Here is a 288,358-nt window from a genome sequence, read left to right on the forward strand (position 1 = left end):
TCTTTAAACACAGGGACGAGGTTATAAGGTTATATTTGTGAAGACTTTTCCTTCAGATTTAATGCAGGAGTAAAATCCACTTACCACCTACAAATGGCTCAGGATGTTATTCAGCCGATCAGATTCATGCTGACCCCCAACAGAGCAATCACAATCACCTCCCTCTCCCCTTATCTCCCAGAGGCCCTGCAACTTAATCTCCCTCACATGTTCATCAACTCCCACATGAATTTTTTGGCACTTACCTACACACTAGGGGTGATTAACAAACACCAATTAACCTATTAGGTCATTATTGAGATACAAGACAGAACAAAGTGCAAATAGCATAGAATCGTGCAGCAGGTCCTGTGGTCCAACTTGTCCATGCTGACTCTGTTGCCCAGCAAGCTAGTCCCATCTGCCTGTGTTTGGCCCATAGCCCTCTAAACCCCTCCAATCCATGTACTTATCTGGATGGCTTTTAAATGTTGCTAATGTGCCCGCCTCAACCACTATTTCTGGCAGCTCAATCCAAATACACACCACCCTCTGTGTGAAGAAACTGCCCCTGATGTCCCTTTTAAATCACTCGCCTCTGATCTTAAACATATGCCCTCTTGTTTTTAGCACCCCTTCCTTGGGGGGGTGGGGGAGACAATGTGCTTTCATCCCGTCTATGCCCCTCATGATTTTATATACCTTGATCAGGTCACCCCTCAATCTTCTATGTTCCAGGGAATAAAGTCCTAGTCTATGCAAACTCTCTTTGTAACTCAGACCCCCAAGTCCAAGCAACATCCTGGTAAATCTTTTCTGCACTTTCTAGTTTAACATCTTTCCTATACCAGGGTGACCAAAACTGTACACAATACTCTAAGTGCAGCTTCACCGACGTCTTATATGAACTGAACCCAGGTCTTTGGATAATGGTGATGAGAATTTTGAAGTTGAAGTGTTGCCAGACTTGGAGCCGATTTTGATCAGCAAGAACTTGACTGGTGGGTGAATGTGACTGGCATAAGTTCAGCAGTTTTGGATGAGCTAAAACTTCTGGAGGGTGCAAGGTGGTGGCACTAACCAGGAGAACATTGGAAAACCCAGGTCTACAATGTTGTTCCTGAAGGTTGCAGCAGCAGGTGACCCGGGTCGATCTTGGCTGACCCTCCAGTACATTGCCCCAAAGCTGCTGCATCCACGGGAATCCCTCCTTACCGATAAATTTGTTGTCTATTTAGATTGGAATAAGATTTTGGAGATCATCTTCTTGAAGAAGTGTTTGCTGCAAGTTTTGTCCAAAATTCATCCCTCAGCAAACATCATCTTTAATCATTTGTGGAATCTTGCAAATTACCTGCAGCATCTGGTTACATAGAAACAGATTTAAAAAAAAAGATAGAATGCCTCATAGCCAGAATGGTGAAAGATGTTATTTAAACATATTCCTTTCTTTTCTGGGTAAAGAAACAACAAGTATCTACTTCTGATTTAAGCCCACAGAAAGCACGTTCTATTCACCAACACTCTATGTTAGAAGAACTTTAACAACTGAAATAGTTTTAATATCTGAAAATCAAACACTAAGAAAGAAAAACATATTCAAGTAGACTTTATTATTAATTTAGAAATTCCTATGATCAAAGAATCTTGCCAAGCAACTCTTTCTTTTTCAGATGCCCTTCTGCTTCAGATAGGTATCCATCTCATGCACCTTCTTGTTGAGGACTCCACCGTGGACCCCCCTTTTGCCCATTACAAACACCATGGTCTTGATGGTTTTGCCAATGCAGATGCTCTTGCCTTGTCCGCCTTTCATCCTAACATCCATCACCCCATCATTGTTGACCAGGAGGTTGTCCCTGATGACGGAGCATTTCTTCCCTCCGATGGTGATGCCCGTTTGCAAGAAAGCCTTACGGTCCTGCCCAATTAACATGCTGACCTCTTGTGGGGAAATGGCAGCCAATATACCACCAGGCTTGGATGCCCAGACAGCCTTGTTATTGGCGTGGCCCACAATGGCCACGTCTTCCACATTTTTGTCCTTCAGTATACTGTTGATGTAGTTCTTCCAGTCTGCCATCTTCTCCTCGATTGAAGATTGGGTTCAAGTAAAACTCTCCTTGATGATGTCTTACCAACAGCAGATCATTAATATAACAGTACTCAACGGATAACAATCGTGTAAGGTGGTGAATCATTATGACATCAAAATAGCAGTTTCTGTGACACGGTAAAAATGATGTCACCTCTTCATACACATCAAGACTATCTCACTGGTGCTGTAACAAATAAAATGTTTGGTCCAATTTATTTACAAGTTTTCAAGATTATATAGTCTATTGCATTAACTGGAGAATAAATTATGAATTGACAGATTGGAACATTTCTCCCACATCTATAAAACTGTAATTGTTGCTCAATATTAATCAACCTCTGAATGAGTCAGGTTAACTCACCTGGTAGAGGTTGAAGATCATGAAAGTATTTGAAAGGGTAAACAGAAAAAATGTTACTGTTTGTTGTGGGGAAACAAATTTAGAGGTCTGAACTATGAGACAATCACCAGTAGATCTGAATTTAGGAGAAATGTCTTCACCCAAAGGTTGATTAGAATGTTGGACTTGCTACCATATGAAATATTTGAGGTTGATACCATGGCAATGTTTCAGGGGAAGCTATTGAAACTTGCGATGGAGAAAAGAATAGAAAGTTTAGCAAATAAAATTGGATAAAGAAACATGGGCGGGGTTCGTGGGGATCAATTAGGAAAAAAAGTATGGTAAATTCACTAATTTACTGAATCTTGTGCTACAGGTGTACAGACATCCTTCAATATCCCATTCATGGGTCCATTATTGAAACGAGAATATTGATAATATACTATGTTCTTTCTCATTTTTTCCTCAACCAACACCCATATAGAGACCAAGGGACCTGAATGTTAAATCTAGGCTGGCAATTCAGTGCAGGATGAGCCACTAAACCAAAGTCTTCCCAAGTGGACATAAAGCATCCAAGACAGAACTTTGAAGATCAGAGAAGATCTCCTAGGTTACTTTCAACCAACAGATTGTGGAAGTTGCTGAGTAATTACAAAATCTATTTTACATGATTCACAGGCGAGCAATCCACAAAACTTCACCTAAAACTATTTTCTCCCCCAGGTACTCACCTAACCGCCCTTCAATTCACCACACCATTTTCTTCAGCTACTGATAGGGATAGAGAGTTCCATATTCTAATCAATCTCTGTGCAAATAAACCTTCGTCGAATTTATTATCGGATTTTTAGTGTGCGTTGTGACTGTGACAAAGCCACACAGAGACTTTTCTCTTGAAGATGCTCTTGGTGGAATCTCTCCGTTCATTGAGTTTTTATACTCTTAAGAACAAAGATAACAGCAAGTGATTCAGTACAATTTCAATAGCTGCTGAGTCCAACAAATAGTTCCATTCAGTTACATATTTACAATGGGAGCACACTGTAACTGATCAGGCACCTGTGAATGTTCAAATACCCTCACCGGGGCAAAGTAGCTCACATAGATGGTCTAAAAGCTTCTGAGGACAGGGAGTACTGTGAGGGCTGAATCTCTTGAGTACACAAATATCCCCCAATTATTGATGGAGCAAATATGCCTCTGACCATTTTTGATGTGCTAAGTGACAAAATAAATTGGTCTGGAAGCTTCCTTGATCTCTATCACAATGATGCAAAGTAGCTGAAGGTGTCTGATGCCTGGTTTGTTGGAGGCCAATTAACATCGCCCCATTGTCTTACATTTGGCTGATGCATATGAGAACATCTCATGGGCACATCAGTTTGCAAACCATATCTTTGAGCGGCCTCTTACTGTGGGCCAGTACTAGACAGCACTATTTGTTTACAAAGCTGTACTTTAAATTTAAAAACTGATTACTGCTTGTCGTTTACATTTGAACAGGGCTTTTTAAAAGACTGGTTCTCATTTCTATGAATGCCTGCTATCCAGATAATTCCTGAAGACGTCCTATGTCTAACAATCCCTAACAGTGCGTACGTCTTATTTTGATCTTCATCTTTTCTGTCAAGTAACATTTTATTATGTAGCAAGGACAGACAGGGATACAAATGAGGGCTGCAAGTTGGGCAAAAGCGTGTATGTGAATTATCACACCATTGGGATGAGGCAGTACACACATCGATGTCACTAAGTTCCGATAACCCCTCCCCTCATTCTTCCCCTTCCCCCACTTTGCTTTCCCTCATTCCTGTGGCCCTCTCCCACTTTCTGTCCCCCCCCCCACCCTCACGACCTGCGCATCACCTCCCTCTGGTTCCCCACCTCCTTCCCTCTATTCCATGGTCCACTGTCCTCTCCGACCAGATTCCTCCTCCTTCAGCCCTTTGCCTCTTCTACCCATCACCTCTCAGCTTCTCACATCACCCCCTCTCATCCCCCCTCCCCCACCCACCTCCCTTCCCCCTCTCACCTGGACTCACCCGTCACCTGCCGGCTCGTGCTCCTCCCCCTCCCCCCACCTTGTTTATTCTGGCTTCTACCCTCTTCCTTTCCAGTCCTGATTAAAAGTCTCAACCTGAAACGTCGACTGTTTAGTTCCCTCCATAGATGCTGCCTGACCCGCTGAATTCCTCCAGCATTTTGTGTGTGCTGCACCAGATTCCAGCATCTATAGAATCTCTGGTGTGACACTGTCCTTGTGTCTTTGTCCAGTCTAATTGGGTGCCATTTGCTTCCACTAATTGTAAAAACAGAGTGAGTTTGGGTTGGCTCAGTGGAAACTCCAATGTCTATAAAATATGGCTGCTCCTAATCTGGGGAAAACGCTGATAGATTTGAGGAATATTTGGAAAAGGCAGGGGAATGGGTTCATTGGATATGCCTTTCAAACAAGGGCCAACAGATTTTTGATGGGCCAAAAGGACTCCTCCTGTGCTATCTGATGCTGTGCTCTGATAGACACTATTGCTATTCATCAGCCAAAATAGAGTAACGACTTTGACTTTAAACCCTGTCTGAAATAGGAGCAATTTCCTAATCTACAGAAGGCAGGAGATTTGGTGTACTTTGAGGATAGTAGTAGACTTGAGGGAATACAGAGGCTTATAGGATGTGCCAAAAGGGAGCAAGAGAAATTTAACAGTGACAAACGTGAAATGTTACATTTTAGGAGGAATAAGAGACAGTATAAACTAGAGGCACCATTCTAAAAGGGAAGCAAAAGCAGAGATCCGGGGGAACTGTGCGATAGTTGAAAGTGACAGGGCAGATTGAGAAAATGATTAGAGAACGCATACAGGATCCTTAGCCTTATAAACAGTACAAGAGTAAGAAAGTCACCATAGAACCATACAGCACAAAACAGGCCCTTCGGCCCACCATGTTGTGCCATCCATCAAACCACCCTCACACTACCTAACCCCTTCCTCCCGCATATCCCCCCATCCCACACTCCTCCATATGCCTATCCAACAAGCTCTTGAACCTGTTCAATGTATCTGCCTCCACCACCACCCCAGGCAGTGCATTCCATGCACCAACCACTCACAATAAACCTTTATAAAACATTGGCTCAACCACAATGGGAGCACTGTGTCCACATGTTAGGAAAGATGTGAAGGCTTTGAAGAGGGTGCTGAAAAGATATCATGTTTCAATGGGCAAGGGACTGGAGAAGCTGGGGTTATTCTCCTTAGATCGAGGAGGTTGCGAGGAGATCAGACAGAAGTTAAGATAATCAAATGTATGGACCAAGGAGATAGAAACTGCTCCCACCGAAGGAGGGGGTTAAGGGAATTTCTCACACTAGCTGGGGACTGCAATAAAGTGCCAGCAGTGGTAGTGGAGGCTGAGGTGGCTTCCAAAAGGAGCTGGATAATTACCAGAAAGGAAAGAACATACAGGGTTATTGGACGAGCGTGGAGGAGTGGGATTAGCTGGACTGGTCTTGCATTGAGTCAGTACAAACTTGATGGGCCAAATAGCTTCCTTCTATGCTGTAATCATTCTGTGATTCTGTGAAATAAAACTAGAAATCACTGGAAACACGTCAGCAGATTTTTTTCAAAGCCAGGTTGATGTTTCTTGTCAGCAGTCTTCTTTAGAATTATTCTTTAGAATTAATTTTAAGGTTAAATCACTGCTTCCACAGTTGTCCACCTTCTCAAAGCTGCTTTTCTGACATTTGCAGTAGAATGTTCTGGCCCCAGTCAGTTCTCTTTAAAGCACGAACAGACTTCAACACCCCCTCTCCACCTTGAGGTGGATCCATTGGATGTAGCTAACCTCACCAATCCAATTTCCCTTAATTTCCAAAACTTGTTCCATCTGATTCAAAGCACAACTATATAATGGGTGGAGAAAGAGTTGACAAATGAATGAGGGAGAGAGAGAATTCTAGGGAGGAAGAGACTGAGGGTAAATAAGACACGTTAACAGGAGGATAATGAGGGTGAATAGATGAGGAAGAAACAGGAAGATATATTCTTTAGTAAGGATATGAAGGTCATGGAGATAGTGCACAAGAGATCTACAGGAATAGCTCCAGGGATGAGGGATTTCGGCTGAACTGGATCAAGTCTTGCAAATGGTAATTTGCCACAAGGTCAAATAACTTACAGGGCTGAGGAGAAAGTACAGGAGTGGGGACTTCTCCTTGGATCAAAGGGAAGTTGAGAAGTTGTGGTGTACAAGACCATGATTAGTTTCAGCAAGGTAGAGGGAAGGTGTTCCCAATAATGGATATTTCAAGGACCAGGAGAGACAGCTTAAAGCAATGGATAAAAGATACAAGGGAAAAAACTTCTATTTTGAGATTAAATATGGCCTAGACGTCACTGAATCTAGAGTGGTAGAAACTACCATGAATACTACCTCATTATTCCCCTCTTACACTATTTATTTTTGTAACATAATAATTCTATGTCTTTGTCTTGCACTGTACTGCTGCTGCAAAACAAATTTCATGACATATGTCAGTGATAATAAACCTGATACTGGATCAATCAGGGCTTGTGGTAATTTGCCACAAGGTAAAATAACTTACAGGGCTGAGGAGAAAGTAGAGTGGGACTGATTGGATTGTCCAGTTATAGATCTAGTGACCTCCTCCTGTACCATTATGAAGGGAAATGGAGGTCAAGTTGGAAGTGCAGGATATGATGAGGTGGAGAGCACAGAGGGGGAAAGGATTTGGAGATTGGGAAGTGGAAGAGGGAAGAACAACAGAACCAGAGGACCAAGCAATAGGCAGAGGTTAGAAAACCAGAATTGCTCAGTTTAGTAAAGACATATTGAAGAACTATAAATACCAAGTAGTGTGGAAAAGGTTAAATCTGGAGTAACTTAAATCCGAACAATAAAACACAAGGATAATATGTACAAATATGTGGAGAGTTATTATTACCTGAAATGGTCCCTAGGGAAGGGGGTGGAGCATGTTACATACGAGAACTTAAGGGTTTTATGGTGGAATGAGGTAGTTGAGATGTGTCCCTCACCCTATGAACCTTACACTAAGGGTGTTGTTGAACCAAATCAATTCTGCACTGTTGGAAACACTTAATGAAACATTAGGCCAGGGACCCAAAGTGTTTCATATCCAATTAAGCATTTTGAACTGTAATGACTTGTAGTAATGACAGGAATTGTAGCTACCAGATTACACAGCAATATACCATAACAGCTAGGAGTTAAATGACTAGATCATCTGTTCAGTGGCACTGGGCAAGGAATCAACATTGGCTGGGATACCGGCCAAAATCCCCTGCTCTTCTCTGATTGATTCGATGGGATCTTCCATTTCTACCCGAGTGAAATCACTACAATAATGGTTGAATACATAATTTCCACTGAACAGGCTGAGGCCCTTTGGATTTAACAGCGGCCTTCAACATTACAGAAGGCATTTGTTTGGGAAGATGTAGAAATAATGTTTACACTTGTTTTTGTGGTCCAAAATAAGGATCACAAGTGCAAGATTGTCACTAATAAATCCAATAAGGAATTCACGAGGCTGTGAATCCTGGACACAGAAGGAAGTTAAATAACTCCAATGGTGAGAGGAGGCTGGTGTGGAGTATTGATAACTGCATGGACTAATTGAATAGAATGGTCGGTATAAATGCTGGCAATGTCGTTCGTGCTACGCTAGGGAAGGTTCTGAGTTGTGCTCTGAGAATTGGATTTAAATGGCACTTCTGACTTCCTCTGGATAGGACTGTTTTTGTTTTACTGGAAAATTCAAGAGATTGGACATTCATCCAATAATTCACCAGCATTCTTCGATGCTTGAGAGATGGGGAAACCATGGACACCCAATACATAAGAAGATGATTATTTAAAATAAAGTGAGGAATGGGAGAGTTGGGGCTGGAGCTGGGGATTTGGATTAAATAGAAAATAAGAAAAATATTTGCTGTGTCTTCATCACAAAATAAACCATTCCAGGCAAATGATTCTGCACTACTGTATTTTATTCTTTTGCATAAAATGTCTTAAGATCTTCCTACACATTCATTTATTTAAATTACACTAATTATTACTAGAACAAAACATCGTTACATATCCAAGAGAAATTACAAGAGACTTGCACTTAAATATTTACAGATACAGCAGAGATCTGATGAATCTGAGAGCCCTCAACCCTATACACAGTAATGCATCATTCCTTGAATGGAGGAAACTCAATCATGTCCTGTGTACTATTTTAAAACAAAATAATCGTTCCAATAGCCCCACTTTACATTTTCATAAATTGTGGTAGCAAATAATGCTCATACTTAATCTCTACATTGCTAGCATCGATCCAAAAGGAGAGAAACAAAGGTCTGCAGATGCTGGAATCTAGATGAAAAACGCTATGACCCTGCAGGAACTCAGCAGGCCAGGCAGCATCCGTGCTTTTCTCCATGGATGCTGCCTGGCCTGCTGAGTTCCTCCAGCATCATAGTGTAGATCCAAAAGGAAACAATCTTACAGGTCCTCCACAACACCAACCATACATTTTTATGGCAATCTTTTGTTTTTTCTCAAATTATTTTTTAAAAGAAGTAATGACCCCAAAGATTTAAAACCAGCTTTTATCATTCTGTCCTGTGATTTATATCATTAAAACCATCAGTAGTGACTCAATCACTATTTAAAGTATATTAGAACATCAATGGCACCTGAGTTTCAAGCTTTGAGCATTGTTTGATGACACCGGACAAGACCAATTTCTACGAGGTCTAATCAAGACTACAACTTCAGTATACCAAATGCCTTTGAAACTGAAGCTTACTGGGAGTGTCCTTCGAGTTGGGACCAGCACCAGTCTGCATCTATGGTGACTTGGAAGTAGAACTCATGTGGGCCAAGCTATTCCAATAAAAACTCTTATGGTAAAGCTTTGGGATAGTCCCAAAGGTCCTGGTCAACATGTGACCTGGTCCCTCAGGCCAACACTGATCACAGAGATGTGAAGCTGTAAAAACAAACATCTTCATTTAATATACCGGCTTTAAATACCCTACAAATTTTCTACCCAACATGCATGAAAGTTAAGAAATAAATTACATGGAAAAAGCCCGTCATAGTCAAGAGTATGAGTGAGTTTAAGAGGTCAATCTGATGGAACTCTGGATTATATGATGAGAAAACAGTTAGATGGAGATGATCTATAAAGGGAAAGGTTTGTTTAGTTATTGTGGGCTTATCGACTTCATAGCTATAAAAAAATTGTATCTTCACATATGAAATCTTAAACAAAAAATCCCTTTTACAAATGCATTCATGACAACTTACAGTTCAAAAGCATCTAAGATCATGAGGCTGAAACAATTTAAGGAATTATCAAGTGAGTGGGAACCTTGCAGATTGTGCACTCAGATCGAGAACCAAAGCCTCCAGAAATTGGAAGCATGAGCAACAAATAAGGCAAGCACAAGCTAACAGCCCTCTTTAATTAATATCTGACTTTACATTCCATTCTGATCTTAGTTTTAAGCAAGACCAATAAAATCTTTTCATGAACTTGCCAAATTGCCATTTCTCAGTAGGAGATTGGTCCCAAACACCTACTGGGGCCTTCGCTTGATGATTAGGACATTAGGGTAGGATTTAGTTAGAAGACAGAAGGCATCTGCCAGAGGCTGCAGTCTGGCTTTGTAGTCATCAGCTTGCTGCGATTGTGGTACCACTGCCAAGTTTCATGATGACCTGCTGGCAGTCATTGACTGACCGCTTGTCTCCGAGTTTCTCCAGTGTGCGTGCAGCCTCGGCCAGCATGACGGCTCTCTGACCCGGAGAAGAAAGAAACGAGAGGGGAAGGTGGCGGCACGCCAGGAGGATTGCTGTCGCTTTCTCTCTCTGGCCAGGAAGAGCGTCCAAGTCACCTAATTTAAAAAAAAAGTACATAGTATTTTTACAGCTCTGTTTATTGTGGGAAATGTGTATTCATTGGACGCATCTACCTCCTGCTTTTCCGCACAAGAAAGATATGTAAAATGTATATACTTTTAAATACGTGTGAAGCTCAACAAGATGAACCATTCACCAATCTATTTTTCTTGAAACGGAGCTGCTTCACGTGATAAAACTAGCACTTACAATGTAATCACATTTAAGAAGATGAATGGGAGGTTTTGAAAATGATAAACAAAGTGCAAGGACATGTTGAGGGGATTAGCATTTTTAATGGTGGATGGATCACCAAGCTTAGATAGAATGTAACCCAGGCTCTTAAAAGAAGCAAGGCTTTCAAACGTTCTCTGGCCACACAGAACTGGAAGATTGCTGATGCGATACTGGTGTTTGAAGTGGAAGGTAAAGATAGGTTGACGAACTATGGAAATCAAAAAGAAAAACTGCAGTTGCTGGAAATCAGAAATAAAAACAGAAAATGCTGGAAAAGCTCAGCAGGTCAGACAGCATCTATGGAAAGAGAATCAGTTAACGTTTTGGGTTCGAGACCTTTCATCAGAACTGAGAGAGAAAGAAAGAAACAAGTTAGTTTATGTAGGGGAGAAGGTGGGAGAAGGTGATAGGTAGGAATTTCTCTGATAGGATGAAATAAGCGGGCAGCTAAGCCTCTTTGTCTATGTGTAATGTTGTAGAGTCTGACTGTACAAAACAACATGGAAAAGAAAGGATGGTAGGCATAAATGGCCAGCTTTCATACAAAACAGAAAGAAAGAACGAGTTACCTAAAGTTGGAGAATTTGATATTAAGTTCTGCAGGTTGCAATGTGCCCAGACAGGTGTTGTTCCTCAAGCTTGTGTTGGGCCTTGTTAGAATGGTGTAGAAGGGCACGAACAGTGGGATAGAGCTGGTGAATTAAATTGGCAGGCAACCATTAGCTCAGGGTCATTCCTGCAGACCGAGTGCAAAACGATCACCCAATCTGTTTTTGGTTTCTTCAAACTAAGAGGAGGCCACGTTGTGAACACTGACCGCAGCACATTAGACTGGAAGAAGTGCAGGTAAGCCCGACATCAATTGTGCACAAATTGTTAGAAACACTTCTGAGGAATGGCATCAATCAGATTTGGAGCATCAGTGGTCAAAGAAGGGTGGTCAGCATTGACTTGCTGAAGGAATCTTGAGACTGATTAAATTGAATTTTTCATGGTGGTGACAGGGACTGCAAGACGGTAGAGCATTTTATGAGGTTTCAAATGAAACTCCAATAATCCGGAATCCTGGGACTTTGGTGATGCCAGACTGGCAGATTTTTCCAGACTATCAGATGTCACTCTATTAGTACCACAACACATTTTTAATTCACTCTTTCTTTAAAGAAAACGATGTTACCTAGTGCTATAATAAATGCTTCAGCAAACCTGGTGATTTTAAAAGGAGCATGGGAAACAAAAGAAGATGCATTTAAAAGGGAACACAGGAAACGGGGTCCCAATGAGTTAAAAGGGAGCATGGGAAACAGCACCCAGTGACCCTGATGCCAAACCATTGGAATTTCTGAACAATTGGATGGCAGATTATTGGAGTTTTACTGTACATGGTGTTTGACAAAATCCCACACATGGGATTGATCAAAAAAGGAAAAGCCCATGGGATCAAGGGAAAGTGGCAATTTGGACTAACGATTGGCTCAGTGTCATAAAGCAATGGGTAATGGTCGATGGCAGTCTTAGCAAATGGAGTGGTATGCAATAGGATTCCCTTTGACGTCAGTTTTACCAGGGTTCCTTGCTGCCACACTTAATCAAATACTGCCTAGATGTCAAGAACAGTCATTCTCACCTTACCTCTGGAATTTGGCTGAGTGGTGCTAGCAAAACTCAAACTGGGGATTGGACAGCAAGTCTAACTATAAATAACACCTTCCATTACTTTGGTGATAACTGAAAGTGTATTAACGGGGCACTAATTAACTAGATTGGATTTGTCCAGCTTTTCGTGTACAGGACACATTGTCAAGCAGTGCTAGTGTTTTCATGTACTGGAACAGCTCGGCTATAAACAGACCTAGTTCTGGAATTCAGTTCTTCAGGACTACAGCTGGGATATTTTTGGTTACTTACACTGTAACATATAATCCAACGTGCAACACCATTTTACAAGAAGTGAGCAGCACACTTAAAAAAGTGGAAAACCTATGAAAGTCACTAAAGAGCGATAAAACAAGTCCTCAGGAGGTGATTGGGAAGGACAGAAAGAGCACAAGGTGCAGGGACCCAGATAAAATTACTGCAGTTTTGGATTCAAGATGGGGCTTGGTCACTGATGGTGGAGACAAGGGGGATAGAGATCTATACCCGACAGAAAAGAGTGGAGAATGTAGTGTTAGGATAGAAGGTGGCAAAGCCATGGTGGTAAACTGTAAACTAGGGTGAAGAGAATTATGGTGCGAATCTTTAAGCTCAAGATGCTATTGTATGCAGACTCTCACACTGATTTAGAAGTAATTTCTCTATGTATGCATATTCACTTGTTTTCTAAATAATGATAAAAAGCAAATAAAAACTCCATTATGTTCACAATCACAAAATGTTAAATCCTCTCCTGTAGTATTATGTCTAATGCTTATAGAGGAGTATCCAAACTGAGGAGAGGATGCAGAACAGACTTACTGTAACGGGAATACAGAGGTGGGATTTTTCTTTAGAATTGAGAACATTAATGAGACATGGTAGGTGACATTTTACAGGATTTTTATAAAGGGGTCGAATCCGTTTCAATTGGGAGAAAGGTTGGCAACCATAGATGACAGGTTTAAGGTAGCTGCTAAACAAACCAGAAGGGTAATGAGGAGAATAGATGCAATGAGTTGTTATGACTTAGAATACATTGGCTGGGAGGACAGTGGATATAGATTAAACTGTAATGTGGAAAATGGAATTAGATAAAAACTTGGTAGTGTGAAAAAAATTTCCAGAGCTATAGGGAAAGAGCAGGGAAGTGGGATGATCAGGATAACTCTTAAAGAGTGGCACAAGCACAATGGGCCAGGAATACAAGACATAAAACATATTAAAAGCAGTTAAAAAGCGAGAAGATTTTTTGTCAGGATGAGATAGTGGATTTTCGACAAGAACCTCCAGCAGTGGAAGCTGGAAGACTGGTTTGAAATGTATTCACCTTGTTGGACGGGGTGTGAAGTACGTCTCCTCAGACTGTGCTCCAGAAGCTGGTGTGTTCTTGTTGGACTTGCACCTGCCATCAACCTCACGGTTGTTTCATGCAAAAACATCTAAAAAAAAATTCCAGCACAACAAAACTATTTAAATAGAGTATTATACTTAATATGTTCCATTCACCCGACCCCCTGAATCCACTCATTTGCAGTGGCAACAGTAAAAAGAAAACTGGATTAAAACTCTGATCCTCCTTTTTAAATTCCTCCACAACCCTATCCCTACAACTTCCTCCTGCCTCAGCCACTTGCTGCTTCTCATCCCAATAACTGTCCAAGTAAATATATTCCAACATCAGCGACAACAACGCTACCACAGAAAATAGCTTTTTCGTACCAAAATTTAATTTTTAAAACATTTTGTTCAGTGCTATCACAGCTGCTTCTGCATTAATAGAATTGTTTAATATCTTTTATATATAAAAATCAGTGAAGGGAAAATATTACAGCAGCTACGGATTGCACACAGGGATCTCATCTTGAAAAGTACACTCTCATATTATACTTCACCACCCCCCAAAAAAAGTACATGGGCCTTTCCCAGCTGAGATGTTGATGTCTACGACTGTAACACTGTCACTCATGTGTCTGACCTTTCTTCATGAATGGACTCATCGTCACTATTATCTAGATGTCACCGACTAGTGTTCTTGTTGGAAGCTCATTAGAGTCGTGGAAAGCACATCTGCTGCACAGATCTAACATTTACCTTTATCTTGTAAGACATTTTTATGATGTGGATCTCAATCACCAATTTTTCCACGTTGCTGGGTTAAGTTTTCACATCGTGGATTCATGCTGTTACTATCCTGATCAGCCCAAACTCAACTTTTCAGTATTACAGTTGACTAGACTGAGCTGACCTAAAACTATGTACTAGAAGTCGTCGGTTGACCATTTGTGCAGTCTTTGTTGGTGAGCCTGAGTGTGGGTGGCAAGGCCAGTCCTGGAGGTCCACAGAAGACCCTATTTAGACAGTTCTAGAACTGTACCCTATTTCATTCTAATATCTTACCTATTTTTTTAAAATCAGATCTATTTATTTACCTTTTTTTAAATGAAATGGGAGATATAGATGAAATTCTGAGAGGCAAACTAAGATAATGACAGTAAACTATGACTATTAGTTTAAGACTAGTTTCTGCAATGCCATCACTAAAACAATTCACACATTACAATTTTATTGGCACTTACTTTAGAGCAGGTACAAAAAGAAACTTGGATATACACAGAGTTGAGGTCAGTCTGTTCTGGTGCTAAACGTTAAAGATTGTGTGTTATCATCTGAAATGCTTGACCTACATGTCTAATTTCACATATCGTAGGAGGCCAGTTAGACCATAAAGTCTCTGCTCCCTCTCAGAGCAATTCCATCAGTCCCATTCCCCCAATTATTTTCCCAGTAACCTGCTTCCCTGCCAACCATCTACATTAGAGACAACTTACAATTAACCTATCAACCAGCATGTTTATGGGTTGCTGGAGCAAGTCACAGCACCCATGGGAAACCCATGCGGTCACAGGAGAATATGCAAGCACCACACAGAGAACAGGATCAAACCTGGGTTGCTGGAGGTGCAAGGCAGCAGCACTAACTGCTGTGCCAACATGGCCTACTTTATTTAAATAACAATCACTGCACTTACATTTCATGAGAAGTGCACTGAGGCACAATAGGCTCGGCCTCACCAAGTTCAAATGGCTGCAAGTCTTGGACTTCGCACATTTGTTTTCAAGCACAGAAGTCTGGCCTTAATGATGGGACGATGCCACAGCTGTCACTACACTCTGTCACTGGACTTTACAGAACCTAGCAGTGACTCCACAATAGTGATACGTTTTCTGCTGGTACTCTCCAGCATTAGTCAAGGCAAATCACCTCTAAGATACTGTGTCAGATCAGACCTGGGGCAAGATCTGACACCCCATTGATTTCCAGGCCTGTCAAGTGGGAGGTGAGGGAAAGACGTCTTTTTAAAAAAATAATTTGCTTTAATTTAGTGTTTCTAATTACTTTTTTTTTAAATTAACTATTTTCAACTTTTAAATTTTGTACAGTTTTAACAATTTTCTTAAAATGTCTCCGAATATCAATGACATCTAAAAGCTATAATTTTAACAGTTCTGTCAAAAGACAAAGCTCCACCTCCACCTCTTTCATTTGCCGAATTTTCAAAGCAACTTGGGGCTGAGCCCTTTGCACCACGCCATGTCACCCGTGGACAAGCTGTCATTTGCATCAAGCCGCTCGACTCAAGGCTGCGGAGGAGCAACGGGACATGCCTTCCACATCCATGTTAGTTTAAGTGCAGGTATGTCGGAACTGTGGGCGATGAGCCTCTCCAGACCAATAAATTCTATGATTGGCAATGTTTCCTTAAAAAAACATTTGTATTGGAATTAACTGTCTCTATGAATATTGTGCCAGACTAATTCTGTTCCAACTTAATTGGAGTACAATATAAGTGATAGAAAAATTCTGGGCAACGTGTTTATGATCTTCTGCATCAACATGTAATGACTGTCAAGGTCCTGCACATGTTCTGTTTGCTTACCTTACGATGTGCTGGTTTAAACGTCTGGCCAAGCTTCCTGAGACTGCTCAAGTCTTGTTGGAATCCTTTTAGTTCTAGACTTGATGCTTGGTAGGTCTCACCCACAGCCTGGCTTGAGTTTGCCTGTTTCTGCCACAAGGTTGTACGAATTGAGAGCAAAATGTCGCAGATCAACAATTGCATTGCCTGCCAAGTACAAAAAAAAACAAAAATGTTATCTCCGGACAGCTTAGCAGTGAATCTAAGCTTCCTCCCCCATTTTATTTAGTAATTTATTTCACACCACTACCTTTTCTCCAATTTTGCAACACAAAATATCGTAAAACAAAAATTAAGTGAAGGTAGTTAAAAACAATACAACAAATCACTGTATCTACAACATTACTTGATTGCTCAAAATACAGCAAACCTCCGATAATCCAGTACCCTTGGGACTTTGGAAGTGCCGGACTAGCAGATTTTCCAGACTATTGGATGTTACTCCTATTAAAACCCAAACATGCATTTATTTCACTTTAACATGCTACACAATAGAATAATAAATTCTTCAGTCAGCCCAATGAGTTTAAAGGGAGTGGGAAATGTACAAGTACTTGTACCATGGCTCCAGCTACCCACGTTCCTGACCTCTGGCGTTCAGGACCCCAACCCTTGATCCAGATACATCCCTGGTCCACGGTCCAGACCCAGCTACACTCTGCACCCCTGGCTCTGGCCGCACAGCCTGCTTGCACTCCCTACCCTCAACTCACATTCCAGACTAATGAGTGAGCCAGATGCTTAATGATCAGAATTTCTGAACAATCGGATGCTGGATTATTGGAGTTTTACTGTAAATCATATTTTTCATGTTAAAGGAAATATAAATGAAAAATTATCCTTAAGTTTAAATGATGTAATTTGTGCTTATTCCTACTATTTAATATAATATTTTTGCATATATTGTAGTTTTTGATCAGATGGTAACAAATACTGAAGGTATTTTAAATCAGACCGTAATTACATACAAAATTAAATGACAATTCAATTCATTATGGAGAGCTTATTTGAAGTCATTTTAAAGCACTTCATAGCTAATAAATTACTTTTGAAGTATAATCACTTGTTTTGCAAGGAAAGCTGGCAAACAGCTTCTTCTCAGCAAGGTATAATTAACAGAATTACATGAATTGCCAGTTAAAATGCTCCAATTCTGCTGGTTGAAGGAAACCTGTTGCTCTTCAAAGAAACATGGATTTTTTTTTAAATGTCTGTTTTAAACTGGCAGATGGGTTTGAGTTTAGTGATGGAAATGCAGCGCTCCCTCAATAGGGCAGTGAAATGCCAACCTAGATCAAGTGTATGAGTATCACCTTCTGGGACGTGAAAGTGGTGCCAATTGTGACACTGAATTTGCTTTCATTTATTTCAATAAACTTACAAATCAAAGTCACCACCAGATTCAAATGTTAATTGATATGGGCCAATAAATAACAGCACAATCTTCCTGGTTAGTAGCTGGCAACAAGGGTTAATGGGCAAAACACGAATTTCACTAACGTTCTTTGGGGATCTGCACAAGGTCAACCTGCAAATACAAATCAAATGCCTCCTCAAGAGGAGAAGGGGTGACACGGTGGTGCAGCTGTTAGAACCGCCATCTCACAGCACCAGAAAACAGGTTCAATCCTGACCTTGGGTGCTATGTGGAGTTTGCATATTTTCGCTGTAACGTGTGTATTTCCTTTGGGTGCTCCAGATTCATTCCACATCCCAAAGGGGTGCAAATTGCTATGTTAATTGTCCATTGTAAATTGCCCCTAGCAGTTTGGTGGGTGAGCAGTAGAATCTGGGGGGAGACGATGAGAATATGGGGAGAATAAAAAGGGATTAATGTAGGATTATTATAAATGGATGGTTAGCGTGTACTCGGTGGACCGAAGGCCTAGTTCCATGCTGTAGGTCTCTAATGACTTGGGCTTTTCTTCTGGAATGTTTTAGAGTAAATTATAAGCTTGTGTTTACTCTGGCTGGTGTTAGTTTGTCCCAGAAACTGAAGTCAAAAGGTGCTAGGAAATGAACAGAAATGGAAGCAAACCCAAATTTAAAAAGACTGAATGGCATGGAGTTAGGAAGATACAATTTCTGGCTTTCTAAAGTATTGTGAAAGTAACAAAACATCCCACCACATGCAGAGGTACAGCAAAAATTCAGGTTTTAATTGATTTTTGATCATTTGATTCCAGTTGACTAATTATATACAAGATTGTGAAATAATGATCCTTCTGATTCCAATTTTATTTTAATAATGTCACCAGGCAATTTAAAAATTGAGAATATGAATTCTGAACATTAGTTGGGCAGAAGTATCATTAAACAGAGGAAGGGTTTTTGATCTGAATCATTGACTCTGTTCCTCATACCACAGATATTGTTTGACCAGCTGAGTGCTTTAAGCACTTGCTGTTTTTATTTCATTAAACAGAAAACATGTTGAATCAAGCCAGGTCCAGCTCGATCACATTAAACATGCTTAGGTCCCATTCAATGGAGTGTAGGACGATTAAGACAACCCTTTGCTTCCTTCCCTTCTGCAAACTATCTTCTTAAACCCCTCTCATGTGTCTCTGCTACCCAGTGTGAGGATCTCATGGAATTCTAAGACCATCCAGTTAGTTGCACCTACCACTTCCCTTCCTTCCTTCATCCCACCAGGTTTAACCCAGCCCCTAGCCCTATCTCCACACTTCTTCTCTGTACCTTCCTGTCTTTGAGAACTGCCCCAATTCCATCCTCACCAATTTCCCTTTCTGACCACCACATTTGTTTGCACATATTCTTAACAGTTCTCTTTTCTCCAATAACTTCCCCTCTTCCTTCAAATCTAACTTCTCCATAAACCCAGTGATTATTGAAATGATACAAAGGTAAAACAACCTTTTTAGTGTCATCATATCCCTATTACTAAGTTAGCTAAACACAATTCGAGTCATAAAGAATCATTGAAATTTACTTAGACTACTGAAGGAAGAACCATAAGAAGGTAATTTGAAATGTTATCCATGTAGGCCAGGTTGATTTTCTAACAGTTTCATCTGCCTCTGAAAGGTTGGGCGGGGTGTGGGCGGGGTGGAAAGAGTAGGGCAATTGTATGGCTTCACAGCATCCACTATAAGTTAGTGGCCTCCAAAGTCACCAAAAGCAAAATTACAAGTTAAAGTATACATGAAGCAGCCAACCAAATCACACGAGTTAATTTCGAGGGATAGCAATGAGAAGCAAAGAGGTTACATTATTTGTTAAAAACATTGTTTAGATCACACTTTGAGCACATTTAACAAAGTAGTTTTGATTTGCATATTACAAAAAAAAAACTAAGCACTTGAGAAAGTACAAAACAGAATTGCAAGTGTGATCACAGAACATAAAGGATACAATTAGCAGGAAAGGTTGAACACATTGGGGCTCTATTCCATAGAAGAGGAGGCTGGACCAACAGAGGTCTTTAAAGCTCTGAAAGGGTTTGGACAGTGTTGACAGAGAAGGTACAAACATCACCTCAAGCTTGTTCTGCCATTTAATAAAATCATGTCTGAATCTGAATGCAACTTCAATTTCAACTTGGGGGAGGCAATAACATTGGAGACAATCACCAACACAACTAACGGAGAATTCAGGAAAGGGTATTTTTCTTATCAGTGGTGGGAATGTGGACTCACTACCCCCTATAAAGTGAAAATGAATGGCACAGATACATTTGATGGGAATTTAGACTAAGTGCAAGAGGATGAGATAAAAGGGACTGGGACTGGCTCATAATGAGCATAAATGCAAATTGGGAAAAATGGGCTGTTTCCTTTGACAGACGTATTCGAGGCTGGGTGTTGCTTAAGCAAGGCCAGCAGTGCAGTAAAAAAAATCTTGCACGTTGGCCTTATGTTGAAAGGACATCACCAGCCATGAATTCTAAGACCTTGATTACTGTAAATCATGTTCACTTCTCGATGCCCAGGGCACACCTCTGTATTGCACTGCAGACACATTGCACAACATCGCTGGCACATGCAATGCAACTACAATGCACCCCAGAGGCCACCATCTCTTTTTGAAAGACCTGAGCACAGTTCTGCCCTGGATTTACATACAATATCAGCAGATTTTTTTTTCTTGCTGTAAAACTGATTTGTAGGTTTTAAAGTTGCAGCTGGGACATTGCAAACCTACTGCTGAGGTGCAGAAACCACATCATACAAAGGGAAGAAATCAATGAACAATTCTGTACCTTGTGAAGTTTTGTATCCTGATGTGGTCTAGAGACGGACAAACTGTTCCATAGGTATCCACTGGCTCTCTCGCAGTGCAGGAATGTTGTCTGGTGAGCATCTCGTTTCCCCAAGAGGGCTGTCTGCATAGCCTTATACACGTGAAGAATTGCCTTCGGCAGTGGGCTTCTATATTGGGGAAACAATGAAAAAGCAAAATAGTGAAAATACCTGGAAAAAAAAGCAGTATTTCCTTGCAGAGTTGGATTAACTATGTTGAAGAACAAATGAAAAGAAGAAAAAATTCCCCATGCCCTTTACATGATGAGTGATCTCTGGGACTACAGTAGAGGAGGTGCTGGATGTCTTAAAAGGTATGAACGTAGACAAATCTCCAGGGCCTGACCAGGTTTATCCAAGAACACTGTGGGAGGCTTGAGAAGAAATTGCAGGAGCCCTGCTGAGATACTTGCATCATTGTTAGCCATGGGTGAGGTGCTGGTAGACTGGAGGGTAGCGAATGTTGTGCCTTTATTTAAGAAAGGCAGCAAAGAAAAACCTGGGAGCCAGTTAAGTCTGACATCTGTGGTAGGCAAGTTATTGGAGAGGATTCTGAGGGATAACATACATGTACATCTGGAAAGACGAGTTGATCAGGGGTAATCAGCATGGCTTTGTGCACAGGAGATCATGTCTTATGATTTGAGTTTTTTTTGAGGTGACCAAGAAAGTTGACGAGGACAGGGCGGTAGATGTGGTTTATATGGACTTCAGTAAGGCCTTTGAAGGGGTTCCACATGATAGGCTGCTCTGGAAGGTTAGATCAGATGGAATCTAGGGAGAGCTGGCTAATTGGATACACAATTGGCTTGACGGTAGAAAGCAGAGGGTGATGGTGGAAGGTTGTTTCTCGGACTGGAGACCTGTGACTAGTGGTGTGCCTCAGGGGTTGGTGCTGGGCCCAATGTTGTTTATCATCTAATATCAACAATTTGGATAAGAATGTATAAGGCATAGATAGCAAGTTTGCAGATGACACTAAACTAGGTCATATAGTGGAAAATGAAGAAGGTTATCAAATGTTATGGGGGGGACCCTGATCAGCTGAGTAAGTGGGCCGAGGAATGGCAAATGGAGTTTAATTCAGATAAATGTGAGGTGTTGCATTTTGGAAACTCAAATCCAGGCAGAACTTTCACAGTGAACGGCAGGGCCCTGGGGAGTGTTATAGAACAGAGGGACCTTGGAATACAAGTACATGGTTCACTGAAAGTGGACATGGTGGTGAAGGTGGCTTTTAGCACGCTGGCCTTCATAAGTCAGGGCATTGAGTATAAAAGTTGGAAGGTCATGGTGTGGTTGTACAGGACGCTGTTGAGGACACATTTGGGAGTACTGTGTTCAGTTTTGGTCACCCTGTTATAGGAAAGATGCTATTAAACTGGAAAGAGTACAGAAAAGATTTACAAGGATGCCGAGGGACAGTTATAGGGAGAGGTTGGACAAGCTAGGACTTTATTCCTTAGAGCATAGGAGACTGAGGTGATCTTACAGAGGTGTATAAAATCATGAGAGGCATAGATTGGGGGAAAAAGACTGCATTCACCCTGAGTTGGGGTATCAAGAACTAGAGGGCATAGGTTTAAGGTGAGAGGGGAAAAATTTAAGAGGAACTTGAGGGGCAACCTTTTCTCCCCCCCACAAAGGGTGGTATCTATGTGGAATCAACTGCCAGAAGAAGCAATTGAGGCAGGTACAATAACAACTTTTAAAAGACAGTTGCATGGATTGGAAAGGTTTAGAAGGTTATGGGCCAAACGCTGGCAAATGGGACTAGCTTGAATGGGGTGTCTTGGTTGGCATGGACCAGTTGGGCCGAAGGGCCAGTTTCGGTGCTGTATGACTGTGACTGAAGTTTCTATGTTTTCCCTATAAGGGCAATTATTTCACAGTACTATGGTATTCAAGGAATAAATCATCCCTTATGTGGCAATATAAATGGGTAAAGTGTCATGCTCACATATTACCATTTCCATTTAGATTTTTTGGAAGCAAATTTAGAAGCAATTTACAAGCAACTTGAAAATTACTCAGTTGAATTTACACTCTGTTACCAGGGCCATGATGTCAGGGTGCACGGATTTTCATCCCCTTCAGCACAGGAAACTAAAAGGTGGTCAGAATGAAATGTTTAAGAATTTTAAAGAGAGAATCTACTTCCTATGATGATGGCATTCACAGCAAGGAAGTGGTTGGGGAGGAGGAGCCAGACAACTTAGGAGGGATGTCAGGACACTTTTTTATGCAAAGGCTTGTCAAAATCTGGAAAACACCTGCCCCTCGAAAAGCCTGTTGAAACCTTCAAAGCTTACACCGACTGATCTTTGTAAACAGTTGCAGAACCGAAGCAAGTGGCAGGATCGAACTTGTCTCACAGCTCCAGCAACCCAGGTCGATCATGACCTCCAGTGCTGCTTGTGCGGAGTTTACACATTTTCCCTGAAACCACCTGGGCTCCCCTCACCACCACCCTGGTGCTCCAGTTTCCTCCCTGTAGTGTGAAAGGTCATGGCTGTCATGTGACACCATCGAGTACTGGTCGAAGGCAACACCACTGTCAATCAAGGTCTGGCTCCACCCACTCATTAGCACACACTCTTGACCACTGGTTCCTGTGCACACCTCTTGTACCTGGCCATGACCTATTGGACCTGTTGAATTACCTGAGATAGCTCCACCCAGCTCTCCAGCACTATAAAGAATGCCACGTGTGTGGCTCTCACTCTTTTTGATTGCTGCCGGGGTTGAAACCACACTGAGGGACCACTGGTAAGAGTGTGTGCTTCCACAGGGGTCTAGGAGTGTCTTAAGTAGATTCCCAGTAGTGTAGAGCCGATGCTTGTCGAGATTCAGGGGGTTCAGGCACCGTATTGCATTTTCCCTGATCGTAACTAGTTCAGTGTGTGTGTGTGTGTGTGTGTGTGTGTGTGTGTGTGTGTGTGTGTGTGTGTGTGTGTGTGTGTGTGTGTGTGTGTGTGTGTGTGTGTGTGTGTGTGTGTGTGTGTGTGTGTGTGTGTGCCCGCGCACACTTCACCCCTGTTGTGACTCCCCTCAAGTTTCGCGATCACCTGAGTGCGCGTGTGTGAGCGTGCATCCATTCCCGTTCACTCTGTTCCCGCATTTGTCTTTGTATTTTAAAAAAGGAACTTATTTACAAAGACTGTGTCCAGAGTCCTCTGCCTTTGAGATCCGAAAGAACCTTTTCTCACAATACTCCCACATCCCAAAGATGGTAGTTAGGTTCCTTGGCCAGTGTAAATTACCTATACTGTCGGTGGCTCGTAAAAGAATAACAGCGAAGTTGATGGGTAAGCAAGTGGGAATAGGTTACAGGATAATGTGGGGGAATATAATGATGGAATTGCTCTGAGAGTCATTATAGACTCAATGAGCCAAATGGCCTCCTTCTGTGTCATAAGAAAATATGGGAACAGGAACTGCAGATTAGCCTTTACCTAACTAAATGATGGAATAGGCTCAAGGGCCTCCTCCTGTTCCTGTACTTAAGAAACTGACCAAGGCCTTTCCTTAAAGTTAGAACATTTTGAAGCAACTTCCATCTGTGCCTGCAAGGGGGTTATTCCACTTCCATAATCATATCCTGCTGCTTAAACTATCAACCTTCACTTAATGTGAGAAAATTGGAACATTGACATACTCAGAAATCTGCAGAGATTTGGGTATTCGCTCTACTTCAGTAAACATTCCTTTTGCTGTTGAATCATCACCCTGAAGCCAGTGTACGGCAAATGCAACAACTAATGTCCACCATTTACTCACAGGATCTGGACCTGAAAAAGTGACATGAAAATTTAATTTACAGACACAAGCAGTTACTTTTTTTCCCAAAGAAACATGCTTACATTGTTTATATATATATAACATACGTTCCTTGAGTTTTTGAGTAAAACGTTCTTCCTATTAATTAAAAATACTGATGGATAGCTGACAAAATTATACAAAGTAGTTTCAGACATTGGTCTTAGTTTCTGTTAACAATCTATCAAACATTGGCTGAGATGGGTGATAACAGGGACTCAGGATAAGTCAAGGGAAAGGCACATGTTGCACAAAAAGTATTGTGGCTTCAGCTGGAAGGGGTGACAGAACTGGAAATCAGGGTCGTACAGCACAGATGTGGGCCCTTCGGCTCACTGTGTCCACACTGACCTTTTTATCCATCTACACTAATCTCATTTGCCCGCATTAGTTCTGTACCCTTCAAAAATTAAATTCTGCATGGTCTCAATTGCTAAGTCATCAAGAATATGCTCCTTCAAAGGAGGGAGAGGATGCTAGGGAGCACTGCCATTTCCCACTTCACCCCCTTATTAATTGATTTATTCCACTCATTTTAAATTTATTGAAGCAAGGATAGATCAGGTCATTCCAAATGTTGAGCTCTCACCTGCGGTCCTCCTCAGACTGGATTCAATGGAAAACGCCTGTGCCCAATTTCCAGCTGTGTCAGCACATGTTTTAAGTAACTGCAAGTACTCAAAAGCATTGGAGAATTCTCTGCAACAGACAGTACAGGTTGGTTAATACACTATAAAGTTTCAGTTCAGAAACTTAGAGATCCCACAAACATATTCAAGTCTGCTCAGCAACAACTGACATTCATATCAAACAAATTCAGAAGTGGCTACAAATACTTTCAGACCAGACAGCTGTGTTTTATGTACAATGCTATCACCCAAATGGGAAGACAACGGCTCAGAAATTCAATTGCATTATGTAATTTTATTCCATAGCTATGCACTTCAAAGTAGGTTTGTTTTCCAACGTTCCAGGTTGTTTCCATCTCTTGAAAAATCTGACTGGACTTAACAGTTACCCTGGCGACCCTGACACAATCCCCATTTAGAGACACACAGGACAACATTATTTCCCATACAAAGCTCCTTTTGGAGCACTCTGGAGAGAATTGGACTATGCAGTCACTGGGAGATCCATGATTTTCACATTTTAGCACCAAACTGTGTTGTGATATGACTGACCTACATCCATGGGTCTCCCCTGCTTCCCTCCCCACCCATCTCCCCTCTGATCTCCAGCATGTCCTGCAACTCCCATGTGGTTATCACGTCATCTCATTTGCTGCCAGTCCTAATCTCCATTCCCGTATCCAAACACATTTTGGGCCTCCCCTCCCTTTCCAATACACTACAACCACCTACTCCCTGCTTCCCCAATCCCTAAGAGTACACTACTGAACCTTCTCTAGAGGTCCAGCATGGGCTACCTCTAACCATCACCTCTCCCCGCCACCTAAATCACTTTCTGGTTCATCCACTGCACACCAAGCCCTGCAAAAGCATCCAGACATTTCTGTCATGGTGCACCAGATACCAACTTGTCTCGTGGTTATCTCCCAGAGCACTTTGCCAGTCCTGTCTCAGGAAAGCAGTACATTTTCAGCTGGGAAAATGAGCAACAGTTTTCCCAGTTGACTAACAACTAAAACAGTCAGTCATCATTGCCCTGTTTACACTACACTCTGGCGCAGCCTAGAATTTTATCTACTTAGTATGAAACAGGAGGCCATTTGGCCCATCTGGTCTATGCCAGCTCCCAAGTGACAAATACCATTATGCCCATTCACCCTCCTTATTTCCCTGTATCCCTATAGCCTATTCTCACTCGCATTTCCATCAACTCCTATTGGATTCTTTTGTCATGTATCTACACAAGGGATAACTTACAGTAGTCAATCAATCTATGGGATGCAGGAGGAAACCCATGAGTCACAGGGAGATTGCACAAACTTCGCACAGGCGGCACCTAAAGTCAGGATCAAATGTGGGTTTCTGACGCAATAGCACTAACTGCCGTGCCACAGTGCTGCACATCTTGGCAGCCATGTTCCATTTCTGATGATGTTACTTTAACCAGTCTGTCACCCACACTTGCTGCATAAATGGTACCAAAAAAACCTTACTGCTTGACAGAATGATGAGCAGAACACAGAAGAGAAGTTCCTGATTGAGACCAAAGTCCCAAAGTTTTAAAGAGAGTGTGAAAGGTGGGAGAATGACTACATGGAACCACAGGGTGCAGTGACCGAAAATTCTGTCCTTAACAGGTAGTGAATGTGTTTGTGGTTGAGAAGGATAAACAGTAGACACAAATTAGAATAGCAGATGTGTTTGGAAAGAACTGGAGAAAATTATAAGTGGACAGGTGGTTTAATCTCACCCTGGGATTTGAAGATTAATCTTAGGATGCTTATGATGATCTGTTTGCTTCTCAAAGGGTAAATTTGAACTGCTGCATTCAAAATTAATTTTTTGTATAGTTAGTTCTGTACAGTATAGCTCCATCATTTAAAAAGAAAATCCATATTTAAAATGGGCCATTGCTTTTATAAAGCTAAAAGCATAAACATTAGCCAATTGTATCAATATAAATTTCAAAGTTGTTCTGGTTCATTTTGTTCAGCAGATAGGTTCGTCATTCACCACCACATAATACAAGCATCCATTTGAGAGAACTATTTCCAAGGTACAGCAGCAATTGGAAAGGCAAATTGTACGGTGGCCTTCAGTGCTATTTGAGTACAAGAGTAGAGATGTCTTGGGCCAATTATACAGGACCTTGGTGAGACCAAATCTGGAATAATATGTACAGGTCTGGTCTGCCTACCTTGGTAAAGATATACGTGCAACTGAGTGCATCAAAGTTCACAAGATTGAATCCTGAAATAGTGGCTTTATCGTACGAGAACTGATGTTGACTGGGCTTGTACTTTCTTGAGTTTGGAAGAATGAGAGGTGATCTCTTTGAAATATACAAATTATTATTATTATTTTTTTTTTACAGAGCTTAACAAGGTAAGCGCAGGGTGAGGTTTCCCTTGGCTGGGATGTCTAGAAGCAGGAATCACAGTCTCAAAAAAAAATAACAGGATGGCCATTCAGGACAGAGTTGAGAAGAAATGTCTTCAACCAGAGGGTAGTGATTCTTTGGAATTCTCTACCCAATTGGACCGTGGAGGCTCCGACGCCGAGTAGATTAAAGAAAGAGTTCAATGGATTTTTGGATATTAAGGGAACCAAGAGTTATGGAATTAGGCAGGAAAGTGGTACTGAGATATGATTTTGAGTGGTTGAGTGGGCAAGAGGGGCTGAATGCCTACTATTTCTTATGGATGGGTAGAGAATTTATGAATCTTTTTTTGTTTGAAAACAGATGTGTTCTAGAGGAATGTGCATCTTATCCCGGTCTTCTACTTAAGATCAGGTTCAACTCAGCTGATTATAGAGTAAATTATATTTTTTTCTGGTTCCTGAAACAATTTTGGAAATTTTTCAATATCCCCACTTATCCCCTTATTTCAAAACTGGCAAAAGCCTGATTGAATCCAAAATGGCATTCTGGATATTCACAAGTAATCTTTGTGAATAAGAAAATTTATAACAGTAAACCATTTTCAGACTAACTTTGGTTACAATAATTTGCCTTCATCGCCAGAAGTGACAGTACTGGGGCAGGACTGAACACTGCCAAAATAATCAAATCTAAGGCTTTTGTTAAAAAAAATACAGAAATTTAATTGGAGATTTAAATCCCAGAATGAAGGACAACAAAATTGAAAGGAGTAGGAGATATGAAAGTAACTTAATATAATGATTCCATTTTGAAGGACAATAAATTGCAGGAGTTTAAGCAAACAGCACAATAGTTTGTCCCTCTCAAGAGAGCAAGATGAGGAAGTTTATATTACAGAACCACAAGATCATTTTTTTGGAATAGCAGCTTCAAGTTAGGACCCACACAATAAATCAATTTCCAAGATGTATCACTTTTTGAAACTAGAGGGCAGTTTGATTTCAATTGTCTATTATAGAAAGGCTGGAAAATACAAGTTATTCCATGAAATATATTTATGCCTAATTTCAATATTAAAATCATTTTCCCTATATAGAAACAAATTTTTAAAAAATTCAATTTAGCAATGACCTTTTTGTAAAACCAATCACTGTTCTGTGAAAAGGTGGAACTGGTTTTCAGAACTCCACAGTAAACGTTAAAATGACCTTTCTTCACCTAGTCCTTCTAGCCCCATCCGACTCCCAACCATGTATATTAGACCAGAGTACATACCCAGCATCCTCAACCTCTGGCTTGACCAGTGAGTATACTGCTTTCTCAAGCAAATTTTCACAAAATGCCTGATTCACTTGGGCTACTGGGTCAACTGCAAAAGAAAAGTAATAAATTACAATAATAGTCACTTTCTGTTCAAGCTCAAGATAGAGAGTATTATGAATTATACAAGCTAGACTTTTCACTGTTTAAAATAACACTGTTGCAACAAACTCAGCCTAATGGGTAATATGGAAAATGTGACAACAAGTGCTTTGCATTAGGTTCATTTCCCAGATGAATGGTAGGGAGACGTTGGCAAGATTAAGTCTTTATTCTCGGAATGTAGGAGAATGAGGGGGCGACCTTCTAGGAGTGTTAAAATTATGAGAGGCATAGATAAGGTGGATGGTAACAGTCTTTTCCCCAGGTTAGCGGAGTCCAAAACTAGGGGGCATAGGTTTAGGTGAGAGGGGAAAGATTTAAAAAGGGACACGAGGGGCAACTTTTTCCACGCAGAGGGTGGCAAGTATACAGAAGTGGTTGAGGCAGGTACAATAGTATCATTTAAGAAGCACTTGGACAGGTACGTGGAGGGGCGGGGCTTGGAAGGATATGGACTGAACTCGGGAAATTGGGACTGGCTGCGTGGGCACTGTGGTCGGCAAGGACTGATTGGGCTGAAGGGCCTGTATTTGTGCTGTATTGCTCTATGACTATGACTCAAGTGAATGGTTTCTGCAGAGGACTCTTTTTCAATGCAGACCTTCAATATGCACCACTTCACCTTTGTTCCTTTCCTCCTTTAAACTTCATGCCTACCTCTTTGACCAAACCTTTAGTTATCAGGCTCCATAACTCCTGCGTAGTTCAGTGTCAAATTTTGGTCAATAACATTCCTGCAAAGTTCCTGATAATGTTTTGTTGTGTTGTGTTAAAAAGTGTGATACAAAAAAAGTGTTTTTTTTTCCCTTTTCAATCAACTTCTTACTGTATGTTTATAACTTAGCTCTCTCTACATGCTTCCTGTGCTGCTGTTCATGTGGCGTTTACCAAAGAAGAGCAAGTAATGTTCCTGGTCTCTGCTAAAAAATTCCTGAATCCAAAAAGCAAAAAAAAAATGCACATGTTGGAAATCTGAAATAAAAAAGAAATTGCTGGAAATAAATCCTCAGCAGGTCAGGCAGCATCTGCGCAGAGTGAAACAGAACTAATTTTCTTGGGTTAGTGACATTTCCTCAGAACGTTGACCAAACATTAACTCAGTTTCTCACTCCACATGTGCTGCCTGACCTACTGAGGATTTCAGTATTTACTACACAAGGACAGAGTCTGTGCCCCATCATAAAATATTCTCAACCTAACTTGTTGATTGCCCTCTTTTGGTCAAAATTCATTACTGTGGTGTTGACTAAAATAACTGGATTTCTAAATGGAGAGCATCTCCAATGAGCCAGTCATTAAAAGCTCCCATTCACCACCCTATTTTCTTTCTCCTTTACATCTTCAAGTTTCCTTAATCCAAGCATGCTTTCGCATACCTATTATTTTCTAATATTTTTACAATTCTTTTATTCTGGTGGTCTGAACTATGTGCACAAAAATGATAATTTGCTTACAGAAACTGTGAAGCTATTGAAAGAATTTAAAGATGTGCATTTCTTTTTAATTCAGAGGAGTTGTTAAGGACAATGTACTTGGATCTTAGCATTCCTTACCTGGGTTCCTTGAAGAGCTGAAAAGGACTTTCCTTGGAACGACTTAAGAGACCAATCACAATCCACAAAGAAGCGGCGTCCCTGAGTTTGGAAAAGCCAGTGACAGGTGGCCTGGGTCAGAACCGCTGGGGATTGGCAAACTCGCTGGGCTCGACGCAGGAAATAGCCCTATGAACACGAAAAATATAAGTAACATACAAACAATGAACTTGCACATTGATTTAGGCCAGTAACAAAAGCAAAGTTCAGTATAAAAACTTAAGAACTTTCCCAGGATAATTTCACACCACTCCTCTATTGGTAGATTCTTGCCATCAATGATTAGAGAATTAGGATTTTAATGTTATAGCTATTTGAACCATGCATTCAGCATTCAAGGCAACTGGGACAATGGCCTTTTTGCAAGAAGGTTGGAGTTTAAAAATAGGGAAGTATTGTTACAACTGTACAAGGCAATGGCAAGGCCACACCTGGAGCACTATGCATGGTTTTGGTCCCCTTATTTAAAAAAAGGATATGTTCACACTGGAGGGAGTCCAAGAATCACTGGGCTAATTCCTGGAATGAGAGGGTTGCCCAATCATGAGCAACTAAAGAAATTACATTTACATTCTCTGGTCTTTAGAAGAATGAGGGTGATCTTATTGAAACATTAGTAATCATAAGGGGGAACAACAGGGAACATGTTGAAATATTTTCACTAGTGGAAGCATCTTGAACAAAGGGCGGTCATTTAGAACTGAGGTGCGTAGGAACAACTCCAGTCTCTACTCCAGAGATTTATGGAGGCTGGATCATTGGGTGTATTTAAAAAGGAGGTAGATAAAGTTTTAATTGAGGGTTTTGGGAACCGGTACAGAAGAGATGATGCCTGGAACAGATAAATTGAATGGCAGGGTAGCATGAGGAGCCTAGTGGCCTACTATTTTCTGATATCCTTATGGCTTCAGAGAAAGTCTCAGGCTTTAGATTTGTTACTGACCAAATGGATAACTAACGACACTCCCCAGAGGTACATTTTAAATATAACATTTTCTTTAAGAGAGCTAGACTTCTCTTGGTGTATTGTACCCAGACCGTGGTGCCTCCCATCTTGAATCTATATGAACAGTATATTCTACCAGAAAACTAGATGCAAAACCATTCATACAAACTAATTCCTATTATTGTAACAATTATAACCAAACGCACAACACAAAGTATCTACTTACAAGCAGGAAGGAAAGTCTGCCATTGAAGTTGCTTTTTAGGCAGATGGCAGCAGTTATATAGATTTCCGCCATGAGACTAGGGGGGATTTTCTCCTCCGCACACTCTGCTAGATTAACTGCAGATAGAGCTAGATTTATAGCACTGGCAGGACTTTGCACCAGTTTATCTAAATTGCAAAGAAAGGGAGAAGAGGAATTCCCATCAATTCAATGTTTGTTATTTTGCACTTCAGCTGAATTTGATTTTACTGCAAAGACAAAATTGGGAGATCACTGGCTTCCAGGTGAGGAGTGGCAAAAAAAAAGAACTCTTACCAAGTTTCTTGGAACATTTGAAGTCTGTTACTAACTATTCTGTCCAAGCCTTTCATAACTTGAATAAGTTCTATCATACGGCAGAGTCTCCAGCTAAAATAATCAATAATGTTGTAACCAAAAGGCTCATGGGCTACAGTGGAATTCAGTCAATAAGTGCATTATGACAGTTATGGTATATAAAGAAAGCAAACAGCAGTTTTAATTTCTGATTGGAAGTAGTGTCAGAGCGTAGAAGAAATCACAGAAACTGAGGGTAGCATTTCAGAATGCCATTTAAAAAAAATAATGAATTTTAGGCTTTACCTCAGGAGGTCTAGAATAAACAAGTTTGGGAGGTAATGATGAGGACGATATAAAACCTTCACAACCCCTCAGAATTTTGTGCGTCATATTGAGCTCTACATCATAGGAAGTATTTTGATGCATTTGATAAGGTGCCAATTCCAATCACAAGCATTGTCCCTGGGATAAGCAAATGCAATACAAAGGAGGAATTTGGAAACCCTTCAAGGCAGAACAATTTGATTTCTCCAATTCACCCATGTGGCCCAATTCCTCTGTTGTCATAGAAGTGAATGCAGCAGACATTTTGCACAGTGCAAGATCCTGCAAATAGCAATGAGATCACTAAATCCAACATTCTGTGCAGCCATAAATTTTAACCCCAACTTGCCCTTTAAGTAATCCAGTCAAATGAACTGTGAAATATTACTACATTCATCATTTTACAGTACCTGTCAACTGCAGTTGATGGAGTTTATGATACACCAATGCAGCATCGCGTGCACTCATCTTGGCTTCTTCTTGAAGCTGTGCCTCTTGCCCGAAACCCTCTTGTCCACTTCAGCAGCCAACGCATAAACACCAGCTTCTGAATGCTGTGCCGAATGATATTCCAGCAGAGGCTACAGGCTAGGTCTAACCGGGGAAGCTGGCAGTGCGCGTCCCAGTGCCAACAAACAAGTCTGCAAGTTTCCTGCAGCTGCAATAAAGGCACCCTGTAATGAAAAATAAATGCCTGATGTAACTATATTTAATGTATATGAACATAATATGCATGATTGTGTTCATTAGTGGCATATTCCTGATCAAGGGATATTTTATTATAATGTATCCAATAATATCCTCGCAACAATAAATTTTAACATGGCACTTATATGTAAAGACACTTTATCCTCTGTCTATCAGAGCAACTTATTCCTTTGGTGCCAGAATTCCATACCTACGATCTCAAGTCACCTTAAAATGGTTAGCGGCAGATTAAAGTCTCAGCCATCTTGCCAAACAACATGCCCCCATCTCAAAACACCTGTTTTGGACCAAGGCAATTGCCTGTATCCTTTCCAACATCAGACTTGCAGTGAACTTTTAAGTGGAATTTCTATACTGGGACCAATGTCAAGCTGTAAACCAATGCTGCCTAGGAACCGAGTTAAGAATCTAAAAATTCATTCCATGTTAGACTCACAGCCAGTAGATTACAATCTTGATCAGTTCCTGCTGGATTTGAAACCCAGACTGCAGTTAGTGGACCAGAATCTAACTGTGGCTCCAGTCCTCCATGTATTATTGCTACAAAAGGTCTCAAGAGCAGAATATACAAAGACATACGCAATCAGTACAACCCAATCTTCAGAGGCCCAGAAGCAGGCTGTTTGCTTGCTTTTTAAAACAAAAGTACATAAACTGAGGACAAGCAATAAATAAAAAAGATTAAATGTTGCAGTTGAAAACAAATATTATTTGTTGTCAGCACAACTCCATTGAAATACAAGACCCTAAAACCTTAACTAACTTGACATGAAAATAGTTACCCACTTTTTACAAGTCTATAATAATGACTCTTCTTTTGCTTTTAAAAAAATGTTTAAAAAAAAACATGAAAAGGTTCAGCACTCAGTGAAAAAAATCCTCAAGAAGAACATTAGTTCTTCACAAGAACCCCATGAATCGCAAAAGGTTGGTTTGCAGGTGCAACAGGTTATCAAGGCCAGCAAATGGAATGTTGGCCTTCATTGCGAGAGGGATTGAATTTAAGAGCAGGGAGGTTATGCTGCAACTGTACAGGGTACTGGTGAGGCCGCACCTGGAGTACTGTGTGCAGTTCTGGTCTCCTTACTTGAGGAAGATACACTGGCTTGGAGGTGGTGCAGAGGAGGTTCACCAGGTTGATTCTGGAGATGAAGGGGTCAGCCTATGAGGAGAGATTGAGTCACCTGGGACTATACTCGCTGGAATTCAGAAGAATGAGGAGGTGGATCTTATAGAAACATACAAAATTATGAAAGGGATAGATAAGATAGAGGCAGGAAGGTTGTTTCCACTGGTAGTGAGACTAGATCTAGGGGACATGGCCTCAAGATTCAGGGGAGTAGATTTAGGAAGAGATGAGGAGAAACTGCTTTTCCCCAGAGGAGGTAGTGAATCTGTGGAATTCTCTGCCCAGGGGAAGCAGTGGAGGCTTACTTCATTAAATACATTTAAGGACACCGTTAGATAGATTTTTGCATAGTAGGGGAAATTAAGGGTTATGGGGAAAAGGCAGGTAGGTGGATCTGAGTACATGAACATATCAGCTATGATCTTATTGAATGGCGGAGCAGGCTCAACGGGCCAGATGGCCTCCTCCTGCTCCTATTTCTTAAGTTCTTATGCTTCTCTAGGCATCTTAAATAAGGGAATAAGCATTAATAGCAAAAGAACACAATTCCCAGTGAATAAGTTTAATCTGAGAAATTACATTTCACTATAGTTACGGCAATGCTTCTTTGTACTCATAGGTAGACAGCACTGAGGTAGCACAAGCAGCTCAAGTGCAATAACAGAATTAGTAGTTGACCATTAAAAAAAAGTGTGATCACTTTGCTGGGGGCATTATACACGCCTCCTTACAGCAAGAGATTGATTGAGAAATGTAGGCAAATTGCAGAGAGGTACAAGACAAATAGGGCTATAGTAGTAGAGGATTTCAACTTACCCAATATTAATTGAGATTGCTTTAGTGTGAAAGGCATAGAGGAGGTACAATTTTTAAAGTGAATCCCAGAGAGCTTTTTGACCCGGTACGAAAATAGCCCTACTACTGGACATATTCTTAGGGAACGGAGCCAGGAAAGTGGTTGAGGTGTCAGTGAGGGAGCACTTTGGAAGTAGTGACCATAAGTTTCAAGGTAGTTATGGGAAGGGATATGAATGATCCTGAATTAGGGGAAGGCTGATATCAATATCATTAGATAGGATATGGCAAAATTGATCTGGGAACAGTTACTTGCGTGTACATTTACATCAGACAAGTTGTAGTCATTTAAAAGTGAAATAATGAGAGTTCAGAGCCAACATGTTTGCAGAAGGGTTAAAGGCGAGGACAGCAAGTCCAAGGAACCCCAGATGTCAAGAGTTATCTCGCATAGGAAAAAGGAGAAAAGGGAATCATATAGCATTAATAGAGAACTGGAAACAATGGGAGCCCTTCAGGAGTATAGAAAGTGTAGAGGGTACTTAAAAAAAAAAACATTAGGAGGGTTAAGAGGAATCATGAAACATCAGTGGCAGGCAAGATTAAGGAAAATCTCAAAGCATTTTATGAAACATTAAGGGCAAGAGGGTAACCAGAGAAAGAGCAAGGTCCATTAGGGACTAAAATGACAATGTGTGTGTGGAGTCAGAGAATATATTTGAAGTCTGTATTCACTAATCAGAAGGAGATTAGAGCTGGAGAGTTTAGAGACTTGGACAGTGAAATTCTACAAGTTACTATTATAGAAGACAAGGTATTACCTGTCCTAGTGGGTTAAAGGTGGCTAAATCCCAGCCCCTGAAGGGATGTATCCCAGGCTGCTATGTCTTACTATTTTCTCACAGCATAGGAGGCAGCCATTTGGCCCATGAAGCATCTGCTGGATCTCAGAGTGATCCAAGCCAATCCCATTCCCAGCTCCCACCATTTCCCCAAAATCTATTCTCTATCAACTTCACCGATTCTCCTGCTATTCACCCCCCACACTAGAGGCAATTTACAGCGGCCAATTGACCCAACAAACAGCACACCTTCTGGACGTGGGAGGAAAACGTTGCATCCGGAAGAAACCTAGGTGGTTAAAGGAAGAACCTGCAGACTCCTCACAGACTGCTTTGGAGGTCAGGATCGAATCTGGGTCACTGCAGCTGAGACAGCAGCAAAACCACTATGTTGACCCTTTCAAGGCCATGTGCCAACTCAAGTGGGACACTGGTCTTGTTAGAAAGGCCAGAATTTAATGCCCGTCCCTTTGCCTTGAAGTGTCAATGGGCTGCCATTTTGAACAGCTGAAGTCAGTGATGTGAGGGTCATAACAGTTTATTTAAGTGACTGAGAACATGCCAGAAATTCAACTGCATTAACACCATTTTCTTTCCAAGTTACACAACTGAAAAATCACTTTTTCTTTTTAAAGCTTCTGGAGGGAAATGTGTAAATAAGGATTCTTAGGTCAGTTTGCACCAGTTATAATTTCCACATTGGGGTAAGGAGGGACAATATTATTCCCCATGCAACATCCCATTCAGAGCACTTCATGAGGAACTTGGATCATATTTTCCATGAGTGTCCATCATTAGTCACTCCAAACATGGTCTTCCCAGTGCAATGCCTAAACTAATGAATAACTTTCTCAGGCACCCCCAAGCCCAATATTGCTCCCAATATCCCAATCGCCCAGCCTGGGGCTCAATCTGCTGACTCTGATCCAGTGATTGCTACCACCCATGCTGCTATTATAATCCTCCATTCTCTTCCCCCAATGGACTTTAAAGGTTGTTTTCAATGCTGAGACTTTGAACTCTGCCAGTGTTGGCAATCATGCTGTGACGCTGTGCTCATTTAATGCCTCCATTAACATGCAGTACTTCCAGGCAATCTTTTTACCTCTGAAACTTCATCTAACTCACCTGTACTACCCCATATTAACGAGAATATAGGAATAAATTACAGAGCCCTGCTAATTTTATCCAGTTCCGATGGATACAAGTATAGACCTCAAAACTTTCCCTTACCTTAGCTGGGGAAAGTATAAAGGACATAACTTAAAGACATCTCTACACTTCTTCTCAAAATTTGGCTTAATTCTTCCAAAGTCTCTCGTTAATTATTATGTTTAGTAGCCCCCTTAATTGCATGAAGTCTTATTTTAAGAGTGCTTGAGTTCATTACAAGGGATATACATGTAACACATTTTCCAGAGCTATTATTAACATGCTTCCATCCCAACAAAATGTAATCTGTAATGAAAGCTAAGTATACAGCATGTTAATCATCATCCTTAGAGAGAATCAGAGTTACTGTTTCATGTCAATGACCCTCCTTCTGATGAAGGGTTACTGACTGAAATGTTTATTCTGTTTCTCTATCCACAGGCACTGCCTAACCTGCTGAGCATTTCTAAACAACACCGTTTTTATTTCAGATTTCCAGCATCCACATTTTCCAAGTGTCATTCTTACTCTGGCCAAATCCAGGTCTGCTTGCTTGCGATATCGCCAGAATGTAACAGAGGACTGAGAATGCAGACGTGTGATGGGTTCACCGTAAATGAACAGCTTAACAAATACACTCAGCACAATGATGCCATTCACCAGCCAGAGGATTAGGGTGGGTAGCATCCAATCAAACCAGCCTTTGGAGTCTTCTAAAATAGAAAGTATTTATTTCAGAAACAAAAACTGACAATTGCTTCAGGGCATTTTGTTATACAAATTGGTAGAAATATACAACGTAAGCAATATTAACAAATCATTAGAACTAGCATATTCTCATTATGTTTATCTACTACAGCATTGCTATGTATGATTTTATCTGCAGCCATTCAGTGATGCAAAGAGGTAAACGAGTAGCCTTTGGACTCCCAGGTTATTGGGTTACCAGGCAGAACTGGTTAATTGAAGTCAGGTGACCCAAGTATAGTGGTATTTGGGAAACTAAATCTGTGGGTTCAGATAAAAACCATTGTTTTTCAGCAGTGTCCCCAGGGTGTGGGTTTGGTGAGGTTAAAGTGATGGTGTGAGAATTAAATAAAAAAAACTATCTTAAGACAGAAATGGCAGAACCAGTGATTTGTTGCAGAAGTGGCATATGCTAGTTGATAGAAAACATTGGAATTCACGTCAATCACATCTAGAGCTCAAGGAACTTTGGCTTAGAGCTGATGAGATGCAGTCTAAAACCTGGATACAGCGATGCATCAAGGAGGGGGAAATTACCCAGATTGTTCCCTTAAATCAAATACTGCAGTAATGGTCAATCAAGGAGGATGTAATCACAAGTGTGGCAGGTATGGAGGATCCAGAAGGTAACAATAAATCCTTGCACTTATCCCACAGGCACAAGGTTCATGCAACTTGTGAGGGTGAGAGCAGAGACTGTGGAGTGGATGAGCAAACTAACCACTGCACTGTGGTCTAGGCGGCTTTCAACATGGGGAATGAAAAGTGTAGAGGTAATTGAGGAGAGTATTGATAGGGGCATAGGTACCATAATCTGCAGCCATGAGCTCAATAAATTGTCTTATATTACTACACTTGACACCCATGTTACGGTCATTCAGGTAACAGAAATTCACCCTTACTGAATTCACAAATATCTACCCAAGAATTTGAGATACAGAATAAAATTTGCTTTCATGGAATTTGTGGGGAGAAAAGATAAATAAATAAACACAAAATGTATGTTTTTTTAAGCTTGCAATTCTTGACACGTGCAGATGACACAGCTTTGTGTTGTGGAAAATCATGGCATGAAGCATTTTCCATTAACGCAACCCTTGCCCCTGTAACGCAGGGGTTGCCTGTACTGTATTCCACCAAATCTGAAATACTGTGTACAAGTGTGTTCTCTTTACCTCAGGAAGGATATAACTATGATTGAGAAAGCATAGAAAAGGTTCACCAGGCTGATTCCTGGGATGGTGGTTTTGTTTCACAAGGAGAAAATTCAACAGGCGGGGCCTAAACTCATGAGTTTATAAGAATGAGATAGGGCTTGACAAGATAGATACAGCGATGAAAATTCCTTTAACTGTGTGTCTAGAACCAGGGGTTGTAGTCTGAAAATAAGGGATTGGTAATCAGAACAGAGATGAGAACTTTTATTTAACCTAAAGTGGACTAAATTGTTACAATTCTCTAACCACGAAGTCTATGGAGGCTCACATGCTGAGTATATTCAAGAAAAAGATTGCTAGATTTTTTAGATATTAAGGGATATGGGGTTAATGCAGGAAGATGGTGCTGTGGTAAAAGATGATCTATGATCTTACTGAATGGCAGAGCAGGCACGAGGGGCCAAACTGCCTATTGTTGTCTCCCCCCCCCGCCCCCCCCCCATTCTTCCAATCTAGTAATGAAAAAAAATACTATGTAGGAAAATAAGAGATTAAAGTACATATAAGCCAAGATAAAGAAGGAGCTATTTAATAAAGATGACTGAGGCAGCACAAAATATTTTACCAAAATACCAGAAAAAAAATGTTAAAAATCAGGTGTACGTGAGAGGCATAAATAAAATTTAATAATTGGTGATCAAGAATTGTCAGAAAGATTTAATAAATATTTTAGCCTTTATTAAGTTTATTAGAGGTGAAAATGTTCACAGAAAGATGACATAATAGATAAAAGGAAGACTGCAGATATTTTATTAGATTGAAGGTAGTGCTAGACCCTAGCAGGATGTCTCTTGTTAGAGGAGTAAAATGCAGTGTGTTCAGAAATTATATTTTAGGTCTATGTTGAGAATGGATGTGGAATGAACAAACAAAGAATAACCAAGTACTTTGAAAACAGAGAGGGGTAATCCATGTTATTACAGGGCAGCTTTCTCAACACCTATGATTGGAAAATTTTAAAGCCTTTAAGTAAGGATGAAATTATCTTGTCAGTAGATAGAAAGAAAGAATAAAAATATCCAGCACTTATTTCAAAAGGGAACTGTGCACAACATATTTCCTGGAATTACTTGGAGGTAACAGATACAGTGGATTATGAAAATGCTGTGATCACGGACACTCTGCCTGTGACAAGATACCACTTATGCTAAGATTACTAAAGATAAAGCACTCTAAAGATAAAAGAGTTTGCAGCTGGAAAAGATTCATTATAAGGACATAAGGAGGAAGATTGTTAAGGGAAAGAAAGAAGTATGGGTAGGTTTTCAGAGTGGTTATAGGTGTAGTGTGGGTGCAAAGAATGGTTCCACTTTTGGGTCACATCTGTTCAATGGATTCATCAATGATTTGGATATGGGGCTAAAAGAAAGAATGCCAAAGTTTGCAGGAGATACCCAAATACTGAATTTTTCAGAAGACCAAAAATGTATGAATATTGTTAAGATGAGAGAATGAGCTAAACTTAAATATTCTGATTCACTGGGCTCAGAGATGAGAAATGAGAGGGTTGAAGTCTATAGGATATTACAGACAGCAATCTTAAGGTGTTAAACAAAAACTCTGATAGAAGGACAGGTTTTGCAGCATACAGTACAGTGGGAAATAATGAGGTGGTATTGCGCCTATAAGTATAAGGAACCCTCAAGTTACCGTGTGCAGTATTGAATGCCACACCCTAGGAATCATACTGAGGCTTTAGGGATGGGTATATTCCTCATTCACTGGAATGCTGTCTAGAATGGGGAAATATAAAATTAAAAGTACCTGGAAGAATTATTTTCTTCCTCCAAACTTTGTAGATTAAGGCATGATAAAGTAAATAAATAAAAATTAGGAAAGAATAGGATGGACAAATGGAACCAGACTCATTCAGTAATGGAGGAACACTGATTTAGGACTAAAGATATAAAATTTAAAACAAAGAGCAAAATAACTCCTCTACCCATAGCTATGGAATTTAACTACAGGGTTAGAGACTGATGCAGGAATGTTTAACTCGTAACATTGAAGAACAGTTGGAATAGGTGAACAAAGGAAATAGTGAGTTGACGGAATACAGGAACAGGACAGGTACAAGTCCTTAGAATCATGCTCATCTAGAGGGACACACGTGACAATTCTGGTAGGTAAATAGGAAGACATTTCGAAGATAAATATTTCACCAGATTATCATTTATTAAAGAATACTTACCAGGCTCAATTCCCAGCATACTTCTACCAGAGTGTCCAGAATCCTCAGGTGCTGCTAAATGTACTCGATGTTCAAAGAGTGAAGCAAGTGGGTTGAAAGAAAGACAAAGAAAGGTAAGGGTGCACAGAAGAATCCGAGAGCTGTCCAGCATACCGAGGGTGGGGGGAGACAATGGTTCTTCCTTTACCTGTAGGGAAAAGTTTCATTGTAATACATGCAATAGTTAGGAACAGAAGTAGATCATTCAACCCATCAAATCTATTCAACAATTAAATCATGGTAGATCTGTACTCTTTATACCATCTACCCACCTTTGCTATACATCCTTTGATGCTTTTTTCTCATTAAAGTCTATTAATATCCCACCTTCCACCATATACAGCATTTTGGAGAAAGAACATTCCACATTAAACTAATATTAAAATAATAGATATTTTCAAACATATTTGAGTTATTCAATAAGGGAATGGAAGATCAGCAAAACTAAGATCAAGGTGTAGAAACACAGGATTAACAAACTTTTTAAATAAAAATATAAATCTTAGGAGTGAAGCTTTTTAAAAGTTTCTTTATATTAAAAAAATATACTAAAATGGCTGCTACCATTGCTTCATCGAGAAGAGGGCTTCCTGGTTCAGAATCAATGGAGCAAGGTGAGAAAGTGCCTGGGGAGCCAGAATCCGAAGGTGGAGGTGACATGATCAGTAAATGTGATTTGAAGTCATCAGTCTTCAGGTCAACATCAATGTCCAACAGGCTGGAAATCTCAGATCCTTTCAGACCCTCTGTAATTATGTAAAGAGGAAAGATTTAAATCTGCTGTTTTGATTTACAATTACTTATATGAGAAATCAATTTATATTTTACTTGTGAAGCATCTTGTCTAAACCAGATTTCTCTCAAGTATTAACGTTAAGTACATGCATGCAGAAAGGAGGAATCCAAGTGTGTTTAAATTCAATGAACTGTAAATGGCTAGAATCGAAAATAGAAAAAGTTAACATTCATATGTTTGCCTTTGAGGAGCTGCATGAAGTAGGATCTTCCCTTTTGATATAAAACTGGCAAAACTTACTGTTTTTCTGATTGGCTATTTTCAGTGCCATGTTCTCCTGTCGTAGCTTGTGGTTGGTTTGTTGCAGGTATTTAATGTAATCAATGGCTTTCCTTAGAACTCCAGATTTGTTCATCTGCAAAATATATCACATTAGTTATTCCATTGTAAGTGTAACAGTGTTTTCGAAAAAGTTGTACTATCACCTTAAATTGCGTAATGTCATACACCATTTTCAACCGAATTAAGTAGTAAAATAGTTGTAACCTTGTAGGAAAATATGTGTACAGCCTCTTCCTATGTACAGTTATTGAGATAAATGAACAGTTATTTTGCTTTTAACATTTTATTATCTTGCAAAGTGTCAAATTTTGTCCAATAATGCTTCCATGAAATACTTGGGACGTTTTAACTATGTTAAAGGTGTTACATAAATATAATCTGTTGTTGTTCAAATTAATGTATGTTTGCATTTTTATGAAGTTTAATGAAAGGGTCATAGAACATACTGCAAACTATGTTTGATGCCTTGACTACTTAACTTATTGCCAACTAATACAAATTGCACCATCTCTTCTTATTACTCAGTGTTGCTGATAGTGGTGAGGAAGTGTACAGTGAGAAAGGCCAGTTAAAAAAAAACAAAAAAAACTCCAGCTCCATGTCATGCACCAGCCTAACTTAGCACATGATCCTTCATCTGTAGATCAAAATCCAACAGCTTTGTGGAAATTCCCACATAAACTGTTCTAACAAGTAATGTTCAGTTATAACTGTGCACAAGTTCTGTACTTTAAAAGTATTTTTTCAAAGCTAGCCTCCTGAACTGACGTTGCTGGTGCTTGCTGAATATCAGGTACTTTATCAACATAGTTCATATGTGAACAATGAATATTAGGCCATTCAGCCACACATCGTTTCCAAATACCCACACTCAAAACTCTGTTAATGTTCTAGATTATAGTTCTGCTTTTCCCTTAAAGAGCAAAGCTCCTTACAGTACACTTCTGGTTCCCTGCCAGATGCAGCATGCAGAGAATCTGAAAGCCAGAAATTAAACCCAAGATATTATGAGCTCTGATGATTCTGGATGAAACACAACCTATGGTATAGGACTTATTTAACATTAGCATCTATTTCTTTTAATCCTTGTAAGTTAATATCTTTACAACATAACACATCATAATGCACTAACCTGTATATAAAAATAATTGACTGACTGACCTTAGCTTCCGTCCCCATCACAAGATCCTTGAGTTCTATGATTTTATCATTGATTGATGATCTGTAACGCTTCTCAATTATGTTGTGTGTTGTTCTTTTTCACCCTCCTTTGGCCCCTCTACTGGGGCTTTTCCACTTCCAACAATCTGCTTGATTGGAACCTTTTCTGGCCCAACCACCATTGGCATGGTAGTCAATATAGTTCCATTACTGCTGACCAATGTCTGAGATGAAAACGTAACGTTAGTTCTTAATACAAACATTTAATAAATATTCAACTTTTAAAAAATTCAAACTTGCAATAAAACCTTCGCTGACATACTTTTGCCTCCACTTTAGGTCCCCTAAGACATGCCGAGTAATTTACTCCCAACCCTCTTTCCACAAACAGATGCAAGAGCAGCAAGTGGAAATGTGCCCTCTGACTCAGCTTTGCCACTGGAATGTTAGAAAATCTGAATCATGGCAAAGGATTCTGAGTACTATGTTATGGTCATGCATTACATCACAACCTCATGCTGTACTGTGTTCCATCTAACACTGAGGTTGAAACTGAGGTAAGGTCTGAAGAATTAATCACCCGATGATTAAAATGAGCTCTGTGTATCCAATAGTTTGAGAAACTGAAATACAGAAATTTTATAATAAAACCTCCTCCACCACTGACAGAACATGATGGTGGAGTGTACCATCTACAAGATGTCAAGATATTCTGAATCAAAACACAAAGTTTCCTATGACAGTACCTCTTCAAATCTGTGATTTCTTATTATCTAAAATGTCAAGGGAACAGGAGTATTATAATTGCCTACAATGCCCTGATTCCAAAAGATTAATGAAGATCAGTCCCTGCCAATTCCCTATAACTGCTAACCTAACTGAGATCATTTAATTCATTGACTTGGAAGAGAATCTTCAAACATACACAGCTTGGTCACATGCTGCCTTTTAACCCATCAAAACCACTGGTGAGCTCCACTATCAAGTAAATCATTAGCTAAAAATTCACATCATGGAGGTTATACAACATTGATTTCACATCCTGCATCTGTCAAAGATGACATGTATCCAATAAAAATTGCAAAGCAAACACTATATGCTGAAAAGCAATCTCTACTTCAACCTGCATTAATAACTCAATGTTCTAGTTGAATTTAACATACTGGGACTTGCAAGGCTGTGGTCTGCATAGGCGTGGTCAGTGTGGTGATGGTTGGATTCTGTACTGCTGCAATACCGGACTGCGATCAGCTTTCAGAGTTGTCAGGACTAAGGAGTCTGTCTTTATGAGCTGAGGCTGCACCAGAACCTGGAATAGAATAAAATTTACTCATGCAGTTAAAGCTTTAAAAAGCTGGTAATAGTATCATGGACACTTTCAGCCTTGGGAAGTTGCTGATGGAAATACAAGTTAACACATTCAGCTTTGGCAAGCCAAGATGCAGAGTGATGATTCTTCTGGAGGTGTATATAATTAAAATGTTAAAATTTTCTTGTGGTTAGAAACCTTAAATGCTGCCTTGAAATTAAAAAAAACTGTAGATGCTAGAAATCTAAAACAAAACAGAAAATGCTGATAATGCTCAGTAGGTCAGGCTCCATCTGTGGAAGAGAAATAGAGTTAACAATTCAGGTTGTAGACCCTTCAACAGAACTGCTGCCTTTGTTAACTCACAATGTACTGTGAACACCAAGAGCTAGGTCCTTCTACTTTTGATGGAGCTGATAGGTGATATGTCAGGATGAAATTAACGAACAAATAAGAAGTCATGGGACTGAGACAGGATAATATAATGGACCTTATCAATTGAAACAAATGCTAGGAGCACAATACACAGAAAGTTAAGAATACAGGTGGTAGATCACTGAAGGTATCAGCCTATGTGGCAGCAGTAACAGTAAATAATGCATTTATGTACATCAGCAACAATTTGCATCACTGTACTAATTTACAATACTTGTTATCCCCATCCAAGAAAAAAAATGAATAGCTAAGAAAAGCAGTTAGTGTGTTTTACTGCTAAGCATGATGTTTTGATGATGGTTCTATCAATTAGTAATTCCATTTAATCTGTGCCGCTGGATGCTGAAACGAAGGACTTGGTGTTTCAGATTATACTTAAATGAGTTCATCCCAGACAAGACATTACATTGACTTAGAGAAATTAAATGCTCTCAACTCTGAAGTCAGTGGTGTGTTTAATTTTATAATGCCATTTGCTTTCCTTGACTTTCTGAGCTGATACAACCAAGGAGTTAGAAAGATTCACAAGACAAAGGAGCAGAAGTAGGCCATTCGGCCCATCGAGTCTGCTCTGCCACTTCACCATGAGCTAAACTATTCTCCCATCTAGCCCCAATTCCCGGCCTTTTCCTTATATCCCTTGATACCGGACTAATTAGATACCTATCAATCTCTTCCTTAAACACCCCCAATGATCGTGCCTCCACAGCTGTACGTGGCAACAAATTCCATAAATCCACAACCCTCTGGCTAAAGTAATTTCTAGTTTCCTGTTCTAAATGGGTACCTCTAATTCTAAAAACTGTGCCCTCTTGTCCTGGACCCACCCACCAAGGAAAACAACTTAGCCGCATCTACTCTGTCCAATCCTTTCAATATTCAAAATGTTTCTATGAGGTCCCTCATAGAAACATGAGCATCATATTCCACATAACATTCAGTTACATCCATCCTTTTAGAGCAGATATTCCGACTTAATATTATCTAACAAACATATGGGTGACTTTGGAATTAGGAAAAAGCATACTTACAGGAACCTGCTGCACCTGCGGCGGGTGTGTTTGGACAGTGGTGGTGGTGCCTGGTGTTAGCGTCTGAATGGTGCCTGTGGTAGCTGAAGTAAGCATCCTGTGGGTTGACAGACCCTGCACCTGCTGCTGAAAGGTGACTGGCTGCACCTGTGGGGAAGTGACAGGTTCTGTATCTGGGACTGAAGAACTGTAAAAAAAAATCCAAGGCTAAAGTAACTAAAACTAGGCTAACCAATAAAAACAAATCACAACATTCTTATTCCTCAAATGAATGAGATACCACCAATACACAACATATATAATTTTAAAAATAGGCACTTAATTAGCAAATTAATTTAATTGTGGCAAGGGGCGGTGAGTTTTGGTAGGAGGAACAAGGAGGCCACAATAAGAGTCCTGAGTGGGAAAGAAGAGCAATATGTTCCAAGAGTACAGATGCACAAATCACTATCGTGGGAACATGTTAATAAGACTGTAAAAGCAAACAAAATACTGTTTAATTCTAGTGGGATATAATTGAAAATCAGAAGATCTTACGTGGGGTCGGAGTGCGTGATGGTATGGTGACCTACTAGATGGGGATGAGGTAGTTTAGTGACTAGCAGCCAGCATTCTAGACCACTGAATCTAGAAGCACAAGTTTGAATCTCACTATTGCAGTTGAGAACTTTAATTAAAGTACTTAAATAAATCTGGAATTAAAAGCTAGTTTTGGCAACAGTAACAATGAAACACTGTATTATTGTGAAAACCCACCTGGTTCACTCAGTGTAGAAATCTGCTACCTTAACCTGTCTGGCCATATGTAATTCCATATCCCTGAATGAGATTCACTCAAAGGTATCTCCTCAGATCAGGGGCAATCAGAATAGGTAATACATACTGCATCCACATCTGACAAATACATTTTAAAAAAGCACTTTACGGGGTAGATAATAGTGGTAGATGGGGAGATACATAACTGGGGGGCATTAAAAAACATTCAAGACCAATAAATTCATAAGTAAATTTAGGAGAAACATTTTCCTCACATAGCTAATAATGTGAAAATAGCAAATAAGTATTTAAGGGAAAGGTAGGTAACAAAGAAACAACAGAAGGGAATGAAAATGTGTGAAAATATCAACCTTATCAACAAATATCAATAGCACTCCTACTGGAAAGCTGTGTGGTGTGAAAGCCAGATGATGTACTGCAGATGAAGAAGAGCCATTTGGATGGGTAGCAGACAGAAGTCTTCTTTCTCCTTTCTAGAACTATATTCCCATGATAAACACTTTCAGGAGTAAAGGGAGAAATTGGGAAGGGGAAATATAGTTTTGTAGAAACACAAAGTTGTTTTCTTCCTTTTGCACATCATTCTTCAATTGAATTAGAAGTAGGTGATTCACAATCAGGTCTTAGTAATTTCTCTTCTATTATCACCTCGAGAATTGTAAACAGTTTAAGATGATGAGCATTATCATTGTTCTTTCCTAACTTATTAATGTGATTCTGAGGTCTGTCATCTAAAATTATTATATTTTTAAATTAACAAGTTTAAAATTAGGGTTAAGATTCTAAAATAACTAATATGATTTAGGAATAAGTAATTATACATGGGACTCCTTTTCCACAATATATTGCAAGGATAAAACTGAACATGCTGGACTCTCAACTGAAGATTGGCCAAATAGAAGTCTTGAAAATTATGAAAAGCTTCATAAAGTCCCTATGGAGAAATTGCTTCCATATGTAGGGGAGCCAAGATTGTGGGCCACAGAGACTGACATTATTATATCTAATAAGGAATTCAGGAGAAACTTTTTTACTCAATTTTTAAAAATTCTCCGTATATTTTCATTAACGTTTCTCAGATTCTATCACTCACCACACATGGGGGCAATTTACAGAGGTCAATTAACCTACATCCAACACATCTTTGGGATGTAGGAGGAAACTGGAGCACCCAGAGGAAACCCATATGGTCACAGGAAGGAGGTGCAACTCCATGCAGACAGTACCAGAGGTCAGGATTGAACTCGGGTATCCGAGGGCTGTGAGGCAGCGGCTCTTCTAGCAGCGTCACTGTGCTGCCTTTTGCTAAGAACATGGAACTCTCTGCCACAAAGTATGAAGCATAAACACTGGATGTGGAAGCTGTAGAGAGGGTGCAGAGGAGATTACCAGGATGTTGCCTGGATTGGAGAGGATAGGTTGAGTGAGCTAGGGCTTTTCTCTTTGAAGAGGAGGAGGAGGATGAAAGGTGACTTGATAGAGGTGTACAAGATGATGAGGCATAGATCGAGTGGACAATCAGAGACTTTTTCCCAGGGCGACAATGGCTAACACAAGGGGACATAATTTTAGGTGACTGGAGGAAGATACAAGAGGGATGTCAGGGGTAAGTTTTTTAAAAAAAAAACACAAGAGAGTGGTGGGTGCGTGGAACGCACTGCCAGCAGAGGTTGTGGGGGCAGATACATTAGGGACATTTAAGAGACTCTTAGATAGATACATGCATGATAGAGAAATGGGTGACTATGTGGGAGGGAAGGGTTAGATAGATCTCAGAGCAGGATAAAATGTCGGCACAACATTGTGGGCCTGTGCTGTAATGTTCTATATTCTATGTTCTATCAGGCAATTGCCCAAATGTACGGTTTTCTGTTCTTGAATTTGGGATTCACTTCCTACACTGACAATCAATGTGGATTCAAAGGCCAATCTAATTTTGAATTGCACTAAAACATAATATTCTAAAATACAATGAAAACAAACTCATACCTGAAAATCCTCCTTGGTTCTGGTAAGTGAGTACAGGCTGCTGAATAATCCGAGTCTGTGTCGGTGAAGAGGTGAAATTTGATGTTATCATGAATGTTTGCTGCTGTGGTTGTGTGTGTACTGGTGGGCGAGGGTGAAGAACAGGAGTGGTCCTTTGGGCTGCAGGTGAAGGAGTCTGTGGGATTGCTGGTGGTGAGGAGGGATGAACTTGTTGCACCAGCTGCTGTTGTTGAACCTGTTGCTGTAGTGGTGCTTGTTGCTGCCCTCCCTGTTGTGGTATAGCAACTGGAGGTTGATCAAGCTTTTCACATCCCGTCAGACCATTGCTGAAATGCTCATCAAACAGGTCGGGAAAGTCGCCCACTTGGCCATTGACAAACTGTAGCATTTCTATAAAATAATAATTAAATTAGTATCAAGGAGGGAAAAAAAAATACATCTTCCTGTGAGCCTGTTCTTTTCATAGGAACTGTCATAACATTGCATTAAATAGAATATATTAATGCTAGAAACCAAGATCAGTAACCATATGTTAGAGTACAATTGAGTTTTGTATTAATAAAGTGTCCAGTTCATGTAACGATGAGAATTTGAACTGGCAAAACAAGAATCCATTATAAAACCACCACATTAAGAACTATTATACCAGTCTTTCAGGACTTCTCCAGTTTGAAGAGCAATGTAATCATTAACCCTGGAACAATACTAATAACACATCTGTGTACTGCATTGTGCTTCTTTTTGCTTGACATGGTGAGATATTCTCATATTCCTTAATAAAAAAAATGTTTTATCATCCAAGATTTAATTGTATAAATTAGATCCCTTCACAAGGAAACTTGGTTGGCATGGACGAGTTGGGCTGAAGGGCCTGTTTCTGTGCTGTATAACTCTATGAGCAGTTCCCATCACTGTTAATTATATATCCATCTTCTGTTAATAAACTCTGAAGCTGAGAATTGGTGGCCATTCAGTTATGGTGTAATAGCTGTAATCTACTGTATATGTAACAAACTTTATAGATGCCCAATTGCAGAGTTCTGTTTCCGTGAACCAGGAGGCACAGAAATAATTTTTAGTTGCAAAAGCATGCTGACTTGTTCTTCAAACCCATATGGATGGGGTCTTAATTCCACGTTCAATTATTCTAAAGCTCTCTTGACCAACATCGCATCTTCCACCCTGCACATTAATCTCATCCAAAATTTTGCTACCCATCTTGTATCTCACATTTCCCATTAGATCTACACTCACTGAGTCCAGGACCATCAGCGCCACAAAGCTAAAATACTCCGAGACTCTTTAACAAAACTGATACAGAGCCAAGGGGAATGTTGTGATGGATAACTGAAAGCATGATCAAGGAGTTAGATTTAAAATAGATCCTGAAGGAATACAGGGAGGTCAAAAGAGGCACAGCAACTAACATTGGGACAAAGGGGTGTGGGAGAAGAGTGCACAGTGAGATGTTCTCATGGTCAGGACATTCATGGCCACATCCCTCTGTTCTAGGAGGGATGCCACCTCCTCCATTCCTCCAATTACTGGTGTTCCAATTCTTGCAACCCAACCCTACCCCACCTCCTGCAATCTTGTTGTCCAACCATTAGTGGCTGTGCCTCTTGTTCTCACTATACTCTTTCAAGATCGATTTTTAGTCTACTTTTTTGATCATGCTTCCAATCACCCATCATAGCATCCATTGGCTCTGTATAAATTTTTCTTGTGTGTCAAAATATTTGCATAATTTAAAAGGTTTTTATGAATGCAAGTTGTTTTATTGTATCCATTCTGAATTGTTTAATATTAGCTGAAGCAGCTAGGAGCAAAACATACATTGTGAAATTTTCACAAAGTGTTAAAATTAAAATAGGAAACTGCAACTTGTGGCACTTTTGCAACAAGGTTCTACAAATTTATACGGTGGCTTTAAAAGTTATAGATAAATTTTAAAAATTAAAGAAATAGAGAAATAGTTTCTTCAATTCAACAAGGAAAAACTGCAGACTGAAGTACTGAAAAAAAAATTTAATAACATTCTTGACCACTTCAGGACATCCCAAACCACTTTATGGCAAATGAAGTATCTTACAAATGCAGCAACTATTGCAACCTAGGGAAATGTGACAGGCAATTTAGAAATAGCAACAAAATAAACCAGATTTAATTTGTGTTTTTTTAAATAAACTTGTCTGAAGACTAAATATCGAGGACGTCAAAGAGAACTTTTCTTGTTTTTAGTGGAATGATGGCACAATTTGAATAGGGAGATAAGACGCCCTTAGAACATTCCATTCAGAAGTTAGTATCTTCAACCTCACAACACTTATTCACCCTGGACTGCAGTGTCACCCAAATTATGTACTGAAGTCTGTGGAATTGTTTTTGAAACCACAATCTTCTGCCTTTTACCTGAATGCCAACACAGAGTAAAGGTTGACAGCATGGAACATCCTGCATTATTCTTGAAGAAACACAAATGCTTATAAATTTCAGCTTCAAAACCTGAAAGGTATTGACATATGTTCACTTATGTCAATGCCTCTGGGCACATTGTCAGTAGGATCTGACGGGAAAGTGCTTTAAATCAGGAAATAAGAGGTGCATTTAGCAGGTGGAATATAGTGAGGATGATGTAAAGAGGCTTCAATGTCCTGGGGGGGGGGGTGGAAATGTGAGGTCATCCACTCTGGTGCGCAAAACAGAAAAGCTTTTTTTTAAAATGGAGACTAGGAAATATTGATGTTCAAAGGTATTGAAGTGTCCTTGTGCACATATCACCATGTTATAGAGCACAGAAACGGGCCCTTCAGTCCACCATGTCCAAGCCAAACTTTTTGTCCATCTACACCAATCGTATTTGCACTCTTTGTGATTGTATCCGATTCCATCACCTCCTCTAACAGTGAGTTCCAGATATCAACCACTCTCTGTGTAATCTCTCCCAATAATTAAAGTCCCCCAATCCAGACATGAAAGTACAGTAAGCAATGAGAAGGTAAAGGATATGTTAGGCTTCATGATGACAATTTCACTACAGAAATAAAGATGTTTTACTGCAATAGTACAAGGCCTTGGTGAGAATGCACCTGAAGTACTGTGTAAAGTTTTGGTCTCCTAAAAAAAAGTACTTGCTCATTTGAGGGAGTGCAAGGAAGATATGCCAGACTGGTTCCTCTCCTCAGTTTACTGTGCGAGGCGACATTAAATAGACTAGGCTGTATTCCCTCGTCTTTAGAATAATGAGAGGCTACTTCATCGAAACTTATAAAATTCTTACAATGTTCAACAGGATGGCTACAGGGAGGACGTCTTCCCCAGCTGAAGAGTCTAGAACCAGGGGTAACAGTTTCAGAACATGGGGTAGGCCATTCAGGACCAAAAGGTGGATGATGAAGGAATTCTTGACCTTAGAGAGCTGAGGATCAGTCATGGTTCATCCAAAATACAGATAGATAGATTTCAAGATATTAAGGAAATCAAGAGATATGGGGATAGTACAGGCAAATGGTGCTGGGTTGCAGAATCAGCCATGATCATGGCAGAACAAGCTCATGGGGCTATAATTCTTTTGTTCTTATGAAATGAGAGGGTAATGCAGGTATGAATTGCTAAACAACTGCACATCAGCCAGCACAGAAAAAAGTTTTCTTATTACACACTTCAGGTTCCACATCCTTCTAATGCAAAGGATTCCAGAGACACTAAAAAGTAAGGGCATGGATTCAGTACTTAACCTTATCCAGAATTGGTTGGGGTTACAACACATATCACAGTAATACACTAAAACTAGTTAGGCATGGTAGTGTTGCAGTCAGCGTAACACTATTACAGCGCCAGCGACTCGAGTTCAATTCCGGCCACTGTCTGTAAGGAGTTTGTACGTTCTCCCCGTGTCTGCGTGGGTTTCCTCCGGTTTCGTCCCACATTCCAAAGACGTACAGGTTAGGAAGTTATGGGCATGCTATATTGGCGTCAGAAGTGTGGCAACACATGTGGGCTGCACTCAGAACACCCTGCGCAAAAGATGCATTTCACTGTGTGTTTCGATGTACGTGACTAATAAAGATATCTTATCTACAGACAAGAAACTAAACTGTATTAATCCTTAATAAATTCATACAATTTTTTGTATCAACTAAATTATGCTACTCAATACAAAACAAGTTTTTGATATAACATTAATCTCATCACGTTTCTCCCCCCACAGTAAGCTGTAAAGTGCTTTGGAACATTGTGAAGGATGAGGAAGTTACCCATGCCCAGGACTGGTTGAAGTGCTTCATGCATATATAACTCATCTTATTTTACATAGTTTTAAGTTCAGGTCAATGATTTTTCACCAAAAGTGATACATGATAATTGACCTGAAACACGAATTCCAATTATTTTCCCAAGGATGTTGCCTGACTTTGAGTAGTCCCATCATTACCTGTTTTATTTCTGATTTCCAGCATCTGCAGCATTTTATTTGTAGCATCTTACACATTTGTGTCCTGACTTCCCCCCCCCTCCCCCCCCAGTGTTATTCAATTGTTCACACATTAAAAAGTAGGTATAGTATTCTTAAGTTTAGCTATCATGAAATCCTAATAAATACTGTTGATATTCATTATTCTTATTCATCCTAATGCAGTTAGGTACCCAGGTTCAATAACAATTAACATCTGAGATGCAAAATACTGCGGATATCAATAGGATCAGAATAAAATCAACACCAATGCATGAAGGGGAAGTCATATTTAACAAACTTATTGGAATGTTTTGATGATGTAACTGGTAGAATAGGTAAGGGTGCACCAGTGGATGTGGTGTGTTTGGATTTTCTGCATAATTTGATAAGGTTCACATGAGAGGTTTGTGTGCAAAATTAAAGCACACAGGACTAGAGGTACTATTCTGCCACAGACTGAAAAATGGTTGACAGATAGGAAACAAAATAAATAGGATATTCTTAAGAGTAGAGGCCGTGACTAGTGGGGTACAACAGGGAGCGATGTTTGGGCCCAGCTATTCACACCCTGCATCAATAATTTGGGTGATGAAAATGAATGGAATATTTCCAAGATTGCTAACAACACAACAGGGATGGATTGCAAGTTGTGACAAGGACACAAAGACTTCAAGGCATATTAGAGAATTTGAGCAAGTGGCAAATACATTGCAGGTGCAGTATAATATGAATAAATGATGACAGATTGGATGCCTCTGTATCCAGAATATCATCCTTTGCCGCTTCCTCCAGCTCCAACAGAATCCCAACACCAGCCACATCTTCCCCTCTCCCCACCTCTCTGCTTTCTGTGACTCTCTGGCCTGCTCATCCTTTCCCACCCACACTCCCAGTGCCCTGGCACTTTCCACTACAACTGCACCTATCAGCCTGTCTCACCACTCCCTCTCACTTCCATATACCGGCCGTCTTCCCTCTACACTCTCAGTCCTGATGCAAGATCTCGACCCAAAATGTTGACCACCCCTTTGCCTCCACAGATGCTGCTTGATCTACTGAGTTCTTCCAGTAGATTGTTTATCCTTGTACACAGATCACCTAACGGTAACATGCAGATACAGCAAGCAATTAAGAAGAAATGGTATATTGGCCTCCACTGCAAGAGGATGTTTAACCTGGCTGGAAGACAACCATACAAGACAGAATAAATTACTTCATCCAAAGGATATGTGGGCTCAGTTGCTGTGTATATACAAGACAAAGTTCAATAAATCTTGGATTAGGAATGCAAAACTTTTATTGTCAAGGAAATCAGTAGATGCAGATGGTACAGGAAAACAGCACTGAGCAAAAACATCAGCCATGGTCTTATTGAATGGCAGACCAAGTGTGAATGGTCGATTACCAGCATTTATTTGTGTTCTTAGATGAGCTCAATGTGCTGTAGCTTACAATTTTGATTACCAGGAGTTGGAAAATGAAACAAGCCTCTGACACACATTACTGACCAGTATGGGGCACAATGGGTCAAAGGCCATGTTCTATTTTAAATTTATTTGATTATAGGCACAGATTAAAGGCACAGATGCGATAATTGCACAATAATTTGAGAGTGAAAGCACATAAAATTCTGAAGGAAGGCAATTTGAAGTATTTTGCACCAAGAAACACGGATCAATAAAATGAGATCCGCTAGCGTATTTTACATTCTAAATTGCAAAGTTGATAGATATTATACATCTAATCATCACACTGAACTTATCTCTTATTAACTCTTAACAGTAAGGAAAGTAAATCCCCTGTAACTGTAAACTCCTCCTTCCCCCAACCACACACACACATATTGTAATATATTTTGTTGGGTGACATTCAATAGCCAAGAGGTTGGGAATGCCCGACAAAATACCAACTCACCGTCTATATCCCCAAAATTGAGTCCCTCACTGAACTCAGTCAGTGAGGGGTCCATATTCTCAAGCGACATGTCCTCGTTCTCCATTGCTTTGACAGTACAGAGATGGAAACACTTTTCTGGGGACGTAATAATGGGAATGGTAACTCTCCCACCCGCTTTTTAATCAAACACTTTGACGTATCTGCCACTTTCAGGCACCATTGTTGTTATCCTCTGTGCCGACGCCGCTTCCTCACTGACAGAACCGCCATCTTGATGCCGGATGACGTTACGCCACCAGACCCCGCCCCCTCGCCCGCGCGTCTGATGCTCGAACGGTGGCTCGAGCGGCGACCGTTCGTCGTTGCCCGGAACACGAGACAGCGGCCAGCCAATGGGTCGGCGCTCCGGCTGGTGGGGTGATGCGACGTCACGATCAGTCGTCATGGTGACGGGCCACTCGCCGGCCGCCTTCGGTGAGGGGCTTCACTATCTTCTGAGGCGCGTTTGAAGTAGGATTGAGCTAAAGTAGTTCATTTTTAGCAAAGAATGATGTGGTGGCATCATTGCCCTTTAATTCCCAGAAACTTACTCATGACGATACAGATCTCAGCCCACGGGGTCCACTATACAGCACATAACAGGCCCTTCGGCCCATCTCGTCAATGCATGACCAAATTGCCAGCTTGAGCTAGTCCCATTTGCCTGCGTTTGGCTCAAATCCCTCTAAACCTTTCCATTAGAGCAATCCCTCAAGTCTCATCCACTCCCCCCTCCATTACTTCCCTGTTACCCATTCCCCCCCCTCTGATATCCATTACCACTTTCTTGTCATCAGCCTCTACCAGGGGCAAATTACAGCGGCCAATTGACCACCCAACCTGCATGTCCTTAGGATGAAATTAGAGCATCCGGGGGGGAAACCCACACAGTCACAGGGAGAACGTGCAAACTCCACACAGACAGCACCCGAGGTCAGGTTAGAACCCAGCTCCCCGGTGCCGTGAGGCAATGGTTCTACTAGTTATGGCACTGTGTTGTCCAAAGTTAGTGTCAGCAATAATGCCATAAAAAACCCACTCTACTTCACTAACTAATTACAGCAATCACAAATGGGATTTAAAAAGAGAGACGTGAGAGTACAGATGCTAGAATCTGGAGTAAATAGGATTAACATAGGTTAAGTGTAAATGGGGGGGGGGGTGGGGGGTCGACGGTCAGCATGGACTCGTAGTGCCTATTCCCATGTTATATATGAGTATGAGCACAGAAGAAGACCATTCTCCCAAGTCCCATTCCTCTCCCCACCACCTCTAACCTCCCTCTCACGTACCACCAACTTCCCTTTGGTTCTATAACCACTAAGGGGTTATCAAATCAACTAGCACAGCTCTGGAGTGTGGAAGGAAACCAGAATGTCCTGCAAAAATCCACACACCTACCAAGAGAATGTGCAAACGACACAGACTGCACATGTGATCAGAATTGAAGCTGCGTCACTGTGACAGCTACTCCACCTTTACTGAACTGCTACTTTTCTGGACGCTCAGGAGATATACCTTGAGAGAATTTTTTAAAAAAATCACGGCCAGAACTTGCTTGTGTGTCAATGAAGTGCTTTTTGGTCAATGTTCAAACTGCTACCCGTTTAGAGATTACAAGAGACTGCCACTGAAACACAGATCGTCATGGCATAGAAATAGGAGAACAGTAGAATTGCTACAAGATAGGAAGTGATTCAGCCCTTTGTGTTTCTGCCTGCTACTTGTAATGAAATTGCTCCATTTAACCTACCAACCTGCATATCTTTGGGATGTGGATAGACACTGGAGCACCCGGGGAAAATCCACAGAGTGACAGGGAGAATGTGCATACTCCACACAGACAGCACTAGAGATCAGGATCAAACGTGGGTCGCTGGAGCTGTGAGACAACGCCTCAACTAACTTTGCCATTGTGCCACCCTGTGTAGCTAAAACTCATTATCCCCGAGCTCTTTCTGCCACTTAATTGAATCAGGATTGATATGCATCCACCTGCCCTCGAACTGTAGCCATTAACCCCTTATAGCCTTAGCATTTTACGTGTACATGCCTATGTCGAACAGAGATTCTGATTTCTATTATCCTTCATGTGAAGGTGTACTTCCAGGCATCATTTCCAATCCATAAGCCTGACTCTAATTTTCTGCTCCCATATTTGCTTTCAGGGGAAATAGCTTTCATCTAGCCTATCACATCCTTTAATAAACACTTCAATTAAATCACCTCTGAATCAATTGCATTTAAGGGAATGCATCCTGTCCTCATTATTTGAACCCCATAATTATTAATATATGCTTGATGACAGATGCTACTCCACTATTAATTTTGCACAAACAGTATCTAGTCCTTAACCTCCCTATTATTTTCATAAAGTTGCTGGATTTACTGGTAAATGTAAACCGTCTGACGTTGACAGTCTGCTTTTCTCCACGGACGCTGCTTGGCCTGCTGAGTTCCTCCAGCATCTTGTGTTTTTCATCTAGATTCCAGCATCTGCAGTTCTTTGTTTCTCTAAACTATTTTCTTGCTTCCTCTTATCCTGAACAGGAATAACTTATTGTTTAGTTGTGTTCTTTCAACTAGTCGATTTATTAGAATTTTATAAAATGTCAAACAAAATATTACTTTTCCATTGCCTCTCAATTATTTTCACTCTAGGCTTCCATTTTCTACCTATTTTATTATTATACTTATTTCATATTTTTTCATCCTATTTATATGTTCATGCTTACTTCTCAGGCTTTGTATCATTGCTTAAGGACGTATGTAAAGAGCACAGGAAATGGTCTTCATTAACAGAACACAGTACGAGATGCCTTAACTCTGGCAAGTTCTTGACCATTAGATTTTATTTCATCTTTGAACACATTTATTTATCAGTTGTAAATATACTGGAAATGGCAAGGAGGGAGGTTTGGAGAGGCATTGAGAGATGAGATGTTGTAATCTTGAAACCAAGTTAGTGACCATAAAATGATCTGTACAGATGCTAAATGAAGTTAATACAGTACATGTAGGGAAAGGGACATAAAGGTAAATATGTGTAGCAATGAGTGAAGGGAAAATCGGGGGGAAATACACATGCAACAAACATCTTACTCAGTATAAGTCAAATAGAAACTTAGAAATGTTAAACTTCAGTTAAGATTAAAAAGTTACACCATGAATGAAAAATAAGTCAGAGAAAGGAAGACATTTATATAGCTTGTCATCAATATTGTAAAACACCTAGAGCCAAGTCATTTTATTTTGACATATCACTGTTAAATTCAAGCCCTGACTATAATGTATCAGTTTTAACCAATAACAGCCCCGAAGGTTTTCTTGGAAAATTTGTTTCTCATTAATCAAGTAAAGTCCATGTCATTGATAAATGTCAACTATGTGGAGTTTATACTTAGATTCATTTTGCTTTAAGAATCCTATATGTGGCATTTAAAATATACATTGATCAATTCTATTTGTTTGTGGGGTGCATAGAGATACACAGCATGGAAAAAGGCCCTTCAGCCCACCTACTCCATGCCAACCATCAAGCAACCATTTACACTAGTCCCATTTTATTCTTCCCATAATCCCATTAACTCTTACACTCCCCCCCCCCCCAAGATTTTACTCCTTCACCCCGGGGGCAATTTACAATTGCCAAATAACCTAGCAAACTGCACATCATATAGCACAGAAACAGGCCCTTTGGCTCACTATGTCCGTGCCACCTGTTGTACCTATCTACACTAATCCCATTTACCAACATAACATCTGTAGCTTTCTTTGTCTTGGCGATTCAAGTACTTTCTAGATGTTTCTAAAATGTGAGAGTATCTGCCTTCACCACTTCCTCAGGCAGTACATTCCAGGCTGCAACCACCCCGTGAGAAAGACTCCACCTCAGTTCCCCTCTAAACCGCCAACCTCTCATCTTAAACCTATGTCCTCTTGTCCTAGATACTTCCACTATGAAAAGAAGATTTTTACTACCTACCCTATCTATCCCCTCATAATTTTATACACTCCCATCAAGTCACCCCACAGCTTCCTCTCCAGGGAAAACAAACCCAGCCTATCCAGTCTCCTTGTAACTGAAATGCTCCAATCCAGACAACATCCTGGTGAATATCCTCTGCACCTTCTCCAGTGCAATCACATGCAGGCAGGGTAGTGTAGCGGTTAGCATAATGCTATTACAACACCAGCTACCTGGGTTCATTTCCGCTGCTGTCTGTAAGGGGTTTGTACATTCTCTCCGTGTCTGCGTGGATTTCCTCTGCATGCTCTGGTTTCCTCCCGCATTCCAAAGGCGTACAGGTTAGGAGCTGTGGGCATCTATGTTAGTGCCGGAAGAGTGGCGACACCTGTGGGCTGCCCCCAGCACATTCTCAGTAACACAAAAAGATACATTTCACTGTGGGTTTCTATGTACATGTGACTAATAAATATCCAATATCTTATCCTTCCTATAGTGTGGTGACCAGAACTGTACACAATACTCCAGGTGTAACCTAACCAGTGTTTTATAAAGTTGTCACATGATGTCCCATCTCTTATACTCTATGCCATAGCTAATGAAGGCAAGCATCCCATATGCCTTATTCACCTGTGCTGTGCCTTTCAGGGATCTATGGACTTGTCCCCAAGGTCCCTCTGCTCATCAATACTCCCTAGGAGCCTAACATTTACTGTTTACATCCTACCCTTGTTTTCCTTCGCAAACCGCATCACCTTGCATTTGTCAGTATTAAATGTGTCACTGGGATATGGGAGAAAACCTGAGCACTCAGGATCACAGGAGAATTTGTAAATCCCATATAGATAGCACCTGCACCACTGGCACTGTGAGGAAGCAACACTACTAACAACACCACTCTGAGGCCGTGCACTGGGTAAGTGGGTTGAGAGTTGTGACCTGGTAAACATCAGTAACTTTTGATAAGGTAATGTGACTTAGAATTCAATTTAACTGCACTTTAAAATCAAAAGTTGAAACATCTCTTTATAAGTTTTTTAATAACCAAAATTACCCAATGAATGTGAGTGGAAACCTAAATTTTCCCGAACTGAATCACAAATAAAACCGAACAATTTGTCCTAAAAATAAATTATGCATCACTGAATTTTGCATAAAACTTTCAAAACAACCATGTGATCATCAGATGATCTGATTTAGTGATACTGATACTCTCTAGTCTGCTGACATCACTGAAGTGTTCTTCCTGATATGATCTCAAAAATCTTCAACCCTTCCCCCTTTCTAAAATATAATTACACTATGAAAACATTAATACCAATTATCATTACAATACATAATTATCAGTTGAAAATTCCTTGTCCCCAACTCTAAAACTTCGATGTTGACCACTTAGTGAAACATCCCGTCACTACAAAAGCCTTTCTCTTCTGCTGCACCTTGGCAACATCATCTGTTTCATGAGGTCAGCTTCTATATTAATTCATCATTACTTTGCCTCCTTGCTAAGTGTTCTCAACCATTTGGTTACTTCCACGCTATTTTCTGTCTTCTGACCAACAAGAAGAAACCAAACACATTGTGTCCGGCTGCTATTCATTTTCTAGCACTTCCATCACCTTTTTCTCCCTAACCATTTCTACATCCTCTCCACACAAGATATTCCCTCAGGCTGAATTTTGTACCCAACTTCAAGACCATTCAGTTCCACTTCCATAACATTTGCTGCCTCTGCTCTGAAACCATTTCATATATTATTTTCACTTTCATGCAAACTTATAAAAGGTGGCATATAACCTTAAGTTGCTGGTAATTTTTTCTAAATCCTGAATTATTTGGAAACCTGAACCAAACTAAACCTAGCAGAGTCTCAAATACAAATTCTAATGACAAATCTATACTGTATTTCTATTTTGCTTTTTCTTTCCTATCACACTGGCAGGGGGCTTAGGCAAAATGAGATGCAGTCAGTGAGTGTCAAAACGTATCAGAGCTCGAGAAAAATACCTGTAAAAGATTTGTTGAAAACTGAAAATAAAATGTGTGACAACATAAAAATTTCAAATTCCAAATTGCTCTGAAATTCCAAAGACCACTAAAGAGGCTCCTTGAATTTGTGTTCAGCTACAACAATAACTTGCATTTATATGGCACCCTATATTCTAAGGCATTTCACAGGAATATTATCAATAAAAATTTGTCACAGCCACATATCAGAACAGAGGTAGATCTTAAAGAACATCTCAAAAGTGGAGAGTTAAAGAGGCTTCTGTAATGATTCTCAATAATTAGGGCAAAGTCAGTCAAAGAGAATAATGCTGAAGTAAAGAGCAGACATGCAAGAGGCCACTGGAGGGGCATAGAAATCTTGGAAGATCATAGGGCTGGATGAAGGTACAGAGATATGAAAAGTCATGTAATAGGAGGGATCGGTAAATAAGAATTTTACACCTACTGTGCTTGACGAGTTACTTTCTGCCACATTTATGCACATTATAATAAACAGTATTTAAGAACAATACCCGAAAGCAAGGTTGCAACCTATTTTGGACTATGCGAGAGATAAAAATAAACAACAAATGTATTTCAAGTATGGTATTTTAAATATATGTGCTGATTCAGTCTTTCTCATAATTAACAAAAAAAAGCAGATACTGTAAATCAGAAATAGAAACAGAAAATGTTGGAAACACTCAGCAATTGAAGCAGCACCTAAAGAGAAACAGTTAATGTTTCAGGTCAGTGACCTGTCATCATAACCAGGAAGAGTTGGAAATCAAACATGTTTCAAGTTGCAAGGAAGAGAACAAAGGGAATGTCTGTAATAGAGTTGAAATCTTTTTATTCTCTCCACTCCTCCCCCTGCTCTGCAATTCAAAACATTTGATTTCTAACTTTTTCTAGTTCAGATGAAAGGTCATTGACCTGAAACATCAACTGTTTCTCTCTCCACAGATGCTGCTTGACATGAGTATTTCCAATATTTTCTGTTTTTATTCTCAGATAACACCTCAAACCTTGGGTTTCTGGGATGAATGTCAGCAGCAATAAACATTTACGTTATTTTATGTCCCAATTGATATTTTAAACATTGTTTAGCTCTTCAAAAGGTAATGAATGAATGAATTCAACTTCTCTTTATATGCATCCTAAGGGACATTACAGGAGTTTATCAAACAAAATTTGACATAAAAATACATAGAGATATTGGAACAGAGGTAGGTTTTGTGGCACAACTTACAGAAGGAGAGAAATATGGGGAAACAACTCCCCATGTAGAGAGATGCATAATTTTTTTGTTCATTTTAATTTAAGTAAACTAAAAATCTTGTGTTTAGTGACCACAGAAATAGAAACCCCAGCCTCTGAGTGTCATTCTGTGTGTATTGCATGGGACTGAAGAATTCTAAACCAGTTTTTTAGGATTACATTTTTTAAACTCCTGCATTTTATTCTGAAATTGGAAAACCAGCAGTCCAACTTATAATATGCAATAGAGTTGGTTCTCAATTAAGAATCATTATTTAATCAAAGCCTGTTTGCTCAGATTCCGGGATTTTTAACCAGCATTTCAGAGATTACATTCAATAATTCAAACCCATTTTATTTATATGAATCATAACAAATATGGGCTTGATAATGACACTGCTACTTTCAGTTAAAGGTAGCGGCTCTAATGACAGCAAATCCATACAGGCTACTGCCATGCTGAACAAATTTTCTTCAGTCTTGTATAGGTGCCGGTGAAAGATTTCTAGCAGCTCCAGTCAACAGTATATTAACAGTCTCAGCAATTGTCATATTGCTCAGTGGGTCACAATTCGGATCTAGTCTTTGTAATCCTTGGCCCTTTTCGAAGCTCCCTCCTCTTATCTTCTTTTTTCCTTCTTTTCTCCTCATCTTTGAAGGCTTTACGAAAGGCATCATTGTCCTCGATAAACTGTAAAATGAAATTGCAGTGGACTAATTTGTGAATCTGATTTGTATATTTTAGTACTTCTCAGTCTAAATTTAGCTCTTTCAATGTTATTGTAGCTTCGCAGGTCACTGATTCATGGGCCAAGCACAACGGGAAATCATTTGTTTTTATGTTGTTACATTAACAGCAAATAAAGAAATATTCTGTAAGATTTTAGGGAAATGATAGTGTCCTGCAACTTTGGAAATGATGGTGAAGCTCATCACAAATAGATGGTTTGTGGATAATGACTTATGACATTTGAAAAGAATTGTTAGGCTTTAGGCACCTAATTAGATGAAATATGCATGTTTATCAATCAATTCTGTGATTTGACAAAGACACTACATTACAGAACAACCAAATAACTAAAAAAAACACAAACGCTGAATTATGTTACTGAAAATGATATCCCATCTTTCTGGACAGTTCCAGAATACTTCACATGCAACAAATGACTTGAAAGTTCTATAGCTGCCTTTACAGGTTTTACTACAACAGGCTTGTTTCTGAGTTATAACTCTTACACAAGTTATACCTCAGAAACAAGCCATTCAGCCCAACTAGTCAACACAAGTGGTTATGCTCCTTACAAGTTTTCACCTACCCTACTTCATCACGCCATACTAGCATATCCTTCCACTGTTTGTACTGTGTGCTTGTATCAGCACAGCTTTCTTAAGGGGAGACTCTGTCTGACTCATTTGATTGAATTCTTTGGGGAGGTGACTAAGTGCATTGATGAGGGCAGTGTGATTGATATAGTCTAAATAGATAAGTTCTTTGACGAGGGCCTAAATGGGAAAATGGTCCAAAGCCCATGGGATTCAGTGCAACAAACAATCTGCTGGATGAACTCAGTGGGTCGAGCAGCATTTGTCGATATTTCGAGTTGAAACCCTACATCAGGACTGGTGCAAGTGGGCAAATTGGATCCAAAATTCAATTGGTATTAGGAGGCAAGGGTGATGTTGGAGAGTTGTTTTTGTGATTGAAAGTCGACCAATGGTCTACCATAGAGTGTGATGTTGGGATCCTTATTGTTTGTCACAGACATTAATGATTTGGACGTGAATGTATAAAATAAGTAAGTTTGCAGATGACATAAAAATTGGTGGTGGTGTTGACAGGTAGGTAGTTTTAGCAAACAAAACAAATGAGTTGGTAAAATGGGCAAAGCAATGACAGGCACAATTTAATCCTGATAAGTGTGAAATGGCAGTTTAGGAGGTTGCAATAAAGCTAAAACATACATAAAGCATGGTAGGGATCTAGGGACTAGTGAGGAATAGAGGGACCATGGTGAACAAGTCCAAGGATCCCTGAAGGTGGCAGCACAATTAGATACAAGGCAAACTAGCCTTCAATAGCCTGTGCATAGAATATAAGAATATAGAGGTTAAGATACAACTTTATAAAACATTAGTTAGGCCACAACTGGAGTACTGTGTGCAGTTCTGGTTGTCACTCTATAGGAGGGAAGTGATTGCACTGGAAAGGGTCCAGGATGATGCTTAGGATGAAGCATTTCAGTTATGAAGAGAGACTGGATAGGCTGGCTTTGTTTTCCTTGGAGCAGAATAGGGGGGACATAGTTGAGATATGCAAAATTCTGAGGGACACTGATAAAGTAGATAGTAAGAAACTTTTCTCCATAGCAGAGACGTGTAAAACCAGACGGTAACAATAAGGGGTAGGAGGTTTGCAGGGAATCAGAGGACATTTTTTTTCTATCCAGATGTTGATTGGAATGTGGAGTGTAGTCTGAGGGAGTGGCTTTCACAACATTTAATAAGGATCTATAGCATAGGATCTTTGGCATAGAAGGCTACGAGCAGCGTTGGAAAATGGGATTAGCATAGACGTACTTGATGATTGGCATGGACATGGTAGGTTGAAATGCCTGTTTCTGTGCTGCATGACTCAAATACTCTATAACTTCCACTGAAGTTACAACTTCACTGTGCTAATAATTGGTTCCAGTTTTGAAAGTTCCCAACCTTATTTTGAAATCCCTTTGTGGTTTTGCCTCTCCTTCTCTTTGTCAATTTCTCTACCCTCACAGACTTCTGGCATTAGCAGTGCTCCTCCAGTTCTGGCCTCTTCAGTATTTTCAATTTTCATTTCTCCAGCATTTGTGGCTGTGGTTTAAAATTCTACCCCAAAGCTCCAGAATTCCAACATCAATTCTTTATGATGCTACTCAAAAGCTTGTGTTAAGTAATATGTTTCCAGGTTTCTAACACTCTGTTCCAACCATCAAAACAATTCAAACTTGAAGTGCATTAGCAAGTGACTAGAAAGCAGAAAAATGAAAAATAATTAACGATTGAGAGGTCCTTTGCTAAGACAGAAAATTAGTACTTACATCATCATTCTCATCTTTAAATGGATTTTTATAGTCAGGAGATTTTTCACTGATCCCAAGCTCCTGTGCCATCTGTTGAATAGAGAAATAGGGAAAAAACAAAACATATTGTAAATGCTGTACTTTCTACCCTGGATCTTAAACTACAAACATGACAACAAACAGATTGCAAGGGCTGAAATGATCTGGGTGGGATTCAGAAACAAAAATTACTTAAAATACTTTGTCTGAAAGTTAATATTTCTGAAAAAGATCTTTTATCAGAAATACCATCACTTAGCTCTCTTTTAGTTGCCAATCCACTTGTTATATTTTGCCAGCATTTCCTTTTTAGTGATGAATATCCAGCATGTTTCTTTTGTTTTTTTTTAATAAAAAGTTATTACCTTATCCTCAAATCCACTAGATGATTTCAATAATTCTCTGTTGGGTTAAGAGATGGAGCACACTCAGTCAAAGGTAAAATACCAAAAGTGCTGGAAACATTTAGCGGGTCATAGAGGACCCAGGGAACGAGGAAAACAGTTAACTTTTCAGTTTGGTGACCTGTTCTTAAAACTATAAAGAGATACAGCACTGAAACTGGGCAATCAATCAAACTATGCCTCCACTCACACCCAATCATATCAGCATTTTGTTCGACTCCTTTTTCTCCTGATGGCTTGTCTAGCATCTTTTTAAGTACATCTATATTATTTGTCTTAACAAGTTCTACCTTGTAAATATTCACCAAAAAATAAAATGAGCCTTAATTCTACATTGCTTGATTAAAGATTATCTTAATAACTTCTGGTATCAATTGGCCACAATGAATTTTTTTTTAAGTTTTACCCCATTGAAGGCCTTCATAATTTTAAGCATCTCTATCAATCATTTTGTTCTTTTTCCGGAACAGTATTTATCATTTAATCTAGCAAGTGTAGTTTGAAGCATGTTGGCAGGACTTTGTCAGAATCTGCTTAGAATTTATAGGAAACAAAAATGAAATGGAAAAAGGGAAAATCTCTCAGTACATGACCAATCATGGTCTATGACCAAAGGTGTGAAGCCATGACCAAAGTAAACCACTTATTGAGTTATTTTAACAGAATCATTCAGCACAAGTCTTCGATGATCAGTTTGTCCTTCTACAGATCCTTAAATAAGCCCATCTAGAGCATAGAATCCAATTTCAGTCCCCACATTGCAAGAGATTTGGTAGTCTTGAAGATTCTGGCAACAACTGCAAGAGTGATTCCCAACTTAAGGAAGATCACCTAGTCAGATAGGCTCGGAGATCTGCATCAATTTAGTTTAAAGCAGTATAAAGTTTGAAGAGACCTGTTAAAGGGATGAAAAATAATGAAATGGATGGATTGCTGAAAATTATTTCAGACTGAAAGAACAAGAGATCATGCATCAAATTATGGTGGTATCATAATACAGGAAATTTTGGGCAGTTCTTTTCCCAGAGAACAGTGAACCATTAAATTGCATCTTATACATGGTGTAATTTGACAGTTAACATAAACACGATCAATGTAATTTCCTGGATAGGTTTTGACCCCTGAAGGGTTAGAGTGTAATTTTGTAGATTTTATTTCTTCTTTTTGACTCTGGTGTTTTTAGTCTTTCCCTGGAGATTTCTTGGCTGCAGGATGGAAGGGGTAATACAATGTATTTAGGTGTAATGCCTCAGCATCTTATGTGGAAGGCAGAATTCATGGACTAGTGTCTATATTCCTGACTGGTATTTCCATACATTACAGAAAATCACTTTTAGTCAAAAAGAATTGATGAGTAAAATATTTACATGCCAAATCATTGGTGTGCGTATCAGCATCTGACATACTTACCAAAAGGCTGTTTGCAGTTATTGAAGTTCACTGCTGAGAAATGTATCAGAGCAATATAAAAAAGTACAGATTTTCTCACTGTAGATAATGTTTGTCTACTGATAGTTTCTTATCTTTGAATTTAGAGAAGCAGAGTTGACAACATAATAATGCTCTTTGTTCATCGAGAAATATCAGTCCAGTTTTTCTTCTTTTGAAATTTTTGTTTTAGTTTGCTTCGTATAATCTTTTTCTTTCTCCTTTTGACTTTCTTTTTGCAATATATTCGTTTACCAAGAAACCGTGGGGCCTAGAATTTTTTTTTATTCTTTATCATGATTGTCCTCCTGATCTCTTTGTATTACATGTACAATTACCGATGTTATATGTATTAATCTGTATTGATCTAAAAATTAATAAAGATTGAAAAAGAAAAGATAGTTTCATCAAGCATTTGGAGAGTTAGAAAGTTTTGACAAGAAAGTTCCAAGGCTAAGGCAAGACATTTCCCTTCAGAATAAGCCACCTGTGCCAGACACAATAGCAGGCCTATGAACTAACTGTATTCCTGCACACAACAGACCCAGGGTCAGACTTAAATTGCATGACCCTAGCTGTGTATAAATTTCAATTTTTTTCAGCTAAGTGAGAAATGCTGAACAGAGATCAGGGATGGTTGTTTGGGTTGGTGCAGCTGAGAGGGAAAAAATCAGAATTTGATCTCAGAATGTTTGACGTTCCATCCATCAGACTGACAGTGTAAGTTATTACTTTTGCATGTTTACTGTAATTGATATATCAATGAAAGACCAGAAGAAAGCTAAATCATACATTTCTTAATGAAATACTAAAATTACTGCAATTGGCTCTCTGACCTAATAAGATGAAATACTTTTTTAAAAAAATAAACTGATCCCTCGTATGCCTCACGATACTTTTAATTCCGCCATCAGTGGCATTCCACAGCCTCTCTATTATCTCTAGAGAACAGTGAGGAAAAAGATACATCTTTTCACATTTGTGCAATCAGAAATCTTGTTTCCTTAACGAGTTAATGGATGAATCCAAATTATATATGCCCCACTGGCTTCTATGCTTGAGTTTTGGATGGTGAAAAGAACGGTTTGTGTTCTTCATTGATATTTAGGAACTCTTACAGAATATGCAAGTCTGAAAATTTAACTGAAATATGAAATGATGGTTGGAATCACTCCCACAATAATTTACCGCCTTTAGGAGAAAAAAAATGAAAAAAAGGCTTTACTGCTTTTAATATTTCAAAACTTTCACATTCCAGTCTTAAATCCAAGAGTTTTAAGTACACTTCCCTCAGTTACAGACCTAATGATCAAGTTGTAAAATGTCTAATTTTTGATCACCAAGCATAAAGAAAAATCAAATGTATATTTTCAAATCAAACAATAAGAGATAACAGCTATAAATAAGACATTGCTTTTTTCACATAGGGATAGATAGTCTAGGTAGGAAAGGGACGTGTTGCCAGAAATGGAGGAAGTTATTAAGCTAGGCTGGGATGGTTTCCTTGGAACAAAGGAGGCTGAAATTTATAGGAATTCTAGGTTGGGGAACAGAAAGGTCACTTCCTTTGGCTGAGAGGTAAGGGGCATAAATTTAAGGTTATAGGAAGGAGCTTAGAAGGTTTTCTTCACTTAGATAGTGGTGGGAATCCGGAATTCTCAGACTGAAATTGTGGTAGAACCAGAAATAATGTATGAGCACCTGATGTACCACAACCTACAAAACCACAGAGGAGGAGCTTAGAAGAAAGATCAGGCCTGATGGTTCCATTTTGTTCAGACCAAGTCGAACAATCTCCATCTGTGGAGTAAATTATTACAATGAAAACCTTAACAGCCCAAGTTATTGTATTCTAATAACCTCTCACACACATTAGTTCTGTAGAGCAGGTAGATTTAGGATCTTATATACCACAAGCTTCTATCCCACTGTTACAAGATTAGTGAACTGTCCCCTTGTACGATAAGATGGAATCCTGACCTCACAATCTCCCTTGTCATGGCTTTGCACCTTATTGTCTGCCTGCACTGCACTTTCTATGTGACTGTAACATTTTATTCTGCATTCTGTTACTGCTTTTTCCTTGTACTACCTCAATGTATTGATGTGATGAAATGATCTGTATCATAGGGATGCAAAACGAAGTTTTTCACTGTACCTTGGTACATATGACAATAATAAACCAATAATAAGTAGTCTTGGCAACAAATAGATAATGTATCTGTGTAATGAGGCCAATTTGTCAGGAGCCAAAATAAATTGAAAAGCAAAGGGAAGGCAAACCGTGCTTTCCAGCAGCAACATATACTCCACCACGATGCTGCACAGATACAGTGATGGGAGAAATGTAAAGAATATGTTGTGCAGTTACATAATTGACCAATGTTCTCATAACTTGGGCCAGATTGTAGAGAACTGCTACCTACTCAGCTCATCCCTGACATCCACGCCTGTGCAGTGAAACACAGAAATCGAGGAGAAGCTGGAGGTCAGATGCTGGCATACCTACGTTGCCACTCTGCTGTTGGTCTCATCATGGCAAAGCAAAGGCATCCTATGCCAAATGCAGTATTTTTCAGGGATGGCTGTTATGGGAAACACAGCTTAGTTCATATGGATGAGATTACTGACCTTCAGTAATAAGGTAAATGTCGACGTTCTTTTCCCCCACTTATAATTACTTTATTGTTTTAATTAATTCTAGAACTTTAAGGTGCATACAAATATACGAATTAGGAGCAGTAGGTCACTTGTTTGGCAAGTTAAGGCCAATCTAGTTAATAAAATTGTGGGCGATCTGATTGTAACCTCAACTCCACGTTCCTGTCTAATCCTCGTAACCTTTCCTCCCCTTGCATATCAAGAAACAATTTATCTCTGCCTTAAAAATTTTCAAAGACTGCTTTCAACACTCTGAGGAAAAGACTCACTTCTGTTAGAGAAAAAAATTGCACCTTATCTCTGCCTTAAATGGACAAATCTTTACAGTACAGAGTCGTAGAATCATGCAGTACAGAAACAGACCCTTTGACCCACTGTCCATGCCAACCATCAACCACCCATTTAATCTAATCCTACAGTTACCCCTTTGTTTTTACTCTCCCCAAATTCCCATCAACTCCCTCTGGATTTCACCACTCATTTCAAACCAGGGGCAATTTATAGTGGCCAATTACCCCACCAACCTACATGTCTTTGGAACGTGGGAGGAACCCAGACCCGAAGGAAACCTATGCAGTGACAGAGAGATCGTGCAAACTCCACACAGAGAGCACCCAAGGTCAGGATTGAATCCCAGTCTCTCGCTCTCTACCAGCTGTGCCACTATGTATGGTAATAGGCTTAAAGAAAGGTGCCCTGGGGTTTGTGTAGGGCATAAATTATTGAATAGCCTAAATTGTGTGTTTTGGGAGAGTTGACTCAATGTAGCACATCACATCAATAGCTTAAGTTATGTAAATATGTAAATAAATCTCTTTCAATAACTCAGCAGTTAGCCAGATGAGTTACTTTCTGACATTTGCCAATTGATTTCTACAACTTTCCACCAGGAGGTACCTGCTGTCTTATCCTCTGATTGATGGATGATTATGAACCCATTTTACCAGGTATTATTTACTATTTACCAATTCCTCCTTAATTTGTATCTGAACACAATGCAACAGTATTATACAGTATCTATGCAAATAGTTCTATTAATTAGCAACTAAGCCTTTAAACCCGCTCTTGCTCACCAGATTTAGAAGCTGTGTATGTGGACCCCCATCAAAAACTCCTGTTTGGTTACAGAAACTGATTCCCCATCGGATTAAGTTGTTCCAATTGGAATTTCGATCAAAGTAATAGTGGACAATCTTAGGAAAACGTAGAGCTACATCCCCAAAGAAGGCTGTGTTTTCAACAATGTGGGAATAAGCTGAAAAGCAAAACAGAAATTGGCACATTATTCATGTGAGTCAGAAAACTACCTCTGAGACAGATACATCTGAGGATAAAATGTTCCAGCTTATAAATGCAATTATATCAGAATGTAAATTCCAGATGTTGAACTCCATTTTGGGCTTTAACAAATCTCCTGAAAGCGCTGGCATCCAGAAGACAGTATGGAGATTAAGTATGTCTTAGTACTGAAGAAAGGTTCAATGGAGACAAGTTCTTTTTCTTTTTGATGCTGTTGATGATTTAATCAACTGTAGGAGATGTGACTGCTGATCATAATCAGCCAATATCAACATCCAGTAACTTTAACTTATTCTTGAGATGTGGATGCTTCTGGTAAGTTTGGGATTTATTCTTCATCCCCAGTTGTTCTGGAGAACATGTTCAACTGCTGGAGTCAGTCGGATGAAAATGTTGCTACAACACCGTTAACAAGGTGGCCCCCCAGTAGACATCAGTGAATTGTGATCAGACATGGAGATCCTAACTGGTATTCCCCTCCCTTGCCTTGGGTACCTAGGCTAATCTAGAATCCTATGCCTGAATGGATATAGAAGCTTATATTGCTTATTTTGGGAGAGGAGGTTTGTAGGGCAAGAGGGAAAGTGCAGGGTTGTTGCAACCAACTCGTCAGCTCCTTCTCTATCTTTTTTTCCCCCACTTTCTTGTCCTTTCAAATCAATGGACCTTCATCACTAGCCTACCAAGGCCTTTCACCAATTAAAACAGTCCCCAGAAGCTCAAGCCTGAAAAGGGGGGAAAAAAGAGCACCTCAGGGAATGTTGCAGTCCCTTAGTACTTCACGAGAGTGGCTTCGAATAGATGCCTAAGTCTCTAGAGTGGGACATGAACTCACAACCTTCTAACTCAGAGACAAGACTACCCAATGGACCACACTGACACCTCTTGTAAACAAGGGACAAAAGAAATTTTTTAAATGTTATAGTTTCATAAAACATAATGGAAGGAAAAGTATATTCAAACAATATCCACCATCTTTAAGTTTCTCATCTTGAGGTAGTGGTCCATCAGCTTGTACATCAGCACCAATCAGTATTGTCTTGGAGTCTTCCAGTACCTGGAATAAATAGAAATCAAACTGTTTAATAAGAGTCTGATATTTTCCAACTTCTTTTGAAAGCATTTCTGAAGAATTGAACTTTGTGTTAGCATCCTTTACTGGTTTCTAATTTTATAGCAAGATTTGTTTCCAGTATGAGAGAGAGGTGTGAAGATATATAGCTAAACCTGCTTTATGATTCATGACCATCCAGAGACATTAATAGAGTTATTGCCCTAACCTTCTTGACTTGGCATGACTCCTTGCAACAGATAGAGGCTTGTAGTTTCCACTGTTCCATATCTTAAGTGCTAATAAAGGCTGGATTCAAAGGGAGCTGAGAGTGATCAATCTCAGTGATTACGAGGAGTTGATACAAAGAGAAGAAAGAAATCACAATGCACCAACTGAAACAGTTCACTCAATGTTTACTGAAAGAGCCATGGATAAAATGTAGTGAATTACTTTTTACAGTCGAAAAGGAGTTAGATCACCTTGTACCATTTTATTGGATTCCAACAATTTACATTATATACCACGTTTAACATATAAAATGAGACTTATCCAGATGATTTTCAAACAAAATTTGACATTCCACCACATAAGGAGGTAGCAGAACAGTGAGGTAGGTTTTAAGGAGCAGCTTAAATGAGAGAAAACTAGAAAGGTGGAGTAACTTAAGAAGCAAGTTTCAGAGCTCAATGGCCAGGCACTGAATGAACAGCTGGCAATGATGGGGGGGGGGGGGGGTTTAAAAAATAGATACCAGACTGGAGAAATGAGAAATCCCAGAAGGTTGTAGGGCTGAGAGTTACAGAGCCATGAAGGGATTTAAAAAAAGGATGAGAGTTTTACAACTGACCCTTTGCCTGACCAAGAGCAGTAGATCAGTTATTTAAAGGTGATGGTGAACAAGGTTGGTGCAGATTAGGAGACCGACAGCAAAATGTTAAGACAGCTCAAAGTCTATGGAGGGTTTAAAATGGAAAGCCCATTAGAATCTTAGTCAAGACCCAATGTGATAAAACCAGAATTTCAGGAGTGTTTGAGCTTGGGGAAAGGTGGGGTCATGAAGGTGGACGTAGGTGGTTTGATGATGGGAAAATGTGGTCAAGTAGGACAGAAATATACAAACTGTCTTGTTTGGCCCGAGGGTGGCGAGTTTGTAGCGGGGACCAAAGATTAATAAAAGTTGTGCAATTTGTCCCAGCCACTTCTCTTTGCTCACCTTGAATAGTCCTTTCAACATGATGTCAATAATCTTATATTGTTGATTTATGTCATTTAATTCAATCATGTTCTTCAACGCATGCATCTGGTCTTTCCGCTTAGTTTCAAACAGCTTCCTATCTAAAAGCCAGTGTTGTTCAGGAAAATATTCAGAACATTTTAGAGATTTTTCTTCATTTATTCATTCACAGTATGTGGGCATTGCTGGCTATGTCAACATTTATCGTCTATCCCCAATTGCCCCTGAAGTGAGAAGGCAGACAAAAGTCAACCTGTTGTCACAAAAGGCTGGAATGGGCAAAGACGGCAAATTTCCTTCCCTGAAGCAGTGATGAAGCAGATGGGGTTTTCTGACAATCCAAACACTTTAACAATTACTGTTACCAAAACTGGTTTTAATACTACAAATTTCAAATGTACTTAATTGAACTTAAATTCCCCAATTGCCATGGTGGGATTCACACTCATGCTTCTGCACCAATGGTCCAGCATTCTGGCCTGGCCAGTAACTTAACCACTTTGCTACAGTACCCCAAGCTTATTCTTCATTTCTTTATTCACAATCCCAATGCACCCCACATGCAATCATAAGACAAGCGAGTTTCTATTTTACCGAGATGAGGGCACAAGAGACTTCAGATGCTGGAATCTGGAGCAACACACAAAAAGCTTAGGGAACTTAGTGGGTCAGGCAGCATCTATGGAGGGAAGTGGACAGACCCGAAACATTGACTGCCCATTTCCCTCCGTGGATGCTACTTGACCCGTTGAGTTCCTCCAGCTTTTTGTGTGTTACTTCTGTTTTACCAATCCCTCCAGCATAAAACTAACACAAGGTCTGCCAAATGTCTCTTTTCAGTAGTGAACGTCATTCACTTGGGTTTCAATGTGTAGCATTCCCTAAGGGATCATTATATGGTGAGAAATGGAAATTAAGAGAATAGGTTAGGTAGGAGAAAAGGTGGTGGGGGGGGGGGAAATTAGGACTATTAGCACCACTGATTAGGCTATTTTCCACATTATAAAGATAATTTTTTTTTAAATTAAATTAATTTTTAAATTTTATATTTTTAAAAAAGTTTTTATTTACAGCGTGGTAACAGGCCCTTCCGGCCCAACGAGACCGCGCCGCCCATTTTAAACCCAAATTAACCTACCCGTACGTCTTTGCAATGTGGGAGGAAACCGGAGCACCCGGAGGAAACCCACGCAGACACGGGAGAACATACAAACTCTTTACAGACAGCAATGGGAATCAAACCCCGATCGCTGGCACTGTAATAGCGTCACGCTAACCGCTACGCTACCATGCTGTCCATTTTTTTTTGGAAAAGGGAATTTAAACTCTACCCCTTCATTTTCCCACAAAGCAGCTGCCTCTCATATTTTTCTAGTCATTTTTTGTGCAAGGCTAAACAATACTAACGGGCTGCTCAGCAGTAGAATGCATCTGAGGTCTGAACCTCAATTAGAGATCAAACAGTTCCCAACTTGAGCGTCACAACTAATTTGGTTTCATACAAGCCAAGGATACGGATGGAATTGGTGTTGAGCAAACGGGGCCTTATGATGTCATCTTGTAAATGGTATTTTGACAACTAGTAAAACAGGAGTTATAGTTGCATCCAGGAGATAGAATAATGGCTCACTATATAAATGGTCAATATGGACTAATCCACTTCACCCTTGCTATCCCAGGAGGCAAGTTTTCGTCATGTTTGTCCGATATTCCAGTTAGACTGAGAATATTACACAGCTAGCAAAGCCCATCAGTGCAACAAAGGATACAGATTTCTAGACTTGAATCCAAGTTCTGCTTTTGACCATTGGAAGGTCTGAATGCAGTCATACACATGCTGATCATAATCACACAGATCTGTAGAACATCCATGTCCTAAGAGACTACTTAAAAAATAAACATCTGTTATAAATTAAAAGAAACAAATTTCTATAAAGCCAAGTTCAAGCAGATTCCAAATGTAATCCATGCTACCCACACCGTCATCTTCAACACAAGGCAAGATTTTGAATGAAGTCTTTGCACAAAAGACATACAAGGAAGTTTGACAGACGAATATTACATCCTTTGTGCAGAGTGCAAAGGGAGTTTATTATTACATCGAAAATTGAAGTACCTCCTACCCACAGCACAGAATTCTCAAACGAGAGCATAGGTGTGATCCCAGGCAACTGTTTCTCTCTTCTATCTTGCTCACAATTTCTAATGGTGTACTTTTATTAAGTAAACAATAGTCCTCACACACACAGAGCAGATAAATGTAATTTCAGGATAGCTTTACATTTTTCACCATTCAGCATGGAACTTTGCGGTCTCTCTCTTTCAAAGTTCAGAATTCAGGCAAGGATTCTTCATGCAGTACATCAGAGTGCAGGTTCTGCATCTCTGTCCAGCAGTTCACTGCTGTTGACTTCAGACTCCTTGCTGACTGTGTCAACTTGCACAATGAGATTCACCAGTGCTGGTTAAAAAAAATAAATCTCAAACTGAAATGTTAACTCTATCTCTTTCCACAGATATTGTCTGACCTGCTATATTCAGCTTTTTCTGTTTTACCTTCATTAATATTCCCATTTCTCATCCTGATTTTCATGGATATGTTTTCACCCTGTTGGAGAGAGTCTTTCTCATCTGGGTCTGTGGTTAGGAATAGGTACTCCAGTTTGCCAGTCTAACCACAGTGACAGCTCCCTTCTCAAAATGACATCGGGAAGAGCAGATCAGGAGGCAGATTTTGGAGAGGTGCAAAAATAACAGGGTTGTTGTCATGGGTGATTTCAACTTCCCTAATATTGTTTGGCACCTCCTTAGTGTAAAGGGGATAGATGGGGTGGAGTTTGTTAGGTGTGTCCAGGAAGGATTCCTGATACAGTATGTGGACAGGCTGACTAGAGGAGAGGCCATTTGGACCTGGTACTAGGCAATGAGCCTGAACAGGTTTCAGATCTGTTGGTGGGAGAGCATTTTGGAGATAGCGACCATAACTCCTTGACCTTTACCATAGCCTTGGAGAGGGATAGGAGCAGATGATATGGGAAAGTATTTAACTGGGGTAGGAACTTGGGAGCATAAATTGGGAACAGATGTTCTTGGGGAAGCGCACAGCAGAAATGTGGAGGCTGTTTAAGGAGTACTTGCATGGGGTTCTGGATAGGTTTGTCCCATTGAGGCAGGGTAAGGATGGTAGAGTGAAGGAACCGTGGTTGACAAGAGATGTAGAATATCTTGTCAAGAGGAAGAAAGAAGCTTACCTGTGGTTTAGAAAGCATGGATCAGACAGGGCTCTGGAGAGTTACAAGGTGGCCAGGAGGGAGCTTAAGAATGGATTTAGGAAAGCTAGAGGGGGACATGAGAAGTCCTTGGCGAGTAGGATCAAGGAAAACCCCAAGGCGTTCTACATGTATGTGAAGAATAAGAGGATGACTAGAGTGAGGGTAGGACCGATCAGGGATAAAAGAGGAAGTGTGTGCCTGGAGTTGGAAGAGATAAGGGAGGTCCTTAATGAATTGCTTCAGTATTTCACCAGAGAGAGAGACCTTGACGTTTGTGAGGATGGCATACGACAGGCTGATACACTAGGGCATGTCGACGTGAGGGAAGAGGATGTGCTGGAACTTTTGAAAAACATTAGGATAGATAAGTCACTGGGGGCGGACTGGATATATCCAAGGTTATTACGGGAAGCGAGGGAAGAGGTTGCTGCGCCTTTGGTGATGACCTTTGCATCCTCACTGGCCACAGGAGTAGTGCAAACCATAGGAGGGTGGCAAATGTTGTTCCTTTGTTTAAGAAAGGGAGTAGGGATAACCATGGGAATTACAGACCAGTGTGTCTTACTTCAGTGGAGGGCAAATTACTGGAGAAGATTCTTAGAGACAGGATTTATGGGCATTTGGAGAAGTATAGGCTAATTAGGGACAGTCAGCATGGCTTTGTGAGGGACAGGTCCTGCCTCATGAGCCTGATTAAATTCTTTGAGGATGTGACAAAGCACATTGATGAAGGTAGAGCAGTGGATGTGATGTACATAGGTTTTAGTACGGCGCCTGATAAGGTTCCTCGTGGAAGGCTCATTCAGAAAGTCAGGAGGCATGGGATCCAGGGAAACTTGGCTGTGTGGATTCAGAATTGGCTCACTCATGAAAGACAGAGGGTGGTGGTAGATGGAGCGTATTCTGCCTGGAGGTCGGTGACCAGTGGTGTACCGCAGGGATCTGTTCTGGGACCCCTGCTCTTCGTGATTTTTATAAATGACTTAGATGAGGATGTGGAAGGGTGGGTTAGTAAGTTTGCTGATGATACAAAGGTTGGTGGTGTTGTGGATAGTGTAGAAGGTTGCTGTAGATTACAACAGGATATTGATAGAATGCAGACCTGGGCTGAGAAGTGGCAGATGGAGTTCAATCCGGAAAAGTGTGAAGTGATACAGTTCGGGAGATTGAATTTGAAGGCAGAATACAAGGTTAATGGCAGGACTCTTAGCAGTGCGGAGGAACAGAGGGATCTTGGGGTCCACCTCCATAGATCCCTCAAGGTTGCCATGCAGGTCGATGAGAGTTGTTTAGAAGGCGTATGGTGCATTGGCCTTTATTAGTCGGGGTATTGAGTTCAAGAGCCACAGATGATGTTGCAGCTCTATAGGACTCTGGTTAGACCATACTTTTACCAGGATGCTGCCTGGATTGGAGAGCATGTCTTATGAGGATAGGTTGAGTGAGCTAGGGCTTTTCTCTTTGGAAAGGAGGAGGATGAGAGGTGACTTGATAGAGGTGTACAAGGTGATGAGGCATAGGTCGAGTGGACAGTCAGAGACTTTTTCCCAGGGCGACAATGGCTAACACGAGGGGGCATAATTTTAAGGTGATTGGAGGAATATATAAGGGGGATGTCAGGGGTAGGTTTACACAGAGAATGGTGAGTACGTGGAATGCACTGCCGGCAGAGATTGTGGGGGCAGATATATTAGGGACATTTAAGAGAGATAGACACATGAATGATAGAGAAATGGAGGGCAATATGGGAGGGAAGGGTTAGATAGATCTTAGAGCAGGATAAAATGTCGGCACAACATTGTGGGCCGAAGGGCCTGTACTGTGCTGTAGTGTTCTATGACATCACTGTGTTTCATGGTACTGAAGTCTAACGTTTTCAGCTGTATCACTCCCCACTTCAGCAGAATAGCAGTGATAAAGTAATAAATTACACAACCATCACAACACAGAAGTAAAATAGTATGGATGTTGGAAATCTGAAATTAAAAAAAAGTTTTTAGAAATACTCAGCAGATCCTGCAACATATGTGAGAGAGAAAATTTGAGGTAATGTTTCATTCAGTGACCACTCAGACAAAACACTCGCTCTCTGCTTTTTACCTACAAGGCAGAAAGGGTAAAATGTACATGCAAACACCTTTGCACACAGGTATTAGGATCACCTGTCCATCTGTACTATCTGCTCATTCCTTCTGCTTACTAATTAGAAACCCAATTAGCCACATCGCAATACCCAATTACTTCCTGTGATTTATGGCTGATGTATTGTTTGTTAGAAAGGTTAATTTAACATGCAACTAGTCCTTTAGTTTGTTGGCTGAGATTCTCAATCAGTGTGGTGTTTACAGCTGCTGCTGCCCCAGTGAACACTTAAAAATTCTCTCTGCATCAATGGGTAGAATATTAGCATTGAGGAAAAAGCCCAGTAGCAGAGGAAAGAATGAACTTTGGTAACTCTTCCTTGTTTCTGACTTGAGAGAGGAAGGGAACTTTTGTTTCATCTACCTGGTTTAGAATAGAGGCCCAAGGTTTGTTGTGATACAAGGTAGGTTTAAATAAGTCAGGAGTACAAGTACTATGGGTAGATTTCCCTTCCTACCTCACTTCACTGTAGCCCAGACAGTAGGAGTGACAGTCACTAAAGTCCCCTAACTCAAGACCAGAATTCAACCTGGTGCCTTCTCAGAGAATTAGAGAGATACAACACAGAAACAGGCTCTTTGGCCCATCAAGTTCATGCTGACCATCAGCCACCCATTTACACTAATCTTACATTAATCCCATTTTATTCCCCCACATTCTCATCAACTCCACACGCCACCCCCAATTCTACCGCTCATCTACACACTAAGGGTAATCTGCGGTGGCCAATTATTCTGCCAACCTGCAAGTTTTTGGGAGAGTTGGGAGGATAACTGGCCGCCATAAGCACCACATAGACAGCAGCCAAGGCCAGGGCTGAGCCCGGGTCTCTGCCACTGTGCCGCCCACTGAAAGGGATTCAAGATCCTTAGGAACTTGCCAGGTAAATGCTGAGAGGATGTTTCCTCCGGTGGGAGAGACTAGGACCAGAGGGCATAGTCCACCGGAGTCAGAGAGCCGATGTGATGTTTGACTAATAACTCCACACGGACAGGCTCCCCGCCCCATCCACCTTTCACCGAAAGGAGATACATTTCCCAACATCAAACCCACCTGCCACCCTATCCCTGATCGAGGTTACCCGGCCCCGGGGCCGTCAGCGGACTGGGTGCAGGAACGGACTGTTCCCCTGCCCGGTGTGAGGCAGCACCCAGAGGAGGAGCCCGCGACCTCGGGCACCCGGTGACCAGCGACCCGGAGCGGGGGTCTCCGGGCAGGAGGGGGCCGTGTCCGTGAGGGCTGGCTCTCGGCTCCTACACAACGGGCGGTAATCATTAGAAGCGACGCGCCTACCGGGCGGGAAACGCACCTCTGATGAACCATCCCAGTGGCGGCGGAAACCAGCTCCTCTCAGGCCGACCCCCGGCGCGCAACTGATTTACGCATGCGCCTCCGGAGAGGCGGGGCTATGTCTCCAAGCACACGCATGCGCAGTAACCGCGCTGCCGATGGCCCGGAGGGCTGTCACTCAGGGCTGTTGGTGCAGAGCCGTTCGTGCTGCAACCAGCGCTCCTTCTCTTCAGGCGCTGTTGAGCTGCATTCAATTCCCGTCTGTTTGAATTTGCAGATATTTGCGACGATAAACAGCCCGTGCAGAATTTTGACCAACTCGCATTCTTTCTGAATCCAAGTTATTAACGTGAATTAGACGCAGAATGCGGCATCACAGGATGACATTTAGTGCATTACTCCTGGCTGTTAGCAGGTCCTTTAACCAATTTCCAACTTTCATCCAGAGTATCGGCTGTAGCAAGCTTGTTTTAAAAGGGCTTTCTGATGGAACTATGATTAGTTAGCCCAGAATACCTGCGCTTAATCTGGCATCATATACCATTTCTTCTAATTTTTTTCCTGCTATTCAATCCTCTCTAAAAAGCTGATGCTGCTGATTTAACTACTCAGTCTGCAAGGCACATAACTGTCAACTTCCGTCTGGATCTCCTATCTTTGTGACAGCATCTGACCACGACCCTTTACCTCTGTCTGTATCGGTCATTCATCTGATATTGGCTCAGGTTTTTTTTCATTTTTCTCTCTGAACGTGGAGGAGATGCCCGGCCTGACCTACCGGGTATGCCTTCCCGCTCTGCATTTTGCAACTCCCTGTATTGTGGAGGGCCGTGGCTGTCATGTGACAGCACTGCCCATTACCTGGTCGGAAGACGCACCACTGCCAATCAAGGTTTGATGCCACCCCACCCATCAGTGTGCATCTGACCATTGGTCCCTTTAAGTACCTTTGTACTTGGCCTTGGGCCACTGGCCTTGTGATCGATTAGTCCTCGCTGGCACCGGGCCATTGGCCTTTGTAAATCACCTGGGCTGGACCCCCCCCCCCCCCACCCCAGCCCTAAAAAGGGCACCACATATGCTCAGTTCTCACTGTCTGCTTTGATGGACCACCCTGCTTCACTCCAGGCTGAGGACCGTAGATGGTGCTAGAAAAATCATTGGTGAGGTGTGCACTGTTAAAGGTTTGGGAGTGTCTTAGTTAGTGTCCCTAGTAGCATAGAGCCATGCCTGCGCTGAGTCAAGGGGTGGCGGGTATTGTATTGTTTTTCCTTGATTGTCTGTACCTAGTTCGTTTGTGTATTTTACCCCCGTTGTGATTTTCCCATGCTCGCTGTAACCTGTGTTATCCCTGCTATCATTTTCCCATGTTTGTCTTTTGTAAACAAATCATTCATCTCCAGACTGTGTTCAGAGTCCTTGCCTTCTGAGACCCCAAATCTTTCACAACACTCCCACATTCTTTTGTTTACATCCTCACTCTCAAACTGTTCCCATTCACTCATTGACCAGATAACCTCGTTAACATCTTATCCTCACGGTCACCGCGGTTTTACCCTATTGCAGACTGCCACCCCCTCCCTCCTCCTCCCCACACTTAACACGCTTCTTTTACCTCCTTCCCAGTTCCGTCAACTTTGTTTCTCTGCCCACAGATGCAGCCTGACCTGCTGAGTATTTCTAGCATTATTTTTTTTGTAGATTCCCAGCATTTGCAGTTTTGTTTAAATTTGCAATTCTATCTTCAAGTCTGACAATGAGTGGAAGCACAAAGTTACAGAAACAGATAAGATCACTGACAAGTACTATGGCAGAAAGTGTTCAGTGGCTGAATCTGAAGATGACAAATTGGGATATTATCTTAAAGCTGAGACACCAGGAAATGTGTAAAAACAAAGGAATTTAGATATCCATGTATACAAGTCCCTAAAAGTTTCAGAACAAATCAGATCCAAAATTGACTTGGTCGTAGTGTTGTGTTGTTTTTTGTAATTAGAAACCTGTCCACTAGGATTGTGGTTGCAGTTTGCTTGGGTGTGGATCTGTATGTGACAGTATGATTGGCCAGTTCACAGATGACCTAAACATTGCTGGTATTGTGGATAATGAGGAGGGTAGTCTTTGGCTACAGAATAATATTGATCAATTGGTAGGATGGGCAGAGCAATGACAAATGGAAGTTAATCCCAAAAAATGAGGAAAGACCAACAAGGCTAGGATATACACAATGCATGATGGGACCTCAGAAAGTAATGAGTAATGGGGAACTTGCTGTGCATGTCCAAGGACCCCAAAAGTTAGATGAGGTGATTAAGAAACCATCCAGGATATTTGCCTTCATTAACTGGGGCATAGAATGAAGGTTCCTTGCAACAATCTCTCCCAACCTATGCCTCACCACTGGCTGCAAATGCCAGGCCTGCTTGTCCTTTCATTCTTCTCTCCCTTCACATGGTGCCCGACTTATTTCCAGCCTTTGTCCTTCACAAAGCCATTGACATGGTCACTAGGATTTGGCAAGCCTTGCACATGCATTCATCCAGTTAACTTGACCAAAGGATATTGCAAAGGTGAATTTTGTCAAAAGTTCTAGCAAGCAGAAATTGATCTTTTGCTCAAAATCTAACATCAGCTCATAATCAAAGATGTTGCATAAAGACAGGCAGGCAGCACATCTACCACTGCTTCTTGGCTTTGTAACACAAGATTGATTGGATCAGAACCTGTTTTGTGCAGGATTCTTTAGTGGTACCTTCAATCAACAACATGCATATTTAAAAACAAACACACTGTCATAGCGGAACAAAGGAACAGACTGGGCCATTTGGTTCAAGACTGTTTTGCTATTAAAACGATTGTGGCTGATCGGTAACCTTACTCCATAATTCCTTAAGTTTTGATTAATCAAGATCTATCAGTCTTAGATTTAAAATTACCTAGTATCAATTGCCTTTTGAGGAGGTTACAACTTTCTCCCCTCTGCTGGTTCTAGCAGTACCTAACTTTACATCCAAGTTCTGGTTCTAATTTTTAAACTATGCCTCAACCTGCAAAAAAAATTTCTATTTACCTTTTTATCTTAACACAAATTCTAGGGAATACAACCATAAATTTATGTGATACCTTCTGTAATTTAACTCATGGAGTCCACATATCATTCTGGAAATCTGCAGGGTGCTCCCTCCAAGGCCAAAATATCCAGAAGTGCATATACTCCAGTTATCTCTCCAGAGCTTCATAAATTTGTGACACTAAAGATGTGTGTTCAAATCCTGTCACAGCATCTGGCAATTAATTAAAATCAATCTGAAATAATGGTGACTGTATAAACATTCATATAAAAATCCATCTGCTTTATGACCTTTGGAGAAGTGATTTGGGGCCCCTTATCTTAGGAAGGATGTACTGATGTTGGAGAGGGTTCAGAAGAGGTTTATGAGGATGATTCCTGGAATGAAAGGGCTTACGTACGATGAGCATTTGTCAGCTCTCGGACTGTGCTCACTGTACAGAAGAATGAGAGGGGACCTCAGAAGCATTTAGAATGTTGAAAGGACTGGACAGAGTAGATGTGGCAAAGCTGTTTCCCTTGGTGGGTGAGTCCAGGACTAGAGGGCACAGTCTTAGAATTAGAGGGTACAGGTTTAAAACAGATGAGAAGTTTTTTTAGCCAGAGGGTGGTGGATTTATGGAATTCTTTGCCACATACAGCTGTGGAGGCCCGATCATTGGGGGCATTTAAGGAGGAGATTGATAGGTATCTAATTAGTCAGGGTATCAAGGGATATGGGGATAAGGCTGGAAATTGGGGCTAGATAGGAATAGTTTTAGTTTAGCTCATGGAGCAGACTCGATGGGCCGAATGGCCTACTTCTGCTCCTTTGTCTTGTGATGCCAGGTCTGACCCAGATGTGACTCCAAGTCCACAGCAATTTGGTCGACTCTTCAGTCCTGTGAGGTACTTTACAACCAGGGACGGGTAGTGAATGCTGGCCTTGAGTGGCTGCTAATCTGAAAGATCAATGAACAACACAACTTGGACCTTCCCTGCTCATTTTCCATCATACGTTGCTTTCCTTTTTGACCCAAGATGAACGGTCTTGCATTCCTACATTTAAAAACCTTTTGTCAGTTCTCTCATTCAATCTGCTATCTTCTATTTCACACACAAATGCTGCCTGTCTTCCACACTTGGCTCTCTACTTGTCACTAATATTCATACTGAATGGTGGCAGCTCTAGTCATATCCTGTCAATCTGAGGACCTGCCTAATATCCCAACTGTGTCCTGTCACTGAACTAATTTAATAGTTCATGCAATGTTGCCTTCAATCCTCTGAGCTTCAACTTCAGCAGTCTCTTGTGAGGAATGTTATCAAAAGCCTTCTGGAGATCTATATAAATTACTTTATTCCATCCACAGGATGTTAAAGGAAAAATATGCTGTCACTAGACAACATATTTAGGGCACTACATATTGTTACATGATTGATATCATCAGGGAAAGGAGAGAAAGATGGAACAGGGTATATACATTGTTTCATACAACAACACTCCACATGAAAATATACTTCAAAGATGACATGGCCAGATTAATAAAGCATGTCCCAAATCCAAAAACTAAAGTCTCCAACACTGCCAAGTTTATTGTATAGTTTCAGAAATTGTTTTTATGCCAAGTGTGTTGTTTGTATTTGTTTGGAATGAATTGCTGAACAAATGATTAAAGCAGCACTGATTTAAAATGATCACTCTTTTGTAAAAATCTTCAATCAGTGTTTAAAATGAGGCTAAATAGTCTTGGTAATAATCTGGCTATCAAATATTTGTGCAAATTAACACATTGCCATAAAATACTGTAAACATGCTTGCAAGAGGTTAGATTATTCATGCTTATGTATTTCTGTCTCTTTGTAAATTGGTCCAAACTCGTGCACTATTCAAGCGACAATAAGGGGATGGCTCAAGCTTCCTCAGCTGACTGATGGAGAGCCTCAGGCACCCTTTTTTTTGCAGGAAGGCTGGCAGAGGATCCTAGTTCCAGCTGAATGAAATCCTACACAAAACTCAAATGCACAAATTACATCCTACACTTTCTGTACAAATACCTGCCTTTCCAGCCTAATCCTCCATTTAACAAGATGACAGCTGACCTGACTGTAATCTCATTGCATTCCAGTCTGTCCGTGGTGACCTTTCACCACTTTGCTCATCGAGAATCGGTCTACCTCTGCCTTGGAAATGTTCAAAGACTCTGCTTCCACTGCCCTTTGAGGAATTTGAAGAGCAATGAAAGTGTACATGCCCTTAGCTCAAATTCAACTTTGAACTGCCAAAACATCCAAGTGAGAATTTTGTAATGCATTTTGAGCTTTGGGCTAATAAAAACCAACCTAAAAGAAAAATGTTTCTAAGATATTAAGTTAGATATTCTAATTTGACCAAACAACTTTTCCACAATAATATTCAAAAATTCTTGATTACATTAGTTAACTTGCAGGGCAAAAGTAGGCCTTCCAGTCAGATCGTTGGCTTTTGTTTTCCATACAAGCCCCAACCTGACCCTTTTCATACACATTCTGCATGTGCTTCTGTTCTGTGTCAACTGAGGCTCAATGGTACCTTTCTCACCAGAATCACAAGGCCGCAGGTTTAATGCCTACTGTAGACATTATGAGCACAAAGATCCAGGCTGACATTTCAATGCATTATTGAGGGAGTGTTGCACTGTTAGTGATAATTTTCCAGTTTAACCAAAGCCCCGTAACCTGTCTCAGGTCCCATCGTACAAATGTGTATAGAAGATCTGCAGGCTTATCCTGGCCAATGTTTAACTCTTGATCAACCGCAAATTGGACAATCTTGTCGTGTAGCTGCAGGAGTTTTGATATTAAAAGAGTCTAGACCAAAAGTAAGTAACTGATTGTCTGTACAACCCTTCAGATCAACTAGAATTCATAAATGGCACTAAGGCAAAATACAAATGTCTCTTTTTCACTAACTACCCGCCACCCATCCCACTCTATCTCCCTCAACCATTTCTCTCCCTATCCTGTCTTTCCTGGTACTGTGGTTTTAAACTTCTCTGCCCTGGTATCATTCTTGGAAATCATTTTGTTGAAACAGAACATATTTCTTCGCCATTGTGAACTCTACCAGCTGGTAAAAATAAGAAACTAGTACAATATAACAGAAATGGATAATACAAATTATAAATTAACACATTGAAATTGATACTTAATCGAGTAGGAAAGATGAAGTGAAATATCACCATGTAATTGTCCAGGAATCTACATGATTGGCTTTATATTCTGACACCTCTGCTGCCATAGAGGGCTGAGAAGTTTTAGGTGGAGACACGCAATTCTAGAAATCACTAGGCATTTCAACATTGAGAAACATATTTATTTTGCATTAAATTATTTCTGTTAATGTACATTCTCTCCCCTACCCACCCTCCCACTCCCATAAAGAATTGGTCTAGTATTCATAGTATAATAGTACCACTTATTTTTCCTGGGGTTGCCAACTCTGTGTTGTGTTCCTGGGAGCATTTATCAAAACTTCCCAGGGAAAATCACCTCACCCCTTGCTCCTCCAGTTGGCTCATCTTGAAGGCACACGGCCTTCTCAGTCGAATCAAAGCACATCTGGGTCAATCTCATATTCAATTTTTTGCAACCAAGAAAATGATAAAATACAATTCTGCTTTAGTATTGTCATGATTTTCTCTTGGATTTCCTTGCAGTAGTGCCATGGGGTGATTAGTAATTAATGCGAAGTGACTCCAAGACAACCAAGCAGGGCTGGCAACCCTTCAATTTCCAAAGCTTTCTGTTCTCTGCATTGACTCATCGTTCCAAAAGCTTTCAGGGTGCGGGGGAGAAGGGGCAATGGGAAGGTTTACTGTATAGATAACGAAAATGAAGATGTAAAGGATGCTGCCAATACAGCTGCACACTTAACAGCAAACAAGGAAATTCAAATCCAGAGATCCCATAAACCAGATTTAAGAGGGGACTTGTAACCAGCTCCATTACTTTGCAGCCGGCACCTTATAGCCCATATGCCACCACATCTCATAACACATTATCACTACTGAAGCTTTTAAAATAGAATAAGTTACAGTTTAGAGACCATTTCGAAGTTTAGCTTATAAAAGATAAATATAATGCACATAGATTTAGGAGGAGGAATACATAAAAAGGTATACTTGAATCTGCAGTTTAAATTATCTTATGAATAGTTTGAAGATGAGCTATCAACCCACTGCTCCCTACGTCGATATGTAATTGAATGACATCTCCACAACTTCAGCAAAAGGGACATACATTAACCTTTATCCCCATTGTAGGGGCTCTGTGAGCAATCAAGAGAATTTGTTTTTTTTAAAAATAGGGTCCATCTTCAAACTGAAACTTCCCATGGGAAGTGTGTATTTTTTTTTGATTTCGTACCATCCCCTATTCAGAAGCAAGAATTGGATTTCTAGCAGAGAGACAGTTCAGGGCTACCCTGATGCATTCCTTCATACAGAGTGATAGGCAGAGGCAGGGTCCAGTTTCACAGGGTAAAGAGGGCATCCTCCGTCTTTTCCTGCTTCTTCTTTTTGGATGTAGAAACAGAGCCAGGGACCTCTGTAGGTGGTGAGGGAAGAGTAGGCAGTCGCTCTGCTGCTTTTGCTCGTTCCTCCAGGAACTTATCAAATTCTAGAAGAAAAATAATCTTTAGAAAAATTGTATTTTGCGCAATACAGATTATTTAAATTCAGTTGAGAGCTGGACCAGTTTCTGGCTGAGATGGAGATCACCTCTACAATAAGGAACTCAGCTGGTAATCTCTCAGATCAATTACAATTTCCTTGAGATTTATAGAGTTGTAGGTGGGACTAACTAGGGAGAAAAAAAAAGGTAGTCAGATGGAGGACATGGTGGTGTGCTGCAGCTGTTTGATGCGGGAACTTGTGGACCTTGCTGCGGTCCAAGATGGCCACATCTGCAGTAAGTGCTTGAGGCTGGACGAACTTCGGCTCAGAGTTGATGAGCTGGAGTCGCAGCTACAAACACTGTGCAGCATAAGGGAGGGAGAGAGTTATGTAGACACGGTGCATCAGGTGACAGTCACCCTCCTTAGGGTAGGTACATCTGAGGTTCAGGAGGCAGATAGAATGGTGACTGTCAGGGGAGGGAAGAGGAAGAAGAAGTCAGGCAGGCAGACAGGACAGAGAGCCCCGGAGACTGTTCCCCTCAGTAACAAGTTTTCTGCCTTGGAAGCTGTTGAGGGGGATGACCTGCAGGGGCCTAGCTGCAGTTACCAGGTCTCTGGCACTGGGACTGGTACTGCTGCTCAGAAGGGAAGGGTGGGAAAGAGACATGCGGTAGTGATAGGGGACTCGATAGTCGGGGAAACAGACAGGAGGTTCTGTGGCAGTGAGCATGAATCCCGGATGGTATGTTGCCTCCCAGGTGCCAGGGTCCGGGATGTCACTGATCGGGTCCATAGAATTCTTGAGTGGGAGGGAGAGCAGCCAGAAGTTGTTGTCCATATTGGCACCAATGACATAGGTAGGAAGGGGGATGAGGTCCTGAAGAGAGAGTTCAGGGAGCTAGGCAGAAAATTGAGGAACAGGACCTCAAGGGTAGCAATCTCGGGATTGCTGCCAGTGCCACGTGATAGTGAAGGTAGGAATAGGAGGAGGTGGCAGATAAATGTGTGGCTGAGAAGTTGGTGCAGGAGGGAGGGTTTTAGATTTCTGGATCATTGGGATCTCTTCTCGGGAAGGTGGGACCTATACAGAGAGGACGGGTTACACCCGAACCAGAAGGGGGCCAATATCCTTGCGGCGAGATTTGCTAGGGTGGTACAGGAGGGTTTAAACTAGTTTGTCAGGGGGAAGGGAACCGGAGGAGTAGGTCAGAGGAAGAAGGGAATGGGGAAAAGTTAGATCAAACAGGTAGAGAGGCTTTGGGGAAGGAGAAGCAGAATACAGGCTGTAAAAGTAGTAAGGTAGATGGACTGAAGTGTGTTTACTTAAATGCAAGAAGTGTCAGGAATAAGGGGGATGAACTGAGGGCTTGGATAAGTATGGGGGACTATGATATCGTGGCTATTACTGAGACGTGGCTGACGTCAGGAGAGGAGTGGATATTGAATATTCCTGGTTTTCGGTGTTTTAAGAGGGATAGGGAAGGGGGGAGAAGAGGTGGAGGGGTGGCGATACTGGTCAGGGACACTGTTACGGCTGTGGAAAAGATGGATGTTGTAGAAGGATCATCTCTAGAGTCCGTATGGGTGGAGTTAAGGAACAAGAAAGGAGCAGTTACTCTACTAGGAGTATTCTATAGGCCCCCCGGTAGCAGTAGAGATATAGAGGAGCAGATTGGCAGGCAGTGTTTGGAGAGAAGCAGAAATAACAGGGTCGTTATAATGGGAGACTTCAACTTCCCAAATATAGACTGGAACCTGCTTAGTGCCAAAGGTTTAGATGGGACGGAATTTGTTAAAGGTGTCCAGGAGGGATTCCTGACGCAGTATGTTGACAGGCCGACTAGAGGGAATGCCATGTTAGATCTAGTTTTAGGAAATGAACCGGATCAGGTGAAGGATCTATTGGCGGGTGAGCATTTGGGGGACAGTGACCATTGCTCCATAACCTTTAAAATTGTCATGGACAGGGACAGGTGCAGAGAGGACAAGAGGTTTTTCAATTGGGGAAGGGCTAACTACGAGGCTATAAGGAGAGAACTTGGGAGTGTAAATTGGGATGTCCTTTTTGAAGGAGAATGTACCATGGGGATGTGGTCGATATTCAAGGATCTTATGCAGGATGTTAGGGATAAATATGTCCCGGTGAGGCAGAGAAGGAATGGCAGGGTGAAGGAACCGTGGGTGACGAGAGAGGTGGAACGACTTGTTAGGGAGAAGGTGGTAGCATATGTGAGGTATAAGCAGCAAGGTTCAGACAGGGCCCGTGAGGAATATAGGGTAGCGAGGAAGGAACTTAAGAAAGGGCTGAGGAGAGCTCGAAGGGGACATGAAAAGGCTTTGGCTAGTAGGGTTAAGGAAAATCCCAAGGCCTTTTTCAAGTACGTGAAGGGTAGGAGGATGGCTAGGGTGAAGGTAGGTCCGATTAAGGACAAAGGTGGGAGAATTTGCCTGGAGGCGGCGGAAGTGGGAGAAGTTCTGAATGAGTACTTCTCTTCGGTATTCACCAGGGAGAGGGGTCTTGATGATGCGGAAGGGAGTGCTGGTAGGGGTAATGTTCTCGAGGTTGTTGATATCAAGAGAGAGGATGTGTTGAAGTTGTTAAAAAAATATTAAGACAGATAAATCTCTGGGGCCTGACGGGATTTTCCCCAGGCTGCTTCGAGAGGCTAGGGAGGAGATTGCTGAACCGCTGGTAAGGATCTTTGAGTCCTCGTTGTCTACGGGGGTGGTGCCGGAAGATTGGAGGATTGTGAATGTGGTCCCCTTGTTCAAAAAAGGTAATAGGGATAGGCCAGGGAATTATAGACCGGTGAGTCTCACGTCTGTGGTGGGTAAGCTGTTAGAAAGGATTCTAAGGGATAGGATTTATGAACACCTAGAGAATCATGGACTGATTAGGGACAGCCAGCATGGCTTTGTGAAGGGAAGATCTTGCCTCACAAGCCTGATAGAGTTCTTTGAGGAGGTGACCAGGAAGATTGATGAGGGCAGTGTGGTGGATGTGGTTTACATGGATTTTAGTAAGGCATTTGATAAGGTTCCTCATGGTAGGCTTCTTCAGAAGGTCAGAGGCCGAGGGATCCAAGGAAGCTTGGCTGTGTGGATTAGGAATTGGCTTGCATGTAGAAAGCAGAAGGTTGTGGTGAAAGGAGTGCCCTCGGATTGGAAGGCAGTGACTAGTGGTGTCCCACAGGGATCGGTTCTGGGACCTCTACTTTTTGTGATATTTATAGATGACTTAGATGAGGGGGTGGAGGGCTGGGTTAGTAAGTTTGCGGACGACACTAAGATAGGCGGTGTTGTGGATAGTGTGGAGGGCTGTCGGAGCTTACAGAGGGATATTGATAGGATGCAGAGCTGGGCTGACGTGGCAGATGGAGTTCAATCCGGAGAAGTGTGAGGTGGTACACTTTGGAAGGACAAACTCCAGGGCAGAGTACAGGGTAAACGGCAAGGTACTTGGCAGTGTGGAGGAGCAGAGGGATCTGGGGGTTCATATTCACAGTTCATTGAAAGTTGCCTCACAGGTGGAAAGAGCAGTTAAGAAGGCCAATGGGATGTTGGCTTTCATAAGTCGCGGGATTGAGTTTAAGAGCCGCGAGGTTATGATGCAGCTTTACAAAACTCTAGTTAGGCCACATTTAGAGTACTGTGTTCAGTTCTGGTCGCCTCATTATAGGAAGGATGTGGAGGCATTGGAGAGGGTGCAGAGGAGATTTACCAGGATGCTGCCTGGATTGGAGGGTATTGAATATGAGGAGAGGCTTAAGGTGCTAGGGCTTTATTCACTGGAAAGGAGGAGGATGAGAGGAGACATGATAGAGGTATATAAAATATTGAGAGGAATAGATAGAGTAGACAGTCAGCGCCTCCTTCCCAGGGCACCAATGCTCAAGACGAGAGGTCATGGCTTTAAGGTTATGGTGGGAGGTTCAGGGGAGATGTCAGAGGGAGGTTTTTCACCCAAAGAGTGGTTGGTGCATGGAATGCACTGCCTGGGGTGGTGGTGGAGGCAGATACATTGAACAGGTTCAAGAGCTTGTTGGATAGGCATATGGAGGAATGTGAGATAGAGGGATATGTGGGAGGAAGGGGTTAGGTAGTGTGAGGGTGGTCTGATGGACGGCACGACATGGTGGGCCAAAGGGCCTGTTTTGTGCTGTATGGTTCTATGGTTCTAAAGTGATTTCCAGATTTTTCCCCAATTTGGCCTGGTTTTTAAATCCTGCAAATTCTCCCAGGAGATCAAATGGTTCTGGGTGGGGTGAGAAGTGTATATAGTGAGATGTACCAGGTATCCCTAGAATGTAGCAAGTTCGGATGGAGCAAGAGTCTCTTCCCAACCCTTATGATTGATAGAAGATGCCAAAAGAATTGATTTTAATTTGGGAAGGGAATTTGTTGCAATTTCTATTTTGGAGCCTAGTTTTATTCAGTCTCAATACAAAAAAACAAATAGCAAAATAAATTGAAGCATAATTAGACAAATCATAGAAAGGGAGAACCCCACGAAAATCACTAAGGATATAGGGATATATTTGTTCTCACTATCCCATAAACTAAATTAAATGTTGTTTAAAATGACAGAATAGTTTAAAAATGACAGGAGGGATTGAAGACTTAAAATAAAATTTTCTGGAGGGAGACGGAAGATGAAAAACCATTAAAATAATTTACCAGATAAAATACTGGAAGGATTTTTGGATCTAATATTTCTTATTGTGGAGAACCCTGACAGAATATAGGAGAACCTTATAATTATGTATAAAATTGGAGGGATTTGACATTCTCATGAATGTGTGGAAAATGGTGTTTATACCTGATTACTTCCAAGAGTTGTTACAGCTAAACATTTTCATGAAGTCAAATACAAAGACAGCAGGAAAATAAAGACAGCACTGTATAAACATGCCCACACTGAACTCAAGTTAACATTATTCAAGAATAATTAAAAAGAATAAAAGCACCTAATTAGTATTTCAAATATGGTTTATCTTGGGTATGATCATAGCAAACGACAAAATTAAGGGATAATGTATTTTATCTGAAGCCTTTGGAGACCATTTGATAAGGTGCCTTCTGACTAACGAGCAAAATATCTCATGAGAAGTCTAACATTACACTGAATAAAAACTAAAATGAGACAGAATTGATCAGTTGTTATTGTTATAATGTGAGCCATGGCAAAGGTGGGAGCTTTCACCATACACGGTATAAATTAAAAATAAAATGTCTTCAAATTCAAGAGCAAAGAATAAAATTCAGCAGTTGAGACTAACAGGGCTCTGAAAATGGCCAGATGATTCATAAATGACATTTACAATATTGAGAAATAAGTAATTACACATTAAGAAATATAAAAAAAACTAAAACTACTCATTCAGATAAATTATCATTGTCGAGGACAAAAAGGGAAAATAAAAGAAGAAATTACCTTCACTTGTTACTCCTTCAGAATCGTTGCTCAATTCTCCTTTCTAAAATTGCAGAAAAAATTTGAGTCATTCCTTATGTACTAAAGATAGAATTCTCTCCTTTTTGCATCTAACCCTTTGCAATAACAAGATGAGTTTTTATTAACTTGATTCACTAACAGCTGTTATCATCGATGTGTCAAATAAAAAACATACCCTACTTTAATTTTTATGGCTATTGTCATCTCTAACAAATGCCTTTACAAAACCCAACAATAAAGATTCATCATACAGCTTGATTCAGATACTGATCAATGCTAAAAATCAAATCCATCCCTGCACAGGCTCCACAAATACTAATGTGTTTCAACACAAGGATACAGTGGCAAAGCATCAAAATGATGTTCATTCAAATCCTGTATCTCCATCTAAAAGCTTCTCGATCTGCAGTGAGTGCAGAGTAAATCCTTTTCTCCACATTTACCCACCTCAGTAAAAATTCTACAGCCTATTACAAAGCAGGCTAACAGTTGGTAACATCAAATCCCAGGGGTCTCCCTCCTTGGAACATCTCATATTTAAGCTTAAAGGTTAACAGGCATCATTACATTAGCAACACTGAAACTTAGTTGTGTGTTGGTTGTTATTTTCTACCTTAAAACCTCATTACATGTCTGATAAGGAATGACAGACCTCCATGCTGATAACTTCTTAATTGTCATCTTCAAGCTGCAGTTGCTTGGAAAAAGCCCCATAGCTACAGCATCAGAGTGTCTGACAAAAGGAATTTCAACACTAAAACAATCATTGAGAATGCACAATCCTGGTTGTCCTTGCAATGTAACCAGCTGAACAAATTAACGTCACACCTTAAGCGACGGAAACAATGATATGGCAGTGTGAGCCAAATACTACAAAGCACAATGGGGGTAACTTGACCGATTTATCTGTACCAGCTCTCAGAAACTATCCAGTTAGCCCCACTCCTTTGCTCTTTCCACATCACCTTATTTTTCCAATGGTCTTTGAAAAGTTACCCAATCCAAGTAGTAGTCTTGAAACAAAACAATGCTGATTTCTCCTCTCCCTCCCCTCTAAGTGCTGAGCTCCCCCTCACTACACCACCTCCACACTCAGCAGCTCCCCTCACACCCTCAAAATACTCCATTCCCATTTCCCTATTATAAACACCAATCCAGGGCTCAGCTCCCCTCCCACTCCTCACAACACACCCAGAAACCAGTTCCTCTGCCAACCCCACCCACTTAGCTCCATCTCCTCCTTCTATCAACCACCCAACCACCTCTGCTCCCACTACCCCCCAATCACCCACATGCTCAGGTTCCTTCCACTCAGCTCCAATTCCGCCCCCCCCACCCTCCCCACAGATACGCTGCCCTGCCCTGATTACTGACACATGCAGCGCTCCTCCTCATGCCCCTACCAGCTGCACCAACACAGCTCTCAGCTCTTCTCTTCTTCCTGTTTCATTTCCAACCGCTCTCACACAGCAGAATGCAGTTTCAGTGATGAACAGCATTTCTCAGTTCTACTTACCAGCATTAGCACAAGCACAGGATACTCAAGAAAAATGGCCTGACAGGCAGTACTTTGAAGGGGCCAATGGCAAATCTTAGAATGGACAGGGAACATTTGGTGGAGGGGAAAGAATGGGTCAGATTACATGCAGGAAAAAAACTAATTTTCCATTGAGCACCTAGTCTGCAACAAGACTGAATTTTGGCTGGGTCTCTCGGTTACGCTCACTACCCAATAAACGCATCAAGGGAACAGAAACCTGAATCAGCCATCTGCCACCAACCCTCAAATGATAAATTGTCATAGAAGTAGCTCCACCATCAGAAGTCAAGGGAAAGATGCTGATGGCATGGTCCTGGAATGAGGAGATCCCAGATGTTCTGGACACTGCGCTCATAGGAAAGCATAGCCTCTCTCATTCTTCATATACACTGGTCCTTGATGGAGGCCGCTGAGGTCAGTGAATGGCAACAATTTGGTTTTGTGGAATAAATGTCATTTGAGTGAGAAAGACCATCAACATCTAATTAGGCTGTGAAACCTTCTATCCCTAGCGGAGAGCCCTGCAAGCGTTCAGTCCCAGATGGTGCCGCCTTCAGCACTACCATGTTTGGGTGAAGCGTTTGCCATTAGGCAAAATGCATTTCTATCCCAAAACCTGTTGGTGCTTCACAATGACCTCTACGTCCCATAGAAACTTACTGCATCAAAGGCTCTTTGGAGACCAGTTTACAAGAGTCTACAGTGCCCAAAGCCCCTTTTGTTTATAACCTGTAGGTTATGTGGCTCTCTCAGTTAGTCTCCAGTTTTGGGGGAATATGCACTTGAGTTTCATTATCTCCATAGGTAATGTAATGCAATAAGATTCTTCCAGTCAATTATGCATTTTCTAAACATTACCTTTGCTGGGCATCAGCTTTGCAGAGGTCAAAAACTCCCATATATCAATGGGGACCAGTTTTAGGGGAATTAACAGTCAATACCACTATATTCAACGACAAACAATAGGCACAAAGTTACACTCTCCTTCAGTATCAGATAAAGGCACCTGAGTTTATTTCATGTTAAATATGAAAAAGTAAAGTGCTGACCTTAACTGTGGTTAAAACAAATGTGTCAATAATATTCTATTATGATACAAGTGAACCTCAAGCTCCCACTTATGGCATTGGCTTATCCTATGTTGATTCTGTAAGCATTAAGCCCCTGAAAATCCTGCCCAAGTGAATGTTTAAATATGACAGTGAACACAGATGAGGAGTTGCTACATAGTAATTGGAGTGGAAATCCTTGCCCACTGCAGCAGGGAGAGGTAGTGAGGTATTTGCACCAATTGAGCTGCCATCTACTCTGGCTGCAGGAAGAGCAACCAATTCAGGCACAGAGCAGGAATTGAACAGTGGACCTGTCTGGGCTGCATGAATCAGTACAACAACACAGTGAGCAGTCATCAGGCAGTTTGGAACAAACACAGAATTCAGTGGTGCCTATATGTTGAATGAACACTGTGACACTTATCCGAGCTAAAAACCCGAGAGAAAGGATCCAACAAACATTATTCACGAGCATGCCCGGGACGTGACAGGATAGGAAATGGAGAATGAAGACTGGGATCTCGACTCAGGTTGGGAAAAACCATTCAGCCATTGGCCAGAGTCCAAAGACACTTTTCTCCACAGTTCCAAAGCACCAATGTTTGTTACAGATCCTGTAACTTCAAATTCCATTGAATTAAATATGCAAAACAAAACCCAAATATCTCACCACATCTGTGGACAGCCATTGTTCAATGTCATCCATTAGATTGGCCTGAGTGACTGAATCTGTTACACAAAGGGGAAGGGCACGAGGAAGTTAAACAAAGCTAAATTACTGAAAATTAATTGGAAAAAAAAGCAAAATTCACATGTAAGCAAGGTACAAAATTCATTTAAATTACTTTATGGTTTATCAGGTTCAACTGCATTTTTACTTCCATCAAAGAATTTGGAAAATGGCCATTTTTAACCATTTTGAAGCTGGTGGGTTCCAAGAATTTCGTACCTTGCTTTCCAAAATAAATTACAATTGATTTCACTAAACAGAAACGTACACACCAGGTTGATCATAATATTCTGAAATAAATAGCAAATTAAAAGAAAATCAACTGGAGAAAAGGGCCAGCTGGTAAGAGAAGGTGATGATGAGACCTTGCAAGTTTTAAGATAATTATTTACAGATATAGAAAATATTTAACTGGCCATAGTTATTTAGTTATTCTGTTCATACACCATCTTCTCTTTCCACCACTAGATGGCCAGCTTTACAGGAGTCACACCTACCACTTCTGGCAAACAGATCCCAAGGCCACAAACTGCTGGACTGATCCTCTCCCATCTCACCACCGCCACAGCCACTCGGCATCACCTGGGACTGAAACTCACCTGAACAATGGATTTTTGGGCAACTGCTCATGTTGTAGTCCTCATATGCAGTTGCATTGAGGAGTCTTTTATGGATTATACAGCAGACTCCATGAGGAAAACTACAATACATAGTCTGGGTTGGACCAAGTGACCAGCTGTGTACGAAACACAACCAGTCATAGCCTTTCATCAATATAAGCAACTGAGCATTTGCACTTGGGTAGGGATATAAAACATTGTCACCCATAATCAGAGCTTTGGTTAGACATGGAATGATTAAAGTGTAACGTTCCCCTTCTACTTAGACTCACCTTTATCGTTCAAACCTTAACTTCAGAAGTACCAGCAATAACCGTGGACTTCTCATGCTCAACACAGTTTCAAACTGTTGATATTTTTCTGTTCTGGATCCATAGCCATTAGAATTTAGACCAAGACTACAATTCAGATCACGTAGCACGTGGAGGACAGAGTCCCTTGGTCTGATGGATTTGAACAAATAGCAAGACTGAAAAGGAAAACCAGCCCTCAAAATTGCCTAGCCCACCACTTCTGGAGTTCTAAAAGGGTTGACCACAGCCATAATATTTTTAAGTTATTATTGACATTATAGGCCTTGAAAAAATAAGTTAGTAGCCATATGTTCTGGCTTGTTGGAGGAAACTGAATGGGAAGACAGCAGTTTCCAGAGGTCAGTGCACGATCCTCAGATCTTCAGTACGTTAATCTCAAAGCAGAAGTTAATAGTCAATCCATGTTTAGTCACATGTGCTTTTAGTGAAATCTGAGATCTCCAGCAGGATTGACATGCATCTCTGATTTTGACAGTTGTCCACATGCATAAAGCCCTACACAGCACAGAAGATCACATTTCAAATGAGCCATGAAAAATTAGACACTTCACAGATGTTCATTATCTATCTCAAAGCCAGTCGCTCCACACGAATGCCCAGCGATCCAGAGTTTGCACTGAAGGTTTGTAAGTACACAGTATTTCCTACAGTAGCTGTTCTTTAACTTTGGTTTGAATGAAAGGGCTGCTGGAATAACAAAAAGGTTCCCAGTAAAGCAAAGTAGAATCAAGCCTCCTCCAAATTCTTAAAACAAAACACCCAAGATATATTGAATTCAGTTACAAGACCCCATGGCACAGATAGTATTGAGACATTCACTTGCCTGGATGCACACAGTTTGCAATACTCAGGTTCCATAATAAATGAATTACATTTAATGCTCCAAGACCGGAAGCACTTGACAAATAAATCAATTTGAGGGGAGAGAGAATTAAGTAAAGATTTGTCTATGCTTTTCAGAAAATGATGAAGATGTTTAGGGTGTGATAATTTAATATAGAAATAATTAACTAGAAAGCTTAAAATGAATGTTTGTGATCATGGAGAAGTGAAGGATGTTGGATTATGGTCCAGATCATTGTTTTTCTTGTAGCTTTAGTTTTCTTTATGCTTGCTTATATGTTTGTATAACTATCTGTCTGTCAGTAAACTTTCAGTATATTTGGCTCTGTATTTCTGTATTTTTCTTTGTCTGTAAGCCTTAAGTGTTATGGCAGTTTAACTCAGTACTTCTCCCCATTGTGCTTATCATTACCAAGTCTCATTTTCACACTGGTTAAGACTGGGTTGTTGTATAAGGACAAGTCCTTTGTTACTTGCTGCTCCTTGCTGACACTGCCTGACCTGTACCCTGATTAACATCTAATAAAACAGCTGTAACCACAAGATTGGTGCCTTATTCTTGACTTCTGAAGAATCTTCCAGATAACATCATCTCCGGATCCAACAAGGACAAATATGGAGGAGTGGAGAAGCAAAGGGAATAGAGGAAAATCGGTCAAGGTTCCTAACCCAAGCTGCTATACAGACTCTCGGGCTCAACTTTGGCTAGGGACACTTCCATTCCTCTCAACTGTCTTGAGATGCGCAGGAAGCAGGAAGGCTGTCAGCAGTGCAAGTCAACGAGAAGAAAAAAGACTAGTTTGGGGAGGTTAGGTGGTAACATTTTAATGAAGTATTTGAATAATGGTTCATGCCTATCAGTTACCTTTTCTCATTCCCTTAGTTTACATTTGTCTATGAAATTGACTTAGAATCCTCCTTTTCCAACTGATAAATGAACATGAAGGAGAAAGAAATCGGTTTAGGCTGATGGTGTCAGATGAAAGAGTGGGAAGAGACTCCCATATATAAAAACAACAGCATGGATGAGTAGGAATGAATGACTACTCCGAAGTAGTGAATACTATTTTGTGTAATTCATCAAAATCCTGATTGCATTCTCTGCCAATTCTGTCCTGATTGTCGTTTGTTCAGCGAGAAAGAAAACTGAACATGGATCTCAAAGTCAGAATTGAGGAGGTAGTTGTAGTTGGGAGGGGCAAGAAAGAAATGAGGGTGTGTCATTCTGTAGTGTTTCACAATGTCTTTTTAAATGTTGCAAAACACAAAGCAACCATCACCAGATTGAAGACAACACCCATGTTACCCAGGCAAGCTCATTCCCCAATACTGCCTGTAACATCACCGAGTTACCCTACAGAGGCCCTGAAGAGTCACAGCTGATCTACCCAGAGTGTATGGTGACCTCTCACCATTCCTTGGTTTAACATCCAGTTGTCTATTGTGTGTTCTTTCAATATATTCTCCGTCTATTTCAGAGAAATCACTCAGTTAAAAAAAAAGTTAATACAACAATTGTATAAGACTCTAGTTAACTCACCACACATTTTCAGAGTTTCTTTTCATCTTTTAATAAAAGTCACCTCTGAGCCGTGTAAGCCTGAGTGATAAGAGTTGTTGAGTTAGCTCATCCCAACAATAGGTGCACTACAACTCATTGCAGCCTCTGGGCAAGTGGAAGACAAAGGGAAGAAAACAAATTGCTGAGAAATGACCTCAGCTAAAACTAAACAGGTCACAGATTGCATCGGCTACACTCTTCTCAACTGATGGAAAAGACAATCAAAACTCAATAGCCATTTGGCTCAAGCACCAGAATTTCTCCTGAAATGGGCCCCAAGCAGAGTCACGTCTTCAGGAGAGAATACTGGTAAATAATCCAAAGAAAAAAAATACTTGGATTAACAAACTAGTTTGCACATCCTTGTGCTTCGTGGCCTGCACTGAAACTCATACCATCTTGTTCACCTATGTTCCTTATATTGGCTGACCTACATTGCCTCAGTCAGGTAACATAGATACAGAAGTTCAATCCTCATGTTCAAATACCTCCATGTTCTTGCCCCTCTTATGTGCAATCTCCTCCAGCCTTCTGAAAACTCTGCATTCCTCCACTCCTTCCTTAGCCTGTGCCTTCAGTGCCTGGACTCCCTCTGGAATTCTCTTCCTAAACCCCTCTGCTTCTCTCCTTCTTAGTATACTCCATAAACCCACTTATTAATGTTCTAAACACTAGTGTCCAGTGTCAAACTTTGAGGATAAGTACTAAATTAAATGGTGCTGCATACATGTAGGTTATTGCTGCTTTCCATTGCTTAAAAATCTTATGGTAAATGGCAATTTTTAAAAGAATACCATGGAATCCCAGGGTGTAAATGAGAATAAACCTGACAGCTGAAGTGCCCCAAAACAGTAAAACACCCAGATCAACAACTACATCACAACCGGCATTAATTCATCTTCATCCAGCGTTCTCCTCTCTCACTATTCTATATATTTAAAAAAAAAACTTCAGCCTAGTGGTGACACACTATTCCATGACTCTTTGCCAAGATCTAACATCCCCAGGCCTCACCCAATATTGAACAAATGTATAGATCACCTATGAGTTCATTTGAAATCCTCACTTAACCCAAGGTGTAGAACAGTTCTGATCAAAATGCTGCTTAGCCCCAATTGCGGAAACTTGGAGCTCAGCAGAGTTCTCTCTATATCGAGTTTCAGGCATGATCAGGGTATTAACCTAGACAGAACCTTGAACGGTGAGGTTAAATATGTTTAGAGCTGGGGTGGAGATGATGATGGGAGGATGAGAGAGGAAGAGAAACTTTTGATTCCTTTGAAAAGCTGAGACGACCTGCCTCTCAACCTATTGCTCAGAACCTTAAAATGTTGGCTACAAATTCCAATGAATGCTAAATGAACATGTTGCAAATTCTAAGCTTACCTTGCATTAGTTCCAAACAGTCTTTAATGTAAAATGTATTAGAAAAAGTAACAGGATGAGAGAACAAGTTTGCATTTACATAATGCTTGTCATATTCTCAGGCACAGGTAAGCAAACTGGTGTTAAGCGAGATCACTTTGACTTTCCACTTCATGATATTTTCTGCATAAAGTGACATCACTATTGACAGGAAGAATGGAGATGATTGGGTAAGTCTCCTGTCAATCATGTCTGAAGACAACAGTGCAGCAAGTGAAAAGGATTGATTAAAATAACCATATTTTAGTCTGGATCAGTTGCATCTTTGCACAAGTTCCATTTGCTGTAGTTTGTAGAGACTCTGAAATCTACTGTGTAGAGGGTTTCTTCTAATGTGATTCTTAAATTGATTGCTTTATTAAGGCAGTTTGCAGCAATGCCCATCCTATCTCAAACTTATTGGGCGATGCAGTGGTGTCAATCACTGCTTCAGCTTGCTCAACAGCTCCTCGTAGAGTGAAATACATCATCTTGGAGCCAGTCAGACCCAAATCCCAACATCCTAAGGTACCATTCACCACCTACCTCAAGAAACAACTCAGTCAGGTAGTTCTAACTTTGTACATTTAGAAAACAATAGGAGTACACTTAAAGCAGCATAATTGTTTTTGAAATGCAGCTTGGAATTTTTTTGTTTATAAAAAAAACTATTAAAAACCCCTTTACATTTAATGACCTTGCGCAGGAAATAGGCTTGAAGCAAATACTCACTGCTCCAGTGTTCTGTTGGCGAGTATCCAGTGCTCCTGCCAATCTTCAATTGCTGTGGTTCTTCATTACTTTACACTGAAACAGAGGTGACATTCTCCTGTTACCATCGCCTTTATTCATTATTTAGGACTCTTCACCCAAAGGCTACGTTAAATAGTTAAATGCAAAATTGATTACAATGAAGAGAGAATGGTAGGAGCTCACAAGCAACAAGCTGTCTTAAAGCTCACTGTAATTACAGCCTCATCTGCCCTACCTCCTTAGTTTACAATTCTCTAAGATCAGTGTTCCTTCAATTCTGGCTTCTTGCATATTCATCATTTCTTCACCTCAAATTTCCTCCCCAAACCCCTTTTATTGTTGAACTCCTCTTCTTCTTTAGACCAGTCCTGTAGCTTTAACCAAGATTTAAACCATCAATTCCAATACAGATGAAAAAGGATGGCACAGGTGTCACAGCAGTTAGTGTCAGAGTTGCTCCCGACCTCAGGTGCGTGGAGTTTGATGTTCTCTTATGACCACGTGGGTTTTCTACCAGATGCTCTGGTTGCTTCCCACTTCCTAAAGAAGTGCTGATACATTAACTGGCTACTGTAAATCACCCCTTGCATAGATAAGTGGCAAATGAATCAAGGAGATTTGATGGATAATTGAGAGAATAAGTTACAGGTAAAATATGAAAGGGATTGTGTCTGATGGTACTGCTTTGCTGGGAGCTGACAGGGATCCATCGGGTTCCTTCTGTGACAATAAAAGAAAGAACGCAGGTAGGAAAGCAAGTTGAGAAGAGAATACAAGGAGTGTACAAGAGATATGGATCGATTAAGTGTGTGGGTAAAGATCTTGAAAATTCCAAGACATTCTACAAGTATATGAGGAGCAAGAAGAATCCCAAAACATTCTAAGTATATCAAGAAGAGGGTAGTGAAGAACGAGTGGATCCCCTTAGGTACTCTATATCTGGAGCCAGGTCCTAAATTAATACTTCTAATATCTATTCACCAAGGAGAAATTCATGGCAGATAATGAGTGTAATAGTGTTAGATGTTATGGAACACTTAAGGGTTGATAAATTCTCAGGGCCAGATGAGATCTATCTCTATGGGAAGGGATCTTTTGGTATCTCACCTCTCTGCTGTAGCCCCAGAGAGGTGAGATACCAAAAGACTGGAAGATTGCTGGTGCTGTTCCTTTATTTATGGGCAGCAGAGGTAAGCCAGGTAATTACAGGCCAGCAAAACAAACTGCTAGAGGAACTCAGTAGGTCAAGCAGCATCTGCAGATAAAGGAAAGGTCGACGTTACAGGTCGAGACCCTACATCAGGACTAGGTCCTGCAGGCCAGTGAGCCTTACACCAGTAGTAGGGAAATTACTGGATAAAATTCTAAGGGATAAGGATTTATGTACATTTGGAAAGGCAGGGAATCAGGGATATTCAGCATGGCTTTGTGTGGGAGAAGTACTGTCTCACTAATTTGAGTATTGAGTAGGGAACCAAGAAAATTGATGAAGGCAGGGTATTAGGCATTGTCCATATGGACTTAAGTAAGGAACTTGACAAGGTCCTGTATGGTAGTCTGGTCTGGAAGTTTAAGGCACATGGGATCCAAGGCAAACTGACTAATTGGATCCAAAATCAGTTTGGTGATAGAAGGCAAGAGTTGTGGTTAAAGGATGCTTTCTGAATGGTACTCTGATTTGGGTACCACAAGGATTGGTTAAGGGACCTTTGTTGTTTCTGATAATGTATTGACGACTTGGATGTGAATGTAAGAGGAATAATAAGTTTGCAGATGACGTGAAAATTGGCGGTGTTGTGGATAGGTAAGAAAGTTGTCTAAGGCTAAAGTCAGTGGGAGCATTGGCAGATGCAATTTAATGCCGACAATTGTGAAGTGATCCTTTTTGCGAAGTCAAATAGGGATAGGACATATACAGCAAACAGTGGACAATAAGGAATGCTGATGAACAAGAGAGACCTTGGGGTTCAAGTCCACAGTTCCCTGAAAGTGACAACACTGCACTAGGGTGGTGAAAACACGTGGAATGCTTGCTTTCATAGGTCAGTGTATGGAATACAAAAGTTGGGACATTATGTTGAAACTTTGCAAAACATGGTTGGATTGCACCTGCAGTATTGTGCACACTGCTGGTCACTCCACCACAGGAAGGATGTGTCTGCGCTGGAGAGCAGAAGATATTCACCAGAATGTTGCCTGGATTGGAAGACCTTAGTTATGGGGAGAGGTTGGATAGGCTGGACTTGTTTTCCCTGGAGGTAAAGAATTATAAGAGGCAGAGTAAATAGTCAGAATCATTTTCCCATGGTAGAGTTATCAAAATAAGAGGACATAGATTTAAGGTGAGAGGAAGGAGTTTTAAAGGGAATTTGAGGGGAATGTTTCTGTTTTACACAAAGAGCAACTGATATCTGAAACTTGCTGCCAGAGGAGGTGGTGGTGGAATCAGATACAATCACCACGTATAAAAGACATTTAGGCAAGGACAAGGACCTAATGTGGGCAAATGGACAAAAAGGTCAGAATGGACATGGTGGGCCGAAGGGTCCTGTACAACTCTATGACTCTAAATGGTGTATAATGTGGGCCGATGTGAAATTGTCCATTTTGGCAAGAAAGATAAAGTATTACCTAAACCGTGCAGAGCTCCAAAGACAGAGGGATCTGGGTGTTCCAGTGCATGTTTGTATTCAAGTACAGCAATTAATTCGAAAAAGCTAACAGAATGTTATAATTTATGATCAGGGAATTGAAACAAAATTATCTATGCTTCAAATAATAATGCTTTGGTGGAACTACATCTGGGAGACTGTTGTGCTGTATTAGTCTCCTTAAAAAGAACACACATGTCAGAAGGACTTCAAAGATTTTATTGGACTAATACATGGAATGGTGGGTTGTCATATGAGGAAAGGTTAGAGAATAAATATCTACTGGAGTTTAGAAGAGAGAAGGTTTTTGATTGAAACACGTCTTAACTGGGTGGATATGGAGAGAATGTTTTCTCTTGTGGGATCACTGTTTTTAAAATAACTGGTTTTCTATTTAAGACTGATCAGGCAATTTTTTTTCTCTTAGATCTTTGGAACTTTTCCTCAAAGGGCAGTGGAAGCAGAGTTGTGAGCATTTTTAAGCGAGAAGTTGACAGATTCTTGATAAGCAAGAGGGCAAAAAGGTTACCTACCACAGGTAGACTGGAATACAGTTACAATTAGACCAACCAGCAGGATCAAGGGGATGAGTTGCCTACTCCTGTTCCTAATTTTGCAGGTTCATGTATAAATTTTATTTGATAGTGTTGGATCCGGTTATTTTCGAATCCACAGGTTCTTTCAGGAGTCCAGGAATGAGTTTGAAAACAACTTGGTGCTTCACGAAGTTTTATTGGAAAAGTTTAAAACAAAGAAAGAGTCACAGAGCACATGGCACTGGCTTTGATGAGCCGAGACAAAGGGAACAAAAGGAAGCTCAGGCCGGGGGGAGGAAAAGCAAGAGAGGGATTAACAAAAAGCGACACCTTTTATACCCAAGATAAGAGATACTCTTTAGCTAACAATAGGCCAATCAGGAAACCTATTAGATGGCAAACCGACCAAAGAAAAAACCACATATTCACCTGATGGACAAACCAATAAACTAGTAAGCGGCCATTCCTTGTGCAGCCATTTGAGGTGTATTAAACACTATACATGTTAAAAAAACTAATAAAACAGTCAAGTCCAACAATAGACATCAAAGGTGCTTTAACGAATGTTAAGTAGCACAATATAAATACACAGGCTGTTTTTGTGAACAGCTCTCTTTCACAAGGTAATTATTGTTCTAATATTCTTTCACTGCATTTTCCATTTCAAAAACATCAGATTTAATACATTCAAATATTTCAACTGAAAGGAAATACTGACAATGATTCAAAGTGGATGTACGTACAAAAAATAAAATCATATTAAGGGGAGCATTAAACAGAAATGAAGGCTCAGATTTTGTTGAAATAAACAACGGGTTCTGAACTATACATGTCATTATCGCAGAAGTCTGCCAGCGACTTCCAGTGAGAAAGATGTCCTGTGGATTTTGAACTAATTTGTTTATAGTTTTGATGTAATACCACTAAGGATCTTTAATAGTACAAACCTCTCAGAGGCATTAAGCGGGATTTTTATGTAATGACAGAAACAACTGTGGTCCTCAAGTACAAAAAGCACTTCTTCCAATACTTCAACTTTCTATTCTTAAGGTATTTATCCAAGTGTTCCCAATGGAGTCAGATTACACAAACAAAATTAAAAGTTGCAGAACTAAGGTAAATAAATGGAGTCAAAATATTTGGCAACATGGTCCAGCAAGTTGCCGATCATATAGATTAGAAAGATCTAATTTGAAACCAAGATTTTATCCAGTTAGTTGCTTTTTAACCAGGATGGGAGAATTGGCCCCAGTGGACTGACTGGATAATAGAAAAGACAAGGAAAGTGCCTCCCTGCTCCTGAAGCCATGAATATATTAAACTGAACTGACTGGGGTAGGAGGGGGGAAATAGTTGGCACTCTAGGATTTAAGGGGCATATTCCCCAAAAATTAGTGCCAGACCTTCAGGAGTGAAGTTAGGAACAAATTCTACATAATGTGAAAGAAATTTGGAACCTTCTTCCACAACTGCTATTAACGCCAGATTAACTTTAAATCAAAAGGTTGTCGGATTTTCGTTAAGGGGTTTTGGGCAAAGACAGCTATATGGATGGGTTACAGATCAGCCATAATCTCACCAAATAGTGCAACAATCTTAAGGAGCTAAATGACTGACTTCTGTTCCTATCAAACAAATCAGGCTGTGAAAGTGATCCACTACAGTACGAGGGAAGGCTGAATTTCATAGAATCAAACAGCACAAGGCTTTTTAAATGTATCAGCTATTAAAGTGCATTATGTAAGAAGGTCACCCCTTTTTTTTAATGTTGCTTATACAGTGTGATCAATGTGATATTGAAGCTGTTATATGGTGGCTCATGTGGCACGGTGGCAAAAATAGCTACAAAAATCACATGTCACTCACAGAAACCACACTCCTTCCCCTGCCCCACACTTCACAGCCTACACCCATACACTATGGAATAAACTTCCATCAAAAGGATAGACTCTATGACCAGGAAATAGGTCTCTACATCGTGTACATTCTCCAGTACTGAGCCGTTCTGAGTGCCCTTCAAACACTCAGGTCATCTCACAATACTTCAAGCCAATCAATGACACTGCAGTTCCTTTTATTTAATAAACAAATAAAGCATCTAATTTGCACATGAAGTTCTTGCACCTGGAACTCAGTTTGAGGATGAGTAAAAATAGTGCTGGGCAGAGTGCCAGGTGGTGAGAGTCAGTTTAACAACTCATACCAAAGACTAAGTAGTGCTCCATCATTTCAGCTGAGATGATGTATTCAGGACTTCGTGGGCTTTAAACCTTTAGGTTCAGAGATGATAGTACTATAAATAAGGCAGGGCTTCAGATTATTGATACCATAACACATGATGAAATCATTTCAATTTCTCTCAGGAGTTTAGGCTTGATGTTTCTACATTGGACAAGAGCCACATCATAATATACCAATACACATAACACTACTTCAAAACAAAGCAATCATAACTTTACATCTTGGCTTTATTATTTATTTAAAAACCTCTAGATTTTTTCCTTCCATTTTTCCTCATCGTTGTAAGCACTGATGTGCTCATGCTGATCTGATATTTCGGGACACCCTGGTACCCAACTTTTTGCTGTGAGCCTCGAAAACATTACTGGCAGGTGATAATCTGCAAGGAGGTTTTTTTCCATGTGATCCGATTCTGACCCAATTCCACAAGTCCATCTTTCCGGATGCCTCCATTAACATCCCTGCAACTCAACTTCTTATACCATCAGCAGGGCAGATTCACCAGAGGCAACATCAGAGAGGTATACTCTCAATGTCCACTCTTGACCCCATGATGCCTTGTGGTATTTGGTCAAACATAAGAAATCTCCAGCCAATTAATGCAAAATGGCCTTTGTCAGCAGATCAGTCCTCAAATTAAACATCACCAGAAAGCAGCACCAGATCAGAAAGGTTGGGCTACTCAAGTATCATCATCAAGAATGGTTCAGTGACACTGCTGGTACCAGGCAGGTACTGATAAAGATGACAGACTGAGCTTGCAATAAGTGGGAAGAGATTGAACAAGAAAACACTGAACCTCGCCAATCTACCTGTCACAGCTGCATCACTTCTGGATAGCACTGATGAAAGCAACACCACCACAGCCATTGTGGAGACCAATAACTGCTTCACACGGAGGACACATTCATCAGGTCATGTGCTAAATGGGATAGACTGGGACAGATCTACTATCTAACTAGTAATTCAAGGTGTTTTGGACCATCAGCAACAATTATACTTTACGATAAACTGGAATGTGAGAGTTACTACTGCCATCAAGGCAGCAGAGAAACCATATTAAATTAGGTACAAGACAAGATATCTTTATTAGTCACATGTACATCGAAATACACAGTGAAACGCATCTTTTTTTGCGCAGTGTGTTCTGGGGGCAGCCCGCAAGTGTCGCCATGCTTCCGGTGCCAACATAGCATGCCCACAACTTACTACATTTTTTAGAATGTGGGAGGAAACCAGAGCACCCAGAGGAAACCCATGCAGACACAGGGAGAACGTACTAACTCCTTACAGACAGTGGCCAGAATTGAACTCGGGTCGCTGGCGCTGTAATAGCATTACGCTAACTGCTACACTACACTACCATGCCAGCAGCATTACACAAAAATGTAATTCCAACCTAGTGAAGCTACAATGCAGGATTATATCCACACTAAACAGCAAAGCAGTATGCTGGAGTTAAATCTTAAGAAACTTACAAAAATGGACCAAATCAAAATTTTGCACAGTCTAGCATATATGATCATGAATGGTGGTGGATAATTAAATAGGTAATGAGTAAACTCCTCCAGCCCTACAACCTTTGAGACCTTTGCACCCTTCCATATGTAGCATCTTGATCACCCCTGAATTTAATTGTTCATTACTGGTGAACTGAACCTTCACATACCAAGGCCATAAGCTCTGTAATTTCTCTCCTAAGCTCATTGCCTCTCTACCTACTTCCTCCTTAAGAACAATCCTTTTGACCAAGATTTTAGTCACCGCCTCTACTACAATCATACATAAACTTGCCGTCAAATTTATTAGCAACATGAAGTGCCATGGGAAGTCATGCTACAAATTGTTGTTGTTGAAACAACTCCACCAACATCCCCATCCTTGAGAATCTTACAACCCAGTAAGTCTGTAGAAATGTCTTAAATGTTTTCAACCATCAACAGATAAACCTTGAATGATTAACCCACATCCACTTCCTCTCAAGATACCCCCTAGCACAGATGACCTGATATGGCTTCACACAGTACAATTCACTCCATATGAAGACAGCCGAGAAAAGACTATAGACCCAGCAACAACCTGGCTATAGTGCCGATGAAGTGTGCTCCAGAACTTGGTTCGTCTTTACCGAAGGTTTTCCAGTAAATTTCAACATCTACCCAATGATGTGGAAAACTGCCTGATATCCAGTACATACAGAAAAAGCAGGACAGCAGGCCAAATTCAATCAGGCCATTTGCTAATCCTGTCTACTCAGAGAAATGGAATGCACACATGACAATACCATCAAGCAGTACTTGCAATAAGAACCTCCTCACTGACATTTTGGTTAGTTTTCATCACAAACATTTAGTTCCAGATCTCATTACAGCCTTTCTCCAAACTTGGGAGCAACAAAAGGAATCAAATTTCAGAGGAGGGTTGAGAGTGGCCAATGTTGTCATCAAAGCAGCATCTGACCTGTGACATCAAGCAGCCACAGTAAAATTGAAGCCAATGGCAATCAGAGGGCAAAACACAAACACAAAGGCGCTTCACTAACTGGAATCATGCCTCACAGAAAGGGTGGTCTTTCAGCCTTGGTACATTACTACAGGAATTCTTCAGGACAATATCCTAGGCCCAACTATCTTCAGCTGCTTTCTTTCATCACAAGAGCAGAAGCTGGACAATTAATTCAGCTTATGAATCCTCAAATTATGGAGAAATTAATGCCTAGATATGTAACTTATCAGCCCATGCAAGTGCCAATCAACAACCTTCTACATTAAGATAGCCCAACCATCTCTGCATGATATTTAATGGCAGAACCATTGCCAAGTCTCCCAACAGCAACACCTTGGGCCACTCACTTAACTGGACCAAGCACATATAAAGACATGCACATGCCTGGGCGTTCGGCAATGAGAAGCTGACTTTCTTAATTTCCAAAGCTCTTCCACCATCTACATGTCCAAATGAGGTGAATAATGGAATATTTGCCATTTTCCAGGTGAGTACTGCTCTAAAAACACTCAAACATTTCAACTCAACATCCCACTTGATTGGCACTCCGTTCATCTACCATGGGTGCAGTGGCTGCAGTGCATATCATCCACAAGATGCATTTAGCCAAGGCTTCTTTAACAGCAAGTCCAGAACCCAGAAGTATTTTCTACTTCTTAGAAAGGAACTTGCAAGTGATGTTTCCATGTGCTTGCTCCCCTTGTTTCTCTAAGAGATCCAACACTTTAAACTGGAAGTACATCACAATCTCCCTCCACCCAAGGTCTTCGGGTCAAAATCCACAAGAATAGGAGTACTGTCACTACAAGAACCAGCGGATATTTAATGAAGCTTCTGCATCTGTAACTTGATACAAAATAATTCAACTAACATGCAAATACATGTATGCACCTAACTAAATCTACATTAATCACATCGTAGGTAAACAAATTTTTTCTCAGGCAGAATACACCGCTGACTTTCTCGGGAAGTGTTGCCATGTTGACTATCAGTAGGCACCAGGACGGCAGAGTTGGTAAATTCATATTTTGGATTAAACTGGAGCACACAAACTAGAGTTAGTGGAGGCTACTTTTCCCCTACACCTTTTAATAACATCACGGTTGATTGGATTGTAACCCTAACCCCACGCTCCCTTCTACCCATAGTAACACTTCATCCCCTTACTTATCAAGAATCTATCTAGCTCTGCCTTAATAACATTCAAAATCTCTCCATCACCCTTTAACAAAGCTCCGTCTGCCTAATATGAACTATGCCAAACTGTAAATCCATAGATTTACCAGCTTCAGAGAAAAAAAGAAACTTCCAAAAAGGGTGACACCTAGTTCTAGATTCTCTCACAAGAAGAAACACCCTCTCCACACACACCCAGCCAAGATCCCTCAGGATTGTGTGTTTCAATCAGGTCCCCACTCATTCTTCTAAACTCCAGCAGATACAAGACTTGCCTTTCTTCACAAGACAACCCATCCATTCCAGATATTAGTCCAGTCAACCTTCTCAGAACTGGTCCTTAATAAGGCACCAACATCGTACACACCAACGCTAGGTTGAAATGGAGCATAATCAACTGACAATCAATCAACTGACAACATTCTATTAGTTTTCCCAATTACCACATTTTGTGAATCATGCACTAGGATACTCAGATCCCTCTGCATCTCAGTGCTCTGCAGTTTCTCACCATTTCAGACTAACCTGATTAAGCAGTACATGGCAATACTCCTGGACACAGATCATAAACACTTCTGCAGTTTAGGCCAGTTTCATAAAAGAAGCATTTGAAGAAATGTCCCAATCAAATCCAATCAGCTCATCCCAGTCCAGTTGACAGGAGTTGGTTTGCCTAATTTGCGATCAAACTTTTCAAAAAAGTGGGGGTCAGTGAATGGGCCACTGTGAACAATAGCCTCAAGAATGAAGTAAAGTGCAGTAATCAGAGAACTGATGAGGAAAAATGGCAAGAACGGCTTCAGGTGTTTCAAGTCCATCTCAGAGGCTAACGACGAAATACTACTATGCAAACCAAAGAACAACTTTCTCAGGAGAGGCTTGAAGTAAAAATAGAATGCATCTGAAAATAGTCCCAACACATGTACACAGATTAAATTCGGAGAACTTGCAACTTGTTTTAAAATGACACCTCCAGATAATTATGTGGCCACTTAAGCTGCTTCAGCTGCTTAAGCTGCTACTGTTCAGGGTGCAATCAAATTTTTATTCACAACAGTCTGGATTTTTTTTGTTAATCATTCTTCAGGTGTGAGTGCTGTTGCTAAGTTACTGCCTCCTTAATTACCTTACAATTCACAGTACTTGAATGACTTGCTATGCAAGGCAACACCTCCCTTATGCCTGCCTTGGACCACCAGCCTGGATATTGCGTCCCAAACCACTCACTCAAACATTCTGGATAGAACAGAATAACAAGAGAAGCGTGAACAAAGAGAAGTCTCTCATTGCTCAGGAACATTGCAGAGAAAGGCCATAACTGTGGATAGAAGGACAATCTACAACCCCAAGCATCAAGTATGCATCTCATCCATTTTTAGTGACTCGGGTATAACTGTCCACTATTACACAGCCTCAAAGATTTTTTTTGTTGTGGGATGGTGGGATGTGGAGAAGAGAAAGACTTTTAATTTTTACAACTCTGAACAAAGCAGTGCTTCTCAATATTACCTCCAAACAGCTGTCTCTAATTTTATGATTTTTTTGGACTCCAGAGGAAACAGTTTTCCCTACCTAACCTAATAAATTGCTTAAACATTTCAATTAGATCATCCCTTTAAACTTCTATATTCAAAGAAATACAAGTCTATTATTTGCATCCTGTCTTCATAATTTGATCCTTTTGCCCTCATGTCATTCTGGTGAACCTGCACTCTGTTTAAAAAGTTACAAGGCTTAGATGAATAATTGAGAGAAACTTTTCACACGAATGCAGAAGAGCAAGGGCACAATCTTATCAAAGCCTGGTCACATGGGTGGGAAATAAAGAAATATGCCAGATGAAGTAGCAGAAATCTGGAATTATGCTTCAAAAGTTTGTGAACAATGAAACATTTGGAGCTTGTAAATGCAGTTGGGTTGTTGAGTGCTGGGTAAGGGTTTAAAAAATTTGGAACTAAGATGGGCAAATAGATTTCAGGTAATCAACATTATCCAGATGAATGGTTTAGTTCCGTTTCCATGCAGTACCAGGAAAGAATGATCCAAAAGGTAGCAACATTAACTCAATACAGACAGACATTATAAAGAAAACCCTGGAAACACTTGGCACGTCAAGGAGCATCAGTGGAAAGGGAAAGTTAAGGTTTCAGATCCAAGACCCTTCACCAGACCTGGGAAAGAGAGAAAAGATGTTTGTTTTCAGTAGCAGAGAAGGTGGGGGAAGGATGGGTAGAACAAAAGGAACCTCTCTGATAGGGTGAAACCAAATGAGTTAATGTGACACTTAGTATCAGATTATGCTTCTTTGTCTATTATGTGAAGCTACCAACAGGGCTGCGTAACACCACCAGTGGGCCAGACTATACTAAAGGAATGAGAAAAATTAAGCCAAACTTAAAGATGAATGGCATAAGTGCCAGTTCTAATAGATACAGAGGGAGTCACCTAAAGTTGAAGAATTTTATATTGAATCTAGAACTTATGATTCAGAGGGATGAAGCTTTGCCTTTGTGCATTCATCAAGATTTTGTTTCAATCATTCGTAGGCCCAGGAGTGCAAAATTCTACTTTTTCTTTTAACCTCACCTTTCTTCATTTACTTATTAAGTGTAAAAAGGGAACTTCAAAAATTATCTTTGGGACATGGAAAATATGGACACACAGTCTCAAAATTTATTTCATCACTTACAATCCTTTGTTATCTGGGTGTATGGGTCCAAATAAGAAAGTAGGGATTACAGGCAATCTTTGTCTGCAATGGACTCTAGAGCATTGTAACAACGCCACAGTATTGAATTACATAGAAAACAAGTTTAGATGTACTGGAGGTTGTACAATACCACCGATCACACTCTTTTTACAAACTATACTTTATATTAGGATATCTGGTGGGATTGTGGATGCCAGCATTCTCATCTTCCCTTATCCTGAAGTGACATCATTTGTGGGTTTCTGAGATGCCGTCAAAGCAGCTTGGCTGAGTAACTGCAGTGTATTTTGTAGATTGTTCTGTGGAGGAAGTGAATAGTGAGGATAGTGGATTGGTGCCAACCATGCAGCCTGCTTTGTCGTACAATGTTCAATTTGTTTTGAGGAAGCTACTTTACTGAATTATAGCCCCCCTAGTATTTCTTCAGGATGTGCAAAGTCATGAAATTCCACGGTATTCCTTATTTTCCAGGTCTCCTCTTACACCAAATATTTACAAATATGATCATGTAGCTTATGATCACTTTCGATCAGGTCTCCATTTGTACCAGAAGGCCTGCAAATGTGTGATTTAGACTCCCATAAGACCTTTGCTGACAATAACTTCTTCAGGGCCAGATTCTTGGCTACCAACACGAATTCTCTAATGGTAGCATTGTGAAACTAATGTACTAGGCTTAACCAGCAGCTGTCGTGTACTAGCTTGATTTTAAGCTGTCTTCTTATCTGGTTAATTGTGACTAGTCTTTCCATAAATGGCAAAGATTAGTCAAAAGGAAACAGTCAAATATGTCAGAAAAGAGCACCAGAATCTGGCAATTCAAAATGGGAAAGACAGCATATTTTGTTCCTCTGGAATTCGAGGCCTATACCTGGTAATTTATTTCATAACTGAGTTGATAACAGATTGAGAAAATGTCCTGGCACTCCTCTCTGTTCATTTTTAAAGTAACCCAGATCACAATTAAAAATTTCCTTCATCTTAATTGCAAAATAAAATTAAAGGGAAATTTTTAAATTAAAAAACAGAAAAATTTTTGTTTTTTTTGGAAACATCTGACATTAAAGACAAAATTGTGCCAGGAGGGTGATGTTAACATTTTCCCTTTGTTTTACAGTGCTGAAATTTGACATCAAATTTGTTGAGATTTACACTACAGTTTAATTGTTGTGTGGCTACCTCATTCCAGTTTGTTGCACCTTTTCTGCTGCTTTGGAGTTTTCCACATACCGGGAGAGGGGAAGGAATTACTTATCCCTCATTGGAACTATGACACACATACTCCTTCATTAAACTGTAACGCTGTAAAATGACTCAGCCGTCACCCGACACTGACAGTGTCATAGCCCAATGATCATGCCGAAAGTTTATCCTACCCGTCATTGCTGGACTACAGCCCTGCTTGGATTACAACAACAATCTTGTGCCAACATGAAGAATATGACCAGGTTGCACAGAAAGCAAGGACTGAGCTGGGTTAAGTTGCACTTCTACAACTCAACCAACTTATCCAACAGTGGAGGATTTCATGAATTTGCTTATTCAGTGGAATACTACCCTGGGATCATCAAGCTGATAAGATCTGCATCAAGACCCGTGGAGAAACTTTGCATTGTACTGCTTACATTAACTTTCTAGTGACCTTGGGAAGCACTCCGGATACGAGAATGGGAAGGACAAGATGACACAAAATACAAGCTTTGTAAATTACTTGCCTGGACTACAGGATATGAATGCAAGTGAAAATGGGACAACACTTGGGAGGTCAAATTCTGTTAGGACACAGAGTAAATGACAGGGACCTTGGGAGTGCTGAGGTACAGAGGGGTCTAGGGGTGCGATTCATAGCTTCCTGAAAGTGGCAACACAGGCGGATAGGGTAGTGAAAAAGGCATTTGGTATACTTGCCTTCACAGGCCGAGGCATTGTGTACAAGAAATTGGGATGTCATGTTGCAGTTGAACAAAACATTGGTTTGACTACAGTTTGAGTACTGTGTATAGTTCTGGTCGTCACACCACAAGAAGAATGTGGTAGCAATATGGAGAGCGCAGAAACGATTCACCAGGATGCTGCCTGTATTGGAGGATTGTTGTAATAAGGAGAGAGTGGATAGGCAGGATTTATTCTCATTGGAGTTTAGGAGGCTGAGGGGCAATCTTAGAGGTTTATAAAATTATGAGAGGCATAGATAGGAGAGTCAGTCAGAGTCTTTTTCCAAGGACAGGGGAGTCTAGAACTAGAGGGCACAGGTTTAAGGTGAGAGGGAGAAATTTAAAGGAGATCCCAGGGACAAGATTTTCCACACAGAGAATGGTGAATACTTGGAACGAGTTACCAGAGGAGATAGTGGAGGTAGATACAATTATAACATTTAAAAGGCATTTGGACAGGTACTTGGGTGGCAAATGGGCTTAATGCGGGCAAATGCGATAGGCATCACAGTCGGCAAGGAGGAAATGGGCTGATTCTCCGCGAGGTCATGGTGAGCATGCCAAATGGGACACACAGAATTTGTGAAAGTTATAAGATTCTAACCTTTTGTAACAGGAATTTGGATTTGACCTGGGACAACCCAACTCAAGAGCTGTAAACTTCAGAAACATTGTTTCCATAGTTAATTAACTTAGTTCCAAGTACCTTCAAAAGAACAAAAGAAATAGAACCCATTCAGCCCCTTTCACCTGCTCCACCATTCAATGAGATAATGACAGATCTTGTATCTCAATGCCACTTCCCTGTACTATATAATCCCTCAGTCCCCTTAACACCTAAAAATATATTGATTTGTACTTTGAATATACTCAACAACTGAGACTCCATAGCCAACTCGGGTAAAAAAAAACTCCCAAAAGTTCACTACCTTCTCAGTGAAGACTTTCCTTCTTATCACAGGCCTGAATGGCCAATCCTTTATTTTGAGACCATGACCTCTGGTTCTAAAAATCCCAGCTAAGGGAAAGATCGTTTGTGCATCCACCCTGTCTCACCCTGTAAGAATTTAAAATATTGGAATAAGATCACCTCTGATTCTAAACTCTTGAGCAAAGGTCCAGTTTGCCAACTCTCTCCTCTCAACAGAGATCCACCATCCAAGGAATCAATCTGATGAATCTTCATTATTACACCTTTATTACAAAGTATATTCTTCCTTAACAGGAAAACCAGACCTACACACAATACTCCAGGTGCAGTTTTATCTGGGCCTTTTATAATTGCAGGAAGACCTTGATTCTTGTACTCAAATCCTCTTGTAATGAAGGCCAAAGTTTACCTTTTCAATTGCTAAACTTCTAATGATCTGTGTACAAAAACATCCCATGTTCCCCTGAACACAAACATCTTTCAATTACTCGTCATTTACAAGAAACTGTTTCTACTAAACAGATAACCTATTATTCCACATTTATATTTCATTTGTCACATCCTCATCTCCCAAAGCCTCTCTCACACCCAGCTTTGTATCAGCACAATCTGGAATATGTTAAGCTTGATTCGTTCATTCAATCATCGCCAAGTATCATGAAGAGCCAAGGACCTGCTAAACCAGTCAGGAGAAAGCCCTTAGAATATGCTGTTGCAGAAACTCCTGAGATTGAGAGTTTGTTCAGCTCTTCACACACTTAGGCTCAGGACATTTGTGCTCTATCTCTTGACATAGTCATGACATCAATGGGAGGTCAGATGTGCTGGAATTTGACCTCCAGCTTGTTTCATGTTGCAATGAGCACTGAAATCAGCTGGCCAACAGTTCTCTGCAGGCCATAGGCTGAATAACATCCAACCCATCATTCCTGAAGAACTTCCTGACATTCATCCAAGACTTGCATGCCTACCATTTGAGCCTCTGTTCCTGCCACAGCTGCTCTCATCCAAACCCTCATCACTCTGTTTATATCGTCTCCTAGCCAGCCTCCAGACCATGCTGACCATATTCAATTCCACGCTGAAACATATCTATCATTCTATAATCACCCTCCATAATGCAAAGCAACAGACATCTCTTCTAATATCCTCCAATGTTACAATTCCCCACTTCTCAAGCACTGCTATCTTCTGACCCATTTCCAAACCTCTTCATGGACTTCCCTCCCCTCCTAATAAACTCAACTAATACACAATCCACCGAGTACTCTATCCTCAATTCTGGACTCTTGCACAATCTGAATAGGCAGCAGAATGGCACAGCTAGTAGAGCAGCTGCCTCACAGCTCCAGTGATCCAGGTTCAAGCCAGACCTCCGACACTGTCTGTGTGAAGTTTGCACATTCCCCGTGACTGCATGGGGTTCTCTGAATGTTTTGGTTTCCTACCGTACTTCAAAGGTGTGCAGGGTGGTAAGTTAGCCGACCACTGTAAAAAAAAAAAATTGCTCCTGGGAGTAAGTATTGATGGGAAGGTGGAGAATAGACTACAGGGAAAATAGGATTGCTCTGAGTAGACATACACTTGATGGGCTGAACAGCCTTTTCCTAGGTCATAGAGAAACATGAAATTTAAAATCTGCCCATCACTCATGGCTGTGCTTTCAGCTACCTAGGACCCAAGGACTAGGACCTTCTCCCCAATTCTTCTCAAAACCTATGCTTTGAGAGTTTTCGGTCATGTGCCCAATTATCTCCATTTATGGCTCAATGTCACATAATGTCTGATAATGCTTTGTGTTTTTTTTAAAACATGATAAAACACAAGCAATTAATGGTAACAGATTAGTTTGAAATAGTGTCCCAGACATACATTTCCTTATCCACTTTAATATTTCACATATTTGAGGTTCTTTTTCAGTGACCCCCTTTGAAAATTGAGTGGCAAGAATTTCCCAGTTTTTCTTTGTCCTCAAGTTAGCAGGATTGGCGTCTGAATAAGAATTGCTCAAAATATATACTTCCTCTCCCTTATTCAGATACCAGTGTAGTTGTAGTGTACTTTCCATTTTAGATTTTACATCTGTGTTGTTGCACTGGAAAGGACAAAAAAAAGAGAAATATCCAACTTGCAAAATCAGTAACTACTCACTTTTTCCGCTGATCTGCCAGGGAATTGCTTCTAGTCTGTGCAAACATGTCAAACTCTTCTTCCTCAGTTTTTGGATGGCTGTTTTCCAATGACTTCACGGTTCCACTCCCACTTTCTCCTGTAACACCTAAACATACGCACATTAATTAACAACCACCACAAAACCTCTCAGGCAAATGCAATTTGAACAACTCGATTTCTTGGAGCTCAGTCTCTGAGCATACACAGATGTGAGCATTATCTACTTTCTGCAGCTCAAGTACTAAGATTGGGATGACTCTGGTTCTGGAGCGTAGCCTGTACATTGAACAGTTTTCCATTAATTCTGAAGATTAACTCCACTCCCACAGGAAGTTTGTTGGAGGTGAAATGCAATATTGCAGCAAGCATCAAGTGTTGGGAAAATGACCCACAGTCTTAATTGACATTGGTCTTCACTTAGACTGGTTAGCGTCATGGCTTGGATGCCATCGTGGAGCAAACACGAGATGGGGATTAGTATATGTGGCAGTCAAATTTGTGTTCCACCTTTCTTCTCCATTAATGGCATCAGACTTGAGTAAAATTGAAGGTGGACATATGTGTGTTTGGTGCTGGTCTCTGCATTTTTCTTAAATTTACTATCCAGTGAAGATCATGTTCCAACATGCCTCTAGATGGATGGAGTCCACATTGCTAATTAGGGAGCAGCCCACTAACCACTGGGAGGGGATGCTTGAGGAAAGACTCTCTCTGTGGCAGACAGCAAGGAGACTCCCTCTAGAGTTACCATAGTCAGACTCATTTCCTTTCTTGAAGATGGCTATGATTACATCATCTGAGGTTTCCTGGTAGCATCCTCCTCTTCCCAGATGTGGATGATGAGATTGTGCATTTATGACCCAAGCTCTTCACTGATGAACTGCGATATACGTTCTTGTCAGTCAGGGTTGGCAGCAAAGCTGGTCTGAATAAGTTGCTTTGGGATTGCAGAAACCCCTTTGAAGTTATCAGAAGCCAGCTGATGTACAGTAATGTACAACAGGATTGCTTACTTTGAAACAGAAACTGTCCATGCAAAATAATCAGACTGGTGCACATCTATAAGCAGAAGTCTCCTCACCCAGAGTTTGGTTTAATTTCATCACCACAAGGAAAAGGAGTAGATTAAATAATCAAGACTATAAACATATTGGAAACAACTTTCCCATCAGGAAACAGAACTAAAAGAGGATAAAGGTTGGCTATAATTGTTTCTACAGATACCAGAGTGAATGGTCACTTACACAATGCACCACATGGACATTGCAGCCTTTGAAACTACATATAGCTCCTCTAAAAGCTGAAGGAGAAATCAGTTTCTACCCATCCTCTAGATATTAAGAATCAAAGAATAGTCAACACTTACTAAGTCCCGCCATCTGTGTCGAGATATTAGAGGCAGTGACTGGAGTGACAACAGAGGGAGAGTTTGGTGTAAGATTTATTAAGTTGTCCGCATTCTCTGAAATATTGGGTACCTTGAGAGGAAAAATAAAAGTAAATTAATTTAAGACCTATTGGATGATTAAACCAAAGCAAACCCAAGAGAAAATTTGAAAACAAATCAATTTCTGAAATTAAACATACAGAATCCTAGGAATAGGACAAGAAGAGATGGGGCTGTCAGATAGGAAGATGCACTCTACAAGTCTGAAAAGGAAGCAACTATTGTGCTTGTAGACGTCATGAACTGATTGATCCAAATAGTTTTGAAAATTATTGTGGCTGCTTTGATTGAACTCTCAAGGTAAAGCATTCCAAATCTCAACTTGTCAAGTTAAACAGTTAATTCTCCTCACTACACACCAGAGATTACAGATCTCTAAAGAACTATAATCACACATAACAGATCTGTTTTGAAACATACAAGATCATGAGTCTAGGATGTGGAGAGGACATTTCAACTTGTGGGAGAATACAGAACTGCTTAAAAATAAAGCATCACCATTCACATTTTTTTTTAAGGATCGCAAGGAACTTCTAGCTCAAAGGCCAGTGGAAGCAGAGTCTTTGAAAATGTTTTTTTAAGTCAGAGATAGATAAATTCTTGATAAGCAAGGGATGAAATGTTGCCATGGGTAGATGGAAACGTAGACTTGAGGCTGCAATCAGGTCAGCCATGATCTCACTAAATGGCAGGACAGACTTCGGGAGCTGAATGATCTCCTTCTAAATTCGCATCCAACAACATATTTACAACTCATCTACCTTGAGGCTAAATTACCCTTGGCGTGCGCTCTATAATCTGTGGTGACTCAACCTGCAAGAGTAAGTTGCCTCTTTTCCAAGAACTGAATGATACTCACTCGGTTGGCAGTATTCTGTCCAGTTCTGAATCTCTCAAACCTGAAAACATGAAAGGTAGAATCCATAAAGTAGATACAAAGTATGAATCACCCAATAACTAATTTATGGGGAAGGGCCACAGCTGGAAAAAAATGATTTAAGAGCTTTCTTAAAATGTACCAAAGAGGCTAACGCTGAATGAGAAGACTTAAGAATTTACCATCCTTGCAACTTTGTGAAATCTAACAACAGGTTGGAGTCCTAATGTGCACAAGCAAGCACTAATAATTTAGCACAAAGTTCTTCCAATTTCATGACCCAGGTTTCATGGCCAGTTATTTTAATGTTTTATGAAAATAATAGACTTTGTAACTATATTTGGATTATGGGATGCAAGACAAAGAAAATATTTTCATACTTATCTGTATTATTTGTAAGTCACCATTTTAAGCCCCATGAGGGAACTGCTGAACAGGTTAGGGATTCCCCCCTACATACACGGGGCTTCATATGGAAGAAGTTTCAAGCACTAACATTATACTTCAATAGAGACCAATATGGTACAGAAAGAGTTCCACTGTCACACTGTATCTCTCTCATTTTTTTTTGAAGAACCATAATTTGTCTCACTCCTCTGCTCTATTTGCATGGCCACACATTTTTTGCCAGTTCCCCATTACTTCCACTACTCTTAAGTAACATTGTATCTGCCTCATCACTGTCAGTGATTCCCTTGCTTATATATTGAATCTGCGATTTACTCATTGTCTTCTCAGTGGAAGTACATTCCCCTTTTCAGACAATTCAATTAAACCCCCCTCTTCAATCTTCACTGCTCCAAGAATTACCCTAGTATTCTACTTGCCACAAATAACTGAAATTGTTTGTTTCAGAAACCACTCTAATTAAGATCCTCTGGACTCTCTCAGAGTATTGATTTGCCATTTGAGCTGCAGGCCATTTGCTGCAAAGGATATACACCCAAGAACTTAAACATGTACAAAGTCTCAAGGACATATAAACAACTTATTGATGAACATCAACCAAACCAAGATCAATATAAAAATGGAATCTGTTTCCTCAGAAGCCATGGGTTCCAACCCTACAAGAGCACACAATCTCGACTTGCATTCCAATGCAGTACTAATGTTGTGCAGCAGCATATTTCAAATGAGATATTAAATCACAGGCCCACCTACCCCCCTCAAGTACATACTAAAGGTCCTAAAGTAGCATTTATAAAAAAAAAGACATTACTCAAGTCCTCCACCCAACTTTTATCTGTCAGCCAACATCACCAGTAAAAAGATTATCTGATCATTGTTACAACAGTTTGCAGGTGGTTGCGCACACTAATTGGCCACATATTTCCTGCAAGGACAACTTCAGAAGTCAGCTCTAAGCACCTTGTGATCGAAATTGTGAAAGGTGCAAAGTCATTCTTTAATGCAGAGGACTACTCAATGTAGTTGAAAAATTGCAGCGTTAGATACCTGTCATATCGAAGGAATATGTTATTGAGATTGTCATTGACGTGCAACAGATCCTCTGTCACTTGCTCGTTGGTCACTCTCGAGATGAGATCCAGAATTCTCTGCTGCATTGCTCGACATGTTCTGTTCAGCTCCTAGTGTAGGAAATGTGTAGTTATATACAAGTGCTACAGTACATTTACAGGGAGAAACTATTTCTATCAAAGTGAAAGTTCAAATATTAAACCAGTTTCCCTCTATTTCATAAATTCTGTTCCCTACCAAAAGTCTGGACTTGCTGTTTCGGAATGCCCGCCAGCTTTCCTAACAAAATGGTTGAGTGCAGACAGTATCACACTCCACCTAGATTGTGTTCACATCAGACCTACACTTGAAGGCCGTTTAGATGCAACTCCAATCAGCTTCTTCCTCAGTGAAGTTAACAAGGCACAATGATTGAAGCCGGGAATTTACTTGTCTATTTGGCTCAGCTACATTCTCGATATACTGTGCCATTGGGGAATGCCTCATTTTCCATTTGAATAGTGCTCAGTAGGCAGAGATGGGGTAGGGGTTGGGGTGGGGGTGGGGTAAAGGAAGAGGGAGGTGGGGGCTTTAGTATTTTCAATGTTAGCTTCCAGTTGAGCCTTCCTCCAAGCTTCAGTTAATCACAGGACCAGAACATGAATGGGGTGTGGTGGAGTGCAATTTTAAATGTAAAAACTTAATATGATATCTTAACTGATGCAACAAGTCTCACTGCTGGCCATTACAGTTTGGATATGAATTACTAAATTTGAAAGTTTATGGCTTAAACTACCAATGATTAAAAAGGGATATGAGTAAATGAAACTCAGAGCAAACTCTCAGTCAGATGATGGAAGTAGATAGGCAGAAAAACTTAGCTGCCTGACATTTTGTGGAAATAAGAAAGAGGGCAATAAAGAGAAGAGGCATAATTAATTAACAAGGGTTAAGTGGGGTGGGGCAGGGGTGTGATTGTGGGTTGACAAGGAGAGATAAAGCACATCAAGAAAGTTGTTGTTTCAACTTTGCAACTGGCCAAAGCTTTATTTCCTCCGACCCCTGCACCTAGTCCTACACAGTTTCATTTCACTTAACATATGACAAAGTGGGAATATTAATTTTGAAACACAGATAAGCCATAACCTGAGTGGCATTACAAAAGCAAGTTGCTGAATGGCCCATTTTAATTTCAGATTACTGTTTCACCTGCAGTAGTTCAAGGTCAGAGGAATCTTCTTGACCTGGGACCATCTCAGTCAGCATTTCAGACATCACTTTGACATTACCATTAACGACATCCAGTTCACTCCGCAGTTTTGCAACCTGCAAAACACAAAGATTTACAAGTCAAGGCCAATGAAGTGAAAATTGTCTGCCACAGAGTCAGAGTTGTACAGCACAGAAACAGGCCCCTTGCCCCAACTCGTCCACACCAACCAAGGTGTCTTCCAGAGTTAGTCCTATTTGCCTGCATTTGGCTCATATCCCTCTAAACCTTTCCTATCCATGTACCTGTCCAAATGTCTTTTTAATGTTGTAATTGTACCTGGCTCTACCACTTCCTCTGGCAGCTTGTTCCATATATACACTACCCCCTCCGGAAAAACTTGCCTCTCTTTCCCCTTTAAATCATTCTCCTCTCACATTATATCTATGGCCTCTGGTTTTAGACTCCCTGATCCTGGTATAAAGACCATGACAATCCATCTTATCTGCGCCTCTCATTATTTTATAAACCTCTATACGTCATCCCTCAGCCTTCTTTGCTCAAGGGAAAAAGTCCCAGCCTATCCAATCTCTACTTACAACTTAAGCCCTCCATTCCCAGCAACATCTTTGTGAATCTTTCCTGCACCCTCCCTAGCTTCATCACATCCTTCCCAATAGTATGGCGATTAGAACGAAACACAATATTCCAGGTGTGGTCTCACCAACATCTTGTACAGCTGTAACACGATATTCCAACACTTGTACTCAACATTTAGTCTGATGAAGACAAGCTTGCCTTTTAGTTACTGTGGGTGCCTCCAGCAGATACTGACCAAAGGACAAAACATTTGGCAAGCTTGCTGGTGGTGGCTTGGCTTGGACAAGATGCTAATAAATTCAACAGCCAAAGAAAAATTTACACAAATAATACAGCGCAAAGTAAATAATTTAGACATTTAGCGAGCTTGTTCAGTAGCACCCGGAGTTTCTCAAAAATGACGACTAACATTCAAAAATGAATTGTGTCTTCACATGGTAACATTGTGTGTATTAATTGCTCAGATCAACTGGCACAAGAAGTCTTAACGTTGTAAAGGTGTTGGCAATGATAATCACATAAGGTGACAATTTTGTTTCAGTTGAAGGAAGGGTACAGACACCAAAACAAGTCTTTTCTATCCAAGTGAGTGACGCATTCATTTACAGAAATAGGGAATAATGTAGGAGGTTATCAAATACCCATTTCTGTGTCTACTGTAAACTCTTGGAAAGAGCAATCCAATTAGTTCTAGTTACCTCATCCCACAGCGTTCTAAAATTCTCCTGTTAGTAATTTACTCATTTCCCTTTTGATAGTTACCATCGAACCTACTTTTATCACCCTTCCAGGATGTGCCTTGTAGACCTTAATGTCCTATGGAAACGCAGCTCTATCAAAATAGCTTATAATTTTGTGTACTATCAAATCTTTTAGCTTCCTCCACTGCAAAAAGAGGAACTATAGTCTCTTTGGTTTTGTCACATGGCTAAAGTCCATCACCAAATGCACCATTCTAAGAGTAAGGAAGACTCTTCCTTGTTGAAGGTGAGGGAGGGAAGAGAGAATGTCTTATGAGAAGCATTCATGGCTTAAGTTTCTTCCCTTAAGGGGAACCAAAGCAGAAGAATCTCAAAGGCATCTGCTTAGTTTGCAGTGGGTCAATGGTGAAACATAATTGCAGCTCTGATGTTTGATGTGAAGTTCGAGCTTTATGGTCAAGGGATTACTCCACAGGAAGAATTGCGCATGGTATGGCAACAATCATTTCACTTGTGGGTTGCTGCAGACTTCAGTGGCAGATACTTCCCTTCACCCCCTGCAGAGCAGCAAAGGAAAATGTGGTAGATTAGAGAAAAAAATGGGTACAACTGAATGATCACTGCAGAGTCATAGTTGCAGTGACCGAGGTTTGGATTTGAACTTAACTTTCAGAAAACATAGGCAAAATGGAAGAGGGGGTACTTCTGATATCAAAGAATTGGATAGAGGAAAGATCCAAGCTCATAAAATCATACAGTGGGATCAGTTTAGGTGGAATTAAGAAACAGCAAGGGACATTGGTAGCAACTGTATAGAGATTGCACTGCATACCAAGATAAGAGAAATCCTACTGGGGGGAACAAAAACAGCAGCTGAGATACTTCAAAAAATGTTCTGTCCATGTTCACAGAAGTCAGAAATTTTCCCAGAAATAGAGTTGAATTACAGGTGTAGAGTGAATGATGAGTTCAAAGTGATTAGCAATAACAGTACAAAAAAAGCCATAGATAATGCATGGAAACAGGCCCTTCAGCCTCTGTCCATGCTGACCGTCAAGTATCTATCTATACTAATCCCATTTTCCAGCCTTTTGCTCACAGCCTTCTATTGCCATGCTGTTTCAAAACAGCATGATCTACATACATAAAGGTTATCGGAGTAATGCCCTTCAGGCAGTGAGTTCCGGATTCCAACTACCCTCGGCGAAAAAATCCTTCCTCCTACCCCTTACCTTAAACCTACGCCCTCTAGTTATGGACACCACTGTTAAAGGGGAAAAAACCTCATCTATACCCCTCAATTACGTCCACCATCACCCCCCCCTCCAACCCCTCAAACTTCTACTCATAGATGAAACACTCCTTCCCAGGTAACATCCTGGTGAATCTCCTCAGCATCCTCTCCAGTGCAATCACATTCTTCCTGCAGTGTTCAAACAAGAACTACATGCACCACCCAAGCTGTGACCCAACTACTGTAACTGGTAATTGGTTTATTTTTGTCACATGGACCAAGATACAGTGAAAAGCTTTTGGTTGCTTGCCATCCAGTCAGACCATTCCATACACAAATACATCGAGGTCGTTCAAAAGGAAAAAAAAGCAGAATACAGAAGATAGTATTCCAGTTACAGAGAAAATCAGTGCAGGTAGCCAAATGAAATGCAAAGGCCATGATGAAGCAGATTGAAGTTCAACTTTATCTCCTTAGAGGTCTGTTCAAGAGTCTTGTAACAGCGGGGAACAAACTGTCCTCAAGTCTGCTGGTATGTATTCTCAGCCCTGCCCTTGTATTCTATGACCAGCCAAATGAAGGCAAGTATCCCATATGGCTTCTTAACCTTATCTATCTATGTTGTTGCCTTTGGGGATCATTCTTGCTGTATATCCTAGCCTTGGTTGTTCCCCTAAAAGGTAACAAAGGTTAATCCTCCTAAAGGTAAGTTTTCAGGAATAAATTCCATTTGCCATTGCTTTGCCTATTTTACCAAATCATCAATATCTTTCTGTAGCCAAAGATTATCCTTCTCACTATCACCGTCACCTTGTTATCAGCAAACTTACTAATCATACCCCCTACATTCACATCGAGATCATTAACATGTACAACAAACAGCAACGGTCCTGGTGCCAATCCCTGCGGTACACCGGTGATCACAACTTTTCAATCGCAAAATTAAACCTTCGACTATCACCTTTTGCCTCCCGCCATTTAGCTAATTTCAGATCCAATTTGCCAAGTTGCCCTGGAGCCTGTGGGTTCTAACCTATTGGACCAGTCTCCCACATGAGACCTAGTCAAAGGCTTTACTGAAGTCCATGTAGACGATCTCAAGCTAACTACCCTCATTAACAATGCACTTTTCCCCCAGAGATAACCAAATCAACCAAACAGGATTGCTACTTAAATCCACGTTCTCCACCTTTGAATAATCTCTGCCTCGCTAAATGCAGATTAATTCTGTTTCTCAAAAATTTTCCAAGATTTCCTGCCACTGGTGTTAAACTCACCACCCTGTAATTACCAAGCTTATCCCTGCTGCCCATCTGAATACAGGTATTACATTTCCTGCGCTCCAGTCCTCTGGCACCTCACCTGTGCACAAGGATGTGTATTGGAGAAATTAATGGAAATGAAAGGCAATAGATTCCAAGGACCCAAGGTTTGGAGGAGATGACAATGGAGATGCATTAATTTCATCTTACAAAATTCCATGGACTGGAAAGCAGCAAATGTTTCTCCATAATTTAAAGAAAGGGACAGATAAAAAAGAAAAAAAACAGTTAGCTTGATAACCAGTAGTAGAGGAATTACTGGAACCTATTATTAAGGAAGTGGTAAAAGGGCATTTAGAAAATAATAACAGGATTGGCAAGAGTCAAAACTGATATAGGAAAGGAAAACCACATTTGACAAACTTTTCTTGAAGTGGTACCTAGCAGAAAAATTACAGACAAACCGGTTGATGTGGTGTATTGAGAGTTTCAGAAGGTCTTCAATAAGGTGCCACACAGGAGGTTATTAAACAAAATTAAAGAACAGGGGTTGAGAGTAATACACCAACGTGGATTGAGAATTAGTTAATGGACATTATCAGAAGGAATAAATGTCCTTTTCAGGTTAGCAAGATGTGAATAATGGAGAGCCTAACTGTTCACAATCTACGTCAATGATTTGGATGAGGGGATTAAATGTAATTTATCCAAGTTTGCTGTCGAGACAAAACTGAGTGGCAGTGAGAGCTTTGAGGAGCATGTAAAGGGTCTTAAGGACATCCATGTAATTGGTTAGTATAGCAAATGGAATAAAATGAGGGAAAAAGGCATCTCATCCACTTTAGCAGGAAGAGAGAGGCAAGGGTTTTTCTTTTGAAGATGGCAAGAGTCTGAAAGTTATTGGTATTGAGGGACCAGGGATGTCTGTACACAAATTACTTAAAATTAACTTGCAAGAACAGCAAGCAATTAAAAAGTCAGATAGTAAGTTGGCCTTTATTGCAAGAGAATTTGAATACAAGAGTGGAGAGATCTTATTCCAATTATATTTGACTCTCGTGAGACTGCAGGTGGAATTCTGTGAAATAAAAGGCAGAAAATACAGGTCAGGCAGCATCTGTGAAAAAGAAAGGGTTAATGCTTCAGGTCCGAGACCCTTCGTCAGAAGTTGAAACATTAACTCTTTCTCTCTGCTCTTTCTGTGCATGCTGCCAGCATTTCTAGCATTTTGTGTTTTTAACTTCATATTTTCACCATCTTAAATTTTATGAATTTCATTTACTCTGGACTACTGTATACAGGTTTGATCTCCCTACCTAAAAGGAGGATAGACTTGCAATAGAGGAAGTTCAGAGTGTACTGGCATAGTGATTTTATCACTTGCAGAGCGAATGACCTATACTCAAGGTTAGAAGAACGAGAGGTGATCTTACTGAAACATACAAAATTCTTGCAGGGCTTGAGAGGGTAGCTGCAAAGTTGACCTTAATCCCGGCTGAGGTATCAGGAAATCTGGAGACGGGGGTGGAGACAGGGGGGTGGGTGGATCTCACAGTCTCAAAATAAGGGGTTGGTCATAAGAAATGTCTTTGCCCAGAGTAGTGAATCTATCCAAGAGTCTGGGCAGACTCAGTCTTGAATATATTCCATGACTGAGACTGACAGACGTTAAGGGATACTAGCACTGGGGTAGGAAAACAGAACTGGGACAAAAGATCAGCCGTAATGTTATTGAATTGTAGAGGAAGGACGAAAGCCTGAACAGCCTACTCTGGCTTCTAATTCTCAGGTTCTTATTACTGAGGCTAGGAGCAGAGAGGTAGAGTGAAGAGAAGGGAGACTGGAAGGGGCTAAGAGAGACCCAGCAGTCAAGGTGTGATGGAAGTAGCTGACCAGACAAACATGACCTAGTCGCAATATGGGGTTATGGGGATGGTGGTGGTGGTGGTGGTGGTGATGGCTGGCCAAATATTGGATCCTTCTTGGGGTAGAGAGGGAGGGAATAGTATAGAGTCACAATCAGGTGTGGGTGAAGGAGGTTGTTGGGAAGAGACATCAGTGGTTGGAGTGGTTGATGTTTGCTTTGGTTTGGTGGGGTGGTGTGCTCCCCAAAGAGAGGAGATTAACATTGTGAACTATGCGAGTGAGGTCACAGTCTGGTAAAGTACTATTAGTTTCCCTGATAATGGTGGAAAAGGATAGTTGCACAAGGAATGACTTTGTGCATTGGACATCTGATGCAGAAATCTCATCAGATGTATAAAGATAACTATCAACAAGAAGTTCACAATCACATTTCTGGAATGAAGAGATTCAACTCAGCAACTGTCACAACTGTCTACACTTTTTGTTGCCTCGGTAAAGCAGCCAACATAATCAAAGACCCCACCCACCCCGGACAATCTCTCTTCTCCCGCCTCCCATTGGGCAGAAGATACAAAAGCCTGAAAGCACGTACCACCAGGGTCAAGGACAGCTTCTAGCCCACTGATATAAGACTATTGAACGGTTCCCTTGTACAGTAATGCACAAAGTCCACATACACAGCAACAAAGATCAAGATCAAATGCAAGTTGCTGGATTGGCAAGGCAGCAGTACCAGCTGCTGCACTTCTGTGCCATCATGTTCCATTCTGGGAAGAGCAGGGGTAATTAAACTTAGATATGTAGCCCCAAAATATATAGTACTGCATCTTACCTGTTCAAGTGAGGGAGTAATTGCACCTTCTGATGATGCTACTGGAATGGGTTGTTCAGAGACAGGAAACACCGCTGACTGGGCTGGAATTGAATTCTGTGACACTGCTGGGTCAACTTCTGGAATAGTCTGAAAAACAAAAAACAAACAAACTAAGCATTTGTAAGCAGCACAGCTAACAGATAATGCCAAGTTTCCAACATTAACTATCAGAAGTACTTGCACAACAAAGAAATGGCAGCTACGAGAGATTTTACTTGAACTTGTTGTTACTTTGACTCATGAGATGAGGAAAGTTTTAGAAAATTCCCTATGACTTGGCAAGCTCATTCACCAAATTAATTCATCCACATCAAGTAAAAAGGTTGTTAGCTTGTACCCTTAATCTGCATCACTAATCAGTCAGATGGCACACGGAGCATAAAAAGACATCTGCACTGTAGACAGGAAGAGAAGGAAACTATTTCTTCCTTGGGGGTAGAAGGAAAGGGGGTTGGAATTGATGGAGGAGAGAACCTTGCCAAGATACTTGCTTCCATTCATGTGCAGGTGGAAGCTCACTGTTGTGAAAACTTGTCAACGCTCACTGTTGAGCTTCAACAATGTGAAGAATGATGAGCCAGATAAGACATCCAAAGATCTACAACTTAGAAAAGAATCAGCAGCTTCAAAAGACAAGCCAGGAAAAAGAAAAAGCTGTTTTCTTTTGTATTAACAAGGGATGTAATTACCATTAAGAATACTTGGTGACTTCCGTACTATTCCAAGAGGAAAAGTTTACTAGTCAATGTCATAGACTGGTAATCTGGATAAACACATTAGGATTTCACCATGGCAAACTAAAAGCCTATCTGTTGGCTCTCACTGCTCTCTGACATGGCCTGAAGAACCATTCAGTTTTACCCAGGAAACTAAAAGATGGGCAATATATAAACATAAGTGACATGTGAACTCAGCTCCTAAGTGCAAAACAAGCACTTAACGAAGGTCATAGAGTCATACAGCAAGGCAACAGGCCCTTCAGCCCAACTGGTCTACACCAACCAAGATGCCCCATCCAAGCTAGTCTCATTTGCTAGCGTTTGGCCCATAACCTTCTAATCCCTTCCAATCCAAGTACCTGTCTAACTGTCTTTTAAAAGTTGTTATTGCACCTGCCTCAACCACTTCCTCTGGCATCCGATTCCACATAGATACCACCCTTTGTGTAAAATAGTTGCCCCTCAAGTTCCTCTCAAATCTTTTGCCTCTCACCATAAACCTATGCCCTCTAGTTCTTAATACCCCAACTCTGGGAAAATGACTGAGTGCATTTACCCTATCTATGTCCCTCATGATTTAATACACCTCTAGAAGATCACTTCTCAGTCTCCTACACTCTAAGGAATAAAATCCGAGCCTGTCCAACCTCTCCCTCTAACTCAGTCCCTCAAGTCCTGGCAGTATCCTTGTACATCTCTTCTGCACTCTTTCCAGTTTAATTACATCTTCCCCATAGCAGGGCGACCAGAACTGAACACAATACTCCCAAGTGCAGCCTCACCAGTGTCCTGTACAACTACACCATGATTACCCACCTTTTATACCATGTACTTGTACTCCCTCTGTTCTACAGCACTCCCCAGGGCCCTGCCATTCACTGTGAAAGTCTACCTGGGCTTACCTGAAGGTTGGGCAAAAATAAATGAGATTTATGGTTGAGGAGAGACTGCCTGGGCTGAGGTCATCTCCTTTGGAAGAAAGGAGATTTGAGGGGAGATTTGACCAAGGCATATAAAATTGAAAGTTCATTTACATTAACCTTGCAAAGGCCTATTTTCTTTGGCAAAGAGGACAATAACTTGGGAGCATAGATTTTCGTTATTGGTAGGAAAACTGAATGATTTAAAAAAAAACTTAAATGGTTCCAGACCTCGCTGCCTAAAAGAAAGGTGGAAACCCTCAACACATTTAAAATGTACCCAAATAACCACTCGAAGAACCTTAACCTTCGATTACATGGACCAGAGCTGGGAAATGGGATTGGAGTAGTACATTTTTGGGCAGTATGGGCATGATAAATGTCTATGATTTAATGAAACCAGAATTTCTACAGGCATTATTGCTAGCCTGATGGACAATTTAAGGCAGAGAGAGTGTAAGGAGGGAAAGTTTCCACAAGAGATCACATGCATCTCCCCCAGCCTCACCTAATATTCATGTGAAAATTCTTACAGAAGTCATCAGATGGTATTCAAAACTAGAATCCTAGAAGATTATCTTCTTCATTAGCCTAGGTGTATAGCCCAATTACAACTCCACACTGAAGATGCATTAACTAAACAGGTTTCAATTGTATGTAGTTTATATTTTCTGTGCAAGAGGCAATGACAGTCCAGATGGGATTGCCTCTCGTAGGAGTAAAGCTGTAGGTGCCTGAGTGGAAGAGCCCCCAAAAGAATTTTGGTAACATTTACATAAAGATCTGTTTTGTTCTGTAACAAAAAACTTGTTTACATCTTAAAAGATACTTATTAAAAATGGCCCATAGCACAAATGTCAAAAGGAACATGGCTTTTTTTTAAATAACCTTGGATATCCCAAAGGACATTGCAACCAATGAAGAATATTTCTTCTGAAACTAGTCATTGTGGTGTTACAAGAGATACTGCAGCAAAATTGAACAAGACTCACAAACAGCAACACGACTTCGCCTGGATATTTCAAAGTAGTATCAGTTGAGGGTTAAACATCTGCCACAGCACAAGAGTGAACTCTTAGAAGTAATACCAGGGGACCTCTTGTGTGTAATTCTCTCTACATTCACTTTGTAGAACATTTCCACAATTTTTAAACAGATCGATTGGGTTACTCTTTAGATTTTCTCAATTCTTTGGCATGTTGGAACTTCTCAACTGTCTTACTATTCTACATTGAGTACATGAATTGTAACATTCCTTGCTTAAGCACAGATGTTCCAGAATAGGATGCAGTCACTGAACCTCTGTAAAAGAGTCAGCTGCACACTCAAACTTTCAAAAACAATGAGATACATAAATTTAGAAATCTGTGATGCATAAGTACCAGATAATTTGTTCAAGGCGATTAACACATTGGTCAACTGCTGAAAAATTCCTTTTGCACTGTTAAAGCAGCTAGATCACCATTGTCTTGTCACCCCTGTATTCCTGCTTTTGTCACCTAGGTTTGATAAACCATTGGGTGTGCCCTCTGCTGGCAAGTCACAGAATAATCCACTGAGGCATCTACAGCTTCCCCCCTTATGAGCATCAATCTCATCAAGACAAGTATTCTCTCACTGATGGCTAATCTTGCCAATCTCCTTCCCATTTTGTTTAATTCACTTACCAGTGTCCCTTTATACCAGAAGGCACAAAATAAATGAAATTACTTCATTCATGAATTAACTTTCACTGACCTCTGGAATTGGAATATTATTGTCATATCTACCAAGGTACAGTGAAAAACTTGAATTGCGTACCACTCATACAGATCAATTCATTACACAGTGCATTGAAGTAGTACAAGGGAAAACAATAACAGGATGCAGAATAAAGTTTAACAGCTACAGAAAAAGTGCAGTGCAGGTAGACAATAAGGTGCAAAGCCATAACAAGATAGGTTGTGAGGACAAACGTCCATCTTATCGTACTAGGGAACCATTCAATAGTCTTAAAACAGCAGGACAGAAGCTGTCCTTGAACCTGGTGGTATGTGCTTTCAGGCTTTCATATCTTCTGCCCAATGGGAGAGGGGAGAAGAGAGGATCTCTGGGGTGGGTAGGGTCTTTGATTATGTTGGCTGCTTTACAGAGGCAGTGAGAAGTATAGACAGAGTCCATGGAGGGGAGACTGGTTTCTGTGATGTGCTGAGCTGTGTCCACAACACTCTGCAGTTTCTTGCAGTCAGAGGCAGAGCAGTTGCCATTCCAAGCTGTGATGCATCCAGATCGGATGCTTTCTATGGTGCATTGATAAACATTGGTAAGGGTTGACGGGGACATGCCAACTTTCTTTAGCCTCCTGAGGAATTAGAGATCCTGGTGAGCTTTCTTGGCCGTGGTGTCTATGTAGTTGGACCAGGACAGGCTATTGGTGATGTTCACTCCTAGGAACTTGAAGCTCTCAACCCTCTCGACCTCAACTCCATTGATGGAAAGAGGAGCATGTGCACCATCCCCCCCCTTACTGAAGTTGGTGACCAGCTCTTCTGTTTTGCTGACATTGAGGGAAAGGTTGTTGTCATGACACCATGTCACTAGGCTCTCTATCCCCTTCCTGTATTCTGACTCATCGTTATTTGAGATACAGACCATTACGGTGCTATCATCCGCAAACATTTAGATGGAGTTAGAGCAGAATCTGGCCATGCAGTCATGAGTCTATAGGGAGTAGAATCGGGGGCTGAGGACACAGCCCTGTGGGGCACCAGTGTTGAGAATAATCATGCCAGAGGTGTTGCTGCTTATCCTTACTGACTGCAGTCTGTTGGTCAGGAAGTCAAGGATCCAGTTGTAAAAGGAAATGTTGAGTCCCATGTCAGTTTGTGAACAAGACCTTTGCCATCCATGACCTTTGAGGCAACTAGTTGGATCTATATTTGGCTCAAAAGATGACAATATCTACTTACTGAAGCTGCTCTACCCAATTTTACCTTCTTCAACATGTTCAACGAAAACATTCTCAGTAACAAGCTGTCTCTTTACCAAATCTCACCTTGATCTTCCCCACTCCCCATTATTCTTCTGATACCTCTCCACCTTCCCCTACTATAATGTAGCCCAATGACTAATATTCCTTTTGAGATTTTGTTCTCCATCAAGCCATCTTGCAAAGAGGTATCTTCCTTCAGCCTCAGTGAGTTCAATCACAAACTAAGCTAGTCTCCTTCGATTTGATGGTTCTCCTCATTATCCTCTCCTTCCACTTAAGCTCTTGCTCACATTCAGTCATTCCTTGATTTTGCCACATCATCTTCTAGCCTATTATGAACAGGGCCATGTCCAACCATTGCTGACCCACTTTTTCTGCACCATCTCCTGCAAACACTGTCATCTGCAACTGGACTTCAAGATCCCGACTGTCCAACTTTTGGGTCTCCATGGTAGTTGATCAGCTCAATTAGTCTCTCACCTGCATCCTTCAGGCCCTTGCCTCTGACTCTCAGTCTTGAATGCTCCTCTAGCCTGACCTTACCTTCAGTCACTCATGTCCATCAAGATATAAGTGAACACAATTGGTTTCACTATTCATTTTGCCTGATCCTGCTCTGCTGCATCAAGCACCATCAGGCCTTGTTTTCTTATCAGGCCTTGTTTTCTTTTAATAAAGAAATACTGCTCTAGAATTTTCCTAGAAGGTACCTAGTTCCTTTCTACCACCAAATCTCTTTAAGCATCTTTCCCTTTCTCTTCACCTTCAAGGAGTTCACTAGCTTCTTATCACAAAGATTGTGACTATCTGTTCAGCAACCCCATGAGTGCCAGGTCAAACTGCCCCAATGCTTCCTCCAACCTCAAGAAGGATAAATTAGCTTCACTCTTAACATCTCCAATTGTGTACAATTCTGGTTGCCCCATTACAGGAAGGATGTGGAGGCTTTGCAAAGGATGCAGAAGAGGTTTACTGGTATGCTGCCTGGATTAGAGGGTGAGCAACAAGGAGACCATAGAACAATACAGCACAATACAGGCCCTTCGGCCCACCATGTTGTGCTGACCTTTAAACCATGCCTAAGACCATCTAACCCCTTCCTCCCACATATCCCTCTATTTTAAATTCCTCCATATGCTCCATATCCTCCAATCTCTTGAACTTGACCAATGTATCAGCCTCCACCACCACCCCAGGCAGCGCATTCCAAGCACAAACCACTCTCTGGGTAAAAAACCTCCTTCTGATATCTCCCATGAACTTCCCACCCATTACCTTAAAACCATGCCCTCTTGTATTGAGCATTGGTGCCCCGGGAAAGAGGCGCTGGCTGGCCACTCTATCTATTCCTCTTAATATTTTGTATACCTCTATCATGTCTCCCCTCATCCCCCTTCTCTCCAATGAGTAAAGTTCCAGTTCCCTTAGTCTCTCCTCATAATCCATACTTTCCAATTAAGACATTGGACAAACTTGGGTTGTTTTCTCTGGAGCGCCAAAGGCTGAGGGGTGACCTGATAGAAGTTTGTAAAATTACAAGAGGCATAGATAGGGTAGGTAGTTAGAATCTTTTACCCAGGGTAGATGTCAAATACCAGAGGACATGCATTTAAGGTGAGGGGGGAATGTTTAAAGATGTGTGGGACAAGTTTTTTTTTCCAAAATTCAGTGGTTGGTTCCTGGAACAAGCTGCCGGGGTAGTGGTGGAAGCAGATATGACAGTGGGTTTAAGAGGCTTTTAGATAGACAGGGAATGGAGGTATATGGATCATATACAGGCAGAAGAAATTTAGTTTAAGTTGGCATCATGTTTGGTACAGACATTGTGGGCCGAAGGGCCTGCTACTGTACTGTCTCCAAGCTCTTGTCCATAAGACTGACTGCCTACTCAACTGATCCCACTGTGGCAAAGGACCTAATCACAAAATTTCCCTTTCTGACCTGCATGCTAGCTAGCATTTTACACGTTTCCTTCCCCTTAATGTAACACCCTCCTCTATTCCTAAACTGTTATTACCCATCTCCTTGAAAATCTCACACTTAACCCAATGCTCTTGCTAAGACCCAATTGGAAAGACTCTTAACGTGTTGTTTCCCTCTCCAAAGATCATTAATTTTTCTGTATCTCCATGTCTGAATCTCACCAATTAGGTTGGCATTGAAAGACCTCAGTTAATTGCAAATAATATGTCTGATGTGTAAAGCACTTACCAATTTATACCAGCAAATGGTTTGGTTAGAATTGGTATTGTTGTCAAATACCTAAATCATCAAACACTAAAGGTATTCAGTCTCTACCAAACCAACTCGGTTGAAAAATTTTAGTAGTTCACTTACCCAAATTAAATGAACATAACAGGGGTAGGCAATAACCAGAATCCAATTTGTACTTACTCTCTGGGGTGTGTGGATGGGAGACAGTGCATCAAGATCAGTCATAGGGAACTCAAGTCCCTTTCTCCTCAGTTCTTCATAAACAGTCACAACACCAGTGAGATCTGGAGTACTCCGGAAAGCATCAGCCCAAGCCTGCACCCAAAGTTGAAAAGAAAACGTAGCATTAAGAAATATCCTGTTGTAAAAATGGTAAACAGGTCTGTTTTTAACTTTATCCACCTCTCTCATAATGGCACAGGCACTTCACAGCTTTGGAACAGAGTTAAGTCCCACTGACGAAGTGTCAGTGATGATATAAAATGGTATTCATTTCTCTCTCCCCACAATTTCCAGCATCTTCTACTGTTATTTCATATTTCCAGCAAATGTAATTTATGCTTCAATATTAGTTCTTATGTATCCTATTCAGTTTTATAAACTTCTATAAGAACCTGCTCCTACCATCCTTAACAGGTATAGCTTCCAAATTAAAACAACTGTGTTAAAAGGAAGTTTCATCTTGGTTCCGATTCTTTTGTTATTTTCTTTAAACCTGTGTCACCTGGTTCCTGAACCAGTGGACAGAGGAAACAGATTGCCCTAACTACAAATCTTCAGTTTTAAACCACTCTTTAAAACTTCCCCTTGACCTTCTCTGTTCTGAGGAGAATAATCTCAGATCTACCACTGTTCCTCATCGCTGTTATCAATCAAATAAATCTGCCTGTAAGCCTTCAAAGATTTCATATTGTTCCCAAAGTGTAATGACCGATATTGGACACAATTCTACTGCGGCAGAGCAGTACTTAAAGGTTTAGAATAATTTTGATTCGTTGATAAATGTATCCACAAGTTATTCATCTTAGAAAACATTACAACTAGCCTTACATAAAATCGGCACACAGTTTCCTGAAAGAATGGCTGAACTGTGCACCATAACTCCCGGATCCAACGCATTAAAAGCAGCAGCAGCACCTTTGACAGTTGACTGAAACAAGTTTAACAACAGACCAGGCACTACACCATACCAGGTAGTGAATTTAACCTTTAAATAATACTTTTTATTGCATAGTTCAACAGGAGTGTAGGAAGACAACAGGAAACATTAAGCACCATCATAATTAAGTGTTTACAGTTGACCAGAACCAATCTGATTTACAAGGTATATACCTCAACCTCATCTGCAATAGTTTATTTTAATGAACTCACCCATTTTGCAAGACATTAGAGTGAACCTTTTTAAACAGAAAGCTTAAACAATACAAATAAATGAAAACCAAGAACAATAGATGCTGGAAATCCGAAATAAAAAATAGCGTATTCTGTGTTGACATTAAAACTAAGCTTATCAAAACAGCGTCAGTTTTGGTTCAGTGGGTACCATCTCCCCACAGATATTGGCAGCTGTGGATTCAAATCCCACTCCAAAGACAATCCAGGTTTATGCAACTGAAGAACTGCTTTGTCAGTGGAAGAGACATTAAATTGAGATCTTGTCTACAGTTTCAGATTAATGCAAAAGCTTCCATAACCCTATTTTGAATTTCAGTAGAGCTCAGTTTGGTGTTTCTCTTTCAATCAACGTTACAAGTCAGACTAACTGATGATAATCACTCTACTGTTTACTACATTCATGTGTAACTGGTTGCTAAGCTTCTTGTATAATAAGTGTGAATACAGTTCAAAAAGATTGGCAGTAAATTATTTCAGGAACACTGAAAGCATGAAACAAATTGCAGATAAAGTTTCTCTTTCACTTGATCTTGCCTGACTTGCTCAGTGTTTCTAGCATCTGGGCTGCCCCCAGAACACTACACAAAAGATGCATTTCACTGTGTGTTTCGATGTACATGTGACTAATAAAGATATCTTCTGCTTGCACTTAAAATGCCTTTTAAATCTATACTGTTCCTATTTTTTCCCTTTGCAATCTAGATATAAATGACAGTCTCAGAAGAGAAATGGGCCAAATGGCCTCCTGTGTTTACAATTCTTCTTTAATTCTAAAGGAGAATATTACCAAGTGCTTCATTTCAATGATTTTCTTTGTACAATTACTGCTTTTTTGTAAGTTCTGAGAAATAAATATCCAGTTGATCTGCTTGAGATGCTTGATGAAAAATTGTTGATCACGAGAGCAAGAAACCAGTCTGCACTTAGAACAATATCATGGGATCTCTTATATTCACCCAAGCAGACATCTCATTCATAGATGAGTACCTCATGAAAATGAAGCCACTCCTTAGCTAATGCTTCCAGAATAGAGCACCCAGAGAACCAACACACAGGCAAATTAAGAATTGAAAAAATTAGTGATGTGGTTCCAAAAGAACAGTGGAACTTGGATAAACACCTCCCCCAGCACAGCAGTACAGGGTACAACAGCAGGGTGGTCAAGTTAAGTGATTACAACCCAGGGGCTGACTGAGGAATAAAAGCTTGAATCCCATCATGGCCGTTGGAGGAATTCAAGCGATTAATTAAATCTGAAAATAAAAGCCATTAGTAAACATCCATTAAACTACTGTATTGTTGTAAAAACCCATCTGGTTCTCTAATACCTTCACGAAAGGAAAACTGCCATCCTTACTTTGTCTCTCCTACACGTGTCTCTTAATTGCTGCCTCTGTTTGGTAGCATTTATGGAAGGGCAATCAAATCAAAACCTAAAAAAAAATTGTCCAAAAATCTTAGTGCTCCATTTCAATATCTTTCCCCATCCCATCAGCGGCCTTTAGGAGTTGCAAGCTCAAGAATTCCCTTTCTTTCCTTCTAAAAAGGGACTTCTACCTCAAGGCAAGATCTTGAATTAATTATATGTATCACATCATCAAATTCTGCACTATTGTGAAAGTCATTGGGAATTTTTTTTTAAACAGGATTAAAGACACAAAATAACCACTGGTTGCTAGTGGAGTGAGAGGTGTAAAACAGTATTGATTAGGGTTTTGGATATTGTAGGATAGTGGCAAGCAATGCTGCAGAAATGGAAGTAATGAGACTCAGCTATAAATAAGATTCCATGCTGGCAAAACATTAGTTAGTCCCTATAAGCAGTAAAATGGAGTCAGAGGAACAGCTGTGAAAATTCTGGTTGGAGTGCAGGAGTAGAAAATAGTTAATCATCCCTAAAATTTCCCGCACAATTTAATGCAAGTTCAAGATGCAAGTAAAATTAGGAAATTAAAAACACCTGCATTCCAAGAATGTTTTGTAAATGTATAAAAAAAACAAAAGAATTAAAAAAATAGGGACTAAAAAAATTCTGTGGTGGAAGCAAAAGATGTGGGCATGATTCTTAATGAACACAGAAAGTTCCCAATTTATGGAAGAGTTCAGTACTGGAAGCTGCTCCACAAGGTGAATTTTACTTGTTAGATTTCAGTGCAACGATATGCACATTTACTATTTTATACATTGATGGGACTATCATACTATATGCACGGCACGAAAACACTATTTACGCCATGGGAGAAAAAATTCAGATGAAATAACTCGTTAGAAAATAGAAGTAAAAATTCATGGGTTAATTACAAAGTAACTCAGCAGTAACCTCACATGCTTAATTCCTAGTCAAAGAATGACACAGCATGGAACCAGGCCATGCTGCCCACCGAGACCTCACTGACCATCAACCACCCATTATACACTAACTCTACATTAATCCCACATTCTCATCAAAAGTCCCCAGATTTTATCATTCACCTGCATACTCAAGGCAATTTACAGTGGCCAATTAGCTTACCAACCCACATCTTTGGGATATGGGAAGAAATCAGAGAACTTGAAAAAAACTCACACAGACACAGAGAGAATATGCAAACTCCACACAGATAGCACCCAAGGTCAGGATTGAACCCAGGTCTCTGGTGCTGTGAGGCAGCAGCTCTGCTACCTGTGCTACCCTGTTGGTTGATTAATCGGATGGAGAAGTGGAAGAGGACAGGGCTGGAGTTGGTTATGCTGGTGCTGCCAAAGTTGAAGGTACTGGTGGTCGTTCAACCTTCACTATGAACTTGTCTGGGGAGGATGGGATATCTGCCTTTTTTCATTGTAGATAGCCTTGTGGCAAGGCCATCTCAAAGATCCTGCTGATCTTTGTGATTCTGGTAGCGTCAAGGTTCTCAAGGTACTGCTGTCTTGCAAAGTGTCTGAATGCTTCGGCCAAGTCCTTCACCGTCAACCCCTACCAGTGTGGCCACAAGCAGTTCCTGCTCATCTATCCATAAAACCAAGCAAAAAAAAAAGAAATCTGATTTGCATAAAGGTGAATATGTGCAAGCTGAGTGATACATAACCTGGAGAGAACCCAGGTACTTCACAGTCCGTTTTCAAAGAGGAGATAACACTTCCTCAAACTGTAGTGGTTGTTTCAAATGTTGGATAGGATAAATATACCATGACAGGAAGTACTAAGGCACATAGTGATTCTTTTACTTTTACCGAAGGTAAGACTCAGCACAGGAGTACCAAAGACATGGCTGAAGCATTTGCAACCATGTTCATCCCTCAAGCACACAATTCAAGCTTGAGACCAAGGTGAAAAAAAAGTTTCTCCCGATTCCAGCATCTGTAGTCTCGTGTATCCATCTGGATACAAAAACTGTGCCAATGGACAGGAAGACTGTTAACAGTGCGGAGTTTAAAAAAGGAAGAACAAATAAATTAGAGGCTAGCAAATCTAATCACAAGAGCAAGAAAATTAGAGGAAAAATTCTGTGGATAAGTATTATCAGTCAGTTGGAAAGGTCACAAATTAAAGACAGGCAGTAATAATGGATTTTCTTAAATGTCTCATTAACTTGATTTAATTTCTTTTGAGGTGGTAACATGATGGTCAACGAGTGTCATATGTTTGATGCAATTTTTAACAAGGCTTTTTACATAAATTGCAGAATTTCAGTTATGAGGAATCATTGGATAGGTATGTTGACAGAACAAGGAGACAAAGGGATATAATGTTTTGTAGGGCCTGGTTAAAATTTATTGCAAGGATTTATTTCCCTTAAGAGAAGTCAATTAACAAGGGAACATTGAATTTAGAAGAGGGCAACTGAAGGGGCCTTAAAAAGGTGGTAGAATCAAAAAAACTTGCAGAATAAAAAGAATCTGGATAAACAGAAATACTGCAACAAATGGCTATGGATTAAGAACTGGAAACTTGGATTAGGCTGTGTAGTATTTCAGTTGGCATTGTGACTTAATGACCTCAGCCAAAAAATTCCTTGCTTTTGTTCCCCAAGCACAATAACCTTGCAGAATAAAAGTACAGCTTCAGTATTATGTTCAAACCCCAACAACTGAGTGAGAATTTCAGATTTCCAGTTGTTGACTTACCACTTAATGGCTCGGCTCTAAATGTTAAGGTTTTGCACCCTCATGCTGTGCTGTTCCAACAGAAGAAACAGTCCCACCATGTACACTATCAACTTTTTTTTAAACCAGAGCTCTCCTTAACCTTCTATGCTCACAATCTAAAAGGCTTGTCTAGGTAGCATGTGCTCATAATTTAATCATTCTGGTAAATCTGTACTGCATGCATTCTAAAGCTGATACATCTTTCCCAAGGATATGAACACTATGCATTTTCATCCTTGTAGATTTGTTAGGAGGAACGCACGACTCATTTACTATTTTGTCAGTTAGATTGCCAACACTACAAAGTGGGAGTCAAAGCATGAAATTATATGAGAATTAGCAAATAAAACAAATACAGCTCCCGGTTGCCAGCTATTTGATTTCTCCTTCCCATTCCCCACACCAGCGTGTCCGCCTTCGGCCTCCTCCACTGCCAGGGCGAGGCTGAACACAAAGCAGAGGAACAGCCCCTCATATCCCGCCCGGGGAGTCCCCAACCCCACAGCATGAACATTGAATTCTCCAGCTTCAGGTCAACTGCTCCTCCCTCGGTCCCACTTCCCTCTCCCCCTCATCCACCCAGTTACTCCGACACCCACCCCAGCCCCATCACCCTGTTTCTTTCCCCTCCGCCACACTCTCCATTGGCCCATCTCTCACACACTCCTCCCACTGAGACCTTTACATTGATGATCTCCTATATTAGCCTGAGGCTTTCATTACTTCTGCCTCTTCCAGGTTACATAGTTGCAAAAGTGGTGAGGAGGCAACCTGGAGGAGTTTAAGCATGATGCTTTGATCATCCTATGGGGTAATGGACCAGTTGGTCTGCTGTCCAACAATTTTGTACATTTCTAATAACCTATGCCAATTGATTAAATATTGCAGACAGCAGTGAACTATCGGTTCCTCTTACCTGGATTAAACTCAGCACTTTATCCTGCACTATATTGGGTGGATTGTTCTTGGGTAGAATAGTTTTCACTAGCACATCCTCCACAAAGTCACGACTGGCCACCAGCACATGGAATCGATGACCACAGTTTTTCACACAGGTCTCCAGAACCTGTATTGGTTAAAGAATTAGACAAATTCAAACTCACAATATGTTGACCACAGAGCATTAGTTTTAACAGTAGACAATTCTGATTATAACTTAAGTGCTGCAATAGCTTGAAACGCTGAGCAGGAAAGGGAGAAGTCTTACATATACAATACTTTATCAAGAAGGTTCAAAGAGTTTTAATTAACAAATGACTGAATTGCAGTTACTGTTACAATCAGAGCACACTGAGTGCAAGACATCACATTCTATACAGTTCCATTGATCACACCCAGGAATGTGGGCAGCTCTGGGACAAAAATCAAATCAACACAAGCTGGAAACTTCTGTTTGTTGACGATTCTGAACAGGGATATTTCCTGATTTCATGCTTCACATGTCTGCCAATTGTCCCCAATCTGTTCAACTCAGTGGTTGAAAACAGAATTTAATGCTCTCATTTTAACAATAACCTCCAAGTCCCAAATATCAGCTCATTGTGATAATTAAAATGACGTTCAAACAAAGTTGACACCTGCCCCTCAAAACAGACTATGATATCTCCCAGGCTTGGTGGGTCTTTACATGATTGAGGAGCCAGATTCCTGACACATGTTCTTTGGGAGCAGGGGCAAGCTATTGCTTGGGGGAGCGATACTTGCAGCCCTGACATGGTCCAGTACTCTTTCCTTCACAGCAATGAATCACTGGGCCCCGAAATGGTGTGCATCTTGATGAATCTCAGCCACAACAAACAGTCAGCAGCTTGCTCCTCCCAGTCATCTGTGTTGATGCCTCTGTGCTTGAGCTATCCTAAGCAGGTTTTTAATATGTATTCAACACCATCACCCCCTCAGTACTAATCGACAAGCTTCAAAACCTGGGCCTCTGTACCTCCTTCCACAACTGGATCCTTGACTTCCTCATCAGAAGACCACAGTCAGTGCAGATCAGTAGTAACATCTCCCCCTCGCTGACAATCAACACAGGCGCACCTCAAGGATGCGTGCTTAGCCCACTGCTCTACTCTCTACACTCATGACTGTGTGGCTAGGCACAGCTCAAACGCCATCTATAAATTCGCTGATGACACCACTGTTGTTAACAGCAGGCAATAAAAAGTTAGGGTCAAACAGAGCAGCCATTTTGAGAGGGGTTGCTGTCTAGTCAAAGTGCTGCTGGTTGTCTAAGTATGGGCTTCAGTGAGGAGGGTGAGCAACACCAAGGTAAGGTGAGGGTAGTTTCTTATTCTTTTTTTCCTGTCTCTTTATTTTCCCTCAAAGCTTCTTAGTCAAGGCATGTGAGCTCAGACCTGTGTCATGCTCCTCCTGTGCAATATGGGGATTCAGGGAGGCTGCCAGTGTCCCTGATGATTATGTGTGCAGGAAGTGTGTCTAGCTGCAGCTCCTGACATACTGCATGACAGCACCAGAGCTGAGCATGGATTCACTTTGGAGCATCTGTGATGCTGAGAATGTTGTGGATAGCATGTTTAGTGAGTTGGTCACACTGCAGTTTAAAGGCCTAGGGAAAGATAGGGAATGAGTGACCAACAAGCAAAGCAGTAGCAGGGAGGTAGTGCAGGAGTCCCCTGTGGTCATCTCCCTCCAAAACAGATATATGCTTTGGATACTGTTGGGGGAGATGGCTCATCAGGGAGGGCAACAGTAGTCAGGATCATGGCACCGTGAGTGGCTCTATTGCACGGGAGGGCAGGAAAAAAAAGTGGCAGAGCTACAGTGGTAGGAGATTCCAAGGTAAGGGGAATAGACAGGAGCTTGTGGTTGCAAACAAGACTCCTGTTTGGTGTGTTGCCTTGCAGGTACAAGGGTCAGGCATGACTCAGAGCAGCTGCAGGGTATTCTGGAAGGTGAGGGTGAACAGCCAGTTGCCATGGTGCATGGAGGTACTAACGATATAGAAAAAAAAGTGGGATGAGGTCTTACAAGCTGAATTTAGGGAGCTAGGAGATAGATTAAAAAGTAGGACCTCAAAGGTAATAATCTCAGGATTACTACCTGTGCCCTGTGCTAGACAGAGTAAAAATAGCAGCATAGTTAGGATGAATATGTGGCTTGAGTTAGAGTGCAGGAGGGAGGGTTTTAGATTCCTGGGGCACTGGAACCAGTTCTAAGGATGGTGGGACGAGTACAAACTGGACAGTCTACACCTTGACAGGACTGGGATCAATGTCCCAGGAGGATTGTTTGCTAACGATGTTAGGGAGGGTTTAAACTAATATGGCAGGGAGATGGGAATCCATGCAGAAAGACAGAGGGAAGCAAAGCACAGACCAGAGCAAAAGTTAGAAAAGAGAAAAGAGCGGAGTATAGGAAAGTCAAGTGTAAATTACACAAAGGTTACTAGATTCTAAAAGGACAATGTGTAAGAGCACTTTATCTGAATGCCTGTAGTATTCGAAACAAGGCCAGTGAACTTGTGGTACAAATCAGTACAAAGGGGTATGATTTAGTGGCCACTACAGAAACGTGGTTGCAGGGTGGAGATGAAATATCCAAGAGTATCAGGTAATATGGAAGGACAGGCAGGAAGGCAAGGGATGTGGGGTAACGCTCTTAATTAAGAATGAGATCAGCACGATAGTGAGAGACGATACAAGATCTAGGGAGCAGAATGTTGAGCCCATCTGGGTAGAGATTAGGAATAGTAAAGGGAAAAAAAATCCCTGGTGGGAGTTGTCTATAGACCACCAAATAATAACATTACAGTGGCACAGGCAATTAACCAAGAAATATTTGATACATGTAAGAATGGAACGGCAGTTGTCATGGGGGACTTTAACTTCCACATAGATTGGGTGAAGCAAGTTGGTTGAGCTTTAGATCTGGTTCTGTGCAATGAGACAGGCAAAATGAATGATCTTGTAGTTGGGGATCCTCTTGGAAAGTATAATTGAATAGTACAATAGAATTTCTCATACAAATGGAGGGTGTAATAGTTCGATCTAAAACCAGTGTATTATACCTAAACAATGAGGGAGGAGTTGGCTAGCATAGACTGGAAATTAAGGTTATATGGTGGGACAGTTGAGGAAAAGTGGAAGACTTTCAAAGAGATTTTTCAAGGTGCTCAACAAAAGTATATTCCAGTTAAAAGCAAGGACAGTAAGGGTGGGGAGAGCCAGCCATGGATAACTAAAAGGCGGCATCAAGTTAAAAGTTCATGCATATAAAGTCGCCAAAAGTAGCAGGGAAACTGGAAGATTGGAAAAACTTTAAAGCAACAAAGAACCACTAAGCAAGCAATAAGGGAAGATAGATTATGAAAGTAAACTAGCACAAAATATAAAAACAGATAGTAAAACTTTTTATAATTATATAAAGCAGAAAAGGGTGGTTAAAGTGAATATAGGTCCCTTGGAAGATGAAAAGGGGGAGTTAATATTGGATAATGTGGAAATGGCCAAGGCCTTGAATGACTATTTTGTCAGTCTTCATGGTGGAGGACATTTCTAACATGCCAAAGAGAGATGTTATGGATGCAATGGGTGGTGAGGACCTTGATACAAATTGTCACCACCAAAGAGGTAGTGATGAGCAAATTTGTGGGCCTAAAGGTAGACAAGTCCCCTGGTCCTGATGGGATTCATCCCAGGGAACTGAAAGAAATGACAGAAGTTATAGCAGAGGCGTTTGTGATAATTTACCAAAATTCTCTGGACAGGTTCCAGCAGACTGGAAGACAGCAAATGTCATGCCACAGTTTAAAAAAGGATGTAGGCAAAAGGCAGGTAACTATAGGCCAGTTAGCTTAACATCTATAGTCAGGAAAATACTTGAAGCTATCATTAAGGAAGAAATAACTAGACATCTGAAGTGGTTCCATCAGGTAGAGACAGCATAGATTCAGGAAGGGCAGGTCCTGATCGACAAACATGTTGTTCTTTGTGGATAGAATGAGCACAGTGGATAGAGGGAAACAGGTGGATGTTGTATACTTCGATTTCCAGAAGGCATTCGATAAGGTGCCACATAAAAGATTTGTCCGTAAGATAAGAATGTATGGAGCTGGGGGTAACATATTAGCATGGATGGAGGATTGGTTAACCAATAGAAGGCAGAGAGTTGGAATAAATGGGTGTTTCTCTGGTTGGCAATCAGTGGTGAGTGAGGTGCCGCAGGGGCCAGTGCTGGTCCCACAAATGTTCATAATATAGATTAATGATTTGGAAGAGGAGACTGAGTGTAGTGTATCTAAGATTGCTGGTGACACTAAATTGAGTGGAAAAGCAAATTGTACAGAGGATGCGGAGAGTCTGCAGAGAGATATAGATAGGTTAAGTGAGTGGACAAGGGTCTGGCAGATGGAGTACAATGTTGGTAAATGTGAGGTCATCCACTTTGGAAGGGAAAATAGAAGGTCAGGTTATTACTTAAATGGTGAAAGATTGCAGCACGCTGTTGTGCAGAGGGACTTGGGAATGCTTGTGCATGAATCACAAAAGGTTGGTTTGCAGGTACAACAGGTTATCAAGGCAGCAAATGGAATGTTGGCCTTCATTGCTAAGAGGGATTGAATTTAAGAGCAGGGAGGTTATGCTGCAACTGTACAGGGTACTGGTGAGGCTACACCTGGAGTACTGCATGCAGTTCTCATCTCCTTACTTGAGGAAAGATATACTGCACTTGGAGGCGGTGCAGAGGAGGTTCACCAGGTTGATTCCAGAGATGAGTGGTTTAACCTGTGAGGAGAGATTGAGTCACCTGGGACTATACTCACTGGAATTCAGAAGAATGAGAGGGGATCTTATAGAAACATAAAATTACAAAAGGGATAGACAAGATAGAGGCAGGAAGGTATTTTCCCCTGGTAGGTGAGACTAGAACTAGAGGACATAGCCTCAAGATTTGGTAGAAATAGATTTAGGACGGAGATGAGGAGAAACTGCTTTTCCCCAGAGAGTAGTGAATCTGTGGAATTCTCCGCTCAGGGAAGGAGTAGAGTCTACCTCATTAAATATATTTAAGACACAGTTGGATAGATTTTTGTATAGTAGGGGAATTAAGGGTTATGGGGAAAAGGCAGGTAGGTGGATCGGAGTCCACGGCCAGATCAGCCATGATCTGATTGAATGGCGGAGGAGGCTCAACAGGCCAGATGGCCTGCTCCTGCCCCTATTTCTTTTGTTTTTATGAGGAGGTACAGGAACCTGAAGACCCACACTCAATGTTTCAGGAACACTTTTTTCCCCTCTGCCATCAGATTTCTGCACACTACCTCATTATTCCTCTTTTGCACTATTTATTTTTGTGACAGTAATTTTTATGTCTTGCACAGTACTGCTGCCACAAAACAACACATTTCACAACATATGTCAGTGATAATAAACCTGATTCTGATTTTGAGCACTGTCTAGAGAGCTGGGAGAAGAACCTGGCAAGGGAGATAGTTCTCAGGCATCCAGATGCAGTAGCCTATCCATCACAAACAGGAGCAGTAGGCCACCTCACCTGCCCTACCATATGATCATGGTTGAATTGCCCTAGACCTCAACTCCATGCGAGTTTCCCCATTGTCCTGAATTCATGAATATTTCGAAAGTTTAATCCAACTCTCTCTTTAATAACTCCAGTGATCGAGCTTCCACAACCCCCTAGGCATAGAATTCCAGCAACTCTCAACCCTCTGAGAAGTTCTACCCACCACAGCTTTAAATGACTGCCTCGTGTTCCAACTGTGCTCCCCTCATTTGAGACTTTTACACCATTAGAAACCATTCAATATCTCTCCTGTTGTGACCCATTAGGATTTTGCATCTGTCAAAAAGATCACCTCATTTCTTCCAAAGAATACAGGTCTAATTTTTTTTTAGTCACTTGTAATAAGGTAACCCTCATCCCAGTATTAGCCTTGTGAATCTCTTTAGGACTGTCTCCCATATTTGTATATCCTTTCTTAAACAGCTGGACCAAAATAATCACAGTACTCCAGGTGCTATCTCACTACCATCCTATACAACTGTAGTAACTATTTTTAAACTCCAACTCCCTAGTAATAAAAGCCAATATGACATTTGCTTTCTTAATTACTTGCTGCAGTGGCATGCTGTGTTTCATGCACAAGATGACCTAGAACCCTCCATACTCCACTCAATTGCAATTTCTCTCCATTTAGATAATAGTTCACCTTTTGATTCCTACTTCCAAGTGCACGACATTACATTTTCTCACATTAAATTCCATGTGTCAAGTTTTTGTCCTTTCACATAACCTAGGTATACCTTGTTGCAGAGTCCAAATATCGTCTCTGCAGCATGGCTTGCCACCTACTGTCACACCATCAGCAAACTTTAATGTCTTGTACTCTGCCTCCTCCAGGTCAATAATATAGTCACAGAATCATACAGCACGGAAACAGGCTCTTCAGCCCAACTCATCCACGCCGAACAAGGTGTCTTTCTGATCTGGTCCCATTTGCCTACATTTGGCCTATATCCCTCAAACTTTCCTATCCATGTACCTGTCCAAATGTCTTTTAAGCACTGCATCCCCCCCAGCTCCTTATCTAGTGTAGGTTTAGTATAGATGGGTAATGATCAGTGTGGACTGGGTGGGCTAATGGGCCTGTTTTCCCTACTGTACAACTCCTTAATACAAATCATTGAAGGTGTCAGCTCAAGTTGATAAGTCACACATTATTTTGCAAATGCTATTAGCTAAGAATGGACCAAATTACTGCACATCTCTGGAATAATCTGCTGAAAATCCAACACAAGTGGAGCAAAAAAACAAGTTGCTGGAGGAAGTCACAGGGCCAGGCAGCACCTGTGGAGGGAAATGGACAATCGCCATCTCTGGTCAAGAACCTGAAAGGTCTGGGAAGTAGGGTACTCGACTCAGAGCAGTCAGGAGCAGCTGGAGATTGTGCTGACTGAAATTATCACTGATTCATTGGGTTGGGAGAATCTTAACCTGTACACTATGCATAGTGAAAAGTCAGTTGGATGTCGGTATGCTTTCAGTTTTCTTTTTAACCTTTGAGCCTGTGCTCGGAACTGATGATCTGGGTGCTTTCCCTGAATCCCTCTGTACTTTTTCATTGCCTTTCAGTTCACTGTTCACTTCTCCCCACAGACGCTGCCCAACTTGCCGAACTCCCCCAGCATCCTGTCCTTTGCTCCAGATTCCAGCATCTGCAGTCTCTTGTGTCTTCCTAACTGAAGTGGAATATGACTTAAAAGCCCACAGTTAATTCTGACCCTGGTTATGGATGAACAGTTGGCAGGGCTGTAGGAAAAGGCAAATGGAGGGAAAATGCAATTATTTGGATTTCTCTATCAACTGGTATGCAATGAGATTCAAGGGGAATGGCACACTCTTGCTCTTAGAGGGGATGGTTATGAAGGGTTTTGACTCTAGTCTTTTCACAAGCAGTAATCAGTAAGCAAAGATTTAAGATAATTCATAAAAGAACCAGTGGGGAAACGAGGAGATATTTATATGGTTCTGATGTTGAATGTATTCTCTGAAAGCAAATTCCACAGCAAGTTCCAAAAAGGAATTGAAAGGCAATGAAAAAGTACAGAGATATTCAGGGAAAGCACCCAGATCATCAGTTCCGAGCACAGGCTCAAAGGTTAAAAAGAAAACTGAAAGCATACTGACATCCAACTGAGTTTAATTTCACTACACATAGTGAACAGGTTAAGATTCTCCTGACCAAATGAATCAGTGATAATTTCAGTCAGCACAACCTCCGGCTGCTCCTGACTGCTCTGAGTCGAGTGCCCTACTTCCCAATTTCAAAAACAGATCTTTTTTTTAAACTAGATCACAACAAACATATTTCCCCAGCCCCAGGGGTTCAAACCATCATGGGGCAGCCTCAATGCCTGGGTCCAGAGAGCACTCCCTGAAGGAAGAATTTATACCTGAACTGCACTTTAAGGATGACCCAAAGTGCTTCACAGTCATGGTGCACATCTGAAAATAACCACTGTTGTAACATGGGAAATGCAATAGACAGTGAATAACACAGCAAAGAACTGATCCTTGGGGCACTTACCAAGAATATAGATTTAAAGCTGGTGGTCATACTCAATGGAGGACACTTCTGTTGGTCCTCTGATCCTCCAATCTGATTTCTGGGATTTAAAGCAAGTACTATTTGTGGAAGCACTCAAGGGAAATAATGTAATCTCGGTAGATAGTCCATATTTTGCTGTAGTAGGGGGCAGTCACCACAATATGCCAATAAACCCACAAATATATCAGATTTCAAAAACACTGACATGAAGGACTTTGGCTTGACCTAATGCTGGACTTCATTAATGGTAATCTGTTGGGAAGAAGCGAATGCTGAGATATTGAAAGCGCTCCTCATTTTCCATAATCATCCTGCCTACATGGATGGCACGATGGACATTCAACTGCCCTGGGGGTAGTTTGGGGAGGGGGTTGGTGGAGGGGAATTTTGGAGAAGGTTAGTAGTGGACCTTTGTCTTGGCAACATTCAGGGATAGGACTGTCTCTTATTTGAAATATTTATCAGATCTAGTGTTATTAGCAGGCCCTGTGGAGAGTGAGCCATCACATGGCAGTCATGTGCAAACCCAAGGTCATGGACATTCTTGGTTACCAGTGTTACTTCAGACTGAAAACAACCAAGATTTCTCGTCCAGCCAATATGATGCTGACACCAGGCAGTAGATAATCTTGGTGAGGTGAAACATGACAGTCAGGGAGATGGCGGACAAGGCGAGGGCAGTCTTGCAAACTTTTTTGACCCTGGTCCAAATGCAAAAGGGCCAAGTCTCAACAGCACCCGTCATACCATTGTGTCTGGTGACAAACATCAGCAGTTAACCAAGGCAACGGAGGAGGATCCACACAGCCTCACCATTTAAGGAATTGAACAATTTGGTCAGGTCAATGTAGGCAAGGCACTATTTTTGATTTTGTTCCCAACATTTTTCTTAGATCTGGAGCAACAAGCAATCTGTTGGAAGAACTCAGTGGGTCAAGCAGCATCTGTGGGAGAAAAGGACTTTTTGATGTTTCAGGTTGAAACGCTGCATCAGGTCCAGCAGTCTCTTCTGGCTCCATTTTTCTTGGATCTGTCTGGCAATAAAAGGTCATGTCCACAATGCCATGGGATTTCCAGGAGAATCTTCTGACACGGGATGTGGTGGTTCAGGAAGAATGTGGGCCAGAATCGTGCTTACATTGGACAGGAAGAAAATTCCCCTGTAGGTCCCACAGTCACATGCAGCCATTATTTTACTTAGTCATGATGGATGTATCCTAGAGATCACCAGGAATATCCTCTTCTTTTCAGTGGCAGAATATAAACTAACAATACAAGCTGGAAGTTGCTGCCACAATAGACTTCTGCAAGTATACAACCTAGTCCACAAGCTTTAAATTTATCAGACTAGTAAAAGCAACTCAATTTGTTCTCGCAATTTTACTATAAATGTAAGAGACCCAAAACTAAAATTGATATTCATTATAAAGCCTAACCAAGGATGTCATACTGAGGCAGTGACATTAACAGGGAGCTAAAGAGCACAAAAAGGGTCCTGCAAGGCTGGCATTGTAATGCTAGAGGTTGTTTTTTTTTCCAAATATGGTTGGCTCAACTCTCACCCATTAACAAACATGATGGCCAGCAGGTGGGAATAACAAGATCAATGACAGGCAGCAGTGTGCATGATCAAGGGGGAACAAATAAGGCCTTGGTTACCGAACAACCAAAGTACCATGAACTGATCTGAGCATCACACCCAAGGGAGGATGTACCACTGCCCTTGAAGGGAGTACAGCAGATTTATTGTAATGATAGCATGGAACAAACTATGACCTATTAAATAACGCAGGGCTCAGCAGAATTCAGAAGGTCAAATGGCAATTTAGGAATATTTAGTGTTAACTGTACTGTTATTGTTTTTACCTGTACTACATCAATGCACTCTGTACAAACCCAATGTAACTACACTGTGTAATGAATTGACCTGTACTATCAGTATGCAAGACAAGCTTTTCACTGTACCTCGGTACAAGTGACAATAATAAACCAATACCAAAGCTACTATTCAATGAGATCATGACAGATCTGTAACACAAATCCACACACTGTCAGATATTCATTTACTTCTTTTGGTAAATATCTCAGATTTAAAATTAACATCCCTGAGTCATCAAAAATTCCTGTGATTATCACACCATAACTTAACACTTGGTGTTCATACATCATTCTGGTAATTTTATACTTTACTCTCCAAAATCAATACACCTTTCCAGACAAGTGGTACCAAGAACTGATCAGCGCACAATCTGTAGTCTATCATACTTTGTATAACTGTAGTTTGACTTTACTTCCTTGTACAAGTCTCCTACAAGTAAAAGACAACATTCCATAACACCATGTTTACTTTTTAATCTGTCCATGACTCGAGGTGATTGTTCAGATGGATCACCAAGCCTCTTTGGATCTCCACTTTGGATCCCCACTAAATGGAGCTTTTCTCCACTTAGAATGTACAGTTTCTGTATTAGGAACAAAACAATTACGATATCTACTAACATAACATTTAGTATATTAAGACATAAGACATCTTTTATTAGTCACATGTACATCAAAACACACAGTGAAATGCACCTTTTTTGCATAGAGTGTTCTGGGGGCAGCCCGCAAGTGTCACCACGCTTCTGGTGCCAACATAGCATGCCCACAACTTCTTAACCTGTACGTCTTTGGAATGTGGAAGGAAACCAGAGCACCCAGAGGAAACCCACGCAGACACGTGTACAAACTCCTTACAGCCATTACACTAACTGCTACACTACCATGCCTGCCATCTCCCAAAGAGATGAGATTACTCATCTCCCGAGTCCAATACCAATAACCAGTGGGTCACCATACACCAGAAATATAACTATTGTGGCTACAAGACCAGATCAGAGCCTTGGTCAACATCCTGCAGGTAACAACACAGCTTCTAACTATTCAAAAGCATCCCACCATCTTAAAAAAAGTTCCAAATTAAAGGCGGTGATGGAATATTCTACACTTGCCAAGATGCGTGCATATTCAACACCACTGAAGCAGCTCAGCCCTATCAAGGAAAACGCAGCCCATTTGATTGGCTCCCCATCCACCACATTCTCTCTTAGGTTGTGGGCATGCTATGTTTGTGCCAGAGGTGTGGCAACACTTGCAGGCTGCCCCCAGAACACTCTACACAAAGATGCGTTTCGATGTACACGTGACCAATAAAGATACCTTATCTAATGCACTACAGCAAATTGCCAAGATTTCTTTCACAGAACCTTCCAAAATTTCAATCTCTCCCTCCTAAAATGACAAGAGCTGAAGGTGCACAATTACACCACTGTGTGAAAACCCCTTCCAGCTCACACAACATCTTGATGGAAAATTCATCCAAACCCTGGAACCCCCTACCCACTAGGGTATCTCCACCAATCAGATTGCAGCAATACAAAGCATTAAGTTTTCCATCATATTCTTGTGGGTGGGGGAGATATCAGAGGCAAGTGATAACTGGTAGCCTTTCCAATGATTCACACCACCTGTAACCGAATAAAAATTAATATTTTAATCGTTATTTAAAATTCCACCTATATTGCTTACTGTGCTCCCTTTCATCTGTCATTGAAATGATCAGACATGGCTTTCTATCTCATAAATGAACTCAAGGAGAACTGATGAGGCAGACACTGAGAAATTATTTATCCCAATTTTAAAAAATAAAATCAAGGATTTGTAGGGCAAAATCTTAACATTTAAATTTAAGAAAGGATTTAGCAAGCTCGATCCTGATTTTTTAAGCTTCTCCATACGCCCCCTGCCCCTATCACAATTATACTTCTGTTCAAAGACAACAGTTTAGAAATTATGGTGAGAAATTGAGGCTAATCAGCATTCATTATTAAAATAGGGACCATTTGATAGTGACTTCAGAAGTATGCACACATATGTAAACACAGAAATCCAGGTGCTGCTGCCAGTAATTTTCTGCTCCTACACAACCTGTGCTATTTTCTAGACTTCTCCAGAGTAATTTTCAGTAATCAGTCAATTGATGACAGCTCTAGATCTTAATGAACTATTGTCAATGGGGAAAAAAAACTAAATATTACTCTTTGTTGCAACAGGTGTGAATTTAAATTGTGGACGTGCTATAATTAGTAACATTTCCTCTATTAGGAACTTTGCGCAGAATCGCACTGGGACTGGCCTGTGCCTCACAGGATGCCAGTGGGTGCATTTGCCTTTTTGTGATCGAGGCTCCCAACATCCTGCCAGCCTTGCTGTTGTGGCTGTTCCATGAGGTGGCACAGTGTACAAGCAGCACAGGAGGCAGAAATTAAGGCCCTGCCCATAGAGCACCCTGATGATCTTCTGAGATCTCTTGCTGGCAGAAGGCTTTTTCCACTGTTTATAAATGCTGCTGATGAGAGATATTTAGTTGAACACATTTAATAAATTTAAAGATACTAATAAATTAAAAAAAATGTGAAACCTGATTCAATGGGCAAATTATTTTTATTGAAGGGCTTTTAAATAAGGTTTATCTTGTTTGTGAAGGTATGCAAGTTCTAGAAACCACCAATAACAGCTAACCATATGACATACCTGTGAATTAATTTCACACTACAATGCTCTTAACACAAATCGACTTGAAGTTAAAAATAAATTACAGGACCAACCGTCAGGCACAACATCACTTCCCGAAAGTTTTTGTTTCCCGAAAGCCTCTTCTTCAAGGCCCTGATCGCATCCTTCGGTCTGAGGAACAAAGCAAAGATCTATTTAGAAAGAGAAGGCAAAAATACTTGATTAGCAGGAGAAGTTCTTTGAGAATACATTGATGATTCAGAGAACTTATTCAAAGATTAACCACTAAATTTAAAAATAATCTAAATTTGATTCCAAGAGTCGTGAAGAAATGTAAACACTAAATATTCACATATCATTCATTTGGACGTCACTGGCATTTATTGTCCATCCCTAATCCTCTAAATTGTGAAGGTGCAATGTCCATATTTACATATGAAATATTGCATTCAATAATTCTAATATTTAATGGTAACCAAAGACATGAAAACACTTTCCACCCCATCTCATACACAAAAGGATTATCAGCTTTATGTCATGATTTGCTATTCCTCCTGGAGATTTCCACATCTTTCATCCAAGTTGTGTCGTAACAGTATTATTGCTCTTTCCCCTACCTGTGGTGGAGTCTGAGATTCCCAGAGTGGCCTATCCACAACCCACAAAACTGGCATACAAGTCATCATTGATCCTAAGGAATTGCCCAATACAGGTTGCAGGGATATCCATAGCTAACCAGAAAACTGGATGCCCTATGCAATAAAAGCAAAGGACACATTTTTCCTTCTGTATAAAATTCTATCAAAACCAGCATCCAATCTACAAAATTAGAAACCCCCACAGATTCCAAGCTGAATGATTCTGGGGCAACATTTCTCAGCAAACATGGCCAGGATTTTGCCGTCAGAAACAAGTATCATCAGTTTACCACTTGCCTCTAAAATAAATTCAAACTTATCTTGGAGCAATTTTCCCACTGAGTACAAGCAGGAACCAACTTATTGAGATCAATCAAGCATTGCCCAGACAAATGTAATTTTGATATCAATTAAGCCAAAATACAACTCAGCCAACTGATATACATGGCAAAGTCTGAATGCTATCAAATACAATAGTAGCAACATCAACCTACCCATTATCTTAGAAATATGTTAGTAACCCTATGCCTGAAGACCTTTTTTTGGGTATATTCTGCTCAATCCAAAAAAAGACCACCAACTTAGCAAAATCACTTCTAGAAAGGTTAACATCTCTTACTTACCACACTGAAGTCAGGCAAAGAAGTGAAACACTAAGTTTGTCTACAATTATAATGCAATTAAAACCACCACAAGAATTGACACTTGGGGTTTATAAGTACAGCTTAACAAAAACAGTGAACTTTGAAGGGATCTCAATTTCTCTGCATTAATAGCAGCACACCAGGATTACCTTCCAAGGACTTATCTAAAATATAGATGAGGCAAGATTCAATTCACCACTTAAATTTACTAAAATACAAGGCAGCATTCAGTCATCACAATCAAGGAATGATTTTATGATTACTTTTTTCCAAACCCCTTTCATCTCCAAAGATGCTCCTTAAAACTGACCTATAACTAACCTCCATAGAGAAACTAAATGTTCAATAGTACAGCCACTTACTAATCAACAACTTTTATTTATAAAATCTCAAACCTAGTACGTTTCAAAGATGTGCAAGAGGCCAGAATTGTAGAAGGTCTTGTGCACCAAGTATTGACAGCAAAACTACAAGCATTTGCCATCAAAACTCTATAAAACTGAAAAAAACAAGATGCTGGAGGAACTCAGCAGGTCAGGCAGCATCCGTGGAGAAAAGAAGACGTTAACGTTTCGGGTCAGGACTCTTCTTCAGATCCTGACCCAAAACATTAACTCTTCCATCGGGTAGAAGACACAGGAGCCCAAGGGCACGTATCGCCAGACTTAAGGACAGCTTCTACCCCACTGTGATAAGACTATTGAACGGTTCCCTTACACAATGAGATGGACTCTGACCTCACGATCTACCTTGATGTGACCTTGCACCTTATTGCACTGCACTTTCTCTGTAGCTGTGACACTTTACTCTGTACTGTTACTGTTTTTTACCTGTACTACATCAATGCACTTTGTACTAACTCAATGTAAAACTGCACTGTGTAATGAATTGACCTGTACGATTGGTTTGTAAGACAAGCTTTTCACTGTACTTCAGTACAAGTGACAATAATAAACCAATACCTGCTTTTCTCCATGGATGCTGCCTGACCTGCTGAATTCCTCCAGCATCTTCTTGCTTTTTCATCTAGATTCCAGCATCTGCAGTCCTTTGTTTCTCTATAAAACCGAGCTGCTTTGGAAAAACACATTGAACTACAATTGTTTGGCCATCCTGAAGCTACTTGCCTGAGATTCCTTGCATCTTCACATACATGTGCAATAGCAGCCTTCTCCATTATAATTAATCTAAGTCACTTGAAATTAAATGAATTTCAGGTACCTATAATGAGTACCACTGTAAAAGCCCTTGAAATCTTATATTTAATTACAGATCTGATTGAGTTTTAAAAATGGTGTACTAAGCCATAATTGGTGTTTATCAAACAATCTGGTTTTAAAAACTAATTTGTCTGTGTGAATTATAATTTCCTCACTAGAATATTTCAACATATTTGAAGATAAAAGTTAAAATGTGCGATATTTCAGTTCCATATAATCATTTATGTTCCATCTAATCTTTATTTAGCACTTCATTCAGAGGAAGAAACATTCTCACCACAAAGAACATTAGATGATTTTTGAAGATGATTACTGAGTAACTAGATACAAAAGAAATTTCTGCATTAACACACATTGGCAATCCTCTCCAATGCAGAAGACTTCCATCAGATACTCACACCAAGTGAAACTGAACAGCATTATAGGAAAATCATCCTGCCATTCCATGGTGCTGTGCATTTGTTCAGGAGTGGATGCATTGAGGTCAGAGGCTAGCATTGCTTCTTAAACTCTGACCACAGTTCCATTCCCACTCTACTGGCATTGTTAATTACATTAATAGTAAAAACTTTTTCCTGTAACTCTGAGAAAGTTGAATATTTTGAACAGTTCCACTTCATTTTTGTACACAACATACGTGCCTCTCCTGACTTGCTGAGCAAGGCGTGTTAAATAGAGGACCCGAACTACGTGCCCCCGGTTGATGCCAAAATCCATTGTGAGAAAATGATCGTTAAATACTGAGAGAATGTTAACCTGGAAGAGAGCCACTTTCCTGTCACGTCCTTGACTTTGTTTTAAATGGGATTGGATGCAACTTTGTGTTCTAATGCAAGTGAGCCATTAAAGGCAAGTCAGACAGGGCAATGGCAGATGGAATTTAATCCTGTTAAATGTGAGGTATGGGGTCTAATAAGGGTAGGACATACACCATGAACGGTGGCACCCCAGGGAGCATTGAGGAATAAAGGGACCTTGATGTACAAGTCCAAACATCCTCAAAAGGTGGCAGCACAGGTAGACAGGGTGGTGAAGGTGGCAAACAGGCTGTTTCCCTTCATTAGCCGGGGAACAAAATACTAGCGCAGGGAGGTCTTGCGAGATAGAGGTATACAAAATTATAAGACACGTGGATAGAGTAGATAGTTAAAAAAATACTTTTCCCCATGGCAGAGGCACCTAAGACCAGAGGCCCTAGGTTTAAGGCAAGTAAGAGGTTCAGAGGGATGTGAGAAATAATTTCCACTCAGAGTGTGTTTGCAATCTGGAAAGCACTGCCTGAGGTGTTGGTGGAAACAGATACTTCCACAACATTTAAGCAGTAACTTGAAATCGCCAAGGCAGAGTAGGGTACGGACTAAGTGCTGGTAAATGTGATTAGTATAGATAGGTTCTTGATAGTCAGCATAGACAAGGTGGGCAAAGGCCCTATTTATGTATTTACAATTCTTTGACTAAGAATATGACTCATTACTGAGAGCTTGTAAACAACTATTTTAACCTCAGAGTCCTGGTGTTTTTACAGCTTTAGAAATAAAATTTTTCAATACTTATTTGCATTTACATGCTATCGTTCACAAAGTGTCAAGTTGTTTAATGATGAAAATCCAACATCTTAATAAAGACAACCTGAAATATTACATTTCTACCGAAACAGTTGACAAAACTGCACATCTACATTAATCAGGATAGTTTTTGTTTAAGCAGCGACACATTGATTAATGAGGAATTCTCTTGCTTTTCAATTAAATGGCTTAATGGGTATTTTGTTCACTTGGCCTTAAATCAACTGAATTAGCACAGTCATCATATGGCTGACATCACATCAGGGCGGGATGATGTCACACATTACAAGATCAGACACATCTAGCTCACTACAAAGAAATGTTCATATACATAGTAAGAATATGCCAAATAGGTGCAATCCTCGGCAAACAGGAAAGGTTTGTTTTGCTACACAATCATGAGTATTTTCTACTGATATGAAACCACCTAAATCTTATCAAAAATTGCATCTGTTTTCATTTTTGTCCAAGATCTTGCCTCTTACCAAATAAAAACTTGCATTTAGATATCGCTTTTCACCATTTTAGGATATCCCTGAAGTACTTCAAAAGCTGTCAATTGCTTAAGTATAACACCATCTAACAATCACAAACAGCAATGTAGTAACAACAAGAAAAGATGTGTGTTGATTGTTTCAACTGCAAATTTAACATTTCAGATCTATCTCCTTTGTGGAAAGCTGGCTATTGTGCAAGGAGGCAAGAATGTCTGCTTGGTAGCTGGTGTACAACAGTTACCCAACATAAGAAACAACTCAGAGGCTTTGACATCAATATCATTGTCCTGATGACAGGCAGGTCAGCTCAATGAGATCGTCTGGCCTCTCAGTAATTTCCTCAGTAGAATTAGTGAAAGCCTCATTATCCTTCAGATCACTAAAACAGAACCAAACAGCTATAGTTACAAGCACATACACTGCAACCAAAAAAGCTAGAGATGAGGCAGTGGTTCTATTTTGACCTTGTAAAGATCCTGGTCTGCAACTAATCCTCCTGGGTGACTTCAACACCCGGACCGGAAAATAAAATTCAGCCTTTCGCAGAGGGAACAGGAAGGCTATTCCAACAGGATGGTCAACCCAACAAGATACTAGGAGCGTGGACTTGTCATAACCAACAGACTGTATTCTCAGCAATACGAGCACAGGACCTGGTAGCAACACCCCCAGGCAGGCAGTGGCACGTGTTAAAATATACCAACGTCTGAATGAGATACCACAAGTACGTCCACATCACCAACGCCAAGGAACAGTTCTACTATTTCCTCAAACGCAATTTAGTCCTTGACATGAGGGGCTTCAAGTCAATCCCACAGCAAGTTATTTGGCCCAGCCTTGCCACCACTTCGAACCAACAAGTCAAAAGAAGCCATGTGCCAATTAAAATTAACAAGATTCAGGAGATCTCAGTATCTTTGCCAAAGTTCAAAAACTCATTGGTGTGGAATTTCAGTCACATAGCGATAATCTTGTGTAGAGGAGTCTACGCCAGATCTCAGAGATGCTGTAATTGAGACCATCTTCAAGAAAGGAGACAAATTTGACTACAGTAACTACAGAGGGGTCTCTCTGATGTCTGCCGCAGGGAAAGTCTTCACCAGGGTCCTATTTAACTGATGGGACAGGAAGTGCCTGATGGGATGGCAAGTGAATAGCTTGTGCATAAGTAGGGCTTCTGTTTGTTCTTGACGCACAGACTCACTGTCTGTCCTTGATGCACAGACTCACTGTCTGTCTAACATTGGCCTCACATTACCTCCGAACCCACAGAATTGGATTGGTAGTATGTCATCCTCAATCCTGCAGGACTAGTTAAGAAAAAAAAGGTAAAGGAAAAAAAGGTATTAAAAGACAGAATGAGAAACCCAATAGAATTCTGATTTACATAGTTACCAAATCCACTGCATAAATAGGTCACTCAGCTCAATTAATGTAAAGTCAGTTTAAGCTCCATATTTAGCCTCGCCCAAACCATCTTCATCTACCCCTAACTACACAATGTACTTGTACAGTTTTCCCTCTAGTACAAGTGCATTCATCATCTCAAATATTGCTCAATAGCAATTTTGCATTCTAACCACCATCTAGTTAAGAAGGTTCTCAAATATTCCGAGTGATTAATGACCATTATGCTTACAAACAAGTTTTGATCTCCCCTACAGGTAGAAACATTTTCTTTGAAGGAGGCTTAATCTCCATTATTCTAAAAGCCCCTGAAGATTACCCTTCAGCCTACTAGAAAAGAAGCTAACCCAGCCTGTTGAATCTTTCCTGAAAGTTTTATCTTCATAGTTACGTGATCATCCATCCATATTTTTCTGCTGTTTCCCACTATCTCTACATGGTTTGCAACAAGGAGACCAGAAGCGCAGACCATAATCCAAGCACCAATTAACTATGGTTGTATACAAGTGTAACTGTTTAGTTTAATTGAGTAAAGCAGGAATGAAACAATTGATTGTCCACACCACAAACGGAACACATTGGAGCAATGCAGATGATGGATTGGAGGAGGAGTAAAGGCAAGATATTTTAAAGTCATAAACTGTGATTTCAGAATCAGGGAGACAGTGAGATGAGAAAGAAGACGAATGCAAAAACCTACTATAATTAGAACAGTCTGTTGTTATTCAATAGATGAAGGCATGGAAAACTTAACATACCAAATACAGAAGATGAATAGTACAAGATATGCCAAGAATGCAAACAGATGTGATTAAGCATATTTAATAACATATTTCAAGGGCGTTGCCAGCCTTCATCCTACAATTTTCTAAAAATAACCTTCACACCAATGTTTATTACTAGATACTTGTACACCACTGAGCTTGCCAATTCCATTAAAAACGTTGTAATAGATAACTAAATAATAAAAAGCAAACACCATGCATCTGACAATCATAAAAGTTTAAAGATCAAAAACATCAAGACTGATTATAAATCCAATAATGAACCAATGCCAAAGGTTAGAGAAACAAAAAAAAGCTTGGTCAGGTCTTGAGCCAGTTACTTAAGTGTAAAGATTGACCGATCCGTATTAACATAGCTCCTTACGTGACCTTGTGACTTCCCAAAGAGTTTCACAGCCAATTAAGTAGTTCTGAAGTCGAGTCACAAGGTCACTTAACATGTTGAAAATGCAACAAGTATGTGCACTACAAAATGTCCCACAAATAGCATCAAGGTTTTCACTAGATAATCTTTTTTATTGATGCTGTTTGAGGGACTGTCCAGGTCATCAAGCATTTTGCCAAAAGTGCTGAGAGATCGTTTATGTTCAAGGCCTCACTTTAACACCATCTACAAGGCAGCACCTCCAACAGTACAGCAGACAGCCTTGGTATTGCATGGAGTAAAAACTCTTCCATAGATTAACCTCTCACCGAAATATTATTTCTAACCTTAACTAAACAACCTTCAATGTACTTGTTGTTTTCCCTCTAGTACAAGTGCATCGATAATCTCAAATATTGCTCAATAGCGATATTCTAACCACTATCTGTGTCACGATCCATCGGACGCATTCCATCTTGGATCCACAGATGAAACGGAAAATGACCCAGGTGTCTGCCAACACAAAAGAGTGGGATATGGGCCACACCCACACCAAGTACATCATCACTAACAGTACCTCACACCTGATGACCACATTGTAGCCAGTCATCGAGATGGGGCGCTGCTCCCATAGTCTCAGTTTTCCTTTAACCTTGCCTATCCACTTCAGCCAACTTTTGTTACACCAGTTGTCAATTAGATGATAGGACTCATATAAATGAACTTTATGTTGGTTCAGCTGTTATGACAATGGTTGAGTAACTGGAAGGTGACAAAGTCATCACCAGACTACGACAGGTCTAAAAGAAACCATTCCCTGCAGCAGTATTATAAACCGATATGTACCAACTAATCAATTTACGGGCAATCTACGTCTGTGACATCAGCACCTAAACATAAACAATTAAAAGAATAAATCTATGCACAAGATTGTCAAGCCTGGTTGAAAAGTCTTCTAGAGTCTTCAACAAGTGATCTCTCGCTTCCAATGGTACTGTCCCTATTAATCATTCAACAGATATCACTTTCCTCTGCCCATGGTTGGCAAACGTGTATTTCAACGTTCAAATGGATGACCAGTCAGCAGCCTTCGACACACTATACCACTGCTGCTCATTCGGTTAAGCCAGCATTCACCTGGATCCATTATCCATTCAGTTATTGGCAGAGAATCATCTATGTAGTTACAGCTAAAACAACATTCAAAATGGTTTTTCACTTATCTGCATTACCACCTCTGGAGTCCAAAGAATTATCCTGTCTCTCCTACATAGCTCCCTTGAGTAACATTCCCTTGAAAACATAGCATGTTTTGACTTGGACATTAATGACAGCCACCCCTCCTTGTTGCAACCTTGGTGTGACTTTTGACCTTGAGATGAGCTTCCAACTACATATTTGCCACATGACCACTTATCTCCATCTCTGCTCAGCTCTGTACCTGTCTCTGCTCTTCAGCAGCTGAACCCTCATACATGCTTTTGTTATTTCTAGATGGTCTTCTAATATACTCCTAGCCAGCATTTCTTCTTTAATTCTCCACAAACATATCATACAAAACTTTGCTGCCCTTGTCTCAACTCACTAATTCCTCTTCACCATTGGCCCTTTCTTTGCCAACCAAATTGGAAGACAAGAAAATGGGAGGATTAGGAGAGTGACTAAGATTAGGAAATTGCAGGTTGGAGGTGTTGTGGACAGTATGGAGGGCTGTCAGAGGTTACAGCGGGACATAGAGAAGATGCAAAACTGGGCTGAGAAGTGGCAGATGGAGTTCAACCCAGATAAGTGTGAAGTGGTTCATTTTGGTAGGTCAAATATGATGGCAAAGTATAGTATTAATGGTAGGACTTTAGGCAGCATGGAGGATCAGCGGGATCTTGGGGTCCGAGTCCATAGGACGCTCAAAGCAGCTGCACAGGTTGACTCTGTGGTTAAGAAAGCATATGGTGTATTGTCCTTCATCAATCAGGGAATTGAATTTAGGAGCCGGGAGGTAATGTTGCAGCTATATAGGACACTGGTCAGACTCCACTTGGAGTACTGTGCTCAGTTCTGGTCGCCTCACTACAGGAAGGATGTGGAAGCCATAGAAAGGGTGCAAAGGAGATTTACAAGGATGCTGCCAGGATTGGGGAGCATGCCTTATAAAAACAGGTTGCGGGAACTCGGTCTTTTCTCTTTGGAGCAACGGAGGATGAGGGGGGATCTGATAGAGGTGTATAAGATGATGAGAGGCATTGATCGTGCGGATAGTCAGAGGCTTTTTCCCAGGGCTGAAATGGTTGCCACAAGAGGACAGAGGTTTAAGGTGCTGGGGAGTAGGTATAGAGGAGATGTCAGGGGTAAATTTTTTACTCAAAGAGTAGTGAGTACGTGGAATGGGCTGCCGGCAATGGTGGTGGAGGCGGATACGATAGGGTCTTTTAAGAGACTTTTGGATAGGTACATGGAGCTAAGAAAAATAGAGGGCTATGGTTAAGCCTAGTAATTCTAACGTAGGGACACATTCGGCACAGCTTTGTGGGCCGAAGGGCCTGAATTGTGCTGTAGGTTTTCTATGTTACCAGGCACCTCAAGCCTACACTGCTATTCAATATGATCATGGCTGATCTATGCTGGCCTCAACTTCTCTTCTATGCTAGTTGCCCATAATCCTCAATTCCTTGATATTTCCAATAATTATCTATGTCCACCTTAAATATATTTAATGATCGGGCCTCCACCACCCTCAGAGACTGAGAATTCCAGCAATTCACTACCCTCAGAGAATAAGCTTCTATGCACCTCATTTTTAAATGACAGTCCACTTATTTTGTAGCTACGTCCCCTTATTTGGGATTCTTAACATCTATCCTGTCAAGTCCCCTTACATTTTGAATAAGGTCACTCCTTATTCTTCTAAACTGCAAGGAAGCTTTATTTCATATATATAAAAATACAAGTATATACTCTAACCCTTGTCTTCACATCTCACCATTGACTTTGCTTCTCTGACACTGTATTTCTCTAATCTGGCCTGGTTTATCCCCAGTTTTATATTTAAATAAAAAACAAAACCACTATACCCTCCTAGACCCAAGTTCTGCAAATTTCTCCCGCTTCCTCTCTCTGCATAGAAGATACTGGAAAACTACCTCTTTGATCATCTGTCCCTAGTCACCTCAGTGTAATATTCATTTGAAAACAGTCATAAGTGTTTTGCTTTATTACAGATATAATATAGATAAACTGATAATGGTTTTTCTTCACTGTGGTTAAGAAATTTAATGTTCCATTTTATGTTTCGAAAGAACAATTTTTGATTGCTTCCATTATTTTCCCCCTGAAGTGCTTACAGAGCCATGCAGAAATTATTTAACGAACCTACGGGACCAAGGCACAGCTTTCTCATTTGTCGAATTTATTGTTGCTATATGTGTCTCATTCACATTGTGCAACCTAGCATCTCTCTGAAACTACATGAAGCATGAGCAACAATGCCTCATGGTTATACATTGTCCCTGGCTTATCCCAAATTGTTCATGTTACCACATTGGCCATGCTAAAGGCAATGGGGCAGTGTATTGGATCAGTTATGAGGAACTTAATGGGCACTTTCATAAATTCCTATCCCTTGTACCTCAAAGAACATCTGGAGTTGCATTCTAACAGGTAGGATGGTCTCGAGGGCACACATTCTGGTCATGTAGGCTGCTCCATGGATGGTGCTGCAATGGGAGGAGGGCAGTTGATGGATTGATCAGATTACCATTAAGCTGTAGGTATGGTAGAGCAGATATGTCATCTACAGCTTGATGCTCACTAGGTGCCAATAGATGTTTTGAGGTAGTGATGTTCACAAAGACAGGAACTAAATCAAGCAGAGGATTTCACTGTATTATTACATTCCACTGGGTGCCTATGAATTGTGTACACCACCACCAAAAGATTCACAATGCTCTGCTGGTGAATAAGGCAAGGACCAAGGCCCAGAATATCTCAGATTAGCTCTCCCCAGTGATCCAGTTAACTTGGGCAACCTACTTAGCATAGGTATAGGACAGACCTCCGGACAAAGTGCATCTAAAAGGCAACTTCTGGGTACCAGAGTTGAGGTCATGCTTTTGTGGAAATGGCAAGCAGGAGTAGGTCATCAGCTTTGATGCATTTATGGAACCTGGCTATTGACAAAGCATTAGACTGAAGCGATCTGGGGCAGGCGCAGAAGCCTATATTTGCCCACTGGCCTGTCTTCTCCTCAGACATCCTCTGTCCAAGGTAAAATCTGAATTATTCAGTGTGGAGGGATATTTCAGTGACTTTCATTACTCAACTCAGCAGCTTTACTTGTAGATCAGTGTGCCAAACAGTGCTGTGGCCCTTGCTTGATTGGCACTGGGGATGGTCTCCACCTGTGGGACATCTGGCAGAGAACCAATTTTCTACCAGGTGGTGATATCAATCGGTAGTTAGCTCCCAATTTAGCATCTTTAGTACAACAAAGACTTTTCCCATATGCCGTATCTTCAGAAAACACTAGAAATTGAAGACTAATCTACAGGAATATTACGCAATCCAAGAAGAGTGGCAAACCTGGGATCATGTACAAGAAGGATCCTGTGCACTGTAACAATTTCATATTGAAGATCTATATTTTGTTGATAACTCATTTGGGGGGGGAATTCTTTTTCTATGCTTGGTCAAAATTGATTGGAAGTTACAATAAGCATCAGGACAATGCTCTAAACTGTCACTAGAACTAATTTCATTCATGTAGAGCAGGTGCATTGCTGTGTGGAATAAACCAGGTTGTTTATTACTCTAGGATGATCAAAACATAGTGGTCCAAAGGGAAATTGCAATATGGATAAACAAGGTTCAAAATAACACGGAAGCCCAATGTATAATGAAGTAACTCTCATCTCCCTTTATGGATTTAGTGGGAAGGCAAGTTCTCTTGAGCTCAAAGTGAAAACTGGAAAATCAAGGTCAAGGAATCAGATTAAAGGACTGCACTAGTGATGAAATACCTACTACAATCAAGTTGGAAGTGAAATTTGGAAGTCTGCTACTCTCACCAAGGGCAAGTAGTTTTTCCTAATAGGTTCCAGAAAACCACAAAAATTAGTTAAATGAACATTTCTATTCGAGTGAACTTCACAGCTGCCTACAACTGGATGGCATATTGGCCTTATAGGCGAGTCTCCATTCAGTCTGCAAATTCTTGCACAAGCATAATACAGAATTCTAGGCTTAGAATAAATACAACAATTTCAAATAATCTGCAATCCATCCTTGTAGCTCATATTTCTGACATCCAGAGGCTCTCCCTACCTTTCATTTTCTTTTGATTTCTATTTATTCCTCACTTAGCATTGTTTTTCCTTGAACCTTTACCAAGTTCTTCTAGGGCAGGCACGGTCATGTAGCAGTTAGCATAACGTTATTACAGCGCCAGTGACCTGGGTTCAATTCAGGCCGCTGTCCATAGGGAGCTTGTATGTTCTCCCTGTGACCATGTGGATTTCCTCCATGTGCTCCGGTTTTCTCCCACATTCCAAAGATGTACGGGTTAGGAGCTGTGGGCATGCTACGTTGGCCCCAAAACACTCTACGCAAAGATGCATTTCACTGTGTGTTTCGATGTACATGTGACTAATAAAGATATCTTATCTTAGCTGGTCCGTACCCACACTTTTGTCATTCACTCTTTCCTGCCCTCCAATTTATCACAGGTCTTCTGTTTTACTCCCTCAGTTTTTACTGCCTTTCTCTGCATTTTAAAACTTCCAGCTTACTGAATAATCAACTCAAAATGTTAACTTTGTTTTTCCTCTGCGTTACCTGGCCAGCTGAATATTTCTAGCATTTTTTTTAAATTTCATTTTTAAAATTTCCAGTATCTGCAATATTTTTGCCCTGCATACAAATAAAGCTGCCAAGGAGTACTTCCAAGTCACGAAAGTCACAGCGACATTCCTATGAAAGATAATTCCAACTCCACCTTGGAGACAGGACATCTGAGGAACTGTGTGGGTAGGGTTCTGTTTTATGGGAGGTTAGCACCAGTCGAGACAGGGAGGAGCTACACCACCAGAACTGCTCCATCAAATTGGTTCAAGGTCTCGAAAAGGATGAAAAGGACTACAGACAGGACACAGAACTGTAAGGTGTGGCTAAATGGCAAGTTATGTTGGGGGAAGGGAAGGAACAGGTATGGAGAGAAGGAATTTGATGAGGAAAATAAAAATCATATAGGAATTTTAAGTGAAGTACAGATCAAGGAAAGGGATAATGATACCATCAATTGTCAAATAAAAGTATAACATGAAAATTAAGCAAGAAGATAGAGATACATTTCAAATAACTGAAACATGACTGCCCCTTAAGTACTGCAGAATATAATTCATTTAAAAGGACAGGAAAGACGTGGCTATATTAATTAACAATAATGATCACAGTTGAATAAATATCAATATAGAATGGAATCCAAATAGATTTGGATAAATGACAGAAGTCAGTCAAGGAAGCAATATCATGAAAAGTCACTAAATAACATTCAAGGAGCAATTTCAACTAACCAAAAATAATCTAGCAAGTAGTGAAAGAAAAAAAAATGAAGTGTACACAAGATGCCCTTCTTTCACAAGAGGAACTACTGCTAGAACTAAAAAAATCAGAAATAAACCAAGTAGCTAAGAAAAGTAAGTGAATAAAGCTGCTAAGGAACATTATCTTAAATCTTTTCATGTTACAATTATAGGCTGAGAAAGGCGCAAGACAAACAGAAAATTAATAAGACTGGGAAAATGAGTATGGAACTAGAGAAGATAAACAAAACACTTAGAGACATCAAGGGAGTTCAGAATTTATTGCACAAAAAAAGCCTATCCAATAGTGAAACAAAATGAATCAAGAACAAGGGCAAAAGATCAAGTAGAAGAAAACAAAGAATAAATAGAGATGAAGGAGGGAACGAACAGAAAGAATAAAGGGGTAAGGAAAGATGTCACTTAAAAAGATGAAAAACAAAATGTAATTACTGAATAGAAACAATATTCTATGAAAAATTCTTGCTATATATTGAGCGGCACTATGATGCACATGGTGAAAGTCAGAAACAATAAGCCACTTAGGATAGAATGAGAGGACGCAATCGACAAACTAGTGAAACTTGGGATAAATCCACTGATTTTATCTACACACACAAAAATATCAGAAATTCAGGGAACCACAGAGTAGTTAGGTAAACACTGACGATAGGAAAAATTAAAAAAGTTAATTAAAGATAAAATGGGAAACAACATGACTATATATGGGTATAGCAGCATAGTGGTTATACTGATAGAGTTATATGCAAGGCCTGTGCCAATGACCACTTTCAAATTGCATCAAGGCAATCAAATAAATTGAACTCAGCTAATTAAATAAATCCAAACCTAAAGGCTATAAAATGTTCAAACTCTAGATTTCTCTAACCCCTAGCTCAAGGAAATTTGCTTCTTTCACCCACCTTGCCTGTGTGACACAAGCAATGGGTCTCTGAAATGGCCCAACAAGCCACTTAGGATTGCACAGTAAATATTAGCCTTGCTAGATGCATAATGTTCCTAAAACAAATTGAAAAGCTTAGCATCGGGTCAGCACCAAGCCCTTACAAGATCACCTACTTTACCTCCAAATCTTGCTTATGGCCCCCCCCCCACTCCCGTGATGGGCATTTAGGACCACCATAACAATTTTTTCATCATGTTTAAATTGACCCCACCATGACCTTCATACACCCCACCATCCCACCCAACACCTCTGGTTTCTGCTACCAACGCCAAAATCTACTTTTTTTTACTCCAGCTTCTGGTGAATCCCCTTCATTGGTTGCATGCCTTAGTCTTAAAAGTACTACTTTTCACACTTCTTTCCTAAAACTCCTCCTTTACTTCCCTTTCTCATTCACCTGCCATTTTCCGTACATCTCTGAAAGTCATAGGAACTGGCATAAAATATTATAAAAATGCTGGAAATACTCTGTAGCATCTGCAGAGAGATTTCAGAACTCTAAAGGTCTTCAACCTGAAACATTAACTTCTCTCTCTGGAGATGCCACCTGACCTGCTGAGTATTTCGAGCATCTTTAATATTTTGGTTTCAAAAAATAAATCCAGCCATATTTTTTAAATTGACCCACCTACCACTCCAACCCCTTTAATCTCAAATAGCGATGAGACGGAGTACAGGAAGGGGATAGAGAGCCTAGTGGCATGGTATCAAGACAACAACCTTTCCTTCAATGTCAGCAAAACAAAAAAGTTGGTCATTGACTTCAGGAAGCTGGGCGGAGCACACACCCATCTGTATCAATGGTGCTGAGGTGGAGATGGTTGAGTGATTGAAGCTCCTAGGTGTAGATATCACCAAAAATTTGTCCTGGTCCAGCCACATAGATGCTATGGCCAAGAAGCACACCACATCTCTACTTCCTCAGAAGGTTAAGGAAATTCAGCATGTCCCCAATATATCTCACCAATTTTGTTTTTTTTACAGATGTATCGTAGAAATCATCCTATCCGGATACATCATAGCTAGGTATGGCATCTGCTCTGCCCAAGACCCCAAGAAATTGCAAAGAGTTCTGAACACAGCCCAGTGTGTCAAGAAAACCAGCCTACCCTCCAATGACTCTGTCTATATGTCCTCACTGCCTCAGGAAAGCATTCAACATAATCAAAAGACCCTGTCCACACCCCAGTCATTCCCTCTTCTCCTCCCTTCTGTTGGGTAGAAGACACAGAAGCTTGAAAATACATACCACCAGACTCAAGGACAGCTTCTATCCTGCTGTTAAGACTGCCAAACAGACCTTTTATACAATAAAGATGAACTCATGCTCTGTCAACCTACCTCATCATGACCCTTGCACCTTATTTGAGAATCTGCACTGCACCTTCTCTGCAATTGTAACACTATATTCTGCATTGTTTTGTTTTCTTTTCATTTCATTCTACCTTGATATACTTATGTATGGAATGACCTGTCTAGATAGCATGCAAACAAAAGCTTTTCATTGTATCTTGGTATATGTGACAATGATAAATCTATTACCTCAGCCGTTCAAGGGAAGCATTCCAGATTTGTGTGAAGTAATGCTTTCTGGCATCATCTTTAAACACCATAGCTCTAAATTTGTTTTATTTTCCTTTTCCTCCACACTGTTGGAGAAAATAGATTCTCTCCACCTACCAATTAGGAGCATTATTACTGTTCCTTCAATATATCCTGTAAAGTATTCCATATCTTAATCTTAATCAATCTTAAAAGAATATTTTTAATCTATGGGGTGTAACACAGTACTGGCAGGCCTTTGAAGGGTGTGATATATTGTAGTAAACTATGTTACTCACCCTTCTTCAGTCTCATTGATGATATCACATATCTCCATATTGAGGCCCCAATCCTCTGCTTGCAAAGCTCCATCTGTTGCTTGTTCTATTAAAATAGAGAGAGCACATGAGAAGCTATCTTAAAGTGATTAAAGGATTACTGAGGCACGGCTATTCAGTCACATCATATCTAATATTTAGCAAATATCTTATAGATACTGTATCATTGCATGGATGAATGTTTGCAAGTAAATAGTGATACTATTTTCCCCTTGTAAACTTTTCATTATTTTTGCCCTCACAGTGTTGGATTTCCTTCCCTCCTTTGGTATAGGCACTCACACTTGGCTATGATTCCAAGGACACCTATCACCTACCTTTTGATAGCTTGATATTGTAGGGTAGTCCTCTCTCATGATAGGCTTTTTACACCTGAGCCATACACTGATCTCCAAGATTCATATCTAATAAGCATTTTAGGAGTTATAAATTTAAAATAACAGGAATTTGAGTTTATTTTTCCTTCCCCAAGCCAGGTCTGAGGCATTTTATGACACCCCTCTTATTTTACTCATTCTTTTATGTATAGGCACTGCTGCCCATCCCCAAATGCCTTTGAGAAGGTAGTAAGCCATCACCTTGAACTGCTGCAGTCATTCTAGTGATGGCACTCTAAGTGTTGTTCCAGAATTTAGACTCAGTAATAGCAGAGGAAGAGTAGTAGTAATAGTAGAGTATACTTCCCAAGTCAGGATGGTAGTGCGACTTGGAAGGGAATCTGCAGGTCCTGGTGCTCCCATGTCTTTATACTCGTCCCTTCCTGATACAAACGGGAGTTTGGGAATTGCTCTCAGAATAGCTTAAGTGAGTGCATTTTATAGATGATAACCACTTCAGTCATCTATAATATGAACAAAGGTTTAATATGGTGGATGAAGTACCAATAAAGCAGCCTACTTTGTCCTGGAATAGTGTCAAGATTCCCAAGAGTTGTTGGAGCTGTACTCATCCAGGTAAGTGAAGAGTATTTCATCATGACTTGTACATTGCAGATGGTGTTAAAGCTTTGATGTCAGGAGATGAGTTTCTCACCACTCAACCTTGGCTGTTTATGTAGCCACAGTATTACTGTGGCTGATCCAGCTGAGTTTCTGGTCAACGTTAATGTTGGGAGACTCAGGTTTGGTAAGGCATTGAATATCATGGGTGTGGTTACTTTCTCTTTTATTGGAGATGATCATTGCCTAGCAATTTTGTAATATACATGTTACTTATTACCTTATTCTATCCAATTGTCATCCTAGGTCCTCCTGCATGTGAACATGAACTGCTTTATTTTGCTGAGTAGTAAACATCCCCATTCATAAAGCACCTGAAGATGGTTAGACATAGGAACTCCTAATGTTCTGAGGCTGCGATGATTGACTAACACCACAACCACCTTCCCTAGCACAAGGTAAGACTCCAATCCGAGTGCTTTCCACTTGATGCCCATTGACAACAAAATGGGGCTCCTAGGTGCCACATTTGCTCAAAAGCTGTACTGAAGTCCAGGCAGTCACTCATCTCACCTCAGCTCTTAAATGCATGTTTGGAGCAATGGACTCCAGCACGACTGGACGAGGTCTCGAGCAGTGCGATTCTGGTGAAACCCAAGCTGAGCATCAGTGAGCAGGTTAGAGGAAAGAAAGTGTGGCTAGACTATCTAACTTCATAATCTTTCTTCTAAAAATCCAACCTTATACTAATAAGATAGCTCAGAAGTTTACTGGCCTTTTCCTTTCTGAAAGACTTACCACTCTATTGTACCTTTAATATCCTCAGATCAACCCTGAAGTGCCTTATTGCTTATTAAACTTTAGATGCAATGGGAACATCAGACTTTCACATGATGGTAGTTGAGGGACTATAGTTGGTCAGGATAATGGGATGTATTCCACCAATCTTCTTCAAAACAGTACTGTATATTGCAACCTTTCACATCCATCCAAGTACAAAGGAATCTTAGTTTTAAATTCTCAACCAAAGGTTGATATCTCTAAAAATGCAACACACTCTCAGTACTGCAACAGAGCATCAGATTGGAATTTATCCACAAGTCTACAAGCTATTGTAACCACAACTGGCCTATGAACCAGATGGTTACCTGAAAAGCAAAGAGATGCAACATGGAGCATAAATAAAGGTACTATATTACACGCCAGATGTCATCTCGTTGTAATTCAAGAAAAAGGCCAATGAATGATTTATGTAGGAAAATGTTAAACCATTATAAGTGTGTGTTCCAAGCACTTCATCAGCGGCATGATTCCACTGGAGTTAACTTTCCCTACCCTTTCCTTGCCCATCACACCATTCGAGGTTTGCATTCTTTCCAACTGAGTTTGAAAAGGCCCAGGAGGAGTCAGTTAGTCTCCCTCTTAGACAAGATCCCTGTCTTTAAGGTCAATGGAGAAGTCCTCATGGCCTCATATGTAGCTTCAAAGGCTGGTACACGTGCAATGATTACTGCACCATGCTGGTTCTGTGTTATGAGGTGCCTACTTAGCTCATGAGGTAAGCTACTAAAATAGCTCCCCATTAGGAGAGATTTCCTCTCTCAGTTTCCCCCTCCCTGTATCTGCTGTCTTGTTCATTGAGCTGACTATGGAGACATTGTTCAGCTCCTGACCATGGAGTGTCATTCAGGGTAGTAATGTTAAAATCAGGATATCCAAGGTCCTGGACTACGATGGATGAATGATGCTCAGGTCCACCATGAAGTATCTGATGTTCCAGGTCCCAAACTTGATATTGAAGCACAAAAGCCATGCATGGATTTCTCTTAACATAGGATAGATGCTGCACACTCGCTGCCATGTAGTCTTGGCCTGGTGTTAAAGGGTCCCAAGACACTTGGAGACCAAGCTTTGGTGCATAGGTATTAACTTATAAAATCTGCTCCTCAACATCTTCCAAATCCACTTGCAAGATAACTGAATCAATGTCAGTTTCCTCTCCTAGACCAGCATCAAGGCTTGAAAGACACTCAGCAGCTCCAATGGGCAGGCTACATTGCTTACATATCAGACTCCCGAAACTGGCACTCTACTCAGAGAACAGCATAGCAAGAAATCATCAGGGGGATAGTGTAAACATTTAACCAACTCATGGGAATTCCTGGCTCTTGATCACTTAAAATGGGAAAAGAAAATCCAGGAAGATAATAAAAACCCTGAGTCTCTTAGTCAGGAGCATATATCAGCTCTCATCTTCTTCATCAACATCTCATGTCCACCTGTGATGGAATTTGTGGATTCTTCAGCCACCTCAGAACCAAAATGGAAGGTAATCATCCTTGACCCCATGAGAGTGCCTAAGGAGCACCATTATATTCCAAAGTACAGAAGTAAAGTATAATCTCAGAAGACTTAGCACTCAGGTAAATAGGCAGTGCATAAAGAGAGTGACAATACAAGGCCAGTGTGGTCAGAGTGAGAATAATACACAAATTGCCATCTCCTCTGCATTGTGAACAAATGAACACTATGTGAATAAAATCAGTTCCATGTTCTCCGCTGACTCATGCCAACTCAAACCCACTTGGAAAAACCACACTGGGACGAACATTAACCAGTAATTCTACTGCATAGTGTCCAATGTGTACTGAAGGTCTAAAAATAGGGACTGGCTTTCTGATTAGAAACAGCTAAGGGAAACCTGACTGTACTGTAAAATATACCACAGGGGCATCATGCTTAGATTTGATCAACACAACACAAAATAATGATACATATGGACCAAAAGTATGGAAGGGAGATGCTGATCTAAAAGAAAATTATAACACCCACTTCAATGAACCAGAGTGATTGGACAAGTACCACAAGTCCCACTCCATTAAAAAGAAGCACTGTTCAATTCACATGGTAGTTCAACATAAGCAGGAAAAATAAAAAGCAAAAGGAATCTGCCCTAACTAACCCACAATAATGGTATTAAGTATTCGTATACCTTTGTGGCCACTGATCACAAAATGGTCTAAAAGCATATTGCCCAAGATTGCTTGCAAGACACTTGCTCCCACGTGATCCGAGTTTTCCCTAGTATCCTGCCCAATAGGTATCCCTCAATCAACAGCACTGAAACAGAATATTTGATCATTATCACATGGGTATTTGCGAAAGTTCGCTGTGTGCAAGTTGGTGTTACATCAATGACCTAAAAGTTCAAAAGTATTTAATTGTCTAAGGGATCTTGGGATGTCCTGAGGACATGAAACACAAGTGTGGATGTCTGCTTGTCTCCTTTCTTTATTACTTTGGCAGACAATAATCATTTTTTTTATTCCTTTGAATGTCAGCAACTGACAAGGCCAATATTTATTATCCATTCCTAACTGCCCTGGAAAAGGCAATGATGATCCATCACCTTAAACCAATGCAGCCTTTCTGGTGAAGGCACTATTACACAGGGAGTTCCATGATTTAGGTGATGAAGGAAAATGAGCAGACTGCTTTGTCATGCATAATGCTGAATTTCCTGAGAGTTACTGAAACTGCACTCATCCGGCAAGTGAAGAATATTCCATCATAGTCCTAACTAGTGCCTTGCAGATAGCAGTAAGATACTGGGGAGAAAGAATACAAAAGGTAGGGAAAAGTTTAGAGAGGGAACTCTAGAGGCAAGTGCCCTTATAGCTGAAGGCATGAGTAGCAATGGAAGTGATTAAAGTAATGGCAAGGATAGATGGAGCTCCTGACTTCTCAAAGGGTTGCAAGGCTAGAGGAGATTATGGAGATAATGAGGCACAAGGTCATGAAAGGATTTGAAAACAAGGGTAAGCACTTTAAAACTGAAACATGGCTGAATCAGGAACCAGTGTAGGTCAATGAACACTTAGGTAATGAGTAAACAGGACTGGGTTTGGGCAGTGTTTTGGAATTATGCAAAAATTAAGAATGGTGCTGAGGAAGTAAAGGGTTAAGAAATTGTGACCATACATATAACTAATAAAAAAATACCACGCATGCAAGCCCCTGACTCAAGACCAGGTGGTTGTCCTAAACAATGAGTGTGAGGTTGGTCTTAAAACAATGAGTGTGATGGTTGTCTTTGTATCTTAGGCTCCCCAATTGAAATTGGTGTCGGCCGCATTGTTTAAGTGTGTGACAAGGACTGGATAAATTAATGCCTGCCCCTCTGTATTGTGGAGACCTCCGATAAAGACTCTGCATGAGAGTTAGAGGAGAATTCTTCCTGCAGTATACTGCTAATAAACGTGTTTTAACAGAATTAATCCATGGCACTGTGTGATTTTGCAGCAGGCAGTAGTGGGAACTTAAAATTGGGATAACAGTGCAAGAGGCAGGCCAAGAGAATTCCATAAAGTCGAGGCTGGCAGTGGCAAAAGTGTGGATAGGGGTTTCAGTAGCTAATTAATTGATGCAGGGACAGGGAAGGGCACATCGCAAAGAGGGGATCTTTGGAGAGGATATGGTGCTGGGACAGCAGAGTGGCGTAGAGGGTATTGCTGTGGCCTCACAGCTTCATCGAACAGAATTCAATCCTGACCAACAGTTCTGTCTTTGTGGAGTTTCACATTCTCCTTGTGACATATGAGTCTCTCCAGCTTCCCAAACATGTGTTGGTTGGTAGGTTACTGGCTACTGTAAATTGTCCCTAGAGTAGGTGGGTGGTAAGAGAATCAGAGTGGACTGAGAATAGGTTACAGAGAAATAAGTGTGGGAATGGGATTGGTGAGTGTTGACCAGGACTTGATGGGCCAAACGGTCTCCTATGTCACAAGGAGATATGAAACTGAACACGCTCAAACACAAGTGGTTCAGTATTATACCGAGTAAGAAAAAATTCTCACAAATCTAGTGTGCTCCTGAATGATGCAGTTACCTTTGCATTAATGTGCAACCTTTTGTTTAAAATAGTCAATCTTCAATGCATAACATGATGTCAGGCAACGTATTCAGACCTTAAATGGAAGTTGTTTACTCTTGTCTGATGATGGAAATAAAACAATGGAAATGTAACGAAAACAAAACTAAATCTAGAATAAACTGAAAACTAAAATCTAAACAATGCTGTGAAATATGACCAGAATATGCTTTTCATTTCACCAGATATAGGTCCCCCATCAACAGCCTGGGCATGGAATAAAAATTGCACCACAGCCGTTCTTTTTGGTGCGTGAATCTTTACATCCCCGATTCCCAACATGTCCAGTTTTTATTCAGAAGACACCCCTTTGGGCACTAACTGCATAAATACCCTGGCTAGGGAGGGACAAGTGTCAAAATGTCAGAACCTTTCAAAGATAATCTATACACAGCACCCTCCGTAGTGAGTGCATAAGGAATGGGGATACCTTCAGGCTTGGTTAAACAGCTGATGCTTCTGATGACACTCACTGTCTAGTCACTATGGGCAGGATTGTGGAACATCCTTCCCTAGCAACAAGTTATTGCCAGACCTGTTTGTGATAGATAAAAAAAAACAATCTAATCAGTTATGTAAACTGGTGACTTCTGTTGGCTCAGCAAGTACAACTTCAGAGATTGCACTCACAAACTAGAGTGCAGTTTGGTAGAAAACTGATTTAATTATGATCAGCCAATTTGCTTTTGGAAAAAACAGAAAAGATACAAGAACTTCTGCAACAAACAGCTTTGAGTCATGGAGCTGTACAGCACGGAAACATGTCCTTTGGCCCACCATGATCATGCTAACCATCAAGTACTGTACCTACCTAACCTAATCCCATTTACTAGCACTTGGTTTAGAGCCTTCAATGCAATAGAGATTCAAGTTCTTATCTACATGTTTCTAATGTTGTAAGAGTAACCACTTCCATCTACTTCCCACCCCTTACCTTAAACCTACATCCTCTTGCTATAGACACCTTTGTTATGGAGAAAAGTTTCCTACTATCAAGTCTATGCCCTTCATAATTTTGCACACCTTTATCAGGTCCTTGTCAGCTGCAAGAAAACAAACCCAACCTACATAATCTAACCCTAACCGGAAATGAAACACTCCATCAGAGGCCACAACCTGGTGAATCTCCTCTGCACCTTCTCTGGTGCAATCACATCCAACCAGAAATGCGCACAGTACTCCAGCAGTGGCCCAATTAATGTTTTAAAAAGTTGTATCATAACCTTTGTGCTCTTATATTCTATGGCCCAGCTAATGAAGGCTAGCATCCCACACACATTTTTCCCCACCTTATCAACATGTACTGCCACCTTCAGGGATCCTTAGACTCATACACCAAGGTCCCTCTGTCCCTCAATACTCCCCAAGACCTGACATTCACTGTATAGCCTAGCCTTATATGCCCTCCCCAACTAGATTACCTTGAACTTATCGTGATCAAATTCTATTTGCCATTGCTCTGCCCATCTTGCTATCGAATCAATATCATCCTGTGGTTTGCGACCATTCTCTTCACTATCAACACTACTGATTTTTGTGTCATAGGCAAACTTATCAAAACTCCAATACTGAATTTGTTAATACGTATAATGAACAGTAAGGGAGAACACCAGTGGTCACAGACTTCCAATTGCAAAGCAATCCTCCACCATCTTCCCATTAACAAGCCAATTTTGGTTCCAATTTGCCCTGGATCCCATGGGTTTTAAACTTTTGGACTAGTCTCCCATGTGACACCTTATCAAAGGCCTTACTTAAGTCCATGTGGCCCTCATCAATAGATTCTGTTCTTTCTTTGAAAATTTCAATCAAATTGGTCAGATTGATCTCCCCTAACAAAACTGTCCTTGATTAATTTTTGACTTTTTCTAAATGCAGATTAATCCTGTCCCTCAGTTTTTAAAAATAATTTTCCTACCACTGACATTAGACTTATAGATCTGTGATTACTTAGTTTATCTCTGCTGCCCTTCTTCAATAAAATTACCATGTTTGCTGTCCTCCAATCACCTGACACCTCACCTGTAGCCAGAGAAGACTTAAAAAATTCTATCAAAGCCCCAGCAATCTCCTCCCTTGCCTCCTATAAGCAGCATATGATACATCTCATCAGGTCATGGGGATTATACACCTTTAAGCCTACTAAGACATATAATAGCTCTTCCTTTTTAAGTAACATGTTTTAGAATTTCATGCCCCTCCTCCCAAACTCTCCAACAACAGTGTTCTTCTCTACAGTGAATATCTCACATGTCCTCTGGCACCACAGATTGGCATTTTGGTTCCTACTGATCCCTGGTTACCCTCAAGACACTTACGAAATGCTTTGCGATTTTCTTTTATTTTGTCTTTAGATGACATTTCATACATCCTCTTTGCCCTCCTCTTTCTTTAAGGACCCCTGTACACTTTCTATACACCAAAATGGCCTCCCATATGCTTCCCTTGTTTTCTTTATCTAGCCCTCAATATCCTAAGACATCCAGGGTTCTTTTGAACTTGCTGTTCTTAGCTTTCACCTTTGTGTGTTTACATTGGTGCTTTGGTAAAATATAGTTGTGATTTTTATTTTAAAATTCAATTGGATTCTGTAAAGTCTCAATATTTGACATCTGAATGACTCCAATTTGTCAGAGCTACCTCACTACAAGTATCTGCTCCTGATCAACTTTTATCAGATCTTGCCTTATAATACTGAATTGCCAAGTCCTGTCTTATGCCGCTGATTTACAAAGTATGCACTTGATTTGTACAGTTTCTCAAAGAAGACACTTCAAAACATGCTAGTTATTATTGCCTAATTCCATTACATGTAGAACCAATGAGGACAGGACAACTTGATAACAGACAGCAAACAGAAATATTATTTGCTTATTTAGTGGAATAAGGCGTGTGCTTGGACATTACATAAATTCCAAAAGAAGTTAAAAAAAAAACAAGATTTTATCCAACCACCAATGATCAGCTTCCCACTGCTTCCTGCAGATCATCACTACCTGTTGTGTTCATTTGTAAACTTATCCAAACCAGAATGCAAATATTTCACTGGTGAGAAATCTAATTTGTAAATTCTACAGCCAAGTCAGATTAACTGGGAAATGTTATGAAATATTTGACCCGGACTTCCATCATCTAGAGGCTAAGCAAATAAATCAGGAGTTAAAAAAGTGACAAGGAAAAGCACATTAGTCTCTAGAGGGCCATTTACAAGCCACAGGGATATGACACAGACATGGTCAGTATAGCTCAGAGAGAGGGAAGTTCCTTCAAACACCAAGCAAGATTTACTTTGATTTCACATGTTTTATGTTAAAAAATAACCTAAGTACACCACAGGAGTGATGAATCACCGGCATTTACCCAACAATGCAGAAAGTTCCCCAAATATGCCCTGTTCACAAAAAGCAGAACAAATCCAGTCCAGCTAATTACTGCCCAGTCTACCTTAATCATCAGTGAAGTGAAGGAAGCTGATGACAATAGTTTAAAATGACCCTTAGTCACAGACAATTAGTTTGAGTTTTGCCTTGGCCCAAATGCAGACTGAGGTCCTGAATGTCAATGAACTTCATCAAATGCAGAGGAGGTTATTTCAAAGCTCTCCTTACAGGTACTGCTGCCAACATTGAACTTGTTAACATGCACTCCACTAAAGTTATAAATTATCATCTTGATCCCTAATTCCCTCCTTGACATTTTTTTGTAACTTTCTTTCAGCACTGCATCATACACCCTGGAACAACTCCTTCCTTTTGTCCCACTACTGTGGGGTACACAGTCAGCCATCTGGGTACCACGCTCAGGAATTCCCTCTCCAAAGCCTTTACCTATCTTGATAAATTGATGTTTTATCATTAAGCAATTCCCATTTTCTCTACTGTAAAACACAGTTAGTTAGGGTCATCCTGAAAAAGAAACTATTTTATGGCATTTCAGCCAGAGTCAATTGAATTCTTCCATCCCATCAGAAATCAATTATCTGTTCTTTATTACTTTGCTGTGGTTGGAAGGCTGTTGTGCATTTTCTGCATTCCAACAGGGAGTACAAAAGTTATTTCATTGGCTATGTAGTGCTCTTGCACATCTCACAAGGAACTCAAAAGGTGCTGTGTGAATACCCAAATCATCCCTTGTAACATGCTTCCAAATGCAGAGATCATTCTCTGGTTCTCACCAGAGGTTATTCACTTGCATCCTTGACAAATATGTTGGTAGGCAAACTATAGAAGTTGACACAAATCCATCATGCAACAATCAGATTGGAATCTCTGCCCCAGCCTATCTATCTAATGGGACTAATTTTTAATAAATACCTACTTTTTAGATTTAAAAAATGCACAAACTAATCAAGAGTAATGATGCCCGTTGTAGAACACATATCAAAGTTAACTATACAAACAGGCACTGATTGCTTAAGCAATCATCCTTGACTAATCACTGTCTTCTTCAGGAGAAATGGCAAAGATAAAAAAAATTAAAGAACATATTTTCAAACACAAGATGAAAGTATGAATTGCAGTACAAGTCGGAGCAGACTCGATGGGCTGAATGACCTAATTCTGCTCCTATGCCGTTTTATGGTCTAATTCCTGACCCGATCCTACTTCATAAACATAGGAACAGGAACAAGCCATTCAGATGATAGGTTACTCATTTAATCAAGTAATATGTATCACAGATCTATCTATTATGGTTTCATTCCAACTATTACCCTTCAATAATAATTTTTTTTTAAATCTGCGGATGCTGGAAGTGTGGAATGAAAACAAAATGCTGGAAACCCTCAGCAGGTCAGGCAGCATCCATGGAAAGAAAAACAAGGTTAACATTTCAGATCCAAGGCCCTTTGTCAAAACTCTGTTTCTCTTTCCATACAAGCTGCCTAAGCTGCTAAGTTTTTCTAGCACTTTGGTTTTAGTCTATAAATCTTGGTTACTTTTTCCCCTCTAAGGGTACCTCATGCTCCAAGCAATAATCCCACAGCTTCAGTTCTTACACAGCGATTTAAACAGCAAATTGCACATTAAAAAGACACACCACTGAGACAGCCAAAGCACTAAGGATTTGTCTTTTGCTCGACACTATGTTGCTGTCACAATAGTTTTCAAGCACTCACAACCCATTTTCCACTCTAAAGTATTCCCAAGTAAGAGGAAGTGACAATTCACTTTTCAAATGTCTATTTATATTTGGTATGCATAAATTAGAATGGTCATACTTGGAGAAGGATGTTCCTATAAATAAAATGACTTGATGGGCCAAAGCACATCTAGTTTTTGTTAAAAAATTAGGATGGTCTGAATGGCTTGTTTCCAGGCCAAGTAATCTGTGTAATGTGGAAAATGGAAAATTGCTGTATTCTACATCAGGAGGAAACCTCACTGGAGAAACATAGGAACATTGTTCCCACAATATACAGATGCTCCCCAGCTTATGAATGCCTGAGTTATGTACAGTCTGTACATTCGTTTGGGAGAGCGGCAGGTGGATTTGCCAACTGCTGTTAGGCTGCAAGCACCTTCTGCCGCCTGGGAACTCTGCAGCTGTATTTCCAACTTGCAAACGGTCCGAGTTACAAACAGTTCACAGGAATGGAACCCTGCTGTACTGTGGGGAGGACCTCGACACAAAATTAATCAACAGGAGTCTAATATTTTATTTCATTGATAATTTTTTTCAAAACAGAAGTGACAAAGTGATTTTCAAGCTCAAGTATAAGAATCTCAGTTTACTCTTGGAAGGGCAAATTACATCTGTCAAATATTAAATTCCCAAAGTTAAACCAATGAGCAGTCAGGGTTGTTTACTATAAATGTTACAAGGACATAGCAAACTGATTTAAATAAACTACCTGCATAGTAGCTTATTTCAACAGTGACTAGCCTTGTGAAAGATTTAATAAGTTGAAAATAAAAATCGAGAAAAATGCATTGACCATAAAATAGTAATTTCTACTGAATAAGCTCATTTGGTATACTATGTGAGTGTGCAGTACACCAAGCTTTTGCCTGCAGTTAGTCAAAGCACTCTTGACGATAGGAAGCAGTAACGCAGGTAGCATGGAAAAAAAAATAGGAGGGGAAAGGATTAGCTGAACAGCCTTTTCAAAGAAATAACATGGGCACAATAGGCAAGTGGTCTCCTTCTGTGCCACGAACATATACTTTCCCTCTCCTGTAAACAAACTTCACCTATAGGTACTTTTATATCAGATCATACCTTCCCAATTTATTCCCACACAATGAGCTTTCAAGGAGGCCTTACAAATAAAAATATATAAATAAAACAAGTTGTCTGGAAACCCATAATGACCGTTTATTGACACGCTGACTCTAGACCCATAGCTCCTTAACAGTGACACCACAATTCCCAAATGCAATAGAGGTGTTTAGGTAATTTCTACCAATAGTCACACCTGAAGACTGCACTGCTGATTGGAATTGTTAATTCAATGCATTTATTTGTATTATGTAAAAAAAATCCTTCATTCAATGGATGGCACTGAAGAAATAACTCTCTTTATTCAGGGGCGTTGATGCAGTTGGGCATTTGCTCTGTTCATTATGGTTGGAAGAGACTTCTTCCAAAACAAAACCGCTGCTTTGTTAAATAAACCGTAAAATACACTGTTCACTGCAAGTCCACCAATTCACAGCCTGACAGCATAGCTCACCAGCTGATAAAGGATACGTTATTTGATGACCAACAATGGCTGCATTACAGTAGCAAAGCATCATAGTTACTAGGACTGCACACATTTATCTTAAGCCATTCCAAGTGCACACATCCTTACAAACAAAGCACGGTCCCAGGCACAATAGTCTGTCCCGAGTTAGATATTCAGCTGAAGTAGTAGCATGACCAAAACCTCCAAGCTACTGAACATAACAATGCAGCAACACTGTTACTCAGCATCCACAACTTCTCTGTTGGGTATGCACTCCTATATGCATCATGAGGGAGCTAGGTTCAGTGGGAATGTCCTTACACCCAACTGTCACCTGTTGGACTTTAACTGTGTCCTTCCCTGCCGGGACATGAGAAAAATGAAGTGCTACACACAAACAATTCTCTCTTGCATGCCCTTCTCCATTATTACAGAATATTCACACAGAATTTAACAAAGTGCCATGAACAGAGCAAATGTCAAAATTGCAGCAACATCTCTGAATAAAAGTAAATAGTTCTTTACACAAACCACTGACCGAGGGTATTCCAGTGTCCTCCATTTTCAGATTTCCGCAATTTGCAGGATTGTTTAAATATACATAATCCAATCTCATTTAAAATGTTTTCATTTGAAATAATCAACACCCACAATGTCACAGCTGTCAAGAACAACAATACAAGTACAGGCGTTACAGGGGGTTGTGTTCCCAGAAAAACATCCGTATCACAATTTTCCATAATGTGAAGCCACATCATCTGTGCATGCGCCAAGAAATACATGCTGAAAACAAAATAAAAATTGACACACAGATTCTACGAGAGCAAATTAAGGGTGAATTTCTGTTACCCGAATGGCCACGGCACAGGGGTTGCCTGTTATTTCAAATAGCCATGAGCCAGACTTCTAGTCTTGCTGAAATAACCATTCAAGCAGGGTTGGAAACAGAAGTACTCTGAATTTGCTTCAACAGAATGAGAATCAGGTTTACTATCACTGACACATATCGTGAACTTTGTGGTTTTGCGGCAGCAGTACAGTGCAAAGACCTTAAGAATTACTATAACTTACAAAAATAAATAGTGCAAAAAAGGGATATCAAAGTAGTGTTCATGGACCGTTCAGAAGTCTGATGGCAGAGGGGAAGAAGCTGTTCCTAAAACATTGAGTGTGGGTCTTCAGGCTTCTGTACCTCCTCCCCATCGGACATGTCCTGGATGGTGAAGGTCCTTAATGATGGATGCTGCCTTCTTGAGACACCACCTCTTGAAGATGTCCTCAATGGTGGGGCGGGTTGTGCCCGTGATGGAGCTGGCTGAGTCTACAACCCTCTGCAGCCTCTTTCAATCCTGCCCATTGGAGCCTCCATACCAGGCAGTGAAGCAACCAATCAGAATGCTCTCCACTGTACATCTGTAGAAATTTGCAAGTCTTTGGTGACGTACCAAATCTCCTCAAACTCCTAATGAAGTAGAGCTTCTGGCGTGCCTTCTTCGTGATTGCATCAATGTGTTGGACGCAAGATAGGTCCTCTGAAATGCTGACGCCCAGGAACGAAGCTGCTCACGTTTTCCACCGCTGACTCCTCGATGAGGGCTGGTGTATTCTCCCGACTTCCCCTTCCTGAAGTCAACAATCAATTCCTTGGTCTTGCTGACGTCAAGTGCGAGGTTGTTGTTGCAACACCATTCATCCAGCTGATCTATCTCATACCAGTTCTAAACAATTCTAGATGGAATGGGGAGCAAGCACAAGAGCAAGGTACAGTTTTGGTCTCCATATTATACATGCATTGCAAAGAAGGGCAACTGGAATGCTTTCTGGATGAGGTTGATGTATGAAGACAGGTTGAGCCCACATTCAGAGTATATAAGAACAAGATGTGATCTTATTGAAACATTAGATTCTGAGGGGACTGACAAAGTGGAAGATGGGAAGTTGTTTCCTCTGGTGCAGCATCGTTTCAAAATATAGGGGTGTCTATTTTAGATGTAGATGGGGAGGAATTTCTTGTCTCAAAGGGACGACAATCTTTGAAATTCTCTACCTCACACAGCAGTGGAGCAGGGTCACTGAATATATTCAAGGCAGAGACTGATGGGCATTTAAACTGCAAAGGAGAGAAGGGTACAAGGAAAGAGTGGAAGATCAGTGTTGGATCAGCCACAATCTCAATGAAAAGAGCAACAGGGTTCAGGAACAGATTGGTCCTACTCCTGATCCTATTTCTTATAACTTAGCATTCCCCATTCATGATTATTACATTGTGATTCTGACTTAAGATACAAGAGGGGCATTTGGTCCTGCTCAAGTTCCTGGTCTGTTGTAATGCTTCATCTCCTTCCCCACACAATTCAAGGGAGATCATTCAAACATTGGAATAATCAAGCACTGCTTGGTACAAAAAAAGCAGAGTAAAGTTTTGCTTCCCAATAACCAAATAAGATGCAGTGTTTTCTCATCTCCTTAAAAGCTTGAAATATATTCATTCTGTGGAATCATTATTTAATTCACAACACAATAAGAGATATAGCCATTTAAAAAATGGTACCCAAACTGTATGCATTAATAAAGCACCTTTAACCAAGTGAAACTCTCCAACATAACTTCATAGGGGCGATTTCATCAAACTACATACTAATACAAATGTATACCTTGATTAGAGATAAAATTTAGAAATCTGAAAGAGGAGAAAGAACAAAAAGTTTTGAACGAATTCCCAAGCTTAGACTTATCAGCTGACAATAAGTTGATCAAAAATGTGATGTACCAGGAACAAGAATTGGAGAGGGGCAGAGATCTTAAGTGTGCTGTGGAGCTCCTGGGGATAACACAGTTAAGAAGTGAATCTCAGGGAGGATGGAAACAAGGATGACAATTTTAAAAAATTCCAAATGAGGTCCAACAGTAAATTAAGGTGGGAATAGCAAATATAGGGGTGATGAATGAACTGGCAAGAACAAAATTTGAGAAAACTCAGTATTGGATGAGGTCAGGTTTCCAGAGGAATCAAGGTGCAAGGCTGACTTGGAAAACACTGGAATGCGGGTCTGGAAGCAACAAATGCACAAGTGGAGGTATCTTTTGTTACACTGTGAACCAGACTAAATGTAACCAGCACATTATCCGAAGCAGATTTTTCAGGATATACAAATCCAGAGATTATTCATCGAAGCTCAACCCTAAGTAGTCCAAATAAATCTCTGGAACCACATTTGAATTGAAGAGCTACATATGCAGTCTTAAAATATTAATTCCACAAGCAGAATGAGCAAAGCAGCAAGATAGGACAGCTGGTTAAGTGGTGCCGCAACAACAACCTCTCGCTCAACATCAGCAAAGCTAAAGAGCTGATTGTTGACTTCAGGAAGGGGAAGGAGGGCGAACATGCACCAGTCTACATTGGGGATCGGCAGTGGAGAGAGTCAGCAGCTTTAAATTCCTGGGTGTTAACATATCAGATGACCTGTCCTGGGCCCAGCACATTGATGCAATCATAAGGAGAGCGCGCCAGAGTCTTTACTTTCTTAGGAGGTTTGGCTTGTCACCAAACATGCTAACAAACTTCTACGGATGAATTGTTGAAAGTATCCTGACTGGTTGCATCATGGTCTCGTACGGCAATTTGAATAGAATTGAGTATATACCCAATACATCACGGGCACATCCCTCCCCACCACTGGTAGCATCTACAGGAAGCACTACCTCAAGAAGGCAACATCCATCATCAAAGATCCCCACCATCCGGGCCATGCCATCTTTTTGCAGCTACCACCAGGCAGAAGGTACAGAAGCCTGAAAGTCCCACACCACCAGGTTCAAGAACAGCCTCTTCCCTTCAACCATTCGGTTCTTGAACCAATCAGCACAACCATAATCACTGCAGTTTAGCAACACTCTGACACTAAAATGAACTTTGTTTTTTTTGTTCTAATTGTGTTCTTTCTTGTAAAAATTGTGTATAATTTATGTTTAATTTATGTTTTTCTTGTGAATGCTGCTTATATGATGCTATGTGCCTGTGGTGCTGCTGCAACTAAGTCTTTCTTTGCACCTGTGCACACATGTACTTGTGCATACGATAATAAACTCGACTTTGACTTTGAAGTGTTTACCCTCTAGCAGAGAGGCAAAGACTCAAAGCAAATTGGAGGGCAATGTTAAGGAAACAAAGTATTCAAATTGGAACTTTCACAACTCAGAACATATTGAAGTTTTAACATCTGGCAGCAAAACAAAATACAAATTGACAAAAACTGAACTGATTCAGCAATAATTAGGAAGGCAATGGAATGCTGGCTTCATTACAAGAGGACTGGAGTAATAGAATCTGTATGACAACCGTAGAGGGGTTTGGTAAGAACATACTTCGAGTACTCAATACAGTTTTGTTCGCCTTAACATTTGCCTTGGAAGCAATGCAGAGAAGGCTCAGTAGATTGACCCCTGGAATGAAGGCACCTTCTCATGAGGAAAGAATCGGGAGTTTTGAATAAAAGTTGATTTTATTCAAAATAGTTAAGATTCTGAGAGGGCTCAACAGAGTAGTTGCCTTGAGGATACTTCCACTGATGTGACACAGTGTCTGGATAAGAGGGGTGCAATGAGGAGGAAGTTCTTCTTTAACTGGGGTATGAGACTTTGGTATTCTCCAGACCAGAAAGTGGTGGATGTCTTATGCTCGTGGATGCTTGATTAAGTATATTCAAGAGTGAGAACATTAGGACTACAGAGGAATCAGAATTCTGGGGATCAGGCAGTAAAATGGAGTTCAGAGCACCACAGTCTTGATGAATAGTATAGGGGCTTAAGAGGCCACATGGCCTTCTCCTGTTTCACAAATGCTATGAAGATATTCTACACTGACACGAGCTATTCAACCAAGATATCCATGTATCACATAAAGATTACCTACCACCTTGCTTCATTTAACTTTCAAACATACCATTCCATTGTCTCTGAAATATATTTATCTCAATCTCTACCTTCATTTCTAAATGTGGACCATTGGGAAGAATTCATCCCACCCTCAGAACATTTTTTTTTTAAATTGCATACACTCTACAACGAACCCCCCGAAATAAAAATTTTCAGCAACAGACAGAACTGCTGATACTCAGGAGGCCATGCAGCCTCTGGAAACAGAGAAACAGATTTAGCATTTCAGGTTGATGACTTTTCATCTGAATGGTCATCCACCCAAAACGTTAACTCTCTCTCCACAGACACTGACCTGCTGAGTATCTCCAGCTTTCTGTTTGTTTTTATTTCAGATTTTCAGCATCTGGAGTTTTTGATTTTTGTCTACATGTTTACAGAGTCTCAACCCAACACACTGCCTCCACGGATGCTGGCTGAGCCGCTGAGTTCCTCCAGCAACTTGTGTGGCGCTCCAATCTCTTGTATCTACATTTTAAGTCTGGTCCCTGAACCTGAAGCTTCAAAAGCCCACCCACTTCCCCAGAACTGTCAATCAACCTAATAAGCACCGCCCCTCATACGCCCGATTGGCTACCCCCTGAAAGCTGCCCCCCTCATTGGCCTGTAGTGCTGTCAATCATTCGTGGCCCCAAGTTTAGCCGTTAAAATCCTTTCCCAACGCAACTGACAGCTTTTGAAAATGGGTTTGAAGTGAAAAGGCTTCGCTGTTTTCAACAGAAACCTCTACACTGCCTCACGGTAGGACTCGATTGTGTTTCTTACCAACTCGCTGACCGACTTGGGTGCTGAAGGGATTCCCGTAGAGAAACTCCATCTCCGCCGAGCGAGCGAGCAGCCAGCTGTCAGCTGACCCGCGTCACGTGAGCCAACCGTCACCGCAAGGCCCCACGGGCACTGGCCGGCGCGGGAGAGCGGAAAAAAAATCAGATAGCCTTCATAATAATTGATCCCTGACTTCCACGCACATTGCAAATACCGACCTGGAAGGAATGTGTCCGCTACGGTTGGATAATATTGTCCCTTTCATTTTAGTCCCGCCCCGTGGTTTCTGGAAGCGATAAGATGGGTGTGGTGAACCGCCGCGCCCCCTGCAGCCTGGGATGAGCAATAGCAACAGGTGGAGCTGGGAACCTGATGGCCAAGAGTTTGGGTGTTGGTATTGGTTTACTATTGTCACTGGTACCGGAGTACAGTGAAAAACTTGTCTTGCATACCGATCGTACAGGTCAATTCATTACACAGTGCAGTTACATTGGGTTAGTACAGAGTGCATTGACGTAGTACAGGTAAAAACAATAACAGTACAGAGTAAAGTGGGATTGGGGTTGTGGAGGCAGGTCCTTCATCTTATTTAAAAGGTACCTGGATGAGTCCTTGAAGAGCAGCAACCTGCAAGGCAATAGAGCAAGAATGGGGAAGTGGGGTCAACCTGCACTGTCCATCTCTGTAGCTGTGACACTTTGTACTGTTATTGTTTTCACCTGTACTACCTCAATGCACTCTACTAACTCAACGTAACTGCACTGTGTAACGAATTGACCAGTACAATCGGTTTGTATGACAAGCTCTTCACTGTACCTTGGTACAAGTGAAAATAATAAACCAATACCATCTTTTTGGGCAGATGGACAGAATGGGTCAAATGACCTCATCCTCTCTCATAAAACTTTATGATTGACATGAATCAAAGGTTTGTGGCAGAGGAGGAGATCATTTGACACAGGAGGTGGATCAAAGGGGGCATTGAAAGAGCATCTGTTTTATTTTTAATTTTGGTTGAAAATAATTATACTGAAGGGGAATAAAATATCATTACTGGAAATACTCAGAGGTCAGACTAAACGTACTGTATTTAAATGCACGTAGCATTAGGAATAAGATAGATGACCTAGTGGCACAACTACAGGTTAATAAATACGACATTGTGGCAATCACCGAGTCATGGCTTTATGACGGATGTGATTGGGAACTGAATGTCCAGGGGTACACAGTGTATAGGAAGGATAGGCGGGTGGGCAGAGGGGGAGGTGTGGCCATGATGGTTAGTAGTGATATTAAATCGATAGAAAGGAAGGATATTGGGTCAGAGGAGGTGGAATCCTTGTGGGTGGAGCTAAGGAATAGCAAGGGTAAAAGGACAATGGTAGCAGTCATATATAGGCCCCCTAATAGCAGTCAGCAAGTGGACGATAAGTTGCAGTTTGAGATACAAAAAGCATGCCAGAGTGACAATGTGAAGATAATTATGGGGGATTTTAACATGAAGGTGGACTGTGAAATCCAGAATGGCGGTAGTACTCAGGAGAGGGAGTTTGTGGAATGTCTAAGGGACGTTTTTCTAGAGCAACTTGTTGAAGAGCCCACCAGGGGATCGGCTGTTTTGGATTGGGTGCTGTGTAATGAACCAGAGGTGATTAGGGAACTAAAGGTAAAGGAACCACTGGGAACCAGTGATCACAATATGATTGAGTTCAGTTTCAAGTTTGAGAAGGAGAAACTGGTAACTGGTGTATCGATATTTCAGTGGAACAAAGGAAATTACAATGGTATGAGAGAGGAGTTGGCCCTAATTAATTGGAAGAGTAAGCTGGCTGGAGGGACGGCAGAGGAGAAATGGAAGGAATTTCTACAGGAAATAAGGAAATTGCAGGATAGATATATTCCAAGAAAAAAGGTTTTTAATGGAAAAAAAGGCACAAATGTGGATAACGAGAGAGGTGAAGGCTAAAATAAAAGCAAAAGGGGCGGCGTACAAAGAAGCAAAGATTAGTGGCAAAACAGAGGACTGGGAAGCTTTTAAAAACCTGCAGAGAGAAACTAAGAAGGTCATTAGGAAAGAAAAGAGGAATTATGAAAGGAAGTTGGCGGATAACATTCGAAAGGATACTAAGAGTTTTTTTAAATACATAAGGTGTAAAAGAGAGACACGGGTTGATATAGGACCAATTGATAACAGTGCAGGAGCTATTATAATGGACGATAGAGAGATGGCAGAGGAATTGAATGAATATTTTGCATCGGTCTTCACCATGGAGGACATCAGCAATGTGCCGGTTAGTCAGGAGTCTCACGAAATGGAATTGAGTTCAGTTAAGATTACTAGGGAGAAGGTGCTAGGAAAACTAAATGGACTAAAGACTGATAAGTCTCCCGGACCGGATGAGGTGCATCCCCAGGTTCTGAAGGAGGTGGCTTTAGAGATAGCGGAGGCATTGGCGATTATTTTCCAGAAATCGATAGATTCAGGCGTGGTTCCGGAGGACTGGAGGGTCACAAATGTAGTTCCGTTGTATAAGAAAGGAGGGAGGCAGCATAAAGGTAATTACAGACCTATTAGTCTGACGTCAGTGGTGGGAAAGTTATTGGAATCTATCCTCAAAGACGGGGTTACGGAATACCTAGAGGCGCAGGGCAGGATAGGTCCTAGCCAGCATGGTTTTGTGAAGGGAAGATCCTGCCTGACCAACCTATTGGAATTTTTTGAAGAAATCACAGGCAAGGTGGATAAGGGAGAGGCGGTAGATGTTGTGTATTTAGACTTTCAAAAGGCCTTTGATAAGGTGCCTCACAAGAGACTGATTAATAAGATGAGAGGTCATGGAATTACGGGTAGGATAACAGAATGGGTGGAGCATTGGCTGGTTGACAGGAAGCAAAGAGTGGAAATAAAAGGATCTCGTTCTGGCTGGTTACCGGTTACTAGTGGTGTGCCGCAGGGGTCGGTGTTGGGACCGCTTCTTTTTACCTTGTACATTAACGATTTGGATGATGAAATAAATGGTTTCGTGGCTAAGTTTGCGGATGACACCAAGATAGGGGGAGGAGTAGGGAGTATTGAAGAGATAGGAAGGTTGCAGAGGGACCTAGACAGTTTAGGAGAATGGGCAAGGAAATGGCAGATGAGATTCAATGTAGGGAAATGTGCAGTTGTACACTTTGGAAGCAGAAATAAGCTGGCAGATTATTATCTAGGAGGAGAGAAAATCCAAAGCACGGAAGTACAAAGGGACTTGGGGGTACTCGTGCAGGATACCTTAAAGGTTAACCACCAGGTCGGATCGGTGGTAAAGAAAGCGAATGCTATGTTGGCATTCATTTCGAGAGGTATAGTGTATAAAAGTAAGGAAGTGTTGATGAGGCTCTACGGGGCACTAGTGAGGCCTCATTTGGAATATTGTGCGCCGTTTTGGGCCCCACATCTTAGGAAGGATGTGTTGACGTTGGAGAGGGTTCAGAGGAGATTTACGAGGATGATTCCAGGAATGAAAGGGCTTAAGTATGAGGAGCGTTTGTCGGCTCTTGGACTGTACTCACTGGAGTACAGAAGAATGAGAGGGGACCTCATAGCGACATTTAAAATATTGATAGGAAAGGACAGAGTAAATGTGGCTAGGCTGTTTCCCTTGGTGGGTGAGTCCAGGACCAGAGGGCACAATCTTAGAATTAGAGGGTATAGTTTCAAAACAGAGATGAGGAAAAATTTCTTTAGCCAGAGGGTGGTGAATTTGTGGAACTCCTTGCCACGTACAGCAGTGGAAGCCAGATCAGTGTGGCCGTTCAAGGAGGAGATAGATAGATATCTAAATAGTCAGGATATCAAGGGATATGGGGATAAGGCCGGTAATTGGGATTAGAATAGTTTTTTTTAAATTTTATTTTTATTTTATTTTTTTTTCTTCTTCTTCCCCCATTCCCCATTTCTATTTCCCTTTCCTTGGAGCAGACTCGATGGGCCGAATGGCCTGCTTCTGCTCCCTTGTCTTGTGATCTTGTGATGTAGAGAAACAACGGTAATATTTCAGATCACTCTGAAGCATGGTTTTGCCTTAGATTTCCAGTATCTACTTTTTAAGGAAGGAAAAAGATCTATTCAGAAAATCAGCCACTTGGGTAAGAGGAATAATATTCTTTGCTTGGGCCTGCTGCTGTTGTCTTTGATGGTGGTGTCTGTGGGTTTGGGAGGTGCTATCGGAATAACCCTACTAAATAACTGCAGTGCATTTTTCATACACACTGTAGTCAGGGTGCACCAGAGCTGGAGGGAATGAATGGTCATGGTAAGGTTGCAGTATTCCATGACGTTCTCTACCTGGCTTGTAGATAATGGAAAGGCTTTGAGGTGCCAGGATGAGTCACTTGAGATCACCAGCACCATTTTGAATTGACAAATCAAACTGATAGGATTACCCATTTTGAGCACATTAAAATCCATGGTATTCCAGCCTTGCCAATTACACTTGCAGTCAATTAAGATCCTGATCAAGGCAGAACTATCCTAACAATAAGATCATGCAAAAGTGCACAAAAGAAACCAACATTTCAGTCTGCTGCATCTGCAATGGTGTTTTTTTCCCCAATCCCTGCTTATTGCTTGTATCTAGTCCTCTTTCATCATAGTCTATTAGTATAGAAGGATGGCATTCAACTCATTATTCGATAATAAACAGAAAATATCTTCAACCTGAAACATTAATTCTGTCCTTCCACCAATGTTGCCTGACCTGTTGAGTATTTCCAGCACTTTTTTTATTTCACATTTCCACATCTGCAGTTTTTGATTTTCACCTATCTTGATAATATTTACAATCTTGAAGACTCGTTCCAGACATTCTTATTAATTGTGGATCCTGCATAGTGAACAAGAATGACCTAAATTGGAGTTTGTGGTACAACGCCACTCACATCTAAGCATTCTGAAAATCTGTTCCAAGCTTGGTTTTCTTCCTTCTTTCCATTTCTTAATCCTGTTTGAAATTCTTCTACTTCATACACTAATATTTCCTCATTCAATGCCTTGTGAAAATCTTTCTTAGAGTCTATGTGCAATTCTCTGTCAACTGGTCTTATTTACAAACTTAAAAAAAATCACATTTTCTTTTGGAGATCCTGGCAACTATATTGACTTTCTCTTTAATACAAATACGTGGTCATTTCATCCTTAAGATTCTAATCTCCCAGCTGGAATTGACAGTAAACAACTGTCCTGAAATTACCAGTATTACCATTCTCTGCTTCATAAAAATGGTAAGGACATTGACAACACCTAGGTAATTATCTGATGCATGATTTCTTTCTTCATCATTCCAGCATGTATCCCATCAGTGTGCCAATGCTGTGGCTTAACTGCTTCATCTATAAATTTCCATTTATATTTCAGAAATAAATCTTTTCAAGATTCACCCCCTACTTAATAAAAATTGATTTTGTCCTTACTAAATACCCTCTATCTTTGAGCACATTAACAGAACAAATCAATCCTTACTACCAGTTTTAATGTGCTGAAACTGTAAAAAAAAAATTGCATTTAACTTTTCTCCTCATCATCCATCTTGGATTGCTTAAGTCATATTCTCTTGCAGTTTATAATTCATTACTTTTTTTTATTAAAGAGACCCCACTCAATGTTACCTGAATTACCATCACATGAAATTGACTCTTGGAAAAAGACCAGTAAGGTAGATTCAAAGGAGATGGGGGAGAATTGCATTTAAATGTCATGCATAAGAATGCACACAGTTATAGGGGAACTGACAAGAAAAGTTCTTTAGAGGTAAAATTATACACAGTATACTGTACAGAGCAGGACATTTGGCCCATCTGGTCCATTCTGGAATTTATTGCTCAATTTTCCCACCATCATTTCACCCCATCAGTAAATCCTCCACATATCTCCCTACGGAATCATAGAAAACTCCAGCTTCCCTTAAATGTGTTGAGGAGTCCATCCAAACCCATGAGCAACTTTTTCCAAGGTTGACCAGGCAAGACTGAGCAAAAGGCAGAAATTAAAGGAAATACAACCCAAGCCACAGGTTTCAGTTGGCAGCAAGTGACAGAACAACCCAATGTCCAACTAATGCAGCACCGCTGGTAGAGCTGCTGCCTCACGTCTTCAGTCAGCCATGTTCAATCCTGACTGTCAGTTCAGTCTGAGTAGCTTGCATGTTCTTCCCATTATTGTCTGGGTTTCACCTGAGTGCTGATGGCTTCCTCCCACGTGCGAGTTGGCAGGTTAATTGGCCACTGTAAATTGCCCCTTGTAAGTGAGAATAAAACGGGATTAGTATACATGGTCACTTGATGGTCAGCATACACTTTGTGGGCCAAAGGGCCTGTTTTTATACTGTTTGACTCTATGACCAGCTCCTTGAGTCTCATTCCTTCAGACATTGATTTTAGATTTCAAAAATGTTTACTTTTATATTGTTTGCTATTTTCTTTTCCTCTTTTCAGTTTAAAGTTTCCTTTCATCTCCTTGTTTCTTTCTGATTTGACAATTTACTTCTTTGATTTACTGTCATTCTTCATCCTCCTACTCAATGACAAAGGTGGTAGGCATCTGTGCCATCATGTCTGCATCAGTACTAGACTTATAATTGCATGCTTGGGCTTTAAAACACAAATCTGCTCAATGTGTGAGCTGGAAACAAGGCTGTGCAAGCAATATTCCACTGCAGGCAAACAATATGTTGGTTGTTACTGCAAGAAGATTTGAGTATTGGAGTAAAGATTCCATGATCACAAGACAAAGGAGCAGAAGTGGGCCATTCAGCCCATCGAATCTGCTCCACTACCTCACCATCAGCTAAACTATTCTCATCTAGCCCCAATTCCCGGCCTTTTCCCCATATCCCTTGATACCTTGACTAATTAGATACCCATCAATCTCCTCCTTAAACACCCCCAATGATCAGGCCTCCACAGCTGTATGTGGCAATGATATTTTTTTTAGGACAACTTGAGAATAACAAACAGGGTTTTGATTTGAAGAAACCCTTGTCCTGGACCATATTTATGTCTCATCCAACTTTTCCAAAACAGATTATCTGGTCATTACCACACTGCTGTTTATAGGAACAAACTGTGGGCAAATTGGCTGCTAGGATTCCCACAATAAAACACTGACTATACGTCAGAAGTATATTTGAAAATGTGAACATTACAAGAATGCAAGTCTTTCTCCCTATTGATCTATGCCTGATATTTAGTGACTGATGTACATTGTTTTGTGTAATTGTGGAATGACATCTTTTAAATAATCACTGATATTTGCAATTCAAACATTGTCACTGACTGTTCATTAATACATGTGTAATTGATTACTCTGGATAGAACAACTCTCCACTAATCAAGGTATTAACACACCCAACTGTTTCCTATGTTGCCATTACTGATAACAGCAACAATGGGTACAATTTAATGATAGAAAAAAACAGAGTACAAAAACTCATTATCTTTTATATCATAGCATACAGTACAACTACAGTTTACTGTGTGCAAATCAAGACAGACAGGGAAGAACTTTTTATAAAAGCTCAAAGTAAAAACAGCAAATATTCTAAACCTTTGCTTTCTTTTTAAAAAAGATACAATAAACACACATATATAAACCTTTAAGAGAGAAATGCCCAACTTATTGGTGAAACAGTACTTCAGAATTGTTCTGGATATCAACAAGCCTTGTAATTAAATGGTGGTATCAGAAAACAAACCAATGTGACCCATTAACATTTCAAACTTCATCCAAATTACAGTTTTACAAAAGATAAAATCAGTTCAGTAACTCTCACTGACCCAGAGTTGTGGTGGTTTCCTCTGGGGGAGCTGTGCTCAACAAGTACTGCAAAGAGAAAGCTACACATTTAGTTTTATTTCAGTGTGTTTTTTTGAGCAGCCATGTAGATTTTCTAGCACTCGGTGGCAGCTTATAATTCCCAGGTCAGATATGGAGTAATATTCCCCCCATTCAGCTTCAAAAGATGCCTCTGAAAATTCTCTTCGATTGCTTTAGCAAGACATTATCAGCCCCCATTCCAACCTTCCCTATGGTCTGATCTTAGCTAGACAGAGAAAGAAGTTTTTTTTATTTGAGCTGGGCCCTAAATTCTGATTCCAAAAGTGAAGGAACATGTGCAAATCGACTCCAATAGAGCAGGACTCTGTAACCACAACCCTCTCCCCCACCCATACCCCTGCCCCGCCCCCCCATTCCACACACATCTTATTTCTAATTAGTGGGTTAAATGCTGATTATCTTTTATTTTCAAAGTTTTTCTTCATCACTGACTGTTCCACTCCAACCTCTTTCATTAGCTTGATGATTGGTCACATTCTGAACTTTTGATATCTGGGATTTGTCTTGCACTATTTGGATTCACAACTTTCAACTACGCTGTAAGTTCCAGGTATTACAATTTAACTGCTGTTAAGTTCAGCCATAAGAGCTCTTACACAACACCTCATCACCCTTTAAAAAGGTACCAGTGTTGGATATATGACCCACAAATATATCAAAGCTGCACATGCTAAATAAATAAGCCAAGCCTATTTGGCCTAGATATGTACAGGAAGGAAATAGGACACTGGTACCTTCTCAGCAATGCGACTTCTGAGATACGATGTTCCTTTGTGCTCTGAAAGAGCAAGTTAAAACCCCGATTCAAAATAATGCATCTGAATGGTTTGAATTGTGGATTGGTTGGTATTGCCACACTGTAGAGTAAATGTTTGGCACTTTTCATGAAAGAGCTACCTCATTTGTTGACAATTAGACATCAAGGATCACCTCTTGTCCCATCTCCTGCACTGTACTTACAGAGGTCACATTGCACTTTATTGGAAGCAGAGAAAGGATTTGTAAGAGTATTTCTCTGTGGGAGTCCAGAACATGCAAGAGCGGGTGAGATGGCCCAACTTTAAAATTAGAGCTAGGGCATGTAGGGCTAATGTCAAGAAACCCTTCTTTACAAAAGAAACAGGAATCTGAAACTCCCTGCCTCTCCCTCATTCCTACAAACATAAAGTATTAACAGTTTCAGAACTGAGAGTGATAAACCTTTATTAGCTAAGACTACGAATGGTTGCAGAACCACAGCATGCAGATGGAAGATGCTGATCTGTCACAATCTATTTAAATGGCAGAGCAGGGGCTGAACATCCCCTGTTTGTTTCTACAGTATATCCTCACACACTAATTGACTAAAAATACTTCAAAGCTTAGTAAGGCATGAGCAAACTTGCATCAAAGTTGAATTTATGAAAATAAAATATACCTACAAAGGAAGTAAAACAAGTTGTTTCACAAGTGTGAAAGTGATAGTCCAAAACATGCCACTTCAATCAGGAGAGGCACCTACTGAGGCAAAAGAAAACTGGACAGGTTCATATTTTCATCTAAACACCCATATTACAACTGACTTCAGATTTTATGCACAGCTTCTCACAAGTGAACCCATGCAAGCTCAGGCTAGAAGCATTCCCACATTCCTAGAATTAAACGGATTCATCTTTTGCACTAATATCAAAGTGGGCTTTGAATGGTACCCAACCCCTTAAAACATGTTCTAGGAATTAAGTGATTATACTAAACAACCTGTATCACAATCATTTCCATTTAGGGAGCTCCTTCATGCAGCCACATGCATTCATCTGTTTGGTTGCATTGATGGAGAAAATGAAAAACATTGGCTTATAAGTAGGAATATTATTTTTAAAAAATCACTCATTAAAATGTGAATTAACTGAAGATATGGTAGAAAATAATGATAGTGATTCAGCCAACAATTCTTCAATTAACATCTGACTCTGGTGGTCTTTGTGGCTTGTTTAACTGATCTTGTCCAAATACAACTACCTCCATTGGGTTGGAAAACAATTCATGGTTTTAAAGTAACATAACCATTAGGGAAGTACTGGGAAACTACTATCAAAACTCTACAATGGGACAATCATGTGGTTTGCAAACAAATGAAATAACAAAGTATTGTTACTTTAAAATGGTGCTATACAAATGGTACTAATCACCAAAAGGTTCAGAACTTGTCCGCCATTTTGACAACCCTGTTTTTCTGCATAACACAACAATTTTTGCTGTTTTAAATTATTACAAGTACAGAATCATAGGCTTTGAATGTATCAATCTCTCAATGGGTATAGCTTTTTCAACATGGGATACATTCCATGATGAAGGTTACTGGTTTTTAAATAGTTGTTTATAGGCTACAGCAGCTGCACAAAGCTTCAGACATATTGGCCTTACAGAGGCAAACTCTGGAAAAAAACAATGGACAAAAAATAGGAAATATTATAAATTTCCCTCCAATAGAGAGCATTGCAGCAAGAACAAAATTCATATAGCTACTTTAAATTAGGAAACACCCAAGGTGCTTCATAAATGTATAACATAATGAATGTTGTCACCACAGCATTTAACCCACTGAACCTACCAGTCCTGCACACAACACCAGTTAGAGAATCAGGTTATTTATTACTGGATATACTAACATATTCTGGAAATGCAATTTATAATACCACTTAATTAATACACCATAATGTTCAGGAAATGCAATTTATAATGCCACTTATTTAATGCGCCATAATGTTCGCACACAGAAATGAAGAAACAAGCAATAATGAGGCATTACAATTACCTTCAGTTGGAGTGGGAGAAAGGTCCTATAAAGATTTAATAGAACAGAGCCTGGATGTGGAGTTTTAGCACATGGAGAAATTTGAGAATCTTGGATTGTTCTCTTTAGGACAAAAGATTTAAGTTTTATAAGTGAAATGAAGAGAAATTATTTCTGGTAGCAGAAGAAACAGCAACAAGTAAATACAGACAGAAAATAATTGGCAAGGTATCAGAAGAGAATTTTTGTTAAACTCAGCAGATTGAGGATCTGTATCCACTGCTTGAAAGGAAAACAAAATGATGGGTTAACACTTGTGGGCAATGAAAAAGGACAGGGGAGTCAGACTGATTGAACAGCACTTTCAGACAGCTACATAGGCACAAAAGGCACTGTGCTGAATAGTCTAAAAGGTCAGTGATCTCTCTCCTGAGCTCTACCCGATGATTCAGCTGAGAAGTGCACATTTGCAAATTGGTAAGGACTGGATTAGGTCAAATATGATACTCACTGTTCAGACACTCCAGAACCTGATACCAGTCAGGTTCTGATGAAAGATCATTGATCAGAAATGGTTAACTCCAGTTCTCTCTCCACAGATACTGCCTGCCCTGCTAACCAGTGTTTGCTATTTTCATGCTAGTTCAGTTGTTCATGAATGGAGGAGGCAAAAGTTCAATACTGAATGCAAGAAAGACAGAGACACAGTTGTACAAAAATCTGCCTGCTCAAATCAGATTTTAGAGTTATATTGAAAAAGGAAAATTAGTCATGGATAATAGTAATTCCAAAAAACATTACGCTCCTCAGCAAAATGTACTCACAGTGGGCACTTTATCTATCATAGGAAAAATCCACAAGAGCTGAACGGAGCCCAATTGAAGGCCATTTCCCACAAGGAATAAGCAAGAACTATTGTGAAACAAGAAAAGCTGCATTTTCAGTGCTATAAAATAATGAAATAAAATATAAAACACTGCAAATCCACCACAGGTTGCTCATCAACTGAAAGCACAAGATGGGTTTGGCACTTTAGCTGTGATCTTTCATCACAACACCCTCTATTTAGTTTTTCAGATGGTGAACGACCTGCTAAATATTTCCAATGTTTCATTTTATTCCAGAAGTGGAGTTCTTAAAAAATTGTAATATACATTTAACATTACAAACTTACAAAATGATGCATACCCGTGAAAACAATTATGTTTCAGCAGAAGATGGTCCAGCACTGGCATTGATATTTGGCATCAGTGATTCCTGGTAGATCAATGTTCAACCCAATGATCCCTTCGCGAAATGCACCTTCTTCCCAGCACGTCTCCCGGGCTTGCCTTGTCTCAACCATTTCAAAGCAGGCTTTTTACAGCATTCAACAATAATTACAATACTATGGGAAAGGGTACAATACAAATGTGCTAAACAATCTTTATCTACAATATATTATTCAGTTTTCTGCTATTGATCCAGTCCCAAACATCTCTCAAGGTCAAAGTCCTGGCATGATATAAGCAATGTTATCCAGCGTGTGAGCCTGGGTGAATAAAAACAATACAATTAGAAAGCTGTAGTTATTATGGAAGACAACTAGCTGATTGATCTCAGTCCTATTTGTGATGGGCGTAATCTATCGCTTCCCAGCTCTCTAAGAACCACTCAGCAGTACAGTGTGGCTGCAGGTAGGACAGCTGTCTCACAGTTCCAGCAACCCAGGTTTGATTGGCATCCAGTGCTGCCTGTGAGGAGTTTGCACATTCTCCCTGCGACCGCATGGGTTTCCCCTATGAGTGCTCTGGTTTCCTTCCACATCCGCCACCTGGGGAGGCAGGGTTGGTAGGTTAATTGGCTGCTGTAAATTGCCCCTAGTGTGTAGGTGGGTAGTAAGAGAATCAGTGAGGAATTAATGGGCACATGCATAAAAAACAGGCTACAGAGAAATAAATGAGGAACTGGGATATTGGGATTGTTCGGAGAGCCACGATGGACCTGGGGGGGGGGAGGAACCAAGAAAAAAAAACACAATATGGACTTTTGCTGGTAAGATGATACTGAACCCTGCCCCTCCACAACTCCCCACCCCCATTTGTATTTGAGAAGATGGTGATGAGACACCAACTGAAATCATCGCCGATCTTCTGGTGAAAGTACTTTCACAATGCCGTTGGAGAGCTCCAATGAACAGTCATTATCATTTCAGACTTTAAGTAGTACTGATGCAAGTCCTATAGGCACTGACTTGGCAAAGAACGAAGTGTCTTTGGTAATGGAGACACAAGAAAGATTGCAGATGCTGGAAATCTGGAGCAAAACACGAATACTGGAGGAACTCAGCAGGTCAGACAGCATCTATGGAGGGAAATGAACAGTCAATGATTTGGGTCAAGACCCTTCATCTCTGCCCAAAACATCGACTGCTTGTTTCCCTCCATAGATGTTGCCTGATCTGCTGAGTTCCTCCAGCACGTATTTGGTAATGGTTGATATTTGGATTGGGGGTGGGGGTTAGTGCACGTGATGTCTGGAAGGGGTTGGTACCAGGACCACCTCTATTCTTTGTATATACTAATGACTTGGACTTAAGTGTCACAGGTTCAACTTCCAGATTGGGGGACAAAACAAAGCTTGGAAGTGCAGTCGAAAATAATAGACTTCACAAGGACAGTGACAGGCAAGTTGAATTGTCAAACACATGGCTGATAAAATTTAACAGAAAAAAGTAAAGTGTATTTCTGGAGGGAGAACAAGAGAGGGTACGGTTCAAAAAAGACCACAGGAACAGATAGATGTGGGGTATATGTGTAAGGTTAGTTGAGAAAGCAGTTAAAATAGCACCTGGACTTGGTAGATACTGACACAGCACAAGAACAAGGAAGTCATGATGAACCTTTGTAAACATTTGTTTGGTCAGAACTAGAATATTGTGTCAAGTTTGGGGAGCACATTTTGGCAAAGATGTGAAAGCTTTGGAGAGGGTGCAGAGAGATTTACTAGAATGATTCTGGGAACAAGGGACTTTAGTTAAGGGCCAGACTGGAGCAGTTGAGGTTGTTTCCCTTGAGAAGAAGAGGTTCAGAGGGGATCTGAAAGAGTTCATCATCATGAAAGGTCTAGACAAAGTAAGTAGAAAGAAAATGTTCCTAATAGCACAAGGGTCAAATACCAAAGAACCTAGAATGAAGATGACTGGCACAGGAACCAAATATGCTATGACCAAAAAAAAACATTTAAAAAAGAATTGCAGCAAGTGACTAGAATTTGGGAGTTGTGGAAGCAGAGTATATTGTGGCATTCTAACAGGAAGTACATAAGTACTTGAAAGGGAAAAAAAAATGTCAATATTGTGAGGAAAGAGCAGATGAGTGAGACTAGTTGGATTATTCTTGCATAGAGCCGGGTCAGACTCAAGGCTGAATGGCCTACTTCTAAACAGCAACCTGAGAGTTATAAATTGGAAGATTCATTATCCTGTTGATCAATAGAAATATTTCTGTCACTGAACCAGTGGTGTTTGTGCAGTCAGAAACAAATAGTTACTCCTTTGCCTATTCAGTATACTATCTCAATCATATCAGAAAATATCCTGAGGGCTAATAAATAACATTTCACTAGTTAAAATAATTAGGATTTATGGCACAGAAATGATCATTCTGTCCAGCCAGTCCAGATGTCAAACAAACTTCCTCTCAACCTATTTCATCTAACTCCAGTTTGCATCTAATTTTATGCCCCTCTCACACATATTCAACCAGCTTCCCTTTAAGTATATACTATTCCATTTTTTATACATTTATTCCTTTACAGGATTTAGGTGTTGCTACCAAAACAGCACTGATTGCCCATCACTAATCAAAAGGCATTGGTGAGTCTCCACATTGAACCTCTCCAATCCATGTGAAGAAAGTACTCCTGTTAAATGGGACTTTAACATTTTTGCCTAACAATGATGGATGAATGAATGAACACTGGTATATAATTCCAGGTCCCCACAGATTGAAACTTAGAGAAGAAATGGGAGATGGTGGCGTTTAATCCAGCTGATGCCTTTATGAGTTGCCAGAGTGCATCTTGTAACTTCTACACACTGCAGTCACAATGTGCTGATGGTGGTGCATGTGAATATTTCAGATGATGCATAGGTTCCCAATCAAGTGGGCTGCTTCCCCCTGGATGGTTTTGAATTTCTTGACTGTTGCTGGCAAGGGCCAAAACTTCTATCACTCCTGACATGTTTGTTGGTCGTGGAAATACTGATTCAGAAGTGAGTCACGAGCAATAGAATGCCCAATCACTGACTTGCTATCTTGTCATGGCTAGTCCAGATAAGTTTCTGAGCAATGGTGACTCCTGGGGGACTTGACAATGGTACTACTTCATATATGTGAAGATGGTTAGACATTTCCTTGGAGATGGTCACTGACTTGTACTTGTCTGTCACTAAAATTATTTGACACTTATCACTCCAAGACTTGGAATTCGTTACTAGAGGATCTCTGAATGGAGCTCGAGCACTAATCAGTTCAAGATGGCTGGGTCTTGGACGCTGCCCTAAGGAACTTCTCCAGTGATGCCCTGAGACTGAAATGATTAATGTCCAACAACCACCTTCTGTTGTGTGAGGTACAAGTCCGGCCAGTGGGGAGTTTTATCTTCCACTCCTCATTAACAAGACACAAGGAGGAAATCACAAATTATCCACATCAGTCTCTCAACTTGCCACCCATCACCTTAAGCGACAGCTACACATATCCAAAGATGAAGCTACACAACCTTACTGCCCTGGAGATCACCATTTTGTCCACTGTGCCACTTTTGATTCTGAGAGGTATCCAATTTCTCCAGTTAGGTTTTTTCCCCCCAAAGTCTCTAATTTTCTTTCCTTCAAACAGACATCCAATTCACCTTTGAATATTAGTATTGAAATTTTTCCTGACTGCCCTTTCAAGGCAAAGCTTTCCCAATCAAAACAACGTACTGCATTAATAAAATGTTTCCCTATTGCCTCCCTGGTTCATTTGCAAATTACCTTCAACTACTCTGTAGGGCACTGGGTATCACAGTGGCACAGCAGGTAGTGCTCCTGCCTCACAGCTCCAGTGATCAGAGTTTGATCTTGACCTCTGATGCTATCTGTGTAGAGATTGCCCATTCTCCCTGTGACCACATGAGTTCACATGCGAGTTCCCTGGTGCTATGGTTTCCCCTCACACCTCAAATGAAGTGCTGGTTGGTAGGTTAATTAACTGCTGTAAATTGCCTCAAGTAAAGGTGGGTGGTGGGAGTCTCAGAATGGGGTCGATGGCATGTGAGAGAGAAAAGGTTACGTGGAACTACGTGGGGGAAATAGGATTGATCTGAGTCAGCATGGACATGGTGGGCTGAATGGTCTCCCATTCCCATATGAAATACATATACACTCTGCTTACTAATCATTCTGTCACTGGAAAAGTCTTTCACTTACTCAATGAAAAACATTTAAAATGTTCAACATCTCTTTTATATCTCCCCATTCAGTTCTAAGCCAATCATTCCTCAATTCATCAGTTTCCTTACAGAACTGAGGACCCTCATCCCTGATACAATTCTGCCAGGAAAGTTGAACCTAGAACAAACTAGGATGTTAATACCACACAAGTTAATGTACTCGGCAGTCATTAACAGTGGTAGGTTTATCTGAGATGACAGAAGGCACTGGTCTTGACTGTCTGGAATTTCTACATGCAAATTGGGAAGCTGGTTGGGAGGAGATACTTTTCAGTCCCTTTATCACTTGGATAATGCAGGAGAGGGAAAAAAAACTCACCAGAACTTCTTTTGGACAGCCATTAAGATGATCAACCTGTGCTGTGAGGCAGGTTAAAGGACCCAGTGCACAGATTATGGAATCCAGCAGGACAGAGAGACTCCCGGACACAGCCACCATGCCCTAAGAAAGAGGAAAATTGTTTCAACTATCCACTTTACAAATTCAAAAAAAAATGACTGTGTTAGATATTATTAGATTTAAAAGTAAAACTCAATTCCTCATGGTTTCATGGATACCAAATGAGCTGCTAAAATAATGGGACCATTGTCTTGGATCCATTGTCTTAGATGTAATCTCTAATCCATTGTGTAGCTGGATGATCTCTTTGGCATGTTGTTAGTAAAACAAAATTGGCAGTGATGTCCTTGAACTCGATCACAGCCAGCTCACGACCTCCGCTGGAAAGAGGGTAGGTCAGATGTAGCTCCACTTTTGAACATAAATTATGGTGCACATTGATGTGAGCATACAGACAACCATAACACATATTCAAGCTGCAAATAGTTTTTTTTTAAATTCTACACCCATACTAGTCATCTCAGGGCTCCCTCCACGTGACATTTATAACTGGAAACAGTGTTCTACATCAGCACCAGGAAACAAAGCAGATTTTAATTCTGTGAATCTTGTATGCATTTCAATACATGTTCCAAAGATGAAAGGCCTGTGTTTAAAACATGCAACACCTAGTTCTCCCGAGATTTTTAAGAAAGAACTAAAGCCCATGATGGAGAGCCCCATAAAATCATAACTCAGAAGGTAGAATTTATCACAAGGCAGTTGTTAGAGTCTGATGAACGTAGCTGTTAAAAACCTGACAATTACACAAATGTTTACAGCACAGAAACAAGCCATTTGATCCAACTGGGCTAAACCCACATGAGCCTCCTCCACAGTATTCCTACCAGCACATCCTTCTATTCCTTTCTCTCCAGCAGGGAAGGGAAGACAGGAAGATCTTGGATTCCATTCTTGTTCCCATCAGACATAATTAAAAAAGTAATATCAGTACATTTTAGCAGTGGGGTGGGTTGGTGCTGCAAAAGATACTTTGCTGCAACAACAAGGTACCAATGCTTGGTGTTATTGAAGTCTTTAAAATTTCCACAAGAAATACAAGGCCAAGGTGTAGAAAATCTATGAAGAAATCTCAGATTTATTTTGTTGCTTAACATGCTCCCAAATTTGCTACCTAGATGTTCTCCAATGAATTTGATCACCTCCGTCACTTCGCGCACACCTCACCTCAGTTTCTTGCAATCGGTGGCCGATGAGGCTCAGTGATTCTCCCAGAAGCTGCAAGTGCGCTGCAACATCGATTGGGTCAGCATCTGGCATTTTAACTGGAGAGGAGGACTGACTGCTGCCTCCTAAACCCACTAAGAGGGCTGATTTCTTCTGAGGTGTCACGACACCAGGCAACGATGATGGGTTCTGCTTGCCTGACGCAAAAGAGAGAATGAACAGATGGGACAAATCAAAAGCTTGATTATAAAATGAGAACCAAGCAAAGTCTCTCTGTCCCACAGAATTCTGAAACCTTGTGCGTTACAGAGTGCACACTCCCACCTGAACCAAAAATGATCTCCTGGGAGCAGCGATAAAATAGATTTAAAATCGTAGGCCATTTTGGAAAGGCAAAATCTGAGATTCCTTTCCAGCTGCCTCAAGGACACATTGCCTATTCTTTCACAGTTGTTTTTTCTAAAAAGTTGGACATATCCTCAGTTTCATCGCTCACCAAGTTACACACAAAACTCAGTTCAACAACACACCTCTCAGTCTTCAGTCCTCTCAAACATGTTCCACCATTCATCTAGATCATGGGTGCAGTCAATGAGCCACACTGCAAACTCCCATCCTGAGCTAGCATATCACAGAAGGAATTTAGCAATTCATTTGGCCGTCATCCACTGACACAGATATCGCATACAACCTTAATTAAAATGCATCTTTTCTGCCATTGCCCACGTCATACAAAAGGATGGCACTTTGGACCTTAATCCCACTGACACAGACCTGAATTTATACATCACTTTTCATGACCTTAAGTCTCCCCAAAATTCTTTAGATAAAAATAACATTGAAATACAAGAAATATATTTGCCTTTCTTTGAAATCTTCCCAGTGATCTCCTACATCCAGTTGAGAGAGCAAACGGGGTCTCAGTTTAATGTTTCATCAGAAAGAAAGCAACTTCAGCAGTGCTGTGCTCCCTTAGTGCTTCACTGAATGTTCAGTTGGGATTTTCATGCTCAAGTCTCTGAAATGAGACTTGAACCCACAAACCTTTGACCCAAAGGAGAGAGTGCTAATTATTGACTTAACTATTTCCTAACAAAAAAAAAGTCCCGACAGTGATCCCCAATATCTATAACATTGTGGGAAGACGAGTGCTAGACTTCCAGTATACTTGATGTGAAAACACGCTTCCCCATTTCATTCTAAAACATCTCAACTCCAGTTTTACGTTGACGTCCCCTTGTTCTGGATTCCCCCATCAGAAGAAATAGTTTTCTTTGCATCTACACTTTCAAATTCCTTGAACATTTTAAACATTGTTATCAGATCACTACTAAACTCCTGAACTCCAGAGAATTTCAAGTCACATTTATTTAGCCAATCTTCATAATTAAACCATTTGGGCCTGAAAGTAAACTGTAAATAATTTAAGGTGAATAAATGCAGACATCCAGTGTCAAAAACTGAATGTGATACTCCAAACAGGGTCTAACCAACATGTCAGAAACATAATTTCCCTATTTTCACATTTTTTGATGACATTTCACACCAGTCTAAGTTAGTGTACTCTTGTGTGTAGATGATCCAAATATTTTTGTTCCAACATAAATCTCACCATGAAAATATTTTGACCTATTGTTTTTTTCAGATCTAAAGTCAATGTCCTCATACTTAGAACATAGAACAGTAGAGTACAGAAAAAGGCCCTTCGGCCCACAATGTTGTGCCCAACTAATGACGCATTTAATTACTAAGTTAACTAAACTAATCCCTTCTGCCAAAACATGGTCCATATCCCTCCATTCTCTGTACATTCACGTACCTATCCCAGAGCCCCTTAAATGCCTCTATCGTACCTGCCTCCACTACCACCCCTGGCAGTACATCCCAAGCATCTACAACTCTCTATGTTAAAAAAAACTTGCCCCACACATCTGCTTTGAACTTACCCCCTCTCACCTTAAATGCATGCCCTCTAGTATTAGACATTTCTACCCTGAGAAAAAGATAATGACCATCTTCCCTACATATGCCTCTCATAACCTTATAAACGCCTATCATATCTCCCCTCAGCCCCCACCACTCCAGAGAAAACAACACAAGTTTGCCCAATCTCTCCTAGTAGCGCATGCCCTCTAATCCAGGTAGCTTCTCTTCTGCACCCTCTTCAAACTTACTGCGCTATCCTCTATTTGCAATTGTTTTATTTAACAATGTCACTTTTAATTTCCTCCTCCCATACTCTGCTTCCAAACTTAGTACCATCTTAGTGGATCGCCAATTCTCCATTTTCCCTTGCCTTAAATGGAATAATTGTAAGGTACAGGAGGTGGCTATTCAACCTATTTAGTCCATGCTGGCTCCCAGTAGAACAATCCTATTAGACCCCTTTCCCCCTGCTCTTTCCCTAGAACCCTGCAAATTGTTGTCTCTCAGGTGATTATCCAATTTCCTTTTGAAAGTCCTAATCCATCATCTCGACAGGCAGTGAGTTCCAGATTAGTACTACTCTGAATAAAAACATGTGTTCTCACATGTCCCTCATATCTTTTGCCCCTATTTTAAATCTGTGCCCAATGGTCATTGTATTTACCCCATCTAAACCAGTCATAATCTTGCACATTTCTTTCAAATCTTTTATCTGCCATTTTTCAAAAACAAGAACAAGCCCAGTTTTTGCAGTCTAAGCTTTACAGCTGAAATCATCCACAGAGTGCAATGTTGGCATGAGATTAGACTGATTTCCTGTACAAAGTGTCACAATGGAAAACATAAAACAAGTACAGCAAGAATTTAAAGTTAAACAAAATTCAATTTATGACAAATGCTTTGGGATCTTTTGTAACATAATGATGTCTTAAAATGCTTTAGAGTGAATGAATCACATCACTGTTGCAATATAGGAAATCCAGCAGTCAATTTATACACAGCAGTTCAAAAAATTACCAACTGGGTCATGAAGGTGAAACGTTACTTGTTTGTCTCTACACAGTCACTGATCAACCGGCAAGTTGCAGCATTTTCTTTTTGTTTCAGATTTCCAGCATCATTTTATAACTGACTGGATAATCAGCATTTTGTGATTGGGGAATAAATACTGGCCCAGATAAGAGAGAGAGAATGCTACTGCTCTTCAACTAATGACATGGGATGCTTTACATCCACCTTAAAGAGCAAATGGGAGCTCAGTTCCGCATCTCCTTCAGAAGTGACACCAGAGTGTCAGCCTGGATTACATCATCAGTCCTTCGCAATGGAGCCTGTATCACAATCTTCAGACTCAGAGGTCAGGGTTTTGTCACTGATGTCATGAGCCTGAGACATGACTGATGTGTTGCAAATGCAATTCCTTTTGATTTGTGAAATAAGGAGCCATAATTTCAGCATCTCACAGCCTGCAAGTTGTTGCTTCCACCAACAATATTTAATATGACAGTTCTGATATCATTATTAGGAAGGGGAGCAGATGCAAGTAAATGCGGGAGGAAAGTAGGGTTCCCTATTTTGCTGAGCTTCCAGTTCCAAATATAGACTTCAGGAGATTGCAAAAAGATTCATGGACTTTATGCTAGAATTTTTTTGATAGTATATAAACAAAATGTATGTGTATTATAATATTTCTGAGCCAGAAACATATCCGTATGCTTTTCTGATTCTTGATTTAAAATCCAAATAAGCTTGCAAAAGTAATTCTTCAGGTAATTAAATGATTCAATATGTCTAGGCTCATGGAACATTGGAATTTAATAAGGATCATGAATAAATGGTATCTTTTTATTGAGGGTAGATGATTTTTTAAAGATGTAATTTGCTGCACAAAATATACACCTATTAAAACTAACATACTTTTAACAAATTATGTTCCGGTTTTAAAGTGTGAAAACTTAGTTACATTTGGACAGAGTTGATAAATTGAACTAGTAGCAACTTTAAAGCAGAGAGTATCAAAAGCATTTTGAATGAATGTTGAAAAAAAGAGTTTAATAAATTAAGTTGAAATGTTGAAGGCTTTGTTGAAGAAGGATTCTGCCTCCAAATGCTAGAATTTAAATTTTCAGTAATGTTTTGGGAGGAAAATCACTCAGATTTCAATATTCATCTGGATCTGATCCATGATGATTAAAGCAAAATATAACATGATTGATTAATCACTTTCTTTCAGATAACTATGGAATTATGTTAGCAGCATTTATACCCTGTTATAGGAAAGACATTGTCAAGCTGGAGAGGGTGCAGAAGAGATTTATGAGGATGCTGCCTGGACAAGAGGGCCTGAGTTATAGGGAGAGGTTGGCCACGCTGGATCTTTATTCCTTAGAGTGTAGGAGAATGAGGGGTGACCTCAGAGAAGTTTATAAAATCATGAGGGGTATGGATAAGCTGGACGGTTATAGTCTTTTCCTCAGGGTTGGGGAGTCCAAAACTAGAGGGCACAGATACAAGACAAAGGGGGGAGAGATTTAAGAGAGACCTGAGAGGTAACTTCTTTAACGGGGTAGTGAGTATCTGGAACGAGCTGCCAGAGGAAGTGGTCGAGGTGGGTACAACTGCAACATTTAAGAGGCATTTGGATAGTTACATAGGAGCAGGGGGCGGGGGTGTGGGCTTGGAGGGTTATGAGCCAAATATGGGCAACTGGGTCTACCTGGGAGGATGCTGTGGTTGGCATGGACCAGTTGGGCCAAAGGGCCTGTTTCCATGCTCTATTACTCTATGATTCTTGATGTAAAGGGAGAAGGGAGGTTTGAAAAATAAAGAGTAAAAAAAAACTTGAAAGTGGAGTCTCCATCTGCTCCTATCTCTAAAATTTGCTGCAGACAGCTTGTCTGATCAACTTCTGTTAAAGGTCTGACTGTGGACCAAGTTCAACTGCTTCAGGTGGAATCTGAATGCACTGCAATTAGTAAATGTTGTTTAACTTGTAAAGAACTGTCATCCGTGTGGTAGGATGAATCCATACCACCTTTCAGAGAAACTCAATTAAACCAATTAGAAAAAAAGAAACCATGGTGTTCCAGTGTAACAATTTTCAGAAACCAGTGATAAGTGGTGCAAAGTATAAGCCAGAGAAAATAGGAAGGACGCACTGACTATATGACAAAGCATAAAATTGGGAATACTGCGCCTGGTTTGGGTCCTCAAATGTGGTGGGTGATAGTGAGGCCTAGGAACAGATGTGGATAGGGCTCTAGAGTAACTCAAAGTTTAAAGCATTTTAATTACCAAGATATCAAGGGCCAGAGTTGTACAGTATGGAAACAGGCCCTTCAGCCCACTGAGTATGTGTTGATCATCAGCCAGCCATTTCCACTAATCCTATATTAATAACATTTTTTAAAAACTTTCCCACATTCTCATCAACTGCCCCCAGATTCTACCATTCATCTACAAACTATAGGAAATTTACAGTGGCCAATTAATCTACCAACCTGCACATCTTTGGGATATGGGAGGAAATGGGAGCATCTGGATGAAACCAACAGAGTCATCCAGGAGAACGTGCACACTACACGCAGACAGCACATGAGGCCAAGAATGAACCCAGGTTTCTGGAGCAGTGAGTCAGCGACTGTACTACCTGCACCATTGTGGTGGAATTCAGTGTAGGCTTATGGATGATCTGATTAATGTTTCTAAGTTGGTGAAGGGAGTGAATTGCATGGACAGTTGACAGTTTGCTTGAACTAAAGAGATTAGGGAAAACTAAAAGTCACAACTTCTAGGCATACAAAACAGAACATGATTAGATATGTAGGCGGTTCTTTTCCCACAGACTTATGGAATAGACTACTGGCTCACTGATTCCCTTCAACCAAAAATACTGTGGCTATAAGAACAGGCTAGAGGCTGGGCGTCCTGCGGCAAGTAACTCAGCTCCTCTCACCTCAAAGCCTTTCCATCAGCTACATGGCACAAGTCAGGAGTGTGATGAAATTGTCCCTACTTGACTGGATGAGTGCAGCGCCAACAGACTTTCTCAAGAAACTCGACATCAGTTAGGACAAAGCAGCCTGCTTCACTGACACACAATATTCATTCTCTGCACCACCAGTCTACAATGGCAGTGTTATGTACCATCTACAAAATGCACTGCAGTTACTTGCCTGGGCTTTCCTGACAGAACCTCCCAAACCTGTGACCTTTAACACAAAAAGGACAAAGGCAGCAGGCACATGGGAATACCACTACCTCTCCAATTTGTTCAGCACCCTAACTTGGAAATATATCACTGGCCCTTCATTGTTGCCAAGTCTAAAGCCTGGAACACTCTTCCCAACGGCAGTGTGTAACAACCTTCACCAGACGAACAGCAATTCAAGACGGCAGCTCACCATCGCCTTCAAGGACAATAAATGCTGCCCAGATACCAAAAATGAATATTTAAAAAATGTAAACCTGTTGCTAGATGAAACAGAGATCATCAAGTACAAGATGGCTATTACATGGAACTATTGGGGCCAGAGTGTGATATCCCACACTAGTTTTTGTCAACTTGGAGGACGGGAGGAGAATGTTGAATGTTTTTGTTAAATCCCTTAGCTGATTCAGGATTCAAATGTTTTACTTCCTCTTCTACGTCGCAGCTTCTGACTGGGCATTGTGATGCACAAGGCATTTAGTGTGCGAGATAGGAGGGATGGATTGCTCATATGTAACCAATTTCATTGCTCAGGAGTACCTTTCTGTTTAACAGTTGCCTCTTCCAATGAATCAGTGAGCTTCCGTTTCACTGTCATAGCCTCAGCTTTATTCTGCTTGTGCTGCAAGTATTGGCACTTCTGTTTCCATACCTAGAATTTTAAGAAAAATCTTTTCACTTTCCATAATAAAAGCTCTCTATGTAATGTGTCTGTATCAAGAATAAATAGTCTTTGTGTTAGCTTTGAATGAGTCCTTGCAGAGTTCACTAAAGCCATAGAATCTGACATATTTGCACAAACTCAATCTTGTCACACATTAACAGCATTGTCAGCAGAGCTTGGGTTCACGTAACATCTGACCACATGAAACTGACAGGCCTTAAACAAAGTGGGGCTATGGGTTTTAGAAATAAAAACATACAATACAAAAGCAAGGGACCTATAATGAATCTTCATAAAGCACTGGTTTGACTACAACTGGGAAGACTATAAAGAATATAGGAAAGATTTACTCAAACAGGCCCAGTGTTCAGAAGTGCTTCAAAAGAACTTCAGAAGTGGTCCAGGGAGGAGGGACTTTAGAAATGTGGACAAATTGGAAAATCTGTTGTTAAAGAAGGCTGGAAGAACATCTGAAAGATGTCTATAAGATCATTAAAATATCAAACAAAATACATGAAAAATTACCACTGGCTCATGGGTCAAGAACTAAAAGGGCATAGACAAAAACAGAAAATGCTGGTAAATGCCTGGTAGCATTCACATCTACTGTGATGAAGTGCTTTGAGAGGTTGGTCATGGCTAGAATTAACTCCTGCCTGAGCAAGGACCTGGACCCGCTGCAATTTGCCTACCGCCACAACAGGTCTACAGTGGACACAATCTCACTGGCTCTCCACTTGGTTTTGGAGAACCTAGACAACAGCAAAACATACGCCAGGCTGCTGTTTATCGATTACAGCTCAGCGTTCAACACCATCATCCCCTCAGTACTAATCAACATGCTTCAAAACCTGGGCCTCTGTATGTCCCTCTGCAACTAGATCCTCAACTTTCTTATCCGGAGACCACAGTCAATACGGATCAGTAGTAACATCTCCTCCCCGCTGACAATCAACACAGGCACACCTCAAGGATGTGTGCTTAGCCCATTGCTCTACTTTCTTTACACTCATGACTGTGTGGCTAGGCACAGCTCAAATGCCATCTATAAATTCACCGATGACACCACTGTTGTTGGCAGAATCTAAGATGGTGACGAGGAGGTCTACATGAGTGAGACAGATCGGCTGGTCAAGTGGTGTTGCAACAACAACCTTGCACTCAATGTCAGCAAGACCAAGGAATTTATTGTGGATTTCAGGAAGGGGAAGTAGGGGGAACACACCAGTCCTCATTGAGGGGTCAGTGGTGGAAAAGGTGAGCAGGTTCAAGTTCCTGGGCGGCAACATCTCAGAGGATCTATCTTGGACCCAACACATTGATGCAATCATGAAGAAGGCACGTCAGCAGCTCAACTTCATTAGGAGTTTGAGGAGATTTGGTATGTCACCAAAGACTGTTGCAAATTTCTACAGATCTACGGTGGGAGAGCATTCTGACTGGTTGCATCACCACCTGATATGGAGGCTCCAATGCGCAGGATCCAAAGGGGCTGCAGAGGATTGTAGACTTAGCCAGCTTCATCACGGGCACAACCCTCCCCGCCATCATGGACATCTTCAAGAGGTGGTGCCTCAATGCAGCGGCATCCATCATTAAGGACCCTCACCACCCGGGACGTGCCCCCTTCACGTTACTACCATCGGGGAGGAGGTACAGGAGCCTGAAGACCCACATTCAATGTTTCAGGAACAGCTTCTTACCCTCCGCCATCAGATTTCTGAACGGTCCATGAACTCTACCTCATTATTCCTCTTTTGGACTATTTATTTATTTCTGTAACTTGTAGTAATTTTTATGTCTTTGCTCTGTACTGCTGCCGCAAAACAACAAACTTCATGACATATGTCAGTGATAATAAACCTGATTCTGATTCCAACACCCAGCAGGTCAGGCAGCATCTTCAAGAGAGAGAAACAGAATTAAAACTTCAGGTCAAAGAGTTCTGACAAAAGGTCTTAAACCGGACACTTAAAACTCTGTTTCTCTTTCCACAGCTGCTACCTGACCTGCTGAGTGTTTCCAACATTTTCTGTTTTCATTTCAGCTTTATAGTATCTGCAGTTTATTATTTTGATTTTCAGGACATAGATTTAAGATAATTGATAAAAGACCCAAGGCAACACAAGGAAACATTTTTGCACAGTTATGACATGGAATGCACTGCCTGAAAAATCTAATCGTGCATTTCACAAATGTAGGGCTATAGACAAAGAGTCACAGGAAACTGGACAAAGGTTTGCTCTTATGAAAAGCCAACACAATTCAATGACCGAATGAGCTCTTCCTGTATTGTAATCATTGTGATTCTATAAGCTATGTCAGTTCCTAACCATAGTAGCAAGAGAATCATGACTAACTCTTTGTTCAAACCCCTCCCTCCAACCATATGATCTCATGGAGAAGGGGAGAAAACATTCTCAAAACCCTCAGCCTTTCCAGACAATCAAAAAAATATATGGAAGGCATATCATTAAACCAGCACCAAACAAGCCACTCTGGTCTGCCTAAACTTTTGTGTGACCATTGCCAAGTTGTTTGCAAAGTAATAGTGTGTGCTCAGCTTCTAAAAGCTAGTCTGGATGCAGCACAACAGCAGGATAGGCTTACCTGTTTATCCTTGTCAGGAAGCTGTTTCCATACCTCAGCCAGCTTCTTGCTGAGCTCACCAAAATCTGTGGCAAAGACAAGCACAACCATCAGCAAGAAGCCGAATCCTGTTATAGTTAAGTACAGTGATACAACTGAGCTGGCACTGTCTTGTCAACTTATAGGAGCATGGGACTGATCCTCCAACATACTGCAATAGAAAATGATGTGCCAGAAGTAAATCAACCGTCTCCCAAGTTTTCAGCTGCTTCTTTGTTTAAGAAGTTAGTTATCTCATGCCCTGAACGTAAGCCCATATCTGGTATCACGTTCTACTTTTAAGATGGGTTGAACAAAACACAAATAAAACAGCAAATGCTAGAAATTCTGCAGATCAGGCAGTATCTGTGGAGAGGAATTACAGAATTAATTCTTCTCTCTACAGATGCCGCCCGAGCTGCTGAGAATTTCCAGCATTGTTTTTATTTCAAATTTCCAGCATCCACAATAATTTCCTTTCATAAACAATGTGGTCACATTGTACCTTTTGAAAGAGCTAACCACCCAGTCCCATTCCCTTGCCCTTTGTCCATATGTTTTTAAATGTTTCCTTTCTCTCAGTACTTATGCACTTCCTCGTTAGATGCTATGCGGATTCTGTTTCCATTAAACATTTGTATTCTAATAACTCAGAGTCAAACTAAAATACTATGATCTCCTTTTGATGATCATCTTAATTTGATAACCTTGTGTCACCAATAATGTCTCCTCGCCCTAGTGAACAGCTGATGCAATCTCGACATAAGGATTGGCAATGCATGAAGGAATAAGTGTGAGCTCACTGCTGTGAATTTCCAAGCATCTGTTCTACCCAATTTACAATATTCATTTGAATCTCATGCGATTCTCAAATGATCAGTTCAGAAAGACTCTGAAGATCCACTTCAAAGAAAAGTGACCCATAAATTATTCAGGATAAGCAGTTATTGGGATCCCATATACATGCAAAACGTTTTCATCATTCATTGGCAACCACTTCAGTCATATGAGTTTCTATGCTGCCTTCCTTACCAGACCAATGGGAATTCCTGCTGCATAAAACATACAGTACAATGCTTCTCACACAGTGCTAAAGCCATTTTGGATGTAGATGAATCTCTTTGATGATGAGATGTAGGTCTCCATATCTCCTCCAAGCAGTGCAGAGCCTTTGAACTTCTGTGCAGCATTATAAGAGGTGTCAAGCATATACTAATTCCCCTGCATCTACTGCATTAGTGGAATAGTTCATAATGGGTTGACTAAACTCAGCTCAGCGTTGTGGACTGGGGAGGCAAAGGTTAAACAGGTGGCTAGGCAGGGGAAGAAAAACATTTCTCAGCCCTCTGGAAAAATATTCTGTATAAACTTTTACCCTACTGATCTGAAAGATATGAAAGATTTAAGTTAATTGGAAGAAGAATGAAAGGAAATGAGCAGACAAGTAGATTTTCTAGCACTCGGTGGCAGCTTATAATTTGAAACGAGATGTCAGAAATAAACTGCCTAAAAGCAACTTCCCAAACAAAACAGCATGCATTCTGAAAAGGGAGAAAAATAATTGGATAGCTGTGAAAAAGGGCCAACAAAGATGGGCTGAATGGCCTCCTCTAGAGGACATCTGATAAAAATTTAAGGATCAATTTCTGATCTTGCTAGGAACAAAGGCCACAATTACTTCTGGAGGAGGATAGGAAAGTAAGACCATTTCTTAACTTGTTCTAGCCATTTGTTGAAAGCGGCGTCACAGGTAGACAGGGTGGTGAAAAAGGCATTTAGCATGCTGGCCTTCATCAGTCAGGTCATTGAGTATAGGAGATGGGACACTACGTTGTAGTTGGGCAAGTCATTCACGATGCCACACTTGGAGTACTACATACAGTTTTGATCACCCTGTTATAGGAAAGACGTGGTTAAACCAGAAAGAGTACAGAAAAGATTTATGAGGATGTTGTCAGGACTAGAGGGCCTGAGTTACAGGGAGAGGTTGGCCAGGCTAGGTCTTTATTCCTTGGAGCACAGGAGAATAAGGGGTGATCTTATAGAGGTTTATAAAATCATGAGGGGCATAGATAAGGTGGATGCTAGCAGTCTTTTACCCATGGTAGGGGAGTCTAAAACTAGGGGGCATAGATTTAGGGTGAGAGGGGAAAGATTTAAGAAGGGACTTGAGGGGCAACTTTTTCACACAGGAGGGTAGTGAGCATATGAAACGAGCTGCCAGAGGAAGTGGTTGAGGCAGGTACAATAGTGTCATTTAAAAAGCACTTGGGAAGGTACATGCAGGGGCAGGCTTAAGAGGGATATGGACCAAACTCAGGAAATTGGGACTAGATGGGTAGGCATCATGGTCATCATGGACTCTTTGGGCCAAAGGGCCTGTTTCCGTGCTGTATGACTCTATTAAGGACACAGGTTCTTCGTCCTGTTTCTTATTTCAGAGTCTATTATAGGGAAGAGTGTTGCTCACCCTCCCCACAACAAACAAGCTAGCAAGAAAACCTAAAACTGGGAGATGCGGAAAATCTGAAACAATGAAAAGAAAATGGTGGAAACACTCAGCCGGTCAGGCAGCACCTACAAAGAAAGAATCAGAATTAATGTTGCCTGTAATGTGAAAAAAATTACTCTTACCTATTCCTGGATGCTCAGCAACAATATTAATCCGGTACTCCTTGCAAAACAGCTGATAAGCAGACATATTCTTTTTTTTCTGCAATAAACATATAGAAATATCACAAAAGTAGCTCAAGAGCAAAAGTCAATTTTAAAAAGTAAAAAGTAGTAGTTAATACTTTAATTTTGATGCTCCTCTCAGCAATACCACATAAAATGCAGATTTTTCTTAATGATTTGCTACTTATAGGTTGACTAAATTAGGTTACTTCGAAAAATTTGAGCGAGTTTGTAATAAAGAAGAAAAATGCTCAAGTTTAAAATTGGCAGGGTTTCCTCTTTCAGATAACTCATCTCAGTATCAAACATTCTCAGATCACATAATTAAATGTACAATTCAATTTGCCCTGGCAATGTATATCTTGGTTCAGCCCAGATAGCGCCAATACTAAAAAAAAGCTCTTTATTAACAAAATAGCTGTTAACAGCTACTTGCTAAGTAATTAGCAATGGTGCATATTTATTCAAGGATAATGGTATTGTTGGGATCTTCCCCATATTGCCCCTGGTGGAGTCCTCAATATATTTAGTACACTTTTTAAGATGCCTTGGGGTTTTAATACGTATATTGAACAAGAGGGTAACCAGAGAAAGGAAGGCCATTAGGGACCAAAGGGGCAAACTATGCATGGAGTCAGAGGATGTCGGTAAGGTTTTGAATGAATACCTTTTCATCTGTATTGACCATAGGAGAAAGACATTATAGTTGGAGATTTCAGTTGGAATAGTGAAATTCTGGAGCACATTAAGGTTAAAAAGGTATTAGATGTCTTAGTGGGCATAAAGATAGATAAATCTCCAGGGCCTGATGAGATGTATCCCAGACTGTTATTCAAGGTAAAGGAGATGATCGCTGAGGCCCCAACAGATTAAATTTCCACTGGCCACAGGCAAGATGCCAGACTGGAAGACAGCAAATGTGGTTCCTTTGTTCAAGAAGGGTAGCAGAGAAAAGCCGGGTAAATATGGGCCAGTTAGGTCATCATCAGCGGTAGGAAATTATTGGAAAAATATTCTGAGGGACAGGATTAATCACACTTGGAAAGGCAAGGGTTGATTAGTGATAGTCAACCCAGACTTGTTGGTGGGATATCCTGTCTGATTCATTTAATTGGGTTTTTTGAAGAGGTAACTAATTATATGTTTACATGGACTTCAGTAAGGCCTTTGACAAGGTCCCACATGGAAGACTGGCCCAAAAGGTTATAGTGCATGGAATCCAAGGCAAGTTGAATCTAAAATTTGCTTGGTAATAGGAGACAAAGGGTGATGATGGAGGGCTGCTCTGTGTTTGAAAGCCTGTGACCAGCTATAGGTGCTGGGAGCCTTGGTATTTGTTATATACATTAACAACTTAGATGTGAATGTAGAAATTGGTAATTGGTTTATTATTGTCACATGTACTGCAGTGAAAAACTTTATTTTGCGTGCCTTCTATACAGATTATTTTGCAACATCAGTACATTGAGTACAAGGGAAAAAGCATTAACAGAATGCAGAATATAGTGTTAGTTGCAGAATATAGTGTTAGTTACAGAATTAGCAACTTTGCAGAGGAAACAAAAATTGGTGGTGTGAGGAAGGTAGTTTCAGGCAACAGAATGACATAAAGTTAATCCTGATAGGTTCGAAGCAATGCCAATTGAAGGGTCTAAGAAGAGTAAGACATACATCATGAATAATATATACATGGGAATATTGGCAAACAAATGGATGTTGGTGTTTAAGTCCAAAGATCCCTGAAATTGGCAGCACCAGTAGATAGGGTGGTGAAGAAGGCATATTGGATACTTGCTTCATTAGTGGGGTATAGAATAGAAGTGCAGAAGAACTTGGTACAACCTTATAAGACATCAATTAGACCACAGCTGGAATAGTGCGGGCAGTTCTGGTTGCCACACTATAAGAAAAATGTGACTGGACTGGAAAGGGTGCAGAGGAGATTCAACAGGTTATTGCTTGGGATAGAATGCTTCCGTTACGAAGAGAGACTGGATAAGCTGGATTTGTTTTCCTTGGAGAAGAGGAGGCCAAGGAGGAACCTGATAGAGGTACACAAAATTATGAGGGGCATAGATAAGGAAGAGAATTGGAAACTTTTCCCCATCTAAAACTGGAGGACATAGGTTTAAGGTGAGGAGTAGCAAGAGGTTAGAGGGGATCCAAGAAGGAATATTTTCACCCAGTGGGTAACTGCAATCTGGAATGCACTGCCTATAGAGTTGGTGAATAGGAGTAGTATAGACAGGTTGGCATTGATGGTCAGCATACGCATGGTGGGCTGGAGGGTCTGTTTCTGGGCTTAATGTGTCTATAACTCTGTTTCACTCAAGCATTTGGATCATCCAGTAAATGAAAATTAAGTGATTCACTTGTACTTTTTACAATCTAGTGTACTGCATTTGATGTTCACAATGTGGCCTCCTCTACACTGGAGAGAAGAAACACATCACAGAGGATCCAAGTTCAATCCACAGCACGACCCCGAGCTTCCTATTGCCTGCCACTTTACCTCTTCATCCACTCCAACCTGCAAGCCTATGGCCTCTTGCACTGTTAGAACAAAGGCCAACTGAAGCTCCTCTTGTGGTTTGTGGATTTCTATGAATATGCTGATCAAATTAGAGGAAGTTCTCACTCTGAGGCAATGATTACTTCCTAGATTACAATGGTGACTACATTTCAAAAGCATTTCATTCTCATTGTGCTTGGGGCATCCCAAGGTTCAATAAGATGTTGGATAAAAATTTTTAATGTGATCATATCCAATCTAAACTGGCAGCAACTTGGACATGTAACTAAAAGTTTAATGTTTCAAAGAAGGTACTTGAGTAACCCTACCTTTTCAGGTTTCTCAATCTTTTCTTTGTCTCTTTCTTCCTTTTTCTTCTTTTTCTCGGTCTGTCCTTCAATATGGAATATGGAAGGTGGGGGCACATTTATTGCATAAGGTGTGCTAACGGACGGCTGCGGTGGATAACAGCACTTCGTGGCTGACAAGACCTTCCCTGAGCCATGAGCCAGCAGCTTCTTAGATTTTGAGTGTTTCTTTTCTTTGTGTTTGTCTTTGTCCTTCTTCTTTTTGCTTTTTTTGTCTTTCTTCTTTTTCTTTTTCATCTCTCGGAAAGAATCGTCGATAACTAGCTCTCCCGCCTCAAGCTCCCCACCAGAGGACGATGCAGAGTCCAATGTCTCTAAACCCGTGAACTCATACTCGGAAAGGTTGCTGGCGTGAACGTCAGTGTAGAAATGCGAAGCAGAGTCAAAGCCCTCACTAACCCGAGACTCTGACTTATGTTTTTTGCGAACAGCTGATGCCTTTGGCAAACTGTGGGCATCGAGGGCAGAAAGAAAAGTGCCATGTTCCTCCCTACTCACCTTCTTGGATGATTTCTTTAAACTTGACGTCCCTGCAAAATTAAATGCCTCATCATCCATGCCCGATTTGTCCTTGGGTGAGAGGAGGAGTTTCATTTTTAAACCCTCCCCCTCACGCACAGTCACAGTGTCCGTATTTACAAAAAGTGGCTTCATCTTCTTTGATTTGTGGAAGCTTCCTTCTTCAGAGAGATCCTCGGGCTCTGCACTGGCAGCTTTTTTCTTGTGCTCCTTCTTACTCTCTGTGTAAAAAGGAGGAGGGTAGGACGGTGAGCCAAAAGCAGAAAATGGTTTCTCGACTTTTTTAGAAGGCTTTGCGACTGTAGGTACCGGTGAGGTTATAGCCTTGAGGAGGCCCATGGCAGTGTCAGGCTGTTGACCATCAAATTTCTTTTTCTTCTTTACAGGTTCCATAGGTGACAGCTCTATGTAAACACAGAGAAAAAGAAATACTGAGTTGTTTTGTAACAAAAGTTCACAGGATTGCCGCACGAACTGGGTCTTCTTCCTGATGAAAAGGAAAAGCTGTGGAATAGTTTATTTAATGACATTTAATGTTATGAAGGGGTTTGGCAGGGTAGACAGAGATGTTTCAGATATCCTAAATACAAGGTAATTATCAAAAAAACCCAATAGGGAATTCAAGAGAAATGTTTTTACCCAGAATTTGTCACCACAAAAGTTGTCACCACAGGAAATGATTGAGGCAAATACCTTAAATAACTAAAGAACAGAACACAGAGTTGGAATAAATAGGCCATTTGTATATTATTCCTGGTGCAATGCCACAACGATCAACTATTTATAATCTATAGGAATGACTTGAATGAAAGGTTTGAGTACAAACTAAACCTGCTAAAAAATGTGTTTACTTGAGGGCTGTGAGTCTTTGGAACCTTCTACTCCTGAGTGACAACAGAAAGCTGGGAAATAAGTTCCAAGTGGTATGCAAAGAGCAGTAGAGAGGAGGTAAATGAATTGGCAAAAGGATGTCAGATGAGGAAATATGGAGGTTATTTATTTTGAAAGAAGGAATTAAACAAAAACAGTAAAATCCCAAGCAACTAGTTGGTGCTCAGAGGAATCTTGGTGTCCTTGATTTTTGATACACAGACAGTTAATGTGCCCATTTACAATAAGCAACTGGAAAGGATACGTTAATCTTCATTGCAAAGGAGTTGAATTGTAAAACTAATGTGACAATTGTTAAAGGCTTTGGTGAGGCCTAACCTGAGGATAGTTTGAAGTTTTGATCCTTCTACAGAAGAAAGGTAAAGGCTGCCTCAGCGACAATAGCACATGAACTCAACAGACTAATTCTTGGAAATAGTGGGTCAGAGGATGAGTGCACGAAAAGAATTTGTCTGGAGTTTAGAAAAATGGATGGTAACCTTATTGGGATATACAAGATTCTGAAGGGGGAAAAATTGAGGTAGTTTGCCCTGGCTGGAGAATCTAGAACTAGGAGACAAGTCCAGAATTTAGGTCCTTTAGGACTGAGCTGAGAAAAAAATGTGTTTACTTGAGGGCTGTGAGTCTTTGGAACCTTCTACTCCTGAGTGACGTGGATGCTCAGTCACTGTGTATATTCAGATTGATAGATTTTCAAACACTGAATGAAGATGCAACACGGACATGAGGCAGAGGATCAGCTATAATCCTTACAGAATAGCAGAGCAAACCTAAAAAAAATCATGGCCCAATCCTTCACCTACTTCACAGTCTTGATGAACTTTTCTAAATTAAAAAGTATTGCAGGACAGCTCAGGCCCATGTGCTATACAGCATGCAGGAATTCCAAGATGATCCCTGAAGTCTAGATAACTGCATCTACAGCAACCAGTATGGCCAGCTTGAGCACCAGCTGGAGGCACTATGGTGTATCCATGAAGCTGAAATTTAAGTGGATAGCACATTTTTAAGAGGTGGTCGCTGCACATCTTAAGGCAAGGTGGTTACAATAGGAATGGGTGGCCACCAAGCAGAGGAACGGAGGCAAGCAGGTAGTCAGGGAAACCTTTCCATAACTACGTTGAAACTTACTCTTGTTCCAGGACAGTTTCTCCTTGTTGAAATATGCTGGAATCTGAGGAGTCCAGCAAAGAGCCAAAATCATAGTACTGTGGTGGTTCAAATGTGTTGAAGGAGAGGAGCAAGAGTCCATGAGAAAAAGTGGTAGGAGAGCAGTGTGGAGGGCAGTGTAGAGGAGCAGAGGGATCTGGGGGTTCATATCCACAGATCACTGAAAGTTGCCTCACAGGTGGATAGGGTAGTTAAGAAAGCTTATGGGATGTTAGCTTTCATGAGTCGGGGGATCGAGTTTAAGAGCCGCGAAGTGATGATGCAGCTTTACAAAACTCCGGTTAGGCCACACTTAAAGTACGGTGTCCAGTTCTGGTCGCCTCATTATAGGAAGGATGTGGAGGCATTGGAAAGGGTGCAGAGGAGATTTACCAGGATGCTGCCTGGATTAGAGAGTATGGATTATGAGGAGAGACTAAAGGAGCTAGAGCTGTTCTCATTGGAGAGAAGGAAGATGAGGGGAGACATGATAGAGGTATACAAGATATTGAGAGGAATAGATAGAGTGGACAGCCAGCGCCTCTTTCCCAGGGCGCCAATGCTCAAAGCAAGAGGACATGGCTTTAAGGTATTGGGTGGGAAGTTCAAGGGTGATGTCAGAGGGAGGTTTTTCACCCAGAGAGTGTTTGGTGCATGGAATGTGCTGCCTGGGATGTTGGTGGAGGCTGATACATTGGACAAGTTCAAGAGATTGTTAGATAAGCATGTGGAGGAATTTAAGTTAGACGGATATGTGGGAGGAAGGGGTTAGATATAGGTGTGGTTTGAAGGGCGGCACAACATGGTGGGCTGAAGGGCCTGTATTGTGCTGTATTGTTCTATGGTTTCTATGGAGATTCAATAGTGAGGGGAATTGACAGGTGCTCCTCTCAATCCCTGATTTTACAGGGGAAGTACAGTCAATACAGAAGGAAAACTAAGCTAGTTCACTAGACAGAATAGACATGGACGTGATGAGATACATGGGAAGAATGCAAGGCTAAATTGCATCTAGTTTAATGCAAGGAATCTGACAAGTAAAGCAGGTAAACTGAGAATGTTTCTCAACAAGTGGGATTATGAAATTGTTCCTATCACTGAGACAACGTTGAAAGGAGGGTAGGACTGGTAACAGCATTCCAAGAAAAAGAATCTGCAGGCATTATATACGAGGATTAAGGAGTGCATAACTGCAGTAATGAGGGCATATATCCTGGAAGAGTCTTCAAATGAGGCTATATGGGTAGTGAATAGAAACAAAAAGGGACCGATCACTTTATTGCAAATATACTACAGACATCCTAACAATCAGTGGAAGAGAGAAGCATATATTGTATGCAAGTCACAGAGAGGTACAAGAGTAATAAGGTTACAGTGGTAGAGGATTTCAACTTACCCAGTATTAATTGGGATTGCTTTGGTGTGCAAAGCTTAGATGGGGTAGAAATTTTAAATGTACATTCAGGAGAGCTTTTTGAGACAATACATAGATACGTGCCCTACTAGAGAAGGGGCATTACTAGATCTAATCTTATGTAGAAGTGCAGGTGGTTGGAGTGTCAGTCGGAGAACATTTTGGAGATAGTGGCCATAACTTCTTTAGTTTTAAGGTTGTTATGGAAAGGGATAAGGATTGCTGGGAAATTAAAGTCTTAAATTTGGATAAGGCTGATTTTAACATTGTAGACCAAAGCCAGCAAAAGCAGACTGGAGGTAACTACTTGCAGCTACGTCTACATCTAATAAATAAGAGTCATTTAAAAATGAAAACACTGATATTTCAGGGCCAATGTGTTCCCATAAGGATGAAATGCAAGGACAACGGGACCAAGGAACTCTGGATTCAAACTTTATAGAGAATCCGATAAAGGATAAAAAGCTTATGGCAAGTACAGTGAACTTAAAATGGCGGAGGCCCACCTCGTGTATAGAGATTGATGGGAGGTACTTAAAAAGTACTTAGGAGGAGGGCAGAGAGGGTGCATGATATATCAATAGCAGACAAGATTAAGGAAATTACTAAAGCATTTTAGAAGTATATTAAGGGAAAGAGGGTAACCAGGGAAAGAGTAGGACCACATAAAGATAAAAGGGGCAATCTATACATGGAGCCAGAGATGTAGGCAGTCTTAAATGAATACCTCTCATCTGATTCCTTAAGGAAAAGGACACCAAAACGTTAACTGTTTCTCTTTCCACAGATGCTGCCTGACCTGTTGAGTGTTTCCAGCATTTTATGTCAGTGGTAAAGAAGTTATTGGAAAACAAAACTCTGAGGGACAGGATTAGTCTACACTATGAAAAACAGGGATTAATCAAAGAAAATCAGCATGGCTTTGTTAGGGGAAGATCCTCTCTAATCAATTTGATTGATTATTTCCAGAGGTAATAAAATGCATTGATGAAGGCAATGCAGTTGCTGTAATCTGCATTATTTCAGTAAAGCCTCTGACAAGTCCCCACATGGAGCTCGTGGGATCCAGGACAATTTGGAAAATTGGATCCAAAACTGGCTTGATGATAGGAGGCAGAGGGTGATGATGATGGATTGTGATTGAAAGCCTATGACCCGTAGTGTACCAAGAGGCTTGGTGCTGGAACCCTTATTATTTTCTATAAATATCAACAACTCGGATGTGAATGTAGGAGGTACAATTAGTAAGTATGCAGATGACCCAGCAATTGGGATACATGCTTCCATTGAATATAAAAGCAGGGGGGTTTAAGGCACAGCTTTATAAAACAATGGTTAGGCTACAACTGGACTATTGTGTGCAGTTCTGGTTGTCACACTACAGGAAAGATGCGATTGCACTGGAGAGGGTGCAGAGGAGATTTACCAGGATGTTGCCTGGCATGGAACATTCAGTTGAGAGGAGGAACTGGATAGGCTGGATTTATTTTCCTCAGAGTGGAGGAGGCTGGGGTGGGCAGCGGGGGGGGGGGCGGGTGGGAGGTGGTACCTGATAGAGGTCTACAAAATTATGAGGGGCTGAGATAAGCAAGATAATAGGAAAATTTTCCCCATAGCAAAGGTATCTAAAACTAGAGGATAGGGTTTAGTGTAAGTGGCAAGAGGCAAGTTTTAGAGGGGATCCGAGGAAGACATTTTTCACACAGAGGAGTTGGAGTTGGGAATCTGGAACACACTGCCCATTTGCATGGTGGAGGCAGAGACTCTCAAAACATTTGACAAGTATCTAGATGAGCACCAAGGCATTGGAGTCTATGAGCCAAGTACTAGAAAATGGGATTAGTATAGATATGTACTTGATCAGCAGTAGTGTCATGGTGGGCTGAAGGCCATTTTTTGTACTGTGAGACTCTTTTGTACTTAACAACACATAGAAAGTCTTCAAAAGACAATGTCATTGCACTTGCATATAGAAACCCATTTCGTACTAGGTGTTTATAGGATTATTACACTTCAGGAAAGATTTCAAGGCCTTAGAGGGTGCAGAAGAAATTCAGCAGGTTCCACATGGAATGCAGGGCTTCAGCTATGATGCCAGATATTACAGAACCTGGAATTATTCTCTACTGAGCACAGGGGGTCTAAAAGAGATTTAGTGAGTGTTTATAAAATAAATAGAAAGTGTTTTCAATGGCAAGTAACCAGAGGAGGCAGATGTCGGTAATCGGCAAAACAAATGTGGCGCAAGCAGAAATTCTGCACTGACCAAATTGCAAACAGCTTCTTAGCATTTACAATATAAAATCCCTTCAAATTTTAGACATCTAGTCATTTCTCAACTTTTCCTTCATAAAAGTGGGAGGGGGGAGGGTGGGAAATGTCCTTTTTGTCTCTTTTCTTGCAGTTAGAACCATAGAACAATACAGCACAATACAGGCCCTTCAGCCCACCATGTTGTGCCGCCCTTCAAACCACACCTATATCTAACCCCTTCCTCCCACATATCCCTCTAACTTAAATTCCTCCACATGCTTATCTAACAATCTCTTGAACTTGACCAACGTACTTGCCTCCACCACTACCCCTGGCAGAGCATTCCATGCACCAAACACTCTGGGTGAAAAACCTCCCTCTGACATCTCCCTTGAACTTCCCACCCATTACCTTAAAGCCGTGTCCTCTTGTTTTGAGCATTGGGGCCCTGGGAAAGAGGCGCTGGCTGTCCACTCTATCTATTCCTCTCAATATTTTATATACCTCTATCATGTCTCCCCTCATCCTCCTTCTCTCCAATGAGTAAAGCCCTAGTTCCCTTAGTCTCTCCTCATAATCCATACTCTCTAATCCAGGCAGCATCCTGGTGAATCTCCTCTGCACTCTTTCCAACGCCTCCACATCCTTCCTATAATGAGGCGACCAGAACTGGACACAGTACTCTAAGTGTGGTCTAACCAGAGTTTTGTAAAGCTGCATCATTACTTCGCGGCTCTCAAACTCGATCCCACGACTTATGAAAGCTAACATCACATAAACTTTCTTAACTACTGTATCCACCTGTGAGGCAACTTTCAGTAATCTGTGGATATGAACCCCCAGATCCCTCTGCTCCTCTACACTGCCCAGAATCCTGCCATTTACCTTGTACTCTGCCTTGGAATTAGTCCTTCCAAAGTGTACCACCTCACACTTCTCCGGATTGAACACCATCTGCCACTTCTCAGCCCAGTTCTGCATCCTATCAATATCCCTCTGTAAGCTTTGACAGCCCTCCACACTATCCACAACACCACCAATCTTTGTGTCATCTGCAAACTTGCTAACCCACTCTTCCACCCCCTCATTTGTCATTAATAAATATCACAAAAAGTAGAGGTCCCAGAACCAATCCCTGTGGGACACCACTAGTCACAGCCCTCCAATCAGAATGCACTCCCTCCCCCACAACCCTCTGCTTTCTACAGGCAAGCCAATTCTGAATCCACATGGCCAAGCCTCCCTGAATGCCATGGCCTCTGACCTTCTGAAGAAGCCGACCATGCGGAACCTTGTCAAACGCCTTACTAAAATCCACGTAGACCACATCTACTGCACTACCCTCATCAACCTTCCTGGTCACCTCCTCAAAGAACCCTATCAGTCTTATGAGGCAAGATCTTCCCTTCACAAAGCCATGCTGGCTGTCCCTAATCAGTTCATGATTCTCTAAATGCTCATAGATCCTATCTCTTAGAATCCTTTCTAACAGTTTACCCACCACAGACGTAAGGCTCACCGGTCTATAATTCCCTGGACTATCCCTACTACCTTTTTTGAATAAGGGGACAACATTCGCCACCCTCCAATCCTCCGGTACCATCCCCGTGGACAACAAGGACTCAAAGATCCTAACCAATGGTTCAGCAATCTCCTCCCTCGCCTCATGAAGCAGCCTGGGGAATATTCCGTCAGGCCCCGGGGACTTATCTGTCCTAATATTTTCTAACAACTCCAACACATCCTCTCTCTTGTTATCTACATACTCTAGAACATTACCCTTACCAACACTGTCCTATTAAAGTTCTATTATATATTTGTGTATCTTTTCTCCACCTGTTCCAGTGACTCTATTTGAAGCCAAATGCAAGAGATTTCAAAGTAAAGCAAATTCTGAAAATAAAGTTATAATACTTCCAATCAGTTGATCAAAGCAAAAAACTGAAAATGCTGGAAATCTAAAATAAAAACAGTAAATGGTAAATGCTGATAGTACTCAGCGGGTCAGGCAGCATTTGTGGAGAGAGCAAAAATGAATGTTTCTCATGATCAATTTTCCATCAGAACTGGGAAAAGATGATAAGATCAATTTTAAGTTATAGTGGGGCGGTGGGGGGCAGGGTGGAAAAAAAAGGAGGACAAAAAAGGAAGGCCTGCGAAAAGATAGAGATCGTGAGATTAAATGACACAAGTGGTGATGGTGCAGTCTGAAAGAGAATGGGAAAGTTGAGTGCACCACTAAAAAAATGTTCAGGGTTGCTGGAACAGGCAGAGACGAATTAAATCTCAAACTACCAGAAAATGAAAGAGAAAAACTGTATGTTGGAAATGTGGGAAACAAGGCTGAAATGGTTGATTACCTCAAATTGTTGAATTCATTGTTGAGTCCGGAAGTTATCATGTGCCTATTCAGAAAATGGAGCTGCTATCCCTCAAACCTATGTTGATCATTATTGGAACAGTACAAGAGGCCAAAGACAGAGAAATCATGAGGGAGAAATCATGACAGAGAAATCACTACCCTAGTGTGTAGATCATGAGGGAGTATGACTAAGAATTAAGGTGAAAGGCAACTGGAAGCTCATGTTTATCCTTGTAGATTGAATGCAAGTGTTCTGTAAAGCAATCAAGCAATCTGCGTTTGGTTTACCAGTGAAACTCAACCACTTTGTTAGCACTAAATACAGTATATTGCACTGGAAGAGCCAAACAGAGGTGCAGCTGATAAGAGACGCTGCCTTACAGCACCAGAGACCCGGGTTCAACCCGGACCTCAGGTGCTGCCTGTGTAGAATTTGCACGTTCTCTGTGACCATGTGGATTTCCTCCAGAATCTTTGGTTTCCTCCCACATCCCAAAGATATTCGGATTGGTAGGTTAAGCAGTCACTGTAAATTGCCCTTAGTGTGTAGGTGAGGGGTAAAATCTGGGGGTAGTTGATAGGAACGTGGGGAGAATGAAAAGAAATGGGATTAATTTAGGATTAATTGAAATGAGTGGTTGATAGCGCAGACACAATGGGCCAAAGAGTCTGTTTCTGTGCTGTGTCTATGAAAGCTATGTCTCTAGGAATCCAAGTACAAATAAATTACTGCTTCATCAGGAAGGAATGTTTGGGCCCCAGAATGGCAGGAAGGAAGATGGTAAAAGAGAAATATTGTATCTCTTGCAGTTACATTGTATGTGACTGAGAAGGGGATTGGGTATTGGTGGAGACAGAAGAGTGAACCAAAGAGTCCCAGGTGAACAATCTCTTTGGAATGCTGAAAGGGATGGGTAGGAAGATGCAACTGAAGGTGGCATCATGTCAGAGGTGTCAGAAATCACAGAAGATGTAATATCGAATGTGGAGCCAATGAGCAGAAATTGAGGACACTGGGAATCCCATACTTGACCCGATAGAAGAGGGGATGGGAGCAGATGCAGGAAATAGAACAGATGCAGTTGAGAGCCCTGTCAATTATCAGGAAGAGAAACAATTGTTTAAAAGGAAGATAAAGTGGAAGACTGATGTGGAAAAGAGCATCATCAAAGGATGACGAATCTCTGGAATTCTCTATTTTGGAAGATTGTGGATGCTGGATCATTGGGGGTATTTAAATAGGAGGTAGATAAATTATTGAAAGATCAGGAATTGAGTGTTATGGGGAACTGGCACAGAGAGGATATGAGGCCTGGGGCAGACCATCCACGACCACGGTGAATGCAAGGGCAGGTTTAAAGGCCAAGTGGCCAACTCCTGCTCCTATATTCTTATTGGAACGGATGTGATGGAGGAACTGAAGAAATGAAAGTAATCATTACAGGAAGCAGGGTGGGAAGAAATGTACTGAAGATAGCTGTGGTCCTGAAGTGGATATTGGTCACTAACCTATCCTCTGAAATGGAAATAATGTTAAGGGAAGAGTTGGAGATATTTTTACCTCCATAGTAGAACTCTTCTCCTGTTAAATGGTGTAATTTCTTCTTTTTCTTATGAAAATCAGCACCCAAAAGGAAACCTTCAATCTCCTTTAAATAGAACAAAAAAAAAGCAAGATTAACGATGAATAAAGTGAAAATGTATCATACAAAGTTTCTATTAGTCCATACAAGCCAAGAGTAAATGGATATTTAAGAGATGAGCAATAAGTTTATGGAAAAGGGAATATTGGAGAATGAGTTGTAATTTGAATTGCAACACTACACTTTTCTCTTTGATTTAATATCAGTGAATAATACAACATGCCAATATGCAGTCAGCCCATCAAGTCAGCATCAACTCATTCAAAAAGCAATAGTTAGTCCATCAGCTACCCGCTCTTCCCCCCCCAACCCCCCACCATGTCAACATCATTCTCTCTTTCAAGTAATTATCCAACATTCTTTTGAAAGCTGCTATTGAATCGGTTTTCAAACACACATTCATTCATGACAGGCAGTGCATTCCAAATCCTAACTGCAATGCATAGAGGAGTTTCTCCTCATGTCACCTCTGGGTTCTTCACCAATCACTTTGAATTTGTGCCCTCTGGTTATTGGAAGCAGTTTCTTTTTAGTTACTCATTCCAAAACCTTAATGATTTTTAAAGCTTTTCACATTCATTGCCATATCTGCAATGAGGAGGACACCACCATGTTTTCCAGCATATCCACAAACCTGTATCCCTTCATCCTTAGAATCAATTTAGTACCACTCTTCTGTACTATCTCCAAAGCTTTCACATCCTTCCTGAAGTGAACAGAATTAGGCACAATATTCCAGCTAGGACCAAGCTAGTGTATTTAATAACGTCCTAGCTTTTGTATTCTATGTCTCTATTTATCAAAACAAAGGTCACAAATGCTTTATCAACTGCCTTGTTAACCTGTACTGGTACTTCAAAGATTTGTGCCAAGCTTTCTGCCTGGGTCATCGCTATTGGGTTGAAGATCTTTGCCGAATGTTTGTTAAGAAATTCTGAGGGAAATCAGACCAACTCCAAAATCCTTACAAGCATTAATCCAAACACACAATTTCCTTCAAAATTCCACATCATGTAGACTCTGGCAATGAAGATGGATGATCATCATCTTGCCAGTTGTGAAAACATGCCCTTTCAGATTGTGGTAGTGGATCATCTTCTAAGAGGGTTTGTGTAGATTGGTGGCCAACACACAGGACTACAAACCAAAAGGCTTAAATAAGTTCTTATCCCAGCAACATCTTGTGAGACCTTTGAGGGAGGTCTCCAGGTTACTGACAGTAATAACAATCTTCGAAGAATAAATCCAAATAACACTTGAATGCTACCCACTAGCAAGGTAATGGTGTTGAGTGACATATTTTTCTTGTTCAGGAACACCTTCAATCATCTGATTCCAGGATATTACAAGTAAAAGACCCAACTGCACTGCATTTGGAAATTGAACAATTGGCTGAGGTAATCTCCAATCCAATGATGCTCTGGACATTGGAAGTTAAGGTATGCTGTATGAGTAATGGACCATTTGCTCTACTATACGAGATCCTCCCAAGGACCTTGCAATGTAAGATATTCAAACAACCAGTTTAATAACTTACCCTCAACAGTATGTAATCCAAGAGTTTGATAATGGTGATGTAGCTCCCTCCTCATTAAATATCGTTTAGAAAAGAAATGTTATTTGTCAATCACACAGAGTATCACAAGATGTGGCTTCTAGATGATTGTCTACGTAAATAGACGAGTTCTTGATTTTAGCACTTTCATCTAGCTGCAAGGAACCACGGTCACCCAATGCCATTCTTACCTACCCAGTCATATCCTACAATGGTTTCTCTTCCCCTTCCCATGCCATTATGTCTGTGAACACCCTTCTATATCTCATCTACATGTAACTCCACGGCAACATGCAACATCAATTGTTTTTTTTTACATGAAAGGCAATGTCCCCCAGTTCTACTTCACCATCACTATTTTCCTACTGACTGCTTATGCAGTGTCCACTGCTGGGTGAGCAGGAATTTCCACCAACTAAATATTGGACAGACCAAGGTCATTATCTTGGCAAGGCACTAAACATCTCACCTCTAATTCCATCTCCTTCCCTGCACCACCCTCAAGCAATGCCTCCATTCCAAAATACTCACCCTCATCTTCAAATCTCTCCATAGCCTCATCTATCCTATTTTCCTCTAGCTTTATAACCCCAGATTACTGCACTTCTGCAATTCAAGTCACTTGAACTTAACCACTCCACCACTGCCCAAGGTGGAAAGTTCTGGAAAAGTTCTTCGTCTTTCTGTCTTTTCTCCTTTTAAGATGCTCCTCAAAACCTGCCTCCTTGACTAAGTTTTTGTCAACTCCTCATGTGGCTTGATTTCAACTTTTGTTTGAAATACCTTGGGATGTTTTGCTATAGTAAAGAAACTATACAAATACAAGTCGGTGCTGTTTTTAGTTGTGCCATGTAGGGAAAATGTCGCACAGAGACTAGGTGTAGCCTCATCAAGAGGTGGCCAGAGAGAAACTGTAAACTGCACATCATTAAGAATCTAAAATGGTTACTTATAAACACAAGTAAAGCCAAGAAATGAAAAGAATAACATGATATTAGTGGTTGGAGCAGCAGTGTGACTCAGACAGGATGTCATAATGGTGCCAGCACAATAGCTAATACCCATGCCTCTGTCGGTTTTGATATTTCTTTTCGGTAATGATGCAAGATGGTATGCAAATGAAAAAACTGTAGTGAGGAAATGCAACAAAAAAAATACAGAAAAGCGAGAAAGTGAATGAAAATCAGACCTCAGTGTGGATTGCATTCATTACAGCAGTTCTACAAAAGAGAAATAATCCCTCTGCCATTTCATCCCCGAAAAGTATTCATTCCTTTTTGAGATACAGTTACACAGGCACCAAGCCTACTCCATTACTTTATCAATTGATCTCTGCAACCTCTACAACTTCAGCAAGACCTGTACTCAACCTATATTCACATCCATGCTCTTCCAGCATGGATTGCTGGATACTGATCAGGAGTGAAAGTCTTGGATGATTTGCCCTCTTGCAGGACAAGTCATTAAATAGAAAAATACAGCACCCTGGAGGCAGCCAGCCAGAGATCAGCTAGCTCAGCACTTAGGGTTTTCTGGCTCATTGTTCAAACTCACCAAGTCGTTTTGGGATCGGGACTGTTTTTAAGTGTAGTACAAAAATAGATAGTCTGTGGTGATGCCCACATGAGAATTAGAGAGAACATTGCCAAAGCTAACTTGCGTATGTCTGTAACACAGACAACTGGTGCCAATTTCCTTTCTGCCATCATGTACATTTTTCTGGCATCAACATGAAGACAATGGGTTGCAATGTAAATGTCACAGGACACAGAATGGGGAGAGGTGGGAACAGTGGTAGAAAAGCAAAGAATCCACAGAGATAGACCTTATCACAGACAGAAACTGCAAATTCACTTCAAAGACTAAGATGTTTTCAATATTTAATTACACACCAACATTTAAAAAATATTAGATTCAACACTTGTTAATTATTCCAACCGTGAAGAATCAAAGTCAACAGATTTGATTAACGTTCTTATGCCCAACAAAGAGCTGTCTGTTGCAATCAACCTGGTCACTACTTTTTAATCCCTCTTTTGAGATGTAGTGCAAACACAAAAAAAGAAAAAAATACAACTAGATATCGCTCAGCTTTGCTTGCCTGAATCACACTTCACAAATCTGGAGATCTTCCAATTCTCCTCAAATGGAGGAGGATGAGAGATGGGGCAGCTGTGTCCAAGGTGAGCAAAAACAGCAAGGATTAAAACAAAAACACAAATAGTTGCCCTCACCTTCACTTTCTTTTTGGCTGACTTTCGGACTTCTGCATCTATTTCCTCCTCTTCTTTCAGCAAATCTTTATACGAGCGCTTCTTCTCTCGTTGGCTTCTGCCTGCTGCCAGACCCACCTCTTCAATTCCGCTTTCACCCACTATACAATCTGCAACAGCAGTAAAGGGCTTACAAATAATCTATTTATATTTTTAATATTTAGTTGGGAAGGGGAGGGGAGGAATGGAGGGTGCTTCCTTGCACCAACACCTTTTCTCCTTTAGTTCAGGGATGAAATGATCTGAAGATTCTCCCCAGCCACTACCATTGCAGTTCTGTGACGACCTGCAGGAGCTGTGTTTCTGCTAGGGTGGACTATTTCTATCAGGTGTGCACTCAACTACAGTAGAGTGAGCCACACAAGAGGATCAGCCTAAAACTGATGAAAACCTATCCTTAAAACAGGTGGACTTGGTCAGTTACCATCTCCTCTTCTGTACCGTCCATAGCTCCTACCCACGATGCTCTATAGCCAGCCACTACAATACCACAGAGCACCCCAGGGCGATATACTTCAGAGAAGCTTTGCCTCTGCTTGTTGCCTCCTCCTGACAGCTCAGTTGAAATTACTGCAGGTTCAAATTGTTATCTTGCATCTCTCCACAATGCATTCCAATGTGCTATGCAATGATACTGTCTGGGTAAGGGAGTCTAAGTGTCAAGTAAAGCCTGGGATTCAAACTTGCAATCCTGTGTTGAGGAGGTCCACCGTGATATAGGGCTTCTGTGTAAAGCAACCATCTTTCGTGCATGTCTGGCGGCGCTCCTCAAGAGATGACAGCGATTATTCTTCCACTGTGACAGCATCACTCTTATATCAGTTGTAACACAAACAGCTGTCTTAGAAAGCAACCAATACACCAATCTCAACTAAACTCCTGTGCTCAATGACCAGATACATAGAGGATCACACTTGAATTCACGGCAACATGAAGTAAAACAGACTTAAACTGGAGAGCAGGCGATTATGCTGTAATGAAATCTGGATTAAGACTCAAAAGATCCTTAGCTATGAGGAACACATTTTCCATATCAGTCTAAGTTGAATCTGAACACAGATATGAAAGGGCAGCACAACAACCCACTTATGGCATGCAATTACAAGCCAAACAACATCAAAGGTTAAGTTCATTTCTCTGCCAGGTATTTTCTACAGTTTTGCAAGATGTTTATATATATAAAAAAAATCAGATAGCATCAAACCTTCCATTTGGTAGCAGAGTAATAGTGTTGCTGCAGATCTGGCACAATATAATTGAATGGTAGAATAGGCATGAAAAGATAAATGGACAACTACTGCTCCCAATGGTCCTAAAACCAGAATACAGGACTCCACACCAGAAGAGCCAAGTTAGAATCCCAATGGTAGCTAACATTCGCATTCAGGCTTGCCCAAGAGAATGTTTCACAATCTGGTCTTGATTCCAACTCAACAAATTATACATGCCTCTTGGAGGATCAACCAACTAAGCTGCAGCAAGGTGGCGCGCGAGCACCTCTGGAGCACTATTATCCTGCTTGACTAATTGAGGACCCTCATTTTATTGTGAATTAGAGAAAGAGAACAGTTGGACAGGAAACATGTTAAATTAGTAGTTGTATAGAAAACCAATGAAGATCAAACAAGGAAATTGATAAGCCAGTATCTTATGCATCAATATTCTTTTTTCTCTTCATCGAGATATGAAATGGAACACTGTCCCACACCTCAACCATCCCCCTATCACATTTTGTCTCCAGTATCAGCACTAAGCATTCCCAAGTATAGAACAGATCGGATACAAAATAAAGGACCCTCCACAATCCTCCAGCAATACAGCACAGCAGAAGAGCATTGCCTAATTGGTCACCAGCAAGCTTAATACCTCCAACTTACCTTGCACTGGCAACAGAAACGCACAATATTGCGAGGTTCATGGCTGACACCAGATTTTGACTCTCCCTACTCCCAGAGTCTGATTTTTACATGGAGTAGATGGGAATGTAAATGAAAGAATGCCTCAGAAGGGGCTGGCATGGTATCACTCTCAGGAAATCAAAACTGCATATGAAAATCACCAAGAGCGTTTATAAGTTGTGGACCAAGAAATACCAACAAGGAAAATCTTGTCTCTCCACTTGGGAACTTACCAAGATTTGGCAGATTTAATTTTGGATCCTTGCAGTAGACCACAAAGGTAGATTTTATTCATTATAAATCAGAAACCAGGTCCAGAGACTCAGGATCATTGTTTAGTTCTAATATGCCCCAGATCCTTAAAACCTACCTCTTACATCCATAAACATCCATATGAGTCTTGCACTTAAGCTTACAAAGTGATTAGTGATCCATAGTAAGAAACAGCTTGATGCTCTAGCAAATACTGTACAAACCATACATCAAATAATCTTATAACTGCATTGTAAATATACTCCATTTAGTTAAAGGTATAAACCAAGGTAAAACTGGGCACAAACATATTATATACAATTTGCTCAACCTCTATAAACCCTCTATAAAGGTAGATATAGAGGGCCTTAAGGCAGCAAGACTTCCCAAGGCACTTCATAGCAGCAATTGAAAAACAAAATTTCACACCAATCCACACAAGGAGATATTAGATCAGGTAGCCAAAAGCTCGATTGAAGAGGTAGGTTTTAAAGAGTGTCTTAAGGGAGGAGGGAAAAGGAGAGAAGCAGAAATGTTTAGTGAGGGAAATCCAGGGTCAAAAGATACCGGGAGGCCTGGCCACCAATCATGGAGGAAAGCAAACTTGGGATGCAAAAGAGGCTTTATTAAACATGCTCCTAAATTATTCATTACACATTTGCTCACACTGCAGAAGAAAAATCAACCTTCTACCTATACAGCTTTATACATTGTTGTCCCAAAGTTTAATTGCAATATTACCTAGCTAGCATACTGATATGAATGAGGGGAGGAAAGCTACATGAACACAACAGACCTCATAGAACTGGACAAGAGAGGTAGGTGGTAGGGAGCAAGAACCTGCATCAGAATCAGAGTTCCTGCTCCTGATCACAACGTAGTGCCTGCTAAATTTAGACTGCATGGTGCACATCTGCATGACCTCTCTCCTTAGCCAAGAACCCCAGTCTGTGACCTGCTTTCTGGTATTCTTCCCTCCCTTCGAAGATTCTAACCAACATTAACATTGCAGGATCATGTTTAAACATTGCATTGTTGATCAACTCACAGTGCCCAAAGAAGTTTAGTCATGAATTAGTAAACTAGTTACTGAAAACATTTAAACAGGAAAATTGCATAGCACAAGGAGCACCATATCAAAACACATTTTGAATATTCAATGCTTCACAAAATACTTTACCAAAACTGTAAAAATTGTCCCTTGAAACAAAACATTACTCCTCTCAAAACATCACTACTCTCAAAACATCATGAGTTACAAGGAAAGGTATAAAACTAAAAGTTAAATGCAGCCATGACAAACCAAACTCTCATACTTCTTGACAAAGAAGCAAAGTTATTCAAGCGTCTATAAAAATTGCAAACATAATAGGCTTAAGAGTTATAAGATTCAGAAAACTAATTATGCAGAAATAACAACTGTCTGAATTAGCATCTCAGATTTTGTAAAAAGATTTGTATGTTTTAGATGCAAGTTCCAAGTTGCATCATTCTGATATCAACCAAAATAAATTACCTTCTTTTTTCTTGAATGCTTCATCATAAGCCATGACTGGAGTCTAAATTTAAAATACTGTTTGACAATGTACACATTTGGAAGACCAAGGTTCTTCAGCCAGTAGGTTTCATCTGTATATAATCCTGCAAGACATTAGAAAGGAAAAAGTCTTGCATATTTTAAATCTCCTTTACACCAAACTGTCTGGCAAGAGAGCCAACATGAAGGGAAAAAAATCCCTTTAACCCCAGCCTCCCCATATACCTCTTGCAGATGTATCAATACTGAGAACCACACAATTCTAGGAGACAAAATACCATCTCCACACTGAGATTGATACTTCACGTATTGTGTGGCACCACTATCATGATAAATGGGATAGATTCAGTGCAGATTTAGAAGCTAAGTAACGGACATCTATCTGGTGCTCTCAACCAGAGAAGTTGAAATGTATTCCACCATAATCTGTAAACACACAGATCATCATCGCCCTTATTTTACCATTACACTCGGTTTTAGGAAAAACTGCATAACAGATAGAGATATTGCTTCACAGCTCCAGTGACTTGGGCTCCATCCCGATCTCCCATGCTGTCTGTATGGAGTTCGCACGTTCCCCACTACATCTGTGTTTATTTCCCCTGGGTGCTCTGGTTTCTTGACACATCCCAAAAATGTGCTGATTGCTGGGTTAATTGGCTCCTAATGTGTTGGTTAGAAGTAGAATCTTAGGGGAGTTGACAGACACGTGGGGAGAATGGGTTACAAAAATTAATGGGGGAAATGGATTGCTTTGTGAGCTGGCATAGACTTGATGGAATCAAGTGCCTACTTCTATGTGAAACTGTGCTTCAATAGAACACCATGCCAGGAACAGTATCAGGTGCCAACCAGAGGAAGCCAAAGGATAAATCTTCATGCATGCCAACAACAGAAGTGATTCCACAATTAGCTCTACTGTTCTACCACACTGAGGGAATGACTAATCATAGACAATTTTACAACAACAGATAAGGGTGTGGGGGGTGTCTCAATGAATATCCCCAATTTCAATGGCATGTGTAAAAGAGAGTATTTGTTTTTATATAAAGGGACTATTTTTATGTAAAAGTGACTGCAGTTTGAAAGCAAACGGTGAAGTGCAAGAAGGTCCAAGAATGCAATATAGAAGTACAAAAAAATGGATTTTCCCTCCATGTCCATCTTCCAGATATTTGGTCTATTTCAATTTAAAAGCTCACTATAGTGCTTTTGCCACAGTAAAAAAAAGTAACTGTGAAGCCAATGGATTATCACAAAATGATCCTACTTATTTACCAATGTTCTTTCAGGAAGGTAATGAAAAATCTTTAACCAATCTGACTTATATGTGAGTCCAGTCCTACTCCAATGCAGTTGATTCTTAATCGCTCCATAAAGTAGGATTGCAAGCCACCTAACCAAACAGCTATGAAAAAAATTATCAGTTCATGGAGGCATTCCACTCTCAGCTTCTTGAGGCAACCAAGAATAGGGAATCAATGCTAGCCCTTGCTGATAACATCCATATCCATACGGAATTAGAAGAAAAAGTACACAAACACAATTCTTGTAGCTTAGTTGCAAATAACAAATGCAAGACCACTTACGTGCTTGGAGCTTAAGCATAAGAAATAGAAAGTAGAAGTAGATCATGTAGATCTTAACAGACCATGGTTGATCTTTTGAATCAACTCCACTTTCCCACCCAATATCCAAATCCCATAATTCTCTACAATGAAAAATCTGTCAATCCCAACCTGTCATAGACTCACAACTGCTTCACAACTCTCTGAGAAAGAGAATTCCAAAGATTCACCACTGTTAAAGTAACAAAAATGGCCTCACCTCAATCCTAAATTTCCAAACCCTGATTGTGGGAATACATTCTGAAGTTCTGAAATCTCCAGCCACCCCCTTCAGAATTTCTTATGTTTTCATAATCTCATCTCACCTTTTCTAAACTCCAGAAAATATAGACCCAGTTTACTCAATCTTTTCTCTCATCCCAGAAATCAATCCAGTATGACTTCATTGCAGTGCTCCAAGGATATCATTGAACCAAAGGGAATTAATTTAGCAGAATGTCAGCCTCTAAGTCACAAACCGGTTGAGAAAAGATTAATAGAAATATCCACATCAATTACTTTTAAAAGGATGAAATTTTTTTTTAAAGAATAGCAATATATTTTTCAACATAACTTTGTTTCCCACTGTGATATGTTGAACTGTACAAAGACTAATTTAACACATTAATTATTTTTTTTTGGGGGGGGCAACCATATGAAAGAACTCAAAAATGTTCTATTTGTGAAGAGGTCTATGTTTTATGATCCTTAATCTTAAAGCATTCACTAAAAAAAATCCAACAAATTCAAGAGAAATTTCTTTCCCAAAGTGTTGAGCAAATGGAACTTGCATTCATGTGGAGTCACTGAGTCAAAAGCACTTAGAGATAAAAGGAAATTAAATAAGTGCACGAAAGAAACGTTAATGCTGATAAGGTAAAGTGGGAAGTGGCCAAGGGCCAGTTGAGCTCTATGACTTGTTTCTGCGGCGTTCACTTCATACGATGTCTTCTGCACCACAAACTTCACAACATTAACCTCCAACAAAGGGCGGTCTCCCCCTTCCACTGAAATCTCCACCATCATCTCCACCATCACCACCACCCATGGGTTAATTCCACCTTTCACTGGAGGAATTTCGGATTTGATGACAGATCAATAACACAATCGCTAAATTGAAAATATTTCACTTCCTCAACATTCTTAAGACACAAAAAATGGACAAAACCAAATTAATTTAACAAAGAAATGGGAGAAGTTGTATTTGGTCCTGCATTAACCCCCGAGGTCCAGGCTAGCGCCTCTCTCGGGCAACAAGCTCTTCCCGCCCTTTCTCTTTAACTCTGTGGCCCGCTGTCCCCCGCCTTCTCCCCTGCGGCTGATCGGCCGAAACCCTCTGCAGCAGCCGCCCCCCTAACGGCCTCTCCCAGTCACGACAGGCAGGAAACTCCGAGGCTTTGCCCCAGATGGTAGGCCTTCCCTGCCGTTTGACGTGATGGCAGATGGCAGCGATCCCGCGCCCGTTACCCGAACGTAAAGGGTGCGGTCACTCGGCGCGGCCACGGGTGAGGGGAGCGCATTCCCTCGGGCCGGGCTCGTACCGTGAAGCCGCCGCTCCGGAGCGCCAGTCCTCGCCAACCGCCGCCATATTGATCGGAAAACAACAGAGAGCCACGGACAGGCATGAATGATCGACCACAGAGCACATCGATCAGCGTCCCAGCGACAGTCCCAGCGGCACTCGACACACTGGGCGTGCAGTGTATGTCCATGGTTCAGATTAAAGGATCAGTTGAATGTAAAATATGTTATAACAAACAGCAGCAATCTCCTACTGAGCTCACGATCTACCTTGTTGTGACCTTGCACCTTATTGCACTGCACTTTCGTTGTAGCTGTGACACTTTACTCTGTACTGTTATTGTTTTTACCTGTACTACATCAATGCATTCTGTACTAACCCAATGTAACTGCACTGTGTCATGAATTGACCTGTATGCAAGACGTTTTTCACTGTACCTCGGTACAAATGACAATTAATAAACCAATACCAATATTTAACATTTAAACTTCCCTGCCACTTTTGACGACATAAAGCCATTCTAATAAAACTGTGAAACAGTAGCCCATATTCGCCTCTGTGTTATGCATTGACTAAAGATGCAACCTGTTATTAACTTTCCCTAAATATTATATCTTTTCTGCGCAGTATACATAATCAGGCAGATTTTATATGTCACAAAATCAAAGTGGCAAATGGATGCGAGTTACAGAAGAGAGAACAGTAATTTAGTTTTCAGTACACAGAAGGAATAAAAATATTCAAGTTACTATGATCAATAATGTTTTTCAGTTTCACAGAAATATTTTCAATATTCCAGGAAAATAATGGCACTTTCGCATTGCCAAATCACGTCCAGTTTCAGAAAATAAAACTGATAGGTAACATTTCTTGTAGGAAGTTGTTTGATTTTTTAAGTTGTAAATGAAAATCCAAAGGATTGCAGTAATTACGCTATGTTTACTGCAGGAGGCAGAAGAACTCCGAAATATTGCATTGGTCCAGGTCCAACTAGCACAATACGATCTCGGGGAATAAATTCGTGAATATATTGTTTTAAAATATAGAGAAATTTAAACACGAATTCAAATATGTCTTCTTTCAAAGTAACTAAAAACATAAAGAATAAAATAGAACCCCTTAACCTGCTTTTAAAATAAAACTACCTCCGCTTGAAATATTTGTCACGTAAAAACGAAAACCTTAAATCACCCCAGATGGGACTCGAACCCACAATCCCTGGCTTAGGAGGCCAGTGCCTTATCCATTAGGCCACTGGGGCTTCATTCATACGGTTGCAAAGTATGGTATTTATGACTTATTTCCTGAATGCCAATTTATAATAGTAATTATTTTAAATTTAATTAAAATCGAAAGATTTGCTACGATTGCCTGTTTTATTTCAACTGCTGCATATTTTTAAATACATGTTACTGCATATATAGCAAAGTGATTCTCCCGTTGTGCTGATCAACTCCCCACAGTAAAGTTTAAGGGATCCAGTTGAAGGGTCTCGATCCGAAACATCGACTGCCCATTTCCCTCCACAGACGAAGCCTGACCCGTTGAGTTCCTCCAGCATTTTGTGTGTTGCTCCGGACTCCAGCGTCTGCAGTCTCTTGTCTCTCCATAAAGGAAACATATGCCAGAATATTAGTGATAATTCTTATGTAAAATGCTGCCCTGGTGAGGAAAGGTTTCTCGACAATGAATCGTCGAAGCACCATACACCACGAAATGCGGCCATTCAATCCGCTGGGCCCGGTGCAGCCCTTAGAAAGAACAACAAAGAAGGATGATTTTTCTATGTGAGCAAATTTTCCTGCAATAATATTTATAGAATTTCCTCTTGAAAGGTTCCTGGGGCATCTTTTCAAGACAGCGCGTTCCAACGAGCTCTGTGGGGAAGAAAACCCTTTATATCTCCATTTGCTACCAATGGCTTCATTGTCAACTATCCGAAACCTCTTTTGATCTAAACCAGAAACACTTCCCAGAATATAAATTATCTTCCTTGGTATCAGTAATGTGGGTGAAGATTCACATAAAGATAACTCCGGACAGGGAAACGCTGCACTTCTAAAAATTCACCACCCCAGATGGGACTCGAACCCACAATCCCTGGCTTAGGAGGCCAGTGCCTTATCCATTAGGCCACTGGGGCTGAACATGCAATGGGTCAAACCAACTGGCCAATTTTTTTGTGTTTTTTCCCCCTTTTAACATATATAAAGACTTCTCGAGTTAAGGAAAACCTGGCTAACGGAAATCCGACTTTACGCAGATTTCCTCCATACATTTTTAAATAATTGCTCAAGATAGGAAAGTTAGTTACAGAAATGCAAACATCTTAAGCAGTTGTGGATTAGGGGTAGCAGCTAATTAATTCAAAAGACGACCAGCCTTCAAAACTTGGAGGTCTGGTAAGCAGTGAGGAGGGAAGTAATAGGTTGTAAAGCACTGGAGACTAGCAGATCAGGCGAATGAAATTTAATACTTTCCATCAATTTCTCGGGTAAATTTTAAATAAAAATACTACCTCAGATGGGTCTGATCCCACAATTGTTAACTAAAGAAGCCAGTGCCTTAGCCATTCCTAGGTCTGTTCTCGCCCACCTGAGTCCAAGTTGGCACCTCCAAATTGGCTCATTCCTCTCAAATTCTTAGGAAGATACACAGAAATTGAGAAACACAAAATAGAAAGGTATTAACAGGGTAGACATGATCTTTGTGGAGGATGAAAAAGAAGTAATGCTACAGGACAGTGAAACAGGAAAGACAAAGACCAGAGAAACACAGAGAAAAATTTGATTGTGGCCTGATTCTTACATTTCTCTCCCCACGAAGGGACCTGGGGTAGAGCCTTGGGGAAAGTTAATGGTGCAAATGTCTGAATGGATGTCAATGGAGTGAATCTCCGTCTATGAACAAATGAGTGAAACGAGATGACTACAACCCAACACACAATAAAGAGTCCAGATGAAGGGTCTTGACCCAAAACGTCAACTGTCCATTTCCATCCATAGTTGCTGCCTGACCCATTGAGTTCCTCCAGCGTTTTGTGTATTACTCTAGATTCCAGCGTCTGCCGTCTCTTGTGCCAATGATAAGGAGATGATGCAGGAGGATGGTGTAGGCAACTACGTCGAAGGCTATCACCTTATCTACGCCCCTCATGATTTTATAAAGCTCTAAAAGGGCACCCATCAGCCTCCTAGGCTCCAGAGAAAAAAGTCCTAGCCTACCCAGCCTCTCCTTATAACCCAAGCCCTCCAGTCCTGGTAACATTCTTGGATATCTTTGTTGCACCCTCTCCAATTTAATGACATCCTTCCTATAGCAGGATGACCAGAACTGCACACAGTACTCCAAATATGGCCTTACCAATATCTTGTACAGCTGTAACATGACACCCCAACTCTTGTATTCAATATTCTGACCGATTAAGGCAAGCGTGCCAAATGCCTTTTTCACCACCCTGTCTACCTGTGTCGCCACTTTCAAGGAACTTTGTATCTGCACCCCACCCGCCCCGCCCAGGTCTCTCTGTTCTACAGAACTCCCCAGGGCCCTACCATTTGCTGTGTACATTCTGCTCTGGTTTGTCTTGCAAAATGCAACACTTCACATTTATCTTAAACTTCATCTGCCATTCCTCGGCCCACTGGCCCAGTTGATCAAGATCCCATTGTAATCTTAGATAAACTTCTTCACTGCCTACTGTACAACCAATTTTAGTGTCATCCGCAAGCTTCCTGACCATGCTACCAACATTTTCATCTTGCCTCAGCTCCTCATTTTTACTTTCAGATTTGACTATTCCAATGCACCTTGGCTGGTTTGCCTCTTTCTGCTGAAACACTATTCAAAATATTGTTTCCATAACCCTAGCTTGCATCAAGTCCATTCACCCATCACCATGTACTCACTCAACTACATTGGTTCCCTATTAAGTATCAACTTGACTTTAAACCATTATTTTAAATACTTCCCTGGCCTTGTCTCTCCCTTTCTTTGTTTTCTCCAGCCCAACAACCCACTGAGATCTCTGCATTTCTCTAATTCTACCCTTCCAATTATCTCTAATATAGTCGCTCCACCATTGACAGTCAAGTCTTCAACGGCCTAAGCTCCAAACTCAGGAATTCCCTAAACCCTTCTGCCTCTCTTACTTCTTTTAGGTCATACCCTAAAACCCCTCTTCAACTAATTTCAAGGGTGAGTAACTGTTCTTAAAGGGGTGATTTTATACAGGTGTATAAAATCATGAGGGGCATAGACAGGGTGAATGCGCATAGTCTTTCCCCAGGATTGGGGAATCAAGAACTAGAGGGCACAGGTTTAAGGTGAGAGGGGAGAGATTTAATAGGAACCTGAGGGGCAACTTTTTCACCCAGCAGGTCATCAGTATATGAAATGAGCTGCCAGAGGAAGTGGTTGAGGCAGGTACATTAACAACATTTAAAAGGTATTTGGACAGGTACATAGATAGGAAAGGTTTAGAGGGATATGGGCCAAACGTGGGCAAATGGGATGAGCTTAGATAGGAATCTTGGTCAGCATGGACCAGTTGGGCCGAAGGGTCTGTTTCCATGCTGTATAACCCTATGACAATCACCATCATTTTGGTCACCTGCTCCATATCTCCTTGTGGCTTTTGATACCTTGCCTGTGAAGGATCTTGGATATTTTACTCTGGTAAAGAAACAATTTAGTACAAGTCCTTGTCACAGGTTGTAAGTTACACCTTTAAAATAATTGCATTAAAAGCATTTATTGACATTCATAAAATTCAAGCATACACTGATAACAATCATTGACAATAATTACAAATACACTTCCCACAATACTTTGGGTTCATCCCAAGAATTCTGACAGGTTTTGAGTCTGTGGGTGTTCAAGGCTGAAACAGCCTCTTCAAACTCTCAGCTATGTCTCCTAAATCCAGTCCACTATATCTTTTTCCTCATCTTATTCACATGTTCTGTAGTACTGCCTCTTTCAGTTATATACTTCCTTATCAGTACCAAGTACAATTCCCCAAAAATTGTCACAGCTTCATCTTGTCTGAATTGTCAGTCGAAGCATTCAGGTGAGAGAGCTACAGAGAAATTAATGATCACAGGACCCCAAGGAGAATGACTCACCTTCTGACAGCCCAAGGCCTTTCCACCATCTACAAGGCACATCAGGGGTGTGATGAAATACGCTCCACTTGCCTGGATGAATGCACCACCATCAACTCTCAGGAAGCTAAACACTATACAGGATGAAGCAGCCCATTTGATTGGCACCCCACCAAGCACCCTAAACATTCATTCCTTCCACCATCAGCACACAGTGGCTGCAGTGTTAACTGTCTAAAAATTGTACTGCAGTTACTCACCCTGGATTTTCCAGTAGCACCTCCCAAAGCTGCAACTTCTACCACCAAGACAGACACGACCAGCAGACACATGGGAACACCATCACCTGCATATTACCTTCCAAGTCACACACCATCCTGACTTGGAAATATATCACCACTCCTTCATTGTTGCTGAGTCTAAATCCTGGAACTCCCCACCCAACAACACCGTGGAAGCACCTTCACCAGAAGGACTTCAGCAGTTCAAGGTGAATCATCACCACCACTTCAAGAATAATTAAAGTTGGGCAATAAATACTCAACTTGTTAGTGATGCCCATATCTCTAGGAAATAAATATTAAAACAGTACAGTGTAACAAAGGAAGTATCACCTCTGCTGAATCTCTTATCAGCTGAAGCCTTCATCTACCTATTCTATATTGCAACTCTTAACTACCACTGCACATCAGTAACATAAATACATTCTTTAATATCAAGAAATGAAATGAAATACCTTCCCTTATGAATTTGCTCACAGGCAACTCACAGCAGCTCTGTGTCAGGCTAATCATTGTGAGTCGGAATGGGGGTAGATTTACTCTATGGGCAATTTTCCCTCCTTTCGATATGTTCAACCATTTCTTTCCTCCTCAGTCTGTGCATCTTCAGTGGATTGTCTTGGTGAAATTGGGGCCACAAGACTGCAACAAACTGGTGACCACTGGGTGAAAAGTTACCACAGGCAGAGATAAGTTTACAATCAGATCAGCCATGGTCTTGTTAAGTGGCAGAGCAGGCTCAAGGGGTCAAGCAGCTTCTTCCTGCTCCTAACTCATATATCCAACACAGCAAACCAGCCAAGTCCAAAGTGCGAGTAGTTTGGAGTAATGAAGTAGTCAGGCTGGTGGTGCAAATTCTGGACAAAAGATGCACCTTACGGAGAAGTCACAAGGAGGGCAGCCGTGGAGAACAGAATATTGCAGTGGGAGATACTTCAGGAGGCTTCTGAGAATGTGGCTGAGGCACGTATCCAGGAGGGTTTAAGGAGATTTACTTTTGAACAACTAATGATACACCTGAACTGAAGGTAGCTTATGAGACTATGTAGAAAGAGCCTTAAAATTCCTTGAGTTTCTATTATACTCGGAGATGGTAAATGGGGCACTGTAGAGAAGGCCCCATTTGCTTCTGATTCCTGTTATAGCTGAAGAGGAGACAGTTGATACAGCAGTGTCAAGTCCTGTGTTGCCTCTGAATCCTGTAAATACCTGACCTGGAGACAATGAATGACAGTGTAGAGAAAGCCTTACATGTTAAATCTGCCTTGGAAGTGGTTGATGGTGCAGAATAAATTGAGAAGTATATTACTTCTAACTAAAGCTGTTTCTGAATTCGAGGTGGAGGCTGAAAGAAAACCAAAATGCTTGTATTTAGGTGAAGGCTTTCCCACCTTCAGGATGTTCAATAATGTTTCATAGCCAATAAAATAACATTGAAGTGCAGTTACTGTTTTATAGGCAAATTCTGATGGCAAGTTGCACTCACAAAGATCCCATTAATATGTTAGTTATTCACCTGCTGATATTGGTCATGGTGAGATTATTGGCCAGGATAGTGGGCGAATTTCTCTACTCTTCTTAATAACACAGGATCCTTCCAACTGAGTAATCAGACATGGGCCTGTTTAATGCACTTCTGAAAGTGTTCCTCAGTATTGTGTATAAGGTCAGTCTGGAATTTTTGCTTAAGATCTTCTGACTCGGTGTTGAAAGAATCACCAAGTGATTTCGGCTGACACTTGAGCAGACAGAGAAAATCACACTGCATTGGAATTGAACTACATCTCACCTACAGAGCAGAGGAGAGTGAGGTTTACTCTGTAGGCTGTCCCTGCTGCATGGACCCAAGGGAACCTGATACTAGAGTTAGACAGATGTTCCATGCCCCAGCATTGACCCTGAATGGCACAAATATTCAGCAGCAATAGTTTTACAGACCATATGCCTCTAAAGTCAGAGTGGACATTTGAAGAATGCTACATCCCAGACAGGACTGAATATCAGTTCCAGACATCTCCAGACAATAGTTATCCTGTTTCTCACAGCTACAGGTATGTGCTGAGTAACTCTGTGGAGCCAAGCTGCAGATATTCGAGTTCCTCTTTAGTTACTGTCTTGTACTCAGTCGCTCTCCGCTTCTCAAGGGATTTGATAATCATCTCAGCAAAGTCAGCCTGAAGTCGTTGCAAGTTTTCCCTGTGGAATTAAAAACAAATAAATGACTCTGCAAGTGTCTGATCACTGCTACTGTATGTTGCAACAGGCTGAGTAAATTAATCCCACCATCTCTGAAACAAGCAAGGACAACACATGTCACCTACTTCTTCATTTAAAGAATATGGAAGTCACTCGTGAGGTCAGCAATTTTCTACCCATCTCATCTCATCTCATCTCTTGAGAAAGTGGTGGTGAGCTATTTCAGCCACTGTTGGGTCATTTGATAGAGTGGTTAGGAGCCACCCACATTGCAGTCCAGAGTCAGCAGAGAAACTGGCCTTTCGGCCCAACTAGTCCACACAGCCCTTCCCATTTCCAACTCAATCTGTCATCACGTCCTTCTATTCCTTCCACCACCTAGTACTTACCTGGTGTCTTGTTCTTTTCTTTTTCCTGAGATTTGTCTTCATCCCCACAAGATAGATTTTCATGGGTAGTGGCAGCCCTTATGCTTGTGTCCCAATAAAAGTTAGGAGACAATTTTACCATGAAAAGTCTCATGGCCAAATGACTTATTCTCTCTGCTTGATGATTTGCAACAGACCAGTTGTCTAATTTAACTTCCTCTGGCTAGGACAACACTCAGAGCTCATAGAATGTTGCCCTGTGATTTTGTTTAGCAGTGCAGCTTGAGTACTGAAACTAGGCTCTCCCCAACCTGTGAAGCTCAGCATCACCAAAGGCAATGTATTTATTCATTGGGAAAATGACTGTTTCCTTATAGGAACACAGAAATCCGAAGAATAGGAAGTCGGTCCAGCAGGCTTGCCTTAGTATTAGTATTAAACCTCCTTCCTCACTGGACCAAAAACTGATCAACAAAGTTCTCCTGAGCACATTTCACAAACTCCTCCCCTCCTTTACATTAACATTATCCCAATCAATGTTGGACTTATTGAAGTTCCTCAATATCAGCACTCGACACTTTTGGCACATCTATTATTTCACTGCAGATCTGCTCTTCTACCTACCATTACCACCTGATACCCTAAGTAGTGTGACAGAGTCTTGCTTCTCAACCCCAACCAAGTGGATTCTGCCCTTATCCCTATAAAGGCATTCTCTCCCTCCAACATAGTGATCTTCCTTAATCAGTGTCGTCAGTGGCCATACTTTCTTATCATTCCTGAACATCCTGAAATATTAAGTGCCCAGTCCTTCCCCCTTTAGAGCTTGTTTCATTTATCACCACGACCATGTACTCAAAACGCTACATGTGCCTGCGGTTCATTAACCTCAGACAATTTGTACATTTACACAACCACCATTCTAAGCCTAAGTCTTTCTCACCGTCTCTCTTACTTTGCTCCCATCAATACTGTACTACTCTAGTACTTCCACTCACTTGTGCATGTAATTCCACTATTCTACTGCTGCATGCTGCTATCCCTCTGGCAATTTAGTTTAAATCCTTCCCAACCACACAAGTAAACCTTCCTACAAGGATGTTCATCTCAGAGTTGTTGAAGTCAAAACCATCCATCCTCAACAGGTCTACTGGCACCAGAATTGATCCCAATGCACCAAGAATCCAAAACCCTCCCACCAGCACTATGTCTTTAAACCAAGCATTAATCTACCTAATTTTACTTAGTGGTTTATGTCGCTGAAGTAGGAGGTTTCCTCCCTCTCCGGAAAATCTGATGATAGGACCTCAACTCCTGCCCTCCCTGTGTCACTGCTAGCAATGTGTAGAACATCCTGCACCCACTCTGTGATTTCTTCTATCGTGACAGCAGGGAGGCAATACATCATGCAGGAATTTCTATTTCAGAAATGCCTGTCTAGACTGACAATGGAATTTCCTTTCACTACTGCATTTCTAGATTTAGCTGTTCCCTCTGCACTACCACTGCCGTGGAGCGCTCTGCCCAGTGATATTCCATTTTTCACTGACATTGTTAGCTGATCAGTGGCCTATAATTTTATTAATTTTGATTAACAACAGTCTATCAACTTCTGATTTAAATTAATGCTATTTGTAGTATAACGCTCCAAGATGTGTTTTATAACTTTGTGTCTGGAGTGGCCTGCCTCTTAATTTTTAAACATATTCTTTTGTCCTAAACCTCCTAAACAACAGAGAAGTTTCTTGGTGTCTGATCTATCAATTTCACTTAATATCCTTGAAGTTTTTAAATAAATCATTCTTCAGCCTTTTAAATATCACGGTATAAACCTTAGTTCATATACTTGGTATCCAGGTATTATTCTCCTAAACCTATGCTATACTGTGTCTAAAGTCAATATATCTTTTCAAAGCCTGGTGCTCAGCTCTGTTCACTGTGGATCTGACGTTATCAAACCAAAGCTACATAGAGCTATAAATAATTTCTCTCATCTTATAATCTGTTCTCTAGCTATGGTTCATCCTTCTATTAGCATTTTTGATAAGCATTTCACTTGAACAGGAGATTAAAGAGGTGATCAGGTTCATGATGAGGAAGAGTGTACATTCACTCTAGGAAATGATTACCTTTTAGGTAGAATTCATGATGGTTATAATGGATCAGCTAAATTGGCTTGTCCTCTTGATTATAATGGTCACCCCTTACTGTTGGGATCTGGATTGAACAGGTTGGTTTTAGTGTGGCACAAGGGTACTTGGAAACAGTGGGAACTTGGTGGCACAGATTCGTCAGATCTGGAATGAAACTGACAGATTGTTCCAGCTTCCAACTACCCTCTTGAGTGAAAAAGTTCTTCCTCAGATCCCCTCTACACCTATTATCCCTTATCCTAAACCTATGCCATCTGGTTTAGGACATCTCTGCTGTGTACTATTTACACCTCTCATAATTTTATATACATCAATGACATGGGATGCTAAGGTGCACTGGGGACAGGATACAAAGTGTGTTCAATTGTGGCAGCAGGAAGGGTCTAAGGATAATGGGTAAACTCATCTCAAGATAAGGGTTAAGACAATTAGAACTGAGATGAGGAGAAATTTCTTCACTCAGATGGTGGTGAGCTTGTGGAATCCACTCCTACAGAAGCAAGTGGATGACAAGTCACTGAATATATTCAAGAAGGAGGTAGATTTCTAGACACAGAAGGCATCAAGGGGTACACAATGAGAACGGGAATAAGATAATGAGATAGAGAATCCAGATATGGACACTTTTCCTTTACACTCTCAGGGTCTCAACCAAAACATCAACTATCCCTTTGCCTCCACAGATGCTGCTTGACCTGCTGAGTTCTTCCAACAGTTTATTTTTAGCAGAATACTTTTGAACACATTTTCCTACATTTATTTGCTATTGAATCATCGTAATTCAGCAGAGAAGCAGGCCCATTGGCCCACCATGTCCATGTTGACCATCAAGTACCTGTTTACAGCAACTCCATTTTCCAGCACTTAAGATATAAGATTTCTTTATTAGTCACATGTATATCAAAACACACAGTGAAATGCATCTTTGTGTAGAGTGCTCTGGGGGCGGCCCGCAAGTGTCGCCACGCTTCCGGCGCCAACATAGCATGCCCACGACTTCCTAACCCGAACGTCTTTGGAATGTGGGAGGAAACCAGAGCACCCAGAGGAAACCCACACAGGCACGGGGAGAACGTACAAACTCCTTACAGACAGCGCTGGAATTGAACCCGGGTCACTGGTGCTGTAACAGCGTTACGCTAACTGCTACACTACCGTGCGCATGGATTTCTATGCCTTAGCAATTCAAGCAATCTCGAGATACTTCTTAAATGATGTGAGAGTCTCTTCCTCCATCACTCCTTTAAACAGCCTCTGGGTGGAAAAATTCTTCCCCAGATCCCCTCTAAAACCCCTACCCATCACCTTAAACCTATGCCCTCTAGTTTTATATACCCCTACTATGAGGAAAAGTTTCCTACTATCTCCATTATCTATGCACTTCATAATTTTGCATGCTTCATTCGGGTTCCCCCCTCAGCCTCCTCCACTCCAAGGACAACAAACCCAGTTTGTCCAGCAATTGAAAATCAAAAAACTGCAGATGGTGGAAATCTAAGAATAAAGAATAAAATATTTGAAACACTCAGCAGGGCAGGCAACACCAGTGGCAGGCAACATCTGTGCTTCTCAGCATGCACCCCGTAAGTTGCTCTCAGAATCTTGCACGTCTCAATGACATTATTTCCTGTTCTTCTCAGCTCAAGTATATGTAGGTCAACCTTCCTTAATTTCACTGCATTGGACAACTCCCTCATCTCAGCAGGATTCCAGACCACAGGGATTCCTTGAAAGTCTTGTCCAGAAAAAATAATGTCGCATTGGATTTGCGATGCACCATGCGTAGTTTGGGACCAGGAAAATTATGACGAAAGATGCTATATTGATATAAAAATGCAACAATTTACTATACCCCTTGGTCAGTTCTCTGTGAGATTTCTGTCCCACTATGTGGTTTATTCCCCATGATGCAGCCCAATGCAATTAAACCAAGTAAACCAGTGAGTTGCTGACAATTAACAAACTTTCACCACAAGGACCTTAAGGAGGCACACCACCATCTTCTCAGGGCATGTAATAATAGTAACAAACATGGCAGTATCCCAACATAGAACAGTACAGCACAGTAGGGGCCCTTCGGCCCACAATGTTGTGCCGACCTATATTAACTTTATCCCCATTCAATCTATCCCCATCTCTACTTCACCTCCCATAACACCTCTATTTTTCTTTTGTCCATGTGCCTATCAAATAGTCTCTTAAATAACCTTATCAGCCCCCGGTAGTGTATTCCAGGCACCCATCATTCTGTGTAAAAAACCTACCTCTGACATCTCCCCTGAACTTCCCTCCACACACCTTAAACGGGTGACCTCTGGTATTGGTCATTACCGCCCTGGGGAAAAGGTGTTGGCTGTCCACTCTATCGTCTCCTCTCATCCTCTGTCACTCCAAAGAGAAAAGCCCTAATTCGCTCAACTTCTCCTCATAAGATATGCTTTCCAATCTAGGCAGCATCCCTGTAAATATCCTGTGCACCCTCTCCAAAGCTTCCACATCCTTCCCATAATGTGGTGATCAGAAATGAACACAATATTCCAAGTGTGGTCTAACCAGAGTCTTATAGAGCTACAACATTACCTCTCGGCTCTTGAACTCAATCCCCCGGCTAATGAAGGCCAGTACACCATATGCTTTCTTAACCGCCCTATCAACGTGCAGCAATTTTGAGGGATCCATGTACTTGGACACCAAGATCTCTCTGTTCCTCCACACTGCTAAAAATCCTACCACTAACCATGTACTCTACCCTCAAATTCGTTCTTCCAAAGTGTATCACTTCACACTTCTCCAATTGAAATCCATCTGCTACTTCTCCGTCCAGCTCTGCATCCTAAGTCCCGTTGCAACCTACAACAACGTTCTGCACTATCTACTACACCAGCAACCTTCATGTCATCAGCAAACTTACCTACCCATCCTTCCACTTATTCATCCAAGTCATTTATAAAAATCACAAGGAGCAGGGGTCCCAGAACAGATCCCTGCGGAACACCACTAGTTACCGACCTCCAGGTCAAATGTTCCCCTTCTACAACCACACTCTGCCTTCTGTAGGCAAGCCAATTTTGAATCCACACAGCCTATTTTCCATGGATCCCATACCTCCTGATTTTCTGAATGAGCCTACCATGGGGAACCTTGGCAAACGCCTTGCTAAAATCCATATATTCTACATCCACTGCACTACCTCCATCAGTTTATCTTGTCACTTCCTCAAAAAACTGTTAGGCTCGTGAGGCACAACCTGCCCTTCACAAAGCCAAGTTGACTATCCCTAACAAAACTATGCTTCTCCAAATGCTCATAAATCCTGTCCCTAAGAATCCTCTCCAATAGTTTGCCCACCACTGATGTAAGACTCACTGGCCTATAATTTCCGGGATTATCCTTTTTACCTTTCTTGAACAATGGAACAACGTTTGCCATCCTCCAATCCTCTGGTACCACTCCAATGGCCAGAAGATCATCGTTAACTCTCCAGCAATCTCTTCCCTCGCTTCCATCGTAACCTGGGGTGTACCCTGTCCAACCCCGAGGACTTATCTATCCTAATGATTTTTAGTAGCTCCAATACTGCGTCTTTCTTAACCTCGACATGCTCCAATACATTTGCCTATTCTACACTAACCTCACATTTGTTGAAATCCCTCTCCCTGGTGAACACGGAAGCAAAATATTCATTTAGGACCTCCCACTACCTCAAGAACAAAGAAATTCACATGCTTCCTTTTACTTGTATATAATTCATTGGCTATAAGTTCAGGTGGAGTAGATGATGAGCTATTGTTGGCAATCAGACCACCACCAACAACTGCTGTCAGTGTTACTGTCCTTGCTGCCTATCTTACTTACGCTGAGGGGGGCGCTGGCAGCCTAAAATTGCGGTCTGTTTCCCCCGTGAGCCAATAGGTGACTTCAGTTCCTCTTCCCTGAAACAGACAAAAGATCAATTATTCCATATGTAGACCACACAGTCCATGGGTCTACCTTGTTCTGCAAGAGAATCCCCAGCCCTTTAAATCAATACTCACAATCAACATTACTTGCATCCAGCCCTGAGGGTCTCCCATTTGTCTCTGATTCAGCAGGCCGAGGCTCTGGTTTAGCAGGCCGAGGCTCTGATTCAGCAGGCCGAGGCTCTGATTCAGCAGGCCGAGGCTCTGGTTCAGCAGGCCATGGCTTCAAGTCTCACGCTAGGGACTTGAGCACCTAATTGAAGCTGTCTGAGTTGTTCACTCTAAGAGAGCATGTTAAACATCTAGGAAAGGATATACAGGGGACATCAGAGATGCTGTAATTGTGATCATTTGAAAGAAAGGAGACGTCCAACTGATCTCCCTGCTGTCTGTCAAAGAGACGGTCACCTTTGTGGCTGTCCTCAGCCAACCTTTCCCAGTGATAGAAGAGCTGCGCCTGGAATCACACTGGGGATTTAGCAGCACAATGGGCATGATCTTCATCACACAACAATGCAGGAAGCAGCACCAACCACTATTATTGCCTTTAATCAACCTCAATAAAGCCTTTGGCTCAATCGTCTGAGAGGAATTAAGAGCAGTCTCCTCAAATTCAAATATCCACAGAAATTCATCTCCATCTTATGTTTGTTTCACAATGGCATTAGGCAGATCATTTGTAAGCCATATTCCTAACCAGTGGATCAGCAGCAGAACCATTCTCAGTGAAGTCTGGTGTCAAACATGGCTGTGGCATTGCACCAAGACTTTTTCAGTCTTTCTTACTGCAATGCTGAATCTCACCTCCAACAAACCTCACAGGAATGGAGATAATTTTTAGAACCAATAAGAAACTATTCAACCAACAGCAACTTCGCTCCAGAATCAAGATCACTCAAACCTCAGGAGCTGAGTTGCAGCATGCACTAAATGATCAGAATCACCTTCAGATAGGTCTCTCCCCGGACTTCATATTCAAATTTACACCTTGTCCTCTTCAGTATATTGATCGTCGATTGGTTAACGTGAATTCTTAATGCTGCAAAGAGAATATGTGTTTCTTAATGTTGTTCACTAAAGGGCTTTAATTTTTTAAAAATACGTCTGGGAGGGAAGTTGAATGATGGACACTGTACCAATCCAAATTAAAAGGAGGAAAATATCCTCTACTTGGCCTTTCATTTGGCATTAATTGACAGCACAATGCGAAATTAGAGTGAACTTTACAGAGTTGACTTCATCGTAACTAATCTGAAAAAGAAAACCCACACTGTAGCTACTTTGAAATGATTTGATGGAACAATGTAGTGGGAGTTCTAGTCTGCTTCAAACTCGGTTGTGCCTGTCCTGGGAGAGTTCAATGGGACAGTGTAGAGGGTACTTGCTGTGGGAGTGTTTGATGGGCAAGCATAAGGAATGCTTCCAGTGTATCTAACCTGCACAATATCCACTCTGGGAAATGAGGTGAAATGACTTATAGCAAGCATTGCTCTGCATCCAACTCAAGCTATATGTTAAAACATATAGAGGGTCAGACAGGCATATCCAGGCAGACAAAATTGAGACTTGGATGGGGAGAAAAAGAAACAGGCAAACAGAAGGAGTCAGAAAGAGAGAGATCAACAGAAACAGAGAGACATCTGAAGAAGACAGTTACAGCAAGACAGAGAGGCTAGAGAGATAGATGCAGGCAAAGACATGAGAAAGGCACAGGGACAGATGGAGGAAGAAACTAAAGATGTAGAGAGAGATACAGAGAGATAAAAAAGTATCCGGGAAACTCATAGTCTGCAGATGCTTTGAGAGAGGTTGTAAGATAGAGAGAGTGGGATGAAAAAAATGTATCTTACGTAATCCTGTGGACTCCATACGCGAAGCTGTGTTGACCACATCCCCAAATAGGCAATAACGTGGCATCTTGGTCCCCACCACACCCGCAGCACAAGGACCTGCATCAGATAGAGACACAGTGGGAGAAATGGGAACAATACCACAGTCAGAGCTCATTTGATCCAGCGAGTCTGTGCCAGTTAGTTGGAAAAGCTGTTTGATTCATCCCACACCTCTGCTCTTTCTCACTACCCTGCAAATGTGTCCTATTCAAGGGTTTATCCTTTTAAAAATTATTACCGAATCTGTTTCCACCAATCTTACAGTCCACCTATTCCAGGTAAGAACATGGGAGCAGGAATAGACAATTCAGCTCTTCAAGCTCGCTCACTATAAGATCTTGGCTGATCTGATCTCTGGCCTCAACTCCTTGAATCCCCTATAGTTCAGTTCAATCTCAACTGTGAATGTATTTAAGAACTTGCTGCATTAAAATAACTTTCCTCTTCACCACTCATGGTCTTTTGTCAATTATTTTAAATTTGTGTCCTCTACAGCTAATTCTCCTGTCAGTGCAAATAACTGATCATTAAACTTTTCATAATTTTGAACACCTCTGTACAGGCAACCCCGTGTTACAGTGGGGTGGGGGAGGGGGGGTTGTTGGGGTTGTTCCTAGAAAACAGTCCATACCACGATTTTCTGTAATGTGAAGCCACATCATCTGTACATGTATCAGGAAACACAAGTTGAAAAAATAAATTTTGTGTTTATTAACTTTTTATTCACATAAATTCCGTGAAAATGAATTTTATTCTGTACCTCAAACTTTTGGGCAGTGATTGAATTCTGTAAGGGTGAATCTCTGTAATCCAAACAGCTATAATGCGGGGATCGCTGTATGTTCTTGCATTAACCCTCTCTGCCCCACTATGTTGCTGAATTCCTGCACTCCTAGCATCATTCTTGCAATTCCTCTCTCTACCCCCTCCAGGAACGTGAATTCTTGCATGTTCAAATCCAAATATCCAGGAGTGAAAGGAAATGATTAAAGAAACTTCTCCTTGCATTGAATCTCAAGATTTTTAACCATTCCCTTGGAACTCTTTTTTTGGAAACTTTGAGCGTTCACTCATTCCTAGTTACCTGAGTGAATACCTATCCGAATCCATATAGGGAGGCTAGGAAGGTGAGCCAGCTCAAATGACCCCATGAAGTTTAAAATATCCAGTGCCATGCGGGTGATGTCAACTGCGTGTCTGTTTCCATTCCGCTTTGGCAAACCTGATGCCACCATATAGGCATCTCCGATAGTCTCCACCTAATGCAATTGAAAAAAGTAGTGTCATTGTAGAAACTTTATGACAGGGGAAGAAACACTTTCATCACCTCAGGAATTTTGAAGTGCTTTATGAACGAGTAAATATTCCATTGCATAACTTGGTAATATAGACTGAGATTTTCCACAATGGTGCAAGGTTAAAATGGAGACCAGAACTACGCACAATGTTCCAGGTGTCATATAGGGACCAGAAAGTTGCACAGTTCTCTCTTTTAAGTTCATTTCAGTGACATGAACCATAGACCTCTAAGTTATTGTCCTCCAGGTGTGAAATGGACACTAGAATAGTGCACTGTATGGTCTGACCAAGGTGAATGTGAATGACATTTACTCAGTGACAACAACTCAACTCCACCAGAGACAGGACCTCCCACTTAGCTTCTCTTACCTTATAAACATCGTGATTGTCGAGGATTTGATCAAAATTCTTGTACATGTCATTTAACATGTCGACCACTTCCATGGGAGTGCTGAACTTACAGATGGTAGTGAACCCCACAATGTCACTGAAGTAGATGGTCACTTCTTCAAAAAGCTCAGACTCTACCCGGCCAGTTGTCTTCAGTGATATCACTACAGGCCTAGAACAGAAAGCAAAAGAGACATGATCTCTCCTTGATCCTTTTGATTAGAAAAATAGAATTAAGACACCGTATAGCACCATTAAGTTAGTAAAACAAGTCACTGTTTTTCACAGGAGCATTGACATCCCTACAATATAAATGAATACTCTGAGGAATCAATGTACCTTTTAACAGTGTTGCTGAATCTGAAGATACTGGTCCCTTCCTCACATCATAACTATGAAGTTGCTGCATTCTCTGAACATGCCATTAATATATTGGAAGCCAGTAACACCATTACCACTTTGGGGTTAGATCAGGAACTGGGATTGCTGCATTCCTGAGTCACAGAAGGGCAGAGACTACATCAGCGATCAGCGGGAATATTGTAAGTCTGCTCTTCAAGAGCTACCTTTCAATGTCCCCTCAACCAGTGCACTGTGAAAGTCTACCTCCCTGAAAACATAAAACCTTTGGAAACCAGCCAGGATTTTATCTAGTCGTTAGGTCCCCACTTACACTCTAACCGGCACTCTGCATCAACCAAGCCATTAAAACCCTTTATCCAGGTCAAACAGGAATCAATCAATTCCAGTCAACATCTCAGTCTGAGTCTAGAGGGACAGAGGTTCTGGTAATTGGCAGCTAAATCAGAAAACATTCATATCCCACAAGAACAGTTTAAGAACTTGACTTCATTGTAACTAATCTGGAAAAAAAATGCAAGTAAAAGTGAACACAAAATAGTTGAACTGTTATTAAGACTCAGCTTATTCAATAATGCTCATTAAAGGAGAAAATCTGTTGACTTTAGCTGGCTACCCTTCTCACACTATATCATGTGATGATGTTCTGATTAACAGTCATCAAACTGAAACATGAACTGTTTCTCTCTCCACAGATGCCATCTGACTTGCTGAGTATTTCCTGTATTGCTTCAGTCACATCTAACTGCTACAAACAATAAAGATGAACCACAGTGAACCATGGAGGCTGCTCATCATCACTTTCTCATGCCCACTGGGGCTGGTAATAAATCCCAGTCTCGTCAGTGGCAATAATAATGCAAGAATGAATAATGGAAAGACAATAACACAAGAGAAGAAAACAGGAGCAGGAGTAGGCCACTCAGCCCCTCAAGCCTGACCCACCATTCAATATGATCATGACTGACCTATGCTGGCCTCAACTCCTCCATCCCAGTTCCCAATAACCCTTAGTTCCTTGATCCTTCAAATACTTATCTTTCTGCACCTTAAATATATCTACTGATCTGGCATCCACCACCCTCAGGGGCAGAGAATGGGAGAGATTCACTGGAAACTGAAGTTTCCACACACCTCAGTTTTAGATGACCAGCCCCATATTCCACTAGCTTCCACCAGTGGAAACATCTCAACACTTACCCTGTCAACCCCCCCCCCCCCACCCCTTAGGATGTTAAATTGATTTATGGACCCACCAGGACTGACAACTGAACTGATGACTTATTTCAATAGATAACTCATAGTAAAGTGGAGATTTGATGGAGCAGGTTGCAGTAATTTGGAAAACACTGCCTGTAAGGCTGGTGGAAGGAGATTCGATTATAATTCTCAAAAGAAAATTAGATTAATACATAGAATCACATTGTGTGCACAGTGCAGAAAAGGGTCACAAGGCCTAACCAGTCCAGACCAGTTTATGTTCCCTTTGAGAAGCGTTCCATCCTTCTTTGTCTCAATCCACCAGTATAACCCTACATTCCTTCTCCCTCACATGCTTATTTAATTTCCCCTTAAATTCATCAATACTGTTTGTATCAGTGACTCCAAATGGTGGCAATCTCACTCTCTGGGTAAGCAACTAGCACAGTGAGAATGTGGATTTTCTCACCTCGACAACCAGCCAATGAGACAATTAATCAAACAGCAAGGTGCAATCATTGACACCTGTACGTGGAATGGCAGACCACCCGTTGGCAGGATAGACCACTGTCCAGAGAAATAGAATCAGAAACCAAGGAATCAGATAAACCTGGCAGGGATCTGCTCACTTAGGTAACAGCATGTAGTTCAGTTGATCTGCTCTGTCGCGTTCAGCTTTGTACAGGACAGTTCTCTCTTCCACCAGGTGCTCCAGATTCTTTGAGTACATCTGAAGCCGGCGGATCAGCGTGTCCATGTAGCTCTTGTTGGTCTCACTATGGAACGTGCTGTAAAAGAATCAACAAAAACCTAACTACAGCTTCCACATCTACACAGTTTCCATGTCACACTGTACATTGTGTCTTTCTAGCAAATTCTCTATGGAGGTAAAACTAGCAAATTATCAACAAGTTCTGTTTCACAGTCCAGAACTACAAGACATGGAGTAGGAAGGTTTCCTTTAGCTCATGTGCAAGATCAGGATTGAGTTTAAGGCAGATTTGTAGCAAGGCATGGGGAAAGTGAATGCCAAGTAAGGGCTTGAGTCTCAACTTCTCATAGTGTGATACTGGCCTTTTGACAGGAGGACAACTCAACTCTGATATAACTATTTCCCAAAGCACTGCTTTGCACCTGGATTAAGCAGCTGGTGAAGTGTAAAAGTGGTACATTTTACTTGGAGATGTAGAATGCCATTGTAACAACATATTAAATAAAAGCTGCCTTGTGAAAGTCATCATATTGAAGGTAGATGCTGAGAGGACATTTCAGCTCACAGGTGAGCCTGGAATTTGGGGCACTTTGTTTCAGAAAGAGAAGTCATCCATGTAAAATGGAGATGAGGAGGAATGATGTAGTTCACAATTTGGTTGTGACAAGAGGAGCTTGGAGAGGGCCTGCGGAGAGATTGTAGACAGAAGCTAGAGAAAGGTGAAAGCTCAGGATTTTGGCAGGAAGCATCCTTAGGGGATTTGGCTTAATGGGCTAATGGAAGCAGCAGAGGCAGCTGGATAAATTTATCTATCTGAATGACAAATAAATCTCTGAGTTCCTTCCACATTGTAGGAGGAAGCAAGAAAGAGAGTTTGAGGAGAGAATTTTTGACAGAGAAGAGGTATCTTTCTAATCCTGGGGGATTTGGTGAACAGCTTTGGCAGAGAAAAGAACCCTTTACGTGATCAAACTGAACCTGACAGTAAACTACAAATGTTTGAGACTGCCACCCTTTTCTTGAAAGACCAGAGTGTCAGAGCACTCCAGCACAGCAGTCAATGGCATGGAAGATGTAAGAGAAGTGTTGAGTGAATAGACACCAAAGGCTAGTCATTTAGAAATTTTGAAGTGCCTTTGCTGGTGAGATGGGGGAGAATTTTATTCCAGGAATACTTGACAGCGGGAAGGGAATATTTACAAATGTATGTGTTTTTGTGTGTGTGTCTGTGTGTATGTTGTGGATGGCAGACTGATAATTTCATCTCTGAGCTTGATAAACTTTTGTTGGGTCAGAGTATTAGGTGTTATGAGTCCCAGTTCATAGGATTTAAGATATTGATCATCCATGATCCTAGTAAATGGTACAACAGGCTGGCAGACTGAATGGCCTCTTCCAGTTCTTTTGCTAATTGCCTGATATATGACTCTGGATTTCCCCATCTCTGAGATATACTGTCTCTTCCTGAGTGCAGATACTGTGTAGTCATGTATAAACTTCATCTCTACTTCCACTAACCTTAATATCTTGGCCAGTGTGGCCTCAATTTTCTTGAAGTCTGGTCTTTTTTCTGGATCTTCCTCCCAGCAGTTCTTGATCAGCCCGAACACCTGGAATGCAAAAAGGCATGAAGAATGAGACCGGAACCCACCAGGACTTGGGGTTAATTAGATCTGGGTATGGGGGGTACATGGGATTAACCTGACTTGATCACAGAGGGACATTGCATTAATTAAATCCAAAGCAACAGGTCAAAATCCAACTACATTGGGATGTGGGAATAATCCTACCTAAACTCTGAGACAGGAGGTTAATCAGATCTGGGCACAGAGAGACATCGGGTGACTCTGACTTGAACCCATTGGGACCTAAGCTTTCTCAAACCTCTGGTTCCTTTACCTCTAGTTCCTGGTCTGTGGCGGTCTCCAAAGGAAGACTGGGGCGAAGTGGTGTGGATTCATTTGCCATCATCACCCTCTTCAACTTCTCTGGACAAACAGTGAAAATAAACAATCCATTTACCATCTGACCAACATTTGGAGGGTTAAGAATTCATAGTATCAGAAAAATCCTTATTCCAAGGATTTCATGCTTCTCATGTTTGAGGAAACAAATAAGAAGGATTGGAATTCTCAGATTCTCCAAAGTCCTGCACTAACTATACAAGCACCAGCAATGAGAGTGTCACCCCTCCAGGGAATACAATGTCACTGGGTGGTTAAATTACCAGAAAAGAAAAAAGAGGCCTGAACGAACAATCCAGAGGTATAAGCTCAGATCCCCCTGCACCAGCTCTGGAACTGAAATTCATTTAGTAATGTTAGCAGCCCTTCACACCTCCACTTTATACTGGCTATCTCCCCTTTACACTCAGTCCTGATGCACGGTCTCAACCAGAAACACTGACTATCCCTTCGCTTCCATAGATGCTGATCGAGTTGCTGAGTTCCTCCAGAATTTTTTATTATGCTCCAGATTACTGCATCTGTAGTCTCTTGTGTTAGCAATGACTGCCATTAAAAATCTATTTGGTTCATTCATGTCTTTCAGGGGAGAAAATCTCTCCTGGCAAGGGGCTGATAAGTGACAAGCCATGGAAGTTGCAGACAAAGGGAATTTAATCATCTACCCTTGATATTTAATGGCATTATTGTCTTAAGGTTCAATGTCTCGCAATAAGACGGTATCTCCAACAATGCAGCATTCCCTCAGTGCTGTGCTGAAGTGTCAAACTAGACTTGGTGTTAATTAAAGAGTCCTTCAGTTAACACTGATGCCAGTGCGCAGAAATATTCACACTCTACACACTCTAATAATAGCCTCCCTGGGAAGATGGGAAATGTCAGATTTTATAGAACATAGAACAGTACAGCACAGGAACAGGCCCTTTGGCCCACAATGTTGTGCCAAACCAATTACATTAGTAATAAAATGCCCAACTAAACTAATCCCTTCTGCCTACACAATGTCCATATCCTGCCATTTCCCTCACATTCATGTGCCTATCTAAGAGCTTCTTGAATGGCCCCTATCGTATTTGCCTCCACCACCACCCCAGGCAGCACACTCCAGGCACCCGCCACTCTGTGTAAAAAAAACTTGCTTTGCACATCTCCTTTGAACTTACCCCCTATCACCTTAAATGCATGCCCTCTGGTATTAGACATTTCAAACCTGGGGAAAAGACACCTATCAACCTGTGTAGCCACTTACAGGGAGCTATGAACTTGGACCCCATGATCCCTCTGCTCATCAACACTGTTAAGGGTCTTGCCATTAATGGTGTACTGTCTCTTTACATTTGATCTGCCAAGGTGCAACACCTCACATTTGGCCGGGTTGAACTCCACCTGCCATTTCTCCGCCCATATCTGCAACTGATCTATATCCCGCTGTATCCTTTGCTGGTCTTTTATGCTATCCACACCAGTCTTCGTATCATCTGCAAATTTACGAGCCCACCCATGTACATTTTCATCCAGGTCATTTATATACATCACAAACAGCATGCACATTCCATTAAGACAAAAATGAAATTCAATTTAATAAATCATTCATAAAAACAGAGATCTGAAATCCTTAATAACACACAAAGGAGCTGGAGGAACTTGGCAGGTCAGGCAGCATTTATGGAGGGAGATGGACAGTCAATGTTTCGTCCCAACCCAAAACGATGACAATCATTTCCTCCATAGATGCTGCCTGACCTGCTGAGCTCCTCCAGCTCCTTTGTATGTTGTTCCAGATTTCCAGCATCTGCAGCCTCTTATGTCTCCATCTATAATCCCTAAATCATTGATAAAAGGAAAATTTGTTTTTCAAAGTCAAATGCCTTTGGTTAAAGTAAATATTGAATAAGTTGCAAATCAATAATGAGACCTCTTTTCTGGGTTCTCAAAATTTACAATAATTATATAGGTCTTAAACAATATGAATAAAACGCCAGGTCTGGAAAGATACTAATGATACAAAGATCAGTAGCATTGTAAACAGTGCAGATGGAAGTAGAGAATTATAATATGGTGTGAATTGATTAAACAAATGGGCTAAAGTGTGGCAAATGGATTTCAATCTAGGCAAAATGCGCCACCACTGCCCCAAAGTTTCTGGTCACCTGCCTTGGGCCATGCTGTTTGTTCTCGCATGGCTGTTGGTGTGAACACCTATGGGGCCCTGACTCCCAGTCCTCTGACATGGTTTAATGTAGCACAGGGGCTGTCTCAGTGCAATCAGCCTGCTGCACTTATGGAATGGCTTTGACAGTGGTAAAGCCATGCTTCCAGCTATCAAAGTTGTCATTGTTCCTCTATACTCTGAATATCTTTCACATTCACAATCATTTAATAACACTCAGGTCCAGTCAAAACATAGTTAAAATAATTTAAAATATAAAACTTTTATTTTGCGTTTAACTCACTAAGAACACACACACTTTAAAACACTAAAGTTAATTTAAGTAAATAATAAAACACAGCTCTGCTGACATTTCTCTGTGCAATTAATGTCTCCCCTCTGGGGATTGCTGTGCTTGTGTGGTTAACCTCAACACACTTGAAGGGCAGACTTCCTAGCCTGGGAGCTGAGAAGCCACAAGGGGACTCCGTGAGCCTTCCACAGGGCAACACAGGTAACTCCCAACATTTGTGCTGGCGTGGGAATGGAAGATCCTGGCTGATAGTTTAGCAACTGATGAACATTTGGTCTCATAGTTGAATTTGTCAACAGTCTTTATACCATGCATCAAATATCACTGGCTGTCCCAAATGTCAAAAAATAGCTCTTATACTTATGCATTCATGACATCAATTACCTGCAGGATCACTACATGCTTGAGTATAGAAGGTATCCTTTCGATAGATGATCTCCTGACCTATGATCCCGTAACTATACGTGTCACCTTTCTGAGATATTCCCTCGTTCCGCAGGTGCTCAGGAGCTGTCCACAGACCTAGCATTGGAGATTTGAGGAAAAAAGTACATGGATGAACACATTCTACTTCTTGCATAGACAACTGAAAGTATCTGAAGGAAAGTATTTGCATTTCTATAAACACTTTCACAACCTTAGGATGTCACAAAATACTTTACAGCCAGTAAAGTACTGTTGATATTATTTAAATGTGGGAAACACCACAGCCAATATGCACACAGCAAGGTCTTACAAATAGCAATGATATACTGACAATCACATTTCTTGTGATGATGTTTGAAAAATAAGTATTGGGCAGAGCACTGGAGAGAACTCCATTGCTCTTCTACAAAGTATCACCAATTGATCTTTTATGTCCAACTGAATGGGCCTGATAGACTCTTGGCTCAACATGTTACCTGTCCTCTTCCCCAGCCTAAAGTTGAACTACCTCAACCACAGCAGAGGTTCCCAGTCATCATTCAGGCTCTTTATTACTCTGCTCCATGCTATCTCTCCTCTACCGACCTCTTTAAGCTCTTTAAACTTATTAACTCTGGTCACCCACCAGGACATCTTGCCCCTCTTCTTGTAGATCAGTTTGGAATTTTTGTCATGTGACAAGGAATAACAAAAGGAATGATCCCGTATTTTCGATTCTTAAGATTTCCAAAGTTCACCTTTCTGTGGCATAACAATGGTATTAAACCCAAATTCGGTAATTTTCACCACCATCCGATTGTCTACCACGCAATTCGTAGATTTCAGATTCCCATGCACTTCTACATGGCTTGAATGTAGATATGACATACCCTTAAAAACAAAATCCAATATATTAGTTACGTTAAATGACAAGTTTAGCATGAAACTTCCAAATATAGACATAGTACAATGCAGGCTTCTGTAGCAGAATCAGAAAATTGTATGTGACATGATAGATGATACGTGATATTATATGATGTAGGATATTTGATATGAAGATATGTGTTAGTTCTATTAGTTGACTATTTTACATTTGTTTTTTGATCAGTTGTACAGTTAATCTTTGTCTCATAATGTATGTTGTGGCGACTCTGGGAGTGTTTGATGGGACAATGTGGAGGAAGCTTTACTCTATATCTAATGTATCCCAAACCTACCCTGGAAAATTCTCAGGGGTCAGTGTTGAGGGAACTTCAATCCATTTTGTCTAACCCATAGTGAACCTGCCCTTGGAATAGTTGATAGGACAATTCAGTGGGAGTTATACTCTATATCTAATCTATGCTGCCCTTCTATGGCATCTTTCACAAGATGGTGCAGAGAAAGTTTTACTCTGGATCCAATATTTGCTGTATCTGCTCTGGTAGTGTTTGATGCTGTCACTAGGTGACCAAAATGGTAGTTAAATCCTGTTCTTGGTTAAAATGAGCAGACAATGAACATTTCAGGCATTTTATGCTGGTCTAGAAACCCCAGCACACCAACCACTCATTAATATAGTTAGTGCAGCTGCTTATCTATCATTTCCCATTAAAGGTTATTTGTTTTCTTTAATGAAATCCACTATGAATACTGGTGGCTTCCCATGTTCTCTGAAGATGTCAGTACCTACTTGAAGTCACTCTAAGGAAATTTGCAGTCTTTGTGTACTTCACTAGTGAACCAAAATAATGCATCAACATGGGGAGCATGCAGCCACGATTAATACTTTTTTCCTCTAACACCTACACACAGACACACACGCGCACACATGCACTCATACACATGCAAACAAGCAAATGCACACAGACAATGAGCAGGAAGAAAAAGATCGGCCGATTCTTGTTTGCAATTAAACTATTTAAGAATTTACCAGAAAGATTTTAATTACAAATTAAGTTTGATCGAGTTGATGTTGCTGCTGTTGCTGTAAAGGTTGGAAATGGTTAGTAATTTGAATTATTGACTGCTCATTTTCAATTTTGTACTGAGTTAGGGCCTAAAGCAGCTCTTCATATTCAAGCAGTTCCACTCACCTTTGCAATGTCATACATGACTGATACCTTGAATTCCAAATCCATAAAAGTGCCATCGGGATATGATATTGTATCATTCAAAACATCCTGATAAAAATAACACAGATAATCAAAGCTACTCAATCAATAGAAGTTAATAACTATTGTGGAGACTAATTTGCCAGACTTGATTCAAGAAACAATGTCAAATGGTAATCAGATGCAGTGAATGCTGCAGATTATAGTCTCCAGAGATCCAGGCGGCACAGGTCACCCAGCCATGTTCTTTATTTGTTCAATATCAGTCTTTGAGATTATGCAACAGGTTCAGTTTTTTTTCCCTCAGATGGAGAAACAAAAAAAAGAGACCTCCATCCATGTCGAAATTAGCCTCAGCAAACCAGCCAGTTTGCAATCTGGTCTTACATTAATCCAAGTTTATATACTAAAAAAAATAAATTTATTTTGAACTAACTAACAGACACACACATGCTTAACTTTGAGATACATGACTCTCTTGATTTAAACTATTTATTCTTCCCCTCGCCCCTTTTCTTTGAAGTTACCACCTACGTCCACAATGTTCTAGAGATGAACACTTTTGCTTCTAGAGCCAATCAATGCTAAAAAAAAAGTATTTTGCAAAAAAATGGGATTGATCTCCTGCACAATGTGCAGTGGCATATAATTTCCCCAACTAACTCAATTTTCAACCAAGAAAGGAACCTGGAAATTCTTGCTGAAGTCCTGGATATCTGACATTATAATTCACTAAGTGAATTGTAATGTCAGATATCCAGGACCTCAGCAATAGTCTCTAACTATTTGCTGTTCAAAAATTGAAGGAAAATGTGGGCTGACTTACCCGCAATGATCCTCGCTCACAGTACTCAATCACCATGAATATCTCCATGTCAATCTTCACCGTTCCATAAAATTTGGTTAAATTATAGTAATCGATTTGGAGCAACTGAAAAAAGAACTTTCACTTAGGATTTTGGAACAAGCTGATTAGTAATCTTATGTCAGAGTGAAATAGCACTGAAGAGGCCATTTGTATCATTATGGTTTTTCAACTATTTGCAAGAACTACTCAATTATTCCCTCTCTAAACTATTTTTGCTCAAAGACCTACAATTCTTTTTCTTTTCAAGTACTTATCCAATTCCCTTTTAAAAGATATTATTGAATTTGCTTCATCATCTTTTTTATTTAACACATTCCGGATCAAAATAACTCAGAGTGACATTACATATTGATTTATCAAGCAACAGGTTCCTGTTTTTATTAACTTGTTCTGTCACCTTCAAAGATTTATTTATATATTCAGACCTTCCAATAACAACAACTTACATTCACACAGCACCTTTAACAGTAAAATGTCCCAAAGTGCTCGATGTTTAATCAATGTTGTAGATGAAGGGAATACAGAGTTATTCTGGATTATAAAGTGTTCTTTATGTACACAACCTGGACTTCTCAAATGCAATTTTCTTTACTCTTGATTAAACTTGTACCTGTTACCTGGTCTCTATCATTCTGTGCACTTGAATTCTATTGTCAAGTTTCTATTTATTACATAGAAAATACAGCACAGAAACAGGCCACTCAGCATAGGTGTTCATGCTTCATGAGCTTTCTCCACTCCCTTCATCCAACTTCCCTTCTCCCTCATGCACTTCTCTAACTTCCCCTTCAATATGTCCATGCTATTGACTTAAACTATTCCTTGTGATAGCATGCTCCACACTCTATCAAATTGAGGGCGTTAGTGCTGGAGGTTGAATCTACTCCTAGCATGGTCACTACTGTGAATGCTCAGCAGTCCTAAGTCAGATACCTTATACTGGGATGGGGGGGGGTATCTTTTTTATATATTTTTCATATTATTCTTATAACACAGCAGAAGGTAATTCAGCCATTGAGTCTATGCTGATTCACAGAGCAACCTCATTCCCATCTGCTCTCACTTGTCCATTAATTCCCCTGACTCTCCTATCACCCACGAGCACTAGGGGTAACTTACAGCAGCTTTGGTATGTGCAGGAAACCGGTGCACCAGGAGGAAAAACATGCAATCCAGGAAAACGTGCAAACTCCACACAGACAGCACCAGAGGTCAGGATAGAACCCAAACTGCTGAAGCTGTGAGGCAGCAGCTCTATCTGGTGTGCCACTGTGCCATGTCCACCATACAATGCCCTTCGCATAAAACAGGCACATCCTTGCCCACACTATTTCCTTGCTGTAAAATAGATCTTAAGAAGCACATAGTGATGTGTTATGACTGGCATTATTCAATTGCTGGAGTTAGTGACCCATGCTAAGCATGGAGATTCTCCATGGGGAAGGGGCACAAAACCACGAAACCTAGATCAGAGTGCAGCTCTTGTCTTTGAGTTACAGCTTGTGGTTTCAAGGAAGATGTGTGGGTGTAAAATCCAAGCTGACACTCATGCAATATTGAGGGAGCATCACATTCTCTGAGGCACCATCTAAATGAGAATTTAAGCTAAGACACTGCCTACATTCAGAAGTGTTGTTAAGCATCCAATTTTCTAAAGAGCTTAGGTAATGTTCCTCATGTCTTGCCTAATATTTATTCCTCAAACAATTGTCAGAAAAAAAGTTTATTTTCTCATTATTTAGGGTCCATTTGTTAGATCATACTCTGAACAAATTGGCTGTTATATTTTGTTTCTTCTGCTTGGACAGAACCTCTGCAACGAAGATGACATAATATTTCCTTATAACAGTGATTACACTTCACATTGCTGAATCATTGCTATGAGATGTTTTGGGGTTCCTGAGGCTGTGAAGGGCACAGTAGAAGTCCAAGCGTTGCCTTCTTTTCTCCTTCAGTTTATTCGCTACAAATGTCACCCAGGGTATTGGGAAATGAATGGTGCTGAGTGTCAACTAGACTTACTTTGTTGAGTTCAATCTTTTGCCTCACAGTGAAGTTGCCATCTTTATGTTTCAGTTCCTTCAAAATAACAATCTGGATAGGAGGAATAAAGGTCTCAGGTCAACATAAAGTTCAGGTGAGTTAGGCTTTACTTGACAGTCACAGCATGAAAATGGCCAGGTACATGTTTGTGGCAGCAGATAAATACTTGGGTATTGGGTAGCGGGCAGTGATGTTAATCACATTCATGCCGTTTGGCTTCCCATTGTTGACTTGGAGTAACAACAATTTGAATTTACATAGCACCTTTTATGTAATTAGGGCTTGAATGTTTCAGTTTTAGTTGAAAAAAAGGAAGAAAAAACACCCCCAAAGATCTACTCGGAAAAATTGTTTTTCCAACCTTTAAAACTCAGTGCTGACAAATTAATTGTGCAGTATTTCCATTTTGCTTTCAAAGCTTACATTCCGAATACTGACCAATCTCATTTGTCTGTGGCTTGTGCTAGTCAGCATTATGATGGTGGTGAAAAGTACAGGAAAAATAAAAGTGTGGGCAGGAATGGGGCAAAAACAAAAGGTATACGTAACAACATGAAAGAACTTGTGTCGCCTAAGGGATTTCACTCTGAAGACAGTGTCCCCCAGCAGAAATTGTTTCCAAAATTGATCCAAGCAGCCAATGGCTTCAGTAAAAGAAAACCAGTGAGATGTTGTGACAGAGACGATCATTTTTGGTGCTAAACCAACTTCCTGCAGATTGCAGAGCAGCTCACTCCAACTCCCAAGTTTGAATTCCACAACTTCTTGAAAAATAGCAGAATTAAGGTCAGAATTAAGGTCAGTCTAGCAAGTGACAGGGATCCTGTGTGTGCATCCCTCTAAATCAAGGGTAAGAAAATTTCAGATCACTGAAAACTTCACAGTGCACTGACCATGTCCAAAGTTAACCAATTTTGCCAAAAAATTATAGAAATCAAAAGCACACCCACAAGTTAAATCAAAATAAAAAACAAAGAATTCAAGTCCTTAGCATAACAAAATATTCCAATACATGACATAGGAGCACAATCAAACTCATGCCACATTGGAAATATATGGGCAGATGACTAAAAACTTGGTCAAAGAGGTAGGTTTCCAGCAGAGTCTTAAAGGAGGAGAAGAAGAGAGGTTTAGGCATGGAATTTCACTCAGTAAAGCCTCAGCAGCTGCCAGCAGTGTAGTTATTAAAATCTGGGTAACCAGAATACAGAAATCCCAGAGATGTGTTAAGACCAGAGGACATTACGGATATAGGGAGGGGTGTGGCTATATAGGAATTTGAGCACAGGATGAGAATATTAAAACCAAGATTCAATACCTTTTTGTCATATTTTGCTCTCAATATTGGCACAAAGTTATCTTTTCTCTTGTCTTCTTCAATCTAGAGATAAAAGACAAAATAGATTGTTCGTTATGGAGCCAGTCTACATTTATTTAACTTAGGGTGACAGTAATTGAATTATCCCTGATATTGAGGACCTCTGAAACATAATTTATCATTTGAGAAAAATGAACTCCATTTTATTTTTTGCAAGTTTGTAAGTGGTATGTTGCAATGTTTGATCTTCTAAATTGCTGATCATAAAAATCTGAATTCTGGCAGGGGCCTATTTGCTCCACAAAAAACGTCTTGGAATCATGCAGCTTAGAAGGAGGCCATTCAGCCCAATGTGCCTGCGTCTTCCCTTCAAGAAAAACTACCCATTTGGCCCTGCTGTCTTGATTGTTTCTCTTACTATTTCCCCTTCAAGGATTCCCTTTAGCTGCATCGTTTCAAACATTGCATTCCACATTATAACAATTCATTGCATAAAACATATCTCCTATTTTTGTCAATTACTGCAAAAAATCCCGCCAATACAAACAGTTTTTACTACTTTACTCTATAAAACCACTCATGTGTCATGGATGGGGTAAGGAGTTTGTACTTTCTCCCGTGTCTGTATGGGTTTCCTCCAGGTGCTCTAGTTTCCTCCCACATTCCAAAGACATACAGGTTAGGAGCTGTGGGCATCTATGTTGGCACCGGAAGAGTGGTGACACTTGCGGACTGCGCCCCAGCACATTCACAGTAGCGCAAAAAGACGAATTTCACTGTGTGCTTTGATGTACATGTGACTAATAAATAAATATCTTATATCTTATATCAAAGAGGTGCAAGGACTATTCATGGAGCTTTTCACATATTAGGAGGTCCTCTAACACTTAACAAACTTCTAACAGTTTTTACAACATCCAAATGTCACTCAGTGGTTCAGGTAGATTACCCCTCCACCTCTAAGCCAAAAGACATGAGATGAGGGCTCTGTCAAGGAACATGATCACAAAATTCAGGTTGACAATTCAATGAGAAGTATAATTGGAGGTTCTATCTTTCAAAGGATATCTTAACTGAAGGCCATGTTGCTGCTCTCTTCTCTGATATAGATCCCATGGCAGGGGAACAGCAGCGGAGTTCTCTGCTTGGGTCAATAGCTGGCCCAGAACAAAAACCTAAAGTTGATCATCTGGCCATCCACTTCATTGTTGTTCATGAGACTTTGCTGTGCATAAATCAGCTGATGCTCTTCGCAACCTCACATGATACTTCAATTTGTTTAAGCTCTTGGTGGCTGGTAGAGCTGCTGCAGCTGGTAGAGCTGCTGTCTCACAGCTTCCGTGACCCTAGTACAATCCTGACACTTCTCAGGAGCTCCAGTTTCCTCCCATGTCCCAAACATATTCAGGTTGGTAAGTTAACTTGCCACTGTAAATTGCCCCTTGTGCATTGGGGGTGGTATAATTGATAGGAATGTTGGGAAAACAGGTTGTAGGGAAAATTGGTGGGGCAATGGGATTGCTCTGGGAGACAGCATAGATTAGATGAGCTGAATGGTTCATTTCTACATAGGTGAATGTCTTTTTCCCTTTTGACCAATTTACAGTTAACAAGGTCTTATGAAACTGTTAAATCTGTTCCTAATATTGAATAAGGTACATGGGCCAGAGTTGGGATATGTACTTCTTGTTAGTGAGGAGTGGCAGCAGGACTAGCCCAAAAAAGGTTGCTGTGGGATGGAGTTAAGGGTGACCACCTCAAGGACGCAGTCACCGTTGAGGAGGTCTTCGAAGAGTCCCTTCCATCAGGTATTGACTACCTCTCTGTCCCTGATGAATTCACTCCCTATTCTCACTGGGACATTGCCTTAGGTGGTTGGACTGTAGTTGGTCTTTACAGCACTGAAAAGCCTGTGCAAATCATGGGTGTCAGCAAGCTGATGAATCTCATTGACCAACCTTTCTTTAGGTCACAAGTTTTCTGGTGGACCTCTGCCTTCAGGTGCCTGAGGAACTTTTATTTTCCCTTAAATAAAGGTGGACCTTCTGATCAAGGAACACCTTACATTTGCAGTTGATTAGCTCCACAAACCCCTTGTCATTCTCATCACACCAGTCTTGGTTCTTCTTGGTTGAGAAGTCGTCCCTTCACAGGTGCCATTCATGGTAGATTTCACGTCAGCCCAAAAGCTGTGGATGTTTTGTGGTCCCATAGCTGAGGGTTGGCAGGGTGCTTATGAGGCATTAACTGAGGAGAGCCAGGTTTATGGTTCTTGAGAGCTTCCACATTGATTATTGACACTGGCATTTTGTTGCCAGGTTGATGGAGATAATAGAGCAGATTAGGCGATGGTAGGTCCAGCAGTCATCAGTGCCTATCGTGGCACAGGTGATGCAAACACCTTTGCAGTCCATTACTCAGGTGATGTTATAGTCTAACAGTGCCAGTACTTGGACTGGAGGTCTTGTGCTTTTCCCTCTGACAACACAAGGTGTTCATTATGACAGGCCATGCTTGAAGCATCTTGACAGGAGAAGAACACCATTGAGTGGTCTTCCCTACTCCTTCCTTGCTGATCATCCTTTCCACCGTGGCACGGATGTTGCCTGAGGGATCAGTTTGTTCCCCTTTGGTATACGGACCAGGAATTTTTCAAGGCTGGAGTAGAAGTCCTCTTTGGCATTATCTGAAGCTTCCAGGCTTGTGGCATATGCATAAATGACCACAGCATGTTGGTTCCATGTCAAAGTGAGCTGAAGGGTCATAAGGTGTTTGCTAATTCTCCAGAAGGAGGAGTGGCTGGGAAAGCAAAATACCTCATGCTTGACAACAAAGCTGACTCCCTGGAGATGCCATTCTTCTGCCAGTTGACCCCTCAGAAGAAGTACACTCCACCTTATTCTTTAAAAAGGCAATCTCCTGCCCAATGTGTCTCACAGTGCAGCAATGTTGATGTCAAAGGATCTGTATTCCTGAGCTATGATAGCCAAATCAAAAATAACAAGACCTTGGGAGCAGATGGTATCCATGCTAAAACTGTAAAACTTGGCGATGAAGACCGTGCATCCATCCATAATGTCATCTACAGTCTCTTGGTTTTTGACATCAACATAAAGCAAGTCCATGCAACAGTAATCCATGGCAACATCAAAATAGTGGCAGTCCAAGATTAAGTCAACCAAAATTTCATGCATGGCATTTAGTCATGACATCACGAACAGAATCCTTGTAAATGTCAGCATCAGCGAATCATTTAAACATTGGGGTGGACACAACAGATTAGGGAAGATTTATGAAGTTTTCATCATCTTACTGCAATAAAGCATTTTTAAACTATCCGCAATTACTAACATATTGAAAAGGCTTTCATTGCTCCCCCCTTGCAAGAAAATGTTACTTCTGTGGAGGAACAATTCTTACTCCTCTCTGTACTCATTGGGACCTCAGACAAGTTGCCACTCATCCTGAGTAAGCCTAGATACTGAATGTTAACAGACTACTCCATTGTGAGCAATGCCACAGGAAAGTCTAATCAACAACACTGTCTTCACACATCCAAGTATCCAAGGGGGTCACTGGTCAGCAACTGAGGAAGAGGATTCTTGATTCCATTTCATATATCCCCACTTTCTAGCCCAGAATGAGACCAGATAACCCAGCAGACATCTTGGGAATTTTACCAGCCTTGGTTTCTGCTTATTAATTTGTGTGTAAAATTACCTTTAGGTTGATGCAGCTGTGCTCAGCTACTTCCAGTGGTACAATTTGATCACTAGATATGTGCGCCCATTTCTTCAAACGGGTTTTCCGTTCCATTCTGTATTTTCTGTTGGCAAAACATTTTGATGAATTTGATGGTTAATGTGCAGCAGTAACCAAATTCTGATGCCATGACCCAGAGAACTGGAGGAAATACTCAAAGGAGGCCAATGAAAAAGCAGACTGAATCCTGGGATCAGGCAAGCTAGTAGGAACAACAAGATCCCACAAAACTGAGGTGATGGTTGAACCAGTGGGAAAAGCTGAACCATCAAATAATTTGAATAGGATCATATTAAATGCACAGCATGGATATCCATCAGTAAATTATTTAGATTATTTATCCCTCTTTAAAAGCTGGGTGTAAAAGATGGGGAGCAGAGGATTTAATACATTAATTGAAATGGGCAAATAGAGTTTTAACATATAACTCAGAGCTTTAACAGAGCACTGGATATGGCAAAGCTTATCAGGCTGGACAACATCCAGTTGTAACACTGAGGGCTTGTGAATTAGCTGAGTCTCCAGCCAGCTGTACCAGTGCAGTTACAACACAGGCACCCATCTGAAGATTGTTCATTTATGTCTGCTTCATCAAAAAATAAATCAGGGAATATCTATCCAGCTAATTACTGCTTAATCAGTCTACTCTCAATCATTAGCTAAATGATGGAAGGTGCCATTGCCGGTGCCGTTAAGTAGCACTAACTCTCCAATAACCTGCTCACCATTGCCCTGTTTCAGCTTTGCCGGGATAACAGCTCCAGATCTCATCGCAGCCCTAGTCCCAACATGGAAGAGTTGAACTCCAGAGGTGAGGTGAGAGTGACTTCCCTTGACATCATGGCAACATTTGATTGAGTGTGGCATCAAGAAAACCTGGTAAAACTAGTGTCAATGGGCATCAAGTGGAAAATGCTCTTAAGGTCAGAGTAATACCTTAGATAAAGAAAAATAGTTGTGGATGTTGGAGATCAAACACCTCAGCTCTAGGACATCACTGCAGGAATCTCTCGGGGCAGTGTCCTAGGCTCAACCAGATTCATCAACAATCTTCCTTACATCATAAGGTCAGAAGTGGGGATGCTCTCTGATGACTGCACAATGTTCAATAGCATTTGCAAATGAAGCAGCCCATGCAAGCATGCAGCAAGACTTAGACATGAATTGATAAGTGGCAAGTACATTATTAAGTAGTATTACCATCACCGAGTCCACACCATCAGCATCCTAGGGAGTCACCAGTGACCAGAAACTCAACTGCACCAGCTGCTTAAATACTGTGGCTACAAAAACAGGTCAGAAGGTGGGTATTCTGTACTAAGTTACTCACCTCCCAACAGCACAAAGCCTTCCCACCATTCAGAAGATTACAATGGAATATTCTTCATTTACTGGATGAATGTAGCTCCAGTAACAGTGGAGAAACTCAACACTATCCAGGACATAGCAGCACATTTGATTGTTACCCTAAGTACCACCCTAAACATTAATTGCCTCCACCACTGGCACACAGCAGTTGCAGTGTTTACAATCTACAAGATGCAAAGATGCACTGCAGTTACTTGTGTGGGCTACCCCAGATTAGTACCTCCCAAACTTGTGACCTCTTCCGTCAAGAACAAGGAAAGTAATCACATCGAAACAATATCACCTGCATGTTTGGATCCCATCCTGTATTGGAAATCTATCACCTTTCCTTCATTGTCACTGTCTAAATCCTGGAACTCCCTACCCAACAGCATTATGCCAGCACCTTCACCGCACGGATCGCAGCCATTTAAGAAGGTGGCCCACTACCACCTTCTCAAGGATAACTAGGGGTGGTAATAAATGCTCATCTTGCCAGAGATGTCCACCTCCTGAAAAATGAATAAAATACTGATCAGGTGTCTTCCTGAACCCCATTCTTGAACCACTCAATCCATGTGTTGAAAATACTCCCATAGTGCTGTTGGATAGGCAGTTCAGGAATGTCTAACTTAGAATGGTGTGTGATTTGTAGACGAATTTGGATATGGTGGTTTTCACATTCAGTAGCTGCCCCTGCCCTTCCAGGTTCTAGGGACTGAAAGATGCAGTTGAAGAAGTTTTAGCAAGGTGTTTTGGTGGCTCTTGTATACAGTACATACTGCACTGGTAGTGGCAGGAGTGCTGCATGGGATCCCAATCTGCTTTGTCATGGGTGGTGTTGGAGCTACACTTATCCAAGCAAGTGGAGAGTATTGCACCATGCTCCTGACTTGTCTTATAAGCCTTGAGAAGTCAGGAAGTCAACTACTTGATGTGCCCTTGCAGCCACAAGATACAGTTGGCCCAGTTAAGTTTCCGGGGCTTCTGGAGTTAATAGATTTCCCGGTATTTCTTGGCATGAATGTTGCTTGTCATTTATCAGCCCAAGTCTAAATGGTGTCCAGATCTTACAGTTCTATAGTCCAAGTTTTACAAATAGAACTGAATATTGTGTAATCATCAGCAAATATTCTGCTTGAAATTTTAAAAAAATCAGATGAAGCTACTTCTTCCTTATGATGGAGGGAATGCCATTGCTGGAGCAGCTAAAGTGGATGGACAATGGATTATTTCCTGAAGAATGAAAGCTACTAAGATTTACCAGAATAACAACTTGTCAGAGTCGCCAAAAAGAATAATCTGTGCCCTCAAACTCAATGATCAGAGCCTTGGCATAATGACCTGACTTCAAGCCAACATCCAAGGCGAGAACGACATTGACAGCAGACAGGGTACAAACAGAAACAAGAGAGTAGGATTCATTATTCAGACTGAAAAAAATGGGAAGTAATGCATTACAAGGAGAGGTGCTAATATCATTTATATAAATAATTCAGACTCTGGAATGTTAAGTACAATTCTTAAAAATGCAGCTAATTTGATGGTAGTTAAAACAGAGGACTGCCGCGTATTGCAGAAAGGTGGTAATAAACACAGAATTGTTATCTAGTTGGAAATGAACTTTGATATAGTTAAGTGTGAAATAAAACATTTTGAAACAGTAAGGAGATCACCCACTTCTTGGAAATAGCTGTCCAGGTGGGATAAAGAAACAGAGGGATCTAGGGGCACAGATATACAGGTCATTAAACATCTCATTGTTTATGCTCCACCCAAGCCTCCCCCATGTAAAACATTCCCTTCTAATACTTTCTCCCTTTAAATTAATCAATGTTTTCCACCTGAACTCCTTGTGGCAGTGAATTTCACATTCTAATTGAACTTTGAATAAAGTATATCCAGAAATCTCTGCTTTTATTATTACTGACATATTTATTATGACCTTTTATTTTCAATATTCCCATGAATGGAAACTTCTTTACATTTGCTCTACTAAGTTCTGTGCACAATTTTAAGGAATCAAGTTGCCTTTCAATGTTTATTTTTCAGAAGCGAAAGGCCAAGCCTTCTCATTCTTTCATGATAGTTATGCCTTTCAGTTTTGGTATTATTTTTGTGAACTTTTTTTGGTGCTTTCTTCAATGCCTATACTTTTACAATAAGGAGACTAAAACCACAGACCTCTTAAGTGATCTAACCAGAGGTCAAATCCCCTGATATCATAGAATTATGGAATCATATTGTCATAGAGAGGTAGAGCACAGAAACAGGCCCATCAGCCCACTGAATCCACGCTGACCATCAATTACCCATTTATACAATAATCCGACATTAATCCCATTTTTTATCCTCCCCACATTCTCATCAACTTCCCCCCCCCCCCCCCCCCACCAGATTCTACCACTCACCTGCACAATACAGGCAATTTACAGCGGCCAATTAACTGACCAATCAACACATCTTTGGGATGTGAGCACCCAGAGGAAACCCATGCAGTCACAAGCAGAATGTGAAAACTTTTACACAGCACACAAGGTCAGGACTATATCTGTGTGTCTGGCACTGAGGCAGTGGCTCTACCAGCTGCACCACCTTGCCATCCTGGCACAGCCTCTACCACACCAGGGGTGTCTTTCGTCACCCCATCCTCAACGCCTCTCAGAGAGTAGGTGGCTCACTTCTGTTCTCTATCAAGTATCAATGCTGTTACTCACTGCAGTACAACCATTGCGATCAACGTAACCACCACCACCGTGATTGTCAGACCTATCACTGCAACCATCAACCTTCGATTACCTGCAGGAAGGAATTAAAGTGAAATCAGACTTCAAACAATCTGTGCCTTATTTAGGGTTGGCAAGTCTGGTTTGGTGCAGTTTTGGAGGTAAGACCTACCTGGAGTGGCTTTCGGCTTGCTGCTGGGCAGCCCTTGTATCCACGCGAAATCAGGATTGAGCAGAGTGATATTTGTATTGTTATTCCGGGTGTCAAAGGTGAACCATTTTTGGTACTGAAAATAAAAGCAAAAATGTAAAAAATAGTAAGAAAGAAAGTAGCAGGATTCAAAGAGACAGGCAGACAAGTGAAAGGGGTGGACAGATGGTAAGAAATTTAATGCTTTAAGTCTCTGACAACTGACAGAAGGAATGGCCAGTTCTGGCACAGACGGAGAAATCAAATTAACGAAAGTTAGAGTATTCAAAACTGAGTTGAGAAAGCTGTAACGTGAGGATGCTGCCTGGATTGGAGAGCATGTCTTATGAGGATAGGTTGAGTGAGCTAGGGCTTTTCTCTTTGGAGAGAAAGAGGATGAGAGTTGACTTGATAGAGGTGTACAAGATGCTAAGAGGCATAGATCAAGTGGGCAGTCAGAGACTTTTTCCCAGGGTGACAATGGCTAACATGAGGCGTCATAATTTTAAGGTGATTGGAGGAAGGTTTAAGGGGGATGTCAGAGGTAAGTTTTTTACACAGAGAGTGGTGGGTTCATGGAACGCACTGCCACAGAGATTGTGGGGGTAGATACATTGGGGACATTTAAGAGACTCTTGGATAGCCACATGAATGATAGAAAAATGGAGGACTATGTGGGAGGGAAGGGTTAGATAGATATTAGAGCAGGATAAAATGTCGGCACAACATCGTGGGCCAAAGGGCCTGTACTGTGCTGTAATGTTCTAATGTGCCCAGATGGAAGACGAGGTGCTGTTCCTGAAGCTTACATCGGGTCTCATTATAACAGTGCAGGAGTCCACAGACACATCAGAATGGGAGTGAACAACCACTGCACCTATCCTTACACTTTATCCCACCAAGCAGGCACCCAAAGAGTCTTTCCAGGTGAAGCAGTGATTCATTTGATTTCTTCCAATCCACTGTACTGCATTTTGTATTCACAATGTGGTCTCTTCTGCATTGGAGAGACTAACCACAGAATGGGTGTGAAACTAAATAGAGAGTGGCATTTAGTTAGAAACTAAATACAAAATGGCATCTGCATTCAGTCGTAAGGGTTACCCTGAGCTTCTTGTTGCCTGCCACTTTAATTCTCCATCCCATTCACACTCTGAGCCATCTCTCTGAGGCCTCCTGCAATGTTAATAAGAAGATTCACCAGAAACTTTAGGAAAGCACCTCATCTTCATGTGGGAATATTGCAGCCTTCCGAACTCAATATCAAATTCTCCAGCTTCTGATAACTTGCTTTCTCTGTTTATATCAGAATTGGCCTTTTTCTGTTCTAAGCCATCTGTCTGTGATATTGGCTCAGCTTTTATTCCCCTTCTATTAGCACAACCTGACCTTCTAGTGCAATACATCACATCTCCAATTGCCCCCACTAACAACATATTCCCACAACAAGTTGGCCTCAACCTATTGCAGATATTCCCTTTGTCCTATCTATCCCTTTTCCCAGTCTTCTCAGTCACTTAAATCTAACCTTTTTCTCTTTATCTTAGTTCTGATGAAGGATGTTTTACATGGAATGTTAACCTCGTCTCTTTCTCTCCAAATGCTGCCTGACCTGCTGAGTGTTTCCAACATTCTCAGCTGTTATTGCATTGCCAGAAACTGTCAAGGTGACCATGCCATGAAATTTTACATGGAGGGTCTCTTCTTTGCTAGAACTGGAGAAATTGGGGATTACAGTTTCGTTAATTGCTCACTGACAACTTAGCTGTAAAAGAGCTGATTAGATAACTTCCTATGTGCCTCATTTCTCTTCGTCCATCTGCTCCTCCACCTACTGCCCCACAGCTGCTTGCCATAAAACTGGAACTAGGTCCTCATCAAGACAAGGCTATACAGCAGGCCATCACAAACCTTGACACCTGCTTTGCTAAGTACTGCATGCCCATACCAGGGCAGTCCAGAGGCAGCAAAATCATTGTTTCAGCTCACCACTGGTTTGCTTTGGCACAGTTTGTGGTGTGCTTGTTCTCCATGTGTGCAGTGCTATGCAGCAGAGTGTGTGGTGAATGACGGACATATGTAGGTGGTGGGTGGAAATGGGTTGAATGTATGTGGTGGGAATGGGGCCATGTTTTGGGGTGTGAGAGTGCACATGTGAGTGAGTGCAAGGGGTCAGACTGGTGTGGAGGAGGGATCAGGTGTGTGTCTGGTGGGGAAGGATTGTAGTAGTAGGTAGCATTTTATTTAAAGGACATTTAAATATTTCTATTTGTTTCCATGCTGAAGTTTTGTACTTCTGCAGCAAAGAACAGCATCGCCCATAGAATGTCCAATTCACTTGAAGTTTAGAACCTACTTTGATTGTCTTGATTGAAGTGCTTAGAACAGTTAGGGTAATCTCTCGGTCTCCAAATTCATCCAGGTAAACTTGTTGTCCATTGAGTCCTGCAACCAAGCCAGAGGCTGTTTTAATACATTTACTAAGTGCAATCATATTCCATTTACCATCTTTGTCTCTTTCAATTCATTCATCTCACTTTCTGTATATTTATTCTCATTGCTTTTTCTTCTGATGCCCTTATCCCTTTCACCAACACCATTCGGAATCAGAATCAGGTTTATTATCACTGTCTTATATGACTACTTCTCCTGCATTTCCATGCTCCCCATTCCCCAAAAGCCTTCATTTTCCTCTCACTTCTGCTCCCTCCATTCCCTGCTCTCTTTTCCCTCCTTCCTTCCATTTTCCTGTCCCCTTTTTCTCTCCTCACATTTTCACTCATTATCTCCATAGCAATGCAGCAATTAGCATTGCTGCTTCACAGCTCCAGTGACCCAGGTTCAATCCTGACCTCTCATAGATTCACAGAGATTCAGAGAGTTATACAGGACAGAAACAGGCCCTTTGGCCCCAGTCATCCATGCTGACCAAGATGCCTGCATTTAGCCCATATCGCTGTAGATCTTTGCTACCCATGTACCTCTCCAAATATATTTTAAACCTCAGGTGCTGTCTGTTTGAGTTTCTATTCTTTGCACAACAGTGCAGGTTTCTGTCAGACCTCCAATTTCCACCCTCCTCCCAAAGACATACCGGTAGGTTGATTTGCTACTGTAAATGTAGATAAGTGGCAAAAAGAATCAAAGGAGGGTTGATGAACATGTGAGACAGAATAAATTACAGGGCTACAGGAGAGGGGAAAATGGGATTGCTGGGAGTTAGCATGGACTCAATGAGCCAAATGGCCTTCTGTGTTGTAATAAGTAAGGACCCCAGTCTCCCTTCCCTTCTTTCCGACATCCTCGTCTTTATTCCCTTCTTCCTCCACTTTCTCTTCCTTCGTCCACTATCCTGTCTCCATCCATTGCCTTTCCTCTCTCAGTGTATAAACAGCCTGTTATTACCTTTGAAAGAGGTATTACGAAAACTTTGACGGAAGTCATCCCGTGTTGGGGTCTGATTCCTCTTCAGATAATCATTGAGAACAGAACCAAAGAGATTAACAGCCTCAGAATAGCCCCTAAGGTAGTCATTGTCTTCCTGAAACAGATTCAAGTTTTAATTTAGTAACTCACAAGAGATTCCGGTGAATCAAATTATACTTTGAGGATCAACAGCAGTCATAGAAAAGTGCAGCAGGAAACACAATGCATTACATTTGCTTTATTCAAACCCCACATCCCCAGTCTCATGGCATCAGGTCAAACATGGGCTGGGAAGCCTCCTCCTGATTACTGTCCTCCCTCAGCTGATGAATCAGTGCTCCTCCAAGCTGAGCAAAATTTGGAAGAAGCACTGAATGTAACAAGGGCACAGAATGTACTTTTTAATGTCCATCACCAAGACTGGCTTGGTACCACCAGCACTGACTGAACAGGCCAAGTTCTGGGGATATAGCTGCCAACTGGGTCTGCAGCAGATAGTAAATGAACCACTTCTTCAAAGATGAACTTTCTTGACCTCATCCTCAACAATCTGCCTGCGGTAACCACACAATCCTTGTGGAGACAAATTTGTACCTTCACACTGAGGATAACGTCCATCGTGCTATGTGGCACTACAAATGTATTGAATAGAAGAGGCTCAGAGCAGATCTGACAGCTCAAAATTGGGCATCCAGGCGCTGTGTACTATTAGACTCGATGGGCCGAATGGCCTACTCCTGCTCCATTGTCTTGTGATCCTGTGATGTTACGTCCCTCACTCTATCATTACTATCAAACCAGTGGATTGACCTTGGTTCAATAGGAGTGCAGAAGGGCTTGCCGGGTACAGTGCCAGGCACACCTAAAAACAATGAGATGCCAGCTTGATGAGCTCCAATATGGGACCATTTGTGTGCTAACAACTCAGCAAGCAATAGACCGCT

At 40.9% G+C, this 288,358-nt stretch overlaps 6 protein-coding genes and 2 non-coding genes across 15 annotated transcripts in view; all 8 read right to left on the minus strand.

The window, feature by feature from the left end:
- Positions 1 to 1,648: 1,648 nt before the first annotated feature.
- LOC127585428 (profilin-3-like) lies at positions 1,649 to 2,062 on the minus strand. Its single transcript, XM_052042853.1, has one exon. It carries the CDS (start codon positions 2,060 to 2,062, stop codon positions 1,649 to 1,651), a length of 414 nt encoding a protein of 137 aa, XP_051898813.1.
- Positions 2,063 to 8,440: 6,378 nt separating this feature from the next.
- Positions 8,441 to 55,438, minus strand: srebf2 (sterol regulatory element binding transcription factor 2). Its single transcript, XM_052043246.1, is given in 25 exon segments — positions 8,441 to 10,357; positions 13,564 to 13,675; positions 16,174 to 16,359; positions 20,435 to 20,603; positions 24,133 to 24,265; positions 24,883 to 24,992; positions 28,581 to 28,674; positions 30,281 to 30,319; positions 30,322 to 30,448; positions 31,492 to 31,658; positions 32,544 to 32,632; positions 32,634 to 32,734; positions 32,736 to 32,807; positions 37,288 to 37,469; positions 40,915 to 41,101; positions 41,518 to 41,699; positions 41,990 to 42,104; positions 43,193 to 43,290; positions 43,293 to 43,416; positions 44,356 to 44,426; positions 44,429 to 44,501; positions 45,968 to 46,131; positions 46,134 to 46,154; positions 48,734 to 49,123; positions 55,101 to 55,438. Coding segments are annotated over 25 exon segments (3,312 nt in total). The 5' UTR covers positions 55,186 to 55,438; the 3' UTR covers positions 8,441 to 10,136.
- A 7,153-nt stretch (positions 55,439 to 62,591) lies between these two features.
- LOC127585640 (coiled-coil domain-containing protein 134-like) lies at positions 62,592 to 80,305 on the minus strand. 4 transcript variants are annotated; one of them, XM_052043259.1, is made up of 7 exons: positions 80,239 to 80,305; positions 75,285 to 75,401; positions 73,495 to 73,616; positions 72,200 to 72,284; positions 71,002 to 71,183; positions 65,415 to 65,486; positions 62,592 to 63,028 (listed from the first exon to the last, which is right to left on the minus strand). In XM_052043259.1, exons 2-7 carry the CDS (start codon positions 75,385 to 75,387, stop codon positions 62,903 to 62,905), a joined length of 690 nt encoding a protein of 229 aa, XP_051899219.1. In that variant the 5' UTR covers positions 75,388 to 75,401; positions 80,239 to 80,305; the 3' UTR covers positions 62,592 to 62,902. The 4 variants fall into 4 exon arrangements, with proteins under 4 accessions (XP_051899219.1, XP_051899218.1, XP_051899221.1 ...); XM_052043258.1 differs by having other exon boundaries at positions 75,285 to 75,398; positions 80,239 to 80,304; XM_052043261.1 differs by having other exon boundaries at positions 80,223 to 80,261.
- A 6,381-nt stretch (positions 80,306 to 86,686) lies between these two features.
- Positions 86,687 to 191,432, minus strand: tom1 (target of myb1 membrane trafficking protein). The gene is made up of 15 exons (XM_052042855.1): positions 191,346 to 191,432; positions 173,069 to 173,153; positions 156,661 to 156,739; positions 143,843 to 143,992; positions 137,587 to 137,721; positions 130,541 to 130,669; positions 124,045 to 124,161; positions 122,833 to 122,966; positions 121,360 to 121,399; positions 120,420 to 120,531; positions 119,033 to 119,159; positions 97,302 to 97,438; positions 96,643 to 96,707; positions 93,360 to 93,402; positions 86,687 to 87,927 (listed from the first exon to the last, which is right to left on the minus strand). Exons 1-15 carry the CDS (start codon positions 191,395 to 191,397, stop codon positions 87,782 to 87,784), a joined length of 1,551 nt encoding a protein of 516 aa, XP_051898815.1. The 5' UTR covers positions 191,398 to 191,432; the 3' UTR covers positions 86,687 to 87,781.
- A 5,574-nt stretch (positions 191,433 to 197,006) lies between these two features.
- On the minus strand, positions 197,007 to 245,033 carry hmgxb4a (HMG box domain containing 4a). 5 transcript variants are annotated; one of them, XR_007958548.1, is made up of 13 exons: positions 244,915 to 245,033; positions 241,746 to 241,870; positions 238,041 to 238,189; positions 234,170 to 234,257; positions 223,982 to 224,943; positions 221,099 to 221,177; positions 218,447 to 218,511; positions 215,713 to 215,824; positions 209,037 to 209,233; positions 207,789 to 207,911; positions 203,180 to 203,522; positions 200,640 to 200,715; positions 197,008 to 197,619 (listed from the first exon to the last, which is right to left on the minus strand). XR_007958548.1 is itself a non-coding variant. In XM_052043249.1 (11 exons), exons 2-11 carry the CDS (start codon positions 241,777 to 241,779, stop codon positions 203,478 to 203,480), a joined length of 1,854 nt encoding a protein of 617 aa, XP_051899209.1. In that variant the 5' UTR covers positions 241,780 to 241,870; positions 244,915 to 245,033; the 3' UTR covers positions 198,795 to 203,477. The 5 variants fall into 5 exon arrangements, 2 of the variants coding, with proteins under 2 accessions (XP_051899210.1, XP_051899209.1); XR_007958547.1 differs by having other exon boundaries at positions 197,007 to 197,619; positions 200,640 to 203,522; XR_007958546.1 differs by lacking the exon at positions 200,640 to 200,715.
- A 1,050-nt stretch (positions 245,034 to 246,083) lies between these two features.
- trnar-ccu (transfer RNA arginine (anticodon CCU)) lies at positions 246,084 to 246,156 on the minus strand. Its single transcript has one exon. It is a non-coding gene; the product is annotated as a tRNA-Arg (tRNA).
- Positions 246,157 to 246,965: 809 nt separating this feature from the next.
- trnar-ccu (transfer RNA arginine (anticodon CCU)) lies at positions 246,966 to 247,038 on the minus strand. The gene has a single exon. It is a non-coding gene; the product is annotated as a tRNA-Arg (tRNA).
- A 5,288-nt stretch (positions 247,039 to 252,326) lies between these two features.
- LOC127585430 (guanylyl cyclase C-like) overlaps positions 252,327 to 288,358 on the minus strand; it is a 57,578-nt gene continuing 21,546 nt past the window's right edge. The window contains exons 8-27 of the mRNA XM_052042856.1: positions 287,394 to 287,529; positions 286,345 to 286,433; positions 283,971 to 284,085; positions 283,790 to 283,871; positions 279,684 to 279,789; positions 275,964 to 276,026; positions 274,625 to 274,696; positions 272,561 to 272,665; positions 271,717 to 271,803; positions 270,400 to 270,532; positions 269,621 to 269,758; positions 266,710 to 266,798; positions 266,329 to 266,420; positions 264,728 to 264,886; positions 262,518 to 262,710; positions 261,934 to 262,108; positions 260,808 to 260,906; positions 259,902 to 259,996; positions 258,854 to 258,930; positions 252,327 to 252,477 (exon numbers count right to left, since the gene is read on the minus strand). Coding sequence (XP_051898816.1) covers positions 252,327 to 252,477; positions 258,854 to 258,930; positions 259,902 to 259,996; positions 260,808 to 260,906; positions 261,934 to 262,108; positions 262,518 to 262,710; positions 264,728 to 264,886; positions 266,329 to 266,420; positions 266,710 to 266,798; positions 269,621 to 269,758; positions 270,400 to 270,532; positions 271,717 to 271,803; positions 272,561 to 272,665; positions 274,625 to 274,696; positions 275,964 to 276,026; positions 279,684 to 279,789; positions 283,790 to 283,871; positions 283,971 to 284,085; positions 286,345 to 286,433; positions 287,394 to 287,529 — 2,256 coding nt within the window. The remainder of the gene's footprint in view (positions 252,478 to 258,853; positions 258,931 to 259,901; positions 259,997 to 260,807; positions 260,907 to 261,933; positions 262,109 to 262,517; positions 262,711 to 264,727; positions 264,887 to 266,328; positions 266,421 to 266,709; positions 266,799 to 269,620; positions 269,759 to 270,399; positions 270,533 to 271,716; positions 271,804 to 272,560; positions 272,666 to 274,624; positions 274,697 to 275,963; positions 276,027 to 279,683; positions 279,790 to 283,789; positions 283,872 to 283,970; positions 284,086 to 286,344; positions 286,434 to 287,393; positions 287,530 to 288,358) is intronic.

The sequence above is a fragment of the Pristis pectinata genome, chromosome 33 (genome assembly GCF_009764475.1).
Source record: "Pristis pectinata isolate sPriPec2 chromosome 33, sPriPec2.1.pri, whole genome shotgun sequence".
NCBI classification, from domain to species: Eukaryota; Metazoa; Chordata; class Chondrichthyes; order Rhinopristiformes; family Pristidae; genus Pristis; species Pristis pectinata.

Coding starts and splice junctions, on each gene's coding strand:
- hmgxb4a (XM_052043249.1), bottom strand. CDS start 241,779: ATGGCTTATGATGAAGCATTCAAGAAAAAAGAAG. Junction 221,178..223,981: donor AGATTGAGAAACCTGAAAAG/GTAGGGTTACTC, acceptor TGTTTATTGCAG/AAAAAAAAGAATATGTCTGC. Junction 209,234..215,712: donor GGCAACTGTTAAACAGAAAG/GTACTCCTGAGC, acceptor CTTTTGCGTCAG/GCAAGCAGAACCCATCATCG.
- LOC127585428 (XM_052042853.1), bottom strand. CDS start 2,062: ATGGCAGACTGGAAGAACTACATCAACAGTATACTGAAGGACAAAAAT.
- LOC127585640 (XM_052043259.1), bottom strand. CDS start 75,387: ATGGATGTTCTACAGATCTGTGTGATTATGATCAGCATGTGTATGACT. Junction 73,617..75,284: donor GGATTCAAGTCTAGAAATCT/GTATCCTTTGTT, acceptor ACTGGCTTTTAG/ATAGGAAGCTGTTTGAAACT. Junction 72,285..73,494: donor TGTTGAAAGGACTATTCAAG/GTGAGCAAAGAG, acceptor TATTTATTCCAG/GTACTGGAAGACTCCAAGAC.
- tom1 (XM_052042855.1), bottom strand. CDS start 191,397: ATGGAGTTTCTCTACGGGAATCCCTTCAGCACCCAAGTCGGTCAGCGA. Junction 156,740..173,068: donor ATCAATGAGACTGAAGAAGG/GTGAGTAACATA, acceptor TTTGTTCCTCAG/ACCGAAGGATGCGATCAGGG. Junction 87,928..93,359: donor TGAAGGAGTAACAAGTGAAG/GTAATTTCTTCT, acceptor TTTTTCTTCTAG/AATTTGATAAGTTCCTGGAG.